General features: G+C 39.2%; 1 protein-coding gene across 1 annotated transcript; it reads right to left on the bottom strand.

The window, feature by feature from the left end:
* Positions 1-81,993: 81,993 nt before the first annotated feature.
* On the bottom strand, positions 81,994-243,279 carry brinp2 (bone morphogenetic protein/retinoic acid inducible neural-specific 2). The gene is made up of 8 exons (XM_017471153.3): positions 243,144-243,279; positions 183,178-183,496; positions 156,720-156,910; positions 149,569-149,750; positions 139,624-139,729; positions 130,351-130,587; positions 93,519-93,741; positions 81,994-87,914 (listed from the first exon to the last, which is right to left on the bottom strand). The coding sequence occupies exons 2-8, from the start codon at positions 183,444-183,446 to the stop codon at positions 86,801-86,803; spliced, it is 2,322 nt and encodes a 773-aa protein (XP_017326642.1). The 5' UTR covers positions 183,447-183,496; positions 243,144-243,279; the 3' UTR covers positions 81,994-86,800.
* Positions 243,280-243,793: the final 514 nt, after the last annotated feature.

Below are 243,793 nucleotides of genomic sequence, written 5' to 3' on the forward strand. Positions count from 1 at the left end.
GAGTTTTTCCATTTGGAGATAACGGCTCTCGCTGTGGTTCTTTGGAGTCTCGGAGACTTTGAAATAGTTTTGCAACCCTTCCCAGACTGATGTACTTCAATCACCTTCTTCCTCATCATTTCTGGAATTTCTTTCAATTTTGGCGTAGTGTGTTACTGGGTAAGACCTTTTAACCAACTGCACACTGTTGAAAAAAGCATTGTGTTGTGATTGGACAGGGTTTGCAGTAATCAGGTCTGGTTGTGTCTAGTATTGTGTGTTTCCTCAGGTTGCCTTTGTTTTATCTTAGATTTTGTTTTAATTTCTGTAACAATTTAGTATATGAGACACACAAAAACAGAAGAAATCAGGATGGGGCAAATACTTTTTCACAGCACTGTACGTTAGGAGGGGTCACTTTTTAAAATTTTTTAAGCTGATATGTTCAGTCTGTCTTTGCTCATAAGGTATTTCTACATTTCCTTACATGTTAGTTTGCAATATTCTTTCAAATCTGTACTAAAATGTATGGAACGTGTAATCTTCCATGTTAATGCATGATTATGATGTTTCTTGTTTGATTCTGTTTAGGGAAAAGTTTTAACATCCTTCCATTGCTGGTAGCATGCATTCAAAAGTTAACTAGAGGCTAGTACTGTTGGAGCACAAATTGACTCTGGCACTTTTGCTTAGTAACACTAGCCATTTAGCATCTGGACAGTCTTAGTTGCGCCTAGGCATTAACTTGTTTACTGCAACAAATGTAAAGTCTTCTCACAAATGTGATCTGATGTGTTTAGCAGTAGTTCTTGGTGCAGCTGGCCCGCAACGAAACAGAAAATTTGGTTTATCTGCATGGAATACGAATCTTGGCATAGTATACTGTAATCTCTGTAATGAGCATTGATATTCAGCATCTGGATTTATTCCATATGTTTATGCTGTGACGCAGATTTTTAATCGGAAGTTCAATGGTGTTCAATGGTGAGCCAAATTGAACTGCCAGAAAAACCTTTGGGAGCCCATTACATCAGCCTCAAACACAGCTCCAGACAAAACATTTTTACCCACACAGCCTAAGACTATGAAAACAACCTGCAAGGCTATTGATTTTCATGCTAAATCAAACCATCCACATGGAAAAATACTGGCCAATGGTCCTCCTTCTTCACACAGACACTAGGAAGGCACACATAATGTAATAATGTAATATTCAGAAGTTTTAATAATAAAGATGTTATATTATAAAGCCACATTATTTTACTGCATTACATCGAATATAATGATGCATAGCCATGCATAATGTATACTGAGTATTGGCTGGATATGTATTTGTTGCTGGTGTCTGCCTTGCTTGTGATTTTAATGTTTTATTTTCAATAAATTAATTAAATACGACTTCACTATGTGGATTTGCATTGTCATGTGCCTCACACAAGTGCAATACTTAGGCTCTTAATTTCAGTAAATATATAACGTGGAAGCCAGTACTTAAAGCTGCAGTACTGAACTTTTGCCTCTCTATCGCCATCTCTGTTCAAAACATAAAACTGCAAGTTACATGCAGAGTTTAAAAAACAAAACAAAATGGTTTGTGCTTTGGCACTGCTCCTCTGCGTGGATGAATCTGATGATTTGAGATGTATATATGTGTTTTATACTGGCGCCAATACTTGACAGCAGAGGTGGCGGCAGATACGGTTTTCTCTGAGTAGAGGCAAATTGCTCTCTCTCTTAGCTAGCCGAAAATAAGTGCAATTTACTACATTGACCATAGCAAAAAAAAAATCATAGAAAACTCGATACCTAGCTGAATCAAGCAAACAAGTGCACTAATGTTATTTAGCTATCTATTGAGCCACTGAAATGTCTTACCTGTTCAGCAGAAAAAATACATCTCTGAATCAGTCTTCAACCCTTTATTTTAGCACAGGCTCAATCTTGGGAAATTAGCACTTTTCATTAAAATCAGTTGTATTCTGTGTTTTTCTTATTATATTTCCTCCCAACAGAGTTTTAAGACTGATGGTATCCTCAGTCTGTGACCTAGTGAACCAGGATCGGGATGTATCTATTGATGGAGACTTCAAAGCACTTCTGTAAGCCGCTTTGCATAAGGGCGTCTGCCAAATGCCATAAATTTAAATGTAAATTATTAATAATTATTATAAGCTTCCCGTTGCGAATCGGGGTAAGGAAACAGTTTGACGCTGATGTTTGATGTACTTGCTCAATAATTGATTTTTGAAAAAACATGTAACCAAAAAACCCCAAAAAACTTCGATACTGCAGCTTTAAGTGTTAATAGGTTGATGATAGGATTTTTCCGTTTTTTTTTATTTTATTTTATGTATTGTGTCCAAATGACAAAATACTATATCATGTGGGGCAACTGTCCAACCATTAGTGCAGTTCTGAACACTTGAAACTGCTTTAAATCGCTTTATATTTTAATGGTGCCTTATTTGGCTTTATTTGAAAAGTGTTTTGGATTACTGACCCAAACTGCAAAGCATGTGCACTTATAGTTCTTTTTCATTTATAGCTAGCCAATGTTGTTAATTATCAGCTGGTGCGGAAATCAGGAAAAGACCATTCTGAAACTTTTTGCGTTTAAAACAAAGTGACGTCATACAGCAGCATGCCAAGGATCATTGGAATCATCTGGAAGGTTTGTATGACATTTGTTAAATTTGGAAAGTGGTCACATTTTTAAATACTGTTTTATAGTTCATACATCATGTAAAAATAAATAAATAAATAAGTACACCCCATGGAAATTGTTGTTTTTTTGGACATTTTTGGACAAGCGAGCATTTGAGCTTCTTTGAAACAGCGCCCATCAATAAAGGTGATACACGCTATCCAATGACACATAAAATTGACATTTTGTAGTAATTTTCACAATTTAAATGACCAAAAAAACAGATCAGTCCTGAGGAAAAAGTAAGCACACCCCTACATTTATCACACCTTCAAATCCATAAAATTATACTCATGTGTTCAAGATTGGATGCCGGTGATTAGACTCTACTTAGGGAGTGCAGGTGGAACCGGCCTTATGTTATACCCCTGTCATATCTAGTGTCTGGTGTTCCCTTTGCTATTGAGGTGTGTGGTGTTATCATGAAAAAAGCCTCTACTCTCATCCAAAAACAAACTCGAGTGTCTTCAGTGTGCCGACACGACTGGAACTTCAAATGGGATCGGGTTCTACGGTCAGATGAAACCAGAATAGAGCTTTTTGGTAATAAACACAGAGGTGGTTTTGGAGCACACAGAGAGGTAGCCGTATGGAAAAGTCCCTCATGTCCACGGTTAAATATGGAGGAGGATCTTTAATGTTTTGGGGCTGTTTTTCTGCCAGAGGACCTGGACATTTTGTTAGGATACATGGAATCATGGACTCTATCAAATATCAACAGATATTAAATGAAAACCTGACTGCCTCTGCCAGAAAGATTCAAATGGGCCGTGGTTGGATCTTCCAGCAGGACAATGATCCAAAACATCATCAAAATCAACACAGAAATGGTTTACTGACCACAAAATCAAGACCCTGCCCTGACCATCCCAGTCCCCTGACCTGAACCCCATAGAACACCTGTGGGGTGAACTGAAGAGGAGACTCCACCAGCGTGGACCTCGAAATGTGAAGGATCTGGAGAGATTCTGTACGGAGGAACGGTCTCAGATCCCTCGCCATGTATTCTCCAACCTCATCAGCGTTATAGGAGAAGATTTATTGAACAAAAGATCAAAAGGTTCAGCGATAAAGACAATTTTTCACAGCCTTCTTTGCTCATATATACCAAGGGTGCCAATATTAGTGAAGGGCACTGTATAGTGTATGTCTGCATAACATTCCCTTTCACTGTTGTTGTGAATTGTGATATAAATTATCCAAGGCTGAGAATACTAAGAAAATTACAGTGTAAATCAGGGAGCTAGTACTCATAAGCAGTTTGCATCAGTTTGTTAGACATTATTTATCTTGTCCTTGTCTATTTGTCTTGGAACACACTGAAAGCACATTCTGCAGCATGTAAGCACACCAACAAACCACACACAAAAAATCCCATTCCCTGTTAAATCTCTCCGCAGCCTGCAATGTTGCCTTCTTTTCTGGATGATCCTTTTAGCCAAATTAACACACATCCTACCCAAACAAGCAGCGCTGAGCCACCTGTTTGATTATAGGATGCTTTATGGCTACATTCAAACTCTGCCTAAAGTGTTTTCCTAGTAGACAATTCACTGCTTCAAACATGGATTTAGAAAATAAACGTCTGAAGAACATTGTATAATACAACACCAAAAAGCCTATTCAATCTATTCAACTGTTGATTATTTCATTATCAAAGGTAAGCAAAAAATGCACGTGCATGTCTAAGAGCATCAGCGCGGGCCGACGAAGCACCTTAACCACATGGCGAGATTACGAAGACACTCAAGAAAAGTTGAGTTATTACGTTATTCCGTCTTACAATTAATGAAGTGATCATCATAATGAAAAGAGGGCATTAAGTTTCAACTGAGTTTCTTAACTCAGAGGACTTGCTATTCTTAATTGATTTTCAAATCTGATTAGATTCCCTCCATTGATTTTGCTGCCTCATTTATTTGAGGCTGATGGGAGAAATTATTCCTGGAACAATGTACTTTCAATTATTCATGCCTTTATGATCAAGGAAATAGGTTACCTGTATCTATTTTTAGGGTATAGAGCTGAAATACATTTACGCTGTGATGTAAAAGGTGAACTTCATAGCATGTCATAATACCGAGTTGATAAAGAACCTTCATTATAACCCACGGTGTTTCTTTTTAGCTCTAATGAAGGTTATAGTTCTTCAGATAAGTTCATCCAGTAAGCATAACGGAAAGACTGTTTACAAAGACCATTAGAGCCGGCACTGAGCATTGATATTGTATATATTTAGTTGAAGATTATATTAAAACACCCCTTTTTCCAGTCTTCAACGGTCCAGTTTGGGTGAATCTGTGCCCATGATAGCCTTAGATCAGGGGTGGGTAATCTTATCCGGAAAGGGGCCGGTGTGGGTGCAGGTTTTCATTCCAGCCAAGCAGGAGGCACACCCGATTCCACCTGTTTAATCACTTGATCTTGGCTTTCAATAGATTCAGGTGTGGCTTCTGCTTGGTTGGAATGAAACCCTGCACCCACACCGGCCCCTTTCCGGATAAGATTGCCCACCCCTGCCTTAGATTCTTGTTCTTGGCTAACAGAAGTGCATGGTATTGTAGTGGTTAGCATATTTTCCTTGCACTTCCAGGGTTAGGGGTTCAAATCCCACCTCTGCTGTGTATGTGTGGAGTTTGCATGTTTGCTATGCTTCGGGGGTTTCCTCCCCCAGTCCAAAGATATGCATTGTAGACTGATTGGCATTTCCAAATTGGTATTACCAAACCTTAAAATGCAATTATACATTAATTAAGCAATTCGAAAATACATATGTGTAGCGGTCTGGGAAAACCCATCAGGTGTCACTTCTTCTTTTCCAAACAAACCTGATACAGCCCATGAAGGGCTTCTCAGCTCATTATGTTGAGAGCAGTGGCTCCCTGAGATTAGGGTTGAAATAAACTGATCGAACAAGTCATTTCTTACTGCAATAAAAAGAAAAGCATTAAATGAGGAACAAGCGTTCTCAATTAACTGACCATGAATTAATCCGTAATTAGAAAACCGTGTATTACTTGCTTATAAACAGTTTATTACATAACCTTAAATGAAAATATCACCAAGCATTCTGAAGGAAATTGAAGCTGTGGTGAGTTAAAATCCAAGACATACCTCATTAGGCAGGCGAGTATTAGGCAGATGGCAATCTTGGCAAGTATACACATAGCTCCAATGGAGCACTCGAGCTATTGATTAACATGGCGTGTGGCTCTCCACGTTCAATAAGCCCTACAAATGTGGCAGCACCAGAGCGGAGGTCCACAGTGTGAAAGTAGAGATATTAAAGCTGGAAGGCTGAAAATGAAGCAATGAGGCATAGACACATTACGGAGTCGAAGGAGATGTCGGCTGCCAGCACTGTGGGAGTTGCCATGGCTACATGAATTACAGATCAAGGTCCCACTTGGCAGTGTTCCAAAGAAGGAGGTGGTATGGAATGGAAATTTCACTGAATAATGACAGCCCGAAATCATGACTTTAGGTATATCACAGTGCATGCCCACAACTGCACATTTACCAAGAGGATGACAAAATAAATAAATAAATAAATAAATGCATTTTCCAGTCCAAGGGCTCTTGTGAACATTTATGGCATTCTGAGTTATTTTCGTTCCAGTGTAATTCAGTCTAAAACTTGGTTGCCTCCAAATTAAGATGGCCTTGTGTCAATCTTTCTTACAGCAATCATTGATTCATTCAATTATTGATTAATTCATTTCTTACTAATTCATTCACTGACTCATTGAATCATTCATTCATTTTAGCGCTTTATCCTAATCAGATATGCTGGAACAGTGGGCGCATGACAGGAATACACCCTAGACAAGTGGACATCCCACACATTTATTCACACACTCATTAATGTAGCTTATTTATTTATTTATTTATTTATCATAATATGTGTATCCTCCGTACCAGCAGAGGTCCCCATCCGTTGAGTATTGAACACTATTCACACCACTTCCTGTTAGCACAGTATAAAATTACAGTTCACACACATACACAGCACAAAGTCCCTCATTCCCTGCGATTTTTGAGTCTTGTTCATGTGTTTAACTTGAATATAAGTGTATTGAGTACTTGAGTATATATACTAAGATATAAGTTGTATATCTTAAACGTTGCCTTGCATTGCCCTTTTGCCTCTTTTTATTTATTATTTTTTAAAAATTTCTTTTCTTTTTCTTCGCCTGGCTTTCTGGATTGTGTTTTTAGATTTGTGGACTTGTTTGAATAATTTAACCGCCATACAGGGAGCCTCAAACTTCTCCATCTTAAATGTTACAATGTACAACAATAGAGAAGTGATCGCATGCACCACAAACACTTTCCCCACGTTTGAACATTACCGTACAGTTTCACGATGCCATCGAATATTTCAAATACGGGCAAGAAAAAGTTAAACAAACAAGCAAACTTTTTGGATTTACAGGAAGAGACTCAGTGCTGTGTGTTTGCAGGAAAAACGCAATACAAAAAAAAACAACATCGTGATAAAATAACTCTACACAGTCTACCTGTACTGTATATTTACACTCAAAATATCCATTATTGAATATCTATAAATCTATATCCAGGGTATTACTACAGGTATTATAGTACATGATACGAATATGGAACAATGAACAATGTTTCTCCACAAAATACACCATTTACATGAAAATTGGTTTACGAAATAGTGATCCAAGTAATTTTATTGAAAGAAATCTCTTTGCTACCTACAGCATGTTAAGCAGAGTGTAGCTTAGCATTCATATATGTTTCCTTATCATGCCCTTATATGATACCTCATGCGCGTTTGCAATGATTTCAGAAGTTTTACTAGCAGAAAGGAGTTATAATGCATGATTCTTGTCAGCCAAGAAGCAGCCCAGATACCACTGTAGTGTATTTTAAGTGAAAAGTAAACGGCAATTTATTCTGTTTATTTAGCTGCTTTATTTAACCGGCTCACTGCTGTAGGACCGGTTACAGAGTGTATCACAACACTGGAAGTGGAAATCATTTCCAGTGCTGACCTTACAACTAAAAAAAAATTGATCCAAGGCCTTTTTCTTTCTTTTTACAGCTCTCCAGGGTTTAAAATACTTTTTACACGTTCATCTAATTCAGCTTAGTTACTTTTGTTTTGACATCTATCACAATTACATCAACCAGCATCATTAACATTCTAAAAACACTGTCTGGTAATAATCCATCAATTAGATCTGTTCAGGCTTTTGTGACTTATTGAGAAAAAAATACGAGCGTTGGCAATTAAGCGACAGCCGATAATTTCTATGTGGCAGTAATGGTTGAGCTTGCCCTCAGGCGGTGCAATTAAAAATGTTATTGGAAAAAATGAATAGAAAATTGAGCAGAGTCCATTTGTACCACCGAGTGCATGAAAGAGAACGGATGAGTGTGGTCGCATAACAGATTCAAGGTTCAGTTTTGAAGATCCGTTTATTTTCGGTCTTGTCTAGAACACGCTGTTTTTTGACACACCTTTACTTTGTATTGGATTTCTAATATGTTTCGGGCCCTGGGCTTCAGGGTTGAGGTCGAACTGTCTCTCTCTCGTAGTATGGTATGACCTTTCCTATCCGAGATGATGTGTGGAACGGTAAAGCCCATTGATCTTACGTGAACTGTGTGTGACTGTCTGCCTGCCATCACTTCTAAATGACGAGTGATGCTTCAGAGACGGTTTTACTGCCCGAAAGCGTCATTTTTTTTCCACAGACAAGAGAATGTGAAGGCGATTGGCTCAAGCTGCACAGCTTTAAAAATCCATGTCAAAATCTGGAATGGGGCTGATAAATCACTAGATGTAGTCACTATTGACTGGTCATGGGGTTCAGTGCTGCTGTGTGTCATAAATAACATACTATAGGGGAGATTAATGGATGAATATTGTCTCAATCCTGTATGGTTTGATGATACAAGAGTACTATCAATTCATCATGGCTATATGAGAGAGTTTTTTTTTTAGTAATCTGTAAGAAAAAGAGAAGAGGGGTTTATTTTATAATCCTGTCTCACATGTCTTTCTGTCAAAGCTGCCAAATACAATGCAATTAGAGTATGAGAACTGCTGAGATTGGGGATTTATACTTTTTTTTTTTTTTTAACTCGATTCAGATTCACAGCTTCAGTTAAAATGACTGTTTTTAATTGGACACCACTGACAGCATGTAGTGAACTGGCTCTGCTACAGAAGGTAAGGTTTTACTGCTCTTCGCATGGTTTGCTGCAATTAGCACTATTTTTCCTGGTGAAATGTCGGCCTGTACTTAAACAACAATAACCATTTTGCCTGGTTATTGCTTCTGGACCTACAGATAACACGGTTTCTGCTTTTATAATGCAGAAAGCCTCCGATTGAGTAAGACAACAGAAGAGAAGAGGATTTGCTCAGGCAGCACTTCTTAGCTTTTCTGGAGCAGGGGAGAACATTTGCACTCAGACAGGATGAAATGAGTTTCCAGTTTTAACCAACTTGCTGGGATCTCTCTATAATTAAACAAGGGACCTCATATCGCAATGATCTTCTCTTTATAGTCTTCCCAGATATGTGCTCGCTGTCGCCAGGAGTTATGGCGGCATCTTGCTTTTTTGGAACCTGATCTCTTCTGGGATTTTGTCCAAATATATAGGGTTCATGCTGGTTTTGCTCATACATACTATAATAGTGCACTTTGTGTATGGTTATGTAGATGCGTGGCTCCATTTAATTAATATCCTATCTCAGTGAATTCCTCTTAACCTGAACTAAAAAATGTTGTCCAGGTATCATCATTTTGATCACAACCTTTTAACCAAACACCATTTCATCGGTCACATATGGACAGGTTTATATAATGTGGCTTCTAAGTCTGTTATTACTCCACTCCTGCCCTGAAGGGATTCAATCACAGGAGTCTAAACTAATAACCCCAGCGGTAACTGTGCAGCACTAGTAAATTAACCTTCAGGAGCCATTAATTGAATGACAGTGATTATCTAGTGGTTTGAAAAAATGGTTGTGGCCAAACTGCATGAGGAGCAGTCCGTGTAAGATGGAGTGAAGAATAGAAAGTATTTGTACACTAGATTGACCTAAATTAACATTTTATTCATTTCCAGCAACCTTTAATTGAAAGTCGAGAGGAGTGGAAATGTATGTGCTCCTGTGCATCTCAGGTATTGGTTCAAAGGAGCACACACACACACACACACAAAAAAAACCCCACTGGTTTTCGAGACCTTTATTTCTTGCAGAACAAGGCCACTGAGATCTTGCTTTCCCCCCCAAACTTATTTATAGTGAGTATGTGAGGCAGTGATCACTGTGAGGGCAGGGACCCTGGATTCTGCATCCTGCCAGAAGTCAATTTCTTTTATAGTCCCCTGCCCATTGGGACAAGCTACCAGTTGCTGGATTCTAACAGTTTTAGCCGCTGATACACTTCTTGCTATTACTCTCCTGGAACACATGGGTTACAGTGAGTAGGACATATTTGCTGAGATGGTTTTTTTTTTTAGGTTCCTTCAGAGATGGAAACTCGAGTCTGCGACCTGGACTCGAGTCGAAAAAAAAATGACTTGACTTGGACTTGTGAACAACTGACTCGAGACTCGACTTGGACTTGTGAACAACTGACTCGAGACTCGACTTGGACTTGTGAACAACTGACTCGAGACTCGACTTGGACTTGTGAACAACTGACTCGTGAAAAAACACAAATCATTCTGGTTTGGCATTCCTGATTACATTCTCGCTTTACTACCCTACATGAACACTATTCATTCTATTCACACATCAAACACCACGTTATTCTTTTCATTTCTCATTCGTTCAATCAGTATGTGCAACAATTCATCGCTAAACACACCAAGCCAGCATCATTGTATACACACTTGATGCATCTGAAGGCGGATGTTCATCAGCCATTGGAAAAGTGTTCTTATATAAATGAACAACAAACAATAACAATATAACCAAGTCTTACCTTGTGATAATCTTTGTGTCATTTCATTCTAAATGGGGGCAGTGGTGTGGTGGCGGTTAAAGCTCTGATTACTGATCGGAAGGTCGGGTGTCCAAGTCCCAGCACTGCCAAGCTGCCACTGTTGGGCCCTTGAGCAAGGCCCTTAACCCTCTCTACTCCAGGGGGCGCTGTATCATGTCTGACCCTGCGCTCTGACCCCAACTTCCTAACATGCTGGGGTACGCTGAGAAAACAATTTCACTGTGTATATGTATATGTGATTAATAAAGACTCATTAAATCGTTAACTCGTTAAATCACATCTATACAAAAGGGATTTTGGAAGACTTCCTTACCCGTCATCACCCATCAGAACTACAGCAAACTACAGCAGCTCAAATAGCTCCAAATACACAGCACGTCAACATTTTGCGCTAAATGACCAAAAAAAGTAATATCCTTCCTGAATTTTCCATGAATGTTCTGTTTTCTTGTAATCACAGGGAGAACGTTTAGATCAAATGGAATAGTTTGAACGTAATAGTTTTTTGATTGTGTATAAAAATGTTATCAATGATTTAAGTAAAACCTTGTGTGCTTTATTGGACAATTTTGAGTAAAGGAACAAGACATTCTGTAGAAGTAATCGGTTTCAGTATGTCAAAATTGATTTAGCCTCATACACTGTTAATTACAATAACTAGCTGAAAGAACTATTGCTAAAAAGAGAACACAGACTTGAGACTTGACTTGGACTTGGACCTCAGGGACTTGTGAACATGTCTGCCTATAATCTTACAGTAGGGCTAATCCATAACATGGGTCAGATCAGCAGCAGATAAAATATATAAATGACTAAGCTGTAGAGGACAGGAGCTAGAGACACTAAGAAACCATGGGAATGGGTGTGCAAGACACATTTTAGTGACAGTATGTCAGGACGACAAGTCAGGTTTGACTTAGATCCACGATCTCAAAGATGCATGAGATCAAATTCACAATGCAAATAACGTTTCATGTTTCATAACATAAGCTCTGCATATGCTTTCAGCATGAGTCTCTTTTGAAGAGTTATTTGCCAACCAGTCTTTCACTATCCCAGGAGCATAACCTGGCCTTGGCAGATTTTTTTTCTTGAGCCCCGAATAATTCTCCACTTGGAGCAGGTTTGTCACTACGTAACTGAACGTGACTAACTAAAAGAAGATGCCAGAGTTGTAATTTTGTATCTTCAGTGAACGGAGTGTTGTATTTTATTTTCAGTGAACGGAGTCGAGACCAATCAGACAGGGTTTGCAGGGAAATACATGGAAATACTCGTGTATTATTGGCTAACAGGTTTCATTTCTGATGAAATGCTAGCGCACACAGTCAGTCAGTGTGAGTGGAAAAACGGATATATGGCCATTTTTTGAATCAGTAAAGGAGTTGAAATTGAAACACTAACACCCTCTCATGCTGACCAGGAAAACAAGGTGAAAACATGGACAAGTAACGTACTTTACGTGGTACTGTAGCAGCTAAACCCATACAGTAATAGCTAAGTTGCGCCTCCCGTTGGCTAGCAACACCAAACTAGCCTAGTCTTCTGTTAGATAGCCAAAAAGTTTGATATTTTATCCGTCTGGTAGTCCTGCGTTACAGTTTTGTATCTTTGGATAAAAGCGTCTGCTAAATGAATAAATGTAAATGATAAATGTAAAACTTATGTAAATGTAAAAAATGTCAAATGTAAATAACATCTGAGGCAAGTTTTATGATGAATCCAACTTTTTGTCCAATTTTCAAATTTTGTAACGCAATTAATCACGTGCTAGGAAAAAAAAAAATGCATGGAAACAGCCTATTTAGCAGTACGTTTTTAAAAGTTGTTTGATGGAGAAGAATCTGCGCTCCGCTCGGATGATTAACAGTCCAGCTAACACCCTTGCACTATCCAGACAACATTAGTTAAGATGATAGAGATTAATCAGCAAAAATGAGCAATATACTGTATGTTGATGCAAGGAGGCAAATAAGGATATGAGTAGAAACCCAAATCCCTACAGTTTCCTAGCAGTTTTAGTATTAAAGAGCTTCTCCTCCTGGTTGCCGAACCATTATCCAAGTGCTCTAATAGGACTTTTTGATCTCTGTGCTGAACATTCTGTCTGGAATACTAAGTTACCCATCTGGCCAAAAGGAAATATAATTTCCATTTTATACTTATTTTGCATGGCCCTGTGCCTCTTGGCCAGTCAGTCTCAGCAGCATTCTGATTCAGTGTGAAATAGGCCTCTGACTTCAGGCCTCAGCTGGGTCAGTAATGAACAAGGCGATGAGAGTGTAGGTCATACCACCATGGTAATTCCTATGGATTCATTGTGATTGCTGTAATAAGACACACATATTGCCACCTCATTCGCAGAGTATGAAGCGCTTAATTCTCCAAGATGACAAATCACTAAACATAGAAGGTGACATTTACTGACTCCCACAACCGTCTCTTTTAATAGCCCTATATTGTTCTGGCTGCTCTTGTGTTTGTGTGTATTTGCACTTTGCTCTCATAAGAGAGGGAGCAAGGAGGAGAAGCTTGTGTTTTGTTTTTGGCAGGTGCCATTATTTGGAGCTCCATGTGTTTCAGTTCAGGTTTTGCCTGGAGCGTGCTGTTTCCTGAGTCGTTTGTTGTTGCTGTAAACCATTACGGTGTTATTGCCACATTTACTCCACCCTCAACCTCTTGTCACAATGTTCAAGCCTGAAACCTCAGCACCAGGTGTTCATCTCCCTGTGCGTTTCCTCTGCTCTCATGCAAAAACATTTTTATTATTCAGTGTGTTCAAACTCGTAGAATTTGAATGAGTTGAGTCGAGTTCAAGGAGAGACACTGTGGATGTTCCACTTTGTGTAAATAGTAACTATAGTTACTAGTGGCCAATCGGAGGCAGCATAATTGACATAATGCTGAGGAACACAGTCATCCAGTGAGGTCAGTTATGGTAAAGCCTTTCGTTGATTGTTGTTGGCTTCTATTGTAAATATTTCATACTACGTCAGTAAATTTACTGTGGTTCAGTCCCATTACAGTTCGTTGTTAGCTCAGTGGCTCTAGGGCAGTCCTGTTTATTCAGCCAATGAGCATAATTAATGCTTGCTTAATTCAGCATGCCATCAAGGCAGATGCCATTAGCTCTGATGTAGTGTCTGGAGTGATGGTGTTCCCGTCACACCTCGTTCATTTCCTCTGCGATTCTACATCCTTGTGTCCTTGAGAGGAAGGAGAAGATAGGAGGGGAAAGGAGAGAGCTTTTAGTTCTGGCACAATCACTGAAAAGCAAACACTCCTCTTCTTCCAGTCTATCCAGATTGGTGGATAACTGACTGTAAAGCCTTTGTGGGCAGGGAAGTGTTTGAGCTGTAATTGGGAGCAGATTTTATCCTTGGCGAGATGTTCAGAATGAATAAGTATCAGAGATGCTGAGGGACAGAGATGACAAAAAACATGTTGATTGTGAGCCTGCTGAATGGCAACCCATAGAAACTTATATATGTATGTGTTTGTGTGTATCTATCTATCTATCTATCTATCTATCTATCTATCTATCTATCTATCTATTATGTCTTTCAGAATCATTTACACTCTTCAAAGATGTTGAGGAAAAATAATTGTATAAAATAAACATGACACACAATAGCGATTAAAACTACTCTCAAATATTGGGAGAAACTATTTATCCTTGTTTTCCATTGCTTTGGTTAAAATCATAGATCTCTCAACACAAAGAAGACCAAAGGGTTTTTTGGCACAGTTTAATACATTCTTCTGGTTGTCAAGATTCAGAATCAACTCTTAAACACCACTTTCTGAACAGGCTATTTGGAAGTGTTGTAAAAAAGAAGTCCTTTTAAATTGTATTTAAAAATGGCACCATGCTGCTGAGTGGCACAACAGAGAAGCGTTACCTTATCGTCTGGAGACTGCAAGTTCGAGTTCTGATGATGCCACCTCTGTCCGTGGCCGGGAGTCCGACCGAGCAATGTGAGTCGTGTTTTCTGGGTGGGAATGATTGCATACTTTCTCTCTTCCCTTTCAATCACAGGACACTAGTCAACTGTGGGCATGTGTGAGCTCATGTATGTAGCAGTGTGTTATGCTACCCTGTGATGCAGGATGAGCAGCAGTTCAAAATGATGCAGTTGGCTGGCTTCAAATGTTTCGGAGGAAACATGTTTTATCCCACAACTTCCCCACGTGGTAGTTGTTGTATGATAGATAAGAGCTTGCTGGTGAGTGGGAATTTGCCAAGAATAAGGTAGGGAGAAAATGGCGAGAAAAAAAAATGCCCCACTTAAAAATGCTTTATTGGAAAAAAAAAAACATGCTTAAATAAAACTACAATATCCCGTTAAATTTGAGCACAAAATTTCATTTAAACGTGTGCTTTGCTGTCGGTCTGTTATGCTGAGGAAAGTACTTAGCTGCCATTGTTTGGATTCTGCCTTGGAATGAAAATCACTTCAAATCAACACAAAGTTAATCTGACTGATCACTTTTATCCGAGCATGAAAAATTCCTAACCTCGTGGGAGTGGCCTCTTCCAGGATGACTCCGCCCCAAACACAGGACATGGCTCACTGAACGGTTTAATGAGTATGAAAATGATATAAATAATGCGCTATGGTCTTCATAGTCACCAGATCTGAACCCAATTATACACCTAATAGACATTTTGGAGTGACAGCACTCTCCACCGCCAACATCATGAGGGGATATCTTTTAGAAGAATGCTGCATCATGCCTCCAGAGACTTCTATGATCTATGCCAGTGTAGGGAAACGTTCTTGTGACTCGACATTTTTTCCCCCTTTAATTTGTCACCTAACTATATATTCACAGACTAAAATGATGTTTGTCTATGCCACACTTATAAGTAAATACTACATATTTCATGAACTCGGAGCTCTACTTTTACATCAAAGTACAAGGAGTGAACACTAGAGAGCGCTCTCTCTCTCTCCTCTACACCCCATCAATCTTGCTTGCTGACATTCTTTGATTTCTGGCCACTTTCATGACAGGAACATACAGTTCCGCAGGCACTGCTGTTGAGATATGCCTGTGCAGTGATATATTTGTTTTAAGAGTGTGGAACATCAAGACTGACGTGGGATGACAGACTCCGCAACAGCTGGTTCACACTCTGGGAGTCGGAGGGAAATTACATTAGGCTTGTGAATTGGTGGAGATGGCTCATAATGCACTGAGCACAGAAGAAAAATACTTCCACCACAGTGCTGTTTGCTGTTGCAGTATTAGTCATAGACGCACGCACAGCTGTTACGAGCTGCCTGCCAGCCTCTGCAATTTTAAAAATGCAAACACTCAAGCGAACATTTGCTGGTGATGTTAAGTAAAGATGAGTAAATAAATATATAAAAGTGTGCATTAATTTGCCACAAATGAATGAGCACCTCATTTGCAGACCCTTAAAATGTTTTCCATGGGTATTCATATTTAAAAAATAAAAAATAACAGCGACAATTATGAATTAGTATTCAAACTAGAATTACAGACAGATGTTTTGCAAATGCAAAAAACACCACATCTAATTCCATACCTGTCAACGCGTAAATAGTGGGCGAACCCATTTCTACAAGGGTTTTTGTGTAGTCTTCACAGACCGACAGGCTGCTATGTCATGTAAAAGGTCATGTTTGCTAATAAAAAGCTGGCACTCTCAGTATGGTAGTGACATTTGGCAGTGGCACTGCCAAGCACTCAGTGCCAGGACTGAAGAGAGACAAGCCACAGAAGCAAAGGGTACTCAGGTGGAAAGCTTGAATCCATCCATGGTGGCCTTTAAAATTGAACAGGTCCAGACACGAGTCCTGAGCTAATTGAATAGCCCTTTGTTATAATACATTCAAAATCTTTTGCTAAGAGACACATAAAGGGACATGGAGGAAATATTCCTGGATAGATATGAGACAGAAAGTGTGAATACGCCATCTAATTGAGTAGTATGACCTTAAAAGTCACTTTCCTTTAATTTCTCCAGCAAATATAACACAAAAAGAGATGTGGAACGGATATTCTAAATATAAATGTATTGGGGGAAATAGTCTTGAAGGAAATGTACTGAGGAAGTAAGAAGCAATTTGAGAGGATTTGACAGGATTTAGGTGAGTTATCTTGGCTTTTAGAGAACTCTCTCCGTCATTCACAGTGCTGCCGCAGAGTGGGCTCGTCAGACATTCAAATCCATGATATGATTTGCCAATCCATCTCCGCTTGTTAAGAGACAAGGGGTGGTAATTGAAACATTTTTCATGAGTTTTGCTTCAGAGAATAGAAAGACTGAGCCTCGGAGAAGGAAAAGAGCCTATGCATCAGAATTACTGAGTATAAAATATCACCTAGAAGCCATCAGATGACAACAACAGCCAGCTTTGAGAACAGCAACAAATGAATAGTGTACTTTATGTCGACTTAAACCGTCGCACATGAACAGTGGGGCAAATAAGTATTGAATGCGTCAACATTTTTTTTCCAATGAGGATATTCACATGAAATTTTCACCAGACTTTGGTATTAACTCAAGAAATCCTAACATTAAAGTCTATAAATAAAGATACGTGTAATAAAGACGAATGACACAGGAAAAAAAGTATTGAAAACGCTAACTGAAATGTATTTAATACTTAGTGGAGAAGTCTTTGTTTGTAACGACAGCTTCAAGACACTTCCTGTATGAAGAAATTAACGGGCTGCAGTATTCAGGTGTGATTTCGGTCCGTTCTTCTAAACATATTGTCTTTAAATCTTGTTCAATTGGATTCGAGTCAGGTGATTGACTGGTCCATTCTAACAGCTTGATTTTTTTTCTCTGAAACCAATTGAGAGTTTCCTTTGCTGTATGCTTGCTATGTCCATCTGAAAGCTCCACCCACGTTTCATCTACATCATCCTGGTGGATGGCAGCAGATTCTTCTCTAGAATCTTCTGGTAATGAGCTCCATTCATTGTTCCTTCAGTTATATGAAGTCTGCCAGTACCATGTGATGAAAAACAGCCCCACACCATGATGCTTCACCTCCAAACTTCACTGTTGGTGTAGTGTTTTTAGGGTGATGTGCAGTGACATTTCTTCTCCAAACATGGTGTGTAGTACAACAGCCAAAAAGTTCAATTTTGCTCTCGTCTGACCAGACTACACTCTCCAATGGTGCTTACTTGAAGATTCAGAAGTTTTGAAATACGTCCGTATCCGATTCCATCAATATTTTTCGCAACAATAAGGTTGTTAAATATCATGAGATGTTTCTTGTGTGACACCTTGGTAATGAGAGCCGTTTTATAGACCATCAATTTACAAACCCAGCTGATATTAATTTGCACAGATAGGATCTATAAATACTTTCTAACTTCTTATGGATTTCAGCCGGTTCCTTAGCGTGTTCGATGCTTTTTTTTCCCCGTGTCATTCCATTTTATTACTCATAAGTTTATTTATGGATATTAATGTTGTGAATTATTTATATTTGTGGATTTCTTGAGTTAATACTGATGTCTGGTGAAAATTTCATGTGAATAGCCTCATTGGAAAAATATTTACTGAAAAAAATGTTGACGCATTCAATACATCTTTCCCTCACTGTATATAGCGGAAACATAGACAAAAAATAGATCCAGCCCTGGTGTTTCTTCTGTGTGCAGAGCTAACTTTCAGGCAGCTGGCAAGCCCATTGCTGTAGCTACGCTACAGCTTTCATTCAAAGCCTTTCTCACATTGCTACCTTCATTGATTTCTCTCAGGACTGGGAAGAATCATTGCATCCCTCGGCAAGAAGGCAATAGTAGTGTGAAAGCTTAGCGTGAAAACAGACAGGTTTGAGTAAGGTAACACTGAGTAGTTTGGTTTTAGCAGAAGTACCCACTAAATTGTTGGCTTCCTCTGGTGGTACAACTTTTTGTTATACAAAATCTGTTATACCTCTATACTATATAACAGAATAGCTTTGAATATGTACTTCAGAGCCTCAATGTATGTATGCTGACATATATTGATAGAGACCCAAGTATATTCCTTGGGTCTCATGTAAAATCATTTAGGTTACAAAATTCAGGGTCAGAGTGAGGCGATAGAACAGAGCAGCTCCAACCAGTGAGGAGAAAGAACCTTTCTTGGAATGTATATAAACACATAGTAGATGACACACAAACACCTCACAACAATTCCTACCCCTCCTAGCCTGACCCAAAGTCCACAAGTCCACCGTCCCCTCCTCACACCCCATCCAACACATATGGTTACTTCAGACCTGTGGGTAACACTGATTTTTGAGCTTTTAAAGTTTTTCGTGCCGACATTGTACACTCATAATCTGATCAGGAAGAAGGTGTAGAATGCTAATCCTGTAAATTGGATGTATCTTAGAATTTCATGTGACTGTAGCAACAGATTTTACGACGATAATAATTTCATAATAATAAGATGCTTGGGCATCATTCTCTTATACACACTTGAAAGGGAAAGCAAAAAGTTAAATATAAAGTAAGCATCTTCCTTTCAACTTCCTTTATAGCATATATAGGCACATAGATACTTCAGATATTTTTCGCAAAGTCTTGCCAACTACTTAGTTTGTGTAAGATTGGAGCTTTGTTATGTCTCTGACTGCTTCACCGTGCCCTTGACCTTCGTCTGTGTTTCGAATTGCTCTCTTGGATTACTGCTTTGCCCTTGTTGTTTTTTTGTTTATTGCTATGAAGACTTGTGTTTTGACCCTTGCCTGATATTTGAGATTGAACTTTGAATTGTCAATTGCAATTATTAATAAAAAAAAAAACAACAACAACAAAAAAACCTCATGCACATAAACCCTCCCGAGTCATGTCCATTACAGAGCATTTGTGATTTCCAATCCAGAGCAGAGGCTTGGGTATTTCTGAGATCCCTGGCCTGATCTGGCACCTCATTTATGAGGTAGAATTCCAGCAACTGCCACAAGATGAAGGAATTTGCAATGGAACCCCTGCTGGATGATAAATTACTGAAAACAGCCCAATCTTTCATCTTGGCCTAATCACCAGCATAGATTTTGTTTATCTTCCTTAAGTAGCATCTGTTCCCAATGACGCTCCTTAATGAAACCCGATTTGTGTCCATGTAATTGAGTGGAGCTCATATCCAGCCCATGCCAACACATATATTATATAATAAGCAAGAAAAGACTGTTTTCTTTTTTTTTCTTCCTCAGTCCTATTTTCTTTGGCACGCTTCCATTACTGCATTTTCCGCTCTTGTTTTTCCATTTAAAAGATTGTCTTAGTCCACCAAGTATCTTTCTGGTGAGATTGTGCTAACGAAGCGATACACCATCTGTCCATGAATAAGGAATCAACAGAAAATTCTCAGATCTAATTTTACCCATGAACAGTTCAGTTTGAACAGTTAAATATCTGTGCACCGTGAATGGCATGGGCTCGTGTGCTGAGCTGCAGAGGAAGTGGCGCACAGGTGTCAGCAATAATGTGTATTTCAGGAAGGACTGACGAGACAATGACTCGTTTTCGAAAATCTTCAGTGTCAGTTAAATCCTTGCAATTGCAATGTTACAGAAGAACGAAGGGGCACCATTTTGTTATGGACGACTTCCTGCTACAGGAATTATCTCAGAAATCGCAGGTTTCGACACGTTCCAGATTAGCTTTGCTTTGCATAAATAAAGGGTGCATGGTGCATACAGGAAGTGATGCTGTCGGGTTTGCATATCAATAAAGTTAAATCTAACAAGAACCTGACGTTTACAAAACATTCCATACATAGTTTGTTTGATTCAATTAAGTCGAAACTCGACACAATTCTTAAGCAGTATAATTTTTGTGTAGGATAGATAGATAGACAGACAGATAGATAGACTTAAAATTGCATTATTTTGATTGAGGAGAGGGAGTCACTCACTTATTACTTTCCACTTGGCATGAGAATTTTCTTCTTAACACTTTTTGACTACTAACAGGTAACACCCCCCCCCAAATAGCAATATAAGCACAAATAATTTACTGGCATGTCTAGTCTATGCTGACCACATCACTTTGCTATACTTGTGAGATTAGAATTTATATAAGCCAGTTATTCATCAGTGTCTGTTAAAATAAGCTTAGCCTTGCTGTATTTTTTTTCTCTCACAGGAAGAAAATGAACAGATAGATCACAAAGTGTGAATCCACTATGTTAATTATTTAAAAAAAAAAAAAAAAAAAAAAAAGATTCCAGGTGGTTTTGTCCTGTTTATGCCATATTTTATGTAGTTTAACACATCTAGATTTAAATATCAGGAAATGAATCGCCAATTTCTGAAAGGACTATATCTTAACAGTGTGAAAAAAGCTCCAAAATGAAGTCTAGCATTCAGTTCAAGGTCGAGCCTGGTTCACTCTATGAGGCTCTCTATGTGCAGTCTTCTTAAATCTTTATCTGCTTGAAAAGTGTCAATACCCCTGCAGCATTTGAAGAAGAAGAAAAAAAAAAGAAGAATCATCTAGTACACATGGAACTGACCACAGGCCATCTTCTTCTAGTTGCTAAACTTGCTTTTGATGGCTTCAGCCTCACAAAGATGAGAATTGATAACTGCAGTTGTGTGTCAGTAATTCGAAACTCAATCATGATTGCATGGCATGGCCCATGTTCACCTGCAGAGACACAGAGCTGAAAACCCTGCAGTGAAACTGAAGGAAATTAAAAGCATGCTTTCAGTTCCAGTATACACATGTGATATACAGTAGACATTTGTATTGTATGAAGTGGACCAAATTAACAGTCACATTAGAAAATATAGTCAGTAGAGTATCACTTACACAAATATAAGATGTTTTAGTAAATTAAAAAAAAGTACTACATACAGTACATATACATATATGAACGTATTAATCGAAAACAATTGGGCATGCTTTAAGTAAAAAGTAGAATCCTCAAGGGTTATGGGAAAATAATCCGTGGCGGAATGGTGTCATGTGGCCCAAAATGTTGTGGAGTTACTGTTAATTGCTGATTATTTTCTTATAAGTGCATGTCCCAAAGTATTTTATTCCACTTATAGCACGGCAATTTGCAAATGCTAACAATGTTATATTTATTAAAGAATGAGAAGTCATAGATTTTATGCATTTTTATACTTACGTACAGTGCATCCGGAAAGTATTCACAGCGCTTCACTTTCTCCATATTTTGTTCTGTTACAGCCTTATTCCAAAATGGATTCAATTCATTATTTTCCTCAAAATTCTACAAACAATTCCCCATAATGACAACGTGAAAGAAGTTTGTTTGAAATCTTTGCTAATTTATTAAAAATAAAAAAACAAAAAAAAGCACATGTACATAAGTATTCACAGCCTTACTGTAAATGTTGTAGAACAACCGTGAAACACGTTAGTTCCTCTTATAACTTACGCTGTTACTTACGTAACTCTCTCTCTCTCTCGCTCTTTCTTGCAGTTAGTAAGACAGAAAATATAGCTTGTCATTTGACGTCCATTGGCGACTTAGTGGTTAGCACATTTGCTTCACACGTCTGGAGTTGGAGGTTCAAATTGTCCACTGTGTTTGAATGTCTGATGGGTTGGCACCCCGTCTTGGGTTTCCCCTGCCTTGTGCACTAGCCTGGGATAGGCTCCAGGCTCCCACATGGCCCTCTGTATGATAGGCAAGGTAAGACAAGGAACCAGCTGAAATCCGTAAGTAATTATACCCCCTATCTGTGCAAATTAATAACAGCTGGGTTAGTAAATTAATGGTCTATAAAAAGGCTTTTCGTTACCAAGATGTCAGACATGACACAGCTCATGATGAGTAAAAGCAAAGAGCTCTTCCAAGACCTTCACAACCGTATTGTTGCAGAACATATTGATGGAATCAGATACGGACGTATTTCAAAACTTCTGAATCTTCAAGTAAGCACCACTGGGGCCGTTATCCACAAGTGGAAGCAACATCACTCCGTCATCAACCGGCCACAGAGTTAGAAAAATAGTCAAGAGTAGCCCAAGAGCCAAGGGCCACTCGGAAAGAGCTCCAGAAACCCTTGGAGGCAGCAGGTGCCATCGTCACAGAGAATCAAGGTGTTGGAATGGCCCAGTCAATCATCTGACTCGAATCCAATTGAACAAGATTTAAAGACAGTATGTTTAGAAGAATGGACCAAAATCAAACCTGAATACTGCAGAACATTAATTTCTTCATACAGGAAGTGTCTTGAAGCTGTCGTTACAAACAAAGGATTCTCCACTAAGTATTAAATACATTTCAATTAGTGTGTTCAATACTTTTTCCCCCCGTGTCATTCCTCTTTATTACACGTAACTTCATTTATGGACTTTAATGTGTGGATTTCTTGAGTTAATACCAAAGTCTGGTGCAAGTTTCATGTGAATAACGTCACTGGAAATACATTTACTGAAAAAAATGTTTGACGCATTCAATACTTATTTCTCCCACTGTATGAATTACTCTCCGTGAAAGTACACCACATATCGGCTTGAAAGTACACTTTGAAACTTTGAGTCACAAGTCGTGCTATTTCTCCACATCACATTAAAGCTGCCATGCTGAGAGGGTGGTGCCTCGTCTTTTTGAACTACTGCTCATGTAATTTCATAGGACACTTGAATGCTCTGGCTCCCAGCAAAGAGAGGAAGGCCATATGGTTCAAACGCACAATCTACACAGACCATACACTTGACACCACTACCACTGCCCCAGTCACAGTGACAACCACAAGCTAGTTTCATAGGTCAAATTATCTTTATTTACAAAACAAAGTTAATAGCAAATGAGGCACATTAAATGTACAGTACTTTTTCTCCAAATAAAATTAAAATGCCTGATATAAATGTTATCTCAGCATATTGTGCACTAGATTAAAATGTCGTGGGTGCGATACTGGTAGGCTTGAATATCTAGTGTACTCGGAAATAAATTTCATAACCATATCACGCTAGGATATCTAAATTAAATTATATATTACTTAGCACCTATTTAACTGTTATATGAGACCTGCTAGTAAGATAAGATAATACTTAGTATAGCTTAGAAATACTTAGTATATCAAATACTGAGTATGCTCAAATGTAAGTAATCTTGTACACTCGGGTAAACGTCTAATATATTTAAATAAACTTTGCAACTGTTATTCCCACACTCTTTTTAACACCCATACATACAGTATAGCCACAGGTCATGAATGTGAAGAGAAAACTGCGACAATCTGCTTCTCTGCTGTAAAAAAGATCCGACACAAATAAAGCTGTCTGCTTATCAACAAATACCAAAAAACAGCTCATTTTCAGCAGCATTTAAATGAGTTAAAAGATGAACAATCTCATTACCAGCACCACTGCGTCTATATAGTGACTAAGAGAAAGAGCAGATGGTTTCACAGAGACTTTAATTGTAGACGTAATCACCCACTTGATTTTGTCGATGAATTACTCTGCGGTCTGACTGATGTAAAAAAATGTAGGTTGACTTGAGAACTACAGCAGCTATAGGTTGCTCAAATGTATCAAACTGCAAGTGAATTCGATTGTAAAGGTAGCTGGTGATGTTGATTATTTGTCAATAGATTGAATGGAAGTAGCAGCATTTTAAGACTAACATTCATATAAAATAAACGTATGTTCTAAGCTAATATATGTTTACATGGCATTAGTATTTATGACATATTATTTTTATCCATCCATCCATCTTCTATACCACTTTATCCTTTTCAGGGTCGCGGGGGAGCCTGGAGTCTATCCCAGGGAGCATGGGGCACAAGGCGGGGTACACCCTGGACAGGGTGCCAGTCCATCGCAGGGCACAATCACATACACACTCACACACCCATTCATACACTACGGACACTTTAGACATGCCAATCAGCCTACCATGCATGTATTTGGACTGGGGGAGGAAACCTGAGTACCCGGAGGAAACCCCCGCAGCACGGGGAGAAAAAGCAAACTCCGCACACACAGGGCCACGGTGGGAATCGAATCCCGGACCCTGGAGGTGTGAGGCGAACGTGCTAACCACTAAGACACCGTGCGCCCCTATTATTATTATTATTATTATTATTATTATTGTTATTATTAGGAATGCACCGAATGTTTGGCAACCGAAATTATTCGGCTGAATAAGTGTTCGGCTGAATAAGTGAAAAGGCCGAATAAATTTGACCGAACAACGACGTGTTTGATGACGTGACCAAATAGCCTAGCAACCAGAGTGAGACGCGCGAATGTCACGACCTCGATGAGGGGGCGCACGCACGCACGAGCTACGTGCTCCTTGGATGTTGATGGAAGTTTACTGTGGACACGTGTTGTTTTGTTTCTGTTCCGGAGTATTCTGTCACGTCGCGAGACGTAAGGGAGTAGAGTACGGAAGCAGGTAAAGACGTATTTATTTAAGGGCAGGCAGACAAATCCAAATCGTAATCCAATAAACGTAGTCAAGACAGGCAAAGGGTCGGGCGATCAGCAAACAGGCATAAACGGGGCAAAGCAGGAATCAGAGTCGCGTCACAGTAAACAGGGTCACAACACAAAACAAGGTACATGAGCTAGTACTATGGACTGGGAGCGGAACAACCAACGGGGACTAAATGAACTAATCTATAGTTTAAACTAACTAAATCTATCATGGACCATAACATTAACAACGTATCTAACTATACTATATCTACTATAATACTCCGCGAGGTGTACAGAGACGCGAGCGGTATATATCCCCAATATAATCAGCCCTATAGAACCCCATAGAACCATTTTCTGCACTCTTAATGCACTTTTTAATGCATGTTTTTGTTGTAGGCTACAGAGTGTTACATTCTTTCAGCAGTCCGTTATAGGCCTAACATCGGCTATTCAAGGGGCTCAAAGATGACCACATCAAAATATTTTTATTTTACTCATTTATGCATTTAAAGTTATATTGTGCCTTGTTGGTAGCCTGTGCCTGCTGGAATGAAAAAAATGTTCAGAGTTAAATAAATATTTTGAAACTGTAGTTTTTGTAATTGATTTTTTTCTTTGGAAAGCAAGACAAAATAGTAAAAATCACATTTTGACTATTTAATTTATGCAATGGTGAAAAAAAAAGGCAAAATAAATGGAAAAAACGTGTTCGGTGTTCTTCATTTCTTCAAGTTCTTCAAGTTTTTCATTTTATTCGGCTTCGGCCAAGAATTTTCATTTCGGTGCATCCCTAATTATTATTATTATTATTATTATTATTATTATTAGTTTTTAATAATAAAAGTTTAATATTATAAGAGTTTTAATTGTATAAAGCCGTTAAAGGCACAATTAATCTCATGTTTATTCAGAATCACTTCATCTGCTAAAGCGTGAGACTTACAGAGAAACTTTGCAGTTGAACATTGTTACACATTGCCTCGCTGACTCACAATGGGATAAGAAAATGTTCAACAATTGATTAATGCAAGCATTAAATACATTTTCTTTTTTCGCATTACTTAATACTTACATAATACAGTATGTACAGCCTTCCAGGGAGCACATGCTCATTGAAGCTAGATTGCTGAAGGATGGAAAAACCTGTTTCCTCCCCAATCTCCAACTAGCCAGTGTTGGTGAGTCTGTGTCCACTGTAGAGTCAGATTCCTGTTTGTGGATGAGAGGAGTGAATCCAGATATGGCCTTCTCATGTTGTAGCCCATCCACCTCAAGGCTTGACATGTTATACTTTTCTGCTCTACAATTGTACAGAGTGGTTATTTGCGTTACTCTCGAATTCCTGTCAGCTCAAACCAAAATCGGCCATGCTCTCAGGGAGTGAGGGATGGCATACCCTCTCTCCCCTCTTGATCACGCCGACACTAACCAATCGTGGACATCTGCGAGCTCATGCATGCAGTGGGTGGATAGTGTTTTCCTCAAAGTGAGATATATCCCCCCACCCCCAACGTTGCATGAATGAGCAAAGATGTGGTGGGCTGGCTTCACGTGCTTTATAGGAAGCACATGATAGCCTTTGCTCTCCATGGTTGGTAGCTGTCATGTGATAGGGGACAGCTGAATGATTGGTGGGAATTCGCCATGATTAAATTAGAGAGAGAATAACGGGGGAAAAAGCCAGGGAAATATCCTTAAGCCATGCCAGGGACATAATAATACAGTATGTTTGAAATTTACAAGGTACTGGATTCAGTGAAGTATCAAGATATTTTATCACAAAGCCTGGTAGTCTCTGCCACGAGGTTAAGAATGGGAGCTTTCAAAATGATGATGACAGTAAACACAATCTCAAGATTTGAGCCTGTGGTCTGAACTGAGTCCATTTGAGCTTTCCTCAAAATACAGCGTGTCCCAAAAGTGTCCCGTTTTCGTCTTCCAAAATTTTACATACTTTACTTAGTTTACATTCTATTTTTGTTTTTTGCACATAGCTTTTAAGAACGCCTTTGATACGAGAAGAACGTATTGAAATCATTCTCATGGCTGGATGGGGAAGCTGTGGCAAGCTTGCGGTGGCCTTTAACATGACACATCGCACACAACAAAACTGTTGCCAAACTTATTAGCTTGTTAAGTTCAAAAAGACGAAGTGGACGTCCACGAAAATCCACTGATGAAGGAACAACCGACGTGATGCTGGCAAACACATTCCCCTATGTATGGAGACTTTTGGGACACCCTGTAGAAAAGAACGTAAACATGTTCAGTATGTCTTGGGGAGTAACGGAATACAGTAACGAACGGTGTTACGTAATCAGGATCAAGATTACAATTTTTTTTCATTTAAAACCAAAGAAATGAAAGCTTTGCAGGGCTCCAGACTGCGCCTAAAATGGTCACATATGCGGGCAAAAATATTAATTTGCGGATGATATCAGAAAAAATATATTTGCCACTGGTGACAAAATAAATTCACACGTTATGATTAAAAAATCTGCATGTAATGTCTTTTTAATTGCGTGTTCTGTGAGGAGTAGCCTGTTACGTAATTTGTAGTGTCGACGTCATAAAATGAGAAAGACATGTCAAAATGAAAAATATCAGACTTTTTCAAACTATCCTCATCTCTGTTGAGCACCAACGCTGATGACACACCTGCTGATAAAAAAAGCAGGCTCCAGTTGTGCCAACATGAGAGAGATAGAAAACAACGGATACACAGAGGATCATCTTTCTGTGTAAATCAATGAACGCCCAAATAAAAGTGCGGAAAGGCATTTTAAGACTTCAAGCGTTTGCATGGCTCAGATATGATCATCGTACACAGAAAATGTTTGGGGACTTTTGTTGCATAGCGGGCAGAGAAATAGTGGGGGAAGCGGATTTCATTACCGGAACGAACCATTTCAAGAAAGACACTGCGACAAAACAGGGCGATAATCCAAAGCATAAAAAAGCTCATGACGATGTAATCACAGCGTGCTCCTAATGTGAACTACATGACGAGACGAAATGGAAAGAGCTAAAAATAAATTCCCACACCGCCTATATGATTGCACGTGAAGCGTCGCCTTTCACCAAGTTTACCTCTCAGATATTACCAATGAAGAGAAATTTACTGGATGTGTGCAAGACGTATGGCGAACGACACGGCATGTGCTTTGAGCAGAATTGAGATATTGCTCGTCCTACCAATTCTGGCTGCTCAGTGTGAGTGTAGCTTTTCGGCTCAAAACAGGATCGAATCAAAAGTACGCAGTTCAACTTTGGCAGACTTGATCAGGATCAGCACAGAGCGTGCTGTTCACACTTGAACAGTTCCATCCGGAAACATGTGTCAAACGCTGGCTTTCTGCAAAAAAAAAAAGTGGAGGAGGCCAAACTACACTCAATGGCCAAGTCATGCTGACATAATTACGGGCAGTCACACTGGCTCAGATTGGAAAACACGTTCAGTTCCCACTTTAAGTGAACTTGGATGAAAATGCTGACATTGTAAAAGAGGCCAGACGTACACACATGGCAGGATGACTGAAAGTAAATGCTAAACATTTTTATTCTTATGTGGCACTTAATAAAACCTTTTTCGCCTATCCCCCCCCCTTATCGGAGCCACTGGCTCTGTAATAGATTTATTTTGTCTGCATTTGACGTAACACAATATAGACAGCTGGCAAAAAAGTAATCAGATTACACTACTTTCATATTGTGATACTTGGATTACGCTACTGATGCCATTTTTATGAAGTCATTTGTAACTGTGACGGAACACATTTTTAAAGTAACCCTCCCGACCCTGTGTAGGAGTAGACTAATATCCCTTTACAAGGGACTCCAACCTTGTTAAGTATTGCAGGAGGAGACTCAGTGCTATTAATCTCTTCAGGCAAGACTGTGTAAGAGTGTCAATAGATTAGAAAAGCAGTAATACATGAGAAAACATTTTCTATTTGGACAAAAAATGTATTTAAATAAAAGTATGCAACGTCTCTGTATGTTTGAGGTCAAAATATTAGTATTGCATGTTAGACTTTTTTAAAATTTACATATATATATATTAATGTTTGCTCACTTTCATGATGGGTGGCAATAATTGAGGAGAGCAGTATAAGGAAGGAGAGATGATGTAGTACAGTATAGTAAGTATTTAAAACATAGTGTTTATCAGTAAGTAGTTTCGATATTTTACAGTGTGAGCAGCATATGGAGCATACAGAAAGTCTAACAGCAACTGCATTCAACCATGCAACATAAGGCCTTGGTGATTAGCCAGCATGTTGTGGTTCCTTCTGTTCTGCTAAAGCACAAACAATATTTTAAGAATGACACCTCACCATTTTTTTTTTTTTTTTTGTGCACAGCAAATGCAGCTGGCACCGGGCCCACCTATGCACTACTACTTTACCCGGACTATTCCGGGAATCAATTAACCTCCTTATGTCCATCTCAGACACAGGTCGTCTGCAGAGACCTGCAGTTTTTAGATAACAGATTATTTTCGGTTTGTTTTTGTTTGTTTACTGGGTGATATTTGCACATTGTGTGTCTGGTTGGGATGTCAGGATGCCGATGTGCAACATCTTCAGCATGACAGGTGGCCTCCACCCATGCCTAGTCCAAGGAGAAAAGCAAGAAACAGTTTGTCTCTGCATATACAGCATAACATCAGTCCATTATTGTTTAAAGTTCTATATTATACAGCTGTCTGTACAGGCTTAGTGTGTTTGCTCAAAATTTAGCCTCAACATATGATTGAAGCAGTCCTGAAAATTCTGTCTTGCTCAGCCATTAGCGTCCACTTCATTTTGCCCACACTGACATCACACCGGTTTTTCCAATAAACCCGAATTGATTATTTTGCTCCATCAAGCCACAATGAGTAAATAATCACCAAACGGCTCATTCAAATGCTGATCTGACATCAAAATACACAAAAAGCAGTCTTTCTATGACACTTGATGCCTGTTAGAAAGGTTTCTCATAGGATAGGATTATCATGAAGGGCTTAGAGTATGTAGATGTTATGTAGCAATGTGAACTTCGCCCTATAAGAGGCTAACCCGTGACCCAAAGACTGCAGCATTATTAACATGAAAATGATATTATTTAGTACTTATGGATGAAGGCATGGTGGCAAAGCAGGTAAGCTTGCAAGGTCCTTGGTTCCATCTTGAGCTTGGGTTGCTTACTGTCTGTGATGAGTTTTGCATGTCTGTGTGAGTTTCCTTTACATGTTTTCTAAAGTTTAATCCCACATCTAAAAAAACAAAGAAAAACATGCCAGTACATAGACTGGCCACACTATATTACTCCTAGGTGTGAAATCGCTAGACTAGGATAGACTCCAGACCCACTGCTACCCTGACTAAAATAAACGAATAAATGGATCCTGATATACTGTAACATCATTTATCAGGATATTAAATGTGTACAAATCCTACAACCCAAGAACAAAACCAAGATTTAAATGTTTAATCATAAACATAACAAAATTGACTGGAAGCACATAACACTGCCTTGGCAAAACAAGACAGGTATCAAAAAGAAGTGTCGTTATAATTTGAAACATCTCTTAAGTAGATGTCACACTGTTTAAGAAAGACAGATTTGCTTTAGCCTATTATGATGATGTGCTACGCTCACTACGACAGCTTGCAAAGCTGCTCTATTACTTGTGTAATCTACTAACTCTGTCCCTGAAGGTTCTTCTTTTCAAGCCAATAAAACTCTTATCCTGGTTATAATGTACCTTGTCAACAGATGCCAACAACAAGAATTATTATTTTATCTGCAAAAAGTATTTCATGTATATTTTCATAACTTCCTAAAGTCACAGACTGAAGACTTCAAAAGGAACTTCACTGTTGGAAATATCACCAAGTGTTTAGTGGAGCATCAAAATAACGAAAAATAAATAAATAAATCACAAAAATACTCTGCTCTTATGGATATCAAACAATTGCAAACACAACACAGGTTTATCCAAAAAATATTTTTGTTAAATATAGGTGTGCAACAATTATTGGCACCCCTATGAATTCTTTTTTTTTTTGTACACTTGGGTGACTAGGAACAGGAAATTGTTCAACCATGACTTCCTGTTTCACAGGGGTATAAATATGAGGTAACACACAGGCCAAATGTCCTTAGTCATTCATAACGACGGGTAAGACCAAGGAATATAGCTGTGATGTGTGGCAAAAAGTTCACAAAATGGGAAGTGGCTATAAGAAAATAGCACAAGCATTGAAGATGCCCATTTCCACCATCTGAGCAATAATTAAGAAGTTCCAGTCGACTGGAAATGTTATGAATCGACCTGGAAGAGGACGTGCGTCTATATCGTCTCAACGCACTGTGAAGAGGACGGTTCGAGTGGATAAAACATCTCCAAGGATCACAGCTGGAGAGCTGCAGAAGTTAGTTGCGTCTTGGGGTCATAAAGTCTCCAAAACTACAATCTGAAGTCACCGACATCACCACAAGCTGTTTGGAAGGGTTTCAAGAAAAAAGCCTCTACTCTCATCCAAAAACAATCTCGAGCGTCTTCAGTGTGCAGACACTACTGGAACTTCAAATGGGATCGGGGTCTATTGTAGATGAAATCAAAATAGAGCTTTTTGGTAATAAACACAGAGGTGGTTTTGGAGCACACAGAGAGGTAGCCGTATGGAAAAGTACCTCATGCCCACGGTTAAATATGGAGGTGGATCTTTAATGTTTTGGGGCTGTTTTTCAATTATCAAAATCGACACAAAAATGCTTTACTGACCACAAAATCAAGGTCCTGCCATGACCATCCCAGTCCCCTGACCTGAACCCCATAGAAAACCTGTGGAGTGAACTGAAGAGGAGAGTCCACCAGCGTGGACCTCGAAATGTGAAGGATCTGGAGAGTTTCTGTATGGAGGAACGATCTCAGAGCTGTTATCTTGGCAAAGGGAGCTAGCACAAAGTATTGACTAAAAGGGTGCCAATATTTGTTGCACACCTATATTTAACAAAGATATATTTTTTGGATAAACCTGTGTTTTGTTTGCCATTGTTTGATATCCATGAGAGTATTTTTGTGATTTTTTTAAATATAAGATCAAAAGGTTAAACAATAAAGTCAATTTTTCACAGCCTTCTTTGCTCATATTTACCACGGGTGCCAATATTAGTGGAGTATGTCCCACTAAGGAATAGTTGTGAAGAGATATGAGGGAAACACTGTTTGATAACATGCCAGAGCAGTCAGAAAACGCTCAACTGCCCTGGGTTGTAAGACAATGGGTCAATACCACGTGTGATAGCAATTGGTTTTTGCCCTGAAGTGATTTGCCCTGTCAGTTTTTTATACTATACTCTCAGAGGAACATCATTACATAGTGTATGCATATTTATCAGTTCTTTTAGATATATTTCAGTGAGTTCAATTTCACTGACTTGCCTCCTGCTAATATTCCAAACTCCGTGTCTTGCCGCAAGGACGCCCCCATCCATAATTTATCTTTGCTTTGGGTAAAACTTTGAGGTTTGATATTAAAGGAATGATGTAGCTGGTAATATAGTCTTGTTTTAAGTTCGTATGTGCTGTTGATTTAATTGACTTTACATGTTTTGGAATGGAGATGGGTAAAGTGTCATGTCTGATCCACATCCAAACTCCCGGAATCCTCAGACAAACAATGAAGCACTACATTCTAGTTTGCCAGACTTCTAATCACCACCACCTGTTCCCAATTAGCACACTTCCCATAAATAACCTGGACATGACCGGTAATTCCCGAGAATGCTTGATGTCTCACTCTTAGCATTCCATTATTGATTCCACTAGTCTTTTGTTTACCTACAATCGTTTCCATTCTTGCACCATGCTCCCTCCTATTCTCTAGCACTGCACAGATGGGCCCACCATCTCTCAGGGTACAAGGAAAACATGCATCAAGGCTCCTCTCTGTCCTGGCACCTAGTTGTGGAATAAAGTTCCCCTAGATGTCCAAACTGCTGAGTCACTGGCTGACTTCAAACAATGACTGAAGACCTACCTCTTCATGAAGTATAAGTAATATATAAACTATACTGACCTTCCCAACAGGGTTTTTAGACTGCTAGATGGTTGTAGGTTGCTCTGGTTAAGAAGGTCTGCCAAATGACATAAATGTAAGATGTAAATGTTCTGAGAAATGTTTCATAATCTCTAATTCATGACATGATTCTGAATAAAAGCTTAACTGATCTGATGGTGTGTGTGTGTAATGATCGGGTAGGTGACTTTGATATGGTGCACTGAGTGCCCTTTAAAAGCACAATGCACGACTCTTACTTTTGACAGGTCTTGAAAAGGAGGAAAGAAATGCTTCATGCTGTGCTTTGTTGGGATGTTGCTCACCAAAAGGGGCTTTGATGTGGGTAGATGACTGAAGTACTGGAGGTTTAGGGCAAGGCTGACACGGTTGGTATGAAAGCATGAAGAGACAATGATGTCAGCTCATGTCTTGTGTTGGTTCCAATGCTGACAGTTAATCTGAATAACAAAAAAAACGGTGGCTACAAATTGCACCTCGCATTTTACTATCTCAATTGTCATGTGTGACATAAAAGAGAATTTGAGATTGAAATTTCATAACCCACTGTTGGGGAATCTCAGCCTGGTCAAGAAATTCAAGAAAAGGTTCTGTTACGAAATCTGCTTTAAAAATGGCACGTTTTTATGCCTCAGATACTGAATAGCAACACGCTAGTACACACAAACTATCGATACGTACTCTTATTATGTTGTAAAGTATACGTTAATATTTGAAATATAATCAGTTCTAACTCAGGTGCTTAATTCAAAATTGAGGGATAGTACATGAGGACTTAAATAAAAACAGAGACAAAAAATAACTATTCAACCATTTGCAAAATGGTGATTGGTCTGTTGTTAACAACACCCTCGATGTTATCCATTAACGGTTTCAGCAGATCGTTTCCTACCATGACATAGTATTACGGAGGTTGAATAATTAACGTTAACTAATCATTAATACGAGGATACACTAGTAATCCCCATACTAGATTGAGGTTATGAAAATGCAACGTAGTGTATGCAATATGTAGGCTTCAATTCAGTATTTTATTTTGAGTTGCTGAATTAATCTTTTTGGTTAATGTTCTGCTCTCCTGTAAAGAAAATGTTCCCATGGGTGGATAATGCATGGCCTAAGCACTCATATGCCATGCCTACATCCCATTTCAAGTAAATATAGTGTAAAATTTTGTCTCAGTATTAGCGATGATTAAGATTCCGTCTAGTCCAAGATATACATGGACTGCAGTTCCACTGTTTAAATGATTTTACAGCTTAAAACATAATATTTGGGTTCAAAACAAACTGTTTGACAACAGCACTGAACTATAGATATTTCTAGGCCCCCAGAGAGATTTTGTAACGGCCTCAAAATGTCCGTCTGCGGTGAATTTTTAGAGTAGAAATAGGCATAACATTGATCACAGAATAGTCTATGGTGCACAGTAGACTTGTCTATTCACAATTTTAGTTCAGCGAGTACAGCTCGGGTACTGAAGTTAAGCAATTCTATCTCCTCTCTCTCATATGTTGGTCCTATTTATGACATTTAAATACCCACACTAGAAACTGGTACAATCTCGGGGCAATCTGAGGGTGTTTCTACTCTGTAGTTGCACTTGCACGTTTAATAACCTAGGTGACAGTGACATTTGACAGTACAAATATGAACTTTTCTTAATTAAAATGGTATTTATTCTCACACATGAAAATATATTAACTCAGAATATGGCTGTGTAATAGCAGCAGCTTTGGGCTGCTAGTCTGAGTGCAAACGAAATATCCGGAGAAACTTTGCCTTGAGTTATTCATCCACGAACTAGTCTAGGTTATCTATCACACTTATATAGCAGTGTAAGTTACACACCTTAAAGAGCATTCGGCGCAATGATTTAATTACAGAAATAAAGAGAAATCTGTTCAGTGGGCTGATTAGAAATTTTGCACATCATTCTGCGTTGATACATGTCTGATACAGTTATGTTATATTAGTTAGACACAATTCCCATCGCTCCTTTGTTCCCATTTTTTCCTAGCTCCTGTACAATTCCAGTGGCCACTTGACAGCAATGGCTCGTGACCATAGATATTTGTAGGGGCAGGCTAGCATTAATAACAACCTAGCCTCAAACAAAATTAAGTTGCAAGGCTAGCACACTCGACTTATTGTATAAACTACTGTCTTGTATATTTTTAGAGTAATCCCATAATAGGCAGTTGAGAATCGCCAACATGCATTCACTCAGCGTACAGTCTAGCAGCTGGTTTTGAGCCGTTTTATACAGTATGACATCTGTGTTAGAGGAAATATCATTAGCCAGTGCTGACAGATTTCAGCAAAGTTTCCAGCCACACAAAATATCTTAAACTCGTCAAAATATGTGCGCTTCGCTAACTGGAGATGTTTCTTCTTTTTTTTTTTTTCTGCCTACGAGTAGGAAACAAGTATTTCATTTCTGTATATTTCAGTGTGTATCTATTAAATACACCGCAAAAAAAAGGGTCATTTTATCTGTTTCTTGAATCTATTCATATTTATTTACTATTTCTTATTATAAGATTCCAATAATATAAGTTTAAACCTTAAACCTGTTTCTAGAACTACTTTTGCGATTTTTAAGCTTTACATTTTCTTCTTCTATTGGCAGAAAATGTCGCTTCTTTCTATTTAATGGTAATTGTAATCTCATAATAAGCAAGAGTAATCATTAGCAGTAGATTTATCGGATTCGCGATATTTTAAATTCGCAGTGTAACAACATTCTTTAAAATGTTGGTGACTCAAAATAAGAACTTCAACCTTCGATTTGTTTCGACAGAATTTAAAATGCACGCATAAAATGTAGTAGCGAATGAGGACTATATGAAAATGAAATGTTTGTCGAAGGGCTGATAATCTGGACGAGCCACCACTGCCTTTGTCGTTGATCAACCTTCATAGTGTTATTGAGGGAAACGAGCTTCTGAAAATGTCGATGCGTGACATTAAGTAGCTATGCGGTTAACAGCACTGATATTAATATTTCACTGTTTTAGAAAGTAATTTATTTACATTTGTGGGTGGTCTGACACGCGCAGCTTTAAAGCACTGATTTTAGCACGTACAGAGTAAAACGTAGCAAGTAAGGTCCACCAAGCACTGAATAAAAGAAGACATCGCCCGAGAAGCTATAGCAGTGCCTCTTCTTATCCTGAGACATTTAAGGATCAATATAACTGGCCTGCAACTTATCAGCTCAGCTTTGCAGACAGGGGAAAGAGCAGGCAGGATGAAATGGCAGTAAACGTGGACTCAAGCTGAAGTGCCCTGAAGCTCCTATAAATCCACTTCTGTAAGAGATGGGACAGGCTGGAGAGTTAAGGCTGAGCAGCTTCTCCATCACCCTGGCAAGGCATTGCACAGGTTGTTTTTTTTTTTTTTTTTTAATCCGGTAAATTGTAGTACAACATCATTTATGTGACTTGCTTCCATAACTGAAAAAGGCAGGTGCACATTTTTATTCATTTGGGAGCCTTAATGAGTCACTAAGGCCAAAGGGAAGAGAAGGAGGGAGGAGAGATGTTGACCTAGCTAACAGAGAACATTATGAGAATGTTCAGCAAAGTGTTCGAAAGGTTTTAAAAAGCCGTGCGTAATAAACATACCGTATGCTCTAATAACATTAGTGGATACATTAGTGGTAATATTGAAAAGCTGAACCTAAACAGATTTTGTGGGATTCTATGCTACGTTCAGGGTACGTACAATGTACAGTGGATTTCTGGAGACATCTGTGAGTCATGTATTGTTCGAACTCACCTGCTGTGTTGAGGTCACAGGGCAGATTGCAGAGTCGCCCAGGCCAAGAGAGAGCGAAGCAGGTGGTCGGCTCCACGAAGGCTTGACATCTGATGATGCTGTTTTCCCACAGTATGTGCTTACATAAAACAACTAATCCAAGAAAATTCCCACCGACAAGCCAACTGGTTTTTATATAACAGTGACTATTCACACACAACCATTATCTAATAATCTTTAGGCTTTCCATGACAAATGTTTGCCACATGTTCATTTAGAAGTTTTGGCACTTTCTGCACATCAGTATCAGATTATATCTGATTACAAATACGAAAGGAGGAAGCACTGAATATCCTCCATAAGTGCTTTATAAATATCTTGTTTCTTTTTCTCTCTCTCTCTCATGCTCCATCTGTCTCTTCCTTCCTCTCGCTTGAGGGCAGTCAATTTCAGTGGTGGAAGTCAATACACAGCTGATATAGAATATAGTAAATATCCAAATCTCACTTTATACGGATTCAACCATAATTTCATATCTAGGCTGCTCTCTCGGCTTAAATGAATATTTCCTGCAAGAGGAGGAAAAAAAAAAATAGTATGTTTGGCAGCCAGGCCTTATTCATCACAGGCTTTTGACTGATAAAGGGAGTCACTGTGGTTCAGAGAATATGGGGATTTTTCTTAGGAATATTTTTTTCTGTGAAGCTGCGAAGATTTCAATTGAGCCACAACAGGTCAGAGAGAGGATATTACTCGCAGTAGTCCTCAAGCGTCTGATCAACACAGAAATAAGTGGACATTAGAGACATTAGTCTTGAAAAAAGGCAGAGCTTTGTCCATTTGTGAACAGAGTGATGGGCTGTTAATCAGAGTGAACCTAGTACTGAGAGGCTGAGCAAAGTGTAGATTGATAGACAAGCTGTAGGGTAGATTGCAGTCTGGGAGAAACGCTGAAGATTTATATTATTATGTTCAGTCGTGCTAAATTAAACCTGTGATAACTATTGCGCACTACATGAAGGTTTTTTTTTTAAACAGTTTTGTGACATTCCTCTTATTTTCAGAGATAAACAGTCAGTGTAATAGTCTTCTATCTAATCCGTATGAAGCTTCTCACTGTATACTTTTAAATAGTTCGTTTATGTCACAGTGATAGTGGCACAGTCAGTACGTTTACATGGACGACAATAATCCGATATGAACCCGATTAAGACGATGCTCTGATTAAGAAACTAGCATGTAAACAGAGATTATTGATGACCTTAATCTGATTAAAGTCACACTCGAAGTAAACACAAATGGAATTAAGACGTGTGGAGTATTCCTGTTTTAGTCGCATTATTGATGTGTATTACAGACGTGTACACACCTCAATCACACTATTAACGTCGCGTGAGAGTTTTCACCGCATTGTGCGACAGGACACGTACACACACGGCTGTACTTGTCCGTTTAACGGCAAACAAGAGAGCACGGCTGCGTCCCAAACCACGTACTTACCTACTACAATATGTAGTAGGTGTAATACATGTGTCTCGGCTACTATATAGACGGTAAGTATGCGGTTTGGGACACAGCCCACGGCTTCAAGCGGTCGTCTATTAGCACGTACAGCACGACAAATAATTAACCGCACTTGAAGCTTTCGTGAAATTAAAAATGAAACACCCAAAACTGTATACGGTCCCATAACGAAGACCAACTGTATGTCGGTCGATACGTGAAATTCTGGAGGGATGTCGGACGGCGTGGCGCGGTGACGTAATGACGTGCTGTTAATCCATCTATGTTCTACAACACGTAACACCTGAACATGAAAGGAATCGTCTAAACGCGACTCATGTAAACACCTTAATCACAATATTGTCTTATTCAGAATACGGTCAATAATTACATTACTGCTGTCCTCTCTGTCAGTACTGTGTTGTCTTTTCCCATACTTAATTTCACAGAAAGTTACATGATATATACACGTGTTTCCTAAACACATACATTTTGTTGTACATGAGTTTTTATTTTCACCCGTGATTTTATTTTTTCTTCCATAATTCATCATTTTTCACATGGTAATCATGTGATTTTCTCACATGATTAATTATTTTTCTCATATATTCGGGGGGGGGGGGGGGGGGGGGGGTTCTCCCCATGCTCCGGGTACTCTGGTTTCCTCCACCAATCCAAAGACATGCATTGTAGGCTGGTCTGGAATCTCTAAATTGTCTGTAGTGTGTGAATGTGTGTGATTGTGCCCTGCAATGGGTTGGTACCCCGCCTGGTGCCCCTAGTCCCCTGGGATAGGCTCCAGGCTCCCTGCAACCCTGTGTATGGAAAATGGATGTATGGATTACATATTTTTAACATTGTCACATGAGTTCACGTGTAGTGTCAGCGTATAACATTATAAAAAAGCCTGTATTTTTTGCACTGATGGAATGTGTTAGGTTAACCGTTTTTGGTTACCTGCCCATCCCCCACGTATCATACAACAGCTGTGTCACAGTCCAGTGGAGCACACTCAGAGGACAGCACTATCGGCCCTCTTCTACATACACCGGCAATTGGCTAGTGTTGCTGTGATCGACAGGGGAGAGTCTTCAACAGAAATATTTCTGTTGTGCCTCTAAGGATCCATTATTTCTTTTGATGTATATTTAAAAATGATGGTTAAGGACATGCAGCACACAACTGATCATATTTACCAAATATGACAATGCATAAGAGTATTAAATGGTTTAATGCTAATAGGATTTCAAACCCAGCTAATGGAAAAAAACATTAAAGCTGCAGTGATAAGTGTCTTTGGATGCACTTTTGGCATTTAGAGTGTAGTCATGAGCATAAATAAAGTTAATGGACTGCACAGTGAGGACAAAAAGCAAAACACACTTTGACCATGAAGCACCAGTGGACTAGTGATTGCAGTAGCAATAAGCATTTCAATGACAATTGAAGTGATTAATTTAATCTGCGTCACCAGATGGTGATCACAATAGCTACCATAATCACTCTCAGGATACCACTTACGCCTTCAGTGAAATAGGAAATGTCAGCAAACCGCCATAGTGGAAAACGGAGTAATTAATGCTTCTTTATGGTCTCATGATCGTTTCACATTTTATGATGAGCTTCTGTATAGGAGGATGTCTTAGATTTAATTGCAATTATTTGTTATAAAACAAGATCTTGGTGGCTGCAGATTTTTTTTTTACTATACCGATTTGGTGTAAAAATAAATAAAAAAATAAATAAAACCCACGACCTTGGCAACCCTGTCATTAATCATCCTGTCCTCTGATCCTCCCCCAAGTGCAGTAATATCTCTATGGATCTAATTGGGAAGTGAATACACTACCCAATGATTGCACAACATCTAGAAAGGTGAGCAAATCAATGAAACAATGGTTTTTGTCTGTCAGCTAGAAATTGATTTTTAAATTGATGATCAATCAAAATGGGTAAATAGTATTTCAACAGAATTAAAAATGGATGTAAATGAGGACTTCATGACGATTGACGTTTGAATGGCTGATATAAACGTTGCCACTTTTGGTCACTATGGATAAAAGCATCAGCCAAAGGAGGTAAATGTAAATGGTTAAAGATCAGACAGTTCTACTACGACAGAAGGTTTTTTTTTTTTTTTTTTTGACTGATGTACCAGCATGAGACCAGCATGAAAACAGAATGATCTATTTCCATAATTACCCTTTAAAAATGAGCTTAATCCCTGCTACAGGCAGCCTCCACACTGAATAGCATAAAATAAAAAAAATCTAATTAAATGAAAATGAGTAATTCAGATAAACAAGAGTTGGAGCATGGTGGTTTAGCGGTTAGCACGTTCACCTCACACCGCCAGGGTTGGGGGTTTGATTTCCATAACTGCCCTGTGTACTCCGGTTTCCTCCCCTAGTCCAAAAACATGCATGGTAGGCTGACTGGCATGTCCGTAGTGTATGAATGTGTGTGTGATTGTTCCCTGTGATGGATTGGCACCCTGTCCAGGGTGTACCCCGCCTTGTGCCCGATGCTCCCTGGGATAGGCTCCAGGTTCCCCACAATCCTGTAGGATAAGCGGTATAGAAGATGGATGGATGGATGGATAAATGAAAGTTTTTTGTTAAGGACACGAAAGTAAATTAATTTAGCTGGTAAATTATAACAGACATATTTAAGCCATATTGCACGAGTGGGGTTAGCAAGAGTGTGGTTATACTGAATATCAGCACAGCTGTGATTTGACCCTGAGCATGAGCCTGCAGGGTGAGCATCACAGATAATCACAGTCATACTGATATTCAGTATAATCACCTGATTGCAAGAGTGATATTGCTTTTATACATCAGCTCTACAGTATAAACAAGAAATTAATATTGGGGAAGTGACATTTAAGACACAATATGGCCAAATGTTGTTAATTTTGCTCTGTGAGTGGAAATAGATCCCAAAGAAGTCACACTCACGTTGGCTTTCTGGCAACTCACATTGATTTGTAAATTCCTTTTAAAGGTGTTTCCAGTAAAATTGGGGTCCCTGACAAGCTTTCATATTTTAAGTGAAATTCCTGAAAAGTATTGTATTGCCATGTCCACCGATGATGTTGTGAGCACTACTGTAGGAACAGTTTCAAACTAGGAAAAGGAATGTCAAAGTGCGGTTATAGAAAATATAGGCATGCTTAGAATGCTGCTTGACCAATCAAATTAGTGGACCAGAACACTTTATAAGGAGCACTATACTAATACTGGGTAGGGTCTTCCTTTTGTCTCATAACAGCCTCAATTCTTCATGACATGGATTCCACAAAATGTTGGAAACCTTCCTTTGAGTTTCTGGTCCATGTTGAGATGATTCCATCATGTGATTCCTGCGGATTTACGAGGGCACTTTCATGCTGAGAATCTCCTGTTCTACTATGTACCACATACCAAAGGTGTTCTATTGGATTCAGATCCAGTGACTGGGAAGACCAGTGAAGAACACTGAACTCAATGTCGTGTTTCTTAAACCAGTTTGAGACGGCTTTCGCTTTGTGACCTGGTGCATTATCATGCTGGAAGTAACAATTATAAGTCGGGTAAATTGAGATCATGAAGGGATGCACATGCTCAGCAAGGCTGTGGCATTCAAATGATAATTGATTGCCAAGAAAATATTCCCCACACCATTACATCGCCTCCACCAGCCTGGACTGTTGACACAAGGCAGGTTGGGTCTATGGAACATCTGTGTGTCTCAGCAGAAATCAATATTTATCAGACCAGGCCACATTTTTCCAGTCCTCAACTGTCCAGTTTTGGTGAGCCTGATTTTATGAATTGCACTGCTGCCACACGACTGGCTGATTAGATCACTGCATGAATGAGTAGATGTACAGATGTTTCTAACAAGGTGCTCTGTGAGTGCATATTTTTATTGTCTTAATGACATGATAAAATCTTGACTGAAATCTGCTTCTAAGGCAATTGAAAATTGTGAAATTCATCCTGATGTACACATTTATCAATCAAAGTTGGGTTTATATAAATCAAGTATTTTTAAATTTTTTTTCATTATTTTTTTTTTACTTAAAACAAATCATTGTTTTCATTTCAAAGTTAGGAAAAACAGGCATTTTTGTACTATTTTTTTTTTCTCTTGGTTTGAGTTGATTGAGTTGAGGAGGACGTGGATATTGTGGGTTTTATTTATTTATTTATTTCAAAGCACTGATTGAAGATGAATGGAGGAATGAATGAATGGGTAAAAGTTAGAGTGTCTTTTGATAAATCAATTCAATACATCCGTACAGTTTAGATATTCGTACAATTTAGAAATCGAAGAGTTCTAATAATGTGCTCCATCACTCTTTTAAATCACAACATTTTTAGGTCGAGAAAGACAGTCCACCAGTTCACTGGTCATAATCGACTGTGTGAAATTTCACAAACCAAGCTGAAAATAGTATATCTATTATTCTCTGGAAATGCTATGGAACATCATGTATGCATTTTATAGCTGTCTGACTCTCTCCTCACATCCACCAGAGTTGTAACAAGTCATTAAATATAAGCATCCAATAAAATAGGTTGTTGAGTTATATTATAAAGGATCTCAGTTCTATAACTGTCACTACTCATATCCATCTGGCTATGTTTGTTATGGATATTCTTCCATGACCCATCGTTATTACCCCACATTTTCAGCATCCATTTGATGAAGTCAGACTGTAAAAGACAGATTGTACCGTTTTAGTAAATTTTTAGATAGGAAATACCAACACTTAACATGGCACTACCTCATTTGTATATATGAACTCCCAACCCGCCCCCCCCCCTGCCGCCCAAACCCACCCCCACAGGCTTGACCAATGCAAAAAGCACAGGCCATGAAATTACAAACGTACCAGTTTGCCGTAGCTCTATGTGGCAGTCTTTAGGCAGGCATGTAAATAGGCCCCATAGTTATAAAAGTGAAATGTTGTGTGAAATATTGGTTCTGAGTGAAATTGAGGTGCGATTCCCATATGGAATGAGTCGATTTCGTGGCGTGCGTAGAGTTATAACTAATTGACACCCACTGTTTCTTTTAAGATAGCTGAGCCTAAACATATGTTGATAGTGGACACCGGAGAAAAATGAATGTAGCAGAACTGGCATAAACTCGCTTCACATCTTCTTGAACTGATTATCTTAATGTTTATTTCTCTCAATCAGAGTCTTCTTCAATCGGAGCAGTATGAAGGGAAGATTGCCCAGACTTTATTTAGTTATTTATTTATTTATTTTTGCTTTTTTTTTACTTACTAAAAGGCTTGAAGGATGAATTATTAACTACCTGTGGCTTGTCTTCAGGGAGGTTCTACATTATTAAATGACTTTATAATTTTGATAAATGCTTAATGTAATCTCAGGTTTTGTTTTAATACAATCATTCCAGCATGAACAAGGTTTAACTCCCAAGCATGGAGCATGGAAGGGGCCGGCTGCTGGGGTTTCGTATAAGTTTATTTATGAAGGAGTGATTTGTGGTTGTTTATTTTATTATTCTTAATTAGATCTTTTGCATGTGCAGATTTAATTATATGTAATTATAAAATGACTGAACACACAAGTCGTTTATTAGCAAGTGTTTTAAGTATGTGTTTTAATGCTAAGGTAAGAGCATTGTGCCTTTATTTCAACACTGATTTGGGTAGAAAAAAAGAATGAAACAAGAGAATAAAACATGGGAAAACCCTGCGAGACCTTACTGTACTCAGCTAAATTTTGTAAAACATCCAAAATGACAAATAATCTGGATTTCACCCAAAATGCTCCCCCCCCCCCACCCCCGCCCCCACCCCCACTCATAATATACTTTGATCCCTTTAATTAATTACACGATCGTTTTGAGTAAAGTTGAACAAATGTGGTGGTAAAGACAGTCACTAATGTTTTTTTCCCCGCATTAGTAGATATAAATGATTTATGTTATAAATGTAGAGATAAGCAGGACATCTTGCAGTGGAATTGGAATTAAAATCTTACAATGCAATTTTCTCCTTTTTCGATTTTTGTTGGTAACAAGACTTGCTATATCTTTCCAGCTGATTGAGATTCATGAGAATAAGACACCAAGTTCAGTTAAAAAAAAAAAAAAGACTGTATTTTTTTCAGAACTGCATAGTTCAGAAATGTGGCTGCTGCACGTACAGTCCCCTCCGAAAGTATTATAACTGTAAGGCCAATTCTTTTGTTTTTGCTATACACTGAACACATTTGGGTTTGAGATCAAAATATGAGATGATAGATCAGAATTTCAGAATTAATTTCTCTATATTTACATGTAGATATGCTAAACAACTTAGAACATGGCTTTTTTTTTTTTGTTTAAATACAACCATTTTTCAAATGATCAAAAATATTGGAACAGGTGCCTGACACATTGTTTAAACTATAGCTCTGAATGTCTAAAAAAAAAAAAAAAAAGACAAGTCAATCATGTGGGACAGCAAACCATTCATGATATTGGATGCATTTCTCTCTCTCATCATGCTTGCTGGTTGGTGCTGGCCTACATACCTCCTGTGGTGCTAATCGAACTGTATAATTACCCCACTTGAGCCCATGTGCCATGAATATCTTCAAGGTCTGGATAGCTTGGCAAAAGTCATGACATGCCATTTTTGGAGAGTAGTGCAAAGTGGAATTAATTCTGCTGCCTGAAACATTAATACACATAAATATTGTAAGTTACTTCGACTTTTAAAACAGAAAGTCTTTTTTTATTACTTTTTCAATACAGTGTGGTTACAAATAACCCTAACAACTAGCAAAGCACCAACTTACTGTATCTTCCACAATTGTCTCCACATGTTGAGTATTTGCCATTCATGGCAAAATTATAGTAATTCATCAATGTCATCGCCCCAGAAACATCTTGATTGTATTTCTTTAATAATGAAACTTGGTAATACAAATGTTGGCTTTGATCGGGTGTGTACTAGCATAGATAATATCCAGATACATTTGGATTTATTTTTATAAATCAGATATTCAGTCCATGTCGGAATAGACAGAGTTATCCAGGTTGGTGGATTCTGAAAAAAAAAAAAGAGACCACTATTCATTACTCAGTGGGGATAGGGATAAGTGACTGTCTGAAAACAGGTCCAAATAGAATGCTTAAATAGAAAAACACCCCCAGATAAACGTCCGCGATGTTCTGTCACTGTGCTTCTTGTAAAAGCTCTTCTCTTGGAAGCCTCCTCCACAGGGATTGTGTATCCTCGATATATTGAATGGCACTGAAAAATAGCTGGTTAGGATTAAGGCTGAGGAGGAACACACACATAGGTAATAAGTTAAAGCATTTCCTATGTATAGTGTATGTTTTCTTTTACTTATATAAAAAAACTTTATTATTATTATTATTATTATTATTATTATTATTATTATTATTATTATTATTATTATTATTATTATGCGGCTAATCACCAAAGGTGTATAGACACCCAATTGTTATTCTACCTCTACTTCTTCTTTTTTCTGGCTAGTGTGTTTATCTTGTATCATCTTGTAAAAAGTTCTGGATTTTGGCACACTGATTGGTTAGGGTGTAAGGAACATTCTGACCAAATTTAGGCAGCCAACACTTGTGCTGCCAACACTCTAGCACCACAATTGGGTCAAATTTAGACCTAAATTGGAATTACGTTCATGGCCATAACTTTTGAACGGTGTGTCCAAAATTTAAAAGACCGGTATTCCCGGATTCTCTGGGTAGAAATGAGTTCAGTGCACCCCGTAACATCAATGTCCTCCTAATTACATTTTCCACCGTCTTGGGTATTTTTTCTATCTGTCCTTCTATGAATTTTGTCCAAGCATCACCAAATTTGGCACACATCATCGTCTGAGTAAGGCTCACAAAAGTTCTAAAATATTTTTTGGTACTCCAGACGGATTGCCCTTAATAGGCTAACGAGCCTTACAGTGAAGTCGTCAAACAGGATGTGAGGCTGCATCTCAGGAACAACTTTGCATACTGACACAAAACATGGTAGGTACTTCAGGACCATGACCCAATGCTATGCAACAAATTTTGTGCCAGCGCCACCTACAAGTTACAAAATGCTTACATGTAACTGCCATTTTTGCTATTACTCCTCCAATTATTTTCCAATCTTCACTAAATTTGGCTCACATCATCTTAAGACCTGTCTGTACAAAAGTTATCAAAGGAATTTTGATATTCAAAACTGTTCTCCTGTAGGCTGTATCCCAGTGAGACATTTGCATATTGTCAAGAGACTTGAGCTTCGAGACCTTGCCCTAATGTCCCCAAAAGGTTTAATGACTGCGCCTCTTGAAGTAAAAAAAAAAAAAAACTGTGACAACTTCGATAATTTTCCTAATTTAATTTTAAGAACTTAAATTGCTAGTTCTGCATTCCTTTGAAGTGAATGCTCATCAGTGTCTGAATTTCAAGAGTACTTCCTATTTGCCAAACTGAAATTCATTGAAACTTGTTTCATACCGTTACAAAAGTTATCAAATGATTTTTAAAAAGTAAAATAGCATTGTAAACTGAGCTGTATTCACTGACTAACGTATGTTAAATAAGCATTTTTGTCTTTTCATGTCAGTTTCACAAGAAATGCAAAAGAAAATCGCCAAGAGAAATGACCTGATTGCACGTACGGAACAGAGTAAAAAGCGTCAACTTTACTTTTTTTGCCTGAGTGATCATTCAAACCTCTCACAAGCTGAAATGTGTTTAGCTAACTGTATGTGCTCACTCAGACAGGGGCAGATTTAGTGATTCCTAGGCGAAATGTACGAATGGGGCCGTCATTTCAGTGTTTTAACGTCGATATTTACATTTTCAGCATATGTTATTTAGCATTAATGGAAATAATCAGGGATGAACTGGGACCAAAAAGTGGACCTGGACTTTCTGGCCCAGAGAAGACCTCCACACCTGGCCCACAACACGCCCCATCATAACACACCGGCTCACTGATGGTGAGAACAATTTTTAACACCAGTTACTAGCATAAAAATATAACACAATACAGAAACATAAATGCTATTTAAACATATTTATATGAAGTAGCACTGAACAGATATCAAGTCATATTTGTAAAATAGACAAATAGAAACAGAAGAACAGTGTGACAAAGAAAATAAAACAGCATGTTAGCTAGTCAGGGGGCATCATCTGGGTGCAGTGTAGGAGAGCTGCACCACTCAGCTGTACATGTCCGACCTTTGCCTATTGGTAAAGTCCGCCCCTGCACTCAGAAACAGGCGAGCAGAGCAGACAAACTACAAAATGAACTTAAAATCTGCCATTGATCTAAATGCATTAAAATGTTGTATCTGTGGGATACAGTTCTCTACCATGTCCATTTTGAAATGGTTTGCAATCTTGAGGAGGAATCCGCCAATTATATATTTATTATTATTATTATTATTATTATTATTATTATTAGATGTGTAAGTTTAAGAAATGCTGACAGAAAACCTTTATTCTCATTATTCTCCAAATAAAAAAGGTGTTCTTGTTTGAATGGTGAGTTTGAATATGTTTGTAGTGTTTTGGTATTCGTAGCGTACTTTGTTCTTCAAATCAACTGATTTGCTAAGCTGTGTGTTTGTACAGAGAGAGTAAAAAGTTTCGAAAAATGTCATTTGTAACGACTAATGCTTGTTAACAAACCGAAATATCAAGGCAGCAGTTAGCAGCTCTTAGGTTTGGCAGATTTTTCGTGAGTAGACAAGTCCAACATGACATGACACAGACATAGACATGCAGCCCCATACAACCCCCCCCCCCCCCCATATTATTCAATTTATGAATAATAAATTCATTCATTAATAAAATCACTGGGGACTGAAGAAGAAGATAGTACATTTTCCCTTTTGTTATCAAGTGGGGAAAAAAAAAACAGACAATTAAAAAAAGCAAGAAACTATTTTAAAATAAAATAAAGAGATTTTTAAATGACTAAGATGATATAAAGGTGAAGATGGCAAGCATTCAAAAAAAAAATCTAATAAGAGTCTAGTATATTACAAATACATTGCTGCATGAATAGTCCTAGTTGTAATTATCACATTTTATCCTGCATTTAATTCAGTATTATAATTTGCAAATTTTTCAGGCAGTGGTGCTGGACTTAATACTGCTCCTCGTTCAATGTGATATCATGCAAAAAAAAAAAAAAATGCACTTAAATTCAAGGTCAGAATCATGTGTAACTGTCAAAGTCGAGCTTAAATCTCCAGCTACATCTCAGGTCTTGAATACCATTATGCGGAGTTTTGGTAAATCCTCAATTTAAATCCTCATTATGCATGTAACTCAACTCTGAATATTGTTCATAGTGCCTAGACTTCATCTCAGTTCCTGTGACATTATGGAAAGGCACACAAAGGACTTAATAATTATGCACATATTTGATAGAATCTTAATTATAATGGCAATAATATATGCTAACTCATGGGACTGCATGGTAGTGTGAAAATGTTAAATAGCTCCTGGCTCTGGAGAACCCATGTTTTGAATATTAGACATGCAGGATACATCTTTTCTGGTAACCATACAGTAGTAATTACCACAAGGCAAATTATGACTGTTTTTGATTAGAAAATGCCATACCTGTCAACTCATATTGTATTTTGTATAATGGGAAACATAAGTAAATAAACTCTTCAGAGCAGTAAGCACATATTTAAATGAAGAAACTTGGCATTAGTAGGCTAATTAACGTCTCTAAAATAGCAGACACTTTGGGGAAATGAAACGTGGAGTGTTTGTGTTTATATATTTATCCGGAACAAGGCTGTATTCCAAATTGTAATTGTTAGAATGAAAATGCAATTATTTTGCACGTGTTACATTTTTAATATGATATAGTTAATTATATAACTGATAAGAAATTTTGGCCAGTGTATTGTGTAATTTACGTAAACCAGCCAGAGCATTCTTTTCCCAAACATTACGTCTCCCCAACGAAGCAAGGGAATGATCTGGTAGAGCAAGTGTTACTTTGAATGTTCTCTCTGAGTCCTAGAGTATAACACAGAGCAAACCAGTTTAAAGAACAGCTCCAGAAGAGAGAGAGAGAAAAAAACAACATTCCATCCTCTTCCTTTATGCAAAGAATAAAGATGGATGTAATTATACTTGCATTTTTAAATAATTCAACATCAATGGAAGAAGTTTCCTTTCAGCTTTTTTGCTTGTTATCAAGAAAAAAAATCTTTTAGAATTAATATTTCTGTCGCCATGATTAGATAATCTGTTATAAATCTTCAGATTGGTTCAAAACTGCATATTTGTATAGCAGTGTATGAAACAATGGTTACCTGATTATAAAGGTTAAACCATACATTTCAGTCAGGGGAAAAAACGAACATACAAAAACACAGTAATCTTTTGTACTGAGCGCTAAGTTTTTAAGTTTGTATATTTGTAATTCATGATTAAGGTCTCTGACACATACACCACACCACACCACACCACACAGTAAGTATTTGCCCTGTCGAAGCCTTGCCGAGTCTTATTTTGGGAGCGTCGTGCCTTTCAGTGAGTGAAATTCTTGCGTGGTAAGTTTCAGGCCAAGTGATTGGATTGACCAATCAAGAAGCATCCAGTTTGGCTTGAAAATCTTCACTGCTGCATTAGCACCACGTTTCATGTCATTGCTCTGCGGACATGTTAAGCTCCATAGACTGAGGGCAGATCTGAACAGCGATCTTGTTCATTTTATAATTCATCCTACTGCTGTCATCAATGAGAACAGTTCTACTGACAGCCGTATATCTCCAAGCCGTCATGTCTGGCAGTGGAATGTTTGTGTATGTGAACAGTTATTTTCACAGCATAAAACAAATCACATTTAAAACGGACACATTTAAGCTTTTTTTTCCTTTTTTTTTTTTTTTTAGATTACACATAACATCTTGCACATGTTTACTTCTTCTGTCGTGTGCACGTTTCCCTCTATCCTCAGAGAGTGCTGTACATTTTCACTGAGACCAAAAGGAGTCCCCAAAGAAGTCCGGTAGAAACCTAACATGGTGTGGATCAATTTTACACCAGTTAAAAAACCATATACATAAACAGATAACAGAATAGTCACCCATTTAATGTGTTGTAATTAATCGATGGTGCAGAGGCCACAGAAATGTTATCTTTTTTTAATATTTGTTCATTTTCATTTTTTTCCATTTCATTTTTTATATCATCGTATCCATAATATTCATAATACTATGTTATGGTATATGGTTACTATGGTTTAAATATCATTTCATTACAGCTATTAGAACAAGCATGTTACAATCGTGCTGTACTACAGTTGTGCCAGCTCTCCCCTACAGATGAATCTTTGTTTGTCCAGAAGATGATCACTTTATAGGACAGCAAACCTGTCTTTTCATGAAACACTCTAGCAATTTTACTATTGTGGGAAAAACTCAAGCTTATGTTATTCTCTTAATGGTAATGATGAAGACTACATAACAGTTAAGACAATGGAGGCTCAGCTGTTAATGCGCTGGGACTAGACCAGACAACAAGATCAGACAGCTATGAGTTCAAATCCCAATACCACCAGTTTGGATAAAAAATATTTGCCAAATGACTACAATTTTTATTTTATTTTTAATTTAAGAATCACATTCTTGAAAGTATTTTAAGTGATTTCTTTTATGGTTACTTTGTTAAACTCAGCAGGTCGTCTTCAACTTTCCACTAAGATACAAATAAAGAACACAAATTTACGTGTGCAATCTGATCAATTTCACACAAGATGCACTTGTTGGATGTGATTTCGGGTTTTGCTTGTGATAATTATTCTCAGAACACGGAGAGGTCAGACCTCAAAAAGACTCTCGTAAGAATACATGTGCAATTGCATATAACAGGCCTACATATAAATGAGTGGCTAATATGGCCTTTAAACAACATGACCAGATTTAAGAATTTTTTTGCAATACCAGTGCTGTGCTTTGAAAAGATTTCATTTCCGCTTCAGTAATTTCGTTTCATTGCTTGCTTTTCCTGTTATTTCTGAAACCAACTAGTGTTTTTCCTTCTGGGGCTCACATTGGCAACAGGCTGAGAAGTTTAGCCCAGACTTCTCTATGCTAAGCCATAGATTCCACCTCCTCCTAGGGAACCCCAGATTCCCAAGCCAACTGTGACATATAATCTCTTCAGTAGGTGCTAAGTATTCCACAGGGATGTAGCTTATACATATCTACCAGGAGATGACCGGGGGGCATCCTTGTAAGGTGGCCAATACATATATTATATAAATGGGATATAAACTGTAGACATGAATTCTGTTCATAATGTATATGTAAAGAAAACCTTACTCTCACTTAACTTAAATATTTTTGGTGTCAGGGACGTGAGCATTCTGCGCAATTGAATATAAAACCAAGTGGACCACAGTAACAATACGCCAAATGTTTGAAAATCTTTCAGTATTAATGCATTATTTTGAAATGATGGTTATATTTTCTCTTCAGTTCAAACTTGTGGGTTTACACAAATGTTAGATCCTTGGATCTTATCCTTATGCTTGCAGTTTTTACATTTTCTTTTATGTGGTATCAAGTTAATTGGGATGCCAGACACCAAACTAATGAAAAACAGCTGACTAAAATACATGAGGACGTCGTTACTAGATGTGATTTCTACATTAAGATTTTACATGACTAACATCATTTGGAAATCACTACCTACACATATAGCTGCTATTATTATTATTGTTATTGTCTACATTGTTCAGTGTGTTAAAATAGAGAACCGATCGGTCACATTCTAGTTATTTATAGACAGCACTGTAAACATGGCTTTTCTGTGGTCTTCTGTGTAGGTTTCAAAAATCACATTATGCAATTTTCTGCAACTGTGCTTACTGTGCTTTTGAGCTTCTCTGTTTATTACACTGTGCCACAACCCTCCAGTAATACAGTGACGCAACTGCAGACAAAAGAGCACTGTGTTAAAAATGAGATTCTCGTAGTCATGGTTCTCACACCATGAAGATAGGATACTTTAATAGATCGGTTTATGCTGGAGTGTTTTACTCACATTGGTTATCATGTCCTTCAGATAAAACTATGGCAGCCACATGAAAAAGAGCTTTCAACTGAACTGTTTCACCAAGAATGTGGGCTCTTTTGAAGAAAACTAATAAGTCCTCTATGTTTGAGACAAAAGGTCTACCGAGCATAACAGAGAAATGACAATTTTAAGACAGAGAAGGAGAAAAGCGAGAGATTGTCAAGTAGCTTTTAAAAGTGAATGGAGCGTATTGCTAAATTGTTTGTGGTTTTATATGATGCTTTCCTGTGATGCCCCTCGTATACTGTGTATATTCCTCGGTTTGCCATGTCTCTGTCAGATCAATAGTTTAAGAAATTAATGCCGGAGATGTTTTCACAGTCAGTCAGTTTCTCACAATCCATGCTGCATTATTGATTCAAATTAAACATAAACATCCACTGCTATTCAGCAGAATGTGTTTTACAGAGGAACCCTGAATACATTATATATATATATATATATATATATATATATATATATATATATATATATATATATATATATATATATATACAGTACAAGTCTACAGTAGTCGGTTGGGGGTGGAATTTGCTGGGTATGATTAGATATTTGCCTAAAAGTTCAAGGTGGTTTGACGTTTTGCACTTATGAACAATACATTCTGTGTGAAAACATATGAATGGTTAAAGTTAGACAAAATGGTTTTTCACATGGCTTTATTCATTCTAAATGTGTTCAAATCTCTCTCTCTTTTTGCTTGTGAAAGATTTTCTTTGCTCGGTAAGCTCAAGATCGGTGCAAGAGAAGTCAACGATAGCTCACACAGATTTGTGTCTTCTGTTGTCCCTAAACAAGCCATTTAGAACACATTCCCTCCAGTGCATTCCTTATTGTTGTGTACATTTGCATAAAAATGTCATGGATGGACATATTGAATTATTGAATGCTGCTCGATCAGTAATTCACAGTCAAAATATGTATTCCCAGCATAAAACTTAATATTTAACAACCAACACACAACTGAGTTGGTTCAATTAATTTACCCCCCCCACCCCCCACCCCCTCCTCAATTTGGGAAGTTTTTTAATTATAAATTGTCATTATTTTATCATTTAAAAACTGAAATATCTCATTTACCCAGTTATTCATACCTTTTACTATGAAATTGACCTCAAGTGCATCCTGTTTCCCTTGACATGTTTTGACAACTCCAGTGAAGTTAATCTGTGTTGCATTCAGTTGCTTGTACCTGCTTTAGAAATGCACATCTCTGTTATATAAAGTTCCACGGCTGACTGTGCACGAACCTTGAACCCGAATACGCATCTCTAAAAAGACTCCAAAAGGGCAGTGCAGTGACGCTCAATTCTGTCCATCCAACCTTAGAGAGATGGCTCAGAGCAGGGGTTCTGAGGAGAGGAATGAGAATATAGAGATGTGCGGCATCATAGCCAAGATCATTCGATGCTGTAGTCATTACGCTGACATTTGTGGATGAGAATTGTGAGGAATCTTTAACTGTCCAGTTTTGGTGAGCCTGTGCCTACTGTGGCTACCTTTTCTTGGCTGACAGGAGTGGAAAATGTGGTGTTCTGCTGTTGTAGCCCATCTGCCTCAATGTTGTATGCATTCTGAGATACTTTTCTGATCACCACGATTGTAATGAGTGGCTATGTGAGTTACTTTAGCCTTCCTGTCAGTTTAAACCAGTCTACACTAGCCTCTCACATTGACAAGGTTTCTCTGCCTGCACTGTTATCTCTTAATTTTATAGATTGTTGTTGGCGAAAAATCCCAGGAGATCCGCAGTTTTTGAAATACCCAAACCAGCAAATCTGGCACAACTATCCACATCAAACATTAGATAACATTTTTCCACATTCTAATGTTTAACTGAATCTACTGACCTGCATTATGTATCTGCCGTATGATTGGCTGACTGGATAATTCCATGATCGAGTTGATGTACATGTGTTTCTTATAAAGTGGCCAGTGAGTTGCACGTGTGTTCCACATTTCCTTATTTTGTTTTAGAATTTTCAGTATACTAAAGGTTTATTTTCAGTTTTATATACACACATATACTGGTCACTTTACAAAGTACAACCCCAATTCTGAAAAAGTTGGGACAGTATGGAAAATGCCAAAAATCAAACAAAAAGAGTCATCCATCCATCCATCCATCTTCACCCGCTTACTCCTTTTCAGGGTCACGGGGAACCTGGAGCCTATCCCAGGGAGCATGGGGCACAAGGCGGGGTACACCCTGGACAGGGTGCCAGTCCATCGCAGGGCACAATCACATACACACTCACACACCCATTCATACACTACGGACACTTTGGACACGCCGATCAGCCTACCATGCATGTGTTTGGACTGGGGGAGGAAACCGGAGTACCCGGAGGAAACCCCCGCAGCACGGGGAGAACATGCAAACTCCGCACACACAGGGCCACGGTGGGAATCGAACTCCTGACCCTAGAGGTGTGAGGCGAATGTGCTAACCACTAAAACACCACGTGGCCATGAATTTAATTTATTTTTGAAAATATACACTCATTTCATATCGGATGACTGCAACACACTCCAAAAAAGTTGGACAGTCGACTGTTTACCAATGTGTAACATCACCTTTTCTTTTAATAACACTTATTAAGCGTTTGGACGCTGAGTGAAGGCACCAGTTGGTTAAATTTAGCACGCGGAATTTTCCCTCATTCATCCATTATGCATTTCTTCAGATGTGCAACTGTACGGGGCCTTGTACGTTGCCTTATTTTACACTTCATAATGCGCCACGCATTCGCAATCGCAGACAGGACTGTAGGTTGACCTTGCTAGCCCCCGCACCCTCTGCTTACGAAACTATGCGCTTTTAGTCCTGGCAGAATGTGGTTTGTCATTGTCCTGCTCTGGATGGCAGCATATGTTTCTCCAAAATGTGTACATATCTTTCTGCATTAATGCTGCCCTCACATATGTGCAAGTTACCCATGCCATGGGCACTGACACACCCTCTTGTTTTGTCCAAAAACAATTTGAAATGTCGACTCGTCGGACCACAAAACATGATTCCACTGTGCTACTGTCCATCTCAGATGAAACCGAGGCCAGAGAAGTGGGTGGAGCTTCTGGACAGTGTTAACGGTTTTTAAGACAGTGACGTCTGAGGGATCAGAGATCACGCGCATTCAGAAGTGGTTTTTGACCTTGCACTTTACGCATCGAGATTTGACCGGATTCCTTGAATCTTTTAATTATATTGTGCTCTGTAGAAGGTGAAATGTCCAAAATCCTACCGATTTGTCTTTGGGGAATGTTCTTCTCAAAGTGTTGGATTATTCTCTGACGCATCTGTTGGCAGATTGGTGAGCCTCGATCCAGCCTTTTTGGAGGCTCCTTATATACTATGATTAGACAATTGCCTCACTTGTCCCATCGCTTTTAGTCCTAAATTGCCCTGTCCCAATTTTTTTGGAACGTGTTGCATGCATCAATTTCAAATAAATGTTTCTCTTCAAAAAAACTATGCAGTTGATTAGGTAAAACATCACGTACCTTGTCTTTATCCATATTTTTGGTTTAAATACAAGTCAAAGTATATTTACAAATCACTCCTCTTTATTTTTATTAGCATTTTCCATACTGTCCCAACTTTTTCAGAATCGGGGATGTACATTATATAAGAGCTTGCATTGTTATCTGACTGTAAATAGATGGGCTGGAGAAAAATATAAATGAAGCTCTTTTATCAGTGATCTGTAATGACAATTTTTAGCTCCGCAGAGTTTCTCTTTTTCACTGCGGTCGAGTGTACACAACAAAATCGTTCTATCTCACACTTCTAAAGAATGATAATGAATTAAATAAAGGGGTTAAGGATCAGTGAATCCAATCAATGCAGTTGAGAGGCAGAATAAATAGCTGCTCTGTAAAGGATATTAAAAGGGTCCACTTGGGTCAGCTTAGGTCCTGGTAACCCAGGCTGAGAGATATTACCAGGATTGTCAGTGTTAGTACTTGATACTAGCAAAGCGTGTTCAGATAAAAGGACCAGGGACCAGGGGTGTGAGCTAGTAACAGGCTATACCAAAGAAGTATACCAAAGAAGAGAGTGATTACTATAGGAGGCAGGGGAGGCAGGCATGGAAGCAGGGGGTACATATTAGTCCGCTCACACTCCTGCCCTTTTCATCCTTTTTAGCAGCCATCATCTCTCCCTGTGGGGCTTGTCAATTTCTACAGGACTCATCATTGCTTCACTTGCTTTTGTACTATGAGGTTCCTGCTGCGTTATCAGAGGCTACAGCTGTAACGATGAGTGAGATTACATTATCGATTTCCATGTTGGTTACCACTTTTCCCTCAGACTCTGACTTTCTATCAGTAAGCATGTTTGATACGTGCTGGTTACCTTCCCACATCGATGCTCTGTGAGCATCCCTCTGCAATGCAGGTGAGTGTTCACTGCAGTGAAATAAACTGGATGTGATTCCTTCGGTGTGGATCGAACATGCACAATCGTGTGAATCTGAATCTATTGAAGGGGCAAGCTGCTACATCTTTCCACTGAGAGACATTCTCCAGGAGGAAAATGTCAATTATTCTTACATTTAAAGTTTGTCACAAGCCATTGACTATAACTGGCATGCATTTTATATAGTTGCGTAGCAATATTTTCTTTACAAATTGTTGCTCTTCCTAAATCTTGATGTATATGAGATCTCAAATATTCCTCGCTCAAATTTAAAACTGGCAACTTTTTCCATCTTAACTCAAGCAACATTGGGCAGAATTGAATATTTGTTGAGGTACAGTATATGAAGAAATCAATTGTTCTTTCCTCAGCTGAACTATGGCACTATGTGGGATGCCAGATTTTGGCTAATTGGATATTTCCCTCGCAAATCTGCAAGTGTACAAAAAATAGGTCTTTAAATAGCAAAATAATATCCTAGCTGTATCTCTCCTGACTTTTCTGAGTGACTACCCTTTACACCATATGCACTGAAAATAATACTTAGTAAACAGTTTCCATCCAGACAGGCAGCATTCTAATAACGATTAGGCCACTGGATATATGATTAGCCTTCTTTTCTATTCTGCTGAGCTCTGTTACCCCGACAACCATGCCCCTGCAGAGCTTGGAGAGATTCTCCCATGATCCAATTAAGGTACATGTCCTTACACACTTCACTGTAAACCATGTCAGGGGCTAATGTTAATTACCCTTGGGGAGAGGAGCAAAACTCCAATAGCCCCCTTTTGTCCTCGGCTAGCTAGCAGCAGCTTCCTGTCAATGGGGATTCCGAGGGGGTCATGCCATGCTGGCAGTCTGCTGTAAATGTTTAGAGATGAAGACTAACATACACAGTTGGAGATACAGATCAATAAAATGAAGCTATGTGGTTTCTTTTCCCATTCAAACAGATGTATACAATGGGGTCCAAAAGTCTGAGACCACATTGAAAATCTGGGATATTGATTGAATGTTGATTAATCAATATTCAAGATGTTGCAAAATTTCTAGGTCACTATTTAAATTTAAGCAAATTTGTGATACTGGCCATGTTAATTCCTTTGTACACACAAATGGATTTAATCAAACATGGCTCATCAGGTTTTACACAAACTTGTGGAGTGCAGAAAATCGGACATATCAAATACTAAGAAACTCTGAAATTCATGGAAAAGTTTTTAAGTTGTTTCTGATATCATTTGTAATGAGAACATTTGTGTTAAATTGAAAAGAAAAAGAAAAAAAAAGCCAAATAGAAGCTTTTTCACTAGTGGTCTCAGATATTTAGATCCCACTGTATATATGTCCATACCTAAGCCCTGTTTAAGCCCTGATTAACTAAGATCCCACATACTGTATATAGTTGCAATTTCAGAGTGTAGTTAGAGCCATGTTGTGGATGCATTAGAAGAATTGCATGAATGACATCACATGGAAAATATTTGTATGTGGTTCGTGTGTTCTGTTGTTCCTGACGCTAAACATAAACTGAACATATAACGGATTAAAGGTGATGTTCAGAATACAATACGAATGCAGAATACAAGACGGTACAGGTAGATATACCGGTGCATTCTGTTAATACGGTATGTTTAAAAAGAAAGTCTTTTCACAGGTTTTTGAATGCTGCTGACTTTGAAGATGCAAAACCTGGGCAGACATTAAATACAAAGCTTTATCAGGGGAATACTGCGATAAGTACTAGAAATGTTTGCAGTAATTGGAAATACACGGATATACTTTGAAGAACCCTTAATATCATGATGATTTTACTTTGTCTTCAAATGGCAGGGGAATAAAGCTTATGCAAATTTAACTCCTGCCCTTTGGATGTATTATTTTGTGTGCACAAACCATTCTTGGCTGCAGGAAATAACACCAAAGGTGAAAAAAAAATCTTAATTATATGCCTGAAAGAGGCATCCTCCGTACTACCTGTTAGTATATCAACCTGTATGTGTTTTTGCAGACGTTAGTATGTTTGTGCATGTTTCTACACAAGTTTTTAGTAAAGCAGGGTCTTAGAGTCCTATACTTTTTTTTTATTGACAGTTATGGCGTTTAGATCACTCTGTTAAACTATTTCTTAATTATAAAGATCCAGTATACAGTAGTCTAAGAGAACTGTTCACCTGATACACTCAGTAGATGAACTGATTTACATTATTCCTTACATGAACAGGCTGCAAACTTGTAACCACTTTTTCCCCCCGTAAGTAGTGTTTCCTGTGGCAAATCACATAATTATTCATTTGATCTCTCGGCCCTGCGTTTACCTGAAAAGAGGTCAGAAAATGCTCTGAGCATAGAGGCCCAAGAAGATGAATTCTGTACTGTCATGACCAGTATTGATAACTGAAAATCATTTAGTAGAACTGCCATGAGGGAGATAATTGGCTAGCAACTACAGAGGCCCATTATCAAGTCAACAGACAGTCCACTGCAGATTGTAATCCTCTGATAGGGCCATTAATTTTTTCCAATTACAACCTTAGAAAGTAACACAGCAGGTGTATAAGTGGCCTAGTGGTTTGCACATTCGCCTCACAGGGTCGGGGTTCGATTCCCACGGCTCTGTGTGTGCGGAGTTTACATGTTCTCCCCGTGCTCCGGGAGTTTCCTCCGGGTACTCCGGTTTCCTCCCCCAGTCCAAAGACATGCATGGCAGGCTGATTGGCGTGTCTAAAGTGTCCGTGGTGTATGAATGGGTGTGTGAGTGTGTATGTGAGTGTGCCCTGCGATGGATTGGCACCCTGTCCAGGGTGTACCCCGCCTTGTGCCCTGGGATAGGCTCCAGGTTCCCCGTGACCCTGAAAAGGAGTAAGCAGTTGAAGATGGATGGATGGATGGATAAATAAATAAATGAATAAAAATGCAGCCCGTATACAGGGCTCATAGCATCGATAACATTATAAACATAACCGCTAGAGTGGTATTTGAGAGTTGTCTTAAATGGCATTCTTAAAGATTAAAACAAAATTTCTTTATTAAATCCCAACAATCTTCATTATTCTTGAAATTATTTTCTCATTATTCGTAATAATGGACATGGGTGTAATAATCATATTTCAGCATCTTATTATGCTGATAAAAGTAGATTCAAAATTAATGACACAAAACCAGTTTCAAAACAGCTTGCCAGTAAATTTACTGAGCAGTGTGTGTGTGAGAACCGGCAATTAACAACATAATAAACAAGTTTAAGTCTGAGTGGTTTGTTTATTCTAAAGCTGTTAACTCTAAAGCTGTCATAGTTGTGCTCATGTCTTGTGCAAAATATAAAAATCTATTTGAATTAGCGTTATAACTTAAATGGCTTCGGATTACCTGCCATTGGCCCCAGCACACTGTTTCCAATTCAGATGCATACAGTATATTTGTATATAGTATATAGACTACGTATAATTTGTTTGTTTGTTTTTTTCATTTAAAAACGTCAGTCATCAATGCATATTTCAGGCCTAAGAATATCTTTAAATACTGTGGCTTAGTGGTTAGCATGTTCGCCTTACACCTCCATGGTCGGGGGTTCGATTCCCACCGTGGCCCTGTGTGTGTGGAGATTGCTGTGGGGGTTTCCTCCGGGTACTCCGGTTTCCTCCCCCTGTCCAAAGACATGTGTGGCATGTCCGTAGTGTATGAATGAGTGTGTGAATGTGTAGGTGATTGTGTGCCCTGTGATGGATTGGCACCCTGTCCTATAGGTGCACGATGCTCCCTGGGATAGTTTTCAGGTTTCCCCGTGACCCTGAAAAGGATAAAGTGGTATAGAAGATGGATGGATAGATGAATAAGTGTATATATTCCTTCCACATGTTCCCTACGTCTTTACCCACTGATTGCCATTTGCACTCTATTTCTTATATTGCATAACTTTTACATAGCTTCTGGTACAGTAACTCTATTTGAAACCAAGCTATGGCAATGGATTGTATGAATATGTAAATGGTTATTCAATTATTCAAAGGTGTTTTATTTATTTATTTGTTTGTTTGTTTGTTTGAAATGCTGAAATGTGACCTAGAGACTTTCTAATTTTCTTGCTTTAAAAGTCATTTGCGTATTCTGTAGCATACTTTTTATAAGGACTATGTTGCCCATCTGACCCTGCACCTCATGATATCATGCACACCTGACATCATGTTCCTGTAGACCTATGTCCAAAGTAGTAGATGTTATTCTTGTTTATGTACCATGTACATGTACCTATTTACCCCCGACTCCAATCCCTGACAGAACGCAAAAAAAAAAAAAATTGAGGGGAGGCTATAACCTGTGTGCCGGCTGGGCCGATGTCCGAACATATTCAATGGCCTTAAAAGTGCACTCACACCAGAGGACAATGGGGCAGCCTCTCCAATCCAGCCCAAGCCAGAGGCTGACAGGGGGGACTCTTGAACCCAGCCCAAGCCAGAGGCTGACAGGGGGGACTCTTAAACCCAGCCCAAGCCAGAGGCTGACAGGGGGGACTCTTAAACCCAGCCCAAGCCAGAGGCTGACAGGGGGACTCTTGAGCACAGCCCAAATCAGAGGCAGATGGGGTGGCCTCTCCAACCTCCAACCCAGCCCAAACCAGGTGCCGACAGGGTGGCCTCACAAGCCACAATCAAGCCAGGGGACGAAGAGGAGGCCTCACAAGCCACAGGCGAGAACTCTTGTGTACAATCCACCTTGTCCCCTGATTCTGGCGAGAACATCATTTCCCTCAAACCTTGTCCATCTGCCTCCCTGCTCAGTTGTGCATGTCATTTCCTCTCTCCTTTCGCCGAGCCCCACACGAATTTATGGAGATACTAGAGATCCAGATCCTTTCTGCCTCTGGATGGAGCTCAAATCTTCTTTAATTCCAGACTGCTGGGACTACGGCTGCTCCTACAGACTACATATGAATCCATAATGAACTTTTTCACACTATCTGTTGTTACCCAGATGAGGACGGGTTCCCTTCTGAGTCGGGTTCCTCTCAAGGTTTCTTCCTCTTAAAACATCTTAGGGAGTTTTTCCTTGCCACCGTCGCCACTCAGTGGCTTGCTCAGTTGGGATAAATTCGCACCTTTAATATCTGTATACCATGTTGATATTTCTGTAAAGCTGCTTTGAGACAATGTCTATTGTAAAAAGCGCTATACAAATAAAATTGAATTGAATTTAATTGAATTCCGCATCCCTGCTCAGCTCACTCTGCATGCCTGCTGAGGATGATGCTCTGCCCCATGTTTCACTGAGGTCATTCCTCCCCCCTCTGGCATCACTGTGTTCGTCACTCCCCCCACTGTCCTTGCCATGGGTGTCGCACTAACCAGTGGCCCAGGACCCCCTTGAGATCAAAGTAGGTGTGTTAGGACCTGCACCTTAAAGGGGGGGGGGGGGGGTTCTGTCAGGACAACATTACCCATCAGCCTCTGCACCTCATGAGATCATGCGCACCTGAGTCACGTTTATGTCTAATGAGCACAGGTATTTATTTTATGTCTCTGGTAGCACGCTTTGTCTTGCATTTGTCAAGCTCATGTCATGTTCCTGTGTTTACCAACTTGTTCTAGTTTCTGTACCATGTCTGTGTTTTGTCTTGCATTGATTAAACTGTACCTGCACTTGCATCTACCTCCGACTCCAATCCCTGACAATTTTCTGTATATAATATGTAGATTCTGTATATAATTCTGTATATACCTATCTGGTGTACAACAGCATTGCTTATATCTGACATTTCATAGGTGATCTCAACCCTTTGAAAGGTGATGAATTAGGAATGTCAGTGAGAAGGTAAGATACACAATCCTTTCCTCTATGTGCTGTCTTTTTTAATCATACATTTTCAATGCATGTCAAAGTTCACTCTATACAGCTCAGTTCATACCTGCACATTTCTTTTTTTTTTTCTTACAGCTGTCACCCCAAATGATTATTTGTCTGTGCATGGAGGACCCTATGCACAGATGTGAAAGATGAAAAAATGTGAAAGTAAGACATTGCGCTCTTAAATGATGCAATAATACATATTAAACCGAATGCTGATAAGAAAAAGGAATCATAGGTAACCATCGCCATATTTTGGCTTCTCTAATTAGTGTAACTGTATCAATTGCATGCATTAAGAACATATTGTTGAAGCATAAGAAGATACTGACAGTTTGAAATTGACCACATTGGTATTTAGATCCCTGTGGGCTGGGGTTTGCTGAAAACAGAGCCTTCTCTCAGTTAAGCATGATTCTGACCTTGGACTTTTCTTACGTGATATCAGCATGAGTGAGTCTGCCTGACAGCTTGTTGCCACTGTCTGACAGTTTGATGTCACCGCACTATGTTACTCTGAAATGTATGTTTTGGACTTTAAATACACTCAAAGAACTACTGAATGCCATTTGACACAATTTATTCATTAACAGGTGATTGAGTCTCATGGCTTCTCATATCATTGCTATGCTGATGACACCCAGCTCTATTTGTCCTTCCAGCCTGACAAGCCATCCGTCTCTGCATGTATCTCTGTTTGCCTGTCGGACATCTCGATCTGGATGAGGGAACACCATCTTAAGCTCAACCTGGAAAAATCTGAGCTTCTCGTCATCCCAGCCTGTCCCTCAATCAACCACAACCTCACTGTACAGCTCGGCTCAACCACACTCAAGGCAACCAGGACGGCCAATAACCTTGGGGTGATTCTTGATGACAGCTTGACCTTTACAGACCACATCTCAACAACTGCACGGTCCTGTAGGTTCATCCTGTACAACATCAAGAAAATCAGACCCTACCTCACCGAACAGGCTACACAGATACTAGTCCTGGCTCTTGTTATCTATAAACTGGACTACTGCAACTCACTACTTTCGGGCCTCCCAGCAGCTCCATCAAACCCCTTCAGATGATTCAGAATGCGGCAGCACGCCTCGTCTTCAACCAGCCCAAGAGAACCCATGTTACACCCCTCTTCATCTCCCTCCACTGGCTTCCTGTAATGGTCAAATTCAAGCCCTCGATGCTCACGTACAAGACCTTGTCTGGAACAGCACTCTCCTACCTCAACTCTCTCCTGAAGGCTTACGTTCGGTCTGCGATCGATTAGCGACCGACGCTTAGTAGTGCCTACTCAGCGTGGCTCAAGGTCCCTTTCAAGAACCTTCAAACTAACTGTTCCTCAGTGGTGGAATGAACTTCCAACCTCAATCTGGACCACAGAATCTCTCACCATCTTCAAAAAACAGCTAAAGACCCACCTCTTCGGTGAACACCTAACCAACCCATAACCCATAAAAAAAAAGATAATAATAAAATGAATAAATAAATAAATAAAAAATAACTCTGGCACTTACACCTCTACTCTGCGCACTCTGGAACTCAATTAACGGATCTTGTATGGTAGCACTACCTGTATTGTTCTCTGCTTGATATATCGCCTTGCTTGTATTTTCTCATTTGTAAGTCGCTTTGGATAAAAACGTCTGCTACATGAATAAATGTAAATGTAAATGTAACAGTATACTCCCTTTAAAAGGGAGTCCACAGATGACATTGGAGGAGACAACGTATCTCAAGGATTGAATTCTTCATTTATAAAGTTATGAATGAACTTAAAGTGAGCAGTAAGCATAGCAGATGAGTGCCACTTTAAATTAACCAACAAACAAAAAAGACATTATTCTATTAATTTAACAACTCAAGGTGATGTGAATTCAAATCATAATAAAATAGCATATACTGTATTTTTATACCCTGATTTCATGCCCTCTATAGCTTTTTTTCATTTTTAAATAGTCTCTTGCTTTTATGTTACATTATATTATGTTACATTGCTTGATAGGAAATTTAAAAAATGTGATCTGTTTCTTTAGTACCCAGTTGTTGCTTTTTTTTTCTTCTTCTTTTTTTTTTTTTTTTTACGGTATAAAGGCAAGTGTTTTAAAGGCAATGTAATTTTAATAATTTGAACGAGGAGCCCAGGAAATCAACTTAAGTACCTGTGTAACCCAACTCTGAATAAGGGGAACGTGTAAGCATTGACGTAACATTTGAACTCAGTTCCTGACTCTGTATGTATTCATCTTTTTCCACCAATGCTACTGTTTTTCCACCAATGCTGTGCTTTCTGTAGAGCGAGTGCTAATTTGCATACCAGTTTACCCTGTGGCTGTCAAATAAAATAGTAGATTTAGTGTTCACTTTCAGCCCGAGAACGTGTTGCGTGTTTGTCTGTGCCTGTACAGGTTATACATGCATGTCGGTTTAAATTTGTTTTTATATTTCTTTGTGTGCACTGTTCTGCTGAAGCCTGGTGAATTTTGTTACCCCTGTCAGGTTTTCCCTTACCATGCCATTTCTGTGACTAACCACCAAGCCTGTGTTTGTGCCGTAAGTGTGAGCATGCCAGTAAAAGAGAAAATGCAGTGTATGATCATGATTCTTCCTCACTACTGAAACCGTTTTATTTCATCCCTTATATCTACCTAATAATAATAATAACGGTTCTTTAATTTAATAATCAGAAGATCGTCATGTGTGAATTGTACGGGACATTTTATTCTTTTACTCATTCAAATGTTTTCATTATAAGTATTATTCACAGAAATAGATTTCATAAAATACGTTATCAGTTGCCTTGTCTTTCTTGCATTAAGAACATATTACTTAATCATATTAGTGGCTAATTATTTACAAAGTAACTATATTGTCAGACATTAACGTGAACTTTACATTCCAACCTAAGTAAAAAGTTAAGAACAGCTGGTACAGCTCTGTAGTAGGGGACCAAGAAACTCGTTATGCAGGTATCAGCTCATTAAGTCCAGTTCAAGATATCTCTATAGGAGTTTATATCCTCTCACTGTGTGTATCTTAAAAGCCCGGGCACTTTGTCTACCCCACAGTACTTCTGTTTAAACAGCATATGTGCTAGTGGTTTTATATAATGAAATGTGATGTTTCGTTTAATTGTTTTGTTCTCTATTGAGCTTTTGCTCCTTCTTGCCTATTCTTTCAGTCTCTGAGTGCTCCACATATTCATTCCAAGGTAGCTATTTTTGTCACTTAAAAATCACATTAAAGCACTTCACCTTCAGCGAAGACAGATATTTCTCTTTGGATACTTAGTACTCCACTTTCGGTTCGTTTTTAATCAATTTTCGTTTTGAGCTGCCAAAGGTGTGATTTGGTTTTGAAGTATGCACACTCAAACAGCTATTCTCAATTCCCTACAGGCCTCCTCTTTTATCCGATCGTATGCGCAGTGAAAACTTGCTGAAATTCTTTCATATTAAGGATGAAGACTGTTATATATTTTTCACCTTTGATTAATATGGCTGTCAATTAGGTTTAATGAAGCTTGTCTGCAATCGAGACTGAATCACACTGTCGTGTGTACTATAGATATCACCTTCTGTTCCCTGCATGTTTCTAGCCCCCTGCTGAGGTGCGGAGCTACCATGCTGTTCAGAAATGTTCTCCTTCCAAACCTCTATAATCTAATCTCGAGAGAGAGATGAGGTTTAATACTGGTGAGGATTTGTCAGAATTTCCACAAGCTTTCTCTCTCTGTCTCAGTAGAGACAAATACACATGAAGACACACACACACACACACACACACACACACACACACACACACACACAGAGAGAGAGAGAGCAAAGAAACTGGGACGGGAAAAAGAAGGTAAAATACAAACAGGCTAAGAGTTGATAAAGAAGGCAGAGCAAGTGAAAGATGAAATCTTTTTACATGGCTGGTCTGTATAATATGCAATCTATCTGGGTACCAGTCCATTAAGTATTAATAACTGGTTTACTGGGGATGCAAAGATCACTGAATCTTTTCAGCCTCACAGGAAATACTCCCCGTTCCTTTTAATGTATTCAATTAGAATTTGAGAAGGTCTGATCTTAAATCTGACAAGGAACATCTTCTAGGTGATGTGTTGAATATAAATGTGTGCGGACTCAAATTCGTTTTGGAATTTTAGGTCCCTATTCTTCTTCTGTACATATATTACCTGCTGTAAAGATGATGGTCTGTGTTCTCTGTATTTCATGCAGTGCAGATGTCCACAAATGCACGATATATAAAGTCACTAGGCAGTAGCTGCTGGACCTGGATATTTTTTCTTCAAAGCTCAGCCAAAAGACACACAGAAACACATTAACATTAAATTGCAGTAATTTACTAAGTGGAAAATCGTCAGAAAAATACATAATAATAATGAACCTTTCTACAAAAGTGTTAAGTAAAAATGCTATTTTTATATTTTGTTTTTGTCAATTGATAACAGATAGTAAATAGATACATTTTTGAAATGGTCTATTTTATGAAAATAGCAATTAGTAATTTCATTAGAATTTAATGTATTAACTGCTATTTTATTCTTATTATTTTGTAATTTCATAGTTTAGGTTGCAAAAAACAAAAACAAAAAAAAACAGTAAAAACAAATAAAGACAGCAAATTGATTAATGTATCATTCAGTAAACATTTAATCTTTTTTCTAATCTTTTTTCTTTTTTTTAATCTTTAATCTTTTAAACACTTATCTTTTTTCTCCCTCTCTCCTTTCGCCGAGCGCCACACGAATTTATGGAGATACTAGAGATCCAGATCCCTTCTGCCTCTGGATGGAGCTCAAATCTTCTCTAATTCCAGACTGCTGGGACTACGGCTGCTCCTAACGCCATACAGACTTCATATAAATCCATAATGAACTTTTTCACACTAACTGTTGTTACCCAGATGAGGATGGGTTCCCTTCTGAGTCGGGTTCCTCTCAAGGTTTCTTCCTCTTAAAACATCTTAGGGAGTTTTTCCTCGCCACCGTCGCCACTCAGTGTCTTGCTCAGTTGGGATAAATTCACACCTTTAATATCTGTACACTGTGTTGATATTTCTGTAAAGCTGCTTTGAGACAATGTCTATTGTAAAAAGCGCTATACAGATAAAATTGAATTGAATTAATCCTGGTTAGGATCAAGTTGGATCCAGAGCCTATCACGGTGTGTGTGAGGCAGGTGAATTTATCCCAGATAGGAACCCAGTCCATCAAAAGGCACCATACACTCATGCACACACACACAATTTGCAATTTAGAGTAGCTAATCTGACAATCCATTACTGTTTTTAGACAGAGGGAGGAAACCGGCGAACCCGGAGGAAACCCATGGGAAGGCGAGAACATGCAAAATTTCATACAGACAGTTACTCAAGCTCAAGATCAAACCAGGAGCCCTAGAACTGTGAGCTGGCAATGATAGCCTCCATAGCAGATTTGAGAATAGCACATGGTTTATTTAGATTCACTGTGTAATCGAACAAGTTAACCATAAATAAATCATTTTCAGAAATACACACTCATGCATTAAACTAATTTCATGTTAATCATTTACATTTAATTATTAGCAAAATATGTAAAATTCTAAATTGTTGTCTATGGTAATCAGAGCTCCAAAGTCCTGGATTCAATCCTGAGCTCAGGGTTACTGTTAGTGCTTCCTTCCTTCCATGTTTTTCTGTTTCCTTCTGTCCAAAAGTACGCAGATAGGTGGATTGGCTACACTATATTGCTCCTAGGTGTGAATTTGTGTGTGCATGGTGCTCTCCAATAGACTAGAGTCTCATCTGGGGTGAATACTCCGACTTTGCAGCCAGTGTGTCCAGCATAAGCTCTGGATGTACCATGACCCTGACCAGAATAATGTGCGTACTCAAGGTGAATGAATGAATGAAAAACTGAAGTTTTCCTTTAAGGCCACTAACCCTGGATGCATGGAACGCCTTTAAAAAAAACCCCAAACAAAAACAATATTGTTCCAGCACTACATGCCTGGACTTCTAATAATACATTGTGCATAATACCTAAGAATATATATAAATAAAAAAAATAACAGAAGTAGAAGCAGAAGACGATCTTTAAAAAGCATTCTGAGACATTGGGTACATGAACATGACAAATATGTAAGGAAAAAACTAATGTACAAAGTAGAAATATATACACAATGATTACCTAAACACATGTGATAAAAAATAACAGCTAAGGAAGGTGAAAAACCGATGAATATAAAAATGGTGGAGGAAATAAAACAAAAACGGAAGCAAAAGGAGTCTGAACTTTTTAGGGTGTATCACAGTGGATGTGCACAATACATATTGGATTACACTAGATGTAATGCGCTGGACTTTTTAAAATCACACTCCTGCCTGGAGTTCTTAGACATGGACTTTGTCACGTCACAGATTACACGGTTTACCCAGGATAAAAACGACAAAAAGTGAGTGAAAATAAGTACTGCAGTCAGTTAAAAAGAGCAGATCTAGGAGAATAAAGTAACATATCAGACGTAATGGAGAAAGTGTGCGTAATAAATATGCATTATTACTAATATTACTGTATAAATAAATTTACTGCGTGTCGCACTGGGTAGCAGTATTTTTTGCATTTACTCATCTCGGAATTGGTTCTATTTCCCAAATTATAAAGCATTTAGTCATTTAAACTACAGTTACCCTGCCAAGGATAAAGCATTTACTGAAAATTAACGAATGAATGTGCAGTGTATGAAGTAAATGCTCCCATGTTACTGAACATGGCCTAACTTAGTCCCAAAAGCTCTAGATCTGACTTTCCACTCCCGCAAGCATGACAGTAAACACTGACCACTTCTGTGACCTTTGTCTTTTTGTGATATGTATGCTTCACTTAAATGAAGCACTTGCCAATAATGGACAAATGAACTAAATGTATTACCCGCATAAGTGTGAGAATGTGAACTCCCATATCGCAGTTCAGTTGTTTTGACAATAGGGGTTGCACGCTTATTTGCATTTGCGGCATTTGGCAGACGACTAAGTTTTACTAGTCCACCAATAATTTAAAAAATAGTTTCAGTTTTACAGAGTTTCAGGACATCACTATTATTTCTTTTTAGGCTGTTTATAAAGAACTCATTACATTGCACTTCGAATAACAGCCATACACAGACTACAAATTACAATGCTTTTTTTTTTTTCCGGCTGCACTTTTAAAGACAGACATAAACAAATCAGTGCAAGAAATGTGCAAAATAACTCCTCTGTGTATCACATAACACTAGTTAAGGACCAATTCTTTAACACATTTGTGAATAAGCTGATGGCTCATTGATTCTGACTCACGGATGGATGGGGAGGAGGTAATGTCTCCAGCAGTGTCTGGGAGGTTTTTTTCTGCCATATTCAAACTCTAGCCTTAGTAGCCTTTTAAAAACAAGTCTAGATTGGCTTTTTTGAGCTGGCAAAAAGTGACCGTGGGAGGTATGGCAGCAGGAGTGTGCAGGATTAAAAATCAGTCCTGCACACACATCTCCACTTCATGCAACATGATATCGAAGTGTTAACAGTCCATTAAAGCAAAATAAAATTGAAAACCAGTTGACTGTTGAATTGGCTTCATTTAGCCTGTTTTCTTTACTGTGCACTTACACTTCTTTACTGTCTACCTCATTGTTTTTTTTTTTTCAACCCGCCCCGTTCTAGTCTACATCACAACAACAGCGACTAGTGAATATAGAAGTCCACGAGTTTATGTAGCCCTTAGTATTGACAATGACTCCATCAACTGCTGCTTTATCTAAAATGTAAACACAACAGTTCATTGTCCCGTGGAAAGAATTGAAATCAGCATAGTTGTTTATAGCAAAGTCACTCCCTCACTGCAAAAAAGAAGACATCTTAGCGAGTGAAAGTTTCGTGAATATAATCAACCTTAGCTCGTATTTCCTATTATACGATTTCAATAAATCAAATATAAAATTCCATCCATCAGTTTTCTGTACCACTTACACAGCTACACAGGGTCACAAGGAACCTGGAGCACTTCCCGGTTGACTCAGGGAACGAGGCAGGGGACACCCTGGATGGGATGCCATCCCATTGCACCGACCAAGTGCACACACAGTCACACCCCTTCACAGACACTACAGACCATTTGGAAATGCCAATCAGCCTACAACGCATGTCTTGAGACTGGGGGAGGAAAGCAGAGTACCCAGAAGGAACCGCTAAAACACGGGGAGAACATGCAAATACACAGAAGGGAAGTGAGAAACGAACCCCCAGCACCGAAAGTGCAAGGCAAATGTGCTAACCACTAAGCCACCATGCCCCACCCAAATGTAAGATTATTAAACCTATTTCTAAACATTTCTTTTTCATTTTAAGATTTAAATTTTCATAGTGTATTGGCCAATAATTTAGCTTCTTTCTAGAAATAAATGCTTAAAAATTTGCAAAATTATCGGCCAGTAGAATAAAACTATTTCAAGCTTGAAGTTAGTTAAAAAATTTTTTTTCTAGCAATAGGTTTAATAATCTTATATTTGGTTTATTGTAATATTATGATAGGATATACTAGAACAATTTGACTATCTTCAAGATATTTCCTCTTGATAAGATATTTTTTGCAGGGCTGCTGCTGAGATTGGTCCCACATAGGTAGCCTAAGGACTACTGTGAATTTGCTGAGGATGCTCTCACCTGGATAGCTTTAAGATTACACTTATTGACAACAGTTTATGCCTTAAACAGTTTAAGTCTTACTCATATTTCTGTGGAGAACTTCACTTTACTACTGGACATTTACAGCCAAAAATGGTCCTGAAATCATAAAAGATCCTGATGCTCATATTGACCATCCTTTCAATACTAAGTACTAGATGACTTTTTTTCTCGGCACATACTGTAGTTGTGGAAGAGTAATGACTCATAATCTCATTATCTGGTTTCACATTGAGTCTGGTTTCTCTCGGAGTTTCTTTCTAAAGTCATTTTAGGGAGGTTTTTCTTTTTCTTTTCTTTTTTTCCTCCTTTTAAAAAAAAATTATATATATATATATATATATATATATATATATATATATATATATATATATATATATATATATATATATATATATTGCCACTGTCACCTCTGGCTTGCTTTCTTACAATGGCCATTGTTAAATGCACGGAATAAATCAAATTGAGCTGCATTAATGTCAGAATATATAATTTAGATTTATAATTTTTGCTAATCAGCCGACAAGTGTTTTACTCTATGATAGCACACAACATGACAAGCCTCATTATTTGCTGATAAATTTAATAACATGCCTCTAGTACAATCTAGTAAAGATTGGCAAGCTAACCAAGCTAACCTAACCAGATAGAGCTGAATCCCGACACGAATAGTATCGTGCCTAGTTACGTAAAAGACAGTCAGTAAACTTAATTAAGCAGAAAGAAGGGAAAAAAACTATTCAGTGCAAAGTAAAACCATAAAATCTGGTAAGCATCAAAACTTCCAAGATTTTAAGCTCATCCTCAACTTGTTTATTTCATGAAGGGGATTTAAGATGTTTCTTAAAAAACCTAAAGTAAACATTTCAACTTAATCTAATTTAAATTAGACACTTCAAATTTTTTCATAAATTCCGTGCATGTTCATGCGCAAGTCTGTTTTTGTTTTCAAACCTTTTTTAATGATCCACACATACGGCAAAATTAGAGCTTAAGAATGAAACCATTGATTAATGATTGACATTAAATTAAAGCATTAAAGCAAAGTCATTTCTTTGAAAAACGGTGATTTTTTTTTTACGGGTGAATTTACAGATTTATTTTTAACAGTGTAGATTTCTACATTAGCAAAGCTGCCATGCTAGCTGGGATTTTCCCACAGAGATTGATCTAACTTCATATGAGTAGGTAGGAGATGACAGTCCAGAGCATAGTCGTATCACTCATGGCCTATCACTCCATAGTGTTGCAGTTTACTACTGTCTTTTATCACTAATTCGTGCTATGTGAACTACTCTAGTGTAATTTGCTGTATAACATTGGCAGATTATTTATTTGTTTGGGAGTAAGCCAGTTTTTTTCTGGTTTGTGCTCAATTTTTATTTGCATGGTCATAAATAAAGGCGCCTGTGCCGATGTGGGTGGAGCAGCACAACAGGGGGTATGACATTCAAAATCTGCTGCCGCGTTGATTTTCCAACCCACGTTGGTCCTAAAATGTGTGCTTGTGTTAAGACATTTTCTGTGCACAAACACAATGTCAAAACTGTATTTTCTCATCTTCAAGCATATGCTGAAGGCCCTGTGCTGAATTTCTTAGAATCCAGTTCTAAGTTAAAGTATCCTGCGGATGTACACTATTAAAGTCAGCACTCTTTAACATAAATATGCAAGATTACTCAAATATTAACTAAAAACAACTGACTGAATTATTCTATCCACTAACAAATGAAAAATGCTGACATGATATCCTATAGTTAACAGCATCAATAAATTATCTAACAAAAGAATTTAATTCCAGACTCACCAAATTAATTGCTTTTATAGATTGTTGATCCACATGCTGTGTCCCAGATGCCCAGACATAAGTAAGCCCGCACAAAAGTGCTTGAGTATTCAGAAAATATTTCTCATGATCTCATAAAAAACAATTGTGTTCTAGAAATAAAACTGATGGAAATAGAAGAGGCAGTGCCGGGGTCTCTGAGCTAAGACATAATTCATCCCGGCTGTAACACATGGGATGCAGCACATTGCCCATACACAGCAAGATGGATGGGTTTTTACACGTGAAAATCACGTGTCTCACTGAGCTGGCGTGGATTTAAATGCAGGTTAAAATGGACGCAAGTCTCATCGGTGGAACGCAGCTAGAAACAAAAACATTTTTCATGTTACCTGGCATGATTGTTACTTCTTCCACAATGACTGTGGATTTTGGAGTGCATCCAGAGTCACTCCGTTTGTGACAATACCACTGAAATATTAACGCAAAACTTATAAATTAAAGAGAAGACAGTGTCTGCTTAGCTGGCTCGAACATCCTTCACTATCCACAAGGGACAATCAGCTACTATAACTATAATAAACTAAACAAGAGTAAGCTATTTAGTTTACCTTCCTTAGCCAGTAAGGAAATGTAATGCTTGTTCTTGGAGCACGTCTAAATGAAAAGAAAAGCAATCTGGGTCAGCAATTGATTTATAATGTATCAAACGATGTCCTGATCATTGCTATTGAGGATCATTAAAAGGTATTTGATCCATTTCTGGAGATCATTTTTAATTATGTTGCCCCTAAAATAGCCACAGCATTGGAGTGTGCGGACGGAGGGGCATTTTACCTTAGAATACTGCACAGGGAAGCTGTGCAAAGAATATTAACTGACTAAAGGCTCAGGAAACAACAGGGCAAAGGAACAGGATAAACAAGAATCAAAGAACAACCTGGAAGCATGCCGAACAATGAACACACTGCTGAGTAGAGAAATATAGAGAGTTACACAGCATCGCTGCACTGCATGGGCAGTGTTAATGCAGTGCGAATCTCTTGTTGCCTCTGTCTTTGAGGATGAATTCCTCCTACTCACTCCATGAGGAATATTCACCGGTTCTGGCTTCGCCCACGTCAGACAAACATAGAAGATTTACTGGGAAAATAAGCTTTGAGATATTTTAGAAGAAAAGAAATCTAACCTCTATTATTATTGTATTTTGTTTAGCATTACATGAGCACTTTTCATGCAGTGATGGGAACAGCAATTCTTTGGCAATTCTCAGTGTGAGTCACACTGAAACTGTCTGCCTTTTACAATCTACCGCACTATCTGATACAACATACTTTATAGATTAGGGGGGGAACGCAATGCCACAATCTGTATCTGTATCTGTTTAGAGACCCAGCAGAGATGCACATCCCCGCCCTGCAAAATATGCACCCCTTTTCCAAAACCTGAAATTTTTCGGGCTTGTTTCGGGCTTGTTTCAAGTGGGAATTTTGCAGAAACTTGGCAACCCTGCCTGCAAGCTTCACTTTCAAGCTCAGCATGAAAGCTAGAACTTCTTTGTTGTTTCATCCTGCAAGATTCCAGTCCTGATGCACACACTTTGTCTTAACTTGAAACTTTCTTGGAGGCTTTCTTTTTAAAAAATTAAAATGTGTGTGTGTGTATATATATATATATATATCTGTGTGTGTGTGTGTGTGTGTGTGTGTGTGTGTGTGTGTGTGTGTGTGTGTGTGTGTGTGTGTGTGTGTGTGTGTATAAAAAGCAGTAAACAGTAGTAAATGAGTAGTAAATAAAAATAAACATAAAAATTAGTGCAGTTTTATAAGGAAATGAGCTGTAAGTTTTATTGAGCCTCTTGCAAAACCAGTCACGGTTCTTCAGGAGACTATGACTGTTGCACTTGCTTCTTATTTTTGCAGCTTTCATTATGTTTTTTTTGTCTGAAAATTGGTTTCTTACATAACATGCTGCTTTCTCTAATGGCATACAAACATTTTTCTGAAAACTAATGTTTGGGGATCTAAAATGTTTTCATAAAATGAAAATCTATAACAAAGTTTGTTATAAAACTTTTGCACAGTACTGTGTGTGTGTTTGTGTGTGTATACATATATATAATCAGCAAAAAAAAGAGAAAAGAAACGTCCCTTTTTCAGGAGACTGTATTTTAAAGATAATTTTGTAAAAATCCAAATAAGATTTACAGATCTTTATTGGAAAGTGTTTAAATAATATGTTTCATGCTTGTTCAATGAACCGTAAACAATAATTGCACTTGTGGAACAGTCCTTAAGACACGAACAGTTTACAGGTGGAAGGTGATTAAGGTCACAGTTACAATAAGTTAGGACACTAAAGAGACCTTTCTACTGACTCTGAAAAACACCAGCAGAAAGATGTCTAGGGTTCCTGCTCACCTGCGTGAACATGCCATAGACCTGCTGCAGGGAGGCATGAGGACTGCAGATGTGTTCAGAGAAATAAACTGTAATGTCTGTAATGTAAGATGCGTAAGACAGTGCTACAGGGAGACAGGAAGGACAGCTGATCGTCCTCACAGTGGAAAATTACATGTAACCGTGTGTCTCCCCAGATGTGATCAAGAACTTGGTGGAAGAGTGGAGGAACATCTCACAGCAAGAACTGACACATCTGGTGCAGTCCATGAGGATGAGATGCACTGTAGTACTTAAAGCAGCTGGAGAACACCAGATACTGGCTGTTACTTTTAATATTGACCCCCCCCCCACCCCCCTTTTTGTTTAGGTATTCATTATTCTATTTCTGTTCATCAAATGTCTCTGAAACTTCTTCAGTTTATGTCTCAGTGGTGGAATGTTTCATACTTATTAACAAATTCAAAAAGACTGGAACTGTTGCAGACCAACCGAGAAGTGGACAACCACGAACATCCACTGTTGAAGGCACAACCCGACGTGGTGCTGGCAAACATAGTACAGGGATTTTTGGGACACCCATGCAGAGAGAGAGAGAGAGAGAGAGAGAGAGAGAGAGAGAGAGAGAGAGAGAGAGAGAGTGAGTTTACAGTATGTTTTATCTGTTCTTACCTTCTAAGTTGTTTCATACATGTGACATACATTATAAAGTTATTTATGACTACTGCAAGGACACAACACCAACCAAAGGGTATTCGGAAGATAATAAATTCAAACTAGAATATAAATGAGAAGAAGCAAGATACAAGTGCGAACACCAAAGAGGATGTGGACAATTTAGCGCTATAGCAGGAACTGAGTACACATGATCCAGAGACAATATAGATAGCATCCTGTATTCATGCACTTCATACATTAGAATATGTCATCTATAAACCCAGGACCAGCAGGAACAGCAATCTGCTCATAACCAGTCAGCCATTAGTTGTCTCTATAGGTCCCTAAAGATGACGTCATGCTCACTGCCATGCAAACACACACTGCTGCTGCTTCTTCATCAGGATGTATATTCTCACTACAGCACCTCACTCTTCCTCCTCAGGGATTGCCACAATGGTGGTGGGGTTGTCCAGTATGACTCTTGGCAGGTTGGATTATAGTGAGAGCTTCTTTTGAATCCAGTCAAAGTGATCATTAGGATATGCTGCTCTGGAACAGTCACAGCAATCAGCATGACTTGACACAGAGCTTTTTTTCTCTCCTCTCTCTCTGTCACACACACACATACACACACACACACACACACACACACACACACACACACACACACACACACACACACACACACACACACACTAGCAAAGTGGCTGACCACTGACTAATGGTAGTAGTGGATTTACTCTTTTTTATTTATCCTTTTATCCGTTTACACTTCAATTTATACCAGAAGACAAGGTAAATAAAATAAAGTTATAGATTTAGACTGCATCACAGATCTTTTCCCTGCTTCTAAACCGGTTTCTAAAAATGGCTTGCCACAATTGCTCTTGCCAGTTGTACATCAGCCTGCCTGCCTTAGAAATTATGAATTCCTAAGCCCAGTTTAATCTCACATCTCAGTGAGACCAATAAAATAATTAAGTCTTTCTTCCTATGCAAAATCGAACACCAGGGATCCTACAAAATGAAGCATTTCAATACCACATGCACAGAGGGAATTTTACCATACGCTTCAAATGGACCGCAGACATTATAGAGAGTTTGTCTTCATGTCTTCATAGCCTTGGGCAGTAGACAAGGATATCAAGGAGATTTTTTCCCCATTATTTTCAGATGGGCTCTGAATGCGTTTCTCATACTAAGTCACATCATTTACTGTATACTGCAGCTTTCCTTAGTGTTTACTGTGCCTTCATGTGTAGAGCTAAGGCTTTCTTAAATACACGGACACAATTTCTTTTGTTCATTGAGACTGAAATGGGGAAAGTCCTTTTTGAAGTAAACATAAACCATGACTCCATTTAACCAGTTCAATTGAGGGTGCCAGTGATCAATTAAATTAGTGGGTCATTGTCCAATAGGTTCAGGTGTAGATCAGTTGAAATCAAGGATTCAAATGGGGCTTATGGATTAGGAACATTAGCACCCAATAGATCATTAAAGCTAGTGGTCAGATGATGAGTCACTGCTCCACTCCTCGCTTTCCTTCGCTGATGTCCTTCAGCTTGCCAGGGCTCGTCTGTCATTCTGTCATTCCGCTCTAAGCATATTGATTCACGGTCTGTGTTGCATCCAAAGATGCCTGTATGCCAGTTATTCTTGCTTTTTCCATATCATAAAAATGCTTTTAAAGGAACACATAAACTAGTACAGTGCATGTAGTCAATTTCAACATTTTTCGACTACATTTCTATTAAACATCTTGCGTTCTGCATTGTTTAGCATTTGCACTAGAGCGAGATTTACTTGTTTTAATAAAGAAACAGTTCGAATACAACAATTTGTTATAGTTTTTTTCTTATTTTTCATAAAGCAGAAAGATGAAATGTGTTGTGGATATACAGGAACAACTACATGCACGATGTGTTATTGGTTAATAATCCCTACATTTGGCTTTTGTGTGTGTGCGTGTGTGTGTGTGTGTGTGTGTGTGTGTGTGTAGCTTTTCTATTTTTATACAGACCATGTCAGCTTATCAACTCTGAAAATGTGCTTTTTAAGATCAGGATTTCCTGAACTGAAATTTGTTTCTAACCTAATCAATGTATGGAAAGAAAATTGCTGCCACATTTTAAGGGATAATGAGTGTATCATGGGAAATGTATTCTCACTTTGATTACCCTGCAAAAAATAATAACTTAGCAAGTGATTGTTATATAGCAAATATAAAGCTATTATGCCTACTTCTAGACATATTTACTCATTTTAAGCTTCAAATTGTTTAACGCTATAGGCAGATTTTATTCTAAATAAACACTTGAAATAAGCAAAGTTAACTGCCAATAGAATAATGAGTCAAACAAATCTAGCAATAGGTTTAATAATATTATGCAATAATAATATATTTTATATATTAAATATATTTAATAATGTAATATTAAATATAGTTAATTGTGATCTTATAATAGGAAATACTAAATAAATGTGACTATTGTATTTAGTATTGTTTTCACTTGCTAAGATTGTATTTGTACAATGCAGTCTATCTCATCACCAGAGGCAATTCACTTGTAGCATTCAGACACGAGCCTCATCACCGTCTCTTCACATTTGCTGGAGAAATAATAATGTAATAATAATGTCTTTTAAACATTTTAAAACTTTGTCTGCTACAGTCTGTGCAGAATATAAACTTTCTTCTCTGTTTTGTCCGTAGTTTCTTCTCTGTCTAAAGTGTCCGTAGTGTATGAATGGGTGTGTGAGTGTGTGTGTGATTGTGCCCTGCGATGGATCGGCACCCTGTCCAGGGTGTACCCCGCCTTGTGCCCGATGCTCCCTGGGATAGACTCCAGGTTCCCCGTGACCCTGAAAAGGATAAGCGGTATAGGAGATGGATGGATGGATGGAAATTGATTAGGCTTATGTATATTTTACTATGACACAACAATCAAATTACATTTAGCTTAGGTTAGAAATATCCTACATAAAAACATTGCATTGCCATTTTATTTGTATATATACAGGGGTGCATCTCAAAAAAAAGGAAAAGTTCATTTTCATATATTGTAGATTCATTACACATAAAGTGAAATATTTCAAGCATTTTTGTTTTAATCTTGATTACGGCTCACAGCTCAGGGAAATAAAAAATCCAGTTTCTCAAAATATTAGAATAAATAATTTATAATACAGAAATGTCGACCTGATGAGAAGTATGTTCATTTATGCGCTGATACTCGGTCAGAGCTTTAATGCTTTTGTATGAATTACTGCATCAGTGCGGCGTGGCATGAAGACAATCAGCCTGTGGCACTGCTGAGGTGTTCTGGAAGCCCAGGTTGCTTTGATAGCGGTCTTCAGCTCGTGTGTATTGTTGGGTCTGGTGTCTCTCATAGATTCTCTTTGGGGTTCGGGTCAGGCGAGTCGGCTGGCCAATCAAGCACGGTAACACCACGGTCAGTAAACCAGTTACTAGAAGTTTTGGCACTGTGGGAGGTGTCGAGTCCTGCTGGAAAAGGAAATCAGCATCTCCATAAAGCTCGTCAGCAGATGGAAGTATGAAGTTCTCTAAAATCTCCTGGTAGACACTGCATCGACTCTCGACTTGAGAAAACACACTGGACCAACACCAGCAGATGACATGGCAACCCAAATCATCACTGACTGTGGAAACTTCACACTGGACTTCAAGCAGCTTGGATTCTGTTCCTCTCCACTCTTCCTCCAGACTCGGGGACCTTGATTTCCAAATGAAGTGCAACATTTACTTCCATCTTCCCCGTGATTGTGTTTGTGTGTGTTGAACCAGACTGAGAGATTAAAGCCTCGGGAAACCTTTGCATGTGTTTTGAGCTAATTATCTGATTAGAGTCTTCTCAGGTTGAGTATTATATTTTATAATTATAAATTCTATATTTGAATATTTTGAGATACTGGATTTTTTATTTCTATGAGCTGTAATCAAAAAATCATCAAGATCAAAAAAGGTTGAAATATTTCACTTTATGTGTAATGAATCTACAATATATGAAAGTTCCACTTTTTGAATTAAATTATTGAAAAAAAAATCTTTCCCCTCAGAATTTAGCCACAGCTTCCTCCTACCAGTTATCCCAGACTTAGGATTTATATAACATAAGAAAACTCAATGCAAGAAACCATATGGCTTCTAAATCCACCTAGTCGTCTAACTATAACTTTTTTAAAAACTTGTCAGTTGAGTTGGCTTGTTTAAATTATTCTAAATTTGTTATTACTCAATGTTTACTAGGATGTGAAGTACTCAATTTAAGCTAGTATTAGCACAAAGTGCGGGTAATGATAGGAATCAACTAGCTGACATATTAAGGTTTTGTTATATTTTATTACCCAAAAAACTAATTCAATAATAGAGGACTGCTTCTATTCTAAGTATTATGTGGAAATGTTATTGCAATGTTGGATTATCTAGTTAGCTAAGTAGCAAGTTAATATACTAGCTATCGGAAAATATTTATGAACGTCACTTTGTGCACAGGGGCATTGTCATGCATTGTCATGTTTAGTCCTCTTTGTTCTAGTAGCGCAAAATCTTAAGGGGATTAGTCACCCAAAATGAAAATTCTGTTATCAATTACTCCCCCTCATCCCAACCCATAAGACTTTCATTCACCTTCACAACACAAATGAAGACATTTTTAATGGAACCTGGGAGATTTCTGTCCCTCCATTTACAGTCCATGTAATCAAAACTTTCAATCTCCAAAAAGTTCATAAAGCCATATTAAAAGTAATCCATGTGACTCCAGTGGTTATTCCCAATTTTATTAAATTTCACTAATGCTGAACGAGCACAAATTTCCACAGCCATGCTCCAAAATATAGCATACAGCCACAGCAGACTAGAGGTTATTATAGTTATAAAGGGAGACTAAATCAAGAATGGGAATTTCAACAAGCACATCCTGTATGATTGCGATGGTTTGGTGTCCATAAACTTTTGGCAATACAGTTTAAGTAAGCTACAGAGTAATTTCTAATTGAGTGCTTATTTATCCTACTCTGTGATTCCAACAGCATAGGATTTTTTTTTTGTTTGTTTGATTCCCACTGAGACCTTTACCACCTTTAATAGCCATAACTCATTAATTTTTTTCTGTCACTTTGTGAAAAATAGTGTCCTCCATTTTTTAAAACTAATCTGCCAGATTGCTTATCGACTGTGTGCTCCATAACTGTGAAGTTTTCTCAACAGGATGAGGTTCTGTTTTTCTTCAGAAGTGTTGCATCTTCAAAGAAAGACTGGAAAATAATATTACAGAATTGAATCTTGATGATACGGCACCCCAGTGTATAGAACAAGGCTGCGAAATATTATCTTCATGCCTCTGAAGACATCTTGAATGGCTATTCATTTTGTAAGAAAAAGCCACTAGGAAATAAAAAGGAACTGAAATAGTTGGTGAAACATGTTCGTGCTTGTGATGCAGAGAGCCTTTACGCAGCACTGAGTGAATAAGACATTCTGTAGAACGTGCGATTATTAAATACCGTTGAACTTCAAATAAAACATACCACATCTGATGATAGCATAAAAATGTTTCACACGTATCAAGAACAGTATATTTATTACAGACATTGCAGGGTAAAAGATTTCCATCACTTTTTATTATTTAATATAAGAACATTTACATCCTGTTAAAACACTGAGAGAAACAATCTGCTTTGATCAAACAGTACGAGTAGAAAGTTCAGTGTTTCATTTCTATGGCCAGTCTGTCTGGATCAGGTATCTGCATCTAGTACATTATACAAGTGAAAATGTACAAACCAAACTAATATCAGCAAAAAGAATCCTGTCTGCTGGACTGCATGCTGATAACTCATGCTCTTAATCGAGCTATATCATATCTGGATATTGAATGAATGGAGTCAAACAGTGAGTATTTACATTCAGCACTTTGGTTCTGGACACTGACAGCTATTTGTAATTGGCAATTTTATTAAATCCCAGTGTGACAATACATAAAGGTTGAAGGCATTTTGAAAACATTATAAGACACCTGAAAGTTAAGTATAGGTCGTGATTTGTGTCTAGCCATGAAAAGATATGCAGGATATGAAATATGGAATGTGAATATATGGGAAAAAGTGGTGTTTTACGCTGATTTAAAGACGACCAAACTACAGTCACATAAAAGCCCAGTCCGGAAGTGCTGCAGTACAAGGGTATTTTCTGACCAATCACCTAGACAAAACCACAATCCTAATGTTTGTGACGGTCTAGCTACATATAAAATTCGTTTGAAAGGTCTGGAAAGGAAATGAACATGACTGAATGGTGACAACAGTTAGCTTTTAGTGATTAGTTCATAGCTATAAATAAGACAGATCAGTTTGAAGTGGTTATGATTTGTGTTGCACTGGCACTTTACATTAACACTTTTGACTAGCACCACAGACTCTGAACAGACATTAGTTTTGAACTAAACACATTTTTCTGTCCAGTCATTCTTAAAAATTGTTTTATTTGAATTATTAGTTTATGATTATTCGTGTTTTTTTTTTTTTAACGATTATTTACGTTCACTAATCAGCCGAGAGATTCGATGAAATGTAAAACAAATTATGAGAGTCTGTGAAAACCCTTTCTCTTTTTGACGAGCCGCCTTCAGCTAAATAATGGACATAAATGTGTGTAATTCACACACTAGAGTTGCTGAACTACGGCCGGTTTTTTCATAGTGCGATCGATTCTGCCACAGTATTTTCTGCCCAGTTGAATCTGCTTGAATACTTTTTCGGGCCTGCATCCAGACCGCAGCCTGCCAGTTGACCCCGGCTCTAAATGATAGAAGTGTCAAAGGATTGCACTCTTCAAAGCACAGAAATAAATCCACCTGTATGCACTAGTCACATCAGGGATTGCACTAAATGCTCCAGGTTCTTCAAAGTTCATTTTTACGACTTTCATCTACAGTAAAGCAAAAATAATAAGAGCAGTAGTACATTTGCAACATTTATGAATTGCCATCTCAATAAGAAAAGAAAAAAAAATCTAAAAAGAGAACATTTTTATATATTTTATCTCATGTACTCTAAATAGTTAATAAAGGGTCTTATCTTCCCAAACTTTTGAACTCTACCTGCTAAGGAAACACTCTGATGTAGGGTGGTGCATAGAATTTTAAAGTGTTTTCCCAGAGACACAAATCAAGGAAGGCTTAAAGGTTCAAACCTTTTTTTTTTTAAAAGCCTATGCTGTGTGGATCCATCGGGATGAAAAACTACGCAGAAGGCAGTTTGAATTGCAGGGGAACAGTTGCTAGATATCTAGGTTGTAAATGAATCATAATCTCAGCCTTAGTGCCTGAGTACTACCTTTAACTTCGACAAAGTATTGTTTCAATTCTGTGTGTTTAACTGTAAGAACTGTAATATCAGCAATTGAAAGCTGTGAGGCACAAACCCTATTAATGCAAATAGTTCTTAAGTGAAGCCTGTTGAAATCCAGCATGATGACAGCCTTCATTCAAATAAGGGCATGTGATAAAATACTTTGGTTTTGACAAGAACTAAGCCAAACTTGAGAGCGGTATTAATGGATAAACTTTTGTCTGGCAAGACTGAATGTAATCTCTTATTGCAGGAGCTGTGGGTCATGTTAAATCATGCTAAAAAGTCGAAAGATGCTTGAACTCCAACATGAAAAATCTAAATTTTTAAAATAAATAAATAGACAAAGAAACAAAAAAAATAATTAACTAAACAAGCAATTAAAACGTCCACTCAAACAAGCAAACAAAAAATGTATTAAATAAACAACAAACAAACAAACAAACAAACAAACAATGGTCTAATAGCATTAAAAATAAACCCTGACTACATAGCAAAGAAAATCTTGGATGGCAATAGAGAAAGTGGGGGAAATCCTGCTACTTGGCATTTAAATGAATTTAGATGAAAACGTTTTTTAAAAACCAATTCGAAAACAGTGTTCCACATCAGAGCACTTGAACTTGGGACACGGTTTTCTCATACGAGCCATGAATTTATTAGTAAAACACTTAGGGATCTTATATACTGTAGGTAATTCTGGCTGCTATGTATGTAGTTGGCGTAATCAGATAGGACATTTCTCTCACGAGGGAAAGTAAATCCAGGATTCTAAACTGTACACAATCATTTACTTCATAAATCCAATGCATAAACAACCTCATGCCCAAAGCAATACAACCATCATAAATAATCAATCACTGGAATATTCATGTTTATTTCTACTTTAGAGAGCAGCAATAGTTTACACAAGACCTTCATGATTAATCGCCGCTTCTCCCACACCTAGATGATTAGCCAAAGTGCATGAGCTAAATAATAAAGATGAACAGTCTACGGCTGCGAACTCCATTCTACACGTATATTTCGTTTCTACTCAGGCTGCTCTGTGACTTGGAGACGTTGTGACAGAGAGATTTTTGCTGGCCTTATTGACAATCTAGCAAATTACTAACTCACCTAATAAACGCTGCTATTTATATGAGAAGAACATTTGTCCTCGAATAACGCTGGTAATTTCAGGCTTTGATGCGTAATACGTTCTGACAGGCTCAGGGTTTCCACAGCTAAGGGCAAAACAAATGACATGATTTATAGATGATTTGCAGATGGATGTCAGGACACAGTTTTGCAAAATGAACATTTGTCCACACAAACAACATTCAGTGCTCTATTGTGCCATAAGTTTGTGTTATGGATGAGATGGGACATGAATTGTAATGTAAAAGGACCATAAAAAGCATTAAATAGCCTCATGCATGATTGCTTTCAGCTTCACAGACAATTGAAGGAATTCAAATGTATGTCATGAGTCATTGAGTGTGTTTAATTAGTGTATGAGGGGAAAAAGTGGAAATGTTATGGCACAAGTATTAAATGAGGTTATTAAACAGAGCAGATACGTATATTTCTCACAGAGTATGTCAGTTATAAATTGGAATTTTTTTTTTTTTTTTTTTTTTTTTTTACAGATTATTAGTTACTGTAATTAAAATCAGAGCTGAAAAAGAATAAAGAAGAAAAGAGAACTCAGGCAAAAGGAGCAACACGTCTTTGAAATAACGACACGGCTGACCAAGTGTGCTTTAATATCCGAACACAAACTCCACATCATAAGGCAATAGATACGTGTTTTTGTTGAGTAAGAAATGTTTTTTGGTCTTTGCCTGTTCCAAAAAAGTACAAATTCATTCAATTCATAAGAGTGATGAGCCATTTATATTTAATAGAGCAATGTGCAGCTTTCACATCCTGAAATAGTATTAATGACAGAGCGATATTTACAAAGCTGCCCACAAACCTTCGCAAAACAATGTAATGTTATTATAAGATCAACATCTGAAAGACTGGAACATTTAAATAAGACAGTTTGCCATTTTGTTTGCCTCGATGTTAACCTTTTTTTTTTTTTTCTTAATATGAAGAACATCTCTCAATATGAAGAATCTGTTAAGGGCATCTCAATCCAGTAATAAATACAGAGAAACGTCTTTCAATACAAGATTTAGGACATCAGATAAAAATAGAAAAGGAAAGTAAACCTGTGTCTTGATATTACGCTATTACTGTATATCCGATTTTCACCATAAATGTATAAGAATGCAATCTTCATCAGCTATGCCCTTTTTCAAATAGAGTCACCAAATAATACCGAACATCTCCGAACACATAGAAAAAGAGCAGACATGTCATGTGTTTACATTGTTCCACAGAAAAAAAGGCTAGGATGCAGTTCTGTCTCTTCAAGCTTTGCTCATAAGCGCAACTTGATTCAGTCTGTGTTAAATTTGCTTCGCATTCAGATGTATACACACTCGCTATTCCCGTGTCAATCACAACTTACAGTTGGTTCAGTTTTGCTGCTCAGTGAGGTGGCAGGCTTAGAAAAGCAAACCCACAAGAACATGGACACTCATTTCCAAAATAATCTTTTTACCTCTCTCCCTGCCTTTCTCATTCCTATTCTGCCAAACACAAACACGCCTAAGCAAGAGAGCATCACACAAGCTAGCTGCATAGCTGGCTGTGTTCTTTTCTCTTTTTCTCATCCATATTCACACACACACACACACACACACACACATACAAGCTGGAGAGTATTATCCAAGCTAGCTTCAAAAAAGACATAAACAAACTTACCATTCATGCCTTGATGTTTCAGTCAATCACATTTCTGAATACAAAGATACGATTCAAGGGCATCTCAGTCCATTGGTAAATACAGTATATACATCTTTCATTACAAGATTTCAGAAGTCAGATAAAATAGTAGAGGAAAGTGCAGGAGAGAACCATGTGAGCTAACTTGCACAGCTAGCTGAATTCTCCCTGTTTCTCATTTACAATTAAACACACACACACACACACACACACACACACACACACACACACACACACAGGCAGGAGAGAGTTATCTGAGCTAGCTACACAGCTGGGCGAGTTCAGGTTTGGAGGAGCTGGGCAACTTGACACTGAAGCTGCGAAGCAAGTTGTGGACACGTGCCACCTCACTGGCTGAGAGCTTGAGCCGGTGGCGAAGCAGGCAGGAGAAGAGGTCGAGTGGGCGCTCGGCGGGTGGCGAGAGCCGATTTACACGGTCGCGGATCTCCATCAGTGCCAGAAAGGCAGCGTCCTGTGTGCCGTGTGTGTACGGGTAGTCCAACTGTGAGACCAGCTCCTTGACACCATCGGCATCGAAGTGCATGCTATAACCGAACACCCTCAGGCTGTTTATCTTCATGTAACCCAGGTTAGCCGAGTCCATTTCCAATGGCTCATAGAAGAGCGTCTCGTTTACACCTGGGTCATCTGTGAGGATACGGCTGCGCAAGTAGACATGCACTGTCTCGAAGAAGGACTTCCATTTAGTGCCCAGCACCAGCGTCCAATTGTGGCATGGCAGTGCCGAGTCCAGTTTAGTTCGCTGCCAGTCGGGGAAGTCGTTCTGCTTGACAGGCATGAACCAGCTCTCTGAATGGCTTCCCCCAAATGGGTTGACATAGATGGCAGGCACAGGCTCCAGCGTGCTGTTTTGTGTCGTGCAGATCTGGAAAGAGATTCCCATGAGCATGTGCACCAGGTTGGACTTGTTCTTGTTGCTCTTGAGTGTTAGCAGCATGCGCTTGCGCCATGCCGGGTTGAACCAGCTTCCCAAGCGCACATCATTGCTAATGTAGATTGCGCGCACCTCCAGACGCCCATCCAGACGCTGCAGCAGGTGGTGTGCCTCTGCATCCACCATGTCCAAGTCAAAGTTCACATAGTGGTCCAGTGAGATGGCCACGGCTGGCCGGCATGAGCCCAGCTGCAGGAAGCTACCAGGCATGCATGTGCCACAGCGGGTGACATTGTCCGGGGCACACAAGGAACACAGTGTGCCCTCACCCACCTGACAAGGAACTGTACCCTGGCAGGAGTTGCCCTGTTCTGTAGGACACAAGCAGTAATGCACTTCCTCTGAGAAGGAGCCCAGAATTCCATGCTCATTGCAGTACAGCAGAGACTGAACTCTGTTCAACCAAAACCCCAATGTCCTGCAGGAGAGAGGACAACCATTAGCATAGAAATAATTTGAAACAATTAGAAATGCACAATTGACTGCTTTGCTCAATGCAAGAAAATTACACAAGCTCTGGGATGGCATGAAAATAACAATTGGAAAACTGCCTGAAAGTTTACATTGGCTATATTTTCATTATACTAAATGAGGTAATCCCTTCTCTTGTCCATTGATTTCTAGGATTATTAAACCAGTGCCAGTGACCTGCCTTTAATACTAAACCAAGAGAAAAAGTAAAAAGCAAGCAGTAGACTGTCTTTTATTTCCCTTTTCCATCATCCTATTTAGGGAGTGTCGTGTCGGGTTTATAAATACATTCAGCGCAGCAGATTCATCCATTACCATCCAACTCAAATCGAGGAGCACCAAGTTCCCCACACTCATAAATTAAAACCCTCTCTATCCTCTAGTGACTCCTTTTCCTAAGGCAATTCTCATAGTCTTATATTACTGAGTGCCTCAAATTAGTCGAACATGCATTCTAATGTACCACACTGTGTAAACGTGATGGCATTTTAAACAATCGGATATTTTAAAATAGCAAACTAGGCGCTCAAATTTAAAGCACACTCAACTAGGAGCACTGGATATGCTTCTTCTCCGTGTCCTAAAAATACTGCCTTTTAATATGTCAAATGAGTGACAAAGGCAGACAAAAGCTTTCTGTTTGAGGATGTTTACATATAATGAAAACAGCTCCAGGGGACATTTGGTTATGTGATATGTCATTTATTTGAGCTGCCTCGGATCCAAAGCTGACTAAACTGATTTATACATATTCTCTCCAAACACATTTTGATTAGAATTCAGAGGGACACATATGCCAAGGTCTTTTCACCGTCCGTGTCCATGGAAGCTGAATTTTATTAGAGCGGTAGCCCAAAATGGCAGGAGGCTTGTCAGAGTAGAGTGAAAGTCTTCACAATAGAGTACGTTAACTACAACCTGCCAGTCTCTCCAAGCACTTCATTACTGCTCACACACACACTAACCACGCTACACAAAGGTCTTCTCAATCTGGCTTAGAGAAGCTAAACAGCTCTGTCTCTTACAGCTTATTTGTCTGTCTCATGTATCTCACATCTCTGTCTAGCTATTTTTATTCCCTCTGTTCTGTGTTCTCTGTGATTACACGCTCCAGCTCCATACTATTACTGCCCACATTGCTGCCCACACAGCACTGAATACCAAATCAATTTTTTAAGCATTAGTTGTCAATCATGTGAACATGCTTCTGTATTACAGCTGTGATGCTTCTAATATACGGTCAGTATGAAACATATGAAGTACATTTAAATAAATGTGCCCACTGTCCAGCTTTGGTAATACAATATACCATGATTATTGGTTATTAATCTTGTATTAACTGATCTTTTTTTTTTCTTAATAAATCGAATAAGCCAAAAAACCCAAACATTCCATTCATTTTCTGTACCACTTATACCACACAGCGTCACAGGGGGAGCCTGGAGCCTATCCCAAGGAACTTGGGGCACAAGCCGAGGGACACCCGAGATGGGAGGCCAGCCCGGCCACAATAGCACACACTAGGGACAATTTGGAAATGCCAATCAGCCTACAATGCATGTCTTTGGACTGGTGGAGGAAAACAGAATATCCATAGGAAATCCCTAAAGTGGAGAACATGCAAACTCTGTGTACACAGGGCAGAACCCCAAAGGTGGGAGGCAAACGTGTTGACCACTAAGCCACCGTGCCCCCCACCAAATAATCAACACCCACATTAACCAATGTTCATACCACCTATGAGTAAAATTAATGCCACATTGACCAACATGAACAAACATCTTAATTAACCGTTATTAGCAGCTGTTAACTCGCAAAACTCAGAGGCGGAAGTTCCAATATTTACACTTGGAGAACAGAATTCAGTAAATTATCAACATTCACCATGCTGTAATTACATTACTGTTAATTTATTTACATTTATTTTTTAGTCCTGTATTGAATAAACTTTAGTCAATGCAAGTGTTTTTGCTAACATGGCTTTTGGTGTATTAAATGAATCATGTGCCGCGCTAATTGTCGTTGTGGCTTTAATGGGTAACTGAATGCTAAATATTACACACATGACTTTGCTAAGGATCACAACATAAACAACGAGTATCTTTTCATGTTTTCTGATTAAATGTTTTAGACCACTTGTGTCAAAAACAAGGCCAGAGGGCGAAATCCGGGTCACAGTCTGGTTCCATTTGGCCTGTGTGAACTTTGAAAAAATAATAGTGACTCACTACTGTTCAACATTTTCACACTATACAGAATGCAGAGCAGATCCAACAGCATGCCCAAGCTTTTCCTCCAACTAAAGGGTAGTAACCATAAACTGATGTATATGTATGCACCTTTATGCACTTTTATAAAATACCTTTATGACAGAAAATTATTAAAATTACTTATTAATAATAGGGCACAATTACACCTTTTATTTTATAAATCTTAATCTACTTTTCTATATTTACATAGACAAAAGTTGGTGTACATTTAAAGACACAGTTCAAAAGCACTGTTCTCCGGATTTGGAGTTTTTAATGCCAAAATGTTGAACGTCCTTTCTCCAACCATCATGGTCACAGCTAATGTGAAGGTAGCCCTGGATAATCCATATGATCAGTTATCTGCACACTTAGAAGATGTTGTAATAGTAGCAGGGGACAGCACAAACCTTAAGACACTCCTACACTATTAATATGAGTAGAGCTAGAGGAACTCACATCATCTGTCCTATCATATACATTTGCACCAAAGACTATCAAAATGTTTCACACTTGGAAGCTATGGCTTAACACCCAGGTACAGTTTGTGCTCAGGTTACTTGGCATGGCTTTTAATGCTGCCCACATAAAAAAGAACATCTGGGATGCAAATCCATTATAGACTACAGAAGACCACACTCAATCTTAACAATGATATTTACCTCCCTGGTGTTTTTATCCAGTTTTGTCCATTGTTTTGTCCACAAACAGAATGGCCGTGTTGGCACAATCACTGTGCTGAAGGGCTAGCAAACACTTGTCTTGCAATGCCATGATGTACAGTCCAATATGCATAGGATTATCATCAACAAACAACCAGTCTAGGGATGCATTTGAGGTGTTTACCAATATACAGTTGCATTCAAAATTATTCGACCCCCATTGCAAATCAGGTTGATTGTCAAAATTTGCAGACTTTCGGCTGTTTGCAATTAAAAAAATCAAACAAAAGCAATTGAAATAGTTCAACACACTTCGATCGGTTTCCCCAAATTCAACTGAAAATGCAACTTAAAATGATTTCTCCAGTTTCAAATTTCTTAAACCCCCTGAATAGAATCCCTCACAACAACACAAATATACAAAACAGGTGTTGTCTCAAACACCTGATCCACAACTAATCAAGGGCTTCATTAGTTGCACCAGGTGTGCTTGAGCTGGAACACATGAAATATGTGTACTAAACGCTGAAGGTTTCCACGCCAGAACTCCAAGACGTTCACCACTACTGACCCAAAAGCACAAGAAAGTTTTGTTCAAAATCATATAAATAAGCCACAGAAGTTTTGGGATTCTGTTCTGTGGAGAGATGAAACAAAACTGGAACTCTGCTGCATGATGGATCAGCGGTATGTCTGGAGGAAGAAGAATGAAGAAAGAACATTCTGTCCACAGTCAAGCATGGTGGTGGATCGGTGATGCTCTGGGGCTGCTTTGCATCCTCTGGCACTGGAAACCTGCAGAGTATGGAAGGTAATCAGGAAGTATCAGGAAATCCTAAGAGAAAGCATCATGCCGTCTGTGAGGAAGATTAAGCTTGGGCATCATTGGACCTTCCAACAGGACAATGATCCCAAGCATACCTCAAATTCCACCAAGGCAGAAGTCCTGGAAGGTTCTACAGGGCCATCACAGTCACCTGACTTGTACCCCATAGAAAATCTCTGGTGGGATTTGAAGAAGCTGGTTGCAGCACGCAAACCCAAGAATATTACTGAACTGGAGGCTATGGCTCATGAGGAATGGGCTAAGTTTCTATGCATCTCATTTGCAGAAGGTCATAACAGCATAAGGGTGCTCTACTAAGTAATAAAGATGCTCGCCAAGAAGGGGTTGAATAATTTTTAAGACTGGAGAAAACCACTTGAAGTATTCGTTGTATTGAACTATTTCAATTGCTTTTGTTTGATTTGTTCATTGTAAACAGCTGTAGATTTTGACAATAAACCTGATTTGCAATGGGGGTTGAATAATTTTAAACGCAACTGTATATAGCAAGATGTAGCCCACATTTGCCTGAAATCCACTACCATTCCTTGTTCCAAAAAATAAACAGTGAAATGATTGTCACCCAGCTGTTGCAAGTGCTTTGAAAGTCTGATATTAGGACAGATACTGTATCAAAGCCATCATCCTCTCTGAGCAAGCAGATACACAGAAGACGTGGCCCTGACTGCACTTCATACAGCCTAACATACTGTATTTGGAGTATCAATCACAAATTTGTGAATTTAGTATAAAAAACTTAATCTTTATGTTAACAAGACAAGTTATTAAAAATCAATTATTTATTTATTTACAATGGAAGCCTGGCAATTGTAATGATGTTAAACATTTCATTTGGCTCTTACTACTACAAATCACTTGTTAAAAAAAAAAAAAATCAGCAACTTAAACCTGGGAACTTCACTCTACACTTGGATCCAGATTTTTTTAACCAGCAGATCAGAGAAGGTCTGATCTGAGAACGATGAGAGACTTGGACACAAGCATTGCAGGGCTGTGTCTTCAACACCCTTCTATATTCTCTGTTCACTGATGACCTGATTCACTCTTCTAATGGCATAGTCAAAATCACCATAGTGGGACAGGTATCAAGAAACAAGACAGCCTACAGGGTAAAACCAGGCAGTGTGGTGTCTATAAAACAACATGACCAAAGAAACCAGAGAGAGATGACTGTTGATTTCCGGAGGTCGAGGAGCACTCCTGCCATTACATATATGTAGAGGAGGCAAAAAAATAGAAAGTTCCTGTGGGTCTACATCACAGAGGATCTGTTATGTTGTGGTTTCCGCCTAGTGCAAAAGGCACAACAGAGACTGTTCTTCCTACAGAAACTTAAAAAAGCCAGACTACAAGTAAACAGTGTAGTACACCAGCTGCACTTCTGCCTTCCAAAGAGACTTGTACAGAGTGGTGAAAAGCCCCCAGGAGGAGATCAGGACAAAGCTGCCGAACCTGGATGACAGCTATGTTGACCATCTGTACAGGAAGACTAGTAGTATTGCAGGAAGAATAGCCCATTTATGCTTTATGCCTCTTTTTCCTCAGCAGTGCTACAGCAATATTCATACAAGAGCAGGTTGCACAACAGTATCTTCCCAAGAGCTATAATGTATATATACATTTACCCCTATGTCCAACCCCATCTAAAATCCTGCTAAGGGGAACTAATGTCCTTTTAGTGTTTTTTATGCCTTCTTACAGAACTATGCCTTCTTATCTTATCTTATCTTTTCTTATCTAATCTTATCTTATCTATATGGTAGATCTTATCTATATGGTAGAAGGCACTTTACCTTTCTCTGGGCAGGCTGATCTTTGGCTGTTTGGGACAACGCTTGCTGAGGGTGAAGAGTTTCTGAACAATTTTGTTGGCTTTGCTAAAGATCAGTTTAGTGCTGGTCTCCAGCTGAGTGTGGCGTCTTTGCAAGGCTGTGTCCAAACTCCAGAACTTCAGGATCGCCGATGTGTTCAAAAAACGATCGATTGGGAGCTTCTTCAGAAAGGCCTTGAACTCATCTGAAAAAACAAACGAACAATGGCATAAATCATATTAGAACAATCTGTCCACAATGTAACGACAAACTAGGCATTCTGGACATGAAGCACTGAACACTGATTAGTGGAAAATAACCAGCCGGAATTAGCTGATGCTATAAGTGAATCATAAGAGCTTTGATTTTTAGTAGTTGGCTGTGAAACGTGGGTGGAGGAGATGTACCATTTCATATAATAACCTAAACATCTCAAAGAAATGCACAGTTAGTGGCTCAAAAGGTGTGGAGGCTGAGCGAGAATGCTGTAGAAAAGCTACAGCAATCAGCATATAATTTCTCAGCTTGTGTCCCTTTTCTGGGCTTCTAATGGCAACTATAGATAATACGATGTGAAGGATAATTGTTCCCTGCATGAAATGCACTAGCGATAGCTGTGGAACACAGGCACCAGTCCTGTTTGCTTGGCTGAAAACGCTGAATAAGCAAGAAACACCAGACTTCAAGGATAACATCAAATTCAAATTATCCTAATGCCCATTTTAACTTTGAGAAATGGTTGAGCTGACACCGGCAGTCCTTGGTAATGACTGAAATAAAGACACTCGTGCAGATGTGGACAGTGAGAAATGGGCGAGCTCCTGGGGATTTGTTCAGACTATGTAGCTTGGGTTCCGCTGAGCACCCTGCTGTCCCAGGCAATTATAATGTGCAATGATCCCATGTAAGACGGCAAGCCCATAGTCTCCCACCAATAACACTGAATCAGTGTTGGATAACATTGGGTTTGGCTCAGAGAGTCGTTTGAGCTCAGTTTACCCACTGTTCTACTCATCCATGACCAGCTGTGCTCTCTTGCACGCTTTAGTCTATCTCAGACACATCAATGTGACCTTCATCAGAATCAACTTTCTAATAATTATCTTTGTCACATTTTTTGATCCATTTTATACCCTTACTTTCTTTATCAGCATTGAACTGTCATCTCTCACACGTATGCAAATTACTCTCGTCATTTAAGTACGCACACACTGTATATGTTATTAGGAAACTATATCATTTAACAAGTGACACTGTCTCATTCATCACTGTCTCACTATGAGGCTTATTGCTTAATTTCCATCAAAAGCAGATGGATGTGCTAATGTTAAAATGCACACAAGTATACTGCTATAAATCAACCCACTATATAGAAATGTTACCTAATGAAAGAATTTCAATTGTGGTCAGTATAAGACAGCCCAGACCTGGCTGTCTCCTTTGCCCAGCAATGAAACACAGCCATGAAAGCACACCTGTCTCTGTCTTTCTGTCTGTGTTTTTGACTTGATGTGGTCTGTGTTTTTCCTTTTGCTGCTCTGGCTGATGGATCTTATCTCTCACTTCTCTTCTCCTTAGTGACTTGTCCTTTCTTTCTTATCCTGCCCTCCTCTCCCCTTTATCTCTCTCTTTCCAGGTTGCCCTGCTGCTGAAGAAGACTCATTAGTATTCGTGGCACACTTAGGGAATGTGCTCTGCCTAGCCACCTCTTTTTTCTGGCGTTTACAACTTTGTGTTCAAATTCATGAACAATTGAGCTCCTTCAAAATGGTACTAATAAAGGAATCTGGCTGATTTCAATCACAGACACTGCATTTCCTCATTCACTGCAGCAAATTAAGTATTCCAAATGACCATAAACAGGAAGAGAAATAAGAGCGGTAGCGGTCTAATTATGTTCTATTAGATGCCAGACATGGGCTTTGCATTGCAGGGCTCCAAATAAGGGAGTAAAGGACATCTGTAAATGAGCTCTGGATGTTTTAGCACTACTGCACTGAAGACAGAATTCTCTTTCTCTCCAAAGCCTCACATAGTGCTGCTCATTATACCAATGCAGTGCACACCTGCATCCTGATATCTGAATAGTTGTCCAGTGTTCAAACCCAGTTGAAAAGCAAGGGCCACACTCCCCTGTTGATGTGAAGGGTCAGTGCAGAATTACACCTCTTTAATGAGGGGGTCAGTGGCCAATACACAACAGCAATTAACCTACCCTTTTTTACATACTAGCACAAAAGGGCAAAGAAAGCAGGGGGAATGTAGAGTGCTATTAGCCATTTTCTTATTTTTCATTTATTGAAAAAAATGCATCCATTCAAAAGCACATATTACTTGTAAGTAATGTCTCCCTGATATGCTGCAACACAAAATACAGAAATAAGACTTTAAAAGCTGCTCAAACCCTGAACAAAAGATACAAAGGGGATGCCAAGAAACTGTAATCCAGCCATAGGAAACAACTCTGTCTGAACATAGCACTTCAGAGGAGCAGACAGTACTGTGATAGAAGGACGCACTATCAATATACCGTGAAAGGAAAATATCAGTGATATGAAAAACATACAGAGAGGGCAACTATAGAATCTCTGGAATGCCAAATAATGCCATTTATATGTGGTGTGATGGGAAAAACTGCTTTACTATAAATGTGCCACTTTTAATTATGAAGAGTTGATCCTTTTTTTTTTTTTTTTTTTTGAGTTTAGAAATGGCCACACCAAAAAACAATTCAAATAACTCTACATTTGTTAGATATTTATTCACGTTCTGCAGCGTACAACTTTCACCTCAGTGATCTGACTTTATGATACAGACATTACTACACCTGCAAGTAAAGGCCTGATTTGTCTGGATAATTATCTTCAGGATATCAATGAGTTGTAGGCCAAATATTCAAATGAAACCTAGAACAGCATAAAAGTTCTCATATCATGCTGCAACTGGATAAACATATCCGACTTTCCTATTTGAATGACCTATTATAATCTGGTCATATGCTTTTTCATCTGAGGCTAATAGGATTCTCAAGTTCATTATACATGTAATGAACTGCTTTGCATCTAAATAGAGGTAAAACATAATTATCATCACCAATGCCGTCTAGTTTAATATGAAAAATCAGGAGTGGATGAAACTCTGAGGTTTCCAGTCTGTCATCACCAAATAGCGCTGTGTACTGAATAAAAATCAAAACTCATCAGGTGTGTTTAGATCTTAATGAGATTAAACTGATTATGGATATGAAAATGCAGGTTGTTGGTCTTCCTCCTAGCTTCTTTTTGCTTCTGACTGATCAGTGTTGTATAATTTATATGAACAAGTCTCTTTCTTTTCTTCATGGGAGGATTGAAAAGATTTATATGCTATGTGCAGCATGATGAGAGACATAGCCGCTAGCCTCTATATGTCTTTTTTGTCTCTAATAGGAGTTTGAGTTTGGAGCTGCAGGAGTTGTTCAGGAGAGGCATTAATCAGAGATTGGTCAGGGGAATGTGAAGTTGCACACTGTAGAATTATGAGTGGCTGCCAGAGCTGTGATTAGGCCATTTCCAGCCTCAATTGGACAAAATTTTGCCTGGTGCCTCTTAAACACCATTGTAGATATAATCTGCATTAGCTCAATAGCACAGAAGTTCCATTGCTACACTAATCAGAATGTAAGTCAGAAAAAATCTATGACTGGAAGATCACTATGTCTGGATTTTTCCATCAGGAAATGAGATGATCATGAAATATACTCATGTTAGTACAAATAAGTTAAGAATTTATGTAAATTTCAACTTCAAAGATCTCTCTTCAAAGAGATTTTCTCTCTTTTACTCAAATAGCTGGACCGGTGGATGATCAATCCGAGGTCAGGCACTGGCATTTTCTTTCCTAGGTCAGACAGAATGATTTCCTGGAATGTTAACCATAAAATCAAAGATAATTTTGGGCTGGAGAGATCTGAGGCTTGGATTTTCAGTTCCAGGCCATGATGAGACTGACGTGAAACTTGTGATGCCTTTTTTTTCTGACAAGTAGAAGGAATTTTTTTCCCATTAATCAGATGACTGGATTGGCAGACAGTTCGAGTTATCTGAGGCCAGGTGCTTTCTGAATGCTAATGTAGATCTGACAGGTCTCTTCCTTGCAAAATGCTGCAAAAAAGTTCTCTTTCAAAGAGATCTCAAGCTCACGCAACATTCACACTGTGGGAAGCGCCCTTGCGCATGACTGGCATCTGAAGCTTGTGTAACATCATGCCTATTTATAGGCTGCCATGATCAGGTGACTTAGCAATTAAGCGCATCGCGTGATATAAAATGTGCTGTGAATCATGCCGTCAGCCTTATTATCTACAGCAACATTGTATGTCGGTCGTTTGTGTGAATGTTCACAAAAAACTGCTTGAAATGATTACTAGGGCAATTGAAAACCATAATCTAGACTGGCACAGAGAAGAGGAAGTGGCTTGTAGCAGGCTGGACAAGCACTTTCTCCCCAGTGAATATAAATCTTCCTTACATTGCAGAAAACTCCCCTTTTTTAAGAAGTGCATGATGAAATATCGTGCTTCTGGGGAAACCTATACACTAGCTATATTTATAACCCTGTGACGTCGGATTATTCGGCCACTGTGGGGAATGAACAGCACGGTTATTTAGCTATGCCAAAGGTGTAGGAGGTGCTTGCAAGCTACCTCTGTCCATAGATGGCAGGCAATTTAGGGGGGCCGGATTTGACATCCAAGCCTATGCAGCAGCGGGTCTCGCTTGTGTGTCATGGCATACAATGGCAGTGAGGTGAAACAGCAAAGGGTGGCGTTCAGACAGTTCCTTCGCCATTGTTTTGAGTTCGCCTGGGTATCCACGAGTGGAGTACGGGCCAGCGCTAGTGTGAGGGAGGCACAGAAGGTGAGTGTGGTGGCCCACCTCTCCCCACAGAGAGTCAGGGGGACCGGGCAGCCACACCGTTAGCACAGGAACTAAGATCCCTCTTGGACAAAGGGGCAATAGAACATGTACTCCATTCCTTGAGGGAAGGAGGTTTTTACAGCTGTTGTTTCCTGGTCCGCAAAAAAGATGGGAGTATGCAACCAATTTTAGATCTGCATTATCTGAACCATACTCTTCGGACATACAGGTTCAAGATGCTGATGCTCAAACTTATCTTTCCACAGATTCAGTTCAAAGACTGGTTTGTGACGATAGATCTAAAAGATGCATATTTCCACATAAAAATATTGCCCAGTCACAGGATGTTCCTGAGGATCAAGTTTGGAGGTTATGCATAGAATATTGGGTTCTTCTCATCGGGCTAGCTTTATCCCCTGGCACCTTCACAAAGTATATAGATGCCGCTCTGGCTCCCTTGCGACTCCAGGGCATCCGTGTACTAAACTACCTGGACTACTGGTTAATTCTAGCACGATCCAGGTAACTCACATGAGGAGCTTGGGGCTCAGGTTGAACCTCAAGAAAAGTATGCTTTCCCCAATGCAGAGGATAAGGTTTCTAGGGGTTATATAGTCCTGGAAGGTCTTTTAGGTGCCCCATTTGATCCCTTAGAGTCAGTGTCAGAGAAGGTTCTGACTCTAAAGGTAGCTCTTCTGCTGGCCCTGAGATCTCTCAAGCGAGTAGGAGATCTACAAGCTCTCTCTCTCTCTGTCTCTCTCCCCTTCCTGGCTTGACTTTGCCCCTAGATTAGTCAAGGCCCTCCTATATGCTAGCCCGAATTATATTCCTAAATTGCCTACATCTGCTTCCCAGCCAGTAGTGTTGCAGGTTTTTTGCCCTCCTCTGTTTCTTACACTGGAACAAGAGAAATTGCACCTACTGTGTCCAGTAAGGGCTCTCTGTAGTTATGTCCACCGCTCTGGCCAGTGGTGTAAATTGGTGCAATTTCTTGTCTGCTTTGGCGGCAACAGTAGAGGTGATGCTGTGTTGAAGCAGCACATCTCTAATTGGATAGTGGAAGCAATCTCTATCGCTTATGAGGTGCACGGTCTCGCTAAACCTCTGGCCATAAGGGCTCATTCCAATACTGGGCTCACCTCCTCGAAGGCTTTGTCCAAAGGGGTACCCTTACAGGATGTGTGTTCTATGGCAGGGTGGTCTACGCTGAACACATTAATTCAATATTACAGCCTGGATATACATCCGGGCTCCAGTGTCTTGCAGTGACCCTCAAGCTTGATCTTTTGAACAGGCCATGCCCTCATTACAATGGAGTGGATATTCTCGTTCTCACAACACAAAGCTCACGTAACACAGCGTTCCCTTTGAAAGAGTACATCTGGGATACGCTTGTAATCCTGCTCCCTGAGAAGAGAAGCAGACGTCGCATAGCTTTTTCATACTGGGGCATGCCTATGCATTGCGTCTTTGCTTCAGATAATAGAGGCTGACGGTACGGTTACATGTGTATCCCAGACGATTTGTAGAGTCAGAAATAATATCAAGCCAGAGAGATCCATGATTTGAACTGTGTGTTACACTATACATATAGTACTGTGCAAATGTCTTAGGTCTTAGGTCCTTCAACGAAATGCTGTAGAACAAAGATGCCTTCAAAAATAATGAAATTAAATGTTTTTACATTAAAAAAATACTATAAAGAGCAGTAAACAGTGATAAGTGAAACAAAGTCAATATTTGGTGTGACAACACTGAATGGAAATTAAACATATAGTATCATGCATTTATGGACTATTCTGTGGGAATGCCATTATACTGAGAGTCCAATTACATAGAGATTAGATACTTAACCCTCCACTTTTAGAATATATATTACAGTATCCATTATATCGCCTTCTTAATTATTAGCAATATAGCTAATAGTTACAAAAACAAACCTACCTATGTGATGAATAATACAAATCATATCACTCAAATCAATTTTTATCTCACTTTGTTAATTAGATCTGAACAGAAACTTTGCAATATAAACATGATTGTTATAAACAGTTTAATGATGGAAATATAAAATATTATATTTTGAAATTAACTGAATATGAGGATTAATTGAAATTACTTCCTGTATCAAAGCATTTTCTTTTACAGAAACCTCAAATCATCATGTTGTAACCCTAACTTATTGCACATGTTTCCTGTGATATTAACTGTATACACCAAACTATAAGCCATGTCTATGCTGTTGGAAGTGTCATGCAATCAGTTTGCGCCTTATTGCACTCTGGGGTGTCCTTTTAACAAGGCCAAGAAGAGCTCTAAAGGTCTCAGCCTCCAAAACCTCAGAACAGAGAATAAGCCTGAGTAAAACACTGATTCCCATCTGTCAAAGCAGATCAAAGCAGATCCAGAAAATTAAAACCTCATCTTCTTCTAAAAACTACTACCAAACTGTATGCTGTTTTTCAGACAAATTTTGTTTGATCGTAACTATATTGACTGTTTTCATAATGCAATCTCTTTACAATCTAATTTATATGCATACTTTTTATAGCATTCTTTAAATGGCTTATGCTGTCTACCATGAAAAAAGAGACTTCACAAATATGCAGCATCTTTTCCCCACCTTAGGTTATTCATATCTTTGGAAAAATGATGCTATCTGAACTCATTTTAAGGTTTTACATTACCAGCAATTAGGGTGATGCATGCGTTTATAATGGTCTATCATCTGCAGCATATCTGCGTGCCATTCTACAGGTTGTTAATGCACTGGGAGCTGGTCTGAACTTAAATGGGGCAACTGGATGAATGAGGTTGACTTAAATGAGGTTTACTTAAAATAAGCACAAGGTGGGTGGCTTGCAGGATCTCCATAGGTGTGGGATGCACAAATCATTTTTCACATCATTAAAAAGAAAGATGATGTGAATTCCTGTAAAGGAAAGATGAGGCTGCACTGTTTTCTATGTGTTGAGAAGTTCAAGTATAGTGCTTTACTGGATATGAAGTAAAAGGGCACCAAATGCGCACAACATGATATGCCTGTAAATCCTGAGCAACTTGGAAGGTGTTATATGTCTACAATGCTGTGTTCTGACTAATGTAATGCCCTTCTTCAATCATTCATGCCCAGACTTCTTTTAGGCCACAGCTGCCTCTGCCAACTCAAATTGTTAGAGGGAGTGCTCAGACTGACGGTCTACAACAGTGCAATAATGTATGGACAGTGACACAAGAACAGATCTAGATCATCTTTTACAATATTGTTTTTCCAAAGTGATAAATTGGATTCCCAAGAAAAAAAATCAGATTCACCTTTATGAAAAATGCATAACTTCAATACGGAAATAGCAATATTATTATTTTCCTCATGCAGGTTCAGTTGTCACAATAGTATGGAGGAGACATACAGTAAAATGCCAGAAGACCTGCAGTCTATTTAGTTAAATGTTAAAGATTCCACTCTGTCATGCCATGCCTAATTAAAGTAGTTAACAAATGCAAGTAATTCAGTCAGCTATCCTGATCACCAATGTCAATGCATAAAAGATATGTTTTGGTACCCATTTGAAAAATTCACCAGAATTCAATAGAAAAGGCATCAATATATATTGTACAGTACGGGTGTTTGTAGGTAGAGATTAATTTTATGAGGAACGTATGTATTTTGTGCTTCACCAAGCTGTTCTGATGAGGCCATGTGTCATCCAGTAGAAGATCCAGTCATTCATGCGAGTGATGAGGAAGATGGAAGAGAAATAATCATAGTTGTTAGCGCACATACAGAACTGTACAATCCAGTCTTACAAATCAATAACTCAGCACTTTATCAGTGTGTTCTAATGGTGTAAGACAGTTCCAGTATCTGTATCTGTACATGTTTAGTGCTTCAAATATCTGTATCTTTATTCTGAACTGGAACTGGGCATGGTCTAGACAAGAAGGGTATTTTTTTTTTCAAACATGAACCATACCACTATGCTCAGAGAAACCTTGCAAAACACTAAAATGAAACACCAGAGCCACTGGAAATACAATTAAGTTTCCATTTTCAAAATAGAACACACATCTGTGTTATGCATGTAACCCTGTTCCCTGAGAAGGGAACGAGATGTTGCATGAGCTTTACGCTGTGGGAAGCGCCCTCGCACGTGACCGCTATCTGATGCTTGTGTAACATCATGCCTATTTATAAGCCTGCCATGATCAGGTGATGTGACAATTATGCATGTTGCGAGATATAAAAACCACACCTGTGAACCAAACCGTCAGCCTTTATTATCTGAAGAAAAGATGCAATTCACAGACATGCCCCAGTATGATTTAATGATCAGTATGAGTAACCCAGGCGTTCCCTTTCAAAGGGAACTAAACATTGTGTGAGCTTCACGTTGTGAGTATGAGAATACCCAGTCCATCATACTGAGGGCATGGTCTATTCTAAAGATCAGAGCCCAAGGGTCACTGCAAGACTCTTGAGCCCAGGGTGGATTGTAAATCCAGGCTGTAATATTGAATAATGTGCGCGGTGTAGACCACCCTGCTGCAACACAGACATCCTGTAACGGTACCCCTTTGGACAAAGCCTTCGAGGAGGCACCCCCCTAGTAGAATGAGCCCTTATGCCCAGAGGCATAGTGAGACCACACGCCTCATAGGCAATAGAATTTGTTTCCACTATACAATTAGAGATGCGCTGTTTGACACAACATCACTTCTAATGTCGCCAACAAAGCAGACCAGCAGCTGCTCCGACTTATACCCCTGGCCGGAGTGGTGGATATAAGTACAGAGAACCCTTACTGGACACAATAGGTGCAATTTCTTTTGTTCCATTGTGAGGAATGGAGGAGGGCAAAAAGCCTGCAACTCTACTGGCTGGGCAGCAGACATAGGCACTTTAGGAATATAAACTGGCCTAGGATATAGGGAGGTCTTGGTCTTTTATTGAAGTTAACTCTTCCACATTCTGTTGGAGGGAAAGCATCAGATTTTCATTGCCCTGTGACAGATCGCTGACCAGAGAAGACTGAAAACTTGGGACAGCCTTGGCTAGGGGAGGCCCTACAGTTGACTGGGGGCTAACTGCCCTAACAACCTCATGTCCACTGATATGTCCTTCCGCGGCCCCTGAGGAACGCTCCTTCTCTGTCTGCTTGGCCTTTATGATCATTCTCAGATCAGGCCTACTAGCAGGCTGACCATGAGTCTCCGGCTCCTCTTCCAGATCCATACGAGATCCCCAGGACCTGATCCAGATCCGTGACACTCTGAAACCTAACTCCCTTTGGCCGCAAAGAGAGCGAGTCGTGAGTGGAGCTGCCTAATTGTAAGGCTTCACAGTGCACACAGTCAGACCTCTCGAGGGCTGCCCTGGTGCGCTCCACTCCTAGACATCTCACACAGAAAGTGTGTCCATCCTCCCCCATGATGAAACGGGAGCAAGGTGTAACACACTTCCTGAATTCTCTCTCACTCATAATTTTCTCTTTTATTTTAATAGGATAGAATAGTAAAGAGATTTTTTTAAAGATAGAGAGGAAATGAAGAATCTTTTTGCGAGTGTTACACAAATGACAGACATGCAGTCTCACTGAAGATAATAAATATCATGTAATGCCACTGCACCTCACTGCATCATGGTCATAGGACCACCTGCACCTGAATCACGTCATGTTAACGAACACCTATGTGCATATAGCAACAGTTTGCACTGCACTCCTTGTCTTAAGTTTATCTTTTTTTGCTGTTGTTTCTGTTGCTGTGTTTATGGTCTTTCATTTATGGTTATTCTTAGCCTTAGTGTTTTTACCATGTGTTCATAGCTTCTTTTTTGTTTGTTTGCATTGTTATTAAACAACAACTCAAAGACGTTGCTCTGCCTCCTGGTCCGGCCAACACCTCCGCTTTTCTTCCCTGCTCTGCCTCGGATGTCACTACGCCAGGCTCCACTTTGGACACACCGCCTTCCTGCTCAGCTGAGGACGTCGCTCCGCCTCCATGCTCGGCTGAGGAGGTTGCGCGCCTTCCTGCTCAGCTGAAGATGCCACTCCGCCTTCCTGCTCGGCTGAAGATGCCACTCCTTTTCTTTGCTTCTCATTGTTTGTCGCTCCCCCTTCCTGCATCATGGAGGACATCGCTCCCCCACATGCTTCACAGAGAGCATCGATCCACTCTCTGGGCTCGCAGAGAACCTCACTCCACTCTCTGGCCTCGCAGAGAACTTTGCTTCCCCATTGGACCTCGCGGAGAGAGTTGCTCCCCTTTCTAGCTTCATGGGCAATGTTGCTTCCCCCTCAGGCTCAGCCTTGAGCTTTGTTCATTCCACTGGCTAAGCAGTAGGCATCGCTCCACATTCAAGCCAGGCCGGGGATATGATGTCATCTCTCTGCAGTGCCGAAGAGACCGCTCCATACCTGAACCTCAGAGAGGACGCCAGGTTCCTGGCTGAGGTTGCCGTCAAGGCCAACCAAGTTCTGCTCACGCCCAAGTCTGCTGACAACGCTAACAAAACTGCTCAATACCTTTACATGAAGACATTTTGCCAAGAGGGCCAGGACTGCCAGAGGAGGGAGTGTTTTCTGGTGCTCTGGTAGTAGCGCCATTTGGGGGGCAGGGTTCTGTCATGTAATATCAGAGAAGGAACTCCAGCAGCCACTGCACCTCACTGCATCATGGTCACCTGCACCTGCACATGGACCTGCACCTGAATCACGTCATGTTAATGTGTATATAGCAACAGTTTGGATTGCACTCCTTGTCTTGCATTTATCTTTATTTGCTGTTGTTTCTGTTGCTGCTTTTATAGTCTTTGGTTTATGGTTATTCTTAGGCTTAGTGTTTTTGCCAAGTGTTCATAGCTACTTTTGTGTTTGTTTGCACTGTTACTAAACTCTTCATCTGCACTTGCACCTGTCTCTGCCTCCAAACCATGACAATAAGGCTGATGGCAAGGTTCAAAGGTGCCATTTTTACATCAAGTGACAGGCTTGTTACCTGATCACAGCAGGCCTATAAATAGGCATGATGTTACACAAGCTACATGCCGATCAGGCACGAGGGCACTTCCCATATTGTGGAGCTCACACAACGTGAAGTTCCCTTTGAAAGGGAACTTTCTTTTTGACTTCAGCAACACAACACATACTCATATCATTAATAAATCATTATCTGTCCAGAATAAAATCTCAACTTTATCAGATATATCTTAAAAATGCTTCAGCCGAGAATAATTCACATATCTCAGATTCACCTCCATTAAGGCATTATTGCCAGCCATTAGAATGTGCTTAAATTTGCATTTCCCTTTGAAGTTCCATTTCAGAGCAGTACATTAGAGTTTTACCTTTTATCTGCAGCTCACCTGTTTAAATCAGTCAGTAATAACACACAGTGGACCTCTCAGAGTCTCTTTATAGACACTCATGCACACAACATTAGAGAAAACCTCATGTACATGTCAATTTTCACTTCTACATATTGATCTTAGCAAATACATAATTCAGCAGGGCAGACGAATAGAAGTCTCCTTCCGGCAAGGCACAGTGATGCACCAGCAATTACGAAATCTCACATTAGTAAAAAGCCTTGGAGCAACACAGTGGGGAATAAGGAGAACTGTCCGAAGTTCTCAGTTAAGAAAAGCATTCATAGTACTGAGTGACATAAAGGAGTGTTGTCTTTGTCAAATTAACTTTTCTATTAAAGGAGTATACATGTAGAGAAATCCAAGGGAGGGTTTGCTTACCCATTCAAGACCTGATTAAACTGTTGATTTTTAAAAAAGCCACATCATATCATACCAGCTTTATCTCCAGAAAGAGATCAACAGCTTAAATTTAACTCAGGTTTTGTGTACTCTGTTGAATGCAGTCTTTGTTTCCACTGCATGCACTGATTGTAAGTTCCCAATCGGTAGCTGATATTTCAATGCATGTCAGGTTGTTTGATAGTTCATGTTTAATTTATCATACTCAATAAGTCAACTATATAGCTTCAGTAAGGCTTTTTACTCTTTTATATTACACTAATTTTGGGGCACAGTGGCTTAGTGGTTAGCACATTTGCCTTGCATCTACAGGTTGGGGGTTTGATTCCTGCCTCTCCCCTGTGTGTGCAGAGTTTGCATGTTCTCCCTGTGCTTCAGAGGTTTCCTCTGGGTACTCTGGTATCCTCCCACAGTTCAAAGACATGCAGTGTAGGCTGACTGACAACAACTTGTGTGTGTGAGAGAGAGAGAGAGATTATGCCCTGCGATCAGTTGGCACCCTGCCTGCGGTGTCTCTTGCCTTGAGTCCCCTGTGTAGGATAAGTGGTACAGAAAATGAATGAATGTGTATCAAGAGACATTTCTTGTTTTAGTTAACTTTCCTGAAATTGTATTTTAAGATTCATTGCAGAACCGAGGACTTCCAGCTAAGCATATGCGTGAGAATCTCCCATGCGTTTTGTCTTTTAATTGTGCTTTTCAGGCAACCCGAATCATTTCTAAGACTTGGTGCCTCCTTTTTCAATTAATCAGTTTACAATTATAACCAGAAAGAACTTATGGCTTCTGAAAGACAATGGAAACCTAAATCGTCAGTGAGTGTGACAGTAAGTCATGGTGACTTCATGTCGAGTTTTCCCGGGCAGTGAGCCCTGGCCAGTGCTAGTGCGAGGGAGGCACAGAAGGTGAGTGTGGTGGCCCGCCTCCCACCGTGGAGAGCCAGGGGGACCAGGCAAACCCACTGGACATCACATATGTTCCACTCCAACATTGATTCCAGGTCCAGAGGAGTTGCTATCCTGATAAGTAAGGCTGTGCCCTTTTCTTCTGATAAAGCTACTTCTGATGTGAATGGTAGATATGTGATTATGGAACAGAAAATTTCACAAATGCCTGTAGTTTTGGTGAATTTATATGCCCCAAACTTTGATAAAAAATTTATTTTTTATTATATTATTTTTCTCGTGTTCATAAATCTTTCTCTTGCATTGATTACTTTTTAATTAATAACTTAGGTTGTAAACTCTGAATATCTACCCATTGTTATTTCAGACCATGCCCCTTTAAGTCTTGACATTCTCCTACTTTCGCATTGCACCTCTTTCCCCCATTATGGAGGCTCAATGCTCTGCTTTTATCCAATTCAGCATTTTGTGAGTATATTTCTACTTTAAAAGATGTTTTTCTTCTACTAATCAAATCGATTCAAGCTCTTTTTCTTTACTTTAGGAAACTCTAAAGGCCTTTTAAGAGGACAGATAATCTCCTATTCTGCTAATGTCAACAAGAAATGGAAGGATAAGAAAAAAAGAGAAATCTGATAATATTCAAGCTATAGATGACCAATATGCTCTTAACCCGACACCTGAGCTACGTAAACAAAGGCTTAATTTGCAGGCAGAATTTGATTTGTTATCTACAGGTGAGGCAGAGAGGCTTTTCTTACAAACACATGGAAATCATTATGAATATGAGAATACGGTCGGTCGGCTCATGGCCCACCAACTGTGTAGCCAAGCGGCTTCGCACTCTATTACTCAGATTATGCAGTTCAGTGGTGCATTAACCTCGGATCTTGTAGAAATTAATTCAACGTTTAAAAGTTTTTACTCCTCTTTGTACACTACTGGAGCTCTTGACAATTCGGGTAAAATGAGCCATTTTTTTTAAAATGCTGATTTTCTCAAAGTTGACCCTCTATTGACATCTGAACTTGACAGCCCCATCACCTTAAATGCGATCATTAACTCAATTAATTAAATGCAATCTATGAAATCATCTGGCCCGGACGGGTTTCCTTCCAAATTTGATAAGAAATTTCATGTTAAATTGGCCCCATTACTTTTGGCTGTATTTGAGGAATCCTGCTGCCACCAACATTGAGACAAACATCCATAACTCTTTTAGAGTTGATTCTCCCTAGCAAACCAGATTTATAAAAGGATGGCCTCTCTCAATAATGTGTAGAACTCTACCTGTATTTCAGGATATAATCCACAAGGGAATTCAACATAAACTAGCCCAATATGTTGACGACTTACTACTTTATGTTACTGATCAAATTACATCTATTCCAGAGATAATACACCTACTAAATGATTTTGGGAAATTTTCCAAAACCAACAAAAAGACTGAATGATTACCCATGAACCAATCTGGCCAAAAAACAAACCAAACCAACATAGCTTTTCATCTGGAGGGTTCAAAATTATAATATCTTGGAGTTATGGTCACCTGTTCTTATTCTGCATTAATGGCGGCAAACATTACACCTTTAATTTCATACATGAAGTCAGTTTGATGGGCAGATCTACCATTATATCTTCCTGGTAGAATAAATATGGTAAAAATGAACATTCTTCTAAAATTCCTCTACCTCTTTTAGTCTATTCCTTTGTTTTTACCCAAATATTTCTTCAAGAATATAGACCAATTAATCTAATCTTTTATATGGGCAGAAAAAACTCCCAGGGTTTCCAAACTTTTATTTCAAAAGAGTGGACTAAGTGGTGGCCTCTCATTACCCACATTCATGCATTATTATTGGGCAGCTACTACTTAGAAAGTGGTGCTCTGGGTGCAGGCCCCCTCTCTGCCATGGTGCCACTTAAAAGCAAAGTCTTGTATTTCAACCTACCTCCCTGCTATGGTGTTCTCCTCCCTTCCAATACCCCTTTCACACTACATGATAATACAAAAGTATGTACCTCTCTCAAATCAGTTTTGGTGTCATTTTAAATCTATCTCAGCCTCAACCATTCTCTTTCTGGGAAAGGAAGGATCTAAAATGCTTTGAAGATCGTTTCATTAATAACATGTCTGAAAACTTTTCTGAATTATCCTCATCATTCAACCTGCCTCCATCTCACCTATTCCATTTGTTTCAAATTAGGCATTGCGTCTCCTCCCTATTCTGTGGGTTGCCCTCCTTACCTACAAAGTCTGCATGGGAAGAGGTGTTCAATCTGAATCCTCATATGGGTGGTATTATCTCACAGATATATATGACAATGTGGTAAAAGGAGAATTCTCACAATATCAAAACCATTAGTGCTTTTGAAGAGGAATTGGGCCTAGAGCTTGAGGATGATCACTGGGGCAGAGTGTTAGATAATATACATACCACCACCTCGTGTGCTGGACTTAGTTTCATATAATTTAAAGTGGTCACCTTTCTAAGACTAAACTATCTAAAATATATCCCAACGTTCCTGAAGTATGTGAAAATGCAAACGTTCACCCTGTAACCTCATATGTCATGAAGTCATATGTTTGCACTCTGTCCCAATTTGCAAACTTTACAGTTGAATTTTCTTCAAAACTGTCTCCGACATTCTTAAAGTCAAATTAGATGTCTGTCCTTTAATTGCCATCTTTGCAGTTTCATGTCAGCATCAACCTCTAAACCATAAACAAGCTAGCAGTTTTTTTTTTTGTTTGTTTGTTTTTTGCGTCACTGCTTGCTCGGTGCAGAATATTGCTGTCTTGGACCTCTTCACAAGCCCACTCTATATCAGTTAGGCTTAAAGATTTAATCTTCTTTTTAAAATTTGAAAAAAAATTAAGGATAACATCAAAGGCAGAGCTGAAGAATTTTTTTTTAAAATGGCAACAATTTATTACCTACTTCAATGATGTACACACCCTGGAGGTGGATTGAGGGAAGGTATAATACTAATCTCTTTACTCTGTTTTGTTGTTGTTTTTCATCTTATTGTATGCATTGAGACTTTTCAGATGTCTTTTGGATTTGGTTGGGATTATTGTGTCAGGACCGGGCATGGTGGGGTTTGGTGGATGGGGTGTTATAATATGTAAAAAATACCCCTAACCCTATTTTGTATAGACTGCTTCAATTGAAAGAACTTTATTAGTGCTGTTAGTTATTTAATTCAAAGCCATACAGTTTGTATTTGCTTAGCTCAGAGTGGCTAATGACTTTGTCATGTGTACTAACTCAGCTGCACTGACACTTGGTCTTGAAAGAGCAATATTTGACCCTACCAATCAGAAATTTATTGAGTTTGTATATATTAGCTGTGACACTGGTATCTCTGGGCTGGCTACAAGATCCATATGCTAACTGAAAAACAGGCAAGTCTTGCATCTATAGAGATTCCGTTTGGATGTGGGAAGATTTTAAAGAAATTAAATGATTTCCCATGTTGTTTACTCAGTCTTTGTCCATTTTTGGTCGAGCACACGGCTACTGATATGAGCTTCTATTTCAAAGCTCACTGCGGAGCCTGGGGCAATGGATGGCTCCTATTGATCGAGCTTCTCGAGTGAGGACTTCTGACATTCCCATGTCTCACATGCTTAGTAATTTTCTGAAATTAAATGTGTTTTGGCTTTGCTTTGTACTGAAACATTGGGAGTGTTTTACAGTGGTAAAATAAAAATGTAAGAAAATATAAGAGTTTGGCACATTATATGGCATTTATATGGTAATTCTTTTGTATAATGTAAAACACCAAGGATAATAAAGCAAGAGAAGTAAGGTAATTAATTCATTATAATCCATTACTATTCTTAAGTAACAAGCACACCTACTAAATTACATTTCCATGAAAGTTATTCCCCAGAGCAAGTATTTTGCTGTAAAATACTTACAAAAAAATACTTATTTAAAATTATATGATTTCACTAATATAAAAAAGACTAATAATAATCAAAATAATGTTTTCTCTTAACTACTGAAAGCAGAGTTAGAGACAATATTAAGTGTCTCTTAAGAGAAAATAATAATTAACACTGGGTGTTATGAGTGTATCTAGATGTGTTGTCATTCGACACATTGTGGTGTATATATATATATATATATATTAATGTGTTATATGTTGTTAAATTCTTCACAGTATTCCTGATGAAACTTTACACACTGGCAACTTCTCAATCAGTTTCATGAGGGCACTTCACCCAGGAGGCTCCCAAATAGGCCAAGCTCCTCACTGCTTCTCCTAAATTATAAATGAAAACTACTTCTTTGGGAAAACAATTTAATTTTTAAGCAAACTCTACTTATTAGAATACATTTTGATTCAGAAATGCATTTATAAAATTGCATTAACATCACTATTTACATTTGTCTTAGACACGCAAATTTCAAAATGTTGATAAAATATATATTCAATCTAGATAGATTGGTATATAGAATATTGCTGCTTTTAGCCTTTCCATGAGGGCATTTATTTATTGGTATGTGGTTGATCTCACATGGAGCTATGACCTGAAGCCGTCTGACCCAACTCAGATTACTGAGTTGATATGTCCTGTACTCTGTGGGCATGTAGAGACAGCCGAAATCCCTTGTTCTTTCCCACATTTGACAACAGAAGGGAAGAACTCAGCTATCTATAGCCCTGGGTGTCAGGTAGCCCCAAACTGACACTTAAAAAAAAAAGTTGTGACAATATCTGCTATGCTGAAAATACAATTTATGCTCTCCAGCTCAGTTTCAACTTATTTCCATTCTGTACATCACCACTTGTTTATTGACAGCTGCTTATCATTCCCAAAATAAACATGCTAGTGAAGGAGCAGGTCTCCTGCAGTCATTGCTGGTAGCATGTGTCTTTTATTTCTAAAAGAGTAATGCGTGCGAGGTCTGATCACCTTTATACACCAATTCTGCTCTGTGTAGTTATCATACAGATAATTTAGTAGTTATTTATGTTTTCCTCTGTATTTAGTTTTCTGTGCTGCATTTGTTCTTATCTTCATAGTCAGGTGTATGTTTTCCCAGCAATGTTTATTCCGTGCGTGTGTGTCATCTCTTCTGGCTCATATTCTCCCTTTCTACATATATAGTGGATTTGAGTTGCTTTGCTAAGGCAAATGGAAGAGTTACGTTCTAATACCAGTCCAGCTGTGCTCTGACTACAGCGCATATACTGTAATAACAAGGGAGGATTGAGAGGTGTAATAATAAGGTGTCATCCTACTCTCTACCAGGGCACCTTGGAGTGCAGAGAGGCCATGCAGAGTCTGGTGATAGACTAAGACAGAGTGTTCTGTCCTCAAAAGGAGTCATTTTTATAGTTTTTAGGTCCCATGAGGCCTCTATTGAGCTTCAGGGATCAAGAATTACAAGGACAAACTCCCAATACCAGCATTCCCAGCAGAAGACTGACAAGAATGACAAGAATTCACTTGTAACAAGGAGGGGGTGGGGGTGGGGGGGGGGGGGGGGGGCAGGTTGTGAGGATGCACACCTGGCACTGATATTGGCTAATTAGTGGGAGAGAGAGATAAAGGAGCGGCTAGAAGCACCAGAGAATGACAGAGAGAGAGATGCATGTACGATTTCTGTTATGTTAGTGGGTTTTCTGTTCTGTTTGAGTTTGGTTTATTATTAAACTTTATGTTTATGCTCAGCCGGTTCCCGCCTCCTCCTTGCCTGCCTTTAAAGTTTGTCACACTGATGCCGAAACCCGGAACAGAAGGAAGTCATCGTCATGAAGTCCTCACCACTGGCGGAACTCATCACGTCCCTTGCCAATCTACATTTACATTTATTCATTTAGCAGACGCTTTTATCCAAAGCGACTTACAAATGAGAAAATACAAGCAAAGCGATATATCAAGCAGAGAACAATACAAGTTGTGCTACCATACAAGATCCATTAATTGAGTTCCAGAAGAAGCAAAGCGCACAGAGTAGAGATGTAAGTGCCAGAGTTTTTTTTTTATGGGTTGATTAGGTATTCACGGAAGAGGTGGGTCTTTAGCTGTTTTTCGAAGATGTGAGAGATTCTGCGGTACGGATTGAGGTTGGCAGTTCATTCCACCACTGAGGAACAGTTAGTTTGAATGTTCTTGAAAGGGACCTTGAGCCACGCTGAGTAGGCACTACTAAGCTTTGGTCGTTGATTGATCGCAGATCGCGTGAGGGAATGTAAGCCTTCAGGAGAGAGTTGAGGGAGGAGGGTGCTGTTCCAGACAAGGTCTTGTAGGTGAGCATCGAGGCCTTGAATTTGATGTGGGTGGCTACAGGAAGCCAGTGGAGGGAGATGAAGAGGGGTGTGACATGGTTTCTCTTGGGCTGGATGAAGATGAGGCATACTGCTGTATTCTGAATCATTTGAAGGGGTTTGATGGAGCTGGCTGCGAGGCCCAAGAGTAGTGAGTTGCAATAGGACTGGCAGGCGATCCAGGGCCTGGTACAGCAGGCCGGTGTTCCAGTCGCGCCCCCAGCAGCCACCGTGGCCATGCCCCACGTTGCCTTCGCCAAGATGGGACCGTAATAGGCCTTCCCGGAGCTGTATGATTGCTCCGCACTGGCATGGGGCTGGCCCAAGGGACAGTGGGCGGCCTGCCTGTTGTTGCTTCTGTCCAGCTCAGCTCAGCTCATGGCCCAACAGCTACTGGTTGTCAACATGCTGGAGTACCCAGACCTGAAATGGGTGATTTTGCTGCAGGTTGACCGAACTCCAGAACAGCACCATCAGCGCATCTGCTGGAGGTGGTTGCTGGCCGAGGGACATGGCTCCAAGGATGTGATAGACCTTGTGGTGCTCCAGCAGTTCGTCGGCTGACTTCCGGAAGGGATGGCAGAGTGGGTCCAGAAAGGTCTATCACATCCTTGGTGCCATGTCCCTCGGCCAGCAACCACCTCCGGCAGGTGTCCCAGAGTCCCAGGTGTCCCAGTAGGTGCATCCAAGGCCGTAATGCCTGGGTTGGCATGCTGGTGTTACAGGGGAAGTTGGAGAGATGGTCCGGCTCCCTGACACACAGCAGGCCACCCTGATCAGGCTGGGGCATACCGCATTCTAGTTTGTGTTCAGGGGGGTACATATCACATATTTTGATTCAGGCTGTAACCAAACCTCAATTTACCAATGCTTGGTTCAAGGGAATGCATTGGGAAATGCACAGTTGGTGAAGGTGAGGCGTGTGCACGGGTATGTTCACACATACCCTATAGTGCCCATTGTCATCAAATTTCGGGGACAAAATATGTAGTGGAGGTGGCGGTTGGTCCTTGCCTCATCCATCCACTAATTCTGGGGACAAATTGCTCAGGGTTTCAAGCGTTAGCCAAGGAAATGTTTCCGGATGGGTCCTTCAGTACGAGAAAACGGTGTAGAATGTGTGCAGCATTGGCGGAAGAGGCGGTGCCCTGTTGGTGTCAGCTCCACATCAGGGAGACAGCGAGAGCGGGGGGAGATTCGCCACTCCCCTCTTGGCAGGGATTCCCCTCAGGGATTTTGCCTTGGAGCAGTCAAACGATGAGACCCTTAAGCATGCCTTCGACCAAGTGTGAGTAATTGCTGGAAAGCTGATTCAGCACTCTCCCACCCCTATTTTTTAGGATAAGTTATATTGAGTAACACGGGACAGTCATACTAAGGAAGAAATAGTTGTTGTTTCCGAGGAGCCGTCAGGAATTCCTGGTGACTCACCATAATCCAACAGCGGGGCACTTAGGGCAGGGGAAGACACTGGACCGGCTCATGGCTGACATTTATTGGCCAGGCATTCGCAGCAATGTTCGCAGGTGGTGTGCGGCACATCATGAATGCAAGCTGGTGAATCAACCGGCCACACTAATGAACCGTTGTGCCCATTCACACTAATCAAGGCCCCTTTTGAAAGGATTGGTATGGACCTCATTGGGCCATTAGACCAATCTGCACAAGGTCATCACTTTGTGTTAGTCTTAGTGGACTATGCAATGCGATACCCGGAATCGGTGCCTCCATGCGGAAATATTGCAGAGGCAATCTTCTGAGTCGAGATCCCAAAAGAGATCCTAATGGATCAGGACACATCATTCATGACACAAACACTATGCGAGCTGTATGAATTGCTGGGGATTAAATCTATTTGCACCAGTGTTTATCATCTGCAAATGGATGGGCTGGTAGTATGGTTTACTCAAATGCTTAAAAATATTGTTCGTAAGCTCATTCACAGTGATGCGCTAAATTGGGATAAGTGGATAGAGCCTCTGTTATTTGCAGTAAGAGAGGTCACGCAAGCATCCACAGGGTTTTCCCCGTTCAGATTATTGTATGGACGCAAGCCACACAGTGCTTGACATCATTTGGGAAAATTGGGAGGAGGGACCTTAAACATTAAAAATGAAATTCAGGAAGTTCTTGACCTGAGAGCAAAACTCCACACCTTAAGCCACATAACACAGGTGAATTTTCTACAGGTACAAGAATGCCAGTCCGGGCTGTATAACGGGGTGCTTGGCTACGAGAGGTCATGCCGGGAGATAAAGTGCACATTTTGCTACCTATGTTGAGCTCTAAATTACCTGCCAAGTGGCAAGGGCCCTTTGAGGTCACACGGTGAGTTAGGGACGTCAACTATGAAGTAAAGCGAACTGATAGAGGCAGGGCATGACAAATTTACAATCTCAACCACCTAAAACATTGGAGGCAGACGGTGCCCGTGGCTTTGGCGATGGTTGTTTCTGAGAGGGAGGAGCTAGGACTGGAGGTGAATCTAAAGATGGCAATCCAATCCCCCCCCCGCCAGTCCCCTATGGAGACCACCTCTCTCCATCCCAAATCATTGACATTGCTAAATTACAGGCAGAATTTTCTGATGTGTTCTCACCTCTCTCTGGTCACACTAACTTCATAGAATACCACATTGAGACAACCCCAGGGGCAGTGGTGTGCCCCTTTCTGCTGCCCAAACGCAAAAAAAAATGTAGTTCGGGACAAACTCAAGGCTATGCTCGACATGAGAGTAATCGATGAGTGTCTGGAGCAGCCCAGTAGTTTTGGTTCCCAAGACCGATGGGATGGTCTGGGTTTTGTGTGGACTTTAGAAAAGTCAACACCATGTCTAAATTTGACACATACCCAATGCCTCGCATTGATAAATTTAATCGATCAGTTGGGCGCGGCTCGCTTTTATTTGACACTGGATTTAACAAAGGAATATTGGAAGATCCCATTGACTCCAATGTCTTGGGAAAAATGGCCTTTTCCACTCCGTTTGGGTTACAACAATTCGTTACCCTTCCTTTTGGGTTGTTCAGAGCCCCCCCCAACATTCCACGGGCTGATGGATAGAGTACTCTGTTCGCATGTTGCATATGCTGCTGCCTATTTAGATGACATTATTATCTACAGTAATGATTTGCAGCAGCACATGCAGCACCTACGAGCTGTTCTGAGATCGCTAAGGCAGGAAAGCCTCACAGCAAACCCAAAGAAGTGCGCAATTAGACGGATGGAAGTACAGCACTTGGGTCATGGACAGGTGTGTCCCCAAATTGATAAGACAGCAGCAACTGTGACCTGCCGAAGACACAAGACCAAAAAGGTGGTAAGGCAGTTACAGGGGCTGGCTGGCTAATATCGTAGGCGTGTGCCTAATTATTCGGACGTAACTAGCCTGCTGACTGATCTCACTAAAAAGAAGGCACCAGATCCGGTCCAGTGGACTGAGCCGTGTCAACAGGAATTCACTCAGGAAATGCTGCACTGTGTGGTGCCCCACTCCTGCATTCTTCTGACTTCTCTCTCCCCTTTATTTTGTAGACAGACATGTCAGACAGGGTGGTGGGGGCTGTGTTGTCAGAGGTGGTGGAGGAGGTGGCATGCCCCATGCTGTACATCAGCTGCAAGCTCTTTGTGCAAGAGACTACGTATAGCACAATAGAGAAGGAGTGCCTGGCTAACAAATGGGCGTTCCTCACCCTCTGATATTATCTGCTGGAGTGGGCCTTCACCCTCTGTTCGGACCACGCCCCACTCCAATGGCATGAAGGATGCCAATGCGCAAATTACTCATTGGTATCTGGCACTGCAGCCATTTAAGTTTGAGGTAGTCCACAGGCCAGGGGTGCAGATGGCTGTGGCAGATTTCCTCTCTCGGCAGGGAGGCGAGTGGGGGTATGTGGAGGCGGGGACGTGGACGAGCGCTGGTTTGTGAATGGGGCAGAGATGAACAAGGCGAGTGGTATGGAATGCACAACTGAGGGGAGTTCTCCTAATGAATGTTCTCTGATGCAGTGAGACGAGTGGAGGATAAGAGCAAGAGAGACACACGCCCCAAGAGAGAGAGCTACCAGCACGACGCAAATGTGTTTTGTGTGTGTGCGTGTGTGTTCAAAAAAGTAAAAGAATATGAGATTAAATAAGTCTCAAAATTATTAACAAATTTATTAATAAATGCATGCACATTTATCAGTTAACTTCATAAATGTTGCAAATGTATCTTACTATCCACAAACAAATGCCTTACAATTTGTGTCTGTGAAATTCAGAATTAACTGAAGATGCAGTGATTTGTGCAAATAGAGGCATATTTGTGTATATAAATGTTCTATTTTGTATTAATGTATCATAATTTGCGCATGCAACAAGTAAGATGTGCATTTGTGGATCAGGTGACATGCGTGCTTTCATTGGTGTCTTTTCTGAGTCAATTCTGTTTGGTTACTCTTTACTTACTTTCCGCAGTTTGCCTTGCACAATTCACACACAAATATTTCCTGATCCACACACACCTGTGCCTTAGAAAAGCAGCTACCACTAGATGGCAGTTTCAATTTGAACTACATAACACGATGGCATGTCTTCAAGCTGACTTTTTTTATCTAGTTAAAAGAAAAAACGATTATCAGTGTGGGCTTTGTCTTATCAGAATTTGTATGAGACTGGTCAGGTTCGATTGTATAAATTATATATTTTTTTACCTTTATCTTTTCTGATATTTTATTTACACAGTATTTATGATCTCAGTCTGAACTACTCATGCCCATGATCAGAGTCGAATATAAGTTTTGGAATCGATTCTGGATTCACAATGACTCAGAATCGAAGAATTGGTTCCATTTTAAATGGACTCCCAGCCATAGTATCATGGCTGGACAATCAGTGCCAACGACTGCTAGTGCTGTAAGTAAAGTCCAAGACATCAGGTGTGCCATATTTTTTTAAATTAACATTCAGGGTTTGTTTGTTGTCACTGATGGTAGCACTAACCCTAGCACAGGAGGCAATGCCATAGTCTAATTCAAATTGTTGACTGATGACGTTTGATGACGAATTTAATATAGCAAATATCGGATGCTCATATTCGATGAAAGAAAATATTTCTTTAGTAAGAGCAGGAGGAGAAACCAGTTTTTGGTATACTTTTAGCAAGCTAAAGCATTTAGGCCTGAACAGGTTTTTGAATTTAGCTGAAGCTAAAAGTTTATTTAAATGCATCCTGGTAAGCCTATTTTCTTCATCTGTATTAAATTGTTCATTATAACACACACACACACACACACACACACACACACACACACACACACACACACACACACACACACATATATATGTATGTATATAATACAAAATAGAACATTTGTACATTTTTATACACAAATATGTATATTAGTAAAAACCACTGCACATTTATTTAACTCCGAAATTCCCAGACACAAATTGTAAAGTATTTGTTTGTGGATAGTAAGATGCATTTGCAACATTTATCAAGTTCATGAATAAATGTGCATTTTTTTGTTAATAATTTTGAGACTAATTTTATCCCCTAAAAGAAAGCTGAAAAGCAGAAAAAGAAAAAAGGAACCAAATAAAGAGCTGAGTTCTGTCAATCCTTCTCCTTGCCCGACCTCCAAGTACTTCACACCGCTCTTTGCCTGAATGTGTTTCAGTCCATCTGCTTCTCAGTCATGCCGAAATCTCCTCATTTATTTCAATACTTAAATTCAGAGGCTTGCTGAAAAAAAAAAAAGTTATTGAAGTTACCAAAATTATATAAGGGAACTTTCCCTTGAAGCAAACCTGCAGGGGGTCTGTGGAAGTCTCAGTGGGAAATGACAGTCATGTTCGGCAGGTCTGGAAATGTGCATCATCATTTTAGAAATGTGGGCTGAGAATGCATGCCTGGTGTTTACCCCTAATAGAAGAGAGAAACTTTACAGATGTGCTGGAGAGAATTCGATTGGTTTATGAGATATACAGTAGGATGTATAGTGTAAACAAAAAAGCCTTTAAAAACCTGATGTTCTGTACATTCTGTTCAGCACATGATGTGGCAGCACAAGTTCAACAAGAACTGAGTGACACTTTGTAGCAGCAAAGAGCAAGATAAACCAACAATCACCAAAGCTGTGACAGAACAGGAATGGGTCGAGATCGTATCATCCATTCATAGCCCAGCACATTAATGCACATTTAAATAATTTTGAGATATAATTCTGACATTCTGATGACAATAAACATGAATATGTATCGATGTTTTCAATATACAAAATGTATTATTGAACTGCATATCCTGTAAGCTCCTTAATAATGGTCTAGAAAACTGAACTATTAAAACCCATTAATCACTTCAGCAAACAAGGGGAGGACAACCTTTTAATAATTCATTGAAGATGTGATTTTGCTACTGTTTGTGCATTGACTTAATTTATACAGCAAAGCTATAGTACTCTGCAAAAGTGTATTTTTGTATAATCCCTGCTTAGAATTAAACAGCACTGTGGCTGAATAAACACATTCATTCTTCTAGACCTCTCTAACCTCAAGTGAACACGATTTGCAATTTTCATCAGGCACATGTTGAAAGTCAGGAGTGGTATTTACCACGCTTTCTTTGTCAGATATAGTTGTAGCACCATGAAATCTTCACGTCCTATTTTGGTATTTTCTTTGCACCACTTAGCAGTATCTACTGCAGTACATGCTGTAGGAAATATAAAAAAGGCATTAAAATCACTGTGGCACTGTGTAATACTGTAAATTGTTTAGTGGATCATTTTATTTGCATTGAAAGTGCTGAAAACAAAGCCTTAGTAATATTTTAACAGTGCAGGTGACTTTATTGCACATATTAAGGACAAGTAACAATCACTAAAATCTCCTCTAATATCATTCTTCTTATTAGCCTACATCTGCTTGTCATAATTCCTCCTCATTACTTTATATTACCATTTTATCATCATTAGATCGTTCTTTAACACCTAATTACCACTCCCCTTGTGTTATGCACTTATACCAAGCACAAGTGAAAAATGACTTCCACACTTCCAGTTTTTCCACAGTTCCAGTAACTGAGAAGTGAAACCCTTAATTGATATGATATTTTTGTGTCTGCATTTAGCAGTGCTTGAACCCTGGGGAGGGAAAAAGGAAGCATTGTATAGGCTAATTGCATTTAGGTCTATGAGCATTATACATTCTGTTGAAAAACTGTGCAGCACTCATGTTTCCAGTACAGTACAGTGTTAGTTAGTCAGCACAGAGAGACAGCAACTTGTTCTTCGTAACGGTATATCAAAATGAACATCCAGCTTTAGGTATTTAAGACAGACTATTTTACACAACAAATGAAGAAATATTCTGAGCACTGTGGTGTTCCTCTGTGTACAATATCGTCAGAAATGAAGAACTATTTAAGCTTCTATCCCAGCTCAGTGATCTCAGGAGATCATGGTTAGCAAAACTTGTGACTATTTCACTGAATACGAAGGTCTGTAGTAGACAGTTCACACCAGATCAGCTAATTGACCCTAAAACCACCGAGAGTCAGAGAAGACTGGCAAAAGCTCAGTACTACTGCTCTTTGAATGGAATAGCTACAGTATTCCAACACCACAAATAATAAGAAATGCCTAACGAGAAACATTATACAGAAGTCTTAATAGTATTAATTAATAGTTATTATTATTATTATTCATCCATTCATTTTCTGTACCGCTTATAATAGACAGGTCATGGGGAATGTGGAGCCTATCCCAGGGGACTCAGGGCGTGAGGCAGGGGACACCCTGGACGGGGTGTCAACCCATTTCAAGACACACACACACACACACACCCATTCACACACTATGGACAATTTGGAAATGCAAATCAGCCTACAGTGCATTTAAGCTTGGGGGAGGAAACCAGAGCACCTGGAGGAAACCCCTAAAGAACAGGGAGAATATGCAAACTCTACGCACACAGGGCGGAGACGTGAATCGAACCCCCAACCCCGGAATATGCTAGCACTGAGAAAGTGGATAACATGTGGTAGCAATATTTACCATTATAGCGTATGGGTTATAGTGTTAAAAAAGACATTACCAATATCATGGGCAGCAGCATCAATATCATCATCAACTAATATCATCAAGTTTCAACTGAAGACACCATATTTTCAGTAGCACAAGCTACATTGCCGTGAACTGTGTGACTAACATTAGCTTGGGTGTTTGTTTCTATGCATTTTCATTAATAGGTACTGTCTTATCCTCATAGTTGTGAATGTATGAGGAAGCATATAGTTTGAAGCCTTTCTCCAGCTTACAGTGTTTTTAATGTCACTGACATTAATCTTCAAGAACTCTTGCGGACCCCGACTGGAAATACTGCTATTAATGTGGTGTAGTGAAAGAACTGGAAACGGAAGAGCTGTGCGCACCTTGCATGATGGTAACTTAGCACTGATTTAGCAATATTCACCTCTTGACTCAGAAAGTGGACACAAGGACTACTGTTTATGTTCACATACTGTGAATGCAGAGTATATAATATCTAACTTCTTGTATCTTGCTTCTTGTAAAGTTTTTTTTTTTTTTTTTTTTAATCAGAGAACAATAGTTGAGCTGTTTTTCTGCCAATCCCTAATGGAGTTGGAATGACAGACATGAGGAATACCCATATTGTTTGGGACCAGAACCTCTTTGACAAGCACTTATCTTGCTCTTGCTGAAACTGCATCATATTAGCAATTCTGTTGCAGGAAGTGCATATCACAAGCTATAGAACAGCTATGGTCTATTCAGCAACTTACCCTACAGGAGTGCAACAGGGAGTGAGGCAGCTGACTGATGTGACAGGGCCCATTAGGAAAAGAAAAGTGAGCTCCTCTATGACGTGATCAAAAGAAAGACAGCTGCTCAGCCCAGTGGAGGGGAGAGCATGAGAACTCATACTGTGTTGGAATACAGAGTAGAGAAACTGGCAGAGGGCATGAGCCAAATACAAGAGCTCTTAGCTACAATGCAACAGCGCTATGAAGGGCAGAGCTGGGAGAAGCTTAGTATTGCTGCTTGATGCAGTGGTTGCATCTCATTCTCTAAGTTTGTTGCTTACAACAACTTAGTTGAATGCTGATAGACTGGCAATAAAACATTCTGATGGTCAGGCTTTAAACCCAAAACACAGTACACCACCACGTAACACCATACACGCCAACATCAATGCCTCCTTGGCAAAACTAAAGCTTGAGCCTCCAGCTAATTCAATGGATCAAATGCCTGATCCATTTAATGGTGTATAGGCCCAAGCAAGTGGCTGGGCTATTCCACATTGTACAACAAAGGAGCTCATATATGCGATCGAGAGCACAGGGAATCTGCAACCTGATATAAGAGGACACATAATGGCTGCAATGGCAGATCTGGAAACCATTGGGCTGAAATCAATTGCATCAGTAGAGAGGCCAGTGACATTGCTAGTGGTTCAAATAGACAAAGCATTTGACACAAATCCACACTGTGCACAATCAAAATATGTGCAAATCTAACACAAGGTCACATATGCTCTAATTGCCCTAATGGAGAAAAAGACCACAACAGAAGATTCAATGGGTACAGAGATTTTACAGGCAACACTCCAAGCTATTGGAGCCATACAGGGCATGGGCTGTTGCTCTACTGACACAGATGTGAAGGCAAGCTTAGCTGGATTAAATTGCTAAATCTGGTAAAACACTTTGGACCACTGATGTATAGGCAGGTCTTTGGCGCAAAGGTACAGGAGGCACTGGATGACCTCCTCTCCTAAAGTACACAGTACGCAATACATTGGTGATGCATCAGCGGATCAGAATGCAAACACCTAGCTAAAAACACAACAAAAACTGACCAAGGCACCAAAGCACTATTCAGAATTCCAGTAGCATGTCTGAAACGCTACAGTCGACAGTGAGCTTTATTGTAACTGGGTTTACTGCTCTGCAAATAAAGCAATTAATTGATAACATCAAATCAGTGTAACTGAGCACATTGTCCATATGGTATTGTTTACAGTGTAGAGTCAGAGTCACTGAATATTTTCAAGAAGTTTTCTGGTTTAAAGTAAATCTTAAATGGTCTTAAAACAGTTGTTATTCCATATACTGCATATACCAGATATGATAAAAGATGCATATTTCCACATTCCATGTTGGGGACCAGAAATCAAAACTGTCACACTCTTGCTGAACCATGCATAATTGCCGAAGTTATTGATGCTGTGGTATATTATTACAATTATAAACTGATCTGCTCTTACCAATGAGACCATGTCCCAAGCAAGTCTTATGTCACGTTGCATCCTCAGTAGAGTACAGCAATGGGACTTTGAGCAAGTCTTGTCTTAACTAAGATCAATATCAGTGCACAACAGATTCTAACCTTCAACAGCAGGAATCATAGGTGCTGTCTATGTGTGTGTGTGTGTGTGTGTGTGTGTGTGTGTGTGTGTGTGTGTGTGTGTGTGTGTGTGTGTGTGTGTGTGTATAGTTGGGTAATCCCAAACAAAGAAAAGCTGCACGTTGCAAAATAATCCATAAACATATACATTTCAATTAAGGTCCTTGAAATAAATTTACTATCAGTTCAAAAAATATGGCAAGACTTTTTAATAATTTGTAATAAAAATAATTTGTGAATAATCAGTGATCATTCCTGTTTCTATATCAACACCCATTTAAACAGTTTCATTAATTGAGAGCACGAGGGAGCCTGATCTGAGTGCGTGGAACAGTGTTAGAGCGTGTGCTTATTAGAGAGCATACACAAAGCTACTCGCGCGCACAAAGCAGTGAAATAATTGTGCAGAGAAGTTTCCGTGCATGAGAGTGTGCACTTGACACGCTCTCATGCTTTGCGATCTCTAAATGGTGGGGATACATTCTGTGGTTGAGTCAAGTTGAATTTTGAGATTTTGGTGGTGGAAAAAGCAGGATTTGGGAGTAACGGAATACATGTAACGGCGTTACGTAATCAGGACACCAAAAAAACGGTAACTGTAATCCGTACTACTAAGTGTTAAGTTAGTACATTACTCATGCAAATAACAAAGTCAGTATATCTTCTGTGATACACTAATGAGGCCTGTGGCAGAATTTAATTGAGCTTAGTAGGGGCTTATTACTTATGTGCGCTATGAAAAGTGGGCTTGTTGCATTATGTACATAATGGATGTCACAATGATTTGCTTAGTCATACATAAAAGAAACTGCAGTGTCTCCCTGAAAAAAAAAAATTAATTTTAAGCTGCTGTGAACGGGCATTTAAAGGGTCTACACTTCTGACATCATTTCAACACAGGGAAGCTGGATGTGCCACGGCATGAAATGGTTCTATCATAAAGCTACAAAGAAAAGACCCACCTCCGTATGCTCTCATGTTCTATAAGTATCTGAGCTGTTGAAATGACCAATATGCATATCCCTAATTGCTACTGGAGTTGTAAGAGTTTGCTAATTATTATATTGGCCACACACAAATCAACCACAACCTCAAAGATGCAAGTTTAAGCCTTATAAAGTCATAAACTCAATGAAATATCAAACACTGCATACGTTATTCATTTATTTATTTATTTTTAATGTTTATGTCAATACTATTCCCTGATTTACTAAATGTTTTTATGTGCAAAAACAACACCTTGATAACATCTGCTAACAGGGTCTACAGAGGATTGTGTCTTTTATATAAGCAAAATAACACGTCAATTTTGCAGGTTGGCCTTAATGAATATGCAATTTGGGGTGGTGTTAATGCAAATAGTTTAATTTAGCACCTGGAATGTGATCTATTATGCCTGAAACTGATTCTGATAACAGCAATTGTGTGTGCAAATTATTTCAACCTAAGGGTGAATATTCAATTTATGGAAGCCCATTCTCTTTGGTATCAGAATTTGCCGTAGTTATCAAAAAGTAATAGCACACGCAAAACAATATTTAAACAATTTACCTACTTTGGTTGAGACCATTTACACAATTAACTTTTGCAAATCACCTGAAAATGCAATTGATCAGATTGCATACGCAAACAAGGGGTCTTTGTTTGATTAACTCCGTATAAAGTATAGAACTTTGTAAAGTATAGAACTACTGCATAATTTCACCAAACCTGAAATAATTTATCATTGTTTTCCCACTTAAATCTTTCCTAAAATATTGTAAGATCCTTTTTGTACTATACTCATACATTGTATGAAACTAGTCTATTCTTGCTGAAATACTTGAAATGAGATGCAGGAACTTAATTCTCGTTGTAAACGAGAAACAATAACTCCTGATTAGTATGTGTATGTCCTTTGCAGAATTAACATAAATGATTTCTGGGGAAAAAAAAAGACACATTTGCTATGTGTCAGCAATCTATCACGTACAAATGACAAAGGTACTATATCTGAGGACAAGCTTTATTGAGTAATGGAGCTATAAATATGAGCATTTCTGATGGCAAGTCTCAGAAAGTGATGGAACCTGTGCCAGAACTGTGTGCTGGTGGTACTGTGTAACAAACTGCTCTCTTTTACTTGAAAGCCTGTTTTTAATTATCATAATGAAAATTAACATCCCGCAATATCAGGGGGCTGGAGAAGCAGGGCTGGGTAATCTTTACGCTGGAGACTTGAGCTTTTAAAGCTAAATTTATAGTTGTAAATCTAATCAATCATTTAAAAAAGAAGGTGGTAAAATCACTTGGTGGCACAATTACAAAGGTGTAAATCTTAGCTGTAGGAAATGCAACATGCATATCACATTTAGTGCTGTCGAACTATCCCACAACATCCCAAGCAAATTTCCCCTTGAGTGTACTATTCAGACATGATTTAATTTTATTGTGCATGCAATTTAAAAATACAGCGCATGACCACCACGTGAGAGCTAGCAGTATGCATCAACTGTGAATATACGCACCATTAACACTGTTTATATTAATCAATCAGTTAATCAACCAACTCTCTATCATATGAAACATCCCTAAGATATTATGATCTTATTATATGACAGTATTGGAAAAAAAAAAATGATTTCCCTATAATAGTACACATTAATACAATTAATATTACACATTTTTATCATTGATTCTGTTATACCATGGCCACTTAAAAAACTTAATCAAACATTTAAATTTATGGAAATAGCAAACATTTACATGTTTAGATGTCATCTTGTTTTATTAATTCTTGGTGCATGGTGCTCAGGGTAAGCAGACAGCAGACAGCTCCAACATTTCCAGTGATGTTGAAATTTGATAGTGAAATAGGCTAATTGTTTTAGGTATTTTTTTGTATCGTTGTTTAGAGGTGTAATAGTGAAAGCAGGAGTGAAACATAAATAAATCCTAGTCTAAACCGTAATTTATGCATGTTGTCATGGTTACATTTTCGCATCAAAACTGTTGATCCAGAGCTGTGATTAACTGTGACTGATCTGTGACTTATAATAACTTTACGTGGAACCTCATATAAGGAATTAGTGTACACTTACTAGCCAAACAAAAACAAAACAAAAATTCTGACAAAGGTGATTGTTTTCAGTGCTTTAACTGCTAGCATATCAGGTAGTGAATCTGCGATCTTGAAAAGTATCTTCCTAGCTATCTTTTGATAATGGGAGTTGACTTCTCTGACAGGAAGCGAATAAAACTGTATGAAAAAGCTTTTCTCTCAAGCCCAGCACTTCACCTGCTGAAAGGAGATATGCATTTGGAGGAATGCAGTGCTGCAGTTAAACGAATTTGGGCTACTTTCATTAATGGTCCATCACAGTGTAGGAAAAGGCTTTCAGACATAGCCTGGGCTTATCTCTCTGATTGGATCACTCTTTGGATGGGGAAATGTTTGGGGGTGGAGAGAACAGATGCTGTGGTTCTTGTTTCTTTTTGCCTGTTGGCCATCACTCTTTCTGTCTATCTCTTTTCAAGCCAACAATATTATCAGATTAATCAGTCCCAAAAAGAGAAGTGAAAACAAGACAATGGTTACATTCATGAGAAAAAGAAAATACACCCTCCTTCAAATCTATGTTTTTATTTATCAGGGCATTAATAACAATCTTGTGGTCCCCACCAACTTCTATAAACACACAAATATCCCCAGGTTACAAAAAAAACACACACAAAAAAAAAACACAACAGATTACAATATGTAGTCGTTTTTTTCTTCAAAAAAGTTAACCAACATTCAGAAGCCAGGTGGGAAAAAATAAGTACACTCTATAATTCAGTAGAACCATCTTTAGCGACAGTACTTTCTGTAGGAGTTTATCAGTCTGAAGAGTTTAGGAGAAATTTTGGCCAACTCTTCTTTGAAACATTGCTTCGGTTTGTTGATGTTTGTGGGCACTCATTTATCTACAGCTCTCTTAAGATCCTGCAATAACATAATGGGGTTGAGGTCTGGACTTTGACTTGGTCATTCTAGCACCTTGATTTGTTTCTTCTTTAGCCAGATGTTGTTCAGCCAGATGTTGTTCAGATGTTAATTTGCTGGTGTGCTTTGGACCTTTATCCTGTTGCATGGCCCAAGTTCAGCCCAACATAAGCTGCTAGACAGATGGTCTCACATTTATCTCAAGAATTTTCTGGTATAAAGTGGAGCTCATCAACTGCAAGATTCCCAAGTCTTGTGACTGCAAAACAAGCCCAAATCATCACCCCTCCCCCATCATGCTTGACAGTTGGTATGAGGTGTTTGTGGTGCTGTGCTGTGCTTGGTTCTCACCAAACATTGTGCTGTGTATGATATCCAAACACCTCCACCTTGGTCTCATCAGTCCAAAGTATATTGTTTTAGAACTCTAGCTGCAGTGTTGCAAACCTAAGTTGGGGATTTTACCTAGTCACTCCTCGAAATGAAAGCATAAGTATGAAAGTCATACTTATTGTCTTCTGATTGTGCTGTCATGAACATAAACATTTATATTGCTTACAGAGGCATATAGAACACATGATGTAGCTCTTGAGGTTTTCTTTATATATCTGAGCATTAAATGGTCTGAGCTTGGACTGAATTTTCTTGGATGTCCATTCCTGGGAAGTTTTGTCTTGAAGGCTCTCCATTTGTAAACAATCCATTTCACTGTAGAATAGTGAATTCCAAATTGAGATGGCCTTATAACCCTTCCCAGATTTCCCGAGGAGCATCGGTTGCTTCTCTGTGGACATGGCTGGTGTCCTTTCTCCTTGGCATGATATGGACACACACCTGAGTGTTCCAGAACACTAAACAGCCAAAAGTTCTGCTTTTACAGAGGTAATCACTCTTGTTGGTGATTAACTAATCTTGTGCATTTCATTAGTAATACCTGGCTGCTAATTACTCTCTTAATGACTGTAGAAGTAGGAAGGGTGCACCTATATTTTTCCACCTGATTTCTCAATTTTAAAAAAATTACTACATATTGAAATCGTTTTTTTTTTTTTTTTTGGTCACCGGAGGTTGTTAGGCATGAGGTGGAGCGGAGTACCTAAAACTCCCTTAGCTGTTCTAATTTTATAATTGTTTGTTTATAGAAGTTGGTGAGGGCCAGACAACCCCTGATAGCCCCTGATAAATAAATATATATATATATATATACATTATATACAAATATATAATACATTCTTTTTCCCATGACTGTATTTAACTAGTAACCTGAGCCAACACACTGGCCTGTATGCACTAAATTTAACCCTCTGGGGTTGAGGAACGTGATGGATGAAGGCTGCATAGGAGGTTTTAAAAAATTCAGACACTACCTGTAATAGGAAATCTGGTTAGTTTGTTTAGAGGAGGAAGAGGGACAGGGAAAATTGTCGGTTTTTTTATTTGTCGCTGTATACTACGCTCGAGCAGCGTGTCAGGATAGTGAAAAAGACTAAACCACACACACACACACACACACACACATATATATATATATATATATATATATATATATATATATATATATATATATGTATATATATATATAAATATATATATATTAGCACACAAAATTTGTTTTCATAATTAGAGCAGCTTTCTAATATTAATTTGTTAAGCAAAAAAGGAAGTTGAATACAACAAGAAATGTAACTTAAAATCTCTCTAAAAACTTTGTAAATCAAGTGTCCTCGCACACTGTATAGTCGAGACACCCAGTTTGGGAACCCCTGGTCTAAACTGTATTTTCTACTGTCTATTGCTTTTATCATATGGCAACATATTGAAAGCCTGCATAATAATAAAGTCGGCATTTTCTATCCCCTGATTTTCTTTTTGCTTAAAGGAAAGTGCCTGTGTATAAAGATGGTAAAAACTCCCATCATGAGAGCTATGAACAAGAAAAATATGGCAACCTCAGAGGCATGAACTGCCTGCATATAATTTACTAGTCAGAATTAGCCACCCAGAAATTCAGCATAATCACCTGCATAAGTCTGAATATGAAAAACTTTCCTCTTGTCAATATTGACATAACTTTTAACCTTAAACTGCTATCACTGAATGTGGCCCAAAGTAATTGAACTGAACTTTGCTATGCGAGTTCATTTTTTGATATGCTCTCGGGAGTGACGCAAAATGCTGACAGATGTTCCATTTATAAAGAGTGAGAGACCTGGATAGGGAAAACTGAGAAACAGGGATGGGAAAGCAACACCCACATCAATCAGCTGTCACCATCAAACACAGCCCCAGAACACTCAGCTTTGTCAAATGCATTTCAGCTAAAAAGATTTTGAGTGCTCTACTACAGTGTCAGTGTTCTCCATGCTGTTTACAAAAAGCCTTGAAAGTCTTCCTGCGGCCATGTTTTAGAAGCTTGGTCCCAGTTTCCCAAAAGCAATGTAATGTTCGTGTCTCAGGTGAAGTGTTTTTCAAAGTATGCCTTGCTGTACTGTGATCTTGGTGCTACTAATTACTTCAGACAAAATTTAAACACTAACTTATTGTTAGCACAAGAGACAACAGCGTAGCAGAATCCTTACCTGACTCAATAAACTCATTGTTCAAGGTAATCCAGGTCTCCCTGCTTTTCCGAAGACTCTCTTCCATGGCTCTGATATCCAAGAAGGGGCAGTTGCAGTCGGGGAACTTGGCAGAACAGCGACACCAGCAGTCGTTGTTGCGGCACAAGAGCTCGCCCTCGGAATTACATGCCACATAGCTGAGCGCTGCCTCCACGAAACGGTTGCGCAGGAAGTCGGGGAGAACATCTTGTAAACCTGAGTTTAAATAGAGGGTTGTCTTAATGGCACATAATACAGAGAATCTATATCTCGATGTAAAACTTTTATTAGCTTCTTTAAAGACCATAAGGCTACAACCATGTATAAAGTAGTGTTAGGGTTTCTACTTTCTAAAAATGTTGGTAATCCATTCTTCTAGTTACTTTCATAATAGCAGGAAGTAATTAAACAACAGCAAATATACAGACAAATAATTCTGCATATCTTGTCTACTTAAAAAAAAAAAAAAAACATCATGAGAGCCATTGTAATTGTTTAATAATAATGACAACAGCTGTCTATTTGACAGCAAATGTGCTGTAACAGATGTTGAATGGATGCTGAATATCATTTCCTTAAGTGGAAGGAAGAGGCTTTTCCTCTGATAACTGAAGTCTGAGATTTGTTATGAAGACAGCACAATGTATACATGATTTAAATAAATAAAGTAGCTTAGGCTAAACTACCACCCTAGTCACACTAGCATTCATTTTGGAAACCTTCCACATCGCCAACAGCATACAATTCTGACATGCATGCAGTTCACTGAGAATAAACATGATATTTTCCTGCACCGATCCAATGATTTAGTGTCAACAACTGTGTTAGGCAACACAAAGCCATACAAATTAAATTCATGGAACATTTTTTTCCCCCCATTTTTCCTATCTCTTCTCCTTTCAAATTCCTTACACGCCTCAAAAAGTCATTTTTAGTTTTTTTAAAAAAAATTTTTATGCCATGTTCAGGACAATGCAATAAGCCCAAGCTCATTCTCCTGCATTATCTTCTATAGATTGGGCAGGAAGCAGAGAGGATGGAATGTAAAGTGGGTCAGACGTCTGACCGTGTTTGCTTGCACATTTCTATTTAGGACACAGGACTGCCATGCCAGTTCTATAATTGGGTAATGGGATGGATAAAGACTAACAATCTCTACGGCAAGGTCATTCAGCCATGTATTGTTGTGATGAAGCAGGGGTGCTTTGCAAACAGAGAATCGATGATGTGGCATTCTCTGACCATATCCTGTTCTGATCTTTTGATGGGAGGTTATGTAAGTATTGATATTTATGCAGACAAATTAATTAGTGATGATTTGCTTGGGATAGCCCATCCTATACGACTCAATGGTGCCTACTAAGATGGGTGGATTGTATATATAATACATTTTAAAAACACTTTTGATGTTGCTTTTGTTTTTGCTGGCAACAATGTAGTCAATTAAGCATTCATAATCAATATGTAATGATGAACACAGCATACAATCATTCGATAATGAATACGTTCGCTATCCATCTGCTGGTGAGATCGATCCGCATTTTACAGCCCAGCTGCGGGTGTTGAGCAACTGCTAATTATATTATCTGAGAAAAGCTCTTCTCAGCTTCACCAGATCTGACACCCATCAAGAGAGAATCAATTCCTTTTTCTCTCAGCTTTTCAAATTCCCTCTCCCGGTATGAATATTTATGAGACACGTTTCTCCAGTATTTATTCTCTGAATTGCAAGAAAACAAGAGGCGTAATTAGATGCAGTCTTCCTCTCAAGGCCTGGCTTATGGTGGGTGCGGAGCCAACAGTGTGGGGAGGCACACAAAAGACAGCAACTTGGATGGCTTTCATTCCGGATAAGGCTAAATAACAGCTCTTGTGCCCTCTCCTCCTCAAGCTCAGCCTTTTTATGGAGAGAAACAGAGTGAGACGTGTTTTTCCCCCACAAACGTTTACTGCAGTCTTCAGTAATATCTACAGTCTAAATTATATCTATTGCATCCACAGTTTTGGTTATGGGTTTCCCCTTAGTTCACTTCTGCTAGACACTATGATATGACTATCTATGGTCTGGAAAATGCTAAAATAGTCTTAAAAAAAAAAGGGTCTGAAAAAGTCTCCAGAAATGTAAAAGAACTGATGAGCTGACAGAAATAGAGGCCTCGGGCATCTTCCATCCAGCCACTTTTCTCTCTCCGCTTTAGACATGCCCCTGCCTCAGCTTATTAAAGTAGTTACATGGCTTTTGTCAGTGGGGAGATTGCTTTAGGAGGTAGCAGTATTAAGTGGGCTGACTTTTAAATGTCAAACTCAAGAAAGTGGCAAGTACTAGCACAGACCACATGTATAATTAGCACAGACATTGGCTTTCCTTTCACTGCCATTACTATCTTTTTTTCTGCTTTGGTCACTCATGGTGACACATCTGTCATAGGGGTATGAGGGAAATTTAGGTTCGTGTAAATGCTTGTCTTCAGATAACCCCTCACTTCATCTAAACCCTAGCTTGATATGAACATCAGCTTTTTTCTCTCTCACAGTTACATACTTTTTTCCCCTCTAGACGGTGAAATCTAAAATACATAGACTTACATGCTGCGGTATAATTTAATTAAAACCCAATTAATTAATGCTACATGAAACCTTTAAAATCCAGGCAGAGGAATTTAGTCATTAGAACTTTAAAGGCATCTCTTAATGAAAATATGAAATTTTAAAAACAAAATGCTGCAGTATAGCCAGGAAAAACAATCCTTTAAATACTGTAATGAATTGTTGTTTTTAAATACTGAATATGATAAATACTTAATATAATATGTCAATTCTGAACAATTCTTTTAGCAACCAGAGAACTAAACCGGGATTTAGTCAATATGTGCAGTATGTATGAAATGAGAAACACTTGAATGTCAAATATAACTAATATTTATATTTTTTTTTATATTTTATCATTCAAATAAACATATTGATGCTATGAAAACACATTTCATAACAAATATTTACTTTTGATTATAAATGATCACTCAAAAATATATGTAAATCTGTTGAATATAAACCAATTTACCTGGTTTATGTGAATGTTGTATTATTATTATTGTTGTTGTTGTTGTTGTTGTTGTTATTATTATTGTTGTTGTTGTTGTTATACACAATAACTATATGTGTATAGCTAATTTGTTTGGTTGATGATATTTTTCCTGTTCCTGTGAAAAGTTAGTGGTTGTATGCTGAGGTCACAGGAAAATATTGCTAGAGCACTTATAATGGTAGTTATATATAATAGAAGAGCTAACAACAAAGAACACAAGCTTCTTTACCCACCATTTTCCAACAATATTATATTAATATGAAATCCCACATCAGAGTAGAGAAGACTCAAAAGTTCAAGAATGAGCTCACAGTTCAAGAAAGCAGTGCAGCTATATTAGCATTGGAAGTTAACCTTAGTTAACTTAGTTAATCTTAGTTAAAGTTAGTCAGAGAGTGCAACAGACTAAAGGAAGCTCTGCTGCATTGCTCTGTTTAGGTGAAGGCTAAATCCCACTCCACTAGTATTAGCAGGTAGTCTAGGAAGGTGGGTAATCTAGGAAAACTTTAGTTACAGTGAAAATAAACACAAATATAATATGTTTAAAGAAAAAAAGTCAGAAATGCATTATAAAAACCTTAATGCTATTGCACGTCATACAGTGCCCTCCACTAATATTGGCACCCTTGGTAAATATGAGCAAAGAAGGCTGTGAAAAATTGTCTTCATTGTTTAACCTTTTGATCTTTTGTTAAAAAAAATCACAAAAATACTCTGCTCTCAGGGATATCAAACAATTGCAAGCGCAAAACAGGTTTATCAAAAAAAAAAAAAAAAAAAACCCAAAACACTTTGTTAAAGGGGTCATAGCATGATTTTTGAATGTTTTCCTTCTGCTTGGGAGTGTAATGTATCTGTTTGTGCATGTATAAACTCTGCAAAGTTCCAAAACTCATATTTTCCACCAAAAGGATTTATTCTATCTAACAGAGAACACTGCTCAAGACGTGCCTGAAACACGTCGTTCGAAATCCAGATTTACTTCCGTAATTTCTCTACGTCACAGCATGCACTGTCACCATAATCCCACCCAATGGCAGACACAAAGAAAGAAGGTGAGGCTTCAGTGAATTTAGTCGATGCTTGAGTGAATTCAGGCACCGTGTCGTGGAGACGCTGTGTGTTTCTGTGCGTAAGCAAAACTTCTTTGATTAGCCTTCCGAAAATGGACGAAATCAGTGGTTACTGTTTATTTATAATGCTGTTCCTGAGCAGTACAACCCAAACGTTTGCTTGTGCACAGCACATTTTATAGATGACAGCTTCCTGAACCTGGGCAAGTACAACACAGGCACAAAGGGTACTCCATACTCCTGAAAAGAGGGGCGATTCAAACTTTGCTCAGACAATCTTGTGCTTCTGAATCAAAACCTTTTTGATTATTTTATGAAGTATCTGCTGTTGATTGTTCACATGCTGAGTTTTGTGTTGTAGCTCTGCAAACCTGCTAGCTAAAATTTGCTAAGCTGTCTCAGTTTTTTTTAAATGTTTGTTTGTATGTTGGTGGCCTGACAGAGATGTTGATTGTAGCCTCTGTTGGGGAATGTATCTTAAAATGGTTTATGTCATTTGAATCACAAGAATCCTAGCTTTCCAAAGATATATTGCATGAGTACCTGTGTACAGCATAGTTAGGCTCGCCGGCAAGATCAGGATTTACATTGTATCTGAAAGGTGAGAGAGTTACAAAATAAAAACTTACTTCTGTGAGGCGTTCTGCTCAAGTCGTGTTTGCAAACTTGCTTCCGCTTGACATTTTTTTAGTACACCTGGGTGACTAGGAACAGGAACCTGTTCAAGCATGACTTCCTGTTTCACAGGTGTATAAAGGTTTCACATAGGCCAAATTCCCTTAGTCATTCATAACAATGGGTTAGACCGAGGAATATAGCTGTGATATATAGCTGTGATGTGTGGCAAATGGATGTTGAGCTTCACAAAAGGGGAAGTGGCTATAAGAAAATAGCAAAATGCCAATTTCCACCATAAGGGCAATAATTGAGAAGTTCCAGTCAACTGGAAATGTTATGAATCAACCTGGAATTGGACGTGTGTCTATATCGTCTCAACACACTGTGAAGAGGACGGTTCGAGTGGTAGAAGTTAGTTGCATCTAGGGGTCAGAAAGTCTCCAAAACTACAATTGGATGTCACCTACATCATGACAAGTTGTTTGGAAGGGTTTCAAGAAAAAAGTCTCTACTCGCATCCAAAAACAAACGCAAGCATCTTCAGTTTGCCAGACACTACTGGACCTTTAAATGGGATCGGGTTCTACGGTCAGATGAAACCAAAATAGAGCTTTTTGGTAATAAACACAGAGGTGGTTTTGGTGCACACAGAGAGGTAGCCATATGGAAAAGTACCTCATGTCCACGGTTAAATATGGAGGTGGCTCTTTAATGTTTTGGGTCTGTTTTTCTGCCAGAGGACCTGGACATTTTGTTAGGATACATGGCATCATGGACTCGATCAAATATCAACAGATATTAAATGAAAACCTGACTGCCTCTGCCAGAAAGCTTCAAATGGGCCGTGCTTGGATCTTCCAGCAGGACAATGATCCAAAACATCATCAAAATCAACGCAAAAATGGTTTACTGACCACAAAATCAAGGTCCTGCCATGACCATCCCAGTCCCCTGACCTGAACCCCATAGAGAACCTGTGGGGTGAACTGAAGAGGAGAGTCCACCAGCGTGGACTCTCCAGATCTGGAGAGATTCTATATGGAGGAACGGTCTCAGATCCCTCGCCATGTATTCTCCAACCTCATCAGGCATTATATGAGAAGACTCAGAGCTGTTATCTTAGCAAAGCGAGGTAGCACAAAGTATTGACTAAAAGGGTGCCAATAATTGTTGCACAATAATTTGTTTGCAATTGTTTGATATCCATGAGAGCAGAATATTTTGTGATTTTTTTTTTTTAAAGAAAAGATCAAAATGATGAACAATAAAGACAAATGCTCACAGCCTTCTTTGTTCAAATTTACCACGGGTGCTAATATTAGTGGAGGGCACTGTATATCAATTACAACTGACTGTTATTCTGGGTGATTTTTTCCTTTAAACCAAACATTGTGTTTAGCTTCTGCTCTGTCTGTTCTCCCTACAATCATCTTGCACTTGCTTCTAGTCAGGTAGAGGATATTTAATTCTGCAGCACTCCCATCTGTACCAACTCCTCAAACTGCCAGAGGCTGGGATTGTATTCTGCCTCACTTGTCACTTCTGAAGTCGTTTCGGAAGAAAGCATCTGCTAAATGATTAACTCTAATTAGATGTAATTTAAAAGTAAATGTAAAAGTAACTTTGTCTTTTGTTCCCTATCAAGGAACTCTTGGGGTCACAGCAATGTCAGCTCGCTTCATCATTTCCATCCATATGTCATTTATTCATACAGTCATGCACAATAAAGAACTCTTTAAAGAACACTATTTATACACCTCAATGCATTTATCTGATCTAGCTGCTTCATAGCCATTTAAGCTTGTTATTTTAAAAAAAGAAGAGGCAGAATATAAACACTGAGTGTGATCCAAAACTCAGTGGTTCTAAGAAGTGTGAATAGATTGGAAATGATTTTGGTGAATTTGGCAGCTGCATAGAAGGATAAAAAAAAATTCTGTTATATTTTTTAAAAAAAATTTTAAATAAAATTGTGTGAATAAATTTTAATTATGCAATCAATCATTTCTGTAAAACAAAAAATAAATGGATGGGTGGATGGATCGATGGACAAATTATCCTTTACTAGCAACACTAAGAGTCTTTGAGTTCTCTTAGTGGAATACACTCTAATATAGTACAAAAAGCACAGAGACACTAGCTGTATGTTACAGATAATGCAGCTGGTCCCTTCCACAAACAGAATGTTACTACAGAAAGTACTTAGTGATATACCTCTTCAGAAATTAAGCTTAAGAAAAATGTCATTGCCCCACAGCAGACTGCCAAACCATGTCATGAATCCCCACAGCATAGAGTGTGTTTCCCAGCACAGTGAGCACTGCCCTAATTGTGACATGTACTTCTGTTGTATCTTCTAGTTCTGTCTCCAACACTGTCCCTTTATAGGCCTGTTCCCTAATGTGTACACCTGTCCTCAGTTCAGCCGTCATTAGTTCGTCTTTTTACACCCTTCTGTTTCTTTGTCCATTTCTGTTAAGTCTTGTTGATTGTTAATGTGTGATTATGAATGTCATTTTCCTGTTCATTATTTCTGGTTTTGGACTTTTGCTTGTTTCCTGTTTCTATAATAAGGACAATCCGTGTTTAACTTCGACTACTTGTGCTTTGACCCTTGCTATGAATCCTGACAACAATACGGCTGCTTCTAAGGCCAAATAGACTTCATATAAATCCATAATGAACTTTTTCACACTATCTGTTGTTACCCAGATGAGGATGGGTTCCCTTCTGAGTCTGGTTCCTCTCAAGGTTTCTTCCTCTTAACACCTTACGCTTGCTCAGTTGGGATAAATTCGCACCTTTAATATCTATATACCGTGTTGATATTTCTGTAAAGCTGCTTTGAGACGATGTCTATTGTAAAAAGCGCTATACAAATAAAATTGAATTGAATTCAATTGAACAATTTATGGATTACCCTTAATAGGGTACCCTTAATAGTATATCAGTCCCGCCTCTGACTGCATGTTACAAACCAAATATTACTTGATTACATGTTTTCTAAGAACAAAATATGTAATGAAATTCTGAGCAACCTTTTTTTTTTAAATCTAAAATTAAAAACAGTACATAGATTTTTGTAAAAATACAAAACAATGGAGTGCAAAATGGCATGCCAATAAATGGCAAAAAATATCCCAATGACACTCCCAATATTATGAGCACATATGGGCGGATGTGGATCTGGTGGTAGAGCTGGTTGTCTAGTAATCGTAGGGTTGGCGGTTCAATTCCCAGCCCATGTGACTCCACATGCAGAAGCGTCCTTAGGCAAGTGTCCTTGAGCAACCTCAAGTTGCTCCCGATGGCAAGTTAGTGTCTTGCATGGCAGCTCTGCTACCACTGGTGTATGGGTGAATGAGAACCAGTGTAAAGCACTATATAAGTGCTGACAATTTACTATTATATCATGACATGGAACAATTCTTTTTTTTATCATGGATCATAATGATGGAAACTATGTGATGCACATGTTTATTACATGTCTTATTAAAGCTCAGTGAAATGTCCAAAGAGGGTGTTCAGACATTTTTGGGAGACTTTTTATTTTTGGTCAAAAACCTGATTCCCTTACATCCTTCCACAAATGTCATTACTATCTGCATGTTTCTCTTTCAAAATGTAGTGAAGCATAAATTAAACGATTTTTTTTTTTTTTTTCAAATGCCAAATTTATAGACCAACTCCCTGTAACACTCGCTAAATGTGAATTCTAGCATTGGGACATCTAAAAGCAACATCCTAATTCACAATTTGCTTTTTAAGATGCCTGAATCCCTTTATTTATTTATTTTTTTTATAATTTTTTTCAAGTCATATGCTCTCTGTTCAATCAATCTTTATTAAAGTGAAAGGATTACACTGATCTCTTAGTGCACCGGTAAAGCAGTACTGAGAGAACAAAAATAACATAGTCAATTAAACCAGGGTCCCTGACAACCTTTGGTTACTACAGCTCATGTTATTATTTATGTCCCACTTTCCCACCAATTCCCATGCCTGTCATTTCTTACACACAATCATAAAATTTAGTTAAAAGACCTCCAAGCATTAAATCACTTACTTGCTAAATTAGTACTTTACTAGTGATTCGCACATATGGCACTATTGCTGTCATGGGGAACATTACAGTTGATACATCAATATTGCAGAATAAAAATCCTGTAAATAGTGATATTTTACTCCATTTGGGGTGATGTTGATGACAGCTCACATGAGAAGTATAAATACGCCAATTTGTGAATGAATAGTGCATAATGAAAAAGAAAGCAAGAAATTTTATTGTACCTTGAGGACACACGAAGAAAGATTATTCGTTCATCCATTCACATTATAATAAATCTTACATTTCCAACAGCCCAAGTTTACATGGCTGCAAATCCTACCAAGGACCCTTCAAGGTCTTTGTTATAAAGTTATAGCAGCTGTGATGGTATAATCACACAGATACACAGGTAAGCAAAAAAGTTGTCATACCTTTCAGATGGATTTTATTCTCCGGGCTGTGTACCAGCACTGAGCTGACAGAATCCAGGCTGTCGTAGTTACTGCATCCCAGAGGCCCTGTTCTGGTCTCTGTTACCTAGGAAACAAGGGGATATTTTACCGCCTTATTACCGCTGAAATCATGCACCTGTTTGTTGCTCTTTAATGGGAGAAGAGTGGTGAGGCACATGGCTGTTGTCAAAAACAAACCAAAGTCATCTAGAATTAATAGTACATCTCAATTCGGCATATTGCAGCCGTTCACAAATGGCCATTTTACCAGGCTTTCATTTAAATGAGCAAAAAAAGAGAGAGAACTTCATTAATGTAATATTAACCTCTAAACATCCAAACAGATGACTCTGTCCTTCCCAAAATATCTCTCTCTCTCTCTCTCTCTCTCTCTCTCTCTCTCGCTCTCTCTCTCTAAAATTGTGACTCTAATCCTTGGCTGAAATAAAGAGATAACACCATTTACCATTGTATCCTTCTCCACATGCATGTCTTTCATTTTATTGGCTTTGACAGGCATGGCCCCCACCCAGCGAGCGGAAGAGAACAGAAGTACTCATACACTGAAATTAAGGACGCAGGCACAGTGACTTCACAAAATATCATGTCAGTCTTCTTCTTCTGCCAAGTAAATTTATAAACCTGTTAGTGCACTCATGCTTTTAGAGTATTCTGTCTAATAGACTCTCAGAACCCTAATATACTTTACATTAAGAAATTAATTCATTTGTTCATCTTCAGTAAGTACTTTATCCTGGTCAGGGTCATGGGAAGGAATATTACCTGGATGGGAACAAATACCCAGGTCCATTCCAAGGTCTATATGTATAGGTATATACAGTATGTTTCATTCCAAAATACAGTGTGCAATACAGTCATGTGAAAAGATAAGTGCACCCCATGGAAATATGAGCATATAGGCAAAGACAAGGACATTTGGAATAATGTGTTCTGGACAGACAAATCAAAGATGGAGTTGTCTGGCCACAGTAGCAGCAGACATGTTTGGCGCTGACCAAAGTCAGCTTTTCAGGAGAAGCACCTCATGCCAACTGTGAAGCACGGTGGTGTAAATGTGTTGGTTGGGGTTTGCGTCGCTGCCTCAGGGACTGGAAAGCTTGCACTCACTGATTCAACTATGAAATCTGCATCATATCAGAGAGTGTTTGAAGATAAATCCACCAAGGAATGGTTCAAAAAGAAGAAATGGAGGGTTATGAAATGGCCTAGTCTTTGAATTCCACTGAAATGTTGTGGGGGGATTTGAAACACGCAGTTCATGCAAGAAAACCCTCAAACATCTTGGAACTGACAGAATATTGCATGGAAGAGTGGTCAAACATTCCAGCAAGCCCGGTGCAAAATGCCTACAAGTTATTTCTGCTGAAAGGGGCAATACTAGCTTCTGAAGCCAAGGGCGGACTTACTTTTAACACAGAACAATACCACATCTATTGATATTTCTGTTGAATAAATGATTTCAAATATCAAAAAGTATATCAACGTCATTAATAGGCACTGTTTCAAAGACGATCAAATGTTTTCTTGTCCAAAAAATTGTTTTCTTGTCAAAAAAGCCAACAATTTCCATGCAGTGTGTTTATTTTTTCACATGACTATATATATACATACATATGTGAGCATCTTGCTCCTTTAATGATTCAACATACAGTGTACATTGTCAGAAACACCAGCTACTGAACAGAGTAAAAAGCCATTGCTTTCATTAGAGTTCAGAAGGAGGATTGATACAGATGCAACATAAACATGTTTCGAGCTTTCACCACGCCATGTGCTCGTTGCTTACTGTTACCCAACATGCATTGCTTGTGAAAACATGTCACAATAAGAGTCCTCATGTATAACGTCACAGAATAATGGCAGGTAAAACAGAACTTGGAATATTAAACAAATACGAAAATATAATATTTATAAATGCAAATGTCCATAATAAACTATACACAGCCTCTGTTAGGCAGAACAATCATATATATATATATATATATATATATATATATATATATATATATATATATATATATATATATATATACACACACACATAGTGGGGGAAATATCTATTGAACGCGTCAATATTTTTTTCGGTAAATATATTTCCAATGAGGTTATTCACATGAAAATTTCACCAGTAAGAACACACTAAGAAAAAGCAGTTCTCCAAGGCAAGGTAATGCAAGGAACCAGCTGAATTGGAATTGGATACAGACGTATTTCAAAACTTCTGAATCTTCCAGTACGCACCATTGGGGCCATTATCCGCAAGTGGAAGCAACATCACTCCATCATCAACCGGCCACGCACAGGAGCTCCTCACAAGATTTCTGACCAGGGAGTCAGAAGAATAGTCAGAAGAGTAGCCCAAGTGCCAAGGACCACTCGGAAAGAGCTCCAGAAACACTTGGAGGCAGCAGGTGCCATCGTCACAGAGAAAACAATAGGCAATGCACTCCACTGCTCACGCTCACCACGCAAGACTCCATTACTAAAGAAAAGGCATGTCGAAGCTCGTTTGAAGTTTGCTACAACTCATTTGGGCAAGTCTATGAAATACTGGTAGAGTGTAGTCTGGTCAGACGAGAGCAAAATGGAACTTTTTGGCTGTCATACTACACACCATGTTTGGAGAAGAAATAGAACTGCACATCATCCTAAAAACACTACACCAACAGTGAGGTGAAGCATCATGGTGTGGGGCTGTTTTTCATCACAAGGTACTTCATATAATTGAAGGAACGATGAATGGAGCCCTTTACCGGGAGATTCTTGAGAATCTGCCATCCACCAGGATGATGAAGATGAGACGTGGGTGGACCTTCCAGCAGGACAATGATCCAAAGCATGCAGCAAAGAAAACTCTCAATTGGTTTCGGAGAAAAAAAAATCAAGGTGTTAGAATGGCCCCGTCAATCACCTGACTCGAATCCAATTGAACAAGATTTAAAGACAATATGTTTAGAAGAATGGACCAAAATCACACCTGAATACTGCAGAACATTAATTTCTTCATACAGGAAGTGTCTTGAAGCGGTCATTACAAACAAAGGCTTCTCCACTAAGTATTAAATATATTTCAGTTAGCGTGTTCAATTCTTTCTTCCTGTGTCATTCTTTATCACACATAACTTTATTTATAGACTTTAATGTTAGGATTACTTTATATGTGTGGATTTCTTGAGTTAATACCAAAGTCTGGTGAAAAATATATTTACTGAAAAAAATAATGTTGACACGTTCAATACTTAATTAGCCGCACTGTGTGTGTGTGTGTGTGTGTGTGTATGTGCATATATATTATATATATATATATATATATATATATATATATATATATATAAAAAGTCATTCTACCCTAAATTACCATTTCTTCAAAGATTAGCATCCAAAAGAGAGCACTGCACAGTCCTTGCATCTTAATAAAACTATTTATGTGTTGAAAACTCTCATTATCTCATGCACCTGTTTATAGTCTCATTGGGATTCTCATACAATATATAATCTGCTGCTTGTCTTCTGTATTTAAAATGCTTCACCAATACAATGAAAATTATGGAGCATTAGTCTGGTTTTAAAAACATATGCCTGCACATGAAGTGTTTCCTGAGAAAGCCTATGCCTGACACATACGGTAACCTATTAGAGTATATCAACATTATGAAATACCTCCAATCGGCTATAAAAAAAAAAAAAAAAAAAAAGATATAGAGACCCACATCATATATCCTACAGAAAAATCTCAATAACAAATAACTACATGATAATAAAAACAATATGAATAATAAGAGGACTTGTGAATACAGTTAACCCACTGCAATTTCCCAGTCCTGATAAATATTGAGCAATTAGGACACTTCCTTGTTTGTACCACTTTTGGACAAGTCCGCAAAAAGAAGTCCTCACTACATTAAAAATAAATCAGATGCCAGAGTGAGAACTATTTTGAAAAAGTATTAACTTTCTTTTGACTGAGCAAATTAAACAAAGATTTGTAAATGTGACTTGTAAATGGAATGGCCCCTACTTTGTCAAGTTTGAGAAATTGACATGCTTTAAGATTGTTATAAATAGTTACTGTATGCAAATTTACTAGATTCATATCATGTCCACCGTCAACTTATAATGAAATTACCTTTTTTCTTTTTTTTTCTTTTTTCTTTTTTTTACATGGATGTGGAATCATCAGACAACAGACAAAGGTGAGTCAAAAGTTAAAGATTTATTGCACCATCTTGTGGGATTCATGCCAATTAACAGGAATTATCTAGTGTTATGCTGCCTCACATTGTCCTTACCTTTCAGTGTTTCATTTACTACTGTATATGTGTGGTGAATGTGCTGTGGTATATATTGCCTGCAGCTCAAGTAAACTACCACTATGTGCACAAAGAAACAGATCATACAGATCTCTGAAAGGTAAGGTGCTTCAAGCAACGTAAACTCAAATCCCAAAACTCCTATGTATAAAAACAATCCATTCTTGGGAGTGAGAAATTCCACTGCTGGCTCTTTACCCTCAAATCTATGACTGGCTTGTAATCTGACTTACTTGTACATTTCCTTGGATAACAATGTCTGTCAATTTAACAATATATATGTGTGTCATAACCCAAGAATTCATTTTCTAGTGAATCAAATACCAACAGCACGAGGCGGGATTTAACACTCTGAAAATATAGTCGATACAAAATAAAATATTTTAAAATTGAAAGCAGCACTTATTCTGGTGTGGGGAAAAAAGAGTACTGCTTTGTATTTCAAAATATTTTACTCTAATTTCTCTACTGAACATTTTGTTATGCTTCTCACCGCATTCACCTCATTTATGTTTCATGTTGTCCTGCTAAGACATATTCAGGGTCTTGCAAATTGAAAAGAAACCATAGCAAACGATTCATATGAATTAGTTTCAAGAGGAATGATGCATGATGCATGTGCTGAACTGTCAGTGAATGAATGATGCATGTGCTGAACTATCAGTCCTCGCATCTCCACAATGTATTATTGTCCATGAAAACTGTTAGAATATATTTCACATTCAATAGAATAAAATGGTGAGGCCCTAGACGTGTAAATTTGATTAATTTTCGATTCTATTTCAATGAAATTATCCAATCATCCATTTAAAAATATCTATTTTTTTTTATTTAACAAAAAAGCTTTTTCTAATTTTCCATTTCCAGTTCTTAATATTGGAATAAAAAAAATACAACAAATTAAAATAATAAACGCAACTTTTTAAAACTTTTTTCATCCACACACAAAGATCAATAGCAGGGTAAGATATGAGGATTTATACAGGGAAAAGCTATGGAGAATTTATTTGTAGCTTTAGTACAGAAAAACACAGCTTAATGACTGAAAGATGGCATCATTGGAGCCTTATACGGATGTCATAGTTAGAGTGTTTGATGATGAAATGACATACACCAATCTGACTCAAATTGGTGTGCAGAGATGCTCGGTCATGAGCTTCCACATGTTGTTCCAAGACTACACCTTGAGAAGGAAAGGACAAATGGATGACAACTTCCTGGAAATGGCAGTTGACTTTAAGCTCACAATATCAATGTAGCCTAAGTGTTGTTGTTGATGTTTGTTGTATATGCCTATTAAACACAATAATTTTGTGATTCAACAGATGTACCTCATTCATCCAGGCCACTGCCATTTTGTTTTTGTCATCCACGTGTCCTTTCCTTTTCAAGGTGTGGTCTTGGAACAACATGGGGAAGCTCATGACCGAGTATTTCTCCACACCAAAGTCAAAACAGATGAACTATCAAAACATACAACAAGCCTTTCCGAGGGGATTCTGGGCACGAGGCATGGGACACCCTGGACTGGGGGCCAGCCCATCACAGCGCATAATCACACACACATTCACACACAATTTGGAGATGGCAATCACCCTACAATGCATGTCTTGGGACTGGAGGAGGAAACCATAGTACCCAGAGAAAACTCCCAAAGCATGGGGGGGAACATGCAAACTAAAGGCGGGAGGCAGGAATCAAACCCCCAACCCTGCCGGTGTGCTAACCACTAAGCCACTGTGGCCTCTATAATTCAGTATACAGTACAATATCTCCACAGCATAATTGGTGTCTCTAAGATATAATGTGCTGGCTTAGAAATGAGGGGAAGAGAGTACTACAAGGTGAAAATTAAATAAGCTATGTTACTAAGTGCAGTATAAGTGAGGGAGAATGCTAGTGGAATCTAATGGACTGGATCCAGTATAACAGGTGAGTTTTAGGGTGGAAACTACAGTAGATAGTTACCCAGTTAACATTCGTATTAGATGTTAACAATTAGTCAACATGTTAAATGGTAACATCACCACAATAAATTACATTATACTTATTTGTACAATATTGCACATTAGCTACATGCAGGTTATCTTTGCAGCTAACAAGTTGATAATTGATAATGATTTAATGATAATCAATTATTCCACAGTGCAACAATATAGACAGCTGCTTAAAACCTGTGCATATGTCAGGTAACTATGTGTATGGGCAACTGGGGGAATAGTTCCAAACGCTTATTCGTGGCAAATAACATCGTTTTGCGCTGTAATGATGTTCATAAACTAAATTACTATTGCAGTTCCTCCATATTTATCCACCCCATACATCATATAAATGCATCCCTTATTTTGTTTAATCACATTTTATTGGCTACCAGCTGCTTTGGTGAGAAGCAGGATGAATCAATCAGGATCACATTTTTCCTGTTTCTGCTTGAAAGCTATTAGCTCGCTAGCTATGCTTGGAGCTTATCAAGGTAACAAGCAATGAAATATTGTCGGTGTACTGCATGAAGAGATAAAGAAAAGTAGATCTGGATTTATAAAGCAAGGGGTTATTTTCCGCATATTATTAGCATATTATTGCTAGCATGTATTTTTTTTCAATGGTACCGTCATAAAAGAGTTTTATTTCTGATACCTGTTAACGCTATTAATAGGGCAAGGTTAGGTGATGGTATATTTAAATAATAAAATGACAAATTTCCGAATATCACGCCACAGCTCCTACTACAATGTTACATATCCTGTATATATCTTCATGTGAGTGAGCTGCTTTAGTGTTTCCCCAGTCCATGAAGTAGTGTACAATAAACATAGAAATACACAGAAAACTACATAATTCAGACACATATAGTGGCTGTAATAACACAATAAATCCTCATGAACTCAATGAAGAGTACAATGAACATAAACATAATTCATTGCACAAGGTGTAATTACTCATGTGTGGTCTGATATGGTTTAATCAACGCTACACACTGTACACAACAAAAAGAAACACACAGGCACCGTGACAGGGAACTGTGCTCTCTTCCGCATTAAGACACCATGCCCCGTGAACTTCAAACAATAAAAGTATGAGCCAGTGCAGGAATAACAGTCATGATTATAACAAATTACTCAAATAAAGTCACTCTGACTATTTTAAATCATGAAGTCTTGACTGCCACAATACAAAGTAGGATGTTATGGCATCGTATCTAGCGAGCAGACGTGCAGTTAATTAGACATGCTGAAAACAACAAAACTGAAGTGATATAAAACATGAAGTTATAAGTACACACAACTACCAAACATTAAAAATACAGAAATACCATTAATGTTGTAGAAAATATGCAATGGTAAATTAATTTGAATGAAGTACACTGTCTTGTACTCCCAGTTCTTTTTTTTTTTTTTTCCTTTGATATAATTATTATAATGTCATGATTCATCTTGTGGCTGGTCATAATAAATGGCAGAGATTGTTCTGGAACTAAAGCCTCTGAAGAAGTGGTGGTCAGTGTTCATCTCTATTCATTCATTGTTTAGAATGCCGGGGAAAAAAACAAACCACCAAGCAAATATAGTACTTCAGTTGAAATTGGGCAAGTTGAGCCAAACACCATTGTCCTCATTTGCATCATTCACACAGAATTGTTGTATTTACTGTACTTTTGGACCCATTCGGAAACCAATATATACACCCATTTCTATTACTTCCTGAATCTAAAACACAACCCTGTAACTGAACAGTACAGTATTTGTGGCACTATTTTCATTTCCAGCTTTGCAGATTCTCACCAAATTCATCAGGCCCAGCTGCATGTTCAACGGTAGTGAGAATACAGCGTTTTCCCCCCAGGAGCAATAAGCTGAGCTAGCTATGGACTGAGTCACAGGCAAAATGCATATTGGAGAGGCTCATTTATCAAAACTGCCTGTGCTGAAGGGACGTTTAGCTAAGGACTTGGAGTACGCTGCATAAGCTTGAATTCCGATGTTTAGGAGTCCGCCAAGTGTGACATGATTTTAAACGCGGACTCTTTGCACTTCATTGGACTTGACAGCTGACATTACTTAGACACCATTGCCACTGCTCCTGGCAGCACTGGATATCTACAGCCATCTCCAGACAGATGAGGTGAAGGGTTCTTTTCCTCTCCTAGTTAAAATGATTGTGCTTGCTCTGGGGACCCACTCATGATCACGCAGTACTCCTGACAAGATGTAGTGAACTGGTCTTTGTTACCCAAGAGTGTCACAACTGTGTAATGCGTTTGCTATTTTTACAACTTTACCCATTAGGGAGTGGGAGACTAGATAGATATGTAAAATGCCCTTGAGAATTTTCATAATATCCATGGCTCCTATAATATAACTTTTGAGCACATGGGTTTTTTTTTTCTTTCACTACAACTTTTCAATGTTCCAGGTCAGAGCTCAGAAAGAATGTCAGCTATGTCCTATGCAGAGGTGACTATTAATAATATGTCATTTTGACAAATGAATAAATTTGGAGGGTCCTTCATGTGTAATTGTATTATTAGGCCAACATTATTGAAGCAGAACCAGGAACAGAACTACATGGCAAAAAGATGAATTATACTCAAATTGTAGTTCTTAACCCATTCTCCATAATGACTACATATACTGTGTAGACACCACAGGTTTTCATTTAGAGCTAGGATTTTTTTAAAAGTTCTTAAAATGATCCAGCATGTGCATACACCACAGTCCAGTCTTCTCTGTGACATTTCTGAGTGAACAGAACACAGCACCCAGAAGAAATTTTTTTGCTTCGAGTAGTCTGGAGAACACCATCGACTTCAGCATTTGCCTTTGATCCTGATCACATATATGATGCGTGCTTCTGTGGTGCTTTCTATATATATTTCACAATAAGTGCCTTATTATGTGGAGAGGCTGTGAAGTCTCTAAAAGAAGTCTGTGTGTGTGCCATCACACTATGATTTTGGGGAAAGAAAGTGGGATTGATCGTCCTTTATGGGATTATTGATGGGCTTGTTAAGACCCACTTTTGCTTTGGTGCCCAATTCATCAGTCTGATTTGCACAATGAGTACTAATAAAAAAAAAAGTGTTGTAGAGGAGACTTGATGGCCTTGTAACGTCTCATTAGCTTCCCTGCCATAAACATATCTGGCAGGCGGTACAGCTTCATAAGAGGACAATGACATCTCATGTAAACTGGAGTTTTATTTTGAGAACTTTGATTTCTACAAAATTCACTTTAAGTGAAGCATACTGACTAAACAAGAAATAATCCATGCACTCTCATTCAGCTGTGGTTTACACCGAGGTTCATGCCATACACCACTTCCTAAAATAAAGTTTGAGACAATTTACTTGTGGGAGAATTACTCTTGACGAACAAACCTGCTTAGAACTTAATATATCTATCTAAAACCACACTCAGTATGTTCTGCAGTTCATATCTATGCGCAAATACAAGCACTAAAAAAAACCCCACACAATATTTCAAATATTTTAGCAATTTCACATGCTAAGAGCAGGTAAAAAAAATACAGCTAGTATTATGTGGTATTTATGAGACATGAGTCAGACTGAGTAGATGAAAATATTCTCTTGTACCTTGATGGCTGAGGTGGCAATCTGTAGGTGGTGGAGTCTCCTGAGGGTGCTCTCTCTATCAGTGAAATAGGATGCAGCCAGCTGGTGCAGGATTTCCAGAGACACCGTCGAGCTGTTGCCGTTGACCTCAGACTTCTTGCTGAGCTTCTGTTTGTCCAGGAAGATGGTGAGAGACTCCTCGCCTTCAAAAGAGATCCAAACAGAGCCCAGTGTGATATAGAAAAGCTGGAAGAGGCAGGAAGTTTAACTTTCACAAGACAATCTGAAGTGACAGCGTATACCACTCTGGCTAGAAAAGTAGTTTTGGGAGCTGTGAGCTGTCCAACGCACGTCTATGAGAACCAAATGGAGGATAAGCAGCTCAAACTCAAACTGTCGGCGCAATAAATATGTAATACAGTGCAGTCGAAGTTTTCAATTCAGTTTGCCAACATTTTGGTCTATTTTAGTTCCCATCCCAACTGAGCCAGCTAAAAAGCATTCTGCAGCCCTTGATCACCTGGCTCAGGTGTGCTGGCAGAAGGAATTGAAGAAATATGTGAAGTGGTGTTGGAATTTTTACAGCATAAGAAGAAAACATGCAGGCTTCATTTTTTAAGCACACATTTTCTGTATATTGGGCATTTGACAAATTTTCCACAAAAATAAAAAGATTGCTTCTATTCAAGATTTAATCCAAACATTCTTTTAAAGCTATCAAACTGCATAATCAATGTATTAACTGTATTTATTTTGAATGATTTCCTATCACTGATACATTTGAACAGTTTAGGTAACAGATTGGGGTTTTCAGGGTTTCCGTTAATGAAACAAATATTAACAATAAAATTGATTCATGTATTTTAGTCTAACATTGAACCTATATGATATATAAATATAAAACATAATGGCATAGCTATTTATTTCTAAAGCCCTTTTTTTTTTTTTTTTTTTTTTACAGAATAATTGAACTGTTTCTGTGTGATAATCTTATATAAAATATGGATGTGAAATTTGTGCTTGGAGCTAATTCTTGCATACTGTATTTATAGATTTTTCCCCAAACACCATTACCATGACGTTAATACTGTACGCATTTCATTACTGTTGAGAAAAATGTAAAGCCTAGCCTCATTTCCGCTGATACCACAGGAATATTTTACATTTTGTACCCATATTTCCTGATTACCTGCAAAACACTGCTGTACTACTGCTGTCACCATTCCTGTGCAGCTCTCTGTTCCTAACGTTCTCTCTTTTTCCAACTCCCCTGATTCAGCTCAGGAGATGATTAGTAAGCCCTTTGTGACATGTGTTTGTGAGGTGGTGTAAGGTGAAGAATTCTGAAACTGTGTAAGGTAGTAATATATACAAATATATTACACTTTGTCTACTGTTAACCCTGCTACATTGATATAATGTACACTTTTTTTTACATTCTGGACCTATACTACTCATGGAAACTTACTCATTTTGGACCTATAATACAAATGGAAACTTGCAACTTTAAAAAGGCATTCCCATAAACATTTTTCAAAGATTTTTGTTTTTACATTTTACCTCCAAATTTTCTAAATTCAATAAATGTAATATCATTATTAAATCCTGACCCAAACCTGGCCTTATCACAAAAATTTAGAAAGGAAAGCATGGACATACCTAAAGTTCATGTTTCCTGAAGTAATGCCAGAATGTAGTGCAGCTCATGTAATATACAGAAAATCGTCTGGGTTACACATGTAACCCTTTTCCCTGAGAAGGGAACGAGATGTTGGGTTAGCTGAATGCTATGGGAAATGCCTTTGCTCGTGACTGGTATCTGAAGCTTGTGTAACATTAAGCCTATTTATAGGCCTGCCATAATCAGTTGACGTGGCAATTAAGCCTGTCGCGTGAATGATTATCTGAAGCAAATACGCAATTCACAGGCATGCCCCAGTATGACAAAGCTACACAACGTCTCGTTCCCTTCTCAGGGAACAGGTGAACGCTGTGGGAACAAGAATACCCACTCCGTCATACTGAGGTTACGGCCTGTTCAAAAAGATCTGAGCCCGAGGGTCACTGCATAACACTCAAGCCCGGGCCGGAATGTATATCCAGGCTGTAAAAAAGTGTGCGGCATAGACCACCCCACCACAGCACACACGTCCTGTAAGGATACCAATTTGGACAAAGCCTTCGAGGTGGTGATTCCTTAGTGGAATGAGCCCAGAGGCGTAGATAGACCACGCGACTAATAAGTGATAGAGATTGCTTCCACTATCCAATTAGAGATGCGTTGCTTCGACACAGCATAACCTCTACTGTCGCTACCAAAGCTGACCAGCAGCTGCTCTGACTTACGCCACTGGTGGACATAAGTACAGAAAGCCCTTACTGGACACAGTCGGTACAATTTCTCTTTTTCCAGTATGAGCAACAGAGGAGGGCAGAAAGCCTGCAACACTACTGGCTGGGCAGCAGATGTAGGCATTTTAGGTATATAATCTGGCCTAGGATAGAGGAAGGCCTTGGCTAATCCAGGGGTAAAGTCAAGGCAGGAAGAGGTAACAGAGAGCTTGTAGATCTCCTACTTGCTTGAGTCAGGGCCAACAGAAGAGGCTGATTCCAAGGGCTCAAATGCGGCACCTGACAGACCTTCCAGGACCACAGAAAGGTCCCAGGAAGGTATGCCTGGTCTGAAGAGGTGCCTCAGCTGCCTGACACCATGCATAAACCTCGAGGTTAGATGATGTTGCCCTACACAGGCTCCATCAGCAGGGTCATGGCTGGCTGAAATGGTGGCCACGTAGATTGTAAGAGGAGCCAACACTGGCTGAGAAACGTCCTTGTAAGAACTCCAGGACTGTAACTATTGCGCAGTTTGCTGGGTCTAGCTGATGTTCCTCACACCACAAGACAAAAAGTTGGATGCCATTCTAGCATTCAACATGGTCTCTACAACCTCAGTTCTGAGACCAGAATCTATGGGTTGGTGCCCCTCAGGGGCCAGACACACAGTTTCCAGTATTCCGGCCGAGGGTGAAAAATCAGCCCTCCGGCTTGAGACAGTAGATCCTTGAGAATGGGAATCTCGGAAGGAGTGCCGTCTGGCAGGGATATTGTCTCTGAGAACCATATTCGAGCTGGCCAATAAGGTGCTACTAGCAGCAGACATAGACAGTCTTGGCGAACTCACATTAGAACTTCTAGGAGCAGAGCGATTGGGGGAAAAGCATATAGATGTGACCTCGGCCGCATGTGCCCCATGGCGTCCAGCCCTAATAGTGTGGGAGGAGTGAGGGCAAATCACAACAGGCAGAACACATCCACTTCCGCTTGGCCAAACCTCTGCCATATGGACTCCACCACTTGTGGATGGAGTCACCAATCCCTGGGCCTCAGACCCTGCCTCAACAGGATGTCTGTCCCCACATTCCAGTTGCCCAGAATGTACTCTGTACTCACTGACAAAAATTTTCGCTCTGCCTATAGAAGAATTAGTTGTGCCTGCCTGAACAGGGGGCACAAACATAATCCTCCCTGGTGGTCGATATATGAGACCACCACTGTGTTGACTGTCAACACATGGTGACCTCTAAATTGAGGAAGAAAGAATTTGAGTGCTAGAAATATGGCTCACATTTCTAGGCAATTTATATGCCACTCCAGATGAGGGCTGCTCCAGAGAGCTGGAGCCATCTAAGACAACACCCCAGCCCGTGAGGGAGGTGTCAGTCATTACCATCTTGCAATAAGGAGACACACCTAGAGATCCAGGTCTATCTTGCTCAATGTTGATAGGATTGACCCTACACATGTTGGGGATAGAAATGCTCAGAATAGAATTAACCAGTCGTCCAGGTAGTTTAGTACACGGATGCTCTGGAGTCACAATGGAGCCAGAATGACATCCATGCACTTTGTAAAGGTGCGAGGGCATAAAGCTACCCCAAAGGGAAGAACCCAATATTGATATGCGTTGCCTCCAAACACAAACCACAGGAATTTCCTGTGACTGGGCAATATTTCAATGTGGAAATATGCACCATTCTATCATAAACCATTCCTCAAACTGAATCTGTGGAACGATAAGTTTGGGTGTTAGCAACCTGTATGTCCGAAGAGTATAATTCAGATGATGCAGAAGTAAAATTAGCCACATACTCCTCTCTTTTTTGCGGACCAGGAAATAACGGCTGTAAAAACCTCCCTCCCTCAGGGAACGGGGTATATGTTCTTTGGCCCCTTTGTCCAAGAGGGATTTTTGCTGGACCCGGTAACCCTTTTCAATGGTAGACAGAACCCATGGAGACACATTTGGCAGTAGTTTCCACGCTGCCAAACAGTCTTTTAGTGATGTTAACTTTTCCCCATGCTACTGGAGGGAAAGCATCAGATTTTCGTTGCCCTGTGACAGCTCGCTGAACAGAGAACACTAAAAACTTGGGACAGCCTTGGCTGGGGGAGGCCCTGCAGTAGTACTGGGGGCTAACTGCCCTAACAACCTCATGTCCCCTGATACGTCCCTCCATGGCCCCTCAGGAACGCTCCTCCTTTGTCTGCTTGGCCTTTATGACCATTCTCAGATCAGGCTTAGTAGCAGGCCACGACTGTGGCCGCCTGGTTCCCCTGGCTGTCTGCGGGGCTGCCGTACTGGTCTTCTGTGCCTCCCTTCGCACTAGCACTATTGAACTTGACACAACAGGGAAGGAACTACCAGAATGCCGCCATATGTCAAGCTCACTCAGCAGGTCTGCTTGATAGGCCTGCAACACTGCCAATGTCTGCAGTGACCCACTAGCAAGACCCACTTATGCACAGGCCTTGCCCAAAAATGTCACGGTGGCCTTACATGGCTTGGATGGCAAAGCTGGCCGCCCTAAATTACCTGCCGTTGATGGAGAAATAATCCGACATCGCAGGATTATAAATATGGCTTATGCATGGTTTTCTGCCAGACGCATATTTTAAAAAAAAAATAATTGTGTTTATTTATTTATTTATTTTTTTGGCTTTCCATAGCGAAAGGAGGTGTCGCGACCTGAGCTCCAAAATCCAGCGGAGAGCTGAACCTGGAAGACAGAGCAAGAGACAGAGCAGCGCTCGTCTCCGGCTCGTCTTCCAGATCCATACGAGATCCCCAGGACCGGAGCCGGCTGGCTGCCTTGGCCCAGATCCGTGAGGCTCTGAAACCCACGAGTCGCGAGCAGAGCTGCCTAATTGTAAGGCGTTCACAATGCGCACAGTCAGACCTCTTGAGGGTTGCCCTGGTGCCCTTCACCCCTAGACACTTCAAATAGAAAGTGTGTCCGCCCTCCTCATGATGAAACGGGAACAAGGTGTAACACATTTCCTGAATTCTCTCACTCATACGTTTCTTCTTTTTTATTTTTTTCATTTTTTAAAGGGACAGAAGAGAAATTAGATTTTTCTCTTTTTTTGGAAAAGATAGATAGGAAATGAACAGTCTTTTTGCGAGCATTACACATCCAGTCTCACTGAAGATAATAAGGCTGATGGCATCACAGGTGTCGTTCATATATCACACAACACGCATTGTCACGTCACCTGATCATGGCAGGCCTATAAATAAGCATGATGTTACACAAGCTTCAGATACCGGTCACGTGCGAGGGCGCTTCCCACTGCGTTCATCTAATGCAACGTGGAGTTCCCTTTGAAAGGGAACATTCTTTATATAGGTTTTCTAAATGGGAATATTGATTTCATGGACACACAAAATATGCAATTTCACAAAAGTGGTATTATTGTATTTGAAATAAATGCCTAATAGTCATAAATTTTTCCCAATTATTTATGGAAAATACAGTCATTTATATTTAAGATCATTTAAATGTTTTTGGGCAGAGTTTCACAAACTCAGAAATGTTTCATTTAAACAAAATGTTAGCTGTACTCAAGTTATTTGGTGAAATATGCTCATGATTTACATCAGTACAAATTTGAAAAAAATGCAATCAACAACATATGCCACCGACATCAAATGTACCAACAATTTTAAAATGGTTGATAAGTTTACTACTTAAGATTTTAACATTACTTTTCAGTTTAACAGCTATTAAAAAATACAGAGAGAGTAGGAGTGTGTATCCACTGGATGATATATGAGCATGCACAGCACATTAGTTTGGATTTAGGAATTAGGAATTATTACATTATAACAGAAGAACATAAATCAAATTCAGTGGACATTCTACTTTGCGTTTGAGGAGTCTCTTTCTCTCTCTCAGAATGGAACATTTTGCAATGCAATTCGTATGCAGCGAGCAGTCCCATCCTCGTTTCCACTCCTGCTTGACTGGTTAATTACAAGCATTCACTATAGCTTTGCCACTGCATTAGTCTCTCTTGTCAATGTAGCTTCAATGCACGCACCTAGCAATAAGTGGCATCATAATTAGTATCCAGATCTTAGAAATGCAAGGTTCAGTTAATATCACTGCTCTTAGAAACCAGTCTTAGGACCTATCTGCCAGCCAAGAAATGGAATGTCAGGGAGAAGGTGGTGTATAGTTTCTTCTGCTGTTGAGTAAAGTGGTGTCAAACATACCTGGAGGACACTGGAAAAGACCAATATAAATGGGGAGTCTCCAAACAGAATCAGCCAAATGTGATTCAAACAGATGCATTTATGCTATTTATATTTTTACACTCTGCACAAAGCAAATGGGAAGATATGCCCTAGCTCTCTCTGTCTCAATACACACTTCATATCTAACTGGATATTTATTTGTAAAGACATGACATCACGTCATATTAAACTTATAACAAATCCCTCTGTAATGGATCTACCCAATTTAATGGTGTTATTTTGTGGTTGTGTGTGTTTTAATTAAAGCTCAAGATATTGGTGTATAGAGAAAAGGGTTCCTCAGTAGTTCTTTGGATATTTAAGGGTTCCCCCAAGGAAACACTCAGTTGTAGGGTTCTACATGAAACCTGTAAAGCTTCATACACCTTTTAAGTGGAAACAAAATACCCGTTGTGGCTCTGGATTTAACCTGTCGATATAATTTATCAATCATTTTTCATTTAGAATACAAATGACATGTAATACAAAAGGTGCTACTTTCTAATGGAGGAGAGAATCATAACACGGACAGACAGAACCTGTCACAGAATGGGGATCCACACATTTGAAGCGATTTCTCGTGCTGACAACTTACCCCCGAGTGTGGCTGATACTAAGAAGTGAGTGCCGTATTTCTTGATCAGGTTTTCATGGATCTGCTGGAGAGTCGGCCTCCTTCCAAGTAGCCTGAGGTTGCGTAGAAATTCAGGAGACAGAGGCAACGGTGCCTTGAAGAAATCTCTCTTCTCTGTGGCCAAGCTGTTCACTTTCCAGTGACTGAATTCCCTGCATGAGGGGAAAACAGAAATAAAAATATACAGGACTCAGCTTAAATTCAGCTGTGCTGAGGATTGGGATTCAATTTGCATTCTGATTTTAGGGTAATGCTGCCAAGTATTAGTGTAGTATGTATGTGTGTAAATATATAGAAGCAAAAAAAAAAAAAGTGAGTATCAGCAAAAACAGGCTAACCTTACATAAATATGCATCGAAAACATGGAGCTGAATATTAACGCCTTTGAATTGAAAGTGGGGTGAGCAGAATACAGCTCTTCAAAAGCTTTACAGTTTACAAGAATCAAAGTGACAGCAGTGTTTACTCTCAGCATCCATACTTTGTGCTTTCTCATTTGCGCCCATATTTCATTGAGTCTATATCAGTATCTCAAGGTATAGACCTTAAAACTTGCTGCTTGTTGAAATTGATTCTAATAAAGAAAATTCACAATGCAGCATCTGTAAGTAACATATTGGTGTTGCCTTCAGGAAGAACAAATGTGCTATATACATACAGACTGCAAGATCAGCTGTCTATAAAGTATTAGCCAAAAGAAATAGAGCAGTGTATTTAAGGCTATTCTTTCTGATCGCAAAGAGTTAATTAGTAAGCAAGCCTGCTTGCCATGCAAAAGCTAATGATGATCGATGGTCTTAATTAAAGGGTTTTAGCACCGACTGATTCCACCTGGAGCTTGGCTGGTAGAGAGAAACACAGATAGTACAGGGCAACTAAAGCAGCCTCATAAGTACCTGGGCAAAAGAAAACTTCAGCACGTTAATGTTGAAAATGTCAAATATTAACTGCACTTCAATGTATAAATACTTACTGTACATTTTACAGTTAAATACTAGCAGCCTAATAAAATAATGTGAATTTAAATCTTTGTACAATTAAATAAGATTTGTTTACTGGATCAATTACTAGAATATACAGTATACCAGTGTAAATCAACAAGTGTTGGAAGTGGCTATTGCTGCTAAAAATTTAAAGAATTTTTTTATTTTAATTTACAGCAAAATATATATTTTTAAGTACAGGTAAAAATAGTCAAAACTACAATGATCTACATTTAATTTACATTCATGGTGTTTACTGCAACATTCTATTTTTATTTTTAAATTATATATTTATTTTGGATTTAGATTGCAAAACTTGTACTGGCTTGTACCAACATTACACTTATACCACAGTGCTGTTGAATTCTCAAATCTGCTTAATTGGTTTGATTAATTTTCAGCTCTCATAGCTGATGGCAAAGCAAAACACAGGTCTAGAGTGTCAATAGTACCATTACACATCTATAGTACCAGTTAATTTGCTGGATCTTCAGTGGAGAATGCGTTTTTAAGAAAGTGCTTTCCAGTTTCTTTGTAACATAACCAATTGTCTTATTTACTGTGTCTTATTAACTTTAAGACGAAAGAAAGAAAGAAAGGCTGGTGAGGGGATGAATTGTTTATATCTGCTACAATGTAAGTGATAACAGGAACTAACTCGTTTCACAGATGTTCCACAACATATATGTCGTCATATAACAGGGGGGAAAAAAAAACACTTTGAGAAATACCGTTACAGAAACTTAATCAACTTTGGGATGGTAATGCATCACATCAGCCTATCGTTGATTATTTTCCTATAAAAGCACACCTTGTCGTGTTTTTATTCCTTACCTGTAACCTGAAGCTAAAACAAGAATATTATTAGAACGGGCAAGTGGAAGGACACTCAGTGGTCCTTAGACAGATCATTAGCTCAAAAGGTCCTCCCTATGCTGTCTAGTACCCTTTTAAGCTAATGATAGAGAAACAAACATACCATCTTCATATAATCATAGTTAATGTGAACATTTTGTAGGTGATCTGAACCTCTTACTGGAGAATCAAAAAGATATCTAGCTAAATTAGAACCAACTAACTAATTAACTCAATGAATAGAGCTCCATAATAGAACACTGTAAGGAAATAAATAAGTAAAATGCATTATAGCATTATTGCAATGCCCAACAGTGAATGCACACTTTTAAATACTTCTCATTTATGCAAGCAAAATGTCATCTCCTTGTCTTGAATATCATTCATATATGTAATAGGCTAGGATTACTGGAGAAGATTGTAAGCAGTTGCATTTAGATTTTCACTCTGGCACTGCACTTATGATTCAGTGGTGTTGTGCAACTGAAGATGCTCAAGCAGCAATTCAAAAATAACATTAAGCTGGAGGGGGGGTACGGGGTTCAGTTCTGATGAGCTGCTCACATTCACCTGAGAAATACAGAGAGAATGAGTTTGTAAGACAGAACTGCTGATCTGCAACATCGCACTCCGTCAGATAGAAACTGGGTCTTCAGTCTTGCGTGTGTTGTGCTGTCAGTCAAACACATAGCTATTTTCCCCATCCTGAAAACATTGACTTCTTCTCAAAACCTACCAATTATTCAAAATCACACAAAACAAGGACCCAGACCATCAAAAGAAACATATAATTGGGGTTATTTTTCTACAGGCATCTTGAATTCAGCTGTCATTACAACCATGTGCAAGTTCAGGAATAACAAATAATTAGACACTATTCCTTCTCTACAGTGCATTCTTACAGTGTTTGTGCTCAGCAAGAAAATATAGGGCTACTGACATCCTTGCCTTCTCAAAAAGGCTCCCTCTAGGAAAATTTTAAATTCTCCAGCTGCAAAGTTGCAAGATTTCATAACCATGTCTTTCTTTCTTTGACTGTAATTAGAATGTTTCTTCTAAATGGGATAAACTATTGTGCTGTGTGCCAAAAGCTTGGAGCGCTCCTCCCATTGCATCAAGCTGAATCGCAGAGACTCCACGTCTTCACTGGAATTTAACTGAATCTCATTAATTGCTTGCTGGGAGTTTTTGGCGTTGAGTGCCTTAATAAGATTTTCTGCTTTAGTACCTCAATGAGAAGAAAATAATAAAAACACAGATTCCTCAGACTTGAGATGAACATGCATCTTGTCACAGTATTTACAACACTTATGGTCCACCAGAAAAAAAATATTAGTTTTATTCCTGCATTGTGATGACTTTTTGTTTATAAAAGTCAAAATCCAACAGTAAATGATTTTCATGTATGTATTAAATGCTATCACAGAGATCGTGGCTCTAAATTCCATCATAGTCAGGGAGTGCGGTTCTAATTGCTATCAGTGTCAGTAGGCCTGACTCAAACTGCCATCATAGTCAAGGGAAGGGACTCTAAATTCCATCATAGTCAGGGACATGACTGTGTATTCCATCATAACCAGGGGCTGTGACTCTAAATTCCATCATAGTCAGGGACATGGCACTAAATTCTATCATAGTTGGGTTGTGACTCTAAATTCCATCATTGTCAGGGGCATGACTGTGTATTCCATCATAGTCAGAGGAAGTGCCTCTAAATTCCATCATAGTAAGGGGGAGTGACTCTAAATTCCATCGTAGTAAGGGGGCAAGACTTTAAATTCAATCATAGTCAGGGACATAACTCTAAATTCCATCATAGTCGGGGGAAGGAACTCTAAATTCCATCATAATCAGGAATTGACTCTGAATTTCATCATTGTTGCAGGCATGATTCTACATTCCATCACAATCAGGGGCTGTGACTCTAAAGTCCATTGTAGTCAGAGGGAGTGACTTTAAATTCCATAATAGTTAGAGGGCAAGACTTTAAATTCCATGATAGTCAGGGACATGACCCAAAATTCCATCATAGTCAGGGGCATGACTGTGCATTCCATCATAGTCTGGGTGTGACTCTAAAGTCAGAGGAAGTGACTCTAAATTTCATCATAGCAAGGGGGAGTGACTCTAAATTCCATCATAGTAAGGGGGCAAGACTTTAAATTCCATCATAGTCAGGGACATGACCCTAGTTCCATCATAGTCGGGTTGTGACTCTAAATTCCATCATAGTCAGGGGAAGTGACTCTAAATTCCATTATAGTCAGAGGGACTGACTTTAAATTCCATCATAGTTAGAGGCCAAGACTCTAAATAACATCATAGTCTGGGTTTGACTCAAAATTCCATCATAATTGCGGCATAGCTCTAAATTCCATTATAGTTGGAATGTGACTCTAAATTCTATAACAGTCAGGGGGAGTAACTCTAAATTCCATCATAGTCAGGAGGTATAACTAAATTCCATCATAGTTTGGACGAGATGCTGAATTCCATCATAGTAAGGGGACTAGACTTTAAATTCCATCATAGTCGGGGCATGATTCTAAATTCCATCATAGTCAGGGGTGTAGTTCTAAAAGCCATCAGTCAGGACTAAATTCTCTAAATTCATAGTCAAGGGGTGTGTCTGTAAATACCATTGTTTTTAAAGATTGTGCCCTTAAATACCATCATAGTCAGGACGCATGGATCTAAATGCCCTTATTTGTAAAGGGTGTGGCTCTAAATGCCATTGTCATCAGGGTCTGTGGCTCTGTCTAAACAACCATAGCAACAGTCCTCCCCCAGATAGATCCAGCACAGTACCAATCTAGAGCAGTGCCTGTGAGTTTGACATTGAAAATAAAGTGGATTTGGTCTATTGATCAGATCACTGTTCTCTGGCTGGATTTATGCAGCTGCTTATAATAAAGTCTAAAATGGGAGAACTACAAGAGGGAAGTCAAGATTCAAAAGATTTGGCAAGTGTGACTGCAACATGTGAAGCAGTTTTACTGTTGCTTAAAAAGTTTGCTGGAATTAACTGTGAGGATGCTCTAGTGTGTAGACTTTAGCTCTGATCCAACTGCTTGTGAATCACATTCACTCACATCCTCTGCCTCATCAAACACATCAATTAAAAAAAAAACTGCTCCACCACACATTACAGCATGTTATGGCAAACGTCACCATTAATGACCTAAATCCAATTGATCTATTTCACTCATATATATATATATATATATATATATATATATATATATATATATATATATATATATATATATATATATATATATATATATATTTTTTTTTAAAGTGCTTTTAAATATAGAATTTAAGCTGCAGAAACTGTGCTACCATAGAACCATAGAACCAATAAAACCTGGAGAGGAGCCTACATTCTGGTCTGGACATAAGTTATACAGACTGTATGTATTCTATATGTCTATATATTTGCTTGATATTTATATGCACCTCAAACCCATCTTATCCTACAATGTGAAGTACTTAGATAAGTGTAAATTTACTCCTATACTTAGGCCTAAGGATAAGAGAAATGTAAAACTCTACTCTAAAATGGGCGAGTATTTAGGAGTGCTTCAGAGGTGTTGCAGATGTGACAACACCTCTAAAGATGTGAGCCCGCTAATTTCCTCAGCATATCAAAACTGCCATTGCAAGCACAAAGCTTATAAATACATTGCCCTTTTTAAATCATAGAATTAACCAGTAATCAAATATCTCCATCAGTATCTCCTCCACCTATGGCAAAATCACTATTGATAAAACTACATGGAAATAATAAATTATTTAATTTGTCTGTTGCATTTTTTTTTTTAACGCTGCAATCTGTGTCTGGCATCTCATACGTCTTTTCCCAACATGGGAGGGTAAAAATCATTAATGACCAATTTTATTGCAAACCATTTTCTTATCCTGACTAGGGAAAAGCCAAACCTACCCTTTATGTTGTCATTTTCCCTTTATTTCTTTTGTTTTTAGGTCTGGTGGGGTTTTGCTTTTGAACAGAGAACAAACAGATGTCACTTAAACAAACTAAATATCGAAAACAGCCCTTAGGATATACAGAAAAGCTGTAACTGGATATCCTTGTGCTTGGTATGGACTGTAGCTTAATAAATGTGGGTTGTTTATTTTATTCATACTTCACATGAATGTATTTACGTACGTTTTCAAACATAAGAAAAAGAAACAGTAGCTACAATACATCAACATGTATGCTGTATCCGAAGGGGTCAGATTCAACTTCAAAGGCTTACCCTGTTTATATATATATATATATATATATATATATATATATATATATATATATATATATATATATATATATATATATATATTAACATAAATAGACATTCAATATCAATATAATTAAGCCTTTAAGCGAAATTTTAAGGGTTCTTTGCTTTTACTTTCAGCTTTTACATTTTTGTTTTGCAACGTTGTGTTCCCTTTGACAAAAGGTTCCAAGTAAACCCCTTTATAAGGAAGCTATAAACACAGAACTATCCAAAGAACCCCTTAAAGAACCCCTTTTCCTAAAAGTACAATTCCTGGAAGCTTCTTGCAAAGCAGGTTGTTTGTAATAGTTTGAATTTAACTGTTAAACCTGCCGAGTTTATTCAAACGAACTGCGTACTACTACAAAGGGAGATGACGATGGGATCAGATAAGAGTAAGATTTAAAATCATTCCTGTGCACAACTCCACCTCACACAGCATAGCTCTATATTTAGCACAGTTTCTCAGACAAGGTGTCGGTGTGTAATCTAGAACTGTTCAATGCTTTACCACTTCAAAGGAGACAGTTCTCTGATGGAAACGTTCTCTAATGGTTATATGTGCCAGACATTACAATAATATGTGGCTAGTAATATAATTATTTAATGAATATATATATATATATATATATATATATATATATATATATATATATATATATATATATATATATATATATATATTCATTAAATAAATAATTAAATGAATTCTTTAAAAAAAAGATATTATTAACTAACACAGACAGCACTGATGCCTGGTGCTACTGCATTCACCACCTGCTAAACATGAGTAAGTGAGGCATTATATATATATATATATATATATATATATATATATATATATATATATATATATATATATAAACTAAATACACATTTATTAAAAAAAAAAACCTGACTTGTTAATATAAAATATGAAAAGTGGAAAGTGCCAACAGCATATGTTGAGAAGACTGCTGTTAGAGTATTTTGAACACAGACTGTCTCACCCTGTTCAGTCTACTTTGTAAATAGGCCTTTGAGTCCATATGCTTTCTGATCTGTCACCTCTCATATGTGTACTGCAGCCATGCATCAGAAGCCAATTTTAATTTTTCCCCCTGCCTTCTGTTTGAGACAAGATTTCAGAGTTGAGTTGTTTGAAAGCTCCGCTTAGAAACTAAGTGTCATCCCCCTCTGGAGCCACTGGATTGTATTCTTTAAATAAAAAAAAGAAAGAGAGTTCACTAAGTACTCAGTGCTAAATAAATAAGGAATGACAAAATCCTGCTTTCAGCAAAAATCCAAAGCAATACAATAGCAAAAACAGGCAACTCAGCAAAACGCAGATACAAAGGAACACATCAATAGTGAATGTGAAATCTGATTTTAGATAGTAGAAGCTTGAATAGTTATCTCAATCACTCTTAAAGGAGAGACTGAAGTGGCAAATTGCATCAAGTCACCAGTTTTTACACAAGCACAACACAACACACACACACACACACACACGCACACACGCACACACACACCTACTTAAAATAAATCCTACTTTAATTCATGCATCTCCAAGGTTGGCCGATAATTCCATAATCTAAAATTCTGGCCTCTCATATTTTGCAGAAAAAAAAATACATGAGTCACATTATCAAAGGTCTTCCAGTTCCTGTGCTACATCTTGTCAATTCGGTAAGACCAATTTATATTTTCTTCCCCTTCCTGTCCATTATAGCTTAAGATATGGGATAGTGTTATTTTCTTGCTGATGCACACTGCCCCTGAAAACCAGCTGTTACTAGGTTACAGTGTCCGTAGGGATTAAATCTTGCTCCTTTAGGCCCTCGTTGGTCGTCATTGAAAGTGCGGTGGCCCACAGGTAACAGCTCATATGGGACTACATTCGTCTTCCGAAACTTCCCCATGGGGACTCTGTGGCGCCATGACGCCTTACTTATGTGTCATAACCATCTAGTCTTAATTTGTGCCCATAAAAGGCTTATTAATTTAAAAAATATTATTAATAATAAAAAGTATGAACATGTTACAACAAACATAAAAAAGTGCCAACAATGTCTCTCTCCCCATTCAAGTCCCCCTGTCATAAACATTCACTCCACACACCACTGTATTAGAGTTTCTGCTAGGTATTTTTGGTGCTATCACGGTGTTCAGGAACGTTCCTTTATGTATCATAGAGTTATTTTTTTAGAGATATGACGTCTGTTTTATCCTATAGATTGTTTGCAGTCATGTGATTCTGATATGCAAAATTCAGATGGAGAGCAGGAATGAACAAGATGGGGGAAAGACCATACTGTACTGGTTTAGACACTATTACAAGAGAAAGTTGGGCCTGATCCTTACGTTATAATAATAATAATAATAATAATAATAATAATAATAATAATAATAATAATAATAATAATAGTAATGCTTTTTTTTTTTAAGAGCCTTTCACGACACCCAAGGGCACTTGTCACGTAAATCACGTAATGGAAGTTAGGACAGATGCAAATGCAGATAAGAGATTATTAAAGAGAGGCAGAAAGACAAATCCAAATCGTGAAACAAAAGCATGGTCAGAAACCAGCAATGGGTCAGGTGATCTGCAAACGGGCATTAAACAGGCAAGGCAAAAGCCTTCCCTAGAGCCCCAAAGATGGTACTCCTGGAGCACCAGAAAATACTTCCTCCCCTGGTGGTCCTGGCCCACTGGGCAAAACGTCTTCACAGCCCCTCAGGTCACGAGGCAGGCATTGACCAACAAATAGTAGGCTCCTCAAGGAGCCGAGGGGCAAGCATGAGATTGGGGCAGGCTTGCTAGGGTTGCTAGACAGCACCCAGGCTTGGTAAGCTGGGTCTTCAGATTTAGACGGGGTTTGACTTGGTAGGCCAAGTCTCTCTTCAGCAGAGCAGGATGGCGGAGCGATGTCCTCAGCCGACCAGGAAGGCGGAACGCTGTCCTCAGCTGAACAGGGATGCTGAGCAGCATCCTTAGCAGAGCAGGAATGCAGAGCAACATCCTCAGAGAAGCCTGGAGTAGTGATGTCCGAGGCAGAGTAGGGAAGCAAAGTGGAGCTCTTGGTTGCAACGGGAGGCGGAGAAACATCCTCAGCTGGACAGGGCAGCTGAGTGGCATCATCAGTCATGCAGAGAGGCTGCACGTCATTCTCCATCTCTCTACAGTCTGAACTTGGTTGGCTGTGTCAGCAGACTCACGTGAAAGCAGAGCTTGGTTGGCTGTTATCTGGGACAGGAACGTAGCTTGGGACGCTGCCTTGTCGACCTGGGACAGGAACTTGACTTTATGCTGCAGCTCTGGAGAAGAGACAACCTCGTGGGTCTCGTGCTAGAGCTCTGGGGAGGAGGTCACCACCTTGACCTCCAGCTGAAGAGCTGCAGGTGAGACCAACTCATTGGTCTCAGGTTGGTGCTCTGCTCTTGCTCTCTTGTGGAGCTGGTTGTAGGTATGTCAGCTGATTTTAAAACATTCCTGGGAGCAGAAATATGATCCGTGGATCCCAAGATTACTGCATGTAGCACACTGTAGGGTGGCTTCTTTATGGCAGCCCTCAGTCTTACATGCCTGTATCACCCCTACTGCCGCCCTGTCGGCCTGGCGCTAGAGCTGAACTGTGGAGATGGCCCTGTTGATCCACTCATAAAAGGTGTGGAATGGCAGATCAAGCTTGCTTGTTACACTGGCTCCCCTCAAAAGTTGATCTAGGTTGTAGCTCTGCCCTGGACGCCCAAAACTCTTTCATGAATAGTTCTGCAAAGTGAGTTACATTGTTGAGAGCACTTGACCCTTTATTGGCCAGATGCTCTGCCCAATCACAGACCGCGCCATAAAGCCAGGACACAATGAACCCAAGCCACTGCCTCTTGTCTGGCTTGGGGTTCGCCAGGCTCGAAAGGTACATTTGGCAGTTGAGCATGAACTGCCTTGGGTAGCCGCCCAATCCATAATTTAGGTCCGACAACTGAGGAAACTGGACTGACATGAATGGTGACCAGACATTCATATGTACACTGGCGTGATGCTCTCCTCGCTCCCCTGCTGCATCCATAGTGAGGCGATATATTATGTCACGTAAAGCATGTAATGGAGGTTAGGACAGATGCAAATGCAGATAAGAGCTTTATTAAAAGAGGCAGGCAGACAAATCCAAGTCATGAAACAAAACTGTGGCCAGAAACAGGCAATGGGTCAGGCGATCTGCAAAGAGACATTAAACAGGCAAGGCAAAGCATGTAACAAGAAACGAGAAACAAGATCAAAGACTATGAAATAAAATGAGGAACAAGGTAAAAATGCTTGGTATGCAGAAATCTCACGCAATACTTCGCGAACTGAGACACGAGGGGTCTAAATGACAAATGTAATCAATGGTTAACACAAAACGGATGAGACTAATGCTGACACATACGGGAAACAACCAATGACAATACAGAGGTGGAGACAGGACAGAAATCGCAACAAAACACATGTGTGAAAAGTAAACAAAGTCAATGTCACTGACAAACCAGGAATCGCGCCGCATGCTCCAGCACTAGCGTGAAGGGAAATCATGACATCACTTCACAAATACAATTCACAAAACGATAAAACACAATATTATATATATATACACAATTATACACATGCATATAAATATATATATATATATATATATATATATATATATATATATATATATATATATATATATATATATATATGTGTGTGTGTGTGTGTGTGTGTGTGTGTGTGTATATATTTATATATATATATATATATATATATATTTATAAATATCCAGTGAGGGAAAAAAGTATTTGATCCCCTGCTGATTTTGTACGTTTGCCCACTGACAAAGAAATGATCGTTCTATAATTTTAATGGTAGATTTATTTGAACAGTGAGAGACAGAATAACAACAAGAAAATCCAAAAAGACGCATGTCAAAAATGTTATAAATTGATTTGCATTTTAATGAGGGAAATAAGTATTTGACCCCTCTGCAAAACATGACTTAGTACTTGGTGGCAAAACCCTTGTTGGCAATCACAGAGGTCAGACGTTTCTTGTAGTTGGCCACCAGGTTTGCAGACATCTCAGGAGGGATTTTGTCCCACTCCTCTTTGCAGATCTTCTCCAAGTCATTAAGGTTTCGAGGCTGACGTTTGGCAATTCGAACCTTCAGCTCCCTCCACAGATTTTCTATGGGATTAAGGTCTGGAGACTGGCTAGGCCACTCCAGGGCCTTAATGTGCTTCTTCTTGAGCCACTCCTTTGTTGCCTTGGCCGTGTGATTTGGGTCATTGTCATGCTGGAAACCCATCCACGACCCATTTTCAATGCCCTGGCTGAGGGAAGGAGGTTCTCACCCAAGATTTGACAGTACATGGCCGTGTCCATCATCCCTTTGATGCGGTGAAGTTGTCCTGTCCCCTAAGCAGAAAAACACCCCTATGCATAATGTTTCCAACTCCATGTTTGACAGTGGGGATGGTGTTCTTGGGGTCATAGGCAGCATTCCTCCTCCTCCAAACACGGCGAGTTGAGTTGATGCCAAAGAGCTCCATTTTGGTCTCATCTGACCTCAACACTTTCACCCAGTTGTCCTCTGAATCATTCAGGTGCTCATTGGCAAACTTCAGACAGGCATGTATATGTGCTTTCTTGAGCAGCGGACCTTGTGGGCGCTGCAGGATTTCAATCCTTCACGGCGTAGTGTGTTACCAATTGTTTTCTTGGTGACTATGGTCCCAGCTACCTTGAGATCATTGACAAGATCCTCCCGTGTACTTCTGGGCTGATTCCTCACTGTTCTCATGATCATTGCAACTCCACGAGGCGAGATCTTGCATGGAGCCCCAGGCCGAGGGAGATTGACAGTTCTTTTGTGTTTCTTCCATTTGCGAATAATCGCACCAACTGTTGTCACCTTCTCACCAAGCTGTTGGCACTGGTCTTGTAGCCCATTCCAGACTTGTGTAGGTCTACAATCTTGTCCCTGACATCCTTGGTGAGCTCTTTGGTCTTGGCCATGGTGGAGAGTTTGGAATCTGATTGATTGATTGCTTCTGTGGACAGGTGTCTTTTATACAGGTAACAAGCTGAGATTAGGAGCACTCCCTTTAAGAGTGTGCTCCTAATCTCAGCTCGTTACCTGTATAAAAGACACCTGGGAGCCAGAAATCTTTCTGATTGAGAGGGGGTCAAATACTTATTTCCCTCATTAAAATACGAATCAATTTATAACATTTTTGACATGCGTTTTTCTGGATTTTTTTGTTGTTATTCTGTCTCTCACTGTTCAAATAAATCTACCATTAAAATTATAGACTGATCATTTTTTTGTCAGTGGGCAAACGTACAAAATCAGCAGGGGATCAAATACTTCAAACAAACATCCAACGCTGCTGCTCCTCTTCAGGTTAGCGTTACAGTTGTTTACTTTACATTATTAGGTTACCCCCTCTCAGAGGTCCGCCGAAACGCCACCAAAGGCATGGATCATTGCCAAACAATTACTTTAACTTAAGTACGGAAACAGCTAACATTACATAAACATAAACATAGCATATGTAAGTTGTATTAACATACTTTTGTCAAAATGATCACTGTACACATGAGCATTATCTGACTCAGCTCCTCCTGACCGCAGACATAAGTTTACAAGTCACTTTTCCCTGCGTTTTTCAGTCGCTTACTTGCATTTTCCCCCCTTATGAACAACAACTTTTGGTACACGGTAAAAGTTCCTTGTAGTTTCTCGGTTTGATTGATTTGAGCAACCATAAACAATGAAAAACATAGGCATTTTGAGTTTGTGCTTCCTATGTATAAAATCACTTCCTGCCCTCATTTTTGCAAAAAAAAACAAACAAACAAAAAACCTGTAAGTAACCTAAACAAACCCAAAATCTGTTTGTGTTGAGTTGAACTTATTTAAACAGAACACTATTTATTTTAATGTTTAGTTTTTTTTTTTTTTTTGCACTTTTACTGCTTTAAGAAGTTCTCTCTTAGGTTTCAATATCTTAATTCTAATTTCATGTTAAAATTGTTTTATTGTTCAGTGACACACCTAATCAATTGTTAATTTTCATACAGAAGGTTAAATTAAATCTTGAAATATCGCAAATTCTTTAAGGTATATGCACAACAAAGAAAGCTATTGAAAATTGTTCATGTTTTGGAAATAAATCAGTTATTCGAATTTCAGTTTCATTTTTTCATTTTGTTCAAAATATCGTGATACATATCGTATCGTGAACCCAGTTTCGTGATATGTATCGAATCGTGAGCTGAGTTTATTGTTACATCCCTAATCTTATGAAGTATCACGATACCACACAATACTGTGTTAATCCATAATTCATATTTACAAAATGAAAAACAAATTTACAGAAATACATAGATATAAATGAAAACAGATAAATGGAATTGTCCTCTCAATACTTTATAAATGATAATGAAGAACTGGCTATTGGAAAAGCTCAAAAACAATCATACAATTTGGCAAGCAACTAATTCAATGTGGCACATACTTCATCTACTGTTCCCTAGAGCAATTATGTCATGCAAAAATTGTCATCAGAGAACTAAAAATGAACAGATCATTAGGAATAAATAACTGAATTTGGAAACTCCAAAAAAAACAAATCATAAAATTGGGAACGTTAGCAAGCTTAGTAGCAAACATGGCTAATTTTACTATTTACACGCACGGCGGTTAGCATAATGTTAGCTCATTTCAGCTAATTTTAATATTCACACAGTAGTTAGCATAACATTCGCTCGCGTCTGCTAATTTTAGTATATAGAGGCTAGCAGTAGGTAATTATAAACCCCCAGTGGCAGTACGCTTAAATAGGAACTTTTTTCTTCAGCATATCCTCTATATTCATCTAAAGAGACATGCATTATTGAATAATAGCAGCTGTAGAAAAAATATTACTTTACCAACATACCTGGCCTTACCATTAAAAAAAATATATGTACTTTATTTATTTTTAAATTTGTTTGTCCTTCAAGTAAATATTTAACATTTTTCCTGGACACTGTGTCTGACAGGCTCTGAATCTGGAGGTCACACAGAGAATTTATCAGCAAAAATACCGGTATTAACCGGTTAACAGAAACCCTGCACCGCAATGTCTATATTCCAGTCTGACTGCAGCTAAATAACAAGAATTGAGTTCTCCTGTGCTGGCACTTATTTAGCCCATTTTTCAAGACAAAATTAAATAGTAATTAGCCTAAAACATGCTGTCAGAGAGCGGACCACTGTGAAAACGCAGCTGGTCCTCAGTTCATGTCAGCAGGAGGTCATTCCCACAATATGCAAAAGTTCTGTTTTCATTGTTTCCAGTCGCAGCATGTCTAAATTGAGTTAACCTCTGTCAGATGTTTAACCCAATTTGTCTGCTAATACGGCTCACAGAGCTAACTTGTTTTCATGACTTTTTCCAAGAGTTTGGCTTTTTCTTGACTGTTGTTTAGAGCCCTTCTTCCAATAGCTTACAAAACAGCATACTTTTATTACATACGTAATGTGCATTTAGCATTTATATCATAGCATACAAAAAAAAATACTATAAATACTGTAGGCATAGTCCGTATTCTATACATGCTTCAGACAAAAATTATATTTGTAAGTAAACTTATTTCTTATTTACGTGTTATTATATGTTAAATTCACTCCGAATAATATTGTGACTTATTAGTACACTAGTCGTATACTTAACGAGCACTTTACTAGAAGGTGACACATTGGCAATGATGTTTTGGCATCAATGTGTGTCTCACTTTAAAATCTAGCTCATTCTTCTTCACACAAAGGCTTCCATTCTACGAGCGAACACATTTGTTTCATTCTTTCTGATTGAAAAGTAAGACGGTACTTGCTGTGGCAGTGTCAGAATTCGCGATCTCCTGAGCACAAGCTCAAGCTAGCATTGCATCACTTAATAACATAAAGCAAAATGATTTCATCATTGTCTTTTTTCACTGTCATGCCAGGTTATTAAAGTGGGCAGTTAAAGGGTAGGCCTAATGCTGCACAGTGAGATAGATAGCGATTGATAAATAGAGATTGATAGATGTATTTTGATAGATAGGCGCTGAGCTAGAGATTTCCTGACATGGCAGATGTCTTAAACCCATCTTAAGTCTGTCTTGTTTACTCAAGTTTAGTGCATCACACACTACTCTGCATCATTTGTTTTAATTCAGTGACGTTTTGCATCCAGTGACATATCTTGCTCCAAAAATCTCATTGTCTCCTGCTGGAAACCAGCACACAGATATATGTATGAAGAGTGGAGAACCAATCAGATCATAACCTTCAAGATCCTGAAGATTGTACAAAAAGTGTACCAAAGTTTTAAGATGCTCTGTATCGCATAAATGGAGAGTTTGAAGCTTAGCACACTCAGAAATACGTTTCATAATCGTATTATTGTACCATACTGTATACTAACACATATAAATATGAACTGGAAACGTATTTAACAACTGTAGTTGCACTTTTCTCCAAGTATTCTCAGACTGTTTAGTACATTTATATTAGTATGTCAAAAGTAAATTGTAAATACACGTGACACTTTGTGCACTCTTCAGGTATACATTAGAACACTTATAGCAATTTTGTTTTTCCATAAAGAATGTGTTTAGCTATAACTTTGGGGGTAGGGGGATGTTGGGGGGCGGGGGAGAGGGGAGACTGCTGTATGCTTGGATTTAATTTGTCCCAGTGAACTTTTATCTCTTTTGATAAAAAAAATATATCTGCGTAATAAATTTCTACTTAGAAATATGAATAGAGACTTTTCTAAAAATTAAATTCAAAATTTTATCAAAATAAATTAATATCATTGAGTTGTTCTTATAGGTATAGTTGTGTTGAGACACAAAAAAAGAAGTCCATGCATCCTGTGTTCTCGTTCTCTCTCTCTCTCTCTCTCTCCACTTCTGCTTTTAGAAAAAGATGTGTTGCCATATTTAAAAGTAAGGGCAGCTGAAACAGGAAGTTGTGGGATAAAAACTTAAAAACCTCCATGTTCAGTCAGATGAGAGTTGTTTATGCACCTTGACTGAACCACATAGCACATGCACACACAATTTCACACGACCTTAGCAAGAACAAACTTACACTTTGGTCTTCAGGACAACCTGCAAGACAACCTTTCAAACAGCTCTGGCAAGACCTTGTTTTGCTCTCAGCAAACCCATCACACTTCAGCAGGGGTATTCTCTGCAGTTTTCTGCAGGCGAATGCTGAGGCGCTGATCAGAGTCTACCACACACAGGTATGGGGCAGAAGAAGCTGACTAAAAAAGCCAAAATCCACCCACGGAAAAGCTGTCAGCCACAGTGAAGGAGAAAAAAAAACATTCACTGTTCTCTCATCATGACTTAACATGGAACTGAGTGCCAATCGAGGCAACGGACTGAAAAACAAATATGAAATATAAATATAATCTGTCCAAAATAATCAGAAAGGAATGCAAAAACAGTGCTGCATCTGAGAATAATAAAAAAAAAAAATTAATTCAATAAATAACTCTGCTAATGTAATAATGTTGACTGACTGTTAGTGAAAATTTAATGACAGTGTGCACTCAAGCTGGCACGGACTCCACAAGTTTGTGAAAATTATGCTCCATTTTAGATCAAATCCATTAGCGTGTCATCTGAACTGAATGCTTCAATAGAAGAGATGAGGGAAATCTGAGCTTTTGGACAAAGCAGTTAACATGGTCAATATCACACATTTGCAAACTTTTAAATAGAGACATAGAAATAGTGCAGGATCTTGAATGTTAAATATTATGATTAAAATATTGAATGTTTACTTGTTTTAAATATTTAAAAAAATCTTCTGTGTATTTCCAATTTTAAATGAAATAAATAAATAAATCAACGTGGCCTCAGAATTATGGACCCCACTGTACTCTTCCACATGCCATGAACTTGTGTACAACCCTCACCACCTGTTGTTGATATAACAAACATTTAACAGCATGTTGTTATTTAACAAAGAAAAACATATAACTGTTGTTATGGTGAAGGAGATTTTTATGTAACAGTTAATAAAGGAGTCTTCAATATCAGTGTTATGCTACGGCCAGCAGAGGGCACTGTGGCTCGTCTCCTGACGAGTCACATGACGTTGTTTTGGCTCGCTCGCTTCCTGCTGAACGTTTATTGAAGTGACTTTCATTTGCCACAGGTGTTTATGTTTTGAGGTGATTATGTTTGGTATTTAAATGCCTTGGTTACTGAGCACGTTGCTCAGTATTATTGGTTGTATTATTTGTGTCGGTCGTTTCCATGCCTTGAATGATCTCATTGTATACCACGTTTCTCGTTTGCCGGCGAAGACCGGGTTTACTTTGGTTTTGAGTTTAGTGTTTAATAAAGACTTTGATCTGCACCTGCATCCACCTCCAGTCTACGACACATTACAGAATACTGAGCCCACCAAACGGAAGCAGCAGATCAACAAAATGAGCGCGGAGTTGAACCGGGCGTCTCGGCTCAAGCGCATGGTAGCAGAGCAGAGACAGCTGCAAGCTGAGCTACGCGCCACGTCGCCCCCCGCGCCCTTGATCCCGTCCCCAGCACCTTCGAACCACGCCATGCAATGCAGCCAGCAAAGCGGCCGGAACATCTGGGGATTCCCACTGCAGGGGAACTGTACAGCGCCACGCAGCCAGCAAAGTGACCTGAGCATCTGGGGCTTCCCACTGCAGGGGAATTGCACCACGCTGCGCAGTCCTGAGGTGGTGGCTGGCCCAGAATTTTTTTTGTGGGGGGGGCAATGAAGACAGCAGAGCTCCAGCCTGAGGCCTGCGGGGAGGCCTCAGCTGTGGAGCTCCCGCCTGAGGTCGACATGGCGACCTCAGAGCTACAGCTTGAGGCCTACGGGGAGGTCTCTGCGGTGGAGCTCCCGCCTGAGGTCGACATAGCGACCTCAGAGCTGCAGCTTGAGGCCTACGGGGAGGTCTCAGCTGTGGAGCTCCCGCCTGAGGTCGACATGGCGACCTCAGAGCTGCAGCTTGAGGCCTACAGGGAGGTCTCTGCGGTGGCGCTCCCGCCTGAGGTCGACATGGCGACCTCAGAGCTGCAGCTTGAGGCCTACGGGGAGGTCTCTGCGGTGGAGCTCCCGCCTGAGGTCGACATGGCGACCTCAGAGCTGCAGCTTGAGGCCTACAGGGAGGTCTCAGCTGTGGAGCTCCCGCCTGAGGTCGACATGGCGACCTCAGAGCTGCAGCTTGAGGCCTACGGGGAGGTCTCTGCGGTGGAGCTCCCGCCTGAGGTCGACATGGCGACCTCAGAGCTGCAGCTTGAGGCCTACGGGGAGGTCTCTGCGGTGGAGCTCCCGCCTGAGGTCGACATGGCGACCTCAGAGCTGCAGCTTGAGGCCTACAGGGAGGTCTCTGCGGTGGAGCTCCTGACAGCCAAGGAAGCTGTCCTGCTGTCCAGCCCAGCCGAGGAGGTCGTCCTGCTGCCCTGCACAGCCGAGGAAGCTGTCCTGCTGCCCAGCCCAGCCGAGGAAGCTGTCCCACTGCCCTGCCCGGCCGAGGAGGCCGCCCAGCCCTCCAGTCCCGCTGGGGACGCCGCCCAGCCCTCCAGTCCCACTGGGGACGCCGCCCAGCCCTCCAGTCCCGCTGGGGACACCGCCCAGCCTTCCAGTTCCAGTGCCGCTGGGGGCAGCACCCTGCTTTCCAGTTCCAGAGCCACCGGGGGCGGCGCCCTGATTCCAGTTCCAGTGCCGTTGGGGGCGGCACCCTGGATTCCAGTTCCAGTGCCGTCGGGGGCGGCGCCCTGGTTTCCAGTGCCATCGGGGGCGGCACCCTGAATTCCAGTTCCAGTGCCGTCGGGGGCGGCGCCCTACATTCCAGTGCCTTCGGGAGCGGTATCCAGCGGTCCAGTGCCACCAGGGGCGGTGCCCCGACTTTCAACCCCGGTGGGGGTGCTGCTCCGCCCATCTGCTGCCAGATGGAGGCTGCCTCACTTTCTGTGGCAGTGAGAGACGGCTCGCGCAGGGGCCCAGGACCCCCTTTTGAGGGGGGTTCTTGGTGCTCCGGGAGGAGCACCCTTTGGAGGGGGGTTCTGTTACGCTACGGCCAGCAGAGGGCACTGTGGCTCGGCTCCTGACGAGTCACATGACGTTGTTTTGGTTCGCTAGCTTCCTGCTGAACATTTATTGAAGTGACTTTCATTTGCCACAGCTGTTTATGTTTTGAGGTGATTATGTTTGGTATTTAAATGCCTTGGTTACTGAGCACGTCACTCAGTATTATTGGTTGTATTATTTGTGTCGGTCGTTTCCATGCCTTGAATGATCTCATTGTATACCACGTTTCTCATTTGCCGGCGAAGACCGCGTTTACTTTGGTTTTGAGTTTAGTGTTTAATAAAGACTTTGATCTACACCTGCATGCGCCTCCAGTCTACGATACGTTACAATCAGGGCCAGTGGCGTGCATAGACCTTCGCTGGGGCAGGGGTGGAAGGACCAAAAAGGGCACTTAATTAATTAATCAATCAATCAATCAATCAATCAATTAATTAATTGTTACTTTTATGTACATAACCAAATTTACTTTTATACAGTATTTAAATTCCCAATTATTTATTAAATAAATCACCTGTATTTAACACAGTACTCGTCTGTCTGTTGTGTATTAAATATTTGAATGACTTCCAAATGGTTAATTGGAATATCACGCTCAATTGAGAGTAGCGGTACATCAGAGAGCCTCTCTTCATTACATAGACTTCGAAGTCTGGATTTCACGAGTTTTTATTGTGACCGTTCAACTGTAGATGTGGAGAAAAGTAATGTGGCATATACTTTTAGGTGTTGTGAAAGAGAGGAGAAAACAGTCTCAATCTCATTGTCTTTAAGGCACTTCCTGACATTACTTTTGGGGATGAAGTAGGATGCATGAAACACATTAAGTTCTGTGAAGACCTGGGAGATGATAATATTACCAAATATTATTTACTATTATTTTGACAAACAAAACAGTGAGAATCAAGAAATCAAATAATCTTGAATTTTGAATTCATGTTCAATTTTGTTTATGCATATTTGTTTATAAACTTTAAGTTTGTATTATATGCATGAAAGAGCTAGCTATCGTGAAATCAAAGATATGAATACCTTACGCGTTAGAAAGTTGGACTTGGACTTAGATATTATTTCACTTAGATGCATTTCCCCAAAACATACCATGAAAAGCATTTTTTTTTTTAAAAAGTGTCATTAAATAAATAACTAATACTCTCTGTAACTAATACTTAAATAAGCACACGAGGATGTGCTAAACTATGCTACTGTCGTTGAATGGATAAAAACAAATTGAATGTCATTGTCAGAAATAAGTAAGCATAATTCGCATGCTGCCACATTCTCTACGTTTACCATAGCACGGTAGTATACATTAAAATTTTCTGTATTATCTGCAGCTTGTGAAGTAATTCGAAGACTAGCAGTTAAGAGACTGCTGTGTAGCACTGTAAAGGAAGCTTCTGCCAACAGCCTCATCATCATGCATCTTTCAACTATTTATTGCAGGATTAATAATAATATTTTAATTTGTATTTATTGTTATTGGTAGTAGCAATGGTAGAAACGTATTGTTATGTTATAATAACACACACACACACACATACACATGCTGGCACCCCTGGTTTTCTTATGGGACATTTTTCCTTTTGATCCCACCGACTCATTCTTGGGAACTTAATTAACAGGTAGTTCCTAAGCATTACGGCCTTTTCGTGACAAATTAACGCTTAATATTTTAGCCCCACACTAATTAAGACATTTTTTATTATTATTATTAATTTTATAGTATAATGTATCATCCATTAATAAATTAAAATTCTTAATCTTTGGCATGATCAAGGAATAAAACACTTCATGATACTGAAAAAAAATGTACATCTATTTTATTGGAAAATAAAAAAGTTCACAAGGGTAACAGTAACTCCGCAACCCATTGGGCTGCATCACACTGTCATTGATCATTGTCCTATAACAGTATTCTGTTTTATTACTCACTTAATTAATACCTTTCGAAGGTAATGCATGTGCTTAGAGTCTAAACAGGATGTTCTCAGCAGGGATGGAGTATAAAAGGGCAAAACAAAGCATATGCATTGTTTTTGTTTGAATTTTTTTCTGTAGTTTTATGTACAGTATTTATTCAAAACTTTCCGAATAAACAGTTGAACTACACAAAATCAAATAGTAGCCATGTATTTGACTAATACATAAAACCTTATTAAATGCAGTGTATTTACACTAAGGACAATGGAATAGGCACAGTTAACATAAAGTGAAACTGAACCAGAACATATACCTCATTCATACAATCCCAGATGCAGTTTAGTTGTGTTGCATTGCACTATGATTATTAATTGTACAAGGCTCAGTGTTAATTAAAGTCAAATAACTGTGCAGTGCATAAATATGCATTGCACAGTTGTTTTACTTTAATTAACACTGAGCCTTGCACAATTAATAATCATAGTGCAATGAAACACAACTAAATCTCTGAACACCACTGAATCTGACAGCCCTACTGTATAACAGACCTCATGTAGATATTGAATTGATCACCTATAATTGAATTACATGTGACTTTACTACATGGAGAGTATGTAGTAAAGTCATATATAAGTAATTTATAGGTAATCAATTCAATATCTACATGAGGGCTCTTATACAGTAGGGCTGTCAGATTCCTATAAAACATACTTAAATCCATTAATTTATTCATACCATCAATACCATTAGCACAGTAAATGCTAACATGCCATGAAGCACAAAAGGTGAAAACTGTATCAGAAGCGTCCGTGTCGTTGACAAGAAACTATCTTGTCACTGTCACTTAAAAAGTATCCCAAGTATTCCAAGTATACATACACTATACCATATTCAATATACATGCTCACTACATATGATATAATATAATGGCATTGTAATGCCTACATAGTTCACTGCCAGTTGAGATTAATCTGGAGAAAAAGAGTGAACCTGATAATGCCAGTGTAAAATTAATATGTAACATTACTTTAACTGACACACACACACACACACACACACACACACACACACACACACACACACACACACACACACATCCTACAAACTGAGAATTACAGTAAGTAATTTTTTACTTTAAAACATTTGTATTGTAACCAACATGTACAGTGGGGGAAATAAGTAGTGAACATGTCAAGTTTTTTTTTTTTTAGTAAACATATTTTTGGATCTTTAATCCTCTATTCTCTGTCTTGGTCTTAGTATCTCACAAAAGTGAGTACAACCCTCACATTTTTGTCCCCTGAACACACAGCTATTAATGTCTAAACCGCTGGCAACAAAAGTGAGTACACCCCTAAGTGAAAATGTCCAAATTGGGCCCAATTAGCCATTTTCCCTCCACCGTGACATGTGACTTGTTAGTGTTACAAGATCTCAGGTGTGAATGGGGAGCAGGTGTTAAATTTGGTGTCATCGCTCTCACACTCCCTCATACTGGTCACTGGAAGTTCAACATGGCACCTCATGGCAAAGAACTCTCTGAGGATCTGAAAAAAAGAATTGTTGCTCTACATAAAGATGGCCTAGACTATAAGAAGATTGCCAAGACCCTGACACTGAGCTGCAGCACGGTGGCCAAGACCATACAGTGGTTTAACAGGACAGGTTCCACTCAGAACAGGCCTCGCCATGGTCGACCAAAGAAGTTGAGTGCACGTGCTCAGCGTCATATCCAGAGGTCGTCTTTGGGAAACAGACATGAGTGCGGCAGAGGTTGAAGGGGTGGGGGGTCAGCCTGTCAGTGCTCAGACCATACGCCACACACTGCATCAAATTGGTCTGCATGACTGTCGACCCAGAAGGAAGAAACCACAAGAAACCCACAAGAAAGTCCGCAAACAGTTTGCTAAAGATAAGCAGACTAAGGACATGGATTACTGGAACCATCTCCTGTGGTCTGATGAGACCAAGATAAACTTATTTGGTTCAGATGGTGTCAAGCGTGAGTGGCGGCAACCAGGTGAGGAGTACAAAGACAAGTGTGTCCTGCCTACAGTCAAGCATGGTGGTGGGAGTGTCATGGTCTGGGGCTGCATGAGTGCTGCCGGCACTGGGGAGCTACAGTTCACTGAGGGATCCATGATGCCAACATGTACTGTGACATACTGAAGCAGAGCATGATCCCCTCCCTTCGGAGACTGGGCCGCAGGGCAGTATTCCAGCATGATAACGACCCCAAACACACCTCCAAGACGACCACTGCATTGCTAAAGAAGCTGAGGGTGAAGGTGATGGACTGGCCAAGCATGTCTCCAGACCTAAACCCTATTGAGCATCTGTGGGGCATCCTCAAACGGAAGGTGAAGGAGCACAAGTTCTCTAACATCCATCAGCTCCGTGATGTCGTCATGGAGGAGTGGAAGAGGACTCTAGTGGCAACCTGTGAAGCTCTGGTGAACTCCATGCCCAAGAGGGTTAAGGCAGTGCTGGAAAATAATGGTGGCCACACAAAATATTGACACATTGGGTCCAATTTGGACATTTTCACTTAGGGGTGTACTCACTTTTGTTGCCAGCGGTTTAGACATTAATGGCTGCGTGTTGAGTTATTTTGAGGGGACAGCAAATTTACACTGTTATACAAGCTGTACACTCACTACATTGTAGCAAAGTGTCATTTCTTCAGTGTTGTCACATGAAAAGAAATAATCACATATTTAAAATGTGAGGGGTGTACTCACTTTTGTGAGATACTGTATATATAGGGTCAATATACAGTGGAGGAAAGAAGTATTGAATGCATCAACATTTTGTTCTGAAAATATATTTCAAATAAGTTTATTAACATTCCATTTTCACCAGACATCAGTATTAACTCAAGAAATCTGGAAATGTAAAGAATTCATGTTCGGAGAAGAAATGGCACTGCACATCACCCTGAAAACACTACACCAACAGTGAAGTTTGGCGGTGGAAGCATCATGGTGTGGAGCTGTTTTTCATCACATGGTACTGGCAGACTTCATATAATTGAAGGAACGATGAATGGAGATCTTTACCGGGAGATTCTTGAGAATCTGCCATCCACCAGGATGATGAAGATGACACGTGGGTGGACCTTCCAGTAGGATAACGATCCAAAGCATACAGCAAAGGAAACTCTCAATTGGTTTCAGAGAAAAAAAATCAAGGCGTTAAAATGGCCCAGTCAATCACCTGTCTCGAATCCAATTGAACAAGATTTAAAGACAATATGTTTAGAAGAACGGGCCAAAATTACACCTGAATACTGCTATCCATTAATTTCTTCATACAGGAAGTGCCTTGAAGCTGTCATTACAAACAAAGGCTTCTCCACTAAGTATTAAATTTCAGTTAGCGTGTTCAATTCTTTCTCCCTGACTCATTCCACTTTATTACACTTCATTTATGGACTTTAATGTTTGGATTTCTTGAGTTAACACCAAAGTCTTGTGAAAATTTAATGTGAATATCCTCATTGGAAATATATTTACTGAAAAAAATGTTGATGCATTCAATATATATTTCCCCCACTGTATATAGACCATATATACCCTACTGTTATAAGACCAAAACAGAAAATAGTGAAATAAAGAACCAAAAACCAAACAGGAATAGCTTTTACGCCACATATAATAACAGAGGGGAGAAGAAGACCACGGATATTGGTACCTGCAGGCACCTGACACCTGACATCCTTATTTCTGGAATATTATAAAGAAGTGTGAATCTGATCCACTGAAAAAAGTTTTACTTCCAGAATTTCCTTCTAGAATTTTTTTTTATTGTCATTTACGCTTGAAACTTTATGTAGGAGATAATGTTTCAGTAGTCAAAAATGTGTTTTCCAAATGTTTTAACCCCTAGAGAATGAATATTTGAAGGTATTTTAGCTTTACACTCAGAAAACAAATCGTATTTAAATAATTTGATCTGCTTTCAATTTGTTTTCACTAATTTAGCAGTGACAGAAAGAAATATTTAATCAGCCAAACCACTGATTTTAATTACTTATCAAAATGTATAATCCAATTAAATATTCCATAATATATTATCATGCATTTTTGCCATTAGCAATCTGAGGATTGACAAAATTAAGATAATATAACCATTATTTTTGCATAGAGCGCACAATAGCATACAGTAACTGACTCTGGTGGTAAAAAAGCCATGGAATTTTCAAGATTATATAACCATTATTTGTGCATAGAACACACACACACACACACACACACACACACTCTAGCATGATTCACTTCGGTGCTGTGAAAATCATGAAAATAAATGTGAATGTCACTTGTGTTAGTCAGTGCAGAATATGAGGGAAAAACTGTGAGGTCTGGCCCATTTATGTCATGTGTTTGCACCTATCTTCATATTTGTATGGCATTACTTATGACACAGATACCATAGCCTTGGAGAGATTTTACTCTGTATGTATAACATGCAGTTGCATTTTGCTGGCATGGTTTGAGTCCACTCGTCCTCTTAGTCAGTGTAATGAATATGCTATGATGAAACATATCTATCCTGTTATGAGTGGTCTGTTCCAGGATATCAACTAGGGCATGAGAGCTCACTGAGTGGTCTGATGAGTATAAAGAATATGGCCTTCACAGTCACTAGATCTCAACCCTATTAAACACCTATGGGAGACTTTGGAGCGAGGTGTTACACAGCACTCTCCAGCACCATTATCAAAACACAAATTGAGCGAATATATTCGAGAATCTATGCCAAGGTGCATTAAAGCTGTTCCGGTGGTCAGCGCCTTTCTAATTAAGTTTTTCTTATCTGAATGTTGCAGTTACACTTCATATAGTTTGTAATTTATTTTTCTTTCAGACAGACCTCTGCAGAATATGTTTCTTCCTTCTTCCAAATAAATACAAATCAAATTTTAATGTCATTCTATGCATACACACATACACAGAACACAGGGGAAATATTGTGTCTCCAGGCTCATGATGCAACACATAAGTCAGTAAAGGGATTTCTTACATAGGCCTAACTAATGCAAATATCAAGCCTGGCTGAGATTTTAAAAATCGCATTTCACTACCCCTGCAGAATGAAGTATCCATGGTAGTATTATTAAATTATTTTTAAAAAAGTTGAACTCATAAAGCAGATTTTACAGTTTGTATTTTGTTCTGCAGGAAAAACCTTTTATAGTGTTTTCAACATGGACAACTTTTTTTCTTCCTGTTTCAAGCATGGCAGAATTAGACCTTACCTATAGATCTTGTAGCGTGTTGAGAAGCCCTGCTGAAAGCGCTCCTTGAACTCCGTGTACTCTGGGCACCGGTGGAAAGGACCCTTGTCAGACAGGAGCCAGTCCAGTTGAGCCACACTTGCCTTGCCAGGCAGAGAGGAGAAAGATAAAGGCTCAAGGCGCTCAGCTGAGGCCAGGAGCCAGCTCAGAGCACCCAGAGGTGCCCAGCGCCACACGAGCATCAAGAGGAACCATCTAACACCCAGAGCGCTCTGCCAACACGACGCCATCCTGCCCCCGGATGCCTGGGGCCAGCATTCTTCTGCCAATCCCGCCTGACCTGGAACCAGAGGAAAGGAAACCGGCGATGTCAACTGGATCACTGCCATGTTGAAAAATCTGAGTCCATTAGCAAGAACTGGGTCTCTTTCCTTATTCATGAAAAGCCATTTTTTTACATTCCTGATACGTATTATTCAATATATTATTTTGAACTAAGAAAATAAAATGTTAAGCAGCAAATTGAAGCAGTCTTGCACTTATGAAACATCTATGAAGGAATTACAGGAAAACAAGGCAATGGTTCTGAATTCGTGTTTCTGTGTGTTTCACTAAGCAACATTTTTCTTTCAGTGTGGACCTATTCAGCATTCTTGTATAACTTTGTAATATGAATGTCTATGTATTATTTTGCAGAAGAGTTTGTGAGGCAGAGTAAACACTCAATTATTCAATAGTTCACTGGAGGGGAAAAAAAAATAAACAAGTCCAAAAGTCGAAGGGTCTATCATGGACCAAATATTAATAAATGAGTGGTAGATTCAGCAATGCAACATAGGATCTGGGAGAGAACTTACTAATGCACTGATGCACATAATATACTGGGGGGGATCTGGGACTATCAATATTCCCTGACATTGTTTCCTCATCTTTTCCAAATTTACAAGGAAAATTAATTTAACTGGGACCAGATGTGTGGCTGGATTCTTAGTGATGTATGAACTACCTTTCTTTCATTTGGAAGTGGAGCAAGACACTATTGTGGGTTTATGGGGGAAAAAAGCAATTAGTGTGCAAGTGGAAAGTCTGGATCCAAATGCAAGGCATGCTTTGTTTCCCAGTAATAACCTTCCATGTATAATGCATATGTCATTTGCTCTATTTACTCAGAATAGTCTATCCTTGCACAATTCATAAAGCTGCCTGAGGCCAATGGATATCCAAAGATGATGTTTTGGTTTATGTAAGAACATCTTATTTCCATCCTCTCACTGGTAGTACTAATACAGGAAATTTAAATACCTTAATTTCTCTGTAGAATACCCTTCTCCTCCCTTTCTTTCTCCTACTCCCTCTCTTTGCTTTGTGCCCAGCAATCCTCTCACTAATCTAATTCCTCACTATTCCATTTCCCCCCCCTCTCTCCCTTACATATTTCATTCCAATCCTCCTTCAGACCTTTTCTATTCCCTTTATACTATTGTTTTTGTTTCGTCCAATGCCTCCATGGCTCTGTAATAAAAACGCTCTTTCGACAGGGAGAATGAATTATCTTATCTTTGCAGAGTAACAGTTGAAGAGTAAGCACTAGTTACTTCACAATATAGTGTAACGACATATGACTTAATGAGAAATACATTTACAGATTAGTTTCTTCTGTACAGAACCTTCCTACTCTGAACATAGCTTTTACGAAATTAAACTGTGTGGTGTGTGTCGACATTTTACACGAATACAGACAAAAGTATGTTTGGTTTGCACTGCAGTAAATGCAGACAAAGCAATAGTGAACACAGTTGAACTGAAGAGAGAGAGAGAGAGAGAGAGAGAGAGAGAGAGAGAGAGTGTCTGTGTGTGTGTGTGTGTGTGTGTGTGTGTGTGTGTGTGTGTGTGTGTGTGTGTGTGTGTGTGTGTGTGTGTATGTTCGAGAAAGAAAGTGTCCATGATGAACTACATTACTGCGCTGATAACATTGATCAAATCCTGCAATGCTGCTCCAGGTTCCCTAAATGCCACCCTATTTGTCAAACTAAAACAGAGCCACTGCTAACAAAGTGCCTTTCTCAGTCGTTAAGAGAAAGTGGCGTTAATATCATTCCAACACCACGGCCAGATTTACTACTTTAAAGAGTGCTGATACACATTTATAATGCAAAAGAGCATATGTATTGTGGATAAATAAATGAAAAAAATCCGCACATGCTGGATCTCCGGATTTAATAACGGGACAATTTCGAAATTTGTCTCTGTTTTTTCAGAACCTTTACTCAGTGATCATAACTGTAACAGTAGATTAAATTGCACTTTGGTGGTGTGTGACCAGAAAACAAGCGCATTTACTATAGTTGTCCAGAGTATAGTGCACATAGCGTTATAGTGCATGCAGAGTTGTACTGTAGGATTGATGATTATGAACCTTTTGGATGGCTTTTTGATGATGTTTCTTAAAGTTGATTCCTTTCCAAATGAATTCTCCCATAGGGCTGAGCGATATGACAAAAATATTATATCACGATACTTGAGAATATTTCTACGATATACACGATGCATATAACTGAGTTTGACTTTTCTTTACTGCTTACAAGGATAAAAAAAAAATCGCTCATTCAGTAGCATTTAATTTGTAATAATTAATAATGTTGAAAAAAAATACATCACCATACCGACGATATCTCAGAAAGGTGTATCGCATAATCATTTATCACAATATCGATATTATATAGATATTATATCGATATATCGCACAGCCCTAATCTCCCACTCAAAGTTCAAGTACTGAATAGATTAAACATTTAAACCAGTATAAAAGTTCCTGTTCAGTCACTGTGGATCGTTTCTATCTCACTGCTAGTCTCTTTCATCAGCCCGAATAGTGCAGGTTGACTGTGATTGTGGATGTCACTCACATCACATGAAATAATTTGACTGGCTGTTGCCCAGTGACATTTGTATTTAATTTGCATAAAGTTCACAAATGTTTTCATTTATTTCCGCTCTCATGGCCTGCTTTCCACCAGCTTTTGCTCCCACAATCCTCTGCACAGAGGATCTGTCATTTGTCTCCATACAAAATGAATGTGCCGCTGTGACTCCATACAAAATGAATTTGAACACGCCTCTAACTAAGTTTCATATAGTGCTCGTTCACACAAAAGATTTCTAAAGCTTGCTCTGGATCAAGGTGTACAATCTTATCCAGAAAGGGTCGCTATGGATGCAGGTTTTTATCCCAACCGAGCACATGCCACACCTGAGTATATTGAAAGCCAAGATTAACTGATTAAACAGGTGGAATCAGATGTGATTCCTGCTTGATTGGAATGAAAACCTGTACCCACACCGGTCCATTGTGGAAAAGACTGGACACCCCTGCTCTGGATGCATGATAAGTAAAGCAGAGAATGAGAGAGAACCTATGAGAGATTATGCTGGAAAAGAAGCATTCAACTGCCGAGGAGCATAGAAGACTGTTGCCTAAGAGTTGCCAAACCAGCCGTTTTCCAGCCAAATCATGTTTCTTCCTTTCTCTCTCTTTCCGTCTATCTATCCATCTATCGCATCCCCTTCCAATGACCTCACTTCCACTTTCCTCCTGCTGGCATTACTTTATCTCAGCTCTGCGTGTTGTCTGCCATTCCGAAAAGAAAAAAGGCAAGACTGATGCTAATTCCACTGAGCGTTAACTAGGGTGCAAATCCAGGCGGCTTCCAAAATTCGTGGCATGAGCACTAATTGAGCACTTTCCTTTATCTTTTGGAAGGGAAAAGACTGAAGAGAAGTAATTTACGGACGTTTTTTGTACTAAAATATCTTGGCAGAATTCTTCCAATCTTGCTTCAAATTTGCCTTTCAAATGAAGCCCTGTGCTTGAGCAGTGACTTCTTAGACTGATGCTCTGTCTCATACCTCCATGGCCTCTGGGCTTCCTGACTAATTATAAAATACATAAAACATATTGAAAATGCCAGTGAAACAGTGGAAGAAGTGCTGAATTTAGCTGTGACATTTACATGCTCAACTTGCATAATTCAGGTGTCTTTATATTTACCCTCAGCGCCCTGGAGAAAATCTGGGAATAAGAGAGGACTGCTTCGAATTTATTAGTGCATAATTGGGACATGCAATGGTATGAGGTGTCTCCAGACTGCACATCCATTTTTGCTCAACCCTTTTAAAAGGGCTTTAGAGTTGAGCTTAAGACATCCAGCCAGCTGGTTTTCTGCAAGATGTTCATTTCACGTGTAGGCTTTAGTAGGGTATAATGACACTGGAACTAATTGATCAGATAAAACTCATCAGGCGGTTTGAGGGACTGGTGGACAGCCCGTGTGCTCTGGAGCACCGAAGGATTATCTTAGTGCTTAACTGGGTTCAAAGTCTCTGTAGTGTGGTGCATTTGTATCTAATTTTATCCTTAGTGATGTAGAATTACCCATCTGGAGCACATGCCATGTGGAGAGGGGAATCTGTGCAGAGTCGAAAAGTGAATTGTCAAGGACTTATCTGCCAGCATGTTTTTAACCTCCATGTTAGTGGGCAAGTCGCTCACAGCATTTCCTGAGCACTCATATATTTCAACGAGTCATTAAAATGTTTACCTCCTGGAAAACTGCAGACAGATCATAATCCAGTCATCAATTCTGTTATTAATAGCTCCTTAAGTTAACATCCATCTCTGAGTCAGTTTGATTGGTACATCTGCTAACAAAATGGCTTCTCTTTTGGTCTGGAATAGCAAAATATATACATGTATTAGACTAACGGCATGTTATCAGATCCTGCTGAGGTTGTTTTTCTGGTTTCAACGTCTCCCGGGAAAGGATGTGCAACATATCTCCTGGGTTTAGGATGTAGTAAATAAAATGTGTTTTAGTCTGAGAGTACTTGAAAAAGTCTGCAAAGCACACAACGATGTTAATGCAAAACATCAAACCATCAGTTGAGAATATTCTACATTTCCTAATGAGCTTCAATAAATGATGTGCTTAGCTTTGCAAAAATTAACACAGACTTTAAAGACTACGTGGAAAAAAAGTGTAGCATTTATATAGCTTCTCTCTCTCTCTCTCTCTCTCTCTATATATATATATATATATATATATATTGTCGCGGGTAGATGGCACTGTGGCGACAACGTGCACGAGCAGCTTCAGAGCACGCACGTACACATGTTTGAATTGCACATGGACGCAAAACTGTCAGGTGTTGCCAGCTGTCGGCAATTAAGAGACTGGTTATTTAAACCCCTCGCGTTGCTGCGCACATTGCACAGTATTAAAGTAGAGAAAGGACTAATAGAGAAAAGACTAATAGAGAAAAGACTAATAGAGAAAAGTCTTACAGAGACGAAGCCGGAATGAATAATGGTGCCAGGTTATAATGTTACCATACTCTGTCTGTTCTCCTGTTCCTTAGTTCATGCTATAGTTAAGAGTGTTCATGCCATGTCATAGTCAAGAGTGTTCCTGCCATGTCATAGTTGAGTGTTAATGGCAGGTCATAGTTAAGAATGTTCATGCGATGTCATAGTTAAGAGTGTTCATGCCATGCCATAGTCAAGAGTGTTCATGCCATGTCATAGTCAAGAGTGTTCATGCCATGTCATAGTTAAGAGTGTTCGTGCAATGCCATAGTCAAGAGTGTTCATGCCATGTCATAGTCAAGAGTGTTCATGTCATGTCATAGTTAAGAGTGTTCATGCCATGTCATAGTCAAGAGTGTTCATGTCATGTCATAGTTAAGAGTGTTCATGCCATGTCATAGTCAAGAGTGTTCATGCCATGTCATAGTCAAGAGTGTTCATGCGATGTCATAGTTAAGAGTGTTCAAGCCATGCCATAGTTAAGAGTGTTCATGCCATGTCATAAAGAGTGTTCATCCCATGCCGTAGTGAAGAGTGTGCATGTCTTAGTTTAGTGAGTGTTCATGACAGAGTTTAAAGAGTGTTCATGCTGTAGTTAAGAGCGTTCATGTCTTAGTTTAAGGAGTGTTATTGCCTGAGTTGAATGAATGTTCATGCCTGAGTTAAATGAATGTTTCAAGCCTGAGCTGAAACAATGTTTCATGCCTGAGTTTAGCAAGTTTCAGTTTCATGTCCTCTGCCTGGGTCTAAATAAAGACGTCACTCCTGCACTTACTTCCTGTCTTGAGTCCTGTTTTGTAACAGAATACCACGCCCACACCATGGAAGTAGCAGGAGAGCACCTTATTGGGAGACGCTCGGACTCCTGGCCACGTTTCCAGTCCGTGCAGTTCCATATATATATATATATATATATATATATATATATATATATATATATATATATATATATATATGTATAAATTAGGCATACAGTTCAATGCAAAAGTTTTGGGCACCCTATTTTTTTAGTACAAACTAAAATGGATTTTTATTTTAGAACTTTATTATATATACTTTCTCAAAATTAATATGAAAGAAACTGCATTTTTACCTGACTGTTGGTGTGACAATTAATTTGACTCTCTGAATTAACTTTTGTTTATTTTATCCATCAATGCGACACTACCACTCGTAGGTTTTTATCATTTCATTTGTAAATAAATTGAAAATAATATCCATTTATGAACGATCGTGATATTTGTGAATGCACGCAAATAACTAAATTGGTTAATTTTAAAACATATCATTTGAATATGTTTTGATACATTTAACAAATATATATATATATATATATATATATACATATATATTATTTAAAAACATTTTTAAAACTTTCCTATGGACCCCCTGCAATTACACCACTGACCACTAGGGGTCTTCGGAAACACTGCACTAGACGGTAGACTACACAGCACATAGTGTAAGTGTATAGTACGCCATTTGGGACACAACTTTAGCATTTACTCTCCGAAGCATGATTTCGGAAGAGAAATAACATAATGAATAAATGTACCGCACACAGATCGACTAATCGATAATGAGATTTTATCGATTATTTGTTACAGTTCTACTCATTTTTAATTAGTTTATGTGAAGCTTCTATCATACAAGTACCTGTGTAAGTTGTTACTATAGAAAATGATTACGTACGTGCCTTAATATAAATGTTTTGCAGCTGGCACTATTGTCAGAGCTGATGTTAAAGAAAAATAATCAACACCTTCTGGCCAATCAGATTTGAGAATCCAAAAGTGTTGTGGTAATAATTGTCATTAGGGCTCTAAATACATAGTATGTTACCATTTGAATTCAGTGTCAATCAATCAAACAAAAACAAATAAAAAAAGTTGTGTATAAAAAGGATTGTCGTGAACCGTTTCAGTTTTCAGGGCTGCACGCATGTAAAAGTGCGCATTTAGGACACTCGTCAAGGTTTCATTACATTTTGCTTGTGTTCAGCGAGGTACTTTTTTACGATTGCTTGATTATCCTGTGATGATTATAGCAGATACAGAGATAGCGCTTGCTATGATGACCAATTACTTTTTAAACTTCATTTTCCATTTGGAAACAAATGACATTCACAATAATTTCCTCACATAAGATCACACTGACCAATTTAAATGATGTACCATGGCAAAATCAGTTGATTGCACACAGTTGCTCCATATAAATCAACATGTAGGCTAACACAGCAGATCACACATTTTTACAGGATTTGTTTCACATAAGATATTACTCCAATACTGCCTAATGACAAGTTAAACTAAGAAGGAATTACAAATTAGGACTGAATATATTTTTTGCCGTTGGCCTTCACTAATAAAGACTGCTGCTGAGCCTGCTTCGTTGCAGGAATCGCTAAATGGTGCAATAACGGTGCATAGAGGGCACTGATGAGCACACTTTTGAATCATAAAATGAGAGATGGGACACCCTAAGACCTACTTGGCAGATGCAAATGAATACCACAAGGCCACAAGTGCACCATTTGGGACAGGAACATTATTTGCACCTGTAGCAAATTTAAGCAATTAAGCTTAAGCAATTTGGTGACCACCTATAGTAGTGAGGAATGCTGGTATGCTTCTTTTTTATCCCTCTACTGTGAAACACTTTCTGGGTTTGTTTATATATATTTTTTTTTTTTTCGTTTCAAATATTTGTTCCTACTCAGAGTTCTTAAGACATTTGAGGTGAGGTGAGACTTGCCATACTGCTACTGTTTAACTGTTTACGCACGTCAAGTAGGAAAGCAAGAGTTTTAGACTTATTCTGACATTATAGACAATACAATGCATACATACAATTTATAAAGCATTTTCCTATAGAAGGCATCTGATTTGTCAAATTCGAATCAACTCTGGCTCTACTAATAAAACCGGCAGTAGTATAATGCAATCAGAGTGGTGTGAAGTAAACACTCGCTGCGGGTATGAACGCAGACTCACAACCTGATCTATGTAGAAGAAGGGGCGGGTGGTACGGGTTATATTGCACTAAAAGGTGACGACAGTGAAAGCAGGAAAAAATTAAAGCATACATTCTGTGTTTAAAAAGTCTCATTTTGCCCCAGAGTTCCAGGAATCTGTCATTTCCATTTAATACAAAATGTCAGTGTTAGATTTCAGACAGCTCCTGTTCTAATCCCTGCTGTGTACTATGACGGCGATAGCAGGAGTATTCTTCCACTTTGTTGCAAAGACATTAAACTAGAAAATAAACTCATCAGGATATATTATTATTAGGCTTATTATGAGCATTCCTCGACTTATTATGCCTAATTACAAGCTTTCCTCGCATGCCACAGGGCTCCAAACATCTGTCTGAATTTACAGTACATTGATATAGTAGGCAGTGCTAGAGCTGTACTACTCTGACAACTGTTCTGACCAAATCTTATTTTAAGGAATCAAGTTTACAGTGACTGGCTGTCTTAGCAGCACCACATTTCACACATATTGCACAGAAGGAAGCAGGGTGAGGGCGGCCTGGGGGCGTGGGATTCTTTTGTTCTCATAAGAAGAGATGCAGGAAAGGAGGAAAGAATCCTATCTTAAAACCTTGCATCACACTGTTACAGCACATGGACATGTCAGAGTGATATAGATTGGAAGCAGCAAAGTAGAACACGAGAACCAGCTTCAGAGCCAAAGTTTTAATAAGGGCCGGCATTATACACAGACAACCTCGCACTGTGAATATTTTATATGCACGTTCACACTGAGAGGATAATTAAACGTTAATTTCAAGCAAAATATCCAGCAGATGAATTGATATATATAGATAGATAGATAGATAGATAGATAGATAGATAGATAGATAGATATCAATTCATGTGCTGGATATTTTGCTTGAAATTAACGTTTAATTATCTTCTCAATGTGACAAATATATATATATATATATATATATATATATATATATATATATATATATATATATATATATATATATATGTCTGTTTTAATGAGCCATTATAGGTTTACATCTATACATCTGTTCATTTCCGTTTCCACTGTCTTGAGCAAGTTGATGATTTTCTTCAAGATCATTACATTTTATCAGATATTACCTTATAAATAAAAAAAAAGCATGATCTAATAAGTGAAATAAGTGAAAAGACGCATTTGAATAAAACATAAGCATGGCTAGTTAATCAGCTAATCCAATTACAGCGGTGTGAACACACATTGAGGTGAAAGTAATCACATTTAACTCATCCACACCTATCTATTTTACTTTCGTGATGGTGTGTGTGTGTGTGTGTGTGTGTGTGTGTGTGTGTGTGTGTGTGTGTGTGCATATTCATTAAGCCTCCTTCCTTAGCAAGATGGAATATTAATACATTTAATTAGCAAAGCGCAAACCAGATGTTGCTGAATGTTAACTAGGAGAAGGCTATCTGTCGAAGCTGACCTGGTTGGCATAGAATGAGGGTAGATTCACACAATCCAGCTGTTTTACGATGCGAGACAGATATTTCTCTATCAAGGTATAAATAATCTCTTAGTGCTCTACTGTCCAGCTGTTCTAGCCGCTGGAACACATGGTGGGGTGAAATTTTTTAAACATTAATAATGCAATCGTCCTTACACGAGCTTACCACAATATTCGCTTGTATCAATTCTGTTTATTAAACGCACAAGCATGCAATGAAACTGCATTTTCAACATCTCATTTTAAATATTAAAAGTAATTGATGATTTTATTGTATAATAAGCACTCATTTATAGCTTGGTAAAAAGACATGATAGCCCAGTGACCCTGTCTTCAACCCATCTGCTGGCAACATAATTGCTAGAAGAAATAATGATAGTAATAAATGCATGTATTCTCATGAAAAGTGAAAAGGGTGGAGAGGTTAAATTTCCTATCAAAGAACATATGCTTAGAATAGTTTACTCAAGTTTGTTTGTTCAAGAGTGCATGTTTTGCTTAACAAGGTGTGTAATAACTATAATTATACCACAGCAATGTTGAATTCACAATACCGAATGTGTTGATACGTGAAATTCTGGAGGGACGTCGGACGGCGTGGCACGGTGACATAATGACGTGTGCCGTTGATCTAATTATGTTCTATAACATGTAAAACGGGAACATGAAAGGCGTATTCTAAAAGCGTCTCATGTAAACACCTTAATCACATTATTATCTTACTCAGTGTAAGGTCGGTAATTAGTTTACTGCTGTCCATGTAAACGTAGTCAGTGACTACGTTTACATGGACAGCAATAATCTAATTATCGACCTTATTCTGAATAAGTCAATAATCAATAATCTCTGTTTACATGCTAGTTTCTTAATCAGTGTATCATCTTACTCGGGTTATTATCGGATTATTGTTGTCCATGTAAACGTACTCAGTAGTGCTGCTGTAATGTATATATAATCCCAGGGCTACATTAATGTGCTAATTGCCCTAATATGTTATTGTTTCTATAGTAAAGCCTATTTCACATAAAATGATTAAAACCGTGTGTAACCGTTGAAATGAGGACGTGAAGTAAGGAGATCTTTGTTTACCATTTTTGTAAGGAGTCTCCAGTTTCAGCGCATTGTAGCAGTAAGAGGTAAAGCTGTAAGGTAAACTTTATATTTTTGGAAACAAGAAAATCTTCAAGACAGTGTGCTTCATGGTTTCTTAGTAACATGACAAACTGCTTTTCCTGTTAGCGTCCAGCTTGTTAGAATGTAAGTGATAATAGGAATTAACTTGTTTCACAGACATTACACAAGATTAAATGAAAATTAAATGGATAAAAAAGCATGATATGTTCTTTAATAAATAAAACCCTATTTGTGCATGGAATTAAATTTGTACCAAATTTATTGATGATAACTTTTAAAGAAATTAGCAAAAATATACAGTGAGGAAGATGAAAAACACTTTGAAACTCAGTAGTAAGAATTTAACACGTTCTTCAAATAAACGTCTGGGTTACGCAAGTAACCCTGTTCCCTGAGAAGGGAACGAGGTGTTGCGTTTAGCATAACACTAAGGGAGTGCCCCTCGTGAGTGACCGGCATCTGAAGCTTGTGTAAAATCATGCCTATTTATAGGCCTGCCATGATCAGGTGACGTAGCAATTAAGCACGTCGCGTGATATATGTATGCCACCTGTGAACCACACCGTCAGCCTTTATTACCTGAAGTGAAGACACAATTCACAGGCCTACCCCGGTATGACAAAGCTATGCAACGTCTCGTTCCCTTCTCAGGAAACAGGGTTACATGCGTAACCCAGACGTTCCCTTTCAAAGGGAACTCCACTTTGCATTTAGCATAACATAATGGGAACGAGAATAAAGAAAAAGGCGATTTGGAATTGAGAAATCTCCACAAATTAACCTCAACATGTCCAAGAAGAGAAAAATTTATGGAAGGCAGGAAGGCAGTTTCACGAATAATGGGAGAATGAATACATGTTTGTACTTCAAGGTGAAAAACCAGTATGTCTTTTGTGTTATGAGGCGGTGTCAGTCGTGAAAGAGTACAATCTACGTCGGCATTCTGACATCAAACACGGAGCTAAGTATGATAAATTTAGCCTCCAAGAAAAATAAAGAATTGCAGCAGAATTAAAAGGCAAACTGCAGCCGCACAGAATGTGATCACAAAAGCTACAGCCAAAAATGATGCAGTAGTGAAAACAAGTTTTATTGTGGCTAAAGAAATCGTCCAAGCTTCAAAGTCTTTTTCAGAGGGTGCATTTTTGAAGCAGTGCATGCTAAAGTTGTGTGAGCAGGTGTGTCCCGACCAGATACAGACTTTTCAAAATGTCAGTTTGTCAAGAAACACCATCACGGACCGAGTTAAGGAATTAGCAGGAAATTTAGTAATACAGCTGGCCGAAGAGACACGCAGCTGTCTAGCTTTTTTATTGGCTGTGGATGAAAGCACAGACAACATGGATACAGTGCATCTATCCATTTTTATTAGAGGCGTGAAGCCAGACCTCTGTGTCACTGAGGAGCTCTTGGATGTAGCTGCCATGCATGGGAGCACAACGGGCCGGGACATTTTTGATGCAGTGGAGAAGTCCGTAAGTAAAAATAAATTGCCGGGAGAAAAGTTGGTGGGACTAACTACAGATGGTGCACCTGCAATATGTGTTGAAAAAAGTTCGAAATGAAGTTAAGGGTTAATATCATAACTTGTTTATAATATTTTTCTTTATTTGCTTAAATAGTTTGAACACTGATTCAAGTAATATGGGTTTCAAACTGAACATTTATTTTTGCATCTGTGCAAATGCATATGTAATATTTGTAAGTTGAATACATAATTAATACAGTAACAGTTATTTAACATTATAATAAGGTGTAGTTTAATTTGTTTTAAATTACATTGCATTTTGTTACATTCATACTGTTAATGTGGCCCATCAAGGGCAACCATTATGCTGATGTGGGCCTCAGTGAAAATGAGTTTGACACCTCTGCTTTAGAGTCAGAAGCTTCTCAGAGGCTGACTCAAAGGGCTTAAATGTGGGCACCTGACAGACCTTCCAGGATCACAGAAGGTCCCAGGAAGGTATGGGTAGCCTGCAGATGGGCCTCAGCCGCCTGACACCACGAATAAACCTCAAAGTTAGAGGATGTTGCCCCACAGAGGCTCCATCAACAGAGGCGTGGCTGGCCGAAATGGCGGCCACGTAAGCCCTGATTGTAGAAGGAGCCCACCTCGCGGAGAAACGTCCTTGTAAGAACTCCAGGACTGTAACTATTGCACAGTTCACTGGTTCTAGACGGCGTTCCTCACACCACAAGACAAAAAGCCGCCACTTGAGCGCATACAATTTCCTCGTGGATGGTGCTCTAGGTTGATAAATCAGCCCTCCGGCTTGAGACAGTAGATCCACTCAAATGGGGCACCTGACAGACCTTCCAGGACCACAGAAAGGTCCCAGGAAGGTATACGTGGCCTGCAGATGGGCCTTAGCCGCCTGACACCATGCCACCTACAGTGGATCCCTGCAGATGGGAATCTCCCAAGGAGTGCCATCTAGCAGGGATATTATCTCTGAGAACCATATTCGAGCTGGCCAATAAGGTGATACTAGCAGCAGACATAGACTGTCTTGGCAAACTCTCGCTAGAACTTGTAGGAGCAGAGCTATGTGACCTCGGCCACATGTGCACCATGCCGTCCAGCCCCAATTATGTGGGAGGAGTGAGGGTAAACCACAGTGGGCCGTGTGTTGTCACCTCAGAGGCGAACACATGCAGTCTTACTTGGCCAAACCTCCGCCATATGGACTCCACCACTTGTGGATGGAGCCACCAATCCCTGGGCCTCAGCCCCTGCCTCAACAGGATGTCTGCCCCCATATTCCAGTTGCCCAGAATGTGCATTGCACTCACTGACAAAACTTTCCTTCTGCCGAGAGAAGAATTAGTTGCACCTGCCTGAACTGGTGGCGCATACATAATCCTCCCTGATGGTCAATATATAAGACCACCGCCGTGTTATCTGTAAATACATGGTGACCTCTCAATTGAGGAAGAAGGAATTTCAGTGCTAAAAATATGGCCCACATTTCTAGGCAATTTATATGCCACTCCAGATGAGGGCCGCTCCAGAGACCATGAGCTGGACAGCTGTTTAAGACCGTGCTCCAGCCCGTGAGAGAGCTGTCTGTCATTACTGTCTTTCACTAAGGAGACACCCCTAAAGTGTGACCCAAGGCTAGAAACCAGGGACACTCAAATTCTCAGAGTACATAGGCATCGCAGCGTGACACTGATTACTCCAGAGGATTCATCCTTGGACGAAACCCCCAACTTCTCAGCCACCACCGAACGGTCTCCTGTGCAATAGGCCCAATGGTATGACGTTAGCTGCCCATAAGCTCCAATAGTCTCCCATAGAGATGGGAGGGGATGCCGAGATCCAGGTCTGTCTTGCTCAGTGTTAATAGGATTGACCCTACGCATGTTGGGGATAGAAATGCCGTCATCATAGTAGAATCCTTATAACCCCTAGAAAAGTTGTCCACTGCACTGGAGAAAGCATACTTTTCTGAGGTTCAACCTGAACCTCAAGCTCTTCATGTAGGCGAGAACAACATCTTGATTTTGAACCACCAGTTCCCTGGATCATGCTAGAATTAACCAGTCATCCAGGTAGTTTAGTACATGGAGTCACAATGGAGCCAGAATGACATCCATGCACTTTGTGAAGGTGCAAGGGGATAAAGCTAGCGATACTTCTATGTGGAAATATGCACCTTTTAGATCTATTGTCACAAACCAGTCCTCAAACTGAATCTGTGGAACGATAAGTTTGGGCATCAGCATCTTGAACCTGTATGTCCGAAGAGTACAGTTCAGATGACGCAGATCTAAAATTGGCCACATACTCCTCTATTTTTTGCGGACCAGGAAATAACGTCTGTAAAAACCTCCCTCCCTCACGGAACGGGGTACATGTTCTACGGCTCCTTTGTCCAAGAGGGATCTTACTTCCTGTGCTAACGTCGGGCTCTGGTCTGGGCTGACTACTATGGTGAGCACACCTCTGAACCGTTGGGTCGAGCTCTAAACTGGACCCGGTAACCCTTTTCTACGGTAGACAGAACCCATGGAGACACATTTAACAGTAGTTTCCATGCTGCTAGATGGTCTTTTACTGAATTTAACTATTCCACATTCTATTGGAGGGAAAGCATCAGATTGTCTTTGCCTTCTGACAGCTCGCTTACCAGAGAACACTGAAAACTTGGGACAGCCTTGGCTAGGGGAGGCCCTACAGTAGCACTAGCATCTGCACTAACAACCTCATGTCCCCTGATACATCCCTTCGCGGTCCCACAGGACCGCTCTTCATTGTCTGCTTGGCCTTTATGACCGTTCTCAGATTAGGCCTAGTAGTAAGCCGCGTTTGTGGCTGCCCGGTTCCCCTGGCTGTCTGCAGGGGTTGGCGGGCTGCCATACTCGCCTTCTGTGTCTACCTCGCACTAGTGCTGGCCCGGGCTCCAACTGTGGATGCCCGGGTGAACTCCACAACAGGGAAGGAACTGGCTGAATGCCGCCATATGTCGAACTCTCTCAGCAGGTCTGCTTGGTAGGCCTGCAACACTGTCATTGTCTGCAGTGACCCACAAGCAAGACTACTACTGCATAGGCCTTGCCCACTAATGCCACAGTGGTCTTACACAGTGGCTTGGATGGCAAAGCTGGCCCCCCTAAATTAAATGCCGTCGATGGAGAGAGGTAGCTTGCAAGTGCCTCCTCCACCTTCAGCATAGCTAAATAGAAATGCTGTTCATTCCCCACAATGGCCGAATAATCCAATATCTAAATATGGCTTATGCCTGGTTTTCCCCAGAATCTGATATTTTGTCATGCACTTCTGGAAGAAAGGGGAGTTTTCTGCAGTGTGAGGGATTTACTTTCAGTGGGGAGAAAAAAGCTCATCCATCCTAAGTAATCACTTTTTCCTTAGTAATCACAGCTCGTCTCCGGCTCCTCTTCTGGATCCATAAGAGAGCCCCCGAACCTGAGACGGCTAGCTGCCTCAGCAGCGGCCGGCCCAGATCCGCGAGTCTCTGAAACCCAACTCGCATCAGCTTCCGAGAAGAACGAGAGTTGCGAGAGGAGCTGCCTAATGTAGGCATTACAATGCGCAGCCTCTCAAGGCTGCCATCGCATGCCCTATCCCAAGACACTTCACACAGGAAGTGTGCACTATTCCCCATGATGAAACAGGAGCCAGGCGTAACACAGAGATTTTGAGAAAAGATAGAGAGGAAATGAAGAGTCTTTTTGTTTCTTTACACAAGCAACCGACATGCAGTCTTGCTGAAGATAATAGAGGCTGATGGCGCGGTTCACAGGTGCCATAATATATACCACGCAACGCACTTAATTGCCACATCACCTGATCATGGCAGGCCATGATAGGCATGATTTGGGATTGATTTGGGATTGATTTGGGGGGCGCTCCCATAGTGTTATGCTAAACACAACGTGAAGTTCCCTTTGAAAGGGAACAGCATTCTTTGTTAAGTTTTCTAAGCTTCGTTTTGACTAATCATTGTTTATGAATGCACTGCCAGAGTTTTCATTTACACTTTCAAATTTTTTGTTTACGCTTCGCAAGTTTACGTTCGCCATTCTGGCACAAATCTCAAATGTGGGCGGGGCTTAACAGCAATTGATTCTCATTGGCTAGTGAGATTTAGATTGTTTCTTGAAAAGTTGCATTCAATACGTTTATTACAAATTGAATCTCATATTAGCGATGGCAAGTTGATGGGGGTATAAGAAGAATAAAACACTTCAGGATGTGATGTTAGAGGAAAATAATCAATTTGTATCACACAACCTGTATAACAGCATGCCACTTTGTTATTTTTTAAACCTAACTTTACAAAAGGCTTGTTCAAGACTGAGCTAAATCCTAATTGGTGGTTGAACCAAAAAGAAATATAATATAACTTTTATATAACAGATAAAATATGACTTTCTAGTCATTTATACATAAACTGATTGAGTGATAATATTCAATAAGATAAGATAAGATAAAATAATACTTTATTAATCCCCAGATTAATATACAGCAGCAGCCCAAAAAAAAGAAAGAAGAGATAAAAGAGATAGTAAGAAGAGCAATACAGGGATATATAAATAGTATATATAGGATGTATAAATATGTATAGACATAAGCGTAAACTCTCTCTCGCTATCTTTCTCTCTCTCTCTCTCTCTCTCTCTCTCTCTCTCTCTCTCTCTATATATATATATATATATATATATATATATATATATATATATATATATATAGAGAGAGAGAGAGAGAGAGAGAGAGAGAGAGAGAGATATCTATATCCATCCATCTTCTATACTGCTTAATCCTTTTCAGGGTCACAGGGAATCCTGGAGCCTATCCCAGGGAGCATTGGTACACCCTGTGTAGGTGTGGTACACCCTGGTGCCAATCCATCACAGGGCACACTCATACACACACTCACACACCCATTCATACACTACGGACACTTTGGACATGCCAATCAGCCTACCATGCATGTCTTTGGACTGGGGGAGGTAACCAGAGTACCCGGAGGAAACCCCCGCAGCACGGGGAGAACATGCAAACTCCGCACACACAGGGCCTCGGTGGGAATCAAACCCCCGACCCTGGAGGTGTGAGGCACCTAAAGGTGTAAAATCAATTTTAATTTACAACTGAAATCTAGAATTCATCTACATTTTTTATGGAAATTGTGAGGCATAAAATTAATATTACATATCATTCCATTCAGGAAAGAGAAAGAAGGTTGGAAGGATCCAGGAACATGCTTGTTTGATTATACTGCTCCGTAAGTTATTTGGAACCAGGCTTTGTCAAACGCTGTGTAAACTCATTTGATAATTGAGGAACAAACTTGAGCCCTGTGCAAACACGACTCCCACACACCTAGAAAACGCTCAAATTTCTAATGAGGGAATGAGGCTCTGAAACACACTCCAGCCCTGTAACCATGGTTGCCTCGTATCAATCCCCAATTATCTCAAGCGCTAGTTGATTTGGCACGTGTATATGAGGACTTCATCTATATGCCTTGTACGAGTAAAGGTCTCAGCCTATCATGATGAATTCATGGGTAGTGATAGGAAACAGGAAGTTATAAAAGGATACAAATTTAATTATTTGTGCGTGTGTGAGTGTGTGTGTGTGTGTGTGTGTGTGTGTGTGTGTGTGTATGTGTGTGAAACTGGCACACTCATAATTTCGACACTGAGTCAAAACCAGCTAACATATTTACACTATATTTACCTCAATCTTAAATCAGGTGAAATCTTCCTACAATTTAACACTAACTCATGTTTATAAAACAGTTAATTCCATTCCTCTAATATGATTGGTCAAGCAGCATTCCAAGAGTGCTTATATTTAGTAGTCAATCCACTTGTTGGTGTTCACTACAAAAAAATTCCAATTCTAGCAATAGTTTGTTAAATTGAAAGCCTTAATACATTTATTATTGGCTATCCAGTCCCTTCAGGATTTAGCGCAAAAATTAATTACCGCAGATTCGGGCCAAGACGTGACGTCATCACAACGAGCATTCAACTCTTCGATTCATATGTGTCAAACATGTGTACAGCTAAAAGGTCTCATTTACCAACAAACAATACTGTGAAAGGCTTTTTCAGGCAATTGCAATTTCACCCATTCCAGTAGTTTTGCACAAAATAATCATGAAAAAAAAAAAAAAAACTCTGCAAGTTGCATCACAAATTTTTTTAAAAAGCAGCAGCAAAATCAAGCATTTTTGATTACAAAAACACTGTTGAGAAATCCAGCATGGACTAGCTGTCAGTCAGTCTGTGTGTTGCATGGCAAAAGACCACACTCTATCCAGCTATGGCTTGTTTTGGAATCATTGTTGTTGACGGAGCAAAAATAAACAAAAAAAATTGCCCATGTTGTGTTTAAAATGTCCGAATCGCAGCACTCAGCCTTCAGCCATGTGCCTACGGCCAAATTACAGCCGTGCTGATATTCAGAATAACAACACTCTCGTACATGCAGTATTGCTTAATTATTACAGTGCTGTCCTGTGGGTTCTAATAAATGCTGAGCTCTTCTCTTCGATATTTATTTTTGTCTTATGGGTTGGTTTAGAGCTGTTCAAACAAAACGCCGCATACTTCACCAGCCTCGGTGAAAAGTATTGAATTTTCCCTTCAGATTATTTCCCCTCTGCACACACAGCTTCTGACATCTGCTCTTAGATCTGTTTTCATCCACACAAGCTGTTGGCGCTGTGTGTACTTCTGACGTGTTGTGCTACAAATAAACTTAACACCCTGCCCTGAAACTGCCACTTCCACAAACAGACAGACAGACATACAGAGAGACAGACAGGCAAAGATAGATAGATAGACAGATAGATAGATAGATAGATCGATCGATAGATAGATAGTAGGCATGTAACACAATGCCACTATCTCTATCTGTATCGGTTTCATGCTCAAAAATATTTGTATCTCAAATATCTACTCAAAGTTTTCTACCAGAAGTGAGCGTGGTCTGTACTAGAAGGTGTTGTTGTTTTAAGTGAACCCTACCACTATACAATGGAAACAAGCACTGAAAAAATAGCTGTTGGAAAGTCATTTTCATTTACCAGTAATAACAAACAGCAATTTGCAGAACATAACTTCATTCAACTCCTCACCCAAATGCCTTGTGGAACTTTCTGCCCTGCTGAAAAAAAATACAATAGAAACCATCACAGAAATTCTAACGGTTTCCACTACAAAAACCAATACTAACCATCAGCTAACCATTAAAACCATTACTATTACCATTATTGGTACTTAATGGTATCCACTAGACATAACCTGCCACCAATAGAAGGCAACACATTACCAATAGAGACCCACAGGGACCATTACAGTTCCCATTAAATCCAATACAATTCCTTATACATTATACATTATACAATATACATTACCTTATAGCCATTACAACCCATTACAAATTCTATGAAGGTTTCTACTGTTTTTTCAGCAGAGTGGCAAGCTTTTATCTTCTATGTAATGTGACTGAGTAAGCAAGCTAACTCAGCATTAAAGACTTTCCCAAATCAAGAAATTTATCTTACAGTCGACAATATCCATCTAATAATATTTGATCAAATTTACTTCCGTTTCTGTGCTTGTGACATTGCAGAAAGATCAGAAAAGTTCGCTGAACACACTATTACAGAGCTATTACACAGGACAAAATAGGGTCCTTTTAAGCATCATTTCATTATAATGTCTATAATGTGATGCTTAACATTCTCTCATAATAACAATGGAGAATGAGCGCACATGCGATGAACCGACAAGTTTTACAATGTTGTTTTTTTTTTTATTTTTTAATAAATCATGCAGGATCCCAATCTCTTAAGCGTTCCAGAAATAAATCAATAAATAAAAGTAGCATATTTGTATTTGTATTCATTTAGGACACTCAATTTGAACAACGTATTTGGATTAAATAGATTGACAGCTTCTGTGATTGATTTTGAATGTAGCATCTTATGCAATGTCATAAGACATTCGTGTGAGAAATATACTTAAACACATTTATAAATTGGATTAATAACATTTATCTGTTTTTTACATACTTGTTCTCTTGGCACAAACAGTTATCCATACAAATAGATCACATATGGCTTTTTTCTAGGGAAACAAGTAACCTTTTACTGCTTCCTATCAGCCTTTTGTTCTCCAAACCTTGACTGCTTTAGAATTCTTAATGATGAGAGGAGGAGGAGAGAGAAAGGCAAAGATGTACTGAAAGAAGGCAGGATCAATACCTGGTTGTAACACAAAGGCGGACCCTCAGCCTGACCCTGTACAACCTGCATTCACACACACACACACACTCACACACAATGTAACTGAGAGAAGGTACATATTGACTCATGCGGTACATCACTAGTTTACAAGCAATGTCATCTGGTTAACAGCTTGATTTGTGCTACATAGTCTGTATAAGATAGCCGGTGTTAGTCTACTCAATGCTGACACTATTTGTGGCAATTTGTTACAATATGTAACATATAGATAATCTAAATAAAGTAGAATGAACATTTCCTTTGCTGGTTTTATTAGTACAGTGTTAGTTAGTCATTGAGTGTGAGCTGATGTCTATTATGCATGTGGATAAAATGAGTACACCCGATGGAAATTGTTGGCTTTTTTTTTTTTTTTTTTTTACATATTTGAACCTTTGATCCTCTTTGAAACGTGCGTATTAATAAAGCTGAGTCAAATTGACATTTAGTACACACCTACATTTATCACACCTTCAAATCCATAAAATTAGAATCAGGTGTTGAAGATTGGTTCCAGTGATTAGAACCTGCTGAGGGAGTGCAGGTGGAACCGGTCTTATTTATACCCCTCTCATATCTAGTGTCTGGTGTTGCCTTTGCTATTGAGGTGCGTGGTGTCATCATGCCAAGATTTAAAGAGATTTGTAAGGCCTTCAGAAAAAAGGTTGTGGATGCCTATGAGTCTGGCAAGGGATTTAAAAATATTTGAAATACATCATTCCACTGTAAAGAAAATAATCTACAAATGGTGCAGATTTCACACGACTGCCAGTTTGTCCAGGAATGTAGACCATCTGATGCAAAAAGAAGTGTCAAAGAACCCCATAATTTCATCACAGGATCTGCTAGTAAGTATTACAACTGTTGGTGTCAAAGTGCATGCGTCTACAATCAGAAAGAGATTGCACAAATTTGACCCGCATGGGAGGTGTGCCAGGAAAAAGCCTTTGCAAGACTATAGTTTCCCAATGAGCACATAGGCAAAGACCAGGCCTTTTGGAATAATGTGCTCTGGACAGAAAATCAAAGATAGAGCTGTTTGGTCACAGTAACAGCAGACATGTTTGGCGCAGACCAAAGACAGCTTTTCAGGAGAAGCACCTCATACCAACTGTGAAGCACGGTGGTGGAAATGTGGGGTTATGGAATGGCCTAGTCAAAACCCAGAAATGTCAATGTTGTGGGGGGAATGTTGTTGAAACGGGCAGTGCATGCAAGAAAACCCTCAAACATCCTCAAACAAAAGAATATTGCAAGGATGAGTGGTCAAAAATTCCAGCAAGCTGGTGGACAATTATGCAAGAACGCCTACAAGAAGTTATTTCTGTTAAAGGGGGCAATACTAGCTTCTGAGGCCAAGCGTGTACTTACTTTTTCCATATCACATCTATTGATATTTCCTTTGAATAAATGATTGAAAAAGCTCATTTTCCTCATGGTTTTGTTTTAGTGTATCAACTTCTTTAATGAGCACTGTTTCAAAGATAATCAAATATTTGCTTGTCCAAGTATATAAAAAAAAAGCCAACAATTTCAGTGGGGTGTACTTATTTTCACAACAAAAAACTGCATTATGCATTACAGTCATATTTGTGTGCAAAGCCTAATCCTACTCACACAGTGAGAGTATAATTGAATCAATTATCCTGGCAATCAGCAGTTGTAATTGTATTTTGTAATTTATTAAGAATAAAATGTGATTGCTTGTTTTTCACATGTAGCATGTATATTCCGCCTTAGCTGCTTATTACTGCATGTCCTTCCCTCATATTTCCCAGAACTTTTCAACTGGTTTTGTGGAAGTATTTTGGATACCTTAAACATTAAACATGTAAGTGTTTAAAATATTTTTTTTTTCCCAACGATCTCAGCCAACATGCTGAGAAGAGAAAGGAATAATATAAATGAGGTGGCTGATTAGATCATTTGTTTTGTGTTTTGTTGTTGTTGTTGTTGTTGTTGTTGTTGTTGTTGTTTTTACAGAAATATACAAAGAAATTCTGCACTTGAATACCCATAAAAAAATCTGACTGTGAAAATCTTAGGTTTAAAAGATCATTGAACCCTTTTTTCTCCTTTTTTTAATTGATCATAACCATGAAAATTTCGAACCGTAGCAACCCTAGAGGGCAGGTGGCAAATTAATACAATTCTTGACTTTTTTTTCCTACACTGATGAACTTTACTGAATGCTAAAACTGAAACTGAAATGACTGGATGCTAAACTGATTGGCTTTGATGCCATACAGTCATTGGCTAGATGACAGAAGAAAAAAAAATGCCATGATTTGTAACGAGTACCTCTTAATAATAATGTAAGGAATAAAAAGTATGCTTTTTTTTCTTGGAAATGTAATTAAATAAGATTATAGTTAAAATTCTATTTCAATAATACTCAACTGAAGTATAAATATGCCAAAATAACACTTAAGTATAGTAAAGAAGTACAATTACTCAAGTATTTTCCACCTCTGCTTACAGTCAGGTGTGTCTTTATAAATTCATGTGTTTGTACTGGCGAGTCAGTGTCCTAATAATAGATATTGGCAGACAAAATGTGTCTGCTTATAGGTGTCTTTGGAAAAGTGGTAATCAGTCAGGACAGATGTGGCACTGTGAAAAAGCCAGGGCCAGAAAGGTTCTCCAATAGTCAATAAATCTAGCTTGAGGTCCATTATTCTCTGGCGCCCATGAAACTTCTCTTAAAATCATTCTTGGAAAGAATTTGACCTTTGAACCATTTCACTGGGCTTTTAGTGATTTAGGTAAAACAGTACTACACCATCAATGCCAAGGCCAATACATCAACTGCAGATTCCAACATCAGCTTAAATAAAACTTTAATATCTCAGTAAAACCTGTATACTGTGTAGTATTTTATCATTACAGGAGTGACATTTACTGGAAGAAGTAACTGGTTTTAGGGTCTGGCATTGCAGTAAAAACAATATCAAGAAAGAACATATATGATGCATTATTAGTGTGTACATTTTTAGAATTGTTTAGACAGCAAATCATAATGATCTTCTTCTTATGATTTAAATAGCTTCATATTAATGAGGACACAAGCAGGGACTTGAATTCTGTGATGCTCTGCAGGATTCGCTCCAATGATTTGTCACATATTATGTAAGATGTGGTTGTTGGTTTACATGGAGTCCTTTGTGTAAAAAGCATGAGCATAAAATAAATCCATGACTACTTATATTTAATTCAATTGAGTTGCTTGTTACTGGTTGCAAGTTACTATTAAAAGTTTTGGTTTTTTTTATATCACTTTGAGAGACCTAAATCCACTGAGTTTTACTGCTTTGTAGCTAAATATAATATGCTTAGTGTAATAAAAATGCTATAATAAACAGTTCTTCTGACTAGCCATGCTCAGTACTTCCATCTACATACATCCATGCCATGCATTTACAGTTTAAAGTAAAATAGGCTTTAGCTGTTATTATGAAATTGTGGAAAAAAAAATCAGTTAGATCATTTGTGGTAACTTAACAGTTAGGTGGTTGTATAACAAATACAAAAATTATCCTGTTACTTGTGCCCATTTTAATATAGGTTTTATTGAAATTGTGTCACGTTCGCCTCACACCTCCAGGGTCGGGGGTTTGATTCCCACCGTGGCCCTGTGTGTGCGGAGTGTGCATGTTCTCCCCGTGCTGCGGGGGTTTCCTCCGGGTATTTCGGTCTCCTCCCCCAGTCCAAGGACTACATGGTAGGCTGATTTGCATGGCCAAAGTGTCCATAGTGTATGAATGGGTGTGTGAATGTGTGTGTGATTATGCCCTGCGATGGATTGGCACCCTGTCCAGGGTGTGCCCCGCCTTGTGCCCCATGCTCCCTGGGATAGGCTCCAGGTTTCCTGTGACCCTGAAAAGGATGAGCGGTACAGAAGATGGATGGATGGGATGGACATATTCCACCCCTGGTAAGAACTAGGCCCAATCTTAAGGTTTGTTAGCAGAGAATGTATGTAAATGGGTTGGCCTATTCAGCCTGCCCATTGGCTTGAGTGTGGTATCCTGAAGTTATACTCACAGTCACCTCCAACGGTGTCCATAAAGCTAGTCCATACTTGTGAGGTGAACTGTGGACCTCGATCATTCATTATGTCCTCAAGAATCCCAAAGTAACAGGACATGTGATTAATTAAGATTTTAAATGAGGATGGTAGGTGAGGGAGTGGTATGAGACCACCAGGATAGTGGCATTACCTTGAGATACAGGTAGGTCTTTGAGGAAATCAAAGGCTAAATGAGACCACGAGCATTGCAGAATGGGCAGAGGTAAGAGCTTTCCTGCTGGCAGGGTTCGAGTAACTTTGGCTTGGGCACAGGATGGACATGAGGATACCACATGCTGTATCTCAGAAAGAATGTTGGGCCACCAGTATTTTTCTATTAGTACTTGAAATGTGCATTGAGTGACAGGATGGCCTGTAGCCAATTCTGTGTGGCCCGAAGAGGTGAGTTGAGTACGCAAATGGCTGAGGACAAAGAGCTTGTTAGGGGGACAATTGGTTGGGATCTGTTGTCTAGGGGTGCAAGCTAGGACTTGGTGAAAAACCCAACTAATAGCTCCCACAAAGCAAGATGAAGGAAGAACGTTTTCTTCAGTGGGAGCCTTGTTTACAATGGCATGGAGGTGTGACAATGCAACTGCTTTCGTATTCTTTGAACCTGGACAATAGGAAAGGGTAAAGTGAAATCGGGCAAAGAAGAGGGACCAATGGGCTTGTTGTGGGTTACGGTGTTTAACTGTTTGAAGATATTCCAGATTTTTGTGATCTGTGTAGATCACAAATGGGTGTTCTGCTCCCTCCAGCCAGTGCCTCCATTCCTCCAGTGCTAATTTAACTGCCAGCAATTCTCTATTCCCCACATCATAGTGGTGACGGGGTGGAGTTTAGGCTTCTTTCCAAAGTGTTGAGAGAAGATAGATCACACCCCTGTCTCTGAGGCATCCACTTCCACAATGAAGGGCTTGTATGGGTCAGGATGTTTAAGAATGGGAGCAGTGGTGAAGGTAGTTTTTAATTTGACCCTGGCTTGTTCTGCAGCTGGATTCCAGGTGAGATGCTTGGATTTCCCTCGTACTAATGGGTTTTGCAATGGAGCCCCTGATAAAATGTCTATAAAAGTTTGCAAAGCCTAGAAATCTCTGTAAATCCTTTACAGTACTGTACCCATTTCAGGACCGCAGTGGGTTTTGCCTGGTCCATGGAAACCTCCTCTAAACTGATTACATTGTTGAGAAATGAAACCGTGGTCTTGTGAAATTCACATTTCTCCTCTTTAACATAAAGTTGGTGTTGTAGGAACATCTGTAGAACCTTGCAAACATGATTGATGTGTGTTTCATAGGAAGGAGTAGATCAAGATCATCAATGCATGCAATCACAAATTTACCCAACATGTCTCTCAGAACATCGTTCATTAGGCGTTGAAAAACTGAGGATGTGTTAGAAAGCCCATATGGCATTACGCAGTATTCATATTGGCACGAGAGGTGCTGAAAGACGTCCTCCACTCGTCCCCTTTGCATATATGTACCAGATTATAGGCGCTTCGGTGATGGAGTTTGGTGAAGAACTGGGCTGATCGGAGTTGCTCAAGAGTGACGGGCACTAATGGTAGTGGGTACCCTCTACAGTCAATACATGGTTGAAGGCCGCCCCCTTTTCGCCGCAAAAAAGAAGCCGGCTGACATGGGATGTATGGAGGATCTAATGTAGCCCTGTTGCAGCACCTCCTGAATATACGCGTCCATAGCTTGTTGTTCTGCCATGGAAAAAGTTTAGATCCAGCCACGTGGTGGCATAGTCCCTGGTAATAGCTCTATGGCAGAGTCATAGGTATGAGGTGGAGGTAACCCACAGGCTTTGATATTGCTGAATACCTCCATTAAATCATGATATTCCTGTGGATCTGTGAACACCCCGTGGTTGTCTGGGCTTTCAGTGCAGGTAGAAGCAATGATGACCTTGGGATTTTGCAGATAGTAAGAGAAGCAGTGAGGGGACCAGCAGGTGAGTTATTTATCCTGTCATGACAACTGTGGATTATGTAGCTCCAACCACTCTACACCCAAGATGATGGGATGCATGGGTGATGTAGTGCACATATAGACACATATCGTCCACAAGACACAATAATAACTGAATGTAAACAAATGAACCAGTTCAAAAGTTTATATATGCTTGACTCTTCATACTGTGTGTTGTTAACTGGATGATCAGCAATTTTTTTTTTATTTTTTTTTTTCATTCACTGATGCCCAAGAAGGCAACACACTACATTAAGAACCAGGAGGATGTAAATGTTTGAACAGAATGATCGCTGTAAATTATTATTATTTTGTTTATTGATGTTTTTTTTTCCATTCAGTACTGCTCTTCAGAAGCTACATAAGATAGTTACATGTTTCCCAGAAGACAAATTAATAACAATTTTCTCTTAAATGACTAACATTTTGCAGCTTCTACAAGGTGTATGTAAACTTATGACCTCAACTGTACATAGACTGATGAAATTATGGCACAGCTGGCTAAGGTATAACTCAACCCCCAGTTGTGCAATAATTAATATTGTGGGCATTGTGTCTGAGTAACAGCGACTGAAATCTGGCTTATACGACTTATCGCCTACAAAGTTTATGGCAAGATTGCCGACTAGCATAGGACCAAAGGATAAAACAATACCCCATTAGGGAGTAAAATGTTCAGTTCTATTATTCAGCCTTCAGTTACTCTGCTAAACTGATGACGTCTGAGACCCTCTAGAGTTTTGTCTTTTCACGTTCCTTTGGGTTGTTTGTATTGTCTCTATGGTGAGAAATGACACTGGGGTATGTTGTTTGTGTGTGTGTTTTTGTGTGTGTGCATATGTCATATTAGTACGTGCTATTCCTCTGGCCTTGAGATTATGGGTTCACTCACCCAGCAGCTCTGTAAGAAATATAACACACAGGTAGATCAGGTTAGCAGGTGCAGCACAAGTCAGTCAATAATAACCTCAAGCTTGTTATTAGGATGGCTGCTGGAGTGCAGGGCCCTTATTACTTTGCACAGCCTGCCAGAAAGGAGGGAAGAAGGCATGAGGAACTCATCATATTCTCACTCCTATTTTGCTTGTTGTGCAATTTATTAAGTACTGCAGTCTAGTTGGACAAATCTCCTGAGCTGACTGAGGATTATCCTCATAGGAAGTAGCCCAAATCTTTCATCACATTCATTCTGCTGCCAGTTTAGGATATTTCAACAAGTATGAGTGTACAGGTTCTATTTCCATCATCACAGTGAACACACAAGGCATAAAATTGTGGTATTGTTTATTTTTGTTATCTTCATGACCATTAATGCAGGTTGCAACATAGCGCAGAGGCAGAAAAAATGTATAAATAAATAAATATAGAAAGAAACAAAGAAAGAAAGAAAGAAAGACAGTGGGTGGGTTTGAATGAATATGTTGTTATTAAGAGGTGTGGTTAGGTGTTCTGCTGTGATATCCAATCGAATCAGCTCCTTTCATTTATTTGAAAAACTGATGTGTGTGGTGAGCACAGTAACGCTTTACTGAGATTTATAGATTCCATATTGGTTTTTAGTCACTAACAGAACATACACATACTCATTCATTTACATCAAGCACTTTATTTTGATCAGAGTTGCAGTGGATCCAGATCGTATCCCAGGAACACTGGGTAAGAGGTGGGAATGGACCTCGGGAATAGCACCATGCACACACATTAATACAGTCATTCACACCTAGGGGCAATTTAGCTTAGGTAAAAACCCACACTGACATAGGGCTTCACAATTAATTGAATATCGATCTCGATTACAATTTATCTTCCCACGATTACGTGAACACGATCGACTGCGATATTGACGTATAAAGTTTGTCTTCCGCTCAGAGAAAACTTCTGCACATCAAAACAAGCGCTTCCTAAACGTACAGACCGTCACCATAGAGCGGCGCAGGGATGACGTCATTTTGTAACGCCAAAACACGGAAACCAGTTAGCGTTTTAGCGCTTCAGAGCGCGCTCCATCATTGGCTGCGTCTCTCCTGTAAACACTGTTATTGACTTTTCTGCATTCGCCTGAATTGTTTTCATTTAGATGCATTTTATTATATTTGATGCATATTTTCATTTGGTTGATGGTATTTATATTTTTACTCATCCTATATTTTGGGTATAATTTTATTTATATCTTGCTTCTACGAGATGATGCACTTTAAGGATCAGTCTAATTTGATGTAAAGATTTGTACATTAGCAGGAGTGTGGCACGACATGGAGGTGAAAGCAGCGGTCTGTTTATTTAAATGTGAAAGTCCAATCAAAATAATTTGTCCCTAAAATCAATGAATAATCGTGATAAATAATCGTGATCTCAATATTGATCAAAATAATCAGGATTATCATTTTGACCATAATCGTGCAGCCCTACCCAGACATAAGGAGAACATGCAAAACTCGAGCTCAGGATCGAACTGAGGATACTAGAGTGTGACAACACTACCTGCTGCACCACCGTGCTGCAAAAAAAAAAAAAAAAAACAGTTACAGCAAATAGCCTGTTTTTGCTGTCATAGGATTTTATGTCAATACTTTCACTGCAGTGTCACAAATGCTGAGACTTGTATACCAGTGTGTATGTTTTTATTTTGTTTAGTAATTACCCTGAAGGTGTTAATTTGACCAACGCCACACTTCCAGAAAGATTTAAAATGCATTTCAAAGAAAATCTGCAGACGGTAAATGAAGAATATTGACAAAATGATGCCAAGGACCAGACTTTGGCAGCAGAGGCACAGTCGAGCATCAGCTGCAGATGGAGAGGAGTCGGTTTGAACTGCCAGGTAACGTGTGATGAGTCTCACCTGTAATCAAGGTGAATTTACTTATGTGTGGTTTGTTTGTATTTGTCGGAAGGCCTTGAACCGGAAAGAGAGCTGAGCTGAACTCTGTGTTTGTGCTTGTGCATGTGTGTCCATGAGTGAGAAAACACCGAAAAGCACTGACAGATCAAATTAAAATAAAAAGTCGCCTGTCGCCCTCCTTCAAACCCACAAACGGCAGGGTTCTACACAGATGTATGTATGTATATGAGGAGGAACTGCAAAAAGCATGAATTGTTGCAACCGCAAAATGTGCTGTGATGTTTCTGACGTTAATTTTCAATTTATCAAGGCTATAGCTCACTTGGGACTGCCTGCTACATGAGATTTGCATGAGGTGCAAATTGCCATTTAATAGCTGCTGTAAAATGGTGGAAAAGGCAACCATAAAGCCGTCACAAAGCTAGGGACTAAAAAGTGCAAGTTCAGTAAGAGATAAGTGTTTAATAATAAAGACTCTTGTGTTAGAACAAATAAACAGTGTGGTGTGAAGCTGATATTCCATTAAATCCTCAACTGGGTTAACCCTAATGAAAAGACAGTGTTGAATAAAGAAAAAGCTACTTCTTACTAAAAAGTATATATTTTTTAAACAGTGTGTAATTACTCAGTATTGCATTTTTCTCGTGGCTCCTCTAGAGTTTATAACATTTCAATAAAAATGTCAAAATCCTGTCTGATTTTTTTTATTTGTATTCTAGCTATGAAATATATTGTATTGTGTTCATGATGTGTGCTTTAACCAAGGTTGCCAGATCTGAGCAACAAGAGCAGCCCAAGGGACAAACAGTGTGTTTATATACAATACGTAGTGCTATCACGAAGATCCTAAAATGCTCTCATAATATTATGCACCTTTCATAAGGACAATTCTATCACTTTAACCCTCATGGGGATGATAATTAGGAAATATTAACACCTCTGAAGCTAAATGCAAAGGGCCACGGTCACTTTGTGTGCACGTTTGTGTTGTGTGTGCATGCTTGTACTGTATATTTAGTAAATATGCAATGGAATGTGGTATGAGAGGTTAACAATGTGAAAGATTTGAATTAATATAAACGATAAAGTTATTATCTTACTATGAAACCATGGAGGAAGATTTAATGATATGGGGTGCTCTATGCTGTAGGCTTATTTTAACACAATATTCTTTCTAAGTAAAAAGTTCTTAAGTAGAACGATTTGTTTCTGGTTGCAACATTATATTGGCATCCCACGAACAATATTTGATAAAGGGTCTAGCTCATCTAACAAGGTTGGAAGCAAGGTAGAGGGATATCGGACCACTCACTCCTTCATGCAGTTTGTTGAAGAATATTTTAAGCATTATATTATGTTACATTTTCCCATGTGGACTGCCATCTTTAATTCTGAACACAAATTTTGAGTACACTTCATATCAGGAGACTGAAATAGTCTTCCTGGCAAATTCCTAACTTCTGAAAGTTGTATATATATATATAAATATAATTGTTGTGATTATGCTTAATTGTGCTCTTAACATCCATTACCTGACTTCTGAGTCTATTTTTTCCCCAAGCATAACGATTTGTTTGTATTGTATCTTTGCATATGAGAGATAAGACTATTAATTAAAGAAAGAAAGGGATTACTATGAGAGGGATGTTTGCTAGAGGAAATGTAGGTTCCAGGTAGATGTATGGAATTCTTTTACATTGTGTGTAACATAAATTTTATACAATTATTTTGTCAGCATAGGGTGACACAGTTACAGCAGGCAGTATTGCCACGGTTCGATCCCGAGCTTGGTTTACTGTCTGTTTAGAGATATATCCCCTTGTTCATGTGCCTTTCCAAAATATTATGTGTGACATGTAATAAGTGCAATTTCGTCGTTTTTCAATGAAAATGTTATTTTGGAATATGCAAATGTGAAAAGATACCCACTATTTGTACTTTCTTGCAGTGTTACCAGTTCCATGGTTACAAAAAATAAACTGCTGTCCTGTCCGAAGTTGGGCATTTTGCTTACATTAGAATAATTAATTCTACATATACAGTAGAAACATTCACCAGTGGACATCTCATCGTATACAAACAGCTATTCTTTATTCATGACATGTATAATAGTATTTTTGGATCTTGGTGAAAGAACTATTTAGTAAAGCTAATATGAAAATGTATTGTTTGAATTATGTAATATGTAAAATATTATTTGTTACCTATAAGAAAATTACAGTAGACTTCACACCGATAATCATGATGTGGGTCTACAACACAGACCTAGCAACTCTGCTGTCTTGTTAAGACAAAATGGCAAAAGATACTTTCTAACTAAAAAATAAATAAATAAATGTGATGATGAATTAGAGGTGCTGATTACTAACATAGGAGCAAAGAGAACACAAGTCGATGTAAGGGTTGCTAGTAACGATGATAGGATACGTGCGAAGCAAATATTACGAATCCTATGTTCTGTTTAGTTATGTATGTTAATATACAGTAAATATATTTTAATTGTTAGAGTCAAAACATGGTGTATTTGGATTGATAAATGCGTAATGGGGTCCCACTGAAAATCTGGAGCAAAAAAAATAAAAAAAATTCTTGTCATTTAAATTTGGAAATAAAAATGACAGTTTTTAGAATTCTGAAAGAATTTAATTTACAAAAATGAAAGTAAATGATCAATATCTTGATGATTTATTTAATGTTCAAGATTCTGCACTATTTCTAGGTCCCTATTTAAATTTAAGAAAATGTGTGATATTGACCATGTCAACTGTTTTGTACAAAAGGTCAGATTTTACTCATACCCGATCTCTTCTATTGAAGCACGTGTATTAAATTAGAAAGGAATGCAAAATAGAAACATTGTCAGGAGTGGTCTCAGACTTTTGGACCCCATCACAATTAAAAACAATGCCAGAAAACTTAGGAACAATCAGTCAATGTTGATGGTTAAAGAGACCAGGGAGGTTCCGGTTTGCCCGAAATCACCTGTTTTTGCAGATTCTCAGGCATTGAAGGAAATTTTAATATCTGATGCCGGAAAAAAAAAATAATAATTTGCCAGCACTGCAAACTGAAAGTAGACTGCACAGGGGAGGTGGAGTATTATGTCATATTATTCTTATATATATATATATATATATATATATATATATATATATATATATATATATATATATATATATATATATATATATATAAAGGCGGTATTTAGGCCTAACATTAATGTTAATGCTTTAATATTTAATTAACATGCTTCATCTTTCCATCACACACAAATCCAGCATGCAGTCTGTTCCCAACGCTACTATTTCTCAGAATTAATGAATAAGATAACCCGGACCAACTTGACACAGGATTAGTTAGCAAATGCATCAGAGAATTTCCCGCTAATGAAGTTTTCCTTTTACATGCTTTCATTTACAGACGAACATTTAATGGCAAAGTGAATGCAGCTGATTGCCTCAAAATATAAATTTACTGCAGTCACTTATTGGCACAGAAAGGTTTAGATCGTGTACATGTAAGTAGAGGTATATAAGAGCAGGAGGCTGCATTACGGAAATCACAGCTAGACAACGGAAAAACGAAACCGCTGTAGTGTTTAAGAGTCAGGGGAGCGACATTGCTATGTCAACACCACTCCAATCTATGACCTGTGCAAATTCTCCAGAAGGACCTGCAACCAAAACAAACACAAGCGTAAACGTGTGTGTACTTTGCTTTACTCTCTGTGTTCACAGGAAAACTCAAAGAGTTCCTCATTTGCTTGTTTGTGTACAAATATACAAGTATAATTAATGTGCTAGCTCTTTTTTTTTTAAGCAATTAAACAGATCTTCCTGATAGCAGGTAGGAGTTTTAATAATAGACAGAAGACGTGTGGCAGCTATTAAAATGACCTTTTTAGTTTTATATGTACAGAGACCACTCACTTTATCTTTTGTTCTTCATGTGACTCTTGGGTCAAGTAATAATCAGGGATTTTTTTTTTTTTCAAGTAATTTTTCATGTTCATCAGAGATATTGATTTATGCAAATAATGCACTATTTGTTTCTTTTGTTATGCTTTTAGCAAACATTTAAAAGGAGTCATTTGGACTTCAATGGAACATAATTTGCCAAAGCACTTAAGAGGTCGGTGTCTTTCATGGCAAAGCAAAGGCTCGCTGCTTTTCATTTATGATTTATTTGACGTGTTTGCACGCCCCACAGATGGCCGTTTCAATAATCTTCAAAAGACACTGACAACTATCCTTTATATATAAAGGAAACCAGCTTTCAGGTCTGCCCACATGAAACGCCTCTTTTATGCTGCCAATTTATGAAAGATTTAAGTTAAACATACATAACGCATTATAAAGGCCATGCACCACATCTCAATATTGCTAGCATATACTGTAATACAAATTGTATGCAGATGTTAAAAAATTCTAAAAACATGTTAAAATGCACATTTTTGGTTTTTTTACCTCACTGGATGCACCTGAAGTTCAGTTCAGGCCATTTTCACTCCTCGACAGAGTGAAAGGAGGTGAGAGGTGCATTTTTCTATCCACATGCTAATGAGGCCACGGATTTAATGCACATGGATCGTTTCACACTTCCCTGGTGTGTGTGTGTGTGTGTGTGTGTGTGTGTGTGTGTGTGTGTGTGTGTGTGTGTGTGTGTTCCTGTTCCTTTTTGATGGGTAAATATGTACTAATGGAACCCTTGCTGAACCGTTTCACAAGTACTGACAATATCACACCACATTAAATCAGACATGTATACTGAACATACTGTAATGTATTTAATGAGCAGTTTCTCTTTACAATATCTCGATTAAATGTCATTTTCACGGCTTTGTAGAAAATTAGAGGATGTAATTTTTAACCTCATAGAGTATAGTATATCTGATGTTTTCTGGTGTAGGGGTATTCAACTAAAATTTGTAAAGATCCAATTACACCAAATTTCATGTATACCAAGGTCCAGTTAAGCGCACTAGCATGAGTGAGTGTCAATATTAGTAACCTTTTAATATTTAACCATTAGTGATTAGCTGAGAGCGATAAATAATGCACACCGATTTGAAGTGGTTATGTTTTGTATCGTAATGGTGCTTCAAGTGCTTACTAACCCCATGGACTGAACAGACGAGGCATATGTTTTAAACTTGAAGCAAATTAATAAACATACTTCTCTGTCCAGTTTGTCTTTTTTAAAGCTTTTTTTTACAAACAATTTCAAAAATCTATTTATCTAAGTCTTTGAAAACACTTTCTCTTTCAGCTAAATAATTTCAGTGGATTTTTCATATGAAATATATGTTTTTATATATACATACTGCAAAAGTCGGCATCCTCTATGGATTCTGGGTATGAAAAAATTGTCCAATGTAATTCCAGGGCTGAATATATTAATTTTAATATATTACCAAATATATTGCTTACTAATACAAATATTACCTTATCTTGGCAATCTTTAGTGTTAATGCCAAATGATCTGGGGAATAAATCAAATTTCCATTGAGAACTTTTCATTTGGAACGAAACGGAGTGATGTCCTGCCAACAAGCTGGCAGACGACTATGGTACTCAATTGTAGATGGCTATTTGGACTAATATAGCAGGGTCATTAAGGAGCACTTTAGGTAGGAATGCTGACACAACCTAACTGCAATGGAGAGTTCCTGGCTTGCGGTCAGAAGCAGGACAGTAATTATTCACCAGTGCATCCTGTCCATAACACTCTTAGCAGCACAAGATCCCAGTGTGTTAATGCCACAAGCTTGCTCTTCTTTGCATCATCTTGCCATTTTTATATGGCCTCACCAGCTAGCTGTAATCATATTACCTACACTCTTTTCCGCATTTCTTTTGAGTTTTATATTAAAAGCCGTTGGGTTTGAGCTTTTAAAAACAGCATGGTGAGAAATGAGGAGAAGAAAATATAAACGTTCATTAAAACCGCATGAATACCATTTTTTAAAAAAAATGATGACACGTTATTATGCATTCTGTCGAGATGTCGATGTTGCTGCAGAGGTATGAGGTGGAGTTGGAGCTCCGTTGGCATGTTGGCATCTCTTCTATGCATTCAAGTTGGCACTTGGTGGATTGGCTCTCAAAAACACATTTCATCGGTTCTGCCTAGGCTGCCATGTCCCACATGCCAACTCGTGGATCAAGCCAAGGCTACCAGGCGCTTCATGGATAAGCCGAAACATCCATCAACATACTCTTCACTCCTATCGGTCTCTGTCTCTATCTCGATCCCTCAGCTACAAAAGATTAGGGTTCACATTTAGGAACAAATATGAAAAAGATCAAGGCATGTGGACAAGGTGGAGTCAGAGCATGGCTGTTACATGGACAGAAAGGAGCCACAGTAAGAGTGTTATGTGTAGATTTTGCTATTCAGCATTTTCAGCAAGGCCATACGAAGTATCCAGAAGTAAACAAACTGCAATGCCATGCTTGATTGGCTGAAGCACTGTGGGAGTTCCAGAGGCAACCTGGTGAATTTACAAGCCGTAAATGGTGTATTGAAGTGAGAGGCTTTAATTATGCAGGGTGAAAGAGCATGTTCAGCAGTGATCAGGTAAAGTGAATCGACTCAGCGTTGGGCGGGGGAATGATGCTGCTGACAGGGTACCGCAGAGCAATGGAGAAGTCCATACATCAATATCAGGCCACTTCATCAGTCTCTCTCACTTAGCCAAACGCTAAACCCGCTCATGCGTCTAAGGCTGAGACTGATGGACTGGTGGGACCAGGCGAGTTGTGTTTACGTGTGTTTTTAGATGCATGTGTGAGACACCATATCCCATGAGGAATGTCCATAAGGGACCGTTGGCCACTGTGCTATTTGTTAGCGTGCAATGATTTTTGTTAGGAGAGTCAAGAAGCTGATGAAATAAAAGCGGGGTCATGTGTGGCTGGTCTCCAATTGAAAAACTCTAATAGAATTTCCTAAAGGACATTCAACCTTAAAAATTAGAAAATCTGTGGATGTTATTATTATTATTATTATTATTATTATTATTATTATTATTAGAATCATAATTTGTTATTGTTTGATTGAGAACCAGCACTTCACTCTATCACAATCTTTGAGTGCAAATTTGATACCAGGGAGATCTCCTAAATACCAATTCATATCAACAAGGTACATGGTAACGCATGGCAAAGTAATTTTGCTCTAGTGTAACATAAAAAATGCTTGAAACTATACTTAAGCATTATCTCTTTTCCTGGTGGGGGCGTTTTAGTCAAGCCTGTGTTAGTTAAATAGATAGATAAATAATAGGAGTGTAACGGTATGGTCTATCGTACCGTTTCGTTTGATACCAGGCTCTCAATTCTATACGTTTGCATATCGAACAATATAATCAACATCAAAAATTTGCTTATTCATCATAAAATACTGCTTACATTACAAGAAGTGCAGTAAAGATTTAAACTTCATCAAGCTTATACTCACTCTTAAGAAGCAATGAGATTACTACAGGGGACTTTTAAAAACGCTTCTGCTAAGCTTGCTGTTTTTCACAAGCCTACCTGCTAGAATAGAACCACACTAGTGTATTAGCACTTACATTCAAGCAGCAAGTAGTAACTGAAAGATTTCCCAAATCTAAGATCTGGTGTTTGGGAGCACTTCCTGGTAAATGATGATGCTGACGGCCAGTGAGTCGGGGACCGAAACATTCCAGTGTGCCGGATGCGGCAAATATGTTTACGATACACTAGCACTAATATCACAAATATAAATAAATCAGAAATCAGAAATCGATTGAAACGTCAATGAACAATTTTTTCGGTTTAACCGCCACGAGGGAGGAGGAAAGAGTGTGTAGTAAAAAAAAATAATTAAATAAATCCCACTGCTCTCTGAGGCAGACATGTTTATTTATTTGATAGATTTAACATGTTGAAATAATGAACAGAAACATTTATTAGGAAGATCAGCTTTATTAATCTCGGCTAAATATTCCAACATACAATTTAACAATTGTAATTTAGGAGTACACACTTTGGCGTAGGTTATTATAGAAACTTCTTGACAGTTATAAATGCCATAAAGTTTAGGATTGAAAATCTCATCGATCCATCCTTCCATGCATATTTCATACCGGTTATCCTTCACTGGGCCGCAGGGAGTTTGGAGTCCATCTCCAGGAGCTCAGGGTACAAGGCGGGGAACAGCCTGGACAGGGTGACAACCCTTCACAGGACACACTCACACACTACAATCAGCCTACAACACAGGTCTTTGGGCTTGGGGGAGGAAACCGGAGTAAACCCCTGAAGCAGAGGGAGAACACACAAGCTCCGCGTACACAGGGCGGAGGCAGGATTCGAACCCCCAACCCCGGAGGTGCGAGGCAAATGTGCTAACCACTAAGCCTTATTGCGTGTTTATAATTATTTGATGTGCAATACAGATACAATACACTCTGTATTTACTAAACCAATATAAAAAAAAATGGAAAGCTCCAGGTACACAATGTACCACACTTTCAGTGTCACATCTCGTGTAAAATATGCTTAATCTGCTAGAATTTTTTATGACGTTGTATTAAAAATGCCTAAAAATATATTATCTTTCTTTTCCTGTGAGCTTCATATCTGAGCAGTCGCTCCCACAAACATGAGAGTGAAAACCACCCACTGCCTAGGCTTTTTTCAGTCCCATTGTGCACCTTTACTTTTTCTTACTTTCCTCACTGTCTCCATGTGTTCGTAGGGAATAATACCTGAATAGTGATTTCAGTATTCAAATACAGGTGCCTAAAATAGTTCTGCAGATATTCAAATACTCTTATACACCCAGAGTGATATAAGTCTTCATGACTGCAAATTCACACAAGCCTATAAATCTTATGCAGTGTGTCAGCCAAACACACCATGTCTTTAATCACACAAAATCACTCTTTTGTGTTACGCACAATTTGTGCTAGATTGGGTTTTGTACATTATATATCACGTTCTTCTGCCTTTCATTGTCGCATATGCATCACATTAACCCCTGTCACTAAATATATCTCCAAGAGTTGTCTCAAAAACTCATTTGTTTCTGATTAAAGCTACATTGTTCAGAAAATCACTGTAACCAGCTCACACAAAGGAGCAGCTTCACTATCGCTGAGAGCAGAACAAAAGCAAGGCATTCCATGTTATTACCCACATTAATAAAAGAAAGATATAGTATTATGCCCTCTCTTATCTAGAGGAAAAGTGGAATCTCTGTGACCTTTCTCTCTCTACTAATCTCAAACAACGCTGTGACCTTTCCAAGGTTTGTGTTTAAAATTTCACAATGATGAATGACGTTCGTCTCGGCTGCCGACTGAAGCTCCAATAAAACACCAAGAACCATCTGAAGGGTCTGAATTTAATGCACTAAGAAAGAAAGTAAGACTTGCCAGAGCCATATCTCCTTGCAGTTCTTGCCTGGTGTCCCATTTAAGTTAAGCAGCGTTGAGCCTGGACAGTACCTGTATGGGAGACCTCCTGGGGAAAACTAAGGTTTCTGCTGGAAGTGGTATTAGTGAGGCCAGCAGGGGGCGCTCACCAGGTGGTCTGTGTGGGGCCTAATGCCCCAGTATAGTGACGGGGACACTACAGTGTAAAAACAGCACCGTTTTTCTCATGAGATGTTAAACCAAGGTCCTGACTCTTTGTGGTCATTGAAAAATCACAGGACACCTCTCATAAATAGCAAGGGTATAACCCCGGGGTCCTGGAGAAATTCCCCCATTGGCCCTTCTCTATCATGGCCTCCTAATAATCTCCATCTCTGAATTGGCTACATCACTCTCTCCTCTCCACTAATATCTGGTGTGTGGTGGGCGTTCTGGCACACTATGGCTGCCATTGTATCATCCAGGTGGATACTACACACTAGTGAGGGTTGTGAATGAAAAGCGAGTAAAATGTGTCTAACCAGGACTGAAATCAGATAACAGATTTGATGGTTTGGAATTGTGTGTGTGTGTGTGTGTGTGTGTGTGTGTATCTTCAGTCGTCTTGACTCGGTCTTGCCACTGGATCATGGCGGTCACCGGGAAGTGAGAGTGAGGCCGATGCTGCGCAAGTCTTCCTCACTTTAATCCAATTCACGCGCAAGTCGAGTCCCAGTTTGTGTTCTCCATAATGGAGGTGGAAATGGAAACTTCGGTCTTTGTCGAAATCGATGGACGAACTCCTGTGTGTGTGTGTGTGTGTGTGTGTGTGTGTGTGTGTGTGTGTGTCGACATATTTTTCTATCTTGGTGGTGACCAAATGCCCCCATAAGCATAGGAATATCTGTCAGTTTTTGCTTTGTGGAGACATTCTGCTTCCCGACATGGAAAACTATTTTTGTTTGTTTTTATTTGTTTGTCTGTTTTTACAAAAGAAAATAGCAACTTTTATTTAAAAAAAATGAAAGTGCCAAAAAGTTTCCTTTTGGTTGCTAACGTTAAGATTGCCCTTCATGGCATAACCCCAGTGAAAAGGACATACACTGTTTGGTACATTTAAGTACTGTTCTATATAAGAATATTTTTAAATGATTTACAACTAAGCTCAAGTAAAGTTTAGGTTAAATATGCAGTTACCTCTTAGTGCCTTTTAGTTCTTGCAGGACACACTCGGAAAAATAAAACGTATTGAAAAGCATGCATTGGTTTTAGAAGCGTATAAAACAAAACAGTATTTGAGGTCACAGAATAAGACCGTATTGTTCGTCCTCCATTCATAAATCCACTATCAAAATGTGTTGGTGTGATAATATTAAAAATTTTAAGTGATCTTGAAATGAAAGCATTATGCTGTAGCTGTAGATTGCAGTATGTTGGATTGTTGGTAGCTAGAATGTCTACATTTTGATTACCCCTATCTCAAAATGACTAAGACACCCAGACAAAACATTTAGTTACAGGGCTGTGAACTACCTAAAATGTTAAATTTTGAAAAAGGCTGCACATTCTCTACATTTCACTGTCCACTACCAGAACGTCTGACTGTTTTAAAGGTTGAAAGCAAAAGTAGCAGTGGACGGGAGAGTCTGTACCAAGGGCCAATTCTATAAAGATGTATGACACGCCAGTTGCCAAAGCCATTTAATCTTGTTCACATTCTAGTTAATGCCGCCTGGGCTGATTAACGGCTATAGCTATTGCACAAGAGGAACTATGAGTCATTTAGCTGAGCCTTACACACGAGCACAAAAATGAAGACAGCGCACATTCTTTACAACAACCAAAAAAAGCAGACCTGCCAAATGATTCAATTCTCATAGACCATTACTGTCTGACTGCCAGAGTGAAATACCTGAAGAGAGAAGGATCCTATACTTATACACCAAATTGCCCAGTGACCAGTCCTCTGCCTTCTTTCTCACTGAGCTTTATTTCTCCACAGCACTGGCATTCTGAATCGAGTCAAACGTCAATCTATCTATGGATGTGAAGACATCTTTTAGATTTACATTTATGGCATTTGGAAAACAACCTTATCCAGAGCGAATTACATTTATCTCATTTATACAAGTGAGCATTTGAGGGTTAAGGGCTTTGTTCAAGGGCCCAGCAGTGCCAACCTACCACTGCTGGGATTTGAACTCACGACCTTCTGATCAGGAATCCAACGTCTTAACTGCTGAGCTACCACCACCATCTTTTCAGAAATGTCTCTGCAAGCACACATTGTACAAAAATACTAACCAAAGTAACGTCGTTTTTTTTTTCCACCTCCATAATAACTTTTCATTTTGAAGAAGCTCTATATTCAGGGCTGAATTTAAATTTTGTCCTGGGTGACATTTATAATAGAAGATTGAGGATTGGGGAAGTAGAATTTTGCTGTAATAGGACTGCATGCAGCCTTGAGATTTCAAGCAGAATTTAACTACTATAAAGGTTTAGGTGCTGGAAAGAGTAAACAAATTATTTTAATAATCCGAGGCACAGAACAAGTCCAGCCAACTCATAATTTCATGAACATCACTAATTTGGTGACATTTTGTTTCGTGAGAAGACTGTAGCTCAACAGTTAGGCTCATACTTGCATAGGAATGACATTCATGAAATCATTCAGTCAGAATTTAGGCCTCACAATACTAAAACAGTGTTGCCGTACATGGCCTCAGTTTTGTCCTGCACGTTGAATATGGTTGTGGAAATTCCTTGTAATCTGAGGTTCGGCTTATTCAGACGGGGAAAAACATCACCCAGATAGGGCAGTATTATGAGCCACTCTTCATCATGCAAGCGGTGACACAATTAAAAATGATGGTCAATAAAAAAAACATTAAGTCCGTCCCTCAATTCAAATAGTCGTGTTCCCCTGGACAACCATCGCATGTCAGTATGGAGTAACAGTGTGACGTTGTCGCTGCACAATGCAGAAAACATACGAGAATTCAAGGGCCTTGCTTTAACAAAGTTAACACTTCTTACAGCATTGTCCAAAACTTCGTTCAGACGGTCAGGCATGGAGGCCAGCGCCTCTCTGTGGATGCTGCAGTGAACGCAAGCCACACAGGGTGCAACTGCTTGCACGCGTTTTTTACCACTCCACTATACTTCCCTGTCATAGCTTATGCTTCATCAGTACAGATGCCAACACATTTTGTCCATGAAAGTCCATGTGACAAAAATTTCGACAAAGAAGTTTGTGAAGAGCCTCGGCAAAATATCTAACAGCTCACTGAGTTGTACAGAGTCAATCAGAACCTCAATGGAGGCATTCCAGTGATGGTTGACCAGAGTAGACAAGTCAGGGCTGCCAGGCAAGTTTGGATTTTGGAAGGCTTGGATTTACCAGTATGGGGTAGGACACATCTTGTGGCCATTGCTTGTTTATGAGTTCTCAATGTCAGCTGTGGAAGGAGAGGAGTTCATGGTCACCTGTGAAAGGGAAGTGCTGCAATACAGAGAGTCCACTGACCCCAAGGTCTCTTGAGCCAGCCTCAAGGTGTAGACATGCAAGATGTGGAAGGCTAAGTATGCTGTAGAACAGGCGGAGGCAATACTGCGCCACAGTGTACTGGTAGGCTCAGTGACTCCTGGACAAGCAGGACTGGGGTTATCACCCAAGCCCCGCTATGACAAGGACCAGGGGAAAGAGAGGCAGCAGATGTCCAACAGGAGGTGAGAGCTGCAGTAGAGGAAGTCCTTGCCAGCAAGTTAGCAGGAATGCAGTAGCAGAGAGCATGGACAAGGTGAGATCAAACATAGGGGACTTAAGGCATGCAGAAGCGCAGTGCATTAGTTTCTTCACTTGACCACTCTATAATGTTTTACCCAGTCCTGCAAACCTGCACCTCTGGGGGAAGACAGAGACAACTTCTTGCAGCGTATGCAAAAGGAAGAGGACCCTAGAGCACATTCTTCGTAGCTGTCTGAAAGGGAGAAGGGCGTGATCGCTGGTGCCATAACCAAGTGCTGCACGCAGCTCTATGTAAGAAAACTGCTGGGTGACAAAAGTTGTAACTTTTGTCAAGGCAGGGGAGAGGCCTCAGACCCCACATCAAGCTGCAACAGACCTCCTCAACTGGGCTAACGACTGGCAGTTAGGTGTCAACCTAGGGAGGCAGCTCTTGTTCCCAGTTTACAGTCATGTCTGAGTCAGCTAGACAGGTGATTATGTTGGAACTAACTGTCCCCTGGGAAGACAGAATGTAGGAGGTGTAAGAGAGGATGAGGGCCAAATACTAGGCCCTAGTCAATGATTGCCACATAGCAGGGTGGAAGACAAACTGTTTGCCCATTGAAGTAGGCAGCAGGGGATTTGCTGGCCAATCTTTTGAGGTGGATGGGCAACAATAGCAGAAAACCACCCTGGGTTCCACTCCTGTCAGTCAAGACCAGGAATCTGAGGCTATCATGGGCATAGGCTCAGCCAAACTGGACAGCTAAAGACTTAGCTTTGGAGTGGAACCTGATGTGGTCTTCTGTGGTCTGATGAGTGCTTGTTTGAGTTTCTATAGACTTCATGTTAGCTCAGGCCAATCTGGTCATTCTCCTCTGATCTCTCTCATCAACGCGGTGTTTTAGCTGGTAGACCCAGGATGTTTTTTGTTTTCACACTATTCTGTGTAAACTCTAGAGACTGTCGTATGCAAAAATCCCAGGAGATCAATAGTATACTCAAACCAGCCCTTCTGGTACCAACATCAATGCCACGATCAAAGTCCCAGAGATCACACTTGTTCTTCATTCCAACGTTTGATGTGAACACTATGTGAAGTTCTTGACCTGTATCTGCACAATTATTTGCATTGGACAGCTGCCACATGATTGCCTGATTACATAAGTGCATGAATGTGCAGATGTACATGTGTTCCTAATAAAGAGAACAGTGAGTGTATGTGTTATGTATATACACATTGCTTGGTTTTTTTCCAATCTCTGTCTTGTTTTTCCTGTGCCCACTGTAGCCTCAGATTGTTGTTCTTGGCTGACAGGAATGAAACCTGATGGGCTTTTCTGTTGTTGTAGCTCATCCACCTCAAGGTTCCATGTGTCGTGTATTCTGAGATGCTTTTCTGCTCACCACAGTTGTAAAGAATGCTTATTTGAGTGTCCGGTAAACTCTAATCAGTCTGGCCATTCTCCTCTGACCTCCCTCATCAACAAGGCGTTTCCACCTGCAGAACTGCCACGTGCTGCTAGACTGTTTTTTTGTGTGATGCATGAAAATCTGAGAAGATCAACCATTTCTGAAATACTCAAACCAGCACATCTGGCACCAACAACCACGCCACAAAGTCAATAATATCACATTTTCCCTCATTCTAATGTTTGATGTGAAGGTTAACTGAAGACCTGGATCTGCACGGTTTTAAGCATTTTGCGGCTGCCACATGATTAGCTGATTGGTTAACTGAATAGATGTGCATATATTTATTAATACATAAATAATTCATATATTTATTAATACATTCAAGAAAACAAGCTGCCTTATGTCCAACATGACCTAGATAACATATTGGTTTCAATCTTTATGATTTCTGCTTTTTTATGTTTTTTTTCTACACTGCTGTCAGCTGCTCCTGCGCTTGGTCAGTGTGTTAGATTAATCTTATTAAATACAATCAGATGGCATGCATATTTATCAGGCATATGTCAAGGAACTGTATGGAACACCATATGTTTAATACATTTTACTGAAGGTGGAACCTCCTGATTCAACACAGAATGTTTTTTCTTGAGCTTGGGTTACTGTCTGTGTGGAAGCGTGCAGTTTCATATTTTTCCTATGTTCAGGTGAGTTTCGTCCAGGTTTTGTGTGTGCATGGTACCTTGTGATAGACTGGCATCTGATCCAGGATGTATTCTCACGTCTACTGTTCCTGGACTAGGCTCTCGAGCCACTGCAACCCTGACCAGGATAAAGCAGTTACTGAAAGTGAGTGTTTTTTAATCATTCATTCATCTTCAATAACACCTTTATACTGGTAGATCTACAGACTATCCTGGGAAGAATAGGCACGTGGCAGGAATACACACTGGAGATGCCAGTCCAAAGGATCTTGGACATACATCTCATTCACACACAGGCCAATTTAGTATAGCCAATATACTTGGAAAGGTGAGAGGAAACCCATACAGACACATGGAGTAGATAAAAAAAAAAAACTCCACATTGTAAACTTGTGCTCACGTTCAAACTGGGCACCCTGGAGCTTCGAGGTGGAAATGCTACCTACTGCACCACCATGCCCCTAATAAATATCTTGATAAGTTAAAAAAAAAAAAAAGGAAATTTAAAAGTATTAACTCTGATTATTGTTATGTAAGTATTAATTATATGTGGAATTACAATGTAAATATAGATAACAATTATGAGGAAATAATGCTAAACATTTGTAAGTGGTATTGTCAGTCCAAAGTACAGGTGAAAGAGCTGAGTGTGGGTGTGTGAGAGAGAGAGAGAGAGAGAGAGAGAGGTAAATAGAAGATTACAGTACACGTTTGAGCACATGCAGGTGTTAAGACACAAAGTATAACTGTAAATATGTCTAATATGTCATATTTATTATGGCCATCGTACACAAAATGTATTTAAAATACCCCCATGATCTTGCAAATCTGTGTGAAGCAATATACTGACATAAGAAATATGTCAAAATATCTAGGGGGAATTAATTAACTCGATTCCCCAGACTTTAATCAAATGCCAAATTCTTAGATACATTTACTGACCTTTATTTCCATAAGGACACACCACTCATAAAAGTAGAAATGAAGTAGAAATGAATGATGTAAAAAGATGTAGTCAAAATAATGCAGGGCCTGACATTTCAGGATCTCCTTTGCATCATTTTACAGAAATCTGATACAACAAACCATAATGTGCCTGTCATGTTTGCCCTTTTTAAAATCCAGACCACAGAAAGGGTGGTGGCAATTGCTAATTAGCATAGCTAGTGTATTGTATGATCAGCTGGCATGGTATAAAAGCTATAGCACTAGACATTTAATACTACTAAATTTTGATTGGTCAGAAAGTGATTAATTTCCTAGAACTACTCAACTATGATGTAGTGTCGACTTCAGGGCAAATTACATGTATTTATTATACATTATTATTACAACGTTATTGTGTCAATAGTAAGAACCCATTCACAGGAACCTGCATGTTCGATACTTACATAATTTAATCCCAACAATAAACAATGATGCATCTGTGAAGTTGAATTTTGAAATTTGCAAATAACATTAGTGTGATTGGTTTCATCACCAACGGTGATGAGTGAAAGTACCACCAGGTGGTTCAATAACTAGGCTCCTGGTGAAGCTGGAACAACCTCAAGCTCAACGCTCTTAAATCCACAGAGATACACATCAACTTCATTAAACGCACATCTTCGCGCTTCCCATCCAACCTTAATAATTCATCAGCGAGCACTTTCACTTTGTTCAGGTTTCTGGGAACTTCGCTCACATGGGATCTCAAATGGGAGATGCATGCATCATCCATCAACAAGGAAGTTCCATCTAACCCAGGCTATACTGGTGCAATTCTACAGTGCATCTGGAAAGTATTCACAGCGCTTCACTTTTCCCACATTTTGTTATATTACAGCCTTATTCCAAAATGGATTAAATTCAGTATTTTCCTCAAAATTCTACAAACAATTCCCCATAATGACAACATGAAAGAAGTTTGTTTGAAATCTTTGCAAATTTATTAAAAATAAAAAACAAAAAAAAGCACATGTACATAAGTATTCACAGCCTTTGCTCAATACTTTATTGAAGCACCTTTGGCACCAATTACAGCCTCAAGTCTTTTTGAGAATGATGCTACAAGCTTGGAACACCTATTTTTGGGCAGTTTCTCCCATTCTTCTTTGCAGGACCTCTCAAGCTCCATCAGGTTGGATGGGGAGCGTAGGTGCACAGCCATTTTCAGATCTCTCCAGAAATGTTCCATCGGGTTCAAGTCTGGGCTCTGGCTGGGCCACTCAAGGACATTCACAGAGTCGTCCTGTAGACACTCCTTCGTTATCTTGGCTGTGTGCTTAGGTTCGTTGTCCTGTTGGAAGATGAACCTTCGCCCCAGTCTGCGGTCCAGAGCGCTCTGGAGCAGGTTTTCATCAAGGATGTCTCTGTACATTGCTGCATTCATCTTTCCCTCGATCCTGACTAGTCTCCCAGTTCCTGCTGCTGAAAAACAGGTGATGAGTGATGCCTGGTTTCCTCCAGACATGACGCTTGCCATTCAGGTCAAAGAGTTCAATCTTTGTTTCATCAGACCAGAGAATTTTGTTTCTCATGGTCTGACAGTCCTCCAGGCAGGCTGTCACATGCCTTTTACTGAGGAGTGGCTTCCGTCTGGCCACTCTACCATACAGGCCTGATTGATGGAGTTCTGCAGAGATGGCTGTTCTTCTGGAAGGTTCTCCTCTCTCCACAGAGACACACTGGAGCTCTGTCAGAGTGACCATCGGGTTTTTGGTCACCTCCCTGACTAAGGCCCTTCTCCCCCGATCGCTCAGTTTGGCCGGGCGGCCAGCTCTAGGAAGAGTCCTGCTGGTTCCAGACTTCTTCCATTTACGGATGATGGAGGCCACTGTGCTCATAGGGACCTTCAATGCTGAAGAAATGTTTCTGTACCCTTCCCCAGATCTCAGGATACATTCCTGTCTCGGAGGTCTCCAGACAATTCCTTGGACTTCATGGCTTGGTTTGTGCTCTGACATGCATTGTTAACTGTGGGACCTTATATAGACAGGTGTGTGCTGTCCAATCAACTGAATTTACCACAGGTGGACTCCAATCAAGTTGTAGAAACATCTCAAGGATGATCAGTGGAAACAGGATGCACCTGAGCTCAATTCTGAGTGTCATGGCAAAGGCTGTGAATACTTATGCTTTTTTTATTTTTTATTTTTAATAAATTTGCAAAGATTTCAAACAAACTACTTTCACGTTGTCATTACGGGGTATTGTTTGTAGAATGTTGAGGAATATAATGAATTTAATCCATTTTGGAATAACGCTGTAAGAGAACAAAATGTGGAAAAAGTGTAGCGCTGTGAATACTTTCCAGATGCACTGTATACTGCCACTATAGGAAGCATCCTCACATCTGCCATCACTATGGTTTGGTGCAGTCTCCTCCAGAGACAAGAGGAAGCTGCAATGAACTATCAAGGCCACTGAGAAAATCATTGGTTGCAGTCCGTCACCACTTGTTTTTTCCATTTCCATTTTTTCCATTTTCCAACTACTTGAATTGGTGAAATTGCATAAAATTGTTTTGCGTGGTCTTTCGCAGTGATGTTTGTTGGTAAATGAGACCTTTTAGCTGTACTCATGTTCGACGCACGTGAATCGATGGGGGCTTTGGCCGAATGTGCGTCGTGATGACATCACATGATGCGTCTTGGCCCAAATCTGCGGAAAATCTGTGGTAATTCTGAAAGATCCTCTGCAAGCTCCTCCGAATATTGCCGAGTTTGCTTGATTTTGTGTTCATTTCTGTGATCGCAAAATCCTGGAGGGACCGATTTTAGGTGCAATATTTGTATATTAGAATGATAATTGTGCATTGTTGTCTGAGATGTGTGTGTTGAATGTATCGTGTTGTGAACAAACAACAAGAAAAATTCCTAATGTAAACGTATATGCCGGAAAAAATGACTCTTATTTTCTATATTTTAAATGGAAATATTTTCAGCGTCAGCAGTTTGAGGTAAAGTGGTTCTTGAAATTTTGTAACATAGGGAAGTCTGTAGGTACAGAGAACTTTGTGCTTTAAGGTTGAGGCTGGTGAGGGAGCGAATGTATATATTTGTAAAATCCAACAAAACAACAACAACAAAGGAAACTTGTTTCACAGACAGCCAACAGCATTAAACATAACTATAAATTAGTCATTTTTAATAAAAAAATATATATCTATATTAAAAAATGAATCGGTTGGACTGCATCACACCCCCATGTCATTGATGATTACACTATAACAGCGCACCATGTTAAAAGGGAGCACTAAATTGTTTAATCTTCCTTTTATTCTGCAACAGAAAATACTATAAATAATAGAATTACTAATAAAATTAATAGAATTACTTTCTATAGCCAAGTATAAACAATGTGTCTGCTTTATCATGGCTTACACAAAGCCCTTGGTTCTAAACCCTCTGAGAAGTGAATGTATATAATGTTAATGTATTTCTTGTACCGTTAAATCCTTATGTCTACAATTCACTTTGTTTTATTTTATGTATTTCCATTTTCCTTTGTACAAGGCAGTGTGTGTTTGGAACTTGTAGTTAATGTCAGATTTAATCCCAGAAATACGGTTCCCATATTCAAAAGAATTTCATGGGAATTGCTGTCTTTGTACTTTCTTTACTTACATATACAGAAATCTTCTCGAAAGCCATTTTAACTGCGTATGTAAATTTGCTATGTTTCTAAAATGACACGTCATTTACCGTTCATTCTTTCAGAAATTACGGTTTGTATGTTACCATTCCAAACATAAATATTTGCATAACTATGGATTTTTAGATGCCATGATTGCATCTATAAACGCAATGTTTCCCATCATTCATAACTCTAGCTTCTTGTCTAGCGTAATGAAGAACAGTGGAGTAATCATCTTCAGAGAGATGGTAGCCACTTGATTGGTTATAAGTTTCATAGTGCCAAAAGCAACAAAGGCATAACTCAAATGGATGGGAATTGGCTAATCATATCCCTCCATCTTCTCACACTATCATCAGAAAGAATGGTGTAAAACTGGCAGGGTAATATGCTGTTTTCCTCCACTTGTGCTGAAAAATATGGCTATTGGGCACTTGTGCTGATTACGCCATTACGAATGAACTGAAGAATAAAAAGAGGCAGATTACAAAATGAAATTGACCTCTGAACATACACAAGTAGCTATAATGAAATTGTGCCAATGTAATGTCATACTTCATATGCTTTGTAAGGCAATTTGTGACATTGGAATGTCTATTTCTATGTGGTTGATCACTTACAGGTTCACTAATTATGCAGGACAATAATGAATAAACACATTTGTCCTGCACTTCCAAGAAAGAGACTCCTAAATCGGACCACTGCTTGTCATCTTTTGTACCTTATTTATGCAAAGCGATGTCCAGTATTATTGGGAACTTTGGTAAAGTTGGGTAAAAAAAGGTCTTATCCCATATTAAATCTAACTTTTAATTGAAGTAAATGTATTCTCATCAATATAACATATTGGGGTTTAGGTCAGGGGACAGGGATAGCCAGGGAGAGGGATAGATTCTGTGGTATTTGAAGCATTTTTTGATTGATTTGGATGTATGTTTTGGATTACTATCAGGGATAATCCAACCATGGTCCATGGGTAGCTTCTTGGAAGTGGCAGCCAAATTTTCATTTAAAATCTCCTGGCACGTCATACACTATAGTCCATGATGCCTATATGATGGGGCTGCCCCCACTGCATTTTTCTGGCATGCCTTAATTAAACCAAATAATTTATTTGCTATTTAGGTGGTGTTTGGTTGCATATTTGGAGATTTGCTCATCTCAAATGTTACTCTCTTCTGTGATCCTTGGGAAAATATTTGCCTGTCTAACCATATTCACCGCTGTGCATGGGGGCCAAATGCACTTGCATCCTATTCCAGACAGGTTCATTACAGCTTCAGTTGTTCTAAACATCTTAATTACTACCCTAACGGTGGATATGGGTATTTTCAGTGCTATTTTTGGTAACAAGTGCCTGATTTATGAAGGTCAACACAGTTTTGTCTGATTCCATTTGTGTATTCTCTTGGTGAATTACTAAGGGAATTCACCCTCTGTTTCAGCTCATATTTATACCCCAGTGTAGCAGGAAGTCATGAATAACCACTTAATAGTTCCTTAACTCCTTTTTTTTTCTTATTATTTTTCTTTAATTAAAATGTGAGAATATAAATGGGAACGTGCTTGTCACAAATCCCCACAGTGCATGATACATTTCCCAGCACAATGTGCACTGCTTGGACTGTTGTTGTGACTTTCTTTGTTTTCACTTCCTGGTCCTGCTCCATACCTGTTTCATCATTTGCACGTTACCTTTTCAATTTATTCTCCCGATTATTCTTAGTCGTCTTATTTATTCCGTTCTGTGTGTGAGTCTTTGTGTAGTCTCATTCCTTTTAATCCAGCTTGTCCTGTTTCTTGTCTCACAGTTTGGACCTTATTTCTGTTTTTATTTTCATCATGGTTGATCCTTTTTTGCATTGCCTGCCTGCGTTTTGACCATTGCCATTTTGAAGCAGTAACAGACATACTGAAATGTTATTGGTTTTCCCATAATAAGTGCCAGTTTATGCACTCGCATCCTGCCTCTTCACGCATGTTACAGTGCTTCAGTTACATTTTGTTCATAAGAATTTAAAAAGAATGTGGAGTGCCAATAATTAGTGCACGGTGGCTTGGTGGTTAGCACGTTCGCCTCACACCTCCAGGGTCGGGGTTCGATTCCCACCGTGGCACTGTGTGTGTGGAGTTTGCATGTTCTCCCCGTGCTGCGGGGGTTTCCTCCGGGTACTCTGGTTTCTTCCCCCAGTCCAAAGACATGCATGGTAGGCTGATTGACATGTCTAAAGTGTCCGTAGTGTATGAATGGGTGTGTGAATGTGTATGTGATTGTGCCCTGAGATGGATTGGCACCCTGTCCAGGGTGTACCCCGCCTTGTGCCCCATGCTCCCTGAGATAGGCTCCAGGTTCCCCCGCGACCCTGAAAAGGATAAGCGATATATAAGATGGATGGATGGATGGATGAATCTAACTAAAGACAAAAACCATTACCATTACTAACAAAATAATGGACAGAATGATGGACGTCCAGCATTTGTACCACTTAGACTCCAGAAAAAGAAAGTACCATCTATCTGTGTTTGCCCATATACCACTCTATAGTGAGCAAATCATCAGCGGTGGAGGTGGTAACCCTGTCACCATGTGTAATGGCTTCCATCTCAAGTTGTGTGATGTGTGTAAAGGCCACCCGGCGCCCAGGAGCCAATTAAAATCCAGGGGAAAAAAGCCCTGCTGCTTGACTTGATTGGTGTAGACCCCTCATGATATCGGCTGCTCATCGCATTGAGTTAGCTCTGGGTCTTTGATCTCAGCCTCCAGTCAAATGAATCATTTCCCCTCGGCCCCTTGACCGCAGCTGGCGAGAAGGCTTCACGCTACTATGTGTTATACACCGCGAGTCAAAACGGCAGCACATACCTGATATCACACTGTCACATCCGGCACAGGAAAACAGCTTAGCACAGAACCACTGAATGTACCTTAGGTTGCATACATACGCTTCAGCAATTATAGCAACAAATCAGAGTGAAAATATATCTTGTACTACATTAACAAACAGCATAAACAGAAGGTATGAGAACCATATAACTAGATCACAGTTTCTGGTATGTTATAGCTTACAACTTCACATTGTTTAAAAAGATGACATTAAACGTAGAAGTTGTGCAATTGTTAACTTGTTAAGAGAATTGCTTGTCAGGTGATTAGGAATATTTTCCTATTTCATGACTTAAATACGCCTGAAAATAACATTCATTTATGACCTCTATCGGTACTAATATAAGTGTCATGGATATGCCGGAACGAACCCGGGAGTACAGTTCCCAGCAGCCACTGCACCGCACAGCATCACTGCCACATGACCACCTGCACCTGATACACACTGATGTTAAGGAGCACTTGTCATAGTTTGCACTGCACTCTTTGTCTTGCGTTTGTCTTCTGTTCTCCTCTTATGCTCTTGTTTCATGCTTGTTTTCTAGTCCTGGTACCTTTCCTTAAGTTTCTTTTTGTGTTTCGATTTGATTTTTATTACACTTATTCTGCACTCGCATCCGTCTTCGATTCCACTACATGACAACAAGTATTTAATGTGCTATCTATTTATTAATTTTACATAGTTTGCTTAACACACTGTACACTGTAGTCATATTGTCTCAAGAATACAGCACAGGTTTGGACAGAACAAAATACATTCAAAATACAGGCATTGATCTTATAAAGATCTTATCTTATTAGTTTAGGAACTCTAGCCAGAAACACGAGCCAGTGTGACTTCTGAAGCAGACCCTCTGTTGAGGCATTTGTGATCATTTTATTTACTGTTTCTAGTCAGATTAGTGAACTGATGTGATATATTTGTGTGTGTATGTAGGGTTTATAAATTTTAGTTGAATATTCCTGTTATGGTTAAAAGCCATACACTATATATATGGTGATATGGAAAAATCTACATTATCTACATTAATACAATACGGTATCAACATGGCAATGATCGTACTGAAATATATTTTCACCACGATGTATACGAAATACATACAGTATTTTAAATATATTGTAATATATGTAATACTGCATGTACTACTGGATTATGGATGATGTCGTGTAAAACTCATTGTGCCACTGCCTCTTCTATAGGTTGGTTAAGACTTAGAAGGTTTTGTAATTTGGGAATAAATACATAAATAAATAACTGAAATACTGTTCTCAGTTCAGTCAGCATGTCACACCTTCTATTATTATCAGCCTTTTATTATTAACTTCACTAAAATGCTAGTCTTAACCCTGAGGTCAAATCCTTCATGATTACTCAAAATATTGCACTTTTGGGATGTGTAGAATGGTGTAGAACTTATCCAGTACGAAGAACTGTTAAAGCTATGATTTATGCTAATTGTCAGTAGTGAACAATATACTACACTTCATTTCAGTAACAGTAACGCTAAACACAGATAGGAAGTGTCCTGGACACTTATATATATATATATATATATATATATAGAGAGAGAGAGAGAGAGAGAGAGTCGACTGTTCTAAATGTAGACTTACACAACAATATGAATGCACGCAATATTAAATTGAAATGCAATATCTGCGTGCATTTAATATGCATTGCAGTATACAGCCTACCCAATACTCATTTTATATACTATAATATAGGGTTAATACATTTTTCAATACAAATGAATGTGTAAAATATATGAAGTCTGTTATTATTATCCTGTATATGAAAAGTGGCAATATATTTAACACTTTTATTGTTTTTTTGTTTGTTTGTTTTATTGATTCCCATTTATTTTCCAAACAGTACCTGGGGATTATTATTGGATTGTATTATATTGTGAATATAATTATTTTCTTTATTATTTTGGTAAGAGCCAATTTACCACAAAGGTCCTCGTTTATGACTGAGGTTCTGGTGGATGAGATGCATTCAAGAATTACAGCTAAGAGCTGTGACAGTTCATGAGTCGTGACATCTATATGAACTGCATTTGATCACTTCTGTCGTAAATAACAAAGTTGTAATGCTGGGGTTAAGAGTGAGATCAGCCGACTTGGGCTAGAATTGCTCCTCGTCAAGTACATCAGCTGAAGAGAGTACTTAATCAATGTGTATTTTTATTATAGTGCATTTATTCAGGTTTGGACAGGGAATTATTCCATCCGTTTAAATGAACAGTCCCCTCTATTAAGTGAATAGGAATCCCCTCTTGAAATTAGATTGTAGGCTACTCGAGCTTATCTAATGAATGGCTTAATACACTATACGATAACCAACACGAAGGCTTTAATTTAATCTTCCTGTGAAGTAATTTGTTTCTCGCTTGGTAGACAAACAGCTCATACTAATTGATCTTAATTCATTTCGTTTTTTTTCTAGAGTAAGAGGCAGTGGCCATTATGAAAATAAAATAAAAATTCTATTAGACCTGTGCAGCCATTAATGACCCTTTGTACACCTACTAGGCAATTATTAAATGGGCTTCCCAAGGAACGTATCAATTACTTTCAAAGAAAAAAGTCAACTTTGAAATGAACAGGAAAATGAATAGGAAAATTATTCAAATGTCATTTTATGTCCTAGTTTTAGATTTGGAATTTATTCTTAAAACACGATAATATTTTTTTCCTTTATTTTGCTTTGGGTGTCTTGTTTTGTCATTATTTGTTTGTACATTAAAACAAGATTATTTCTACCGTGTTGGCCAGAAACTGCTTATTATTATTATTATTATTATTATTATTATTATTATTATTATTATTATTGATCTCAATGATAATATGTTCCACAGCTGTGGAAGTGCCTTCAACACTCGCACACACTCTGGCCATGGCTCACTCCACCAAGTTCAGAACAACTCACACTGACAAGCTGCCCAAGGCTGGGAGGTTATTGGGATTGAATCTTTTATTTTATTAAGCATGCAAATGGTCAAAACAAGTCCTTTATTCGAGCTATACAGCAACCGCATTGAGCTAGACTCATAGAAGGAATGAAATATTTGTATTTAGATGATTTTAAACAGCCTATATAAGTGAATGTGCATAATTTAACCTAAGGGCTCTGTGTGTATGTGACCACACATATCTCTGTCAATTTCTGTGTATTTACTTAAGGTTTTGGACGTTTTTTACAGTTCCTATAATCCACAGTTCTCGACCTTTTCTGTCACAAGATCAGTCACGAAGTCAGTAGGTGTATTTGACTTCACACAGCCCTGGCTTGGTTCGGTTATATTTTTATTTCTTTATTTTTGCTCTTGAGTTGGAAAGAACGGCACACCATGATGACATGCACCATGATAATCAAACATGAGCAAGGCGGAAGCAGTTTTCACAGCTAGGTGCTGCAGCTGCTCTCCACCGACTGCGTGAGCTCAGCTCCTCATATCTCACGTCATATCTCATGCCAGGTTTATCCAAATAAAATGATTAAAAACACTGACTCAGATGTATTGAGAAGTAATAATAATAGGAATCCCTTCATATAGACACACACACTGCATTAAAAACATCATGTAACATCACATTACAATGTACAAAGTTTTTCAGATTGACATCCAGTTCATGTGCCTCTCTAGTCACAATATTTTAAACGGTTTTATGTATTACTACTCTATTTCACTTATTTCTAAATTAACCTGAATACAGATTTATAAGCCAGTGCAAATACTGCAGTAAGAACTAATACATGTGCAATGTCTGGCTCGTACTTGCAGCCAGTGGCGGCAGAGATCATAAAAAAATGTCTTGATGTGTGTCTTCTCGTCTCCATGACAGTCAAGGCAAGGCGCAAGCTACACTCAAATACACCCTGTACGTCTGGCAAGGGTTATTTATGGGTGTGTGGGTGCTTGTGAATAGGTGAGTTCAAACAGTAGGTGTGTATGACTTCATGCGGCGCTGAGCAGACCGATCGGCAGCTGACTTGAAGCAGTGCACGCAGGCTAGAATTTTTGTCCGACTTGAGACAACGCAGACGCCACATCACCGTGACGTACGGCATCAAAGTACCGCGATAGCCGGCTCCTTCAGCTCCAGAGCGGCTGCACGAGCTCTGATGACGACACAGCTATTTCATGATTGGCCAGACTCACCGACGAAAACGCTGACATGTTTATTACTTTCATGTTTACCTGCTCATGACACCTTCAGTTCCGCTAAGAATAATATCAAATATAAAGTTCTATATAAATCACAGACCCCACTTTATTGGTTAATCTATTCAGTGAAAAGTGTTTCTGGTTGCTACATGTAAAATTCAGACGTCTGTTTATCTGAGAAATATTACACCTGGTCCACTTCGTCTGCGATCAAGAAAGCGAACAACACGCGAGCGTTACTACGGGAACCAGGGAGTGTCCGACTTGACGGCTCCGTTTTCAACTCCTCCCCCAATTGCAAGCGGCGACTCTCGCCGATCGGTTACATCCGGCCGCAGCTGAAGCCGTACACACCTGGTAAAATGGACATGTGGGAATTTGTTTGATCCTGTGTGTAGTGATCATGTGACAGTCAGCTGAGGATCATTTGCAACTCCCTTGTTGGCCCCTCCCCATGTAATTAATTTTACAAACAGTGCAAATGTGAATTATAATTATTTCATTTAACATTTTAATACCACATACCACTCTACACACTCTGTGCTTATTCGCTATAATCATGTAGAGACCCCTGGCCACGTTCATGGTTCAGTAAACACCTGTTTTCTACTAGTAGAAAGCGTTGATTTAATTACTTGAATGCTGTGGCTCAAAGGAATGACGTTATCTACCTGGCACAGTTAGACACAGCTTCACTAATAAAAAAAATTAAAAATGCTATAATTTTATTAAGCAAAAGTCCTGGCTGCTTCCATTTCTTCCTGCTAAATGGGAGGGTGTAGTATTGTAGATCTGCTTATTGCACATATTATCCAGCAGTAAACCGGTAGAAATATAAAAATAATTTTATTTGCACTTGGCCCTTCTGTAAATTGTTTCCTGGATATGATCGATATGTCATTCACATCTTCACAGAATAACACCTGGACACACATTTGACACCACCAGCAGCATGCCCTCAGGTACAGGAAACACCATCATGTCTTTTTGCATGCACTTCTCCATTCACTTTCATACAGTTTTGAACCACAGTTTGATGAGACGAATCTCATCAAACTGTGTCAGGAGTTCCTAGCACAAATGTGAGAATATGCAGCGTATCATCTTACGTGGACTGAATCTCCTCTGGCAGTAGTGTTGGAAATCAATTGCACATTTGGATGGCAAGTAAAGCACTCCATAGAGCTCTCCGATATCCAGATCAATACATGAAATAGATAATCATTTGGCCATGTTTAGCCATCTTATCCGGGAAGCTGTCCTTATTGTTTTTCATTCGAGTTTGCTGTGGTATATGCGCACTCTAAAAGGGCTGGGAATAATAATGTGCTGCTGCATGGTAATGTACGAGCCATCATTTGCCCCATGCTCCCTCTGTAGGCTAAAGAAGGAAGTGCGACAAAACCGGCAGCTATTCATTTGGGCTAGATTTAAACAGTTTATCCATGAGATTTTGAAAAGCAACCTTGATCCTAGATAAGATAAGAGATTAGATGAGACTCCCTTTCCACATCTAGTGAAATACATTCGACAACTGTTTTGCAAACTATCTCCTTGCAGTAATTTTATTTATTATTTGTCCATTGCGAGAAAGCCTGATGTGGCAGGTTCCGAAAGCCATGGCGAACACCATTTCACCAAGAAGCTGCTTTTCTAAAAATGAATCGCATTGAAACCTACTGAAACCTACCGTTTAATCGCAGCGAGAAAGAGCAAAGGGAGAAAACAGTGAGCAGCTTATGCAATCCCACACCAGATTAAATAATAAGCAAGCCGCTTTATTTTTGCAAAGGAGATAAAAAGACTCCCTCCTATTTCGATTGAAATGTCAATCTGTTCCTTGCCTGTCTCAGCCAGAACTGAGTAAAGAAGATTAATATACATGTGTGATCCTACAGAGTGCTTGGTTTAACCCCTCCTCATGGTGCTGCGATGCCTGTGGCCCCTGATGAATGAAGGAAAAACCAAGGCGAGAGGAGAAAAAAGAAGACACACATCCACACATTCTGATTCTCAATCTCTCCTTCCTGGCAATGCCTGGGCTTTTAGCCAAGCCTCACCACAAGGATGTTTTACCCTGAGAGCTCAAGGATCTGTGGGGCGGCTTTGCATTGCCGGTGCTCAAAGTGTCCATCTATATAGGCTGCAAAATAAAAAACAGGAAGGAAAAATGTATAGAAAGCCAAGCCAAGGGCTCTCCTTGTGTTGAGAGCAACCCTCAAAGCAAGGAGAATTACTCCTCAGAGGCGGGTTCTCGATTTAGCCTGAGGATGCCTCAGTGGTTGAAACCAAATCCGTCTTAATGAGACACCGGCAAAGAAGAAAATGCCCCCTAGACCACTGATACGCCAGTCACGAAAACTGATTAGACAAGCCTTGGTGTTAGCAACATAAACGCATCTTGTCACACCACAGTACAAATTACGATTAGCAGATCATGCCTAATTAAACTCTGTGTGAACCGTTGCTGGCTGACCCTCATCTGCTCCGAGGGGGCACAAAGAGTAAAAGAGCATACCTTCGCAATCTTGTAAGGGTGGTGGGTTGGAAATGCACATACACGTTACTGCCACTAACATCTGAGCAGCTCAGACAAATGAATCACCACAAACTAATGATCTGAAACAGATTTCCTAGCGATGTACCTGAACAGCGCTAGCCCTTCGGTATATATTTACGGGAGCAAACAGCAGTGAGGAGCGGACAGGACAACACAGCAGCACGCATAAACAGCAAACATGTCCTGAACTTTAATGTGCTCCTGAAGAGCTGAATCACACACAGTGTACACTCTTTACATGCTGTAGATAAACCACACCAAGGATACGGAATCCTTTACAGACCTACAGTCACATTTAAATCGAACACCTTCGGCTAATCAAGTGCGCCGATTGGGATCTGTTTCATCGGATGTGCTCAGGGTCGAGACCCAATATCTAGGTCAGCGGTCAGCAGCTCGGCTTCACAAGATCTTCCCTCCTGGTGATAAACGGACAGATGGTCTGAGATAGACAAGATCTCCAGCCTTGACTTCCTTCTTCTACACACCATGATCTTAGATATGCTAATTAGCTGAATCAGATATAGAAGAATTTGATTTTGCGAGGGTGTAGAGATCTAGGGCAATAATGCCTAACCTCATTATTGGAGATCTATCGGTTTATTTCGAGATGTATCCTGACTAATATAATATATACTATAAATAGAAGAAATAATTTTTTTTTTGGTTTTTTTGGTGGTAGATATTCACAACCAAGGATTTAGATCTTGACACCTATCTATAGGCTACTAGCAAACATCAAGCAGGTTCCTAGAGAGTTCCCTATCTAATCATGAAGCCTGATTATCTGGAGCAGGTGTGCTGGATTGTGCTAATGAACTTTGGAAAAGGCTTGTTCATCGCAAAAGCATCCATGTTTAGTTTGTCATACGCATGCATACCCAAACTGCACTCCTGTCTCTGGTCTGCGCGTTTTCCTTCAGCTTGGAATGGCAGGTGGAGATGTTGTCCCACTCCTGGATTAAGTAGGCTAGATTAACCGGATGAATGCAGTCTTCTTCAGCAGCTCCTCATCAGCATCCTCTACGGGCTGAGAAAAAAGGTCAGCTGAAGAAAAGGTAATCCGGTCATGATCATGTCATGCTGCGCTCCTCGGATTGCGCAATAACGACAAGCCGCGGTCCTTTGAAGCGTTCACCTCACGTGCGCTTACTGACACTGGACGCTTTTTAACGAGGCGCTGTTTGCTTTAAAGCTGGAAAGTTTTCCCTAGGCGTTCAGGTGAGCGTGCATAGATCGCAAATAAAAAGATCCGCGCGAGGAAATAAATAAATACATAAATAATAATAATAATAAATCCACAGAGAGCATGACTGTCCTCAGCGCGCGCGCATTATCCACCGTTCAGAGAGCTGCCTCGTGCTGAGGAAAAGCCGTGACCTCATCATGCCTCAGTCAGTGTCAGAGGAACAGTCTCAGTGCATCGATCCTACACTGTGTACAACTCTTAAATAGACAGCCTACAGTCCATCCCTGCTCGAGCTCCACAAGCGCGCGCAGCACCGAGAGCGGGAAAGCAACTCTTTCTTTT

This window comes from Ictalurus punctatus, chromosome 7, assembly GCF_001660625.3.
Source record: "Ictalurus punctatus breed USDA103 chromosome 7, Coco_2.0, whole genome shotgun sequence".
Classification (NCBI taxonomy): Eukaryota; Metazoa; Chordata; class Actinopteri; order Siluriformes; family Ictaluridae; genus Ictalurus; species Ictalurus punctatus.

What these genes read in the sequence shown, in the direction of transcription:
- brinp2 (XM_017471153.3), bottom strand. Translation starts at nt 183,446, where the DNA reads ATGGCGTCGTGTTGGCAGAGCGCTCTGGGTGTTAGATGGTTCCTCTTG. An exon ending in AGTATCAGCCACACTCGGGG is followed by an intron (nt 149,751 to 156,719) that starts GTAAGTTGTCAG and finishes TCTCTTTTGAAG; the next exon opens with GCGAGGAGTCTCTCACCATC. An exon ending in TTGCCACCTCAGCCATCAAG is followed by an intron (nt 139,730 to 149,568) that starts GTACAAGAGAAT and finishes CTTGTTTCCTAG; the next exon opens with GTAACAGAGACCAGAACAGG.